The sequence below is a fragment of the Camelus dromedarius genome, chromosome 15 (assembly GCF_036321535.1).
Source record: "Camelus dromedarius isolate mCamDro1 chromosome 15, mCamDro1.pat, whole genome shotgun sequence".
NCBI lineage: Eukaryota > Metazoa > Chordata > Mammalia > Artiodactyla > Camelidae > Camelus > Camelus dromedarius.
In genome coordinates, this window is record NC_087450.1 from 42,167,770 (window position 1) to 42,447,656 (window position 279,887).

General features: G+C 47.2%; 1 protein-coding gene across 2 annotated transcripts; it reads left to right on the forward strand.

Moving 5' to 3' along the window:
* The first annotated feature begins 24,964 nt into the window (after positions 1-24,964).
* Positions 24,965-216,844, forward strand: GALNT14 (polypeptide N-acetylgalactosaminyltransferase 14). Of its 2 annotated transcripts, XM_010987766.3 has the most exons (15): positions 24,973-25,251; positions 148,585-148,754; positions 172,065-172,163; positions 178,053-178,120; positions 180,217-180,282; positions 180,423-180,544; positions 187,245-187,332; positions 188,080-188,164; positions 190,042-190,145; positions 198,365-198,491; positions 200,081-200,173; positions 204,131-204,214; positions 204,702-204,846; positions 214,971-215,090; positions 216,297-216,844. In XM_010987766.3, the coding sequence occupies exons 1-15, from the start codon at positions 25,123-25,125 to the stop codon at positions 216,453-216,455; spliced, it is 1,659 nt and encodes a 552-aa protein (XP_010986068.1). In that variant the 5' UTR covers positions 24,973-25,122; the 3' UTR covers positions 216,456-216,844. The 2 variants fall into 2 exon arrangements, with proteins under 2 accessions (XP_010986069.1, XP_010986068.1); XM_010987767.3 differs by lacking the exons at positions 204,131-204,214; positions 204,702-204,846 and having other exon boundaries at positions 24,965-25,251.
* Positions 216,845-279,887: the final 63,043 nt, after the last annotated feature.

Consider the following 279,887-nt stretch of genomic DNA (forward strand, 5'->3'; position numbering starts at 1 on the left):
GACTGTAAGGCACCAGCTGTTTCCCGACCACTGCTTCTGCACCATGGGAGTAAATGTCAACACAACAAAAAAGGACAAGAACAGGTTAGTGTTATTATGCAAATAGTTTGGGCCCAGCAGGGCCCCTGAAAGGATCCTGAAATCCTAGGGGTCCACAGACCACCCTTGGAGAACTGCTGAGTCACCTGGCTTGGCCAAATTCCTAGACTAGTGAGTAGAGTCAGAATTTAAATATCAGGCTTCAAAACCTGGGTCGTTTCCATCAAAACTGTTTGGGTTCCCAATAAATAACATACCTCTTCCTTGTCCAGAATCTTAAGTTGAGAAATAAAACTAGAGTCCAAATGTCGTTTTATTACTGATAGAGACCAGGTTGGAGGACAGAACTAGCCTTAGGTCTGTCAAACAAGCTGTCTTGATAATTCCAAACCCTATCAGCCATGCAGCACTGGCCTGGAAACAGACTGCGTGTGTGTGCGCGTGCATGCATGTGTGCGTGTGTGCGTGTGTGTGTGTGTGTGTGTGTGTGTGTGTGTGTGTAGGACTGGGAAGGGCGTAGGGAGCACTGCCCCAGAGAGACAGCAGAACCAGAACATGGGAACATGGGTCGTCTGCAGCTGCTCGCCCCCAGGAGGTAGAAGGCAGGGCTGAGCTGAGCGTGTGGTTATTCCCATGTCAGAGGAGCCTCTTGCCCTTCATAAAGCAAGAGAGAAACCCGGCCTTAGAACAGGAGCCTCAGATGCTTCCAGCCCTCACATTCCATGTTTGAGACATTTTCCCTCCACCCCATGTCTGTGTCCTACCCAGACAAAGACCACCTCTGAGAAGCCACTTCCCAAGATTTCTCATCATTTCTCAGATACGCTCAGCACCCCTCCTCAGTGCCTTTGCAACTGTCTATGTCATAGATCAGAAGTAACCAGGTCCTGTTTTAGACCAACAAGGCATGCCAGAAGTCCCCTCATTAGGAGGCAGTGGGAGGTGGAGGCAGAGATGCAGGCTAGTTTCTGGCAGGGCTTCTGAGTGCTGTGCTGTAGCTTCACAGTTCAAGACTCAACTGGTCAGGGCACCTGGAAGTGGCCAGTCCCTGGGAACCTGGGTCCCCACTGCCGTGTTCATGTACTGGCAATGCTCCTCCATCTGGAGGAGGCCCCCTTCGAGTGAATGGATGCTCGTGTCCGCCCTCCTAGAAGCACCGCCTCTGGGGACCTCGAAAAGCAAACTAGTTATTAGATGCTAAACAGACTTAAAGCCCAGGAAGTGAGACGAGACTGGGCCGTTACACACAGGCCTTTCTAGCGATTAAATATTTGTGCCGCCAGCTGCGCGCCCCCGCCCCCGTCTTCCCCCACGGCCGGCGTTCCCCGACAGCGGAGAGCTCTGCTTTCTGACCGCGCCGGAATCAGCTGTCAGTCACTTTCACTCATCAGCTTGCGCTTGTATGACATCATCTTCCTCCTCTGAACACAGGGAGCGCTCGTGGCGGGCTGCGCCGTCCAAGTTTACAGATCATTTTCTGTTGATCGCGTTTTTGAGAGGCTGCTTCCCTGAGTGTATGGGGAGGACCCATAATTCCCCAACACGCGCTCTCCCGGTCACCACCAGTTAATCCCCATCAGGAGGGTGGGTTCCCATTAGGTCTGATCAAAGAGAGTCTCTGTGATCTGCCCTGCCCTTAAAGCACCACATGCGTTGGTTTATTTGACTAATAGCTGTTGCCTTTAATGTTGCTGGGAGCCCAGGGGAGCTTGTATAAATATCCTTTAAGCCAAAAGCAGTAGGAAGTGTGTAGGGGCCTTAGGCAGAGCCAACCTTTGAGTTAAGTAGGAGTTTGGGATTCTGAAACTGGAAGCTTTTCCACTCCTCACAAATAATTTTTTTAAAGGCAGGCAAACAATTAAATGTTATTCGTAGGCATTTAGAAGTTAATTTTTAGAAGAAACAAAGACCTTAAAGATGAACCCCAGGTCTTTATCTTCAAGTGTGAATTCCCCCCTGAGAACCCCACATCTATGAAGTTTCATTTGGCTATTGTCTGTTTATTCTCTGCAGCGTGGTCTCTTAACTGTAAGAGCTCTCATTATTAAAGCCCATTCATAAAGAAAGTGGTCTTTAAAGGAGCTCAGTTTTGCTTCAAAGCCGAAGTTCTTAACTTGATTGTTTACTTGGTTTAAAAGAGTTGACCATGGGGTTTGGGTAATTTACATGCTGTAGGGGACCTAGATAACCTCCTCAGTGTGTCTGACCTGTGGGATCTTAGATCAGAGTCACCTAGGGTTGTTTATTATTATTATTATTATTATTATTATTATTATTATTATTATTATTATTATATTATTTTATTTACTTAGGGGCGGTAATTAGGTTTATTTGCTTATATTTAGTGGAGGTACTGGGGAATTGAACGCAGGACCTCGTGCATGCTAAGCAGTCACTCTACCACTGAGCTGTACTTTCCCCTCAAGGGTTTTAATCACACGGCTTCCAAGAGCCCCTAGATCCCCCTCTTCATTTTAACATACAGCAGTTTCACTTCATGTCACGTTCCTCCAGCTTACAGATGATTTTCTGTTGGTTGCACTTTAGAGCGGCTGTTTCTCTGGGCATGCAGGGAGGCACTTTAATTCACCACTTAAATTAGAGATTCTGGGGCCAAGACTTGACAATCCAGGTATTTACAAAACTCATATTGTCACACACACAAAAAAAAAAACCACTAAAATGATCCTGATGTATGCAAAGATCTGATGTGCTTCAGAACCTACTAAGTTGGCTTTGCCAGATTTCTTTGTTCCCTCCCTGCCTCTCCAAGATGGGCTCCAGAGGTAGGTTGCAGGACATACCAGACTCATGCAAGGTACCCACTGGCTGGGCACTGGGAGCACTGACCTCTTGGCAGAGTAGGAAGCGCTGGGTGGTTTGTGCACTGCTGCATCCTTCCTCCTGTGCCGCTCTCTCAGATCTGTGCTTTCTCTGGAGCTCCCCAGCCGCCAGGGATCTGAGGGTGCTGAATCTGACCCGTGGGCAGTGTGTGTACCTTGCTGAGAAGAGGGCAAAGCTGGCATTTTGCTTCCTGGTGCTGACATGCACCCGTAATTTTAGGGTCTTCATCTGCTTTGGTAGATAAATCACAAACATTTCCATGAATAACCACGTCTGTTACGCAAATTGGTTTCCGTCTGCTGGTCTGTTGAGAATAATGTTCCATTATTACAAGTTACTTACTTATGGGCAAATCAGCTTTCTTACCACCGTCTCTGTTTGAGAGAGGCCTCCAACTGCTGCAGGAGCCGGCGTGGCTGGAAGGGCTGGAGGTCTCTGCCTCATTGGGCCCCTGGTCTGAGTTTGCAGGTCCTGGGGCAGAGAAGCATCCAAATACCACCCACCAATGAGGGGGGAAGGCCCCCTCTTGGCTTCTCTGCTCTAAGATGTCTAGAACACAGTTAGTTGAGAATACAAGTCACATGGAACAAATGGAAGAGAATTAAGCCCTAAAATGTATGATTCTGCTGAGGATCAGTGCAGTGAGTATTAAGCAAGAAAGAGACTGGTGTGGCCCGAACAATTCTGAGATGGCTTCCGGGAGAGGAACTTGCCCGGGGCTTGGGAAAATGGAAAGGATTCCAGGAGGGGCCCCAGGTGGGAAGGCATTCCCAGGTCCAGAGCAGAGGCTACAGAAAAGATAATGTCCCGTGACCTGTCTGGGTATAGGGTGGTGGGCCTCCCAGCCAGGAAGAAACTGGGGTGTACTGAGCTGCTACTCTCTGGCCTGTGCCATGTCAGGTTCGATTAATTGGCTGCAAACAATAGTGAGGGAGGTAGGAGTATCTCCAGACTAGGGTGCTGTGGCAGAGAGAAATTAGATTGTCTAACATTACAGAATCAGAAAGACAAGGTTGGAAAAGGAGGCAGGATACTAACTACTATATACAGAATAGATAAGCAATAAGGCTCTGCTGTGTAGCACAGGGAACTATATTCAGTAGCTTGAAATAACCTATCATGAAAAAGAATATGAAAAGGAATGTATATGTGTCACTGAATCACTATGCTGGACACCCAGAAACTAACACAACATTGTAAATCAACTATACTTCGGTTAAAAAAGAAAAAAAAAAAAAAACCAAGATAATGGGAGTTCTAGAACTCCAGAGAGAGTAATTGGGACATGACTAGACAGGATCTTGACCTCTGGTGAAGCTACAGCGTTAGGAGAATGAATCAGACTAGAGGTGTAGTGGGGGAGGGAGGAGGGTGGTCATGCTTTCTTTTCTGAATCTTTTGTCTTCCATCCCCCAAATATCTTTTTCACCTTGATTTTGTAAATTGAATCCAGTAAGAATCTTATCCATATTTTTATTTTTCATCCTTCACAGATCAGGAAAATGAGACCAAGGAAAAGTGTGTCACCTGACGTTTGATCTTTTGTACTAGCTGGTCACAGAGTGCTGACTCTCTTGGGATATGGTCTGTCACCTTTAGTTATAGTCAGTAATACTACTGATATCATAGGAAGTTCATTCCCTGCTTTCAGTACTGCCCAGAGTCCCTGATAGAACACAGTCCTTGTCTTCAAACAGCTTCCATTCCAACAGGGAAGAATTCAGAGTTTTTATTGGGCAGGGGCATAGGAGAGCTACTGGATCACATGCTGAAAAGCCCTTTTGATCTACATGGCTGCCATCTCGCTGGGAAAGGGTCAGAACTCTGAAGGCCTGGGTAACCCAAAGAGTTTAAGCTACACAAAAAGGCTACTAAGAGATAAAACTAAAATTTGAACTGGATGAACTAAATAGAGTATTTTCCCTTCACTCTTTAGTGGATGGAGGGCAGGGTTGTGAAGGGAGTAGGGGCTTGAGAGAAAGATTATTTCAGCTATGGAAAAATAAAGGAGTAATACTTTCTCCATACAGTAGTTACAATGTCAGTAACTTTGTGGCCTGATCAATGAGCACAGGGAGTTTTCTAGAAGGAACAATTTGTATATTACTCATTTGTACATTTATTCCAAGTGTTTATTGAGCACCTTGGTCATGCCAAGAACTGTGCAAGGCTGGCTATTCAGAGAGGAATCGATCCAGTCTTGTTCTCCATAATTCACAGTCTAGTTAAAGAGACCCCAATACACAGGAAATTAAAGACAACATGGGTTTTGATGGGGGGTGAGTGGAAGGGGTATTGTAAGTCCAAGGAGGGTCCATAGTCCAGGGTCAGGAAAAGCTCCCAGGCAGAGGCAACATCTTCTCACCATGCTCCAGCCAACTGCAGATTCCTCCCTACTCCAGGGCATTTTCATTCTCTGTTCCCTCAGGATTGAATGCTGTTCCCCCTCCTTTTGACCATCTCCTCCCATTCATCTTGAAGTCTTGGCATAAACACCACTTTCTCAGAGGGGCTTCCCTGACCTCACTCTCCTCAAATCTAAGTGTTGCTTTTCTTTCCTACCACCCCATTCCTTTATAAGACAAATATGTCTATATCTATGTTAATATTTAAATAACTGTTTCTTGTTCCTACTAGCATAGAAACTCCTCAAGGTGGACTTTCCTCTATTGTGTATACAATAGTGTCCCCCATACAGAGGACACTCAGTAAATATTGGTGGGACACATGAATAAAATTACCCAACAAAGTCAAGTCAGGAAACCTTCTGAATCTCAGTTTCTTCATCTGCAAAATGGATTTATATAACTGCTTCATAGGTTTTTCTGGAGTGGGGTTGCCTGAGCAGTGTCCCCACAGATTTTCATATCCTAATCCCTGGAACCTGTGAATATGTGACCTTTATGGCAAAAGGGACTTTGTAGATATGATTAAATTAAGGATTTTGAGATGGGCAGATTATCTTGGATTATCCAGTTGGATCCGATGTAATCACAGGGGTCCTTATAAAAGAGAGGCAGGAGATCAGAGGGACAAAAGGTGATGTGGTCACAGAAGCAGAGAGAGACCTGAAGATGTTATGTGGCTAGGCTCGAAGGTGCAGGAAGGGGCCACAGACCAAGGACTACAAGTTGGAAAAGACAAGAAACAGATTCTCCCCTGATGCCTTCACAACTCCCGCTGATACCTTGATTTAGTCCTGCAAGACTCATTTTGGACTTCTGACTTCTAGAACTGTAAGAGAAAAAAAAAAAAGTTATTTTAAGCATCTTAAATATGTAGCAATTTGTTACAGCAGCAATAGGGAACTAATACATGTAGGGATCAAATAAGATCATCTGTGGGAAGACTCTTGGAAAAACACAAAGCCAGGCATCATTATTAGCTTTTGATAACTCACCCCTTGTTTATTCCATTTCTCTGCGGTGCTATGTAAGTTCCAGCCACTATAATGAGGAGAGATGCTTGAATAATAGCCCAACACCCCAAGGAAGGGTACTTTTTCATAGTTTATAATTGCCATAGAGCTTGAAAATCTTCCAGGTCTTATCGTTCTTAATTATGCTCTCATGCATATGTATCAATTACCCACATGCTCCTACCTAGCTTGTTACTGCAAAGATATTTTAAAATATATATATTTGGAACCATTTCCTCTGCATGCATCTCCCTCCGAAAATATCCTATGAAATATTTCACCTCCACTGCAGTAATCTGCTCCAGTTGGGACATGCTTGCCAATCTTCCTCTGCATGACGAAATTAAACCTCCACTGTCATCTGCTGCAGTCTCCTGCCTGCTTATTCTACCTGGCAGTTCTCTCCTCGTAACTCCCGGTGGCTGAATTGCAAATTTGTTTCTCTGGGTTTGTGTCCGCTTTGCTGGGCATGGTCTGCAATCTGGGAAGGACCAGGGAGTGCCTAACCCAGCAGGTTATATTGAAACCTGGAGCGGGAAGAAAGGGTGTTGATATTTTTTGCTTGCTGTTTCCTTCTGTTAGAAGTGGCTCTGCAGGGTCTATACTTCTGTGCCACTGAATTCCAGCTGAGTCTCAGTGCTGGGGAAGCAGTTCTGACTGCAAATCAGTGACTTGGCCAAATGATAGCGTGTGAATTCCTCAAGTGGCCCTTCTGGTGATTTTTGTCCCACCTGACTCAGTTTTCCAATTTGCAAGTCAGTTCTCTTCTTCCCTGATCCTACCTTCCCTTCTGTTCTTTCTCTCCCTGACTGTTCCCTGTCCTGGAAATGCCCATAGGAACTATATCTGCTTCTCTCTGTTGGGAAAATCAAAGTAGATCTTCATTTTCATCAAATAGACCAATGTCATTCTGTTGGTAAGCTAAAAGGTGATAGTCTGCCTCAATTTTTGACTGTTACACTGAACTTAAAAAATTATTTTGTGAAAGAGGATATATCACCTTTGAAACCTCTATTTTATAACATGTGAGTTGTTATCATTAGGTTAAACCTTTAGCCTCTCTGCATCTTGGTTTCTTTATCTGTAAAATGAAGATAATAATATAAATATGGTAGTGTCATTGGGAGGATTAATGACTTACCATGTAAAATGCTTGGCGCGTTATGGAGCACAGTCGCTTGGAAAATACTTACTCCCTCCTCTGCCCCCTCCCCCCATGCTCGTGCTTGAGCTGCATACACACTCCCTGGGGGTTTTGCTTTAGAGGACGATCCTGGGTTTCTTAGTCCAGAGAATCAGATTCACCTGGTCTCAGGAGAAGCCTAGGAATCTGCACTTGGATCAAGCTGCCCAGGTGACATTGACGCAGATGGTCTTCAGAGTCTACTTCTAGAGACTGTTCCGTGGGATGTAAAGTTGCTGAGTTTGGACCACGAACATCTTCAAGGCTGCTCCTGTGTGGTGTCACTTTGTGTATAATCACAGTGCCTGTCACAGAGGAGGCCCCAGTACACATTGGCCAGTGTTAAATGAGTACGTCTGTGTGCTTTTCATATGACTTGATGTATTTTTTCAGGTTTTACTCCACACTGGGCAATTAGAAGGCTATGTATAAAGTACACCAGTGCGACAACCCATCCTCAGAATGCTGAAACATAGTCCTGAGGACATCTGGAATCCCCATTCTCCTCCATTCCTGCATATCCAAATCTAACCATCTTTCAATAAGCCCCAGTTCAGAGCCATGTTGTCTATGACACTTTCCCTAGTGACAGCTAACATTTTCGATTCAGCCAGTTTCTCTGTGTCATGTAAAAATAGGTTAACTCACACAGGTCACTTATGTGCATTGCCTCTCTCAGTAGGCTGTGTGCTCTTGACAGGTTTCCTCATCAGTGTCTGTCAAATCCATCCCTTTCTCCCATCTGGGCTATAATTGGCCCGGTCCCAGCTCCATCATCTGGCTTGGATTTACAGCATTGGCTTCTTTTTCGGTCTGTCCACACCATTCTGGCCCCTTCCAGATTGCTTTCATCTCTGCAGCCAAAGGGAGTCTTGGAACACAGGAGTCTGATAACTTCATCCCTCTACAACCTTCCCTGTGCTATTGAGATAAAGCCCAAAGTTTTGAACATGACCTCAAAAGCTCTGTGAGGTCCAGCTGTCCCCTTGCCCCTTTAGTCTCACTGTATTTTGTCATCCCCTCACTCAGGTCTTCTTGAAGTTCCTTAAATGCAACATGCTGCCTCTTACCACTGGGCCTTTGCACATGCAGGTCCCTGTGCCTGGAATTCTCCTTCTTTCCCATTGGCCTAAGTAACTTTGTTTTCAGCACAGAGTGCAAATCTGTAATTCTCAGGAAAGCTTCCAGGTGAGCACCCTTCTCCAGTCTAAATAAAATTCTCTTGCTACATGATCTCCTCAAACTGCATTCTTTTCCCTCTTCACCCTTGACTTACTTTATAATCACATATCAGTAATACAGATACTTGATTGTTTATCTCCAAGGGAGCAGGGACTTGTCTGCTTTTGCTCCTTCACTATAGCAGGTAAGGCTTAACACATACCAGGTGCTCAGTATCTATTTGGTGAATGAATGAAGGAAGGAATTAGTGCATGGATGAGGAATGTGAGATTTTTGCTTTGAATGGGGGCTGTTGTTTGGAACTCACCCCAAAGCACCTGTTTTCATAAGTCCTAGGAATCAGAATTAAGCATTTGGTCTCTAGAAAAATAAGTCAGAATTGAAAAAAATGTGTGAAAACTGGTTTATGACTTAACTTAGACTCAGGGACTATGCTGATTGATTGTGTTAATGATGATCTTCATTAGGGTGAAGCCCTCCAATTCTCTAGGAAAGTAGATTTTATTGACTAAATGACTAGACAGATGGCTGCAGAGCAGTGTGTCAAGATGAGTTTTGGAGACAGATGTTTTTCAATGAGGAAGAAGGTGACTGCTGTGATTAGGAAAGTGGCGGGTGGGTGGGTGGGAGTGGAGGTGGAAGATGTGGAATCTCTGGGTTGAGATCAGATACCATCATATACCATGTTGTATAGAGTACGCCATGGGATGGTGTACCATCATATACCCTCCGTCCAAAACCAAATCCAGGAAGATCACACAAGAGTAAATGTGGCTGAGAGTAGGTGATGGGCAAGTAAAGGTCATGGTCAAGAAAAGGATCCTGGAAAGGTACAAAGAAAATGTGGAAGAACAAAAAGATGTGTTGAATGAAGGGCAGCAGTGCACAGAAGCTCTGGGAAGTAAAAAAGCTCAGGAGATTCTGATCGCAGAAGCTGTGGTTGACATAGCTCGGGGTTCCTGTCCTCACCCAAAGCTTCCTTCTTGGGCAGTTGCCCCCAGACCAGATTGAAGAGGTTGGCCAAGGCAGTCATGACTGTAGAATGCAAACTGCATTCTCAGCCAATTGTTTGGTCTAGAGTAGTTTCCAGAGCAAAGCTGAGCCCATCAGAGCCTTCCCTTGAAATCTGGAAGTAGAACGGGGAAGGACTGAGAGAGTTATCTGTCAGACCCTGAGCCCCAGTTGTATGTGGAGCTGGGGTCAGAGTCAGCTCCAAGGCAAGCGAAAGCCGAAATGGTGGGAGCAGAAACCTGAGTGAGGAAGCAGGTGTGCAGGGAGGAGGAACTAGCACAAGGCTGAGAGAGGCAGAAATGCAAGCGTCTCCGTGTCAGAGCCAGTCAGACAGAAGAGCTGCTCAGGCCCCGTGCTTTCTACTTACTTAGGTCTTCTTGCCAAGAGGCCTGGCTGGGTCAAGTGACTGTGAGTTCTGTCTCCTTTAAGGAGGCTAGCTCCAGGGGATCTCACTCCATTCTCTGTCTTCAAAAAGAAATGTGGGAATCAGTCAGTGATTGAGCATGTGATTAAGCAGACAGCTTCAACTTGAATCTGAGAGGTACCTGGGAGGACTCACCTTTCCTCAAGACTGGAGCCATGGATGTTGTCTCAGAAGGAACAAGCTGGAAATATCACGCTTGTCTTTCTGAAGCTGAAGGCTGCTCATTGTGTTTATGAACACAGTTAGCATTCTCTGTTACTCACACTTGAGTGAGGGAGACCTTCCTGACTGGACATGTGACCTAGCAGGAGTTGGGCTAATGACCGGCTATGGTGGAACTGTCAGGACTGAAGTTCAATGTGGAGAGTCATCCCTGCTGCCTTGGGAGGTGGTAATGAAAGTGACAGGCACAGAAAGAACTGGTCTAGCTTCTGCTCCTTCCCGTCCAGTGGCGGCCTGGCCTAGCAAAAGCCGTATAGTCTTTCCCCTGTCCTAGATTATTTCTAAGGTGTCAGCGCCATGCTGATGCTCTTGTAAAATCACACTGACTGCTAGTCCCCTTGGACAGTGTCTCAGCCACCAACTCTAAATGTCTTCAGATGTTCAAGTCAGCAAACCCAGCACCCTCCTTGTAGGCTGAGGTGTTGTCAGCTAGTCAGCAAGTGTTTACATCATGTCCCTTGGGTGCCCATCTCTGCACCAGGTGCTCTGGCCCCTTGGTTTATATGTGTGAAGAAAACAGTTAATTGACTGCTGGATGTGCTGCTCTGGAAAGGTTCTGATGCTTTGGTGAGCATTGCCAGGGCAACCAGACCAAGAGTCCCTTAATTAATTAATACTGCAGTGATCGCATCCAACTTTAGCTAAAGAGAAGAGGAAACTGGTTGGAATGCTTTTCTTCTCTGTGAGGGGCGGGTGAGAGAGAAACAGAGTTTCACAGTGGAGGAGCAGAGGTTTTAATCTCATTTTAAAGCTAACTGGGACAAGACACTGAAAGAACTGGCATGGGGGTAGTTATGGATGAAAATAGTTCAGCCCATAACCAAGCAGATGACGTGCAGAAAAATGGTTGAAAGCTTTCCTAGGGGAGAAGGAAACCACTGCATGAAGGATCTATCAAGGGAGAAGTTTGGGTTCCATGTACTGGTTATCCTTCTGATCAGGGCTCCTGAGAAGACCACATAGAAAGGCTTTGGTAGAAACAGTTGGGAATTGATGAAGAAAGACACATCCATTGGGGAACTTGGACAATCACTAATTGGATTTTGTTATTATATACACACACGCAAAACGAAACAAAACAGACTGTGACCATAATGGTTTTTGACGTAGGGATGCAAATCCTTTCTTCCCCAAATCCTAACTGCCTTTTGGCATTTTGAGCCCCATTCTGTAACCAAAGTTTCTTTGGAGTTAGGGTGGACTCCAAAGGAACTCACTTGTAGATTGGACAGAGCCAGTCAGATTCTTTCTATCTTCAAGAATTTCACTAAGAAACTAAATTAGTTGATAATTAGGGGCTTGAATGGCAGTCACAGAGACCTGTGCTAGGCATCCCATGTCTTCCATGAGCACGAACCACACTGGGGGGACAAGGAGGATTCATTCATTCATTCGTTTGTTCATTCTTTACTCATTCAAAGCTATTCACTGAGCACCTTCTATGCACCATGTCTTCTTCTGGACACAGATGATGCAACAGTGACTAAAACACAGCCCTTCTTATGGAGTCTACACCTGAGTGAGGCAAGGGAGAGACATAAAATAAAAAATAAAAGCTATACGCTCAGGCAGTGATAAGTGCTATGAAGGAAAAGAAAGCCACTAATGCCACAGAGATTGATGGCATTGAGAAGCTGCTATTTTAGATAAGGGGGACAGGAAAGGTGAAACAGGGGACAATCCATGCAGCTATCTAGGGGGAAAGGAAGAAGCAGGTGGCTGAGAGGACTGGGGACAAGGCTTCATGTGGTTAGAGGAATAGTGAGAGGGATTCTTCTGAGATCTGGCTGTCCTTACTGTCCTTGGGTCCTGTGAGATACCCTGCTATCCACCTAATGAATTGCCCCCTTTGGCTTAAGCCAGTTTGAGCGGTTTTCCTTTTCTTGCAGTAAACAGATTTCAAAGTCATCTACAAATCCACAAGGTGAGTCTAAAGCAGTTAGAAGCTATCTAGAATTTCTGTCAAGACTCCCTGGTCAGAGCACACGGCTCTTTATCACCACCTGGTGACAGTATCCTTCAGGTGCAGGGGCCTTAACAAAAGGGCAGAAATCAGCCTGTGAGCAAAATAGGTGACGAGAGAGAATAAATGCAACTGTTCCTTATTCCAGTTTTAGCAAATGTTGAAAATGTCAGAAATTATATTCTTGAAAGTGTTAAAAGGGTATTTATTCCTGCCAAGATCACTCCGTTTCATCTGGAGGATTCTAGGAAACTTGGAGATATTAGCTGTGATTTCTTCAAACTGAGGGTCAGAGCTGGTCCCCATCTTGGGTTCAGGTCACACAGATCACTCTGAGTGGCTCTACATGGAACCCTGGGGTAGGGTTTATTCCTGGCCTTCTGACCTCATTCTTGCTAAAGAACCAACCAATAAGATGGGATCTCTCTAGAACTGTGTGAATCCCCAAGACACACAAATACTCAAATATCGAAAAGGAATATAAGTAACACGGCAGCTTGAGACTATGACTGCTGTGGGACTTGTGTTTAAGGAAATAGTATTTATTGAGGGTTCTGCACAGTGAACACATTTTATCTCCTTCTATCCCTAAGGAGTGAACCTTATTCTAAAGATGGGGAAACTGAACTGCAGAGATTAAGTACCTTGTTGGATCAGTCAAATTCTGGGTTGCAAGCTCCAGAAGGTTACTCTGGCTGAGAAAGCAGAATAGTAGAAGGATCTGGGGAAGCTCACAGAGAACCAGGGCTAAGCTTCCAGAGGTATGCCTGTAGTTGCACTGCAAACTGGTCTGATGAGCAAAACTCCACCACTCGTCCAGAGAACTAGATGCCAGTGCTGGTCGGTGCCAATTCTGTGCAGGTACTCAGCTTGACTATGTCTGCTGGTGCTGCAAGCACTGTGCCTTTTTTGTGCCAGAAATGCACCTTTTCAGCTGCCACTCCTCCCACTGCCCTCTGTCCCTTCTTTCTTGTCTCTTCAGCTCTTACGTAAAAATTTGTCCCAGCGGTCTAGGTGAGCATAAATCTGGGCTGTAGCTGCAAGGGAGCCTGGGAAAGGAGGTGCTGGTGTTTTCAACTCTTCTGAGAGAGGCTGTTCCTGTTCCTTATCAGGAAAGGAATTCCCCCCAGATAGAAAGTGATTCAGATGTAGGCAGCTGAACAAAAGTCACATGCCCTCCAGAGCTGCCAAAGCGACATATCCAGTGAGGGGTGGAGCTGGCGCTCTTTCCAGAGCCCACTAATTCAGTCAATTGAGTGGAAGGAGATGCTTGCTTTTAAAAATTCATTGAGCAAACACAGTATTGAGTATTTTCATCAGGTCACTCAGTGGTAGAGTCAGGGTGCCAAGGTCAAAAGACCCAGTCCTTGCCCCCAAGGTGACAGCTTATCGAGCCATCATCACGTGGCCATGAGCAGCAGTGATGGATGACTAGTGTATTGTTGACCTTCTCTGTCAGGTGCTTTGTATCTCTTGTCTCTAAATCCTGACAACCACCCTGCAAGGAGATACTCTTAACCCATTTTTTTCCTCAGATGATGACACTTTCAGATGACAACACTGACACTCAGAAGGGCTATATAACATGCCCACATTACACAATTAAGCAGCAGCAAATCCCAGACTGTAGCCAGAGGTCTGTCTGACCAACTCCAACCTGAGGACACTGGGGGACAGGAGGATTCAGTAGCTGGACAAAAGTCTGCTGCTGATGGCAGAGGTAGGATTAGAACCCAGGCCTCCGACTCTGGTGCCTATGAGCTTAGCCACTAAGCTAAACTGACTTGACACCAGTGGGGCTCACTGCACTCCAGGTTTAGGCTGGCCTGGCCCTCTCTGTCTCCATTGTTCTGAATGCTTTTTATTCAGTCTTGAGGTTTTAACACTTGGCCTTTCCAGTTCCATCTTTTTGAGGGACAGTGACCCCCTTAGCTGGTTCCAGGAGGTAGGCATGTGTCTCTAAAACCAGATCACCCAGAGACACTCTGAGGGCAGGCTAGAGAGAACCAGGGTATTGGCCAACTGATGAAGTCTGTTCCCCGTTTGACTGTCCATGAGGAGGGCTCATTCCTAGAGTGTGTGACTCCTTCGAGAGAGAAGCTCTGGATGTTAATTTCCCTCTGTGAGACCACTGGGCTTTATGATCTCAGGGTGGCCACCCTGATCACTGGTGAATTCCTTCCCTAAAGGACAAAGACAGAATGCTTTAAAAAAAAAAAAAAAACAAAACCAAGAATACATACTCACAAACTATAAATCTTAAATACCTAAGTCACAGCAAACAGATGGCAATTCAACATCCAGGGTCAGTCGAGGGAGTGCTTGAGGGTAACGGCACCAGATTAGATTCCCACGGTGGAGAGGGCATCTTCAGAGGTGAGGGGCACACCCAGGAGAGGCTGCTGGTGGTGATGAGCTTCCTAATGAGGAAAAGGGACTCCTGAAGAAAGCGTGTGCTCACAGCATCTGGTGGGGGATGTGGTGACATGATGGGGCATGCTTCTGAATTGGACAGGTCTGGTAGCCCTGAGGGTGAAGAAGAGAGAATATTCTGAAAGAGTTCATGAGAGGCCGAGAGGAAGACAGAGACAGAGAGAATTAGAGGACTTGGTTCTTTCCTCCGCATCTTTCTCCCCCACCTTCTACCACTGGTCCAGGTTCCACCATGGTTATCTAGCCTCAGTTTTCATCTTGTCCCTTAATGTGCACATGGTCTGCACATACGTGCCTAAGCATTATTGTTGTTGTGTGAGAATTACTGGGCCATTTCTGCTCAGTTCCTGTAAATGGGAGCCCATAGCACTTGCTTTCACTCCCTCTCTCTCCTTCCCTCTCTCTCTCTCTCTCTCTCTCTCTCTCTCTCACACACACACACACACACACACACACACACCCCACACCAGTGAAAACCTCAGAGCCTTTTGCTGTACCCTGGGGATTGCTTTGTCTTTAAGAGACCAAAAAGAAAAAACCATCAGCCATCCAAGGTTTTAATTATTTATTTTTAATTACACAAGCAATGCATGAATATCTTCTGGTTGTAAAAAATTCACACAATACATATAAAATTAAAGTCTCCTCCAAGTGAAGAATTTTAAATAGCTCTGGTCCTCACCTGTCAGACTGCAGCTCTGCTGTGGGCCAGTTCTGGGGGCTATTGGTGAACCTGGCAGGGGTTGAAGGTCATTATACTGGGAAGAGTGGGGAAGCTGGAGTCACTTGTCCAGGAGACACGGGGTCTCCAGCTGAACCCATCTTTTCTGCTTAGAAGCTGTGGACTTTGCCAGGAATGTGCTCTTAGATTTTGGCAGTTTGTTTTACAAGGAGAGGGGAAGAGGAGGCGTGGGCTCTGCATCTCGGTAGAGATTCACCCTTTTCTCTAACACATACTGCTTTGAGGCAGCCAGCATCAGAGGCCAATGAGGCATCCTAGCCTGCTGGCTTCTCTCCAGAGGGCCGCCTTCCATCACAGGCAGAAGAAAGACTCTTCTTCATATGTCCTCTGTCACATCTGACCTCCTGAAGGAGGTTATTGGTTCACGCCCTCTGTGAGTTTAAGGGACCTGGCACTATTTGGCCATAGCAAACAGGAAGATTTTTGTGGATTTATTTCCTCTCAACATTTTATTAGTGGATATTTCCCTATGACTCAATAAACCCCTGTCTACATTTGCTGCAGAACCAAATGGAGATCAGCAAAGGGTTTTGGAGCAGGAGTCAGAAATGCATTGATTCAAAGAAAGATGGAAGTGGACAGGATCTTAGAGACCATCAGTTTAGTGCCCCACTTTACAGGTGAAGACATCAAAGACCAGAGGACTTTGGTCTAATGCTCCAAGTCCTATAGGCAGGGTGAGAAGCAGAGGGAGCACCAGAATTCCTGATTCCAGACTCCCAGGTCAATATTCTGTCCATTACCCCAGAGTTGGAATCGAAGCTGCCACTGAGACCCACCTACAGGACCTGGACAGGTTACAACAGTTCTTGTCCCAGTTGCCTCATGGCTCTTATCCATCTTGGAGTAGCACTGCTAAGGGCCTCAGATGAAATAATGACTGTTAGGTGCCATGCAAATCATCAAGCAATTTTCAAGTACCGAAAGTGAACTACATTTCAGTTACTGGCAAGACAAGCATTTGTAATTAGTCAATCAACAATCATCACCTACCTGAATAAACATTTTGGGAATCTGGCCAGGAAGCTTTGCTTTTTAGTTCTGTTTTGGGTTTTTAAGTTCCCTAGAAACTAGGTTAAGTACTGAGGGTTGTATGAGCTTAGGAAATTATTTTTAATTTGATTCGGTGTGATAATGGTGTTGTGGTTATGCCCAGGGTGTCATTAATTTGGGGGACTGTGGGGCGAAGTATTTCTGGATTATTGTTTAGGTGTCATCTATCATGATGTCTGTAATTTACTGTTTAATAGTTCGGCAGTTATAGATGCATGTTTGTGGGTGTACACACGCGTATGGCAAAAATGTTAATTTGTGGCTCTTGGTGATAGGTATGTTATATGTGTGGCTGTTGAGTAGACCATCCTTGTATCTTTTTGTATATTTGGAAATGTTTATAATGAAATGACTAGTAAAACACATTTTCCAGGTGATCTTGATTCTCCCTAATGTTTTGAGCACTGCTGACGTGGAGCTGCAAGCCACTGAACAATGACAATGTGTAAGTGGGAAAATCTTTTAAATTCCCTGCTTGGTATCTTGTCAGAATTGGAACCACTTTTGCTCGGCAATACTGCTGCTTTGTTCTGCCTGTCTGAGTCACCTGGAAACCAAAGTATGAAAAAACCATCTTTTTCATTTCTAGGCAGACCTAGAGGTGACACTGACTTGACTTGAAGATATTGATTAGATCAGTGGTTCCCAAACTTAGGTGCCTAGAAACATCACACACAGACTTTCACCAGGCTTAGAGTGAGAAGCAGACAACTGATTGAACAGCCATCAGATGTCATGCTGATGTACATCTAGGTTTGAGATGCATATTTTAGACCTTGATGACCACAAAGCCAAAGTCATGGGTTCAATTCCCAACTTGAGAGCTGTTTAACTTTGCATGAAGGAAAGTTCTGTTCCTTGATGACATCCTGCACACCTTACCCTGTTCCACCATTTTTAAATAGAGGTCCTGGTGGGAAAACTGGAAAAAGGGAACCAAGGGAAAGAAGATGAATGGATCAGAGCGATTTCCGATTGCAAACACATATGACTTGTTCCCCTTCTTCTGAGAATGCTATGTTCTATTGTAGAGGTGGCTGCATTTTATTGATGGGTGAAAGGGGACCTTTGTTGTTCTCCAATTGCCAAGTGTATCAAGTATTCCAGGAATTTTGGATGGAAAGGTAAAAATATCTTGTTAGTATCCATGAATTTTGATCCGAATGAACCATGCTTTTAATGATAAACACCTGATGAGCACATACCCAGCAAGCCCAAAAGGAGAAACTGAACCTCAGGAAACAGAAAAATGAGCACCCTACCCCTCACCCTGATTAAGAACACTTTCTGGGACTTCCTCCACCGCCCTTTGGTGCAGTCCTGGTTTCTGCAGCAGGAACCAGCAGGGTCCTTCACTGACACGCCATAAAGCAGCATCCCTTATTCTTATGTAATACGTCTTTGCAGCTCAAACCTTTAATTAACCAGAGTTGTCATCGAGAAAAGTTTGCCAAGGAAGAGGGTGCCTGGTTTAATTAAAAAGATCTTTAATAGTTATTAAGGAAATCAATTTGGAATTCAGGCTCAAGAGCAGTGATGGGGGAAGAAATCACTGAGAAGAACTTTGCCATCTCTCTGGGTAATGGATTTTTTAACCCTTTGATCTGCGTTGCTTCAAAATCCCTGGGGCTGTGGTGCAGGGGATGGACAGCCAAGCTTATTTATCACTTACCACTCTTGAATCTATCTTCCAGATCCTTAAGGCATACAGAAAGCCTAACCTTCCTGGAATGCAGTTATCCTGACAATTGAAGGAAATAGGAAACCATTATAAATTGAAAATCTCCTGCCTCATAAGTATAAGCTATTTTTTTCCAAGAGATGCATTATTTCTCCCTGAGGATTTGTGCTTGGACTGTACATCAGGCATCTTTCTATTACCGCTCAAACCTGCATTCTTTGGATCAAGCCAGCAAAAGGGATTTGGCTCTTTGGAGCACAAGAGAAATATTATTTTCACTTGTCTCATGAAAATGATGACACAAAAGGTGAAATAGCCAGAGGATGGGCAAAATAAATTGTCTGTGTAGGGGAAAACTGCAAAAAAGGAAGGAGTTTTTACTTTATAAAACAGCATTCTGCCAACAGGGGGATGGTGTTAATATCATCCTCTGATGCAGCCCAGTTGAGTTCAAATGCTAAAAGCACTTTTCAGATAATCTATGTTTAATTAATATTTGTACAGCACTTAGAGAGGGAAACCAAAGACAGGTGCAGAGTGTGGCTACAAAAATGACTTTCCTGTTGTGTTGTAGTGAGTTCTCAGGTGGACTGAAGCACCTCTACCTAGAACTCCTATCATCACTCAAGGGAAACTCACCAGAGAGGAGGGACCAGATCTTTTAAGGCTCAAGCCTGCACCCTAATCACCAGCTTACACATTCTTGAAGACTTGGGAACAGATGTATTTATTTGTATTCCTCACAGCAAATTGCCCTAAATCCGTGCTCACAATGTATTTATTGATTGCTTTGCTGATTACCTATAGACTTCTGGGTGTGATTGCCTCCAAAACGTCTCAGCTCCCTGTTTCACTTGGTCTGTTGAACCTAGTGGCAGATGACACTTGGGAGAACTGGGGGTTCGGGGTAGATGTATTATAATGCAAGCCCTACTGATGAACTCGTCTTGCTGGAAGTAGATCATGTAGGTTCTGAGCTCCATTTTCCTCAATTACAAAATAAGGAGCATCAAACTAGATGGTCTTCAAGGTGCCTTCTGACTCTAATATAGTCTGATCCACTATTTCCCGTTTGTCTTGGCTGGGTATATCTGTTCTAACTTGGTTGAATGATGGTACACAGGAAACCACAGTGCTTATTAAGACATTTGAGGCTGAAGAACAGGTTGTAAACCAGCAAGCAGGAGGCTAGATCCAGTCTGCAGACCTGTTTAGTTTAGCCCACCTGATATTTTTTGGGGGGGGGGGGTTAGGAATTAAATTAGTTAACAATTAAAATCCAGGGGATATCACAGAGTTGAACTTTTGCTTCTGTTGAGAAGCTGGAAAACCCTGGCTCCACTTCATCTTCATTGGCGATGATCATTTAGGGCTGCTTCCTTGTGAGTCCTACCTGGACCCCAGTGCTTCCCACTGTGTCTTCAACAAGAAGGGTGAATATCGGTTCCGTTGTTTTCATTGCGTTCATTGTGTTTATGCTATTGTTTCCCTGACCCCATCCCATTTTGCTCATTCAAGGCCAATGAAGGGAAATGGGTAGAGAAAGAGATGATTGGAAGGACAATTAGAGTCTGATGACAGGAACTCTCTGCCCTTTGAAGAGACACCTGTGCCAGCAACCTGGCTGCTTCCTGAGATGTGTGAGCTCCTAGGTGGATAAAATGCCTTCAGTAGAGTGGATAGGATCAGACAGCCATTGACTGATATGGGCAACACAATTATTTCCTGTTTAAAGCTAGCTCAATTTGTCTACATTATCTCTACTTGGAATAAATGTCTTGAGTATCATCCACTCAGAATAGTGCCCCACAGGAACATCCAGACTACCCCAAACTCAGTGCACACACAAAAGAACTTGAATGGCAAAGACCCTTTAGTCACTTCAGAAACTCAATCTTCCTTTTAGCAACATCATTGGAAGGCCTCCTGTCCATTAGAGTGGCCATCTAATTTACTGTCTAAAAATAAGAATTTCTTGAAAGTGAAAGGGGGCACTATTAATACTTATGCCAGGAATTGGAAGCCAGGACTGACCTAAGCAAACTGGGGGGTGTGGTTGCCCTGCTCAGTGTGCTACATCCACCAATGACTTGATTACTTCTAAATTGACCATTGGCTGCAGCAGGTTGTCCTGGGAACCAGGTTTGTCTCATTTCCCCCCTTGGCGTGTGTTTGGCTCCTCTCACTGTTGAAATTCCTGCCAGATTGGAGAGGACCCTCCATGGTTCTGTTCCTTCCAGAATTTGAGCTCTCTTTCTCCCTTCAACCTTTCACTGATGCCTCTAAACTTAAGCCGACCAAGAAGGACTCTTTTTGACTGTCGGAGATGATGCAGGTGGCTATCAGACATGGCTGTCTGAAATCTGGGTTCTGGGGAATAAATGATCTCTGTCTTTGGATCCCTTCAATCCTTCTTCTGTTTGTGCTCTTCTCTTTCAGAGGCCCTGCTAGGTAATTCAGCTTAAAGAATTTTCCTCTACATTTCTTTAAGCTAATTGGGTCACCCCTTCATGCTGCTGGAGCTTGACATTTTCCATGGGGGGCAGGGTGGTCCATGGCTCAGGTCGCTGCAGGACACCACCACTGAAGATCAAACCACTTTCACAATCAGCACAGGCGAATCATTGCAGCAATAGTGAGTTTTACATTTGGCATTTGGGTGAGGAACAAAGAAAGTTTGGGGGCATTTCAAATAATGACAGAAAGAAGCAGGCTTTTGAAATGCAAAGATATAAATCCCTTTCCAGGAAGCAAATTATTCAGTGATACATAAGAAAAAAAAAAAAAAAAAGGCAGGGGGAGGGGTGGAGGGTAGTAGAATGGTGAAAGGAGGTGTTTAATGGATAGAGGAAGATCCGGAAAGGTGATTCTCAGATCGCTTAGATAAAGCCACCCATCTACTCGGTAAAGATAAGAGGAAAAGCCGGCTGGCTTTATTCTTTTGACACAGATGTACCAATGTGGCAGAGAGGGGAGGTAAGAAGGTTGGTAATGGCTCATTCTCATTTACCACACAGCCTAAACTGTTCTATCACTCACCTTATAAAAAGGCCTCGCAGGAGACTCGGGACAGGCAGTTTGACAGAATCTACAGTGGCAAGGAAAAAGGAGAGGTGCACAGAGGAAAAGGGAGCTGATGTATTATTTACAGGTGGAGTGCTTGAACAAAGCAGGCCACGGGAATGGGCCCAAAGACTTGTGTCTGTACGACTGTGGAATAAAGACAGACATCTTTGAATTCTTGTTGCTACTCCTTTGGCTGCCAGGGGCCCCTGCCAGTGCTGGGCCAGCGTGTGTGTGTCTCATCTCTGCCCCGCTACCGGTTACCCTTCCTTACGTTCGGGAGGGGCAAAGACCTCCCCAGAAAGCTGTCAGACCTCTGTGGGTGAAATCTCATTAGGCTGGGCACAGAGGGCATCTCGCTGGCGGCGGCAGGTCTGATCAGCACGCGGATGGAAGACACACACACGCACACACATCCTGACTGAAGTCATGCAGTGGGCAGAGAGGAGGGATGCGGGACTTGGATCCAAAAGGAACAAAAGGCGGCAGCCTCTGCAGAGAGCTGAGCGAGAGTGACAGGAGGACTGCTGAAGGCAACCAGAAGCAAAGTGTGAAAGCCCACAGCACAAGCCGCCGGGGAGCATATGCACTGGACTTCACAGCTTCCTCCCGTTTCCAGCTTACATTTGCTCCATATGCTGCTTTACACAGCTTTCTGGGGCCATAATGGGTTTTATTCCATAGTTTTTATACTAACACGAATGACTCACATCTGCTCCAATACCCAATTCGCTCTCTAATGTCTTCGGCTGCTAGGGAAGAACAGCTTACACGGAACTTGCCAATAACAAGAGTGTCACACACACAAAAAATCCTAATTCAGGGACCAGAGGGAGGACGGTTTCAATGCTATACGTGTGAGCTGGGAGGGTCTTTGAGAGGGCATGATGGGGAAACAGACCCAAAGAAATGAAGGACTTGCTTAAGGCTATCAAGACCATAGGTAGATCCATTTTCGGGCACCAGGATGATCCTAACTCAGAATGTACTTCTTTTCCTCATTTTTCTGCCATGTTAAATCTTTTGCTAGGAGCTTTTCCTCCCCATACAGGCTGTGATGAGAAAAGGAGTACCTTGGATTAATCACCAATGATAGCTAATCCCCCACTGGGATCAACTGTGCTCTGCATTACTTAAGCTGGTTATTAAAGTTTTAAATATCTGCCGGAGCACAGGGGACCCCTGGATAGGCTGGAAGAGACTTACAGGGTCAGGCCCTGTGTGGAGACTCCCCTGGCTTCCAGATGTTTGAAGTCATGTCTGAAATCATTTTCAGTCCTTATGACACTGGCTCAACAACCCAGATTAATACGCCTATTGGCTGGATGAGGTAATGACCTTCGGTGAAACCAGACTCCTTTGACAGTTTCCATTGGCCCAGGGAATCTTCTCCACTTGAGAAAATAATTCAAGAAGCAAGCTCCTTGAAAGGCAAGCCCTGCTCTCCTAGGCATTGCAGGCCCTGCAAAGGGCTGCCATGGGAGACCCAGGACCTCGGTTTCCCCAGATGCCAAACAGCACAAAGCACCTTACACCCTCAGCAGCAGGCAGTGTGGGGTTGCACCATCTCTAAAGCTTGGCGGTGGTGTTGTGTAACCGTCTGCCATCTGTTACTCAGAAGCAGCATCACAAAGCACTGAGCAGTGGACTACGGTGCTGCAGCTCCTGCCTGGAGCTGACGGCATCTCAGCGGCTTGCCTGGGGGTCCCCTGCAGTCTGCTGCAGAATACTTTGCAGGCCTCAGCCTGCAGGTCTGGGGTGAGGCTCCTGGAAGGGATCCAGGAAGCTCAAGATGCCGCAGGGAGGGGTTCTCTTGCTGCTGTTCCACCCCCATCCCTCCCGTGACTGTGATCTACCTGGACCTTTGCCCAGGCAAAGTGGTGGCTGGGGAGTCTACCCCGACCTTTCAGCATAAAGAATTCTAATAAAGGCAAATCCTGGACCATCCTCAGGGTTCTGCATGAGGTCTGAGAGCTCAGCGGAATCTTGAGATGGGCTGGCAAGAGTGCCCAGCTTTTCTGGGCTGTTTGATTTCCACCATTGTTTCCAACCAAAAACTTCTTATCTACAGCCTGGCCAGGAACTCTGTGAGGCTGTGAGAAAGGACTGCCCTCGGGCTGAAAGACAGGGTACCGAACCTTTCAGCAGATTCCTCCATTTCTGCTCCACTTTTTGTCTGCTCCATCTTACTGGAAAGTGAATTCTGGAGCCCTGCTTTACACCTGCCTTACCTCCCTCTGGGATGGGGGCTTCCCCTATGCTGAGCTCTTTGGGGGAGGCAGGGGAGTGATGTCTTCAGTAGTAGAAGCATCACTTTCACCTCTGCAAACAACTTGATGAGATAAGCGTCCCTCCAGCTCAGGCTACACACATAAGATAGCACTGTTCCCCAGGGAGAGCGAGGTTTTATCTTCCCCTTTTTGAGGGATCAGATGATCAGGTAACACCAGCACCTTGCGTTTAGTTTTCACAACTCTTCATTCACTTAGAGGAGGTAGTATCATCCCCATTTTACAGATGAGGAATCTAAGGCTCAAGGAAAGTACTTGCCCAAGATTCCCACTGCTGTTGTGGCTGACCCAGGCCAAGAACCCCTAATCCAGTGATAGCACATTTATTCCAGCCTAGCTGAGGCCTACATGGGAATCCCATTCAGACTTTGCTCTGCCTCTAGACCTGAGTGGTTTCAATTTGCAAGAGGAAGGAGGACCCACTTCCAAAAGGCATTTGGGGAAGGCAGCTTTTGAAAGATAGCCCTCTGTACCCAGTTCCTTCCTGCCCCAAATCACTTTCCAAGAACACCATGTGGTCGACCCAACTTTGGACCCCCCCTTTCCTAGCACAGAGTTCTGATCCTTATAGGGAGACATACTCTTAAGGGAGATAATTGCACCTTAATTTTTTCAAAGGATTACGTTAAAGTTAAATTTAGACCAACTCAGCATTCCATTAAGCAGAAAAGTTGCCAGGCACCTGCAGGCAGGCAGAGAAACACTCTGGGGAGTTGGCCGAACTCAGCCTTGGCCCTGAAGGGCCACGAAGGTGACTCGAGGGTTGGGTAGCTGCCCCGCCAGCGTCCCGAGGTCCCAGCGCCGGCTCCGGTACGGAAGGTGCTCTGAGGGCGGGAGCACGCTGTGAACGCCACGTGCAGCCCCCGGCGGAGAGCGGGAAACTCCTCCCAGGCACAGCTCCGCCTGGCGCCGGCTGGCCCTCAGGCCCTAGTTTGCAGCTGGGGGTGGCGGGCTTCGCGGACGCACCGTTCCCGCCCCGCTCCATCCCAGGATAGTCCCGGAGCTGCTCCCAGGGTTCGGCGCCTGCGGCCCCCAAACAGCGCCCGGCGCCTCAGTGGGCTGACGGCGGTAGCTCCCCCTCTCAGAGCCCCGCTCGCTCCCGCCGGGGCGCCCTGGGAGTCCGCCTGTGGGTCGATCCTCCCTCCCCCTTCGCTGCTTCCCTTCCCTCCTCCCTCGTGCTCCTCCCGGGGTGCCGGGCACAGCCTCACATTCCTCCCTCCCCGCAGCTCGAGTCAGTTTCCCTCGCGCGGCGGCAGCGGTGGCGGCGGCGGCGCAGAGAACACCTCAGCGGCCACCGAGCTTCTCCGGCTGGAGCGGGCGTCCAGCTTGGCTTCCCCTCGGCCCTTCCCTGCCGCTCCTCTGGGCACCTTGCGCCTCCCCCCCACCCCCCGCGCTCGCTTCCCTCACAAGCGGGCGGGGCGCCTGGCAAAATCCTGTCAGCATTCCACCCGGATCCCGGGGCGAGCGTTCCCAGCAGCCAGACACTCTCCGGGACTCCTGCCCCTCCGACCCTGACCGCCAGGGGGTGCCCTAGGGGGCGTAGCGTCGGCGAGAGGAGAAGGCGAGGGGGACCATGCGGCGCCTGAGTCGCCGCCTGGTGCTGCCTATCTTCGGGGTGCTCTGGATCACCGTGCTGCTGTTCTTCTGGGTAACCAAGAAGAAGTTGGAGGTGTCGACGGGACTTGAAGTGCAGACCCCCAAGGTACTGGGTTTGGCGGCGCGCCGGGCGCGGGGCAGTGGTTGGCGGGAGGGCGCGCAGCTCTCGAGCCGGGTTTGCGGGCTCTCGGGAAGCCAGGGCCGGGGTCTGGGTGCTGTGAGCAGGTAACCGGGCGCCGGATGCGGCTACAGTGTGACATTTCTGGATTTAAAAAAGCTCAGGGGCATCCCCGGCCCCGCGCTGTGTGTAAGTGAGAGTGGGTGTAGGCGGTGGGCGCGCGCTGGTGGGCAGAGCGGGGCTCTCAACTTGGGCAGCGCGCCGGGGCCCTGGGGCGGCGGGGGACCCTGATGTCGAGCCGCCCAGGGGGTGGCGGTCCGTGGACGCCGCGAGAGAGTCGCCGGTGGTGGGGCCGGGTGGCAGGGCCGGTCGGTGCTGGCGTCCGCCAGAAGTCTGGCGGCTGCACTGACCTCCTTGCTTCCCTCAGCTGCCAGGCCCGATCAGGGGAGGCCGGCGCCGGCGAGCGCCCTGCAGCCTCCCGGGCGGCTGCTGCTCGGGCCCACCCGGCCTGCCGCCACCCCTGCTTTATAATAGTCCTCTATCCCTTCAGCTGCATTGGAAGTTGAATTGACTGTGCCCTGAACATCACTAAAGAGCCTGTAAAACAGACGCCTTGGTATTGGTGGGGAGTTGGGGAAATGAGAATCCAAGTGGCTTTTCCAACTCCAGCCCAGTGGGTTCTTCGGAGCGGAGCCACAAGGCTCTCCCTGCAGGCTCTGTCTCACCTTTAATGCAGACCCCCCATTCCTCAGCCTACTCTTCCACAGACCTGGCGGTGGGACACTGAAGGAGGCCTCCGGCCATTTCCTGACTCACCAGACATTTATGAACTGGATCCAGAGCGGTCCTCCAGCGACTGAGAAAAAGTCCTTGGAGAAGCTTAGGGCCCCAAGCGGGAGACTGAAAAAAAATGGGGGATAGGGGGAGAGAGGGGAAGCTCCCAGTAAGTACAGTGCGGAGGACCTACTAGATGCCAGGTACATAGTGGGTGCTTCTTTGTAAGTAGTTGTGTGAGTTGGGTGGTATTCTTCTTATTACACAAATTAGGAAACAGGTTCAGTCTTTAAGTACCTTGCCTGATTTGAACTCAGACCTCTGATATGCAGTATCTGTCCACTGTATCACTTTGCCTCTGAGATCTCCTTTTAACTAAAACCTTTGGGCGCTTATGTTTTGGAATCTTGCCAATGCTCGATTGATTTCCACAAACATTTATTGATGATCTGCGGTGTGCCAGGCAGTATGCTAGGTGCTGTGTGTACAGAGATGCAGAACTTTTTCTCTGGGGGTGGGGGATTTGCTTAGGAATGGACCAGGATGGTACAGTGTGCTGAGGACTAAGATGATTCCATGCACTGGACATCATGGGAACCTGGGGTCTTCCTGGAGGAGAAGGCGGACATAACAGAACTGAGTTGAGAAGGGTGAACAGTAGGTTTGGCCAGTAGGTAGGGAGGGCATTCCAGGTAGAGGTTAACTGCACCAAACAGGCTGAGAGGAATGACACAGCACGCTGTGTGAGTTTGGCATAATTTGAGCGTCAAAGCACGTGGCCAAAGGCACGGATGAGGCTGGGGAGATGTATAAGGGTAGGGCCATGTGCGTACCAGGGGGGCCTTTGAGGTGAACTGAGCAGGGGAGTGATGAGGTCAGACTGATGACTTCAAACAGCCTTTATCACACTGGATCAATTTTCTCACTCACCTCAGACCTGTCCATAGATCTGGAGAGCTTTTCTTCTTTTTCCCTGGGTGCTTCTGCTCCTTGTGATGCAGTTAATGATGCCTACAGGGACATGAACTCTGTTTTGCACTGAACCTCATTACCTTAAGCTTACTTATTCCTAGTTTACACTAGGGAGCTGGGACAAGAGATCTGTCTCCTTCTTTGTGCACTTTGTCCTTCTGCCTTACTTGTCTCTTCTCATCCCAGTGGGCACTGAACACACATTTATCGAATGCAGCCATAGGCCAGGCTCTGTTAGGTTTGGGGCTTGCAGTGATAATAAGTACACTGTGTCCCTGAATTTGGGGGGCTCTCCCAAGTTCCTGGTTGAGGGAGAATTACAAATGAACGAGTAGTAGGTTGGGATGGGGCAGTGGTGTAATGTCAGGAGTCCGGCACTACTAGTGCTGTAGTTTTGACGAGGTGTTCTTTGTCTTAACATCTTCCTTTCCCCCCATTTTCTGTGTTCTTTATAACCGTGAATTCTTTAGATTTAAAAAATCTTGATACTTATTATTAGACACACGCCTTCTTTGTTATATATTTCTTCTTCCTATTCAGTGACTTTGTGTCTACATATATGTGTTGTGTGTCTGACTGTTTTATGTTTTATGACCTTGTGTGTCTACATAAATGTGTTATGTGTATTCATGGATGTGTTTTGTGTCTGGTGGATGGGAACCCCTCTGTATCTTACTGTATATGTGTTTGAGGAGAGGGGTGGAGAGACAAAATGAGATCCTTCTTAGCATGGAACAGTTTTATTCCAGGTACCAGGTGCAGGAAAGGCAAAATTCTACAAACGATGGAAATTTGCAGGTCACGTCTCAAGGAGTGCAGTTGGTTCCCAAACCTGACTGCAGGTGAGAATCACCTGGAGAGCTTGTTTAATATACACATTTTTGTGTTTAGTTGCAGAGATTATGATCCTTTGGGTTTGGTAAAGTTCCTAGAATCAATATTTTTACAAGGGCTTCATGTGAGTCTGAAGCAGCTTGTTGATGGATGGTATTTGGGAGCTGGATGAAGAATATCAAGTCTTTTGATTTTTTTTGGTAGTTCGGTTGGCCCCATGTATGTATGGCCGAATGATTTCATTCTTCCTGAGCTTTTGGTAGATCACGCTTGTGTGACTGTGTGCATTCATGTGAAATAACAATAGCTAGCATTTGTCTAGTGCTTTACAAATTCTCCATCTCCATTTCACATGTATTAGCTCATTTAGTCTCCACAACAACCACAGACAATAGGCTGATCATACTTTTATGCTGTTGAGCTTGAGTAATGAGGTTAAACAATTGGCCCAAGATAACAAGGCTATTATTAAGTGGCAGCGTCAGGACAAGAATGGAATGGGCTCATTCTGGGAACTGCCCATGTAAGTGCTCCTTCCATGCCACCGAACCTGGGTCTGCACTAGTGGCTGATGGGCTGAGTTTGGGGTACTGACAGCTGCACGATACCCATCTACTTTCCAAGCACTTCCATGGCTCATCCCTAGGTGCTGGCCTTTGGAGAGCTCCAGGGAGGTGGGTGTCATTTGAAGGGGGAACCTATCTCAGAGGGTAATCCTGCTCTGCCCTTGGAGGAGGCCAGCTGGGGCAGAGGAGGCTCCTCTGGCTGGACAGGGTGCACCCCAGTGGGGAGGGTCTGCTGGGAGGAGACAGCATCATTGAGTGGTTGCACCAAATGGCAGGTGGTTGTAGCACCTTTGGTTTAGGACTCCTTTGCCAGGACAGAGATTGTTGCCTCAACAGTAGGAATTCAGATGGGATGTTGTCTATTGTAGGGAAAAAAAAAATTTGGTTTTTGAGTGAGTTCAGTATCTTAGGTTTCCCTAGGCAATGCTCATGCCTAGTTATGGGAAGAGCTCTTGCCTTGGGCATGTCGGAGCCCTGGGGAAGTTTTCATCCTGCCTGGGGCTCTTCCCAGTGTGGTGGAGGGGGTCAGCTTATTTCTCAAAGCCAGAGCAGTGGGCTCCTGTCCCTTAAAAATATTTAGAGAAATTGAAAGGGGTTGGACAGGAGAAGGCTGGGACCTCCCAACTTGTAGATTCCATGCTGCCAGTTGTCTTTTAGTGGAGATGCTGCCAGTTCTAGTCTGGGGCTCCCAGGCTTTTATTCTCCTTTCCTCAGTGTTAGGAAACATCCTTATTCACCTGGCAATGGGATCTCCAAAGTGGGTCTGATAATAAAATAAAACCCATTGCCAGTCACAATCCAGGTGATATAGAGAAGCCAGTCTGCACTTCTGGTTTCGGAAAATTGATTGGATTTCCCCCCTTACTTTCAGGAAAGGCTGGTTCTATTAATAGCTCAAATAAAGATTTCTTGAAGTTTGACTTTTCAATGTTGAGTTGATTTTTTTTTTTATGGGAGTTTCCCACCCCCAAATTCAGTAAATCTCTTAATTCCTTATTGAAAATCATGTAACATGCTTGATGCGTTAATTTAAATTGTATTTTAGCGATAAATACTGTCCCACTAGAAAGGACCTGAAAAATGTTTCCATTGCTTCTCTCCTCTATCATTTGTTTGCCATTTGGAGAATTATACAATAACTGACAGAATTTAAAAAAAAAAACCCCAAAACAAACAACCTAGCAAATTTGTCTCTTATTTCCAAGAAACTAAATTTAGTCCAGGGGCTTAGAGCTTAGTAAAAACAGAAGAATTTGAGGCCTGAGGGTACTTTTGGAGGAAAGTTTTGGAAATGTAAAGGCTTTGAATAAAGTGCCTCGGGCTCATGTAAATGTATTTGTGCTGTACTAGAAATACAGCAAACACTCTTAGAAAAGAGCTTGTTTTCTGTAATATTTGCATACTTACTGCAGATGCGTTAAGTATATGACACTGGTATTTTGTTCCCCATTTACTAGATAATTTCTCCCACTAAAAAAAAATCCATCAATTTTAGAGAGAGACCCTAATAATCTGCTGATGCTCAGTGGGTGCATTTTAGAGTCTGTCCAGGGACCTTTGACTCTGGAATGACCAGAAAGAGCCCATTATCAGATGAATGGTCATCCTTCCACTCGTTCCTGTGTGTGCTGGTGCCTGCACTGGGCGCTGGGCTGTTTTCCCATCTAAGGCAGTTCCTGGAGCAGATGGGGAGGAAGGTGTTGCCTAGTGGCCCAGATGTGTCTGCTGTGAGACCTGGGAAATATGAGAGCAGAAAGTTAGAACCTCAGGGATTCAAGAAAGGCATGCTTTTTCTTTCTAGATAGCGACAAGCTTTTTTTTTAAAAAACCCTGCGCTCCCCCTGAACTTCCCCTCTCCTCCTGTTCAGTCCCAGCTAGCTGGTGGGAATTTCTCTGCCCGGGGACATTGTGGGCCTGCCCTGTGTTGTACCTCTGTTCTAGGTCCCTTTTCCAGCTGGCATTCTCCCCCAGGCCCTGTCTCAGGGACCCCTGGGTCTGTTCTAAGGGAATCTCTTTGAGTCAGTCTGGGGAGCTCTCTCCCTCTCTCTCTCCCCCCCTAAACCCTCGTTCCACTAAGTGACCTGGTGCTTTTGGAAACAAAGACCAGGAATCCCTGTCTCAGAATTTCCAAGAGGCACAGAATGATACCTAATCAAAACAGGAAAGACCTAAGGGTAAGGCTAGAAAGGAAAGAGAAATTAATGTCCTTGTCACAAGCTTCCCCAGCCTGTCTAGAGACTACCCTTTTCCAAGGTTGCTCATCTGTTTGAATCATTTAAAAGTGTTAATTTCCATTCATCAGAATTAACTGAACAGGGGCTAAATGAGGCTGCCATTCGCTGATGCCTAAGGCCTGGGATTTCCACACAGCCAAGTTCATGTGCCATTTCATCTACCTCCTTTGCCTACATCCTTTCCCACACCTTTCCCATCCCAAATTTCCAGAACAGTCTTGTGCATTATCAGGCACCCAGGAACACATTTTGAAGTTGAAGAAACATGTTTCTGTGCCCTTGTTTTGTTTTTAACATTCATGGTTCTGTCACTCTTCCAGAGCATCTCAAAGTCCCCAACGCATTTTTTGGAAAAGAATCTGAATTAGAAAGTAAGGACAAATCCTGGGCTCCTCTCTCTGGGGGAGTCTGTGAGCCCTGCCATGACATTTGCACATTCCACCAGAGACTAGCACTATAGACCTGCCATCTGTTTGGGGAAGTGAGTCTGGATGTGCCCTGTGCCCTTTATAGCTGGCTGCTGACTATTCTTACTTGCGCGCTGTGACCCTGAGCTGGAGGGGGGATGGTCAGCCATCCTCCTTATATGGAACTCGAGATGCACATTTTTCACCAGAGTCCAGAGATGGAGAGCCCAGCTCCCACCATGTCATCATCAAGTGTGGCTTCACTTTCCAGCTTTTCTTACACACTTGGCAGCCCGCGGGTCTCTTTCTGCCATTGGCAGTGCTGGGTGTAACTCTGACGGTCTCTTCCGGGCTCAATCTCCTAGACTGTGAAATGGGAGCAGCATATGGCAGCCCTGCCTATCTCCTCCTGGCCTTGCCAGCAGTCTGAGCCATTTGGGGTTACTTGTGAATTACTCTGAAGTGAGACCTCATGGCTTTAAATAATTATACTACAGATACTCTGTGTCTATTACTTATCTTTTAATTATTTTACCAGAAACGCTAGATTAACCAAAAAATAAATCAGTTTCCAAGTCCTTAGATATTGAGCTGATTAAGAAAGAACCCCTTTGGGATACTAAAGAACACACACACACATGCACACATGTACACTGGTACCTTGGGGAATTCTGCAGAAGCTCCTGAAATTTGCTGGCTCTGATATTTTGGTATTTCAGAATAAATGGCCTGAGATGACCTTTTGGGGCAGCAGTCTTTGCATTTGGCAGGAGCTGCCGCCATCACAGGACCTAATGAACACTAGGAAACTAATGGGGAGAGAGGAAGAGCTCTCTATGGTGTGTGAGAAACTTGTGCGCCACCCAGGGGGTCCGCTTTCCTCCTGCTTTTCTTTCCGTTGCTTCCCTCCTCCCTTCATCACATCGTTCCCCCTTCTCTTATTCACATCTCCCGGAAAGGAAAGCGAGAGGGGTCCAGAGCAGAGAGGCACAGGACCCTTGGGCAGTAGCCCCAAGGAAGAAGTCTGGAGGCACAGGAGCCCAGTACTTCCCTGCAGGCTCTGACCAAAGTCAGGAGCTGCCTGCCTCGCTGCCTGCCTTGCTCTTTCCGAAGGAGGGAAGTAGCCCCTCTGGGTCAGCCTGAGCCATTCTGCTTGTACGCCCTTATATCAGCATGAGTCCTCATCGCAGGAATTAAGGAGCCTCCCAGACAATGCTGATTGCAAGTACAAAGTCTCTTATGTGTAACATTTCCCGGAGACGAGATTAAGCACTTAAAAAAAATAATTAAATTCTCCTCATGTCACTTGTCTTCTTAACTGTGAGCACTCCAGAGACCTTTCAAGGAAATGCAGGGAAAGCAGCACACTCTCGTGTTCCTGCCACTCGATCTGAGTGCCCAGAGGAAGAGAACCACAACCCAGCTGCCTCTTTGCTAATGATCCTGTTGTTTAAACCCAATTTGCATCTCATTCCTGGCCAGGAACGTGGGGTAACATCTACAGAACGGGTAGGACCACCCCATCTTGATGAACTCTCTCCAAAGAAGCTATCAGTCCCTTTCCTCTGTCCTCACTAGGGTTCAGAAATTAGAATTTTTTTTTCCCCTAATGGTCCAGGCTGAGGATTTATGTAGCTTCTGCTGTTCCTCTGAGAACACTCTAATCATTAATTCCCCCCAGCCACAGAGAGACTGAGCCAATCAATATTTATGCTCCCATCTCTCGCAGCTGCAACACGCAGGCATAATGGACGCCAAACTCCGTGATGGTCATTGAGAAATTAGCTGGCACCTGTATTTCAGGCCCATTGTTTTCTAGAATCTCAGGGAGCTCAGACCACGTGGCCCGTGGATTAATTAAGCCACCCAGATAATTGGCTGTTAATAGATGGCCAGTTGATAGCTGCCAGCTGAGGGCTGAACTGACTGTGGTCCTTATTGTGGTGGGTTGATGGTCTGTATCAGGAGAGGCACTGGCTCAAAGACCTGCCGAATTCCAGGGGAATGAAGAGCAGGAACATCAGAGGTAGCTTCCTCTCTCCACCTCTTCCGGGGATGCTTTACAGTTTATCAAGTGTTTTTCTTCATAGGTGACTCGTTTGATCCTTCCTGCAAAGGCGTGTGGTGGGTGTGGTTATGATCCTTGTTTTCTGGAGTTCGAGGAGACTGAGGTTATAAGCGGGAGGAGACTCTGGCAAGCTCCCCCAACCAATAAGTGGCCTGGAGCTCACGCGTCCCTCTGTAAAGCACGTGCTGTTTGCATCATGGCTGTGCTCGTCTTCTGGCTAGCTTCCTTTTCCAGGGGAAATGAACTCTATTTTATATATGTACGTGTTACATGTATGTTTTCACATGGACAAAAAGCTTATGCTTTTGCTGAGAAATGACTCTGTACCTCTGATAAAACACTAGTGTTGCTTTTCTGTACGCAGATTAAGGCAACTAGAGAGCCCATCTCTGGAGGGCCACCAGGACTTGGGGTTTTCTCCCAGGACAAGCCAGGTTTAACTCACCTGCAGGTCCTCCAGGAAAGTCCCATAGGTTACTGTTTTCTCCTGTGGGAAGGTGCTGGGCTGGGCGGACTCGTGGTCCTGGGAGAAGTGGAGAGAGGCTTTCCCACCCCTTCAGTCCTGTAGTCAGCGCTGGCTCTGTCCTTGTACCCATGGGCCTCCCGGGCTGGTAGGGGTTTGATGGCAGGAAATGAGGCTCTGCTGTCACTCAAGAGGCTGCTCAACTCAGAAGTCAACAGGATTGTGCAATTAAGACAGAAACCATTGATTTGAATTCCTTTCGTGATGAGTGCGGTCCTTAAACAATCAGAAGCAACTCCCTTGTAAGAGGAAAAATGTCAGAAAGAACCTAGGATGTACATCTTATTTGAAATGTGAGGTAGGTGTATGGGGGAATGACTCCAGCCAAGTGTCTTCGGAAGGTACCCAGCCTCACCTGAGATCCTCCCAGCTCAAAGACAGAAGGCGCCCTGCCTGTGTCATGCTCTTTAGCCTTAAAGGCCCATTGATGGCTGCGGCGGCGGCTCACTTCTGCTCTGTAGACGGACTGCTGGTTCTACCCAGTACAGGGTACAGCCTCTTGGTGGCTGCTTTGGAGGTTAGATGTGAGTAATATACTTACTGCCTGTGTATAAGCTTAAACTTATGACAGCATAAAATCAGGACGTTGCTAATATCTTCTGGGTATTTCGTCTGCAATTCGGGTAAGCTACTGGAGGGATCATGGTGGTGCTTTGGTGATGTGGCCTGAATGACAAAGTCAGTCTCTATTGCAGGATTCTAAGCAGAAACATGACTTTTCTTGTCCGTTTCTGCAGAGCATGGCAACGTTAAAGGGGACTGTATTTTTAGAGTGTGCATGGAGTAAGAATGAAAAGAAATGGTAAATCTCGGTAACTCTGACATTTTTCCTCTCCACTCAAAGGTCCTGATGATTTTCTAATCATTTGTTCAATTCTGGATCAGATAAACTCCCTGTAATTCTTCCTGCCTCTCTTAACACTGAGATTATAGCTTCTGCTCCAGTTTTTAGCTTTTCTCTTAAAACTGCGTGTATATTTTGGAAAACATCTTAGAAGTGTCTACTAAAGCCAAACATGTTTACATTTACGACCCCGCAATTTCACTCCTAGCGATAAACCCCAAAGAAAAGCCTTCCTGTTTCAGTGAATCTGTGCACTGGAATCAGAGCAGGCCAACTTTTCCTGTAAAGGGTCAGATACTAGTTATTTTTGTTTTGTTTAGGTCATACGATTTCTGTTGTAACTACTCAACTCTGCCGTTGTGGAGTGAAAGACAATATGTAAATAAATGAACATGGCTGTGTTCCAATAAAACTTTATTTGTGGACCCTGAAATTTGAATTTCGTATAGTTTTCACATCTTGTGAAATAATTATTCTTTGGCATAATTTTCAAAGATTTATAAATGCAAACCCCATTCTTAGTTTGCAGGGTGTCCTAAGACAGGTGGCAGGTCAGATTTGGCGGGCTTGTGGAGTTCCATTTTCATAAAGTACAAGAACTGGCCAAACTAATTTACGGTGTTTGAAATCGGTTTCATGGTGACCGTTGGTTGGTGTTAGTGACTGGAAGGAAGCAGGAGGGCATTTGGGGAACTTGTACCGTGTCAGTTTCTTGATTGGGGTGCTTGTAACTTGGGTGTGTTCACTTTGTGAAAATTCCTTTTGAATACCTGCTCTTTTCTGTTTCCACCTGAATACGACGTTTAAAAAGAAAAAGTCGGCACTGAGTGGGTGGCTTCTAACTCCAGGTTTTAGCACCGCCTTTGAGGTCAGAGTGTAGAAGTTTTCATTCTTTTTTTAGCCACTGGTTTCTGAGTGAGAGAGCCTTTGGTGAAAGGTCTTGAGAGGTCTTCCCAATTTCCCAACTCTTACTCCCTTTTTACACACAGGGAGACGTTTAACAACCAGTGTAGTAGGGGTACCAGTCACAAAAAGTACACATGCCTGCTGAGAGTTAACCATTTAGTTGCTGAATCATAGGAAGATGAGAGGTGAATGCTAGGGGAGAGAAGGGCAGTGGGAGGACCTTCAAGACAGTGGGAACCACTAGGAGGAATTCAGCTGGTATAGCTGCTCCACAGTGAACCCAGGCTGAAGTTGACCTATGTTTATAATTAAGAGATGGAGGCTTAGTGACAGTCAATGGAATTTTATGACTCATGCTACTGGCTTGTAGAAATCCAGCTTCTATTGATTGATTGATTGACTGATTGCCTCCAGGAGGAAAAAAAGCAGAGAACTAACAATCTGAGCCCCTACGGGTGCTGCCAGGTGTATCCTGTGTCAACCATCTATTCTTCGTAACAACCCTGGACAGTTGGTATTATTAGCTTTGTTTGTCAGGTGAGAAGCATCCAGGCTAAGGATCATGAAGTGACTTTCCCAAAATCATGCTGCTCATCCGTGGAGGAACTGGATTCCAAACCAGATCTGTCTGGCTCCAGAACCCACCCTCTTACCACCTTACCACGCTCACCCTGGCTTCCTTCCTCCCCTCCCAGCCACACATGGTCTCCTGAAAGTGATGATTGAATATATTTTCCCCCTATAAAGGTGCCTTTATAGCCTGCCTTTGCTCCTCTTCCTAGAACTACACGTGTCTTGTTGAGACCAGAAGCTGTTGAATGAAACAGTTTTATATCAGAAGCTACCTCTTCCAGGACAAGTCATTTTAGAACAACAGTTGAAGGGAAAACTTTATAACACTTTCAAAGAGAAATACATTGTGCTTTCAGCACTGTTTGATAGCCATTAGGAACACATCCCCCCTACAGACCATGGGGAAGGTTTCTGGTCCCTGGGTTAAGCTTTAAAAAAGGAGTCTCCAAGCTATCACATTCTTAAGGGTGTTAAGCTACTTTCGATCTGCCTCAAGGCTGATTAAAGAGGGGATGGTGAGGAATCAATCAACAGATGCTGAAAATGCAAAGACCACGGTAAATGGTAACCACCCCACCCTGCCCCACATCATTCTTCGGAGAGGAATAGTCCTGTATCCAGCATAATAGCACCGATTATTTGGTTGTTTGTGCTGAGGAGTTGAAAGCTATCATGTGCCGGGGAAATACTCAGCATGGAGCAGTAATTATGGATCAGCTGATAATAAAGGATGCATTGGATTGACTGCTAATTAGATTATTAGCAGGAAAAACAAATACCTGCTATTAACCATAAATAAGCCACATTTGTGATATCTTCTCCTTTTTAATGCATATTCCTTTTTATAATGTGCAATTTCTTCTCTGTGCCAGGACTTCCTATCTTCCCCAGTCATATAGAAACATAGCTGTTGAGCTGTAATCGAGTCGTTTTCTGGTTTCTTTCCGATCTCAAAAGGGGTTGAGAGGGGTTGAGAGCACTGACATGTGTTGAGTGTCATGTGTCAGGCCCTACATGAGATGTGTTGGGTCTTTTCAGGGAAGAAGTTGGGGGCTATATCAGAGCAGGAGCCAGGTGTTTCTCACAGGCACGGAGTCTCTCTGAGGGGTGAGGGATGAAAGGGTTTTCCCTATGAAATCCAGCCTGGAGTTAATTGCCAACAAAATGACCTAGTTGCTTCTTTGTTGCCACTTTGAGGTTTGGTCCTCATTATCCTGCTTTGAGGAGGATGGATGGGCATTTGGGTGCTTTGTGTGTCTGCCCCCACCCTCTCCCCACCAAGCAGGCCATCTTCCTACCCAGTGTGTCCCCAGTGGTGTGAGAATCCGGCTGTCTTCCTGCCCAGGGTGATTATGCGTTCTCTGGGTGGGGACCATCTGAAAGAGCCCTTGGGAGCTCCCTGGGTTGTCTGCAGGGGTCAGGGGGCAGCTCTGACCACGCCCTCAGTAAGTGGTGCAAGTGGCCGTCAACTGTCCTGCAGGAAGCGCCAGGGATGGAATTTGTCCCTGACCACACTGTATGCTAGGAGTCTATGTAGGAGGGAAAGGTTTCCGTGGGGAGAGGGCTATATGGCTGCCTCTTGGGAGAAATGCTAGGTGCTTTATCTGTGTTGAGTTATTTGTTCTTTACAAGGCCCACCACGAGGTTAGGCAGGCTGAGACCTAGCTGGTGCTTGCCAGTACAGCCCTACCATGTGTTCAAGGCTGGCACCTTTCTGATTAACTAGTGCCTGAGCCATACATGTTGTTAAAATATTCTCTGAAAGAAATGCAAATCAAAACTATAATGAGGTACCACCTCACACTGGTCAGAATGGCCATCATTAAAAAGTCCACAAACGATAAATGCTGGATAGGATGTGGAGAAAAGGAACCCTCCTACACTGTTGGTGGGAATGTAGTTTGGTGCAGCCACTACGGAAAATAATTCCTTAAAAACTGAAAATAGAGTTACCATATGATCCAGCAATCCCACCCCTGGGCATATATCTGGAGAAAACTCTAATTTGAAAAGATACATGCGACCCAGTGTTGATAGCAGCACTATTTGCAGTAGGTAAGACATGGAAGCAACTTAAATGTCCATCAAGAGATGACTGGATAAAGAAGTTATGGTATATTTATACAAAAGAATACCACTCAGCCATAAAAAGAATGAAATAATGCCATTTGTAGCAACATGGATGGACCTAGACATGATCATATTAAGTGAAATAAGTCAGGCAGAGAAAGGCAAATATCATATGACATATCACTTATAGGTGGAATCTAAAAAAAATGACACAAATGAACTTATTTACAGAACAGACTCACAGACATAGAAAACAAACTTATGGTTACCAAAGGGGAAAGTGGGGAGAGGGATAAATTTGAAGTTTGGAACTAATACATACACACTACTATATATCAAACAGATAATCAACAAGGTCCTACTGTATAGCACAGGGGACTATATCCAATAGCTTGGAATAACCTATTATGAAAAAGAATATATGTGTGTAACTGAATCACTATGGTGTACACCAGAAACTAACACAACATTGTAAATCAACTATAGTTCAATTTTTTAAAGTTCTCTTATGAATATTATCTCTGGATGACATGTGGATTTCCCTTATTTTACGAAGAAGAACTTGAGGTTCATAAACACGCAGTGAGACTTGCCCAGTTCAACAGAGCTAATAGGTGGTGGAGCTAAGACAGGTCTATGTGATGCCAGGGTACCGTTGGGGTAGTTGGCAAGTGAGAAAGACGGTGATCTCCTTGAAGGAGTTTCTCCTTTTGAGTCCTTATCCAGCGTGGGGAGACAGGCTTACCAAACAGGAGAGACAGTGGGCCGGTTCTCCTGTACCAGGCCACTGGTGCAGACCCGTATAGGCAATCCTGGGTGGAAAGCACTGTGCAGGGTGTGGGAGATGGCCGAGCCCGGTTCTGCCTTCCTGGCCCAGGGTGAATCCTGAAGCAGTAGTGGCGTGTGGAGCAGCAGTGCCTGGCAGAACTCTGTCTCCCTCTTGGACTGGAAGGTGTGTTGCTTTATTCCTGGAGAGACAGAACTGGGTCACTTGGATGGCTGTTTAATGGTGAGAGGGCTGCAAGATGAAGCGACATCTTTTTTCTCTTTTGAGTCAGAGTGGAATGTGAGGCAAGGGGTTGGAGAGGATCTTTACATGGGTTCCAGGGATAAAAGTTTGAGACGATGGCTTCCAAATTTACTAGGAGTTGTTCTGCAAGGTTGAATTCTTCCCCTGCTCATGTCACTCTTCAGTTAGCTCAGAAAAGCGTGGTTGAAGTTTAATCTCATCCTTAAAGCTCTTTCACTAAAACAGGAATCCATTATTCCACAGGGCCTCTTATTAGGAGAAGAAGGATTTAGGGCGGTCTTTTCAAGTCATTTCAGTGAGTTTTGAAGAAGTACATTTGCCGGGATCCACTTGTCCCCAAAGTGTCTGCTGTTTGAAAAGTACAGCATTAGCAAAAGGAAAACAGGAACAGAAAACCAAGTTCAGGAAAGAGAAATAGGCTAACTGAGCACCCCTCTTTAATTTAATCAGACAGTCATGCCTATTATGGGTTCTGTACTATTTTAGACAGTCTTTACTGGGCTCTGCCCATGGGCCAAAATCAGACCCCACCTCCTCCTGTGAGCTAAGAATGCCTTTATGTGTGTGCGTGTATAAATTTTTAATAGTTGGAGAAAAACTAGAAAGAAAAATATTTTGTGTCACATGAAAATCATATGAAATTCAAATTTCAGTGTCCATAAATAAAGTTTTATGATAACAGTCAGACTCATCCCTGTACAGATTGTTTGTGGCAGTGCTCTCTATCGTGGCCGAGCTGAATAGCTGTGATGGAGAGTAGGAGGCCCGCCAAACTGAAAGTTTTGTTATCTGGCTGGCCCTTTGCAGAAAAAGTTTGCTAACTCTGCCCTAGATCTATGCTTCTCAAAGTGTGGTTGGCAGGTCAGGGTTGGACATTTGTTAGAAATGCAGATTCTCAGGCCATTCCACAGCCATTAATTCAAAATCTGCATCTTTTTTTTTTTTTTAATCTGCATCTTAGCAAGACTCCCAGGGGTACCCAGGCAGCTGACGTTTGGGAAGCATTGCCGCAGATGACAACTATCTTTTGCTCACAAAAATCAAGTGTTAATTGTAGTTCACAAACTGGGGTCTAGGGTTGGTGCTCCATTTCCCTATTTATTGAATTCAGTATGATTCTGAGATCCCATTCTCCTGGATTGGAGTGGGGATTCCTCTTCTACTCACAGATTCATGAGGATCCAGAAGGCTTCCTCGTTGCTAGAGGATGTGGGAAGAGCCTCGAACCTTCCCGGCATTGTGGTCATGTCTGTGACATCATTGAGCCCTCATCATTCTCCTGCTCCCCGGCCACTGGGTTCCTTGTGACACTGGGACCCCCAAGCCCAGGGTCCAGCCTCCGTAGGGGCACTGCACAGCCATTCCTCTCGGACGCTGCTGTCCAATGGGGCACCCACCACTTTCAGGACTGGTTGCCTTCATTGTCTTTCCAAGCTGGAGGAATTCCCTTTTCCATCACCCTCTGGGCTACTTACTCTTTCAACACACCAGCTTTTTTGTACCGCCTGGGAGCAAGGGAGCATCCTGTTTGGATTCTATGCTGAGGTTAGGAATTGGAGCTGGGCTGGGGTCAGGGTGAAGGGGTAGAATGCAGTGAGAACAAATTCAAATGAATATCCCAATACATTATCCTGCCATGCCTGTGGCAAGTTAGGAGGCAGTTGGGGGACGTGACCAGCACAGCACAGTAGCAAATCTAGGATATCTTCCTGTAGAACATGGAGTAAATTCTGTAGGAATTCAGAGAAAGGGCGATTGTGTGGCTGGCGGGGTGAGGAGGGTCTTCCTGAGGTAGTGGGACTCAGCAAATGGCCAGAGTGGAAGAGTTTTAAAATAAAGCAATTTGCTTATTTTTATTCTCAGATGTGAATGTGTCTGAAAATGAATGGATCTCTTCAGTTGGGAATATTACAGTTTACTCACTGGGGACCTGTTCAGGGTATGTTTTTGGTTTAAGGATTTTAACTGCTCAGAGTATGCTGTTTACTCTTAAAGGGGCGGTTCAGTGAAACTCTATGAGGCATCCCCTTTCTCTTAACCTCTGGTCTAAATGAGAGTTGCTAAATATGTTCTGTATTTCTCACCAAGGTTGGTTCTGGCTTTTCTTGACCACCTATTTTCATCTTTAATTAGTGGAGCTCCTGTTAGAGAAACACCCCATGGAGAAGTCATCTTGTCGATCTACATTCTGTTGAATGAGGTCTTGGGAAAAGTCACGTAGAGCAGTCCTCTGACAGGTGTGTGGGAGTCCTGGAGACCCGAGTCTGTGTGCATTGGTTGGAGGAATCAAGAAGGGAAGATATCCTGGCTGGTGTTACCAGGAGGCTGGATGGGGTTCCCAGGCTGGGAGATTTTCTTCTTCTTGTATCTACCAAGCAGCTCGGAGGCTGATGGCCCACTTGTGTTCACAGACATGTGTGGTGATCCACTATGCCTCTTGCTAAGTTATCCTTCTAGGAAGCTGGACGAGGAAAGGACCTAACACAGTGGACATGGACATACATCATGATATACCAAGTTTAAAAAAAAAAAAGTATTCAGAATTGTGTCCCTAGTAGGATCCTATTTTGTTTAAAACAAGATATATATTGAAAAAATTTTTAGATTATCAAAGTGAGTAATTTACATAAATGGGTATGGTCTATGTTGTGTTTCTCATTCTTGCCTAGTAAGTGATTGATTTAGGCTTATCTTCTTCCTGATTTCCTCCACGCACCCCTCCCCTTACTTTATTTTTTTTGCAGGAGGAAGATAATTAGGTTTATTTATTTGTTTGTTTGTTTGTGTGTTTTTGGAGGAGATACTGGGGATTGAACCCAGGATCTTTTGTATGCTAAGCATGTACTCTACCACTTGAGCTATACCCTCCCCACCTCCCCCCACTTTTAAATAAGCATCGTAACAACCTGAATGTGTAAACTTCTGTACCTTTCTCTGTCCACTCTCTAGTCGGTATGTAAACAAATATAAACATTTACCAATCTGTTTGGGTCATTATTAAGGAGGAGAGAGAAAGAGATTGACCATAGTATATATCCTTCTTTGTATCTTACACTTTCATTAACTGTACATACTAGAAATCCTGAGGGCAGTGAGTTCATTATTTTTAATGACTGCATAATATTCTATGACATGGCTGTGGCTTATTTTATTCAACCACTTTCATATAATGAGTATATCCCTTGTCTCTTATCTCTTGTCATTGCACACAATCTGCAGTAAATATCTATGTATACATACTCTTACCTATTGGTGCTTTTATTTCTATGGGATAGATTTTGAGGAGAGGGAGTTCTGAGTCAAAGGGAGTCTAATTTCTATATTAATGGATATATTGAGATTGCTTTTTAAAAGAGCGTAATATTCCACATTTCCACTGTCAAGGTGAGTATTCTTTCCACAGCAGCCCCTTTAGCATAAATGTTGTCATTTTCATTTTGCCAGTCTAATGGGTGTGTAATAGAATCCTACTGTAATTTTATATTCCTCTGACTACCAGAGAGGTTAAGTATGTTCTCACATAATATTGCCCTGAAGGATCTGTTCTATGAAATGTCTTTTTAGATCCTCTGCCCACTTTTCCACTGGGCTCTTTATCTTTTGTTGTCAGGAGTAAGAACTCTTTGTAAGTTACAGGTGGCTCTTTGTTGGTCATATGTATTGTAGACTTTTTTCTAGTCAGCTCTTACACTGTTGACTTTGTTTATGGTATATATTACCATAAAATCGTTTGCTTATTTTTATATAGTTAAAAATAGCTAATGAGTGTTCTGTCTTATTAAAAAGATCTTCCTAACTCCTAGGTTGTATGTAGAACATCCTAAATTTCCTCTTCTATATGAATTTCAAAAAAACTTTAAAATCTTAAGTCCATCTGGATTTTATTTTTATTTCTAGTTTGAGGTAAGAATTTAACTCCATTTTCTTCTAAATGAATAGTTATTTGTGTCAATATCATTAGTTAAACAAACCATCATTTTCTTCCACTGACTGAAATACTGCCTTTATCATAAATTTATTTCCCCTAAACATTGGGTTTTAGTTCTGGGAACTCCATTCTGCTCTATTGATCTATGTATCTCTTCCTATCCCAATATCATACTTTTTACTAGAATTTTCTTGTTAAACCCAGGGGCTACTTCTCAATTAGTCCATCATATTTTCCAGGTATAAAATCATATCATTATCAGAATGAGTTAAATTTCTCTCTTTTTGAATATTGAGCTTGATCACTTTATTATCTTGTTTTGTCTCATACATGAGAACATTCAAAATGAAATACCATGGAATATAGAACTCTTTCTTGACTTTGATGCAAATAGCTCTGATATTTCACTATTTACTATTTCACACTTATGAAATATTCTTTATCATATTGTAGTAGTTTCATTTCCTGTTTTACTTCAAGTTTTTCTTAGAAATGACTTTGGATTTTTATCATATTTTGTTTGACTCATACAGTTTTTCTCTTTTGTTGATACAGTGAATCAGTTTGACTTCCTTATTTTGAACCATCCTTGCTCTCCTGGAATAAACCCTGTATAGTTAGAGTTTATTTATGCTGCTGGATTTTATTTGTTGGCATTTATTTGGAAGTTTAACAGCTGTATTCACGAATTATATTGACTTATAGTTGTTTTTTTGTACTCTGTCAGGGTTTAGATTTAAGAATATACTGCTTTTATAAGATAAACTGGGAGATTTGGGTTTTTTAAGCATACAATAGTTAAAATAATAGTTGAAATAACTTTGACATCTGTCTTTTAATGAGCACATAAAAACTCAGCTCTGAAACTGTTGACTCCTTCAATAGTAGCCCGTGACTCCCTTGAATACCAATTTTTATTTTGCAGTCCAATCTGAAAAATGTTAGTATTTTAACAGGAATATTCAGCCTATCATAATTAGTGAAATAATTGGTATATTGAATATTTACTGTTTATTTTTCTTTCTTCTTTTTATGATTTTCGCTATTTTGGCCAATCACTATCTCAACTTCTGTTTCCTTTTTAAATTCAGACATCTTATTTTACCATCATCACTGACTGTTACCTTCCTTTTCAGGACATTCAGATAGACATTTCTGTAAAAATAAGATATCAGTGAGTTATCCCCACAAAGATGTTTTACTCACTTATTATCAGTCTAATACATTGAGGCTTTTAGGAGTATTTTTACTTCCTAACTCTTCCTTCCACTGAAATCAGGCGGACCGTTAGAAGACTTTTACTCATTAATTTCTTGGTTTTGCTAAGATAATTTAACACTTGTAGAACTAAATGTCAAGTTTTTCTTCGCAGAGTGCCTCTTCTTTTTCAAGTATTCTTATTTATCACTTTTGTTACACGTTTCCAGTACTTTAATACTCTCTATTTAGATTCAACTGTGCAAATTGCACGGTTCATCACTCACCACTGTTTTCTCTTTATCTCACTCATCTCAAGATTTGTTTGAATTCATTTTTTGATGTGAGTATTTTCCTGAGATGGGATTTGTGGGTTATATTTTCTATGAACCCTTGCACATCCACAGATATCCTAAAATCAGACAGGTGGATAACCTCTATCCTGGATGTTTGGCAGTATGTGGATGGTTTCCCACTGTCTCCTAGATTCCCGTTTTGCAGATGGCAGGTAAACTTGGTGCCTAATTACTTTTCCTTTGTTAAGTTACTTGTTCTTTCTGTCTGGAGACTTGTGAGATTTCCTCCTTATCTTTGGAACTTAGAAACCCACCTTGGGGTACGTCCTTTGCTGTAACTCCTGTGAGGAGCTCAGTTCCATTTGCAGACTCGGGTCTTTCTTCAAGGGAAACCTACTTTTGTTTGTTTAATTCTTGTGTATTCTTTATTTGTGCCTTTTCTCCCTCTGGGATTATTCTTATTCACAAGTTAGGTCTTCAGAATGGGTCTCTTCTCCACATCTCTTTTTGTGCGTGATTTCTATTTCTTTGTATTTCTTTGTATTTTTGCTCTTCTGCAACACACACACACACACACACACACACACATACATTTATTTCTTTTTCCATTTGATCTCCTGAGCCAACAATTCAGGTCAGTATAGAAACCATCCCTTTCATCAACTCATCTAATGAGCTTTTTAGTTTGAAAACCATGGTTTTTAGTACCAGAGAGTCTTTTTTTCTTCTTCTTCTTCTTTTTCTTTCTTTCTTTCTTCTTCTTCTATTTTTTTTTTTTCTGGTGCTGTAGTTGAACATCATTAAGTGCTGTTGTTGGTTTTCTTGCTTGTGTTGCCCTTGCCTCTGCCAGCAGCTCTGTTTCATCAGCAGCCTTGCCTTCTGGGTGTTTTGCTCATTCACCTCTCTGGCTTCTGGTCCCCTCTGGTGGGGGGGCTCTTTTCCTCTGTCTACTGGATGAGTCTTAGGGCCAGCTGTCCATTGCCTTCAGGTGTGATCAGCAGAGAGTGGTGATGGCATTGCAGTCTTGGCTCTTGTACTTTGGAGTGGTTCCCCCTGGCAGATTGTCAGTTCCCCGAGACACCAGAAGGAGCCCCTGAGGTACCCTAGCTCCAGGCTAGAGAGGACTTGGCAGGCTGCTCAGTTTCCAGACTTTTCTCTGGGCCATGGAGACAGGAAGTCCTCTCAGAACACTCAGCTAGCTGAGTTGCCTCCTCCCGGGGTCCGTCCCTCTCTGGGCTGAGCTGCCCACAGGGTTTGGGAGTTCTGAGCTTGCTCTGGCCCCTCTGCTGCTGCCCTCTTTCAATCCTGCAACAGCTTTCTCCATCCAACTCTGCAGGACCTGAGGTATCTCTCTTCACAGACTCCAGACCATACCTGCTTGCTGGTCTTGTGGCTGCCAGGCTCAAAACAGCATCCTGCAGTTAGCTGGATTGGCATTGAGAGAGATTGGTCCAGTTGTCAGCAGGGGCACGTTCAAGACCATGGTCCAAAATTGCCTCATCACCTCCTGAATTTTCAACAGTGAATTTTCAGACACTTCCCAGCAAATTTGTTTTTAAATGTAGGTCTTTTTGTAGAGCAATTAAGTTCTAGGAGGAAGATGAGAAGATAGAGTCTTTGCATTGACTTTTGTATCCTGTTAACCTTCTAGGAGATGGGTTTTGCTCTGGTTTTGAAAGAATTTCTATGCATTGGGAAGTGTTACTATGATTTTACAGTAGCTGCATAGAATGATACCACTGAATAGGCCTAATTTATCTAGACTGAAAGTATTCTCTTATGGGGTCTGTTAGGGGCTTTTAGGTTTAATCCGTCATAAAGTAAGAGTTCCAGAAGCATATGGTGATGGCATTTTCTAACCACAGAAAGGAGGACTTGGTGTAGCTTGAAGATCAAAGGGAAGAATTTGGGGATGGCAGGAAGGGGAGGGTTGGAAGGAAAATCAGGGACAGACTCAGAGGTGTTGTGGACACTGAGAATGGTACAGGATTTGGTTCCTTAGAGTGGGCAGAAGGCCAAGTGGACCCTGACTTGTTAGGAAATGCATTGGCCAAGATGTTATCATGTGTCCTTCCAAGTGCAAAGAATTGGAATATGACCTGGTGGTGAAGGTTGGCTGTTTTTCCTTGAGGACTGTAACATGTCACAAAGACTGGCTCATGAATAAGTCAAGAGATCATCTTTTTCAGAATGTATTAAACATCAGTTCCATACAAAAATTTGTGCCTGGAGCTGTCCTGTATATCTTGTTTACTCTCCACCCAACACCCTATGTTAGGCAGCATTTTCCCCAGTTTACATGAAGAGCAAGACTGAGAAACTAAGGGACTTATTCGAGGTCACAGGTCCGTAAATGTCCACTGTGATTTATTTGCTGATTGGGAGGCCTGACTCCGATGTGATAATGGGATCGAGAAGCACAGGTTTTTGCCCAGAATTTGCTCAAACAGTGGTCAGAGTAAGGAAGCCACAGCGGTAGGTTGGTCTCCTGCGCCCTGGGGCCGGTGCTCCAAGAGGAGCGTTTCAAGGACCTTCTGCCAAATGGGCAGGAGTGTGACCACTGGCCATCTTCAAGGACAGTCTTTTACAAAATTGGACTGACGGGGAGCCCACATCCTTTGTGGAACAAGGAGGGATACACAGAAGAAAAGAGAAGCCATAGGGAGAGGAGGCGCCCAGCCCCGTGGGTGGAGGCAGCAGCTGTGTGCAGGTCTGTCTTGTTGGTCACGGTGCTGCTGGTGGCCTATATAAAAAATTAAAAAGTAAATAAGATATGAGAAAGAAGCAAAATAGGTGCAGTCAGAAGAGGAGAGGATCACATTGAAACCCATCTTGCATAGAAAAAGTGATGAAAGCCAAATAAGGACCTTTGTTGGAAGAAAAGCCTTAAGCAAACATCTATTTACCTGCATCATCTCACCTCATTTTAAAAGGCAACCAAAGCTCTTAAGGTGCACCGCAGGCTTCTCCAGAGGGGCAGGTTCAGGGATGAGCTTGGTGCAGTCTGTGATAGTTTTTTATAGTTTATTTTCAGTTTGCTGGGTTTTAGTTTGAAGTCCTGGATGAAAGCCACACGGGGCAGGGGAAAGGAAAGCTGTCCCAATCCAACCAGCTTGGGAACCAGCAGAGAGGGGCCCCCCACCGGCGATTTAGTGAACAGATTAAACTCTGTAAGTGTTTAGGATGAGTATCTGCAGTGTGTCCAGTGATGAACTTGGCCTTGTGAGAGTAAGTGTGTAGGCCCTGGCCTTTTGCCTTGGGGACTTGTGAAGTCTTGCAGGGTGGCCGCCCTGGGAGGCCTCCGTCCTTGGCTCTCGGGGCTGCAGAATCCCGGGGTCTTTGTGCTGGTGATGGCAGTTTCCCATCTGCGGCCTGGATGGTTCCCTGGGGCTTCGGGGTGGAAATAGGGGGCAGCATTTTGTTTTCTGCTTCACCCCAGCGTGAACCCTTGAGGGTTCGGTGTGCCCCCTGTTTTAAATTCTCTGGCCCTGCTGGCAGACCAGAGGGCGAGGGACAGTTTGTCCAGCTCTGTCTTACAAATGGGCTACATACACGAGGGAGGACTAAAGTCCAAGTTCCCACCTTTTTCCTTAACCCACATGAGTCAGGGTAAGTCATGGCTTTGAAAATCTGACTTACAGATTTTTTTTTCTCTGAATCTAGAGCCTGTGTAAGTTGATGTAAGTCTCGCAGAGTCAGTTTTTCCTGTATCCTTGAGGGTCTGGTATTCAGAGAAAAAGACTAATCAGCTTGACATTAATTCCCCCAAATTTGAGAACAGATGGTTTTCTGAGCACGTAGGGAAAAATCGTGGTGGTTACCAGGCCTCACATGGCTCCCCTAAGAACAAAGCCTGTCTTCTTTTCCGTGCTCATTCTACTGGAAGGTGAGGGGAAGGACATAGCAAGGGATGGCTAACATCGAATCCCCGTGCTGTCGTTCCTTCCCCTCGCTCTCAGTCCAAGGGAGATGGTGCTAACTGTCTCTGTGCCAGCACACGGCCACAGCTTTTATGTTGCTTATCATTAAAGATTGCCTTCTGGGTAAGAAATAGGGTTCTCTCTTTTGGTGACTTTTTAAATCCTTGGCCTGTTCAATTTCCGAGATGCCTAGTGTTTGGAAGATGTATCCTTTGGAGTTACTACAGGTAGGCAACCTTCGACTTGATGAGCCAGTGAAAGGAGTGTCTAGAAACGGAGATCGGGAGTAATCTGTGTGCTTCTTGCATTTATAGGGGATAAAGAGACTGAGGAGGTAAGAAAGGGAGAAAAAAGGATTGAATCTGGCTATTCAGACATCTGGAATATTGTTTCAAAGAAAGGCAATGCAGAAATTAAGCCTTTTTTTTTTTTTTTGAGAGATAGGACTCAAAGACAAGGAAAGAATGGATTTTGTTTTTAACGATTTCAAGTAGAATTGAGGCTGTTCCTGCGATTGTTGGAAATAAAATTGGTTAGAAAATGATGTCAGCAGAGAGTGGGGACTGTGAACCAGGAAAATAAATGAGCTCTGAAATCACCTTCTATTTTATAAATATTGTTTCTGGAGCTGAGAAAATTGAGACAGATGATTCCTTCTTTCTGTCTCCCAAGCTATGGGTGGAAGAAGCCCTGAGTATCCCATTTGGACCTTGTGAGAAGCATCCTATCTTGTCCTGGCGCGCTAAGTAGCTTTGTCTGCATTTAGACACACTCCATTTCCCTCTCAAGGACCACTATCAGCAGTAGCCAATTACAAACACACCTCATAACACATTATTGAGACACACTGCACACAAATAAGCTGGAGAGATGTTTAATGATTGTACCGCATCGTGTCCATTTCAATCTGTCCGCACTGTCGTAAGACGGAGGAGCTGTGCCTGGGTGTGAGCGTCTCTGTGTACGTGTGCTCATGTGTATTTCATTTTCACTGTGTCCTAATTGGGTATAATTTGAGCCAAACCAGTTTACACTTTCAAGAAGGGAGAGAGGGCATCATTTCACATTCTGACAGTTTCCTTTTAAGCCCAAGATTTCTTGTCTTTGCTTTCCTAAAAGTGTCAGCGCTATTAGCAGACTGAATTCATCAAAGAACAAGGGATGATGCATTTTCCGACTCCCTGGGTGGCTTTCTTCTGTTATCTGTTTCTTGTAGAGAAGCAAAAGGTGGGCAATTTAGAGAAATGCTACTTAGGCAGTCACTTCCTCCACTCTTTCATCTGTGGGTTTGATTTTGCAGTAAGAGTTCGCTGAATTTTATTTTCTCTGCCATTCACCACTGCTGTTGGTTTTGAAGTAATGACTGTGTTTTGCCACCATAACAGCCACATTCCAGTCCTGGGTGAAGTGACGGCTGATTCACAAAGCATCAGGCCTTCCCTTATGGTGTGGTGGAAGGGGTATCAGATCTGGGTGATGAGATAACAGCCAGGCTCCGGGGCGTAAGCCAGAATCCTCACTTGTTGAAGCAGGGATCCCTTGGGTTTATCAGGTCCATTTGCTCTCCCTGTATCTGAGGATGCTAAGATGAAGGAGGAGTTTACTCCTGCAAGAGTACTCAGCTGGTTGGTGGTAGAACTTACCTGGAACTTGGCCTCTTGGCACTGAATCCAAGCTCTTTGCATTCTGCCTGTTCCAAGTTGGCTGTGTTTGCCTCTGTATAATGCAGAGCTCAGGAGGGAGATAAGAACTGCTGACAGGGATGCTGGGAGCCTGCTGGACCCTCCAGCCATGAAAACCATCACAGAGCACACAGACGATGAACACTCGTACAGTTCTCATTTCCCAGGGGAACTCCTTCTATTCCGCGGAGTCTTTTGAAAGAGAGCATACGATCTCACGATTTTTTAATCAAAGGATTGTTTTTAGCCTTCTTTTGGAAAAAAACAGAATGCTCAATGCTCCTTACTCATGTTGCCTTGCTTGAGTTTCACTCTTGTAGTTCGGGGCCTTGAAGGGGTAGCAGAGGGGAGAGAGAACAGACCGTTGTGTTTGCCTTTAAATCAGCCGGGGAGGTTTTCAGCTGGATGGAAAACTAGGTCGGCTCTTCTAGAGCCTGTGTGTATAGCTGAGTGGGTGACGTGTCCAGCCTCCCGAACTTGGAAAAATTTACTGTTCACACTTCATTCATATGTTCCTTAGTCCTTGGCAAGCGAATTGCTTTTGAAGAATTTATGTTCCCATCTGCCACTTCTCTTAGTAAAGGCGATATTTGTGACTGATACGGTGACAGCTGAGACCTGGGGCCTCAGTAACTTGACATTGCCCATCTGTAGCCTGAAACTTTGGGGTTCACGTGGGGTCAGAGACAGGAACCTTGGTTTGGTATTTCCCAAATCACACCACCTGGCTGAGGGAGCCTGTGTTTGCTCACAGCCAGGCGGATGGTGCCAAGTAGTGGCACACTCCTACTGCTACTTTTGCAGCCAGTAAGAGAAATGAGACAGGACAGCCAGCACATTGGTATTTTGAAGAATCTGCTATGTCTGTGGGTGTGAATGTGGGTGGTGTTGGGGGAGGTGGTGAGAGTCTACAGTCTAGTCCTAAAGAACCAGCTGTTTTCTGGCTGGTAGTCTCCAGAAGAGCAGTTCTAAAGAAGTAGCATGAGAGGTAAAATGATCAGCACCATGGAAAGCACCATATTTCTCACCATTTAGGAAACTCTTCCTAAGGGCACTGAGACTTGCCTCATGTCTGCACCCCCCGTACTCTGCTTTGATCATCTTCAGAAGGAGCTCAGAGAAGGACAGACATTCCTTCTCCCATTCTGTGAACGGGGAGACAGAGGCTCATGGGGTGACTGGTTTGAGATGTTGTGATGACCCAGTAGACCAGGCAAACAGGGCTTTTGGCATGATATGGTTGTTTGTACAAGACGAACTCCTTTTGCTTTCTGCTGTTGGATATTATACAAAAGCAACCTGGAGAATAGTAATCATTCAGAAATGCAAAATGTCATTTTCATTGGAATTATAGAAGAGATATCATCTATGGAATCTGAAGTGTGTGCAAGGGCTACCCAAGCAGCTGGATTCGGGAGAGGCCGCTGGCAGATGTGAAGAGGTTTAGAAGATCAGCGGGAGGGCTATGGGGCTGCAGATGGCAGAGAGTGTCAGCAAAATGCATGTCCTGGAGGTGCAGGGGCATCCTGAAGGGTCCCAGCTGTATCCCTTATTTGCAGACACTGGGCAGGGACTGGCATGAGCAGAACTGAAGGAGGGTGCCTCCTGGGCCTGTTTTACTTCTGAGAAGCAGAGGAGGTGAGTTGATACAAGATTCTCCAGAGAGACCTGTCTGTAGGAAGTAATAACTGTTGCAGAAGGAAAAAAGTCATCCCTCCCTCTTCCTTCTTTTCTTCCTTCCTTAACATTTTTCTTGAGGGCTAACATGCATGCAGTAAAGTATATAACTAATTTTTAGCTCGACAAACCTGTATGTATGTGTACAGTTATGTAACTTGACCCAGGCCAAGTTCTAGAGCATTTTTGGCACCCAGAAAATCTTCTTGTGCCTCCTCCCAGTTGTTAGTCTTTCCTACAAAGAGCTTTTTTTTTTTTTTTTTTTTAATGTAATGAAAGTCTACCCTGGTCTTTCCTTCTATCCCACAGGAACTTCCTGCCAAGAGCTGGACCAAGAAAGTCCACTCCTACAATGATAACTAGTGAAAGAGACATGAGAAATTGAGAGTATTGGTAGAATCAATGCAAAGATATTACAGTGCAAAATATCAATAATAGCCACAAAACTACTCCAAATAAGGAAGATTCCTAGGAAAATGTAGGGAGGAGATGACAACTGAAACTTGATATTTTACAGTGAATTTAAAGAACTCACTGAAGCAATCATTTCTATGAAGAAGAGCTATGAAGCAGAAACAAGGATTCTGGAAAGGATGACATGATGGCAAGAGGTAGGGAAATATGAGCTGTCAGGACTTGAGGGGGAAATGGAAAAAAGGCAAATCTGTCTCAGAAGTGAAGATAAAGTTGGAAGGATCTCAAGGGAAAATAAACATTGGAAAATTTGGCATGGAACTTGGACAACAGAAATGAGAACGGTGAATAAATGCAATTGAAAGAAGGGAAATGTTACTAAAGATTAGAGAGAAAATGATAGACCTAGAAGACAGGCAGTGGAAATCCGACAGAAGCCTAATTTTGGTCCCTGAAGGAAAACACAAGATAATTGAATAGAACAAATATTTAAAATATAAATTAGGAAAGCTTTCATAATATAAGAGAAGAGTTAAATCTCAGTGTTGAAAGAACACAAATTTGCGCTTTGGGGAAAATTGCCCAGAACAGTTAACATCAAGATGCAGTCTTGGAAAGTTTTAGGCATTAAAGAAAGGGAGTAATTCCCTCCCTTCTTTCTTTCCTCCCCGCCTCCCTCCCTCCTTCCCTTTCCCCTCCTCCTCTTCCCAGCAGGGTAGAGAGTAGGTGTGGAGGTGGCAGGCACAGAAGGTGACTAGAATGATTGGGAGATTAGTTATGGGGCAAATAGTTATTTATTGAGCAGGTAAATATATAGAGGATAATAGGACCCATGTTTTTTACTGTTTGAGAAGAGATTTGTAAACATGCAAAGAGGGAAGGCTAGACAGAGCCTGGGGTGCTGGACTGGAATTAGAAGTACCAGTACGTGTATATACATACATGTCCTTCCTAACTCATTCTGCTCAGATGGTCCAGAGGCAATAGCATTGCAGTAGCACTGAGTGCACACTGAATACTCAGACCCTGGTTTCCAACAACTGTCTTCCACTAAAAGTGACTGAGGCTCCTCAGAGAAGTGGCTGATTGAAGGGATGGGGCAGAGAAAATATAAAATGGACCTAAAGTATTTTATTTTGCAGAAAGTAAAGAAAATACTAGAACATGTCAAAAGGACACAAAAGCCAGCTTGGAGTTTCCAACGGCAAAATTGAGGACAATTTGAGCATCAAAGTAAATAATGAGTATCAGATTACAACCTATTGCATAAAATAGGAATCCATGTTATATATGAATGAATGAATGGGTCAGTGGATATATAGATAAATAGATAAGTGAGTGGGGGAGAAGGGGAACCTTTTCCTTACAGTAGAATGCCAACTGAGAAATGTAAAAGGAATGATGGATGTAGTAGATATTCATCACTTGGCAACCATCGTAGTGGTAGTTGATACAGACAGGGGTTGTCAATGGATGCTAAGTTTTGTGGGTGGAGGTTTCATAAAGATCAGTGTATTGACACAGTATTGGAACAGCTTCCCACTAAATTGTAGTCAAATACAGTGGAAACATGGTGAATTGTCAGTCGGGAAACCTGGTAGACACTACCTTGGCCAGGTGAGCAAAATGGTGGAATGGGTTGACCTAGGGGACCCTGGATGTGATGCATTGAGAACACAGCATCATTTGTATTGTATTCCTGCCAAGAATGCATGGCTTTTGTCTGGTCATGTGGAAGCATCAGATATACCCAGACCCCACCGAATGAAAGGCCTGTAACTCTGAGACTTTTAAGGGCTTGAGAAAGAGAGAAAGATTGAGGAACTGTTCCAGATTGGAGGAGATTATTAAGACATGACCAGTAAACGGAACACATGTTGATGGATATGAACCTACACCATGAAGGGAAAGGAGACATTATTAGGACAGTCGGAGAAATTTGAGTGGTCCTGTGGGCCAGGCTGTATCAGTGTTGATTTCTTGACTGGGAGGGTTTGTATAGTGCTTATGCTCAGGAGAGGGGTCTTTGTCTTTGGGAGGCATACACTGGAGTAATTCAAGAGGAAAGACATCATGCCAAAAGAAAATCTCTTTCTCTCACTCCTCAAATGGGAAAAATACAGTCAAATGTTCTCATCTAGGGAATTTGTGTGGAGGGGATGTAAGAGTTTGTATCGCTCTTGCAACTTTTGTTTAAAGGTTTGAAATTATTTTGAAATTAACAAAAGGATCATGGAAAAGACAGTTGAAAGGAAGGTAAGAAAAGGAAGAAAGAATCAGGAAAGAAAGGAAAGACAGATGGAAAGATAGACGGACTAGAAAGACAGACAGACTGGAAAGAAAGGAAAGAAAGCTGGGAAAAACAATTTATTGGGGATCTGGGCAAAGAAATCAAGTCACTTACGAGGAGAAAAGTATAGGTTGGCTCCAGTTTCCTCTACAGCAACATTCAATGCCCAGAAGACAGTGAGCATCTACAGTGTAAGCAAGGAAAATGTGAGCCAAAATCTGTATCCATCCCAGCCATCTTTTAAGTAGAAAGACAGTTTTGAGCATGCGGTAACTCAGAATATTATTCTCATGAGCTCTTCCTGAGCAAACTAGTGGAGGATGAACTTCAGCTAACAAAGAGAAGACTGAGGGTGAACGCTGAGTAGTTCCAGCTGTCAATCTACGCTAAAACTAAAACAAATAGAAGGATTAGAGCAACAGAGGAGAATGTAAATGTTATGTGCCCTGATGATGCAGAAATAACCTAGCCAACCAAGATGGGAAGGGGAAGGGGGGAAAAGAGAAAATTGTCTGAATGCCTCATTCGATAATAGCAGGGAGTCAAAGGATATCATTTAGAGCTGACAGATGAAGTAATATAAGCTTAATTATATTTACCAATAAATGGTAAACATTAAGGAAGATAAAACTATTGACTAAAATCAGGTGATGGAAGAGAGACGCAGCCTAGCCAGAGTAAATGATGCCCGGGGGCTCTGTAATGTGTGTGTCACCTCCCTCCCTGCGTGCAGCTGCCACTGTGTTAAATCTCTGTGCATTTTTATAGCTGGCATCCAGGGATGTGCGTCTGTTTCTCTCCCCACCCCGACCATGCCATTGCTGTGGAAAGGGAAGTGAAGGGGAAGAAGAGGAAGTAGACTGATTCTATCTTTGCTTATAGTATAGGATTCATAAATCTTGTCTAAGGACATAGATTAAGATTATTATATAATGTTGTAGTTGTGAAATGTAACCACTTGAATAAAAACATGAGCTTTCCCAGAGGAATCCCACAGAAGAAACAATCACAGAAAGGCCCAGAAACCAGGAAACATGATATAAAATGAGAATGAGAAGCAAACCCATTTGTCATGTTGCTAAATATAAATGAGTTTAACTCACCTTTTAAAAAGATTTTCAGACTGGATAACAAATCACAACCCAATTCTTTGTTGTTTAGAGAGACACCTCTAAAGGAAAGTGATATGGAAAGGTTGAAACTACAGGAGGAATGAGTACAGGAACACCAGGAAAATGCTTAAAAAGGTTAATGAAAAAGTAAATGTAGAAATAAATAGTAATCACCGGCTTGCATCAGAAGAAGTGGAATTTGGGTTAAAATGCTTTAAATGAGATAAAGGAACCTCATTATGCTGAAGTGTACATTTCACAATGAAAAAAACCAGCAGCAATATTGAAAAAAAAAACCGAAGTTCCAGGAGATGCAAGGATAAGTGGACCAAAGCACACTAGTAACAGATTACTTTAATTTACATGTTTCAGTCTCCTGATAATTGGACAAGAATAAAAATCAATATTGAAGACCTAATTAACATAAGTAATAAGTCAGATCTGATTGATGAATAGTAAACCCTGTTGACTAAATCAAGAGAATTCAACTTTCAAGAGCCCATGAAACATTCACACATATTGACCATTTATTAGGGGCAAACCTCAGTAAACCCCCAAAATTAGAAAAAAAAAAAAGCAGTATTCTCTGATTACAGTACAATTAAGCTAAAATGTAATACTAATTCAGAAAGTCAGAAGGACCATTCCACTGAAAGTCAAGTCAAAACAAAACAAAATGAAAAGACCCCCTCAGTGCATGGCTCCAAGAGGAAAATAGAAACTGAAAGTTCAGATTTTATGAAAAACAGGAATTGATAAAAACACTAAATATCAGAACTGATGCGATAACACTAAAGTAGTCCTCAGAGGGAAAATGATGCCTTAAATATTTACACAAAAGAATGAGAACACATGAATTAATCATCTAAGTCAAGGAGTTATAATGGAATAAAAAGATTATAGCAGAGGGAAAGCAGAAGGAAGAAATAGATAAAAGTAAAAATGAATGAGTTAGAAAGGAATGCAGTTGAGATAAATTTCAGAGCTGGTTTGGGGGGAAAAAAACAACAATGAAATAGATAAACTACCAGTTAATATAATCAAGAGAGTGTAGGAGCAAGTGCAGACACATAAAACAAAAGATGATATGTGGGAGGTGACATAAACAGGAAATTAAAGGACTCCCAAGAGATTACTTCACTCAGATTTATGCAGATACATTTGAAAGTCTAAATTGTTTAGATTATTTTTCAGGAAAATCAAATTTACTAAACTGACCGCAGAAAAGAATCCAAAGTTTCCAAGGAGGAAAACAAAAAGCAAAAAATACTCTTCCCCTAAGAAGAAAACACCAGTCCATGTGGTTTTACAAAGAACATTTTATCAAACTTCCAAGGAACAGACAATTCTAATATGTTCCAGAGCAGAGACAAACAAGAGAGGTAGTTACCAAAATCTGACAAAGAATGCACAGATAGAAAACCAAAAACTAATCCCACTTATGATACCAATTCAAAAATCCTAAAAATTATTTAGCAAAACAATTTTAGCAATGCATTTGAAGACTAATCTTAATCAAGAGGCCTTTATTCCTGGACTGTAGAGACAGTTTTGCACTAGTGAACATTAGCATAAAAGATATGGTTATTTTCATAGATGTTGAAAAGGCCTTCGAGAAAGTTCAGTGATCACATTTTATTAAAAAAAATACACACACGAAAACAGGAACAGATATGTACTTTCTTACCATGCTAAAAATACATCTATCTCAGACTAAAAGCCAGCATCATGTTTAATGGGGAAGCATTAAAGGAATTCTCACTAAAGAACAGGGATCTACACTATTCAGTACTATTATTCATCACTGTGCTGGTGATACTTAGCAATGCAACTAGATAAGAGAAAATAATTAGAAGAGAGAAATGGGAAGGAGGCAATAGTAACTTTGTGAGATATCGTGGCTGCATGGCTGGAGAAAATAAGAGAAATCACTGGAAAACTATTTCAGACAACACAAGAGCCCCATAAAGTAACAATGTACAAAAATTAGTAAACACAAACCAGTATCTTTCATATATACAGACATTAAACAGAATATACACCAGAAAAGCCCTAAGTTACAACAACAACAAAAAATCTAAAACAATAATAAACTTAACAAGAAGATATATAGGATATATAACAGGATTTAAAAGCACTGAAGCCTTAAGGAGACCCTTGAGCAAATGGAAGAGATATTTTGTGTTCATTGGTAGAAAAAGAATACATGTCATTCTCTTTATAGATTTAATACAACCTAAATAAAAGTACCAGTAGATCCTTTTTTAAAAATTAGGCAAGCTTATTAAAAAGTTCACATAAAAGTTAAATAAGAATAGTCAGGAAAATTCTGAAAAAGAAAAACAATGTGGAAGGACTGGCTCTGCCAAATATTAGAACTTATTATAATGCCTCACTTATTGAAACAGTGTTATAGGCATTTGCACAAATAGTTAAAAGGAACAGAATGGATAGTTTAGAAATAGACCCAAGTGGGGAGGGTCTAGCTCAGTGGTGGAGTGGGTGCTTAGCATGCACAAGGTCCTGGGTTCAATCCCCAGTACCTCCATTATAAATAAATTAATAAATAAATAAGCCCAATTATTACCCCCCCAAAAAAGAAGTGGACTCAAATACATATGATCATTTACTATTTGATAAACATGGCAACTCAAGTCACTGGAGGAAAAGTTTAAATAAAGCCCTATGGGAGAAAAATAAAATTGGATCTATACCTCACCCGATATAGATACTGGGATAAAATTCTAAAAAAAATAAGATTTAAATGTAAAAACAAAACTATCAAAGTGCCAGAAGAAAACACAGAGAAGGCTTTTCTAACCAAGATTTAAGTCCAGAAACCATAGAAGGAAAATCTGATATATTTAACGAGACAAAAATTGAAAGGAAAAAAAAAAAAAAACCAACAGTGTCACCTGAGTAGGTAAAAATAACCTGCATAAAGTAAACTGAAAAAACAAATGGCAAAGAACTAATCATCTTTGAGATAAAGAGCTCCAAAGAGTCAATAAGATAAAGAATTTCAACCCCATAGGAAAAATAGGCAAAGACTATAACCAGGCAAGTCATAGAAAAAAATATGAACAGCCTTTAATGTGTTCAAAGCTAAGCTCAACCTTACCTCAGAAAAAGTCAAATTAAAACTACATATAAATACCATATTTCACCTATCAGATTACCAAATGAAAAAAAATTCTGAACAGTGTGTATACAGTACTACCTTTTGTATAAAAGGTGGTGGAGTGGGTTGGGGCAGAATAAGAATGTGTATTTATATCTGCTTCCATATACATAGGAAATTTTGGAAAGATGCATAACAGAGTAATAATGGTTAGCCTTTGGGGTGCTCATGTGAACTAGGGATGGACAGGGGTAGAAGGGAAGCTTCATTGTATACCTTCTTTTTTCAACCATGTAAATGTATGTATTATTGAAGTACCATCAGTTACAATGTGTCAATTTTTGGTGTACAGCACAAGCCCCAGTCATGCATATACATAGATATATTTGTTTTCATATTTTTAAATTAAAGGTTATTACAAGATATTGAACAACATTCCCTGTGCTGTACAGTAGAAACTTTTTTTAAAAATCTATTTTTTTATATAGTAGCTAACAATTGTAAATCTCAAACTCCCAAATTTATCCCTTCCCACCTCCTTACTCCGGTAATCATAAGATTGTTTACTATGTCTGCGAGTCTGTTTCTGTTTTGTAGATGAGTTCATAGTGTCCTTTTTTTCTTTTTCTTTTTAAAGGGATTATTATACTGACAGGATTCTAACATATGTACAGATACATTTATGTCACAAGATAGTGCACATCCCCTTACCCCCAACCTACAGAACAGGGTACAGATGCTTCTACTCCAACCAAATGTAATTTGCCCAAACTTTTCTGCCCTTAATAAGCTGTGAAGGATGGAGGCAGAGCTCCTCAGAGTCCACTGTGAGTTTTACAGGTAAAATCAGCATCATCTCGAATCACTGACTTTTATTAGGCACTGGAGTTTTTGTTTACAGATTGCAGTGCATTTGCTGAGTATGCAGTTTGCATCTCCCCTGACGATTCGGTATAGATCTGGATCAAGTATTAGATGCTTGTTTTGCAGCTTTTTAATAGAGATGTAAGATGATGACTGATACCAGTTTGAGATTACTCAGTTCCCAGCTATAATGCAAGTCTGAGCAGTTCTGACCATATAGGACATAGGACATAAGATGGTGCACTTGGAATGAATCATTGAGATTGACTCGTGAAATTCACCCATTTCATTGGTGAAAAAACACTCCAGTCCAGGTGGAAGGTCCTCGGCTAGTCAATGCTGAGCTAGAACCAGAGCCTTGAGGTTCTGAGCTGAACCTGCCAGTTCTAGTTCTTTCTCATCTGCCCATTTCCCATGGGCACTAAGGTGTTGGTCTGGTTAGTACAGTGTGACTCTGTGGACAGTGTTAAGTGGGCTCAGTATTAGGGGGTGAATGCCACCTGTGTTAGGATGCTTGCATGTGGACAGCAGGAAACAAAAGAAGAATTAAGCTAACATGACTAAAAAGTCCTTGGTCTCTCTCTGTAACAAAAACCGTATTTTATTTTCTCATAGCCTGTAACACTCTCAAAAAGATCCTGTTGGGTTTTTTGCTCATTTGTTTATTTTTTAGCTCTGTGACAGAAGAGGCTCATCTGGCTTTTCTCCTGTTGTATCTCTGACGCCTAGAGCACGTATTAGGTGCTTAGTGAATATTGATGGGAGAAGTTAATTCTCTGCCCTTAGAGTAGAGGATGGAGGATGCAGCAAGTGCATGGTCTAAGAGTGCAGAGAGGGACCGTCCCCAAAAGACACTGAGAAGTGACAATGGATGCTCAGGGCCAAAAGATAACGAATGTCTACCAGACCTCAGAGACTTTCAGATAATCTTCTTTTGCTCTCTTCTCCTTCCTGTATCCTAGAAGATGTCTTCATGTCTGTATTTTCCCTTCTGCTAGATTTTACTCAAGAGAATGAGGGAGAAGCTTCTATAACTGTGATTAGTTATCCTGTCTCACAAGCAGGCAGTACCTCTCATACCCCCTGACACTGCATGGAGTCCATGAGACTCTCCCTGAGTCTTCCCCCAGTTAGAGGCTCCTGACTGCTTCTCCTTGATTGAGAACCAGGACTAAGCTGATGGTGTGTAGTCATACAGAAAGAAAGGAGGAATGTTTTCAGGAGGATACATTCAATAGGATACAACCAGACAGAGGACAGAAATCCAAAGTGAGAGACCCAGGGTCCTGAGTTATCTTCAGAGACCAGCATCTACTATTGCCAGACCTCTCCACTTAGGTCAAGTTGTGCTTTGGCCAAATGTGGTGTTGATGGCGGCGGTGGTGATGGTGGTGGTGATATTTACCATCTTCCCTGTGTGTACATTTCCATGGTATTCAGAACAGGTTTTCACTTAGGGCATGTGTTATTAGAAGACCCTAGTGTGAAATCGTGACTGTCATTTTTTAGTTGTGTGATCCTGGGTGAATCATTTAACTTTTTACTCTCAGATTACACTTACACAAAGTGGGAATAATGGCAGTATTTTCCCTGTATATTTCCCAGGATTGATGCGAGGATTAAATGAGACAAAATATAGACAAGTGCTTTGAAAACTAATGCACAGAAGAGAGCCTTATCTTTTAACGACTTTATTTTTACCTGCATAAAGTTATATATTTTAAGAATCTTAGACTAAACTCTTGATTTTAGAGGAGGAAACCAAAGTGACAGGAGGTTTGGTCAGGATCATAGGCTTAGTGAGTCAGACTCGCTTCCAGTCCATTCTGAGACAGTACCGTGGTAGGTAAAATAAGAGCCCCCGCTTCCCCAGGATGTCCTCGTCCTAATCCTAGAAACTATGTTAAGTTACATGACAAAGGAGAGTGAAGTTGTTAATCAGTTGACCTGAAATTAAGGAGATTATCCTGGATTACCCAGGGGAATCCAACGTAAATACAAGAGTCCTTAGAAGGGGTGGGGGTCGGAATGATTAATGTGAGGACTTCACTCACTGTTGCTGGCTTTGGAGATAGAGATGGAGGAGAGAGAACATGGGCCAAGGAATACAGGTGGACTCTAGGAGCTGGAAAAGGGAGGGAAACCTGTTCTGCCCTAGAGCCTCCAAAGGACCACACCCTTGCTGACACCTTGATTCTAGTCCAGAGACACGTGTTGGGCTTCTAACCTACAGAACTCTGGGAGAATACATTCACATTGTTTTAAGCCACCAATTTATGGTCAGTTGTGATAGCAGCCATGTGAAAGGAATTCAGGCACCGCTCCTCACATTTAATTAGGCACAGATAGGTGGAGAGACTCTTAAGTCCTAAGTGTCAGCTACTTTGGGAACTTTTTCTTGAGAAAGGAGTTGCTGGGTTGAAAATATTCAATAACTACTATGGGAGATAGCCTGGAACAGATTAGGATGTTAAATCGCTGGTTTGGGAAATAAATTTTCTTCTCTTTTTAGCTAGCCTGCATTCCCTCCTTGGAGGGTCAGGAGCTTTAAATTTTTTTAGTGGCCTGGTGTAATCATTGCTTGTCCTGATGAGTAGGCAGGTTGACTTTTCCAGGACCGAAGAACACTCTAGTGGAAAGTAAAAAGTAGGAAGTTGAGGCAAAGACCATTTTCGTATAAATGGAAGTGGTGACTCTGGCATATGCACTTTTTGGGGATGATTTCCCCCATGTCCAATTAGTACTAGGTAGGAAAGGAGTAGCTTGAGGCAGGACCCAGGCTGGGTCAGATACGAATAGCTTGCAGTTGTTCTGTTGTTGGGGCTGATGTGCATTTGTTAGCACATCTGGAACAAGGTGGAAATTCACAGACACTGAAGGCTGGGTGGGATCCTAGTGGTTACCCTACCTTGTTTTGTGTTGGTGACATTGAGCTATTAAGGTGACAAATGTCTACCAAGATTAAGCCATCTCTGGTTGTCTTCTCTTTGTTTGCCACCTTTTCTTTCTTTGCCTACTCCCACTGTTGTTTCCATAACTCTTGTCTGCTGTCAGTTCCTCTTTAACTCAGCACATTATTTGTACTTGCAGTGATTCAGCCAGAATATGCTCATTGATTCCACCCCAGATTTGACATTTGTCTGGCGGTTCTTTTGTATCAGCTTCTGGCCTCTTTCTCATTTTCATCTTGATACTCTTACCTGGCTTCTGGTCCAGTCTGCTTATTGGACAGATGAGCTACTAAGGCCAGAGAGGAGAAATGACCCTGATGGGGCCCAGTATCATGGGACAGCAATGGGACCAGAGCCCAATTTCTTCTCCAGAGATTCCTGCCCCTCACCCAACACATTCCCCACAGTGAGTCTCTGTGGGGGCATCACTGCTGGAGCAGATGCAGCCTGTGCCTTCCAGTCTCAAGGCCAGCCTCATGCTCTTTGGGAAAACCACTTAATCATGAACTTTCATTTTCCACATGCAAAATGGAGAAAGCAGAGAAGCTGAGAGGCACCTGGGGAATGGTAGAGTCTGGCATGTGCAATAAAAATGGATCAAAGAAGGCCAAAGGCTGTTATATTGCTGGGGCAAAGAGGGCATCTGGCCATGTGTTGCCCATGTCCTGTCTCTGTCATAGAATTCCCTTTAATCACTCTCTGATCACACAAATAGCTTTGACTTTCAAGTCGTGTAATGCCCAAGCCTGCAGCTGGGGTAGATCTTATTGCACCAAAACGAATATGAATGACCTGGATAAAATGGGTTTCCACCCAATCACCGTGCTTGGGAGGGGCTTCTCAGGTCCTGCTCAGACTAGTTCAGCCCAGGTCTGGGAATAACCTGGCAGCCTTACTGTTCTGCTCATGGATGTTTTTCTTTCTAGGAGGCTGCAAGTCTGCGAAAGTGTTTTTCAGTCCATTGGCATTCGACACCCACTGGATGCTACAGAAACAAAGTGATGTAGACATGATAGATAATAATAAGAAATGTAGCACTTGTCATTTGTTAACAGTGCTATTCATTATTCTTTGCAGCAGCGTGGTATGATAGATTCATGTTATCTTCTGCCTAAAGAGGAGGGACGGAAGCCTGGTGTGCGGGAATCCACATACTGTGTCTGTGGTCTCTGCTCAGGATGTGTGGCCCCAGACTCCGCAGACATCGCCTCTAGAAGTGGTGTGTCCTCTCCTGTGGGTTGGCTAACTTAGATCCCCAGTATTGGTAAAGACTGGGCAGGCTGTCAAGGTTTCAGTCTCCCTTACCTCAGAACTATCCCTTAAGATTCTTTGAGCTGTACTTCAGCGAATTCATCTCAAGCTAGCTTCTGCCATGTGAGACTCTTCTAGTGGTCCAGAAGTGTGGTCATGGAACCCAGGCCTCAGGCAGAGTTTGGAGCCCAGGACTGCAAGGCTATTGGGAACCTAGGGGAACTCTTTCTCTGTCTCAGCCCTCTCCTCCTCTCTGTGCATCTGCTTTATTCTTCTTTCCTGGCAGACCAGCCTTCCCTGCTCCTCAGCCCACATGCTGAGCAGAAAGGTTATGCTCAGTCACACAGAGCACCCCTGTTTTTTCCATCCCTGTCCTGACCAGCTCTCAGGTTCTAAGGTAAGCAACACTAGTGTGCCAAGCTCCGGACAGGAGCCATGTGGTTGAATCACGTTGTATAAACATGGCATCCAGGAACCTCCTACCCTGCGGATGCTTGTGATGTAGTTAAGGAGGCCTTTGCAAAATGAGTCATCTTCTAAAAGTTGAACAGATGCTGGTCACTGATCACTGCATTTTATACTCACAATATTGTATATTCGCTACTTTGAGTATATGTGGGGATGGGGAGATCATCGCTGGAGGCAGCACAGACGGCTTGGGTGCCTCCTTATGCTGAGCTGAAAGGGGTCTTCAGTCCCAGGTTTATTTCTTGCAGCCACATAGAAGGATCGTGATCTTCCTTCTGCATGACAGTTCTTTGCATCATTGAAGGCACCCTCTTAATGATTTCTCTAACCGTTCTTCCTGTGACACATGTCTGAGTACCAGAACATTCCTGGTTGCCTACCTGAAAGTGATCCATTTAGTCTGTACCTCTAGTAAAGCAGAATTCCCAGAATCAAATCCCAGCTCATTCTAGATCTTTTTCCAGGAGTAGTCTTTTTTTTTTTTTTTCTTCCCAACATCTTCTTTAATCATTTCTTTTTCAGGAGTAGTCTTGGGGTGAGTAGAAAGATGGTCTATAGCAGGAGTTGGCAGACTTTTCCATTGAAGAACCAATTAGTAAATAATTTGCCTTTACAGGCCATATGGTCCCTGGTGCAGCTGCTCAGCTCTGCTGGTGTAGCCTGAAAGCAGCCATGGACAATCTGTAAACACGTGGGCATGGCTGTGTTTCGATAAATCTTTATTTATGGACACTGTAATTTGAATTTCATCTACTTTTCATGTGTCACAAAATGCTCTTCTTTTGAGTTTTTTTCAAACTTATTTGAAAATGTTAAAATCAGTGCTTAGTACACCTGTTATACCAAAGCAGGTGGTGGGTCAGATTTGGCCAGTGGGCTGTAGCTTGCCAACCTCTGGTCTATATTCTATATTTAAGGGGTCTGAGTACCTCTCTCAGTCAAAGCAAATACAACTCTTTTCACCCAGGTCTGAAATACTACCATTGCTGGAGGAGGGAAAACTTGCCCTCTACGCAAGGAAAGGGAGGTCAGAGGGTCTGTTTAAAAGTGAAATACTTGGGGGTGAGGAATCCAGACGCTACAACTTTAGTATGAATTAGTACTAATGATGTACCTTTGTAAGACACTTGCCAGTTTATAAATAAACATGCATTATTTAGTTCTGTCCTCATGGAACCTGTGAGGTATATATTAAAATACGTGCCTTCACAAAAGAGGAGAAAGTCCCTTAAATATAAAGGGACAGCCTCCGGCTCCATGGTTCAGGCAGAACTGAGACTCCTCTCAGGCAGGTTGAGTGCTCCACCACCTCTGTTGTCAGAATAGAACAAAACGTATCAGGCACCCACTTGTGTCGGTCACCCTCCTGGAGGAGGAAATATAGGTAGATCAGACATAGCCCCGGACCCAGAGAGCTCAGACCGTCTTGGGGAAGATACCTTATGTCATTGTTTGGCTATAAGGTGAGAGTAGGGGGCCTTTGGAAGCTCAGAAGAGAGGACCCTCACCCAGCCCAGCCATGGACTGGAGGGCTTCTTGAGGGACACTTTTCTCCAACAGAGGAGGAGGGGTGGGCTGGCTTGACGATTCTGGCGTGTGGACATGATGGGAACTTGGGAGGGTGGCTTGGAGCCCTGGAGGGGAGGGAAGGTGAGCGCCCCCACCTGCTTCATGAGTTTGCCTGTGGCAGCCCTGTTGCCAAGCGAGGAGTGTTCTTTGGACTCGTCCTGTTTTCTCCCCACATAACTGGTGGATGTGAAGATGGCGCTGCAGGAAAGCTTCTGAAACCATCAGATTCCTTGAACCATGACTTCAAGGTCCACTCCGTCACCCTGGCTCAGGCTGGGAAGAGCCTCAAGAGTGAGCTCCCTTTCCTGTGTTTCAGATATAAAGAAGATCTGCATAGCTGGGATGGAGGGAGCATGCCGGCTGCTTGTTATTTCTGGGACCCCTTGCATGAAATACAGGCTCCCTAGCATCACCTGTCAGATCTGCTGTCTTTTGTTTCATTAAAAATAAAACAGAAAGCCCTCTAAGCAGTGGCATTAAAGAACACCTGGAAAATAACCCTTCTGATTTCTCAGGGAAGATGTCAGTACGTCCGAGGCAGGATTGATTTTTGAGGCAGTCATGAAGAAAAAAAAACCCAAAACCCAAATGGATCAGGCTCCAGGGAAGTTGGCCTAAGAAGTGAGAAAAAAAATAACCCCAAACCAGAAAATGTGCCTGTCTCCAAAAACAATAGTTCTGGTGGCTAACTCTTTAACAGCTGGTCTTGCCTGATTTGTTTTGGTCCAAGTCAGCTATTCTAGCAGATGAAACAGTGACAGACAAATACTTTTTCTTCTTAAGCCAGTTAACAAGTAATTATTAAGCCTCCTCAGCATGACCGTCACAATGTCATTGGTATTGTGGGGGACTCAAAAGGAGCAGATGGCATGGCCCACATGTCTTACCAAGCCCAAGTCCAGCCAAGGGGAGGGGAGGTGTTAGCCTTGCATCTAACAGTCAGAAGGCTAATCAGCATTGGGCACTGTAGGAAAAGGGAGGGGTCATGGGGGCTAGGGTAGTTAGCAAAGGCTTTCAGAGAGTGGGGCTTATTAGAGTTTAAATCAGTGGAGAAAATGAGACATTTAAGGAGAGGCAAACAGCAGGCAACAAATCACCTCTTACCACCATCTTTGAGTTGCTGTCATTATCCTCTGAGAAGTTCAAGTCCCTCCAGTCTGAGCACCTCATCTTTCCTTGACCAGACTTTTAAACCTTCTGTCATCTGCACCCACATTTTCCCCTCTTATTACAGTGGAGGATGCCACACCCTCCTTTTATCTAAGGCCAACCTCATCACTTGTCCTTGGGAATCTTCCCTTCTCGCTCTCTCATAGATGTTGCCCTTCTGAAGCTATCTCACCTCTCCCAGACATCAAAATCCTCTGTCATGATAGTAGGTCATTTTCCCGTTAGTATACAAACATAACTCCAGTATCACCTATATTAAAACTAATCCTATCTGACCACACACTCCCCCTTGTATCAATCAGTCATATCCATAATAATGCTGCATAACAAATAACCACAGCATCTCAAGGGCATGCATACAACAAGCATTTGTTTTCTTGCTTATAGAATTGTGGGTTGGCTACAAGTCCACAGATCTAAGCTGGGCTCCAAGTTGTGGGTTGTGTTCTAGTCTGTTCCATGTCTTTCATCATCCTTTATCCACAGGTTACCCAATGTGTATTTTTCTCATTGAGAAGGGCAGGAGCCAAAGACAGCAAGCCCAATTTGGCAGGTACATTTTAAGCCTTTGTTCAGGGCATATCTGCACATCTCATGGCCTGACCATATCAGATGTCCAGGCCAGTGGGGTGGGAAGCACACTTCTCTCTTGTAGATGGAGGGAGAGGGAGTGAATGTTTGCTGAGCAATAATCTACCATATTCTTTTATCTTCAGTGCTTTTGTTCTATTTCTCATGATCGTCAGTGCTCTGGAAGAGGTTGCCTGCTCACGGTAAGCCATCCCCCAGTTCCTCACCTCCTGTTCTGTCTTCATCTCCTCTAGTGGTTTCTGCCACAACCACTCCACTTTGGCCCCTCTGGTCAAGGTCACCAGCATTGTCACACTGTCAAAGCCAATGGATGTGTTTCCATCCTCATCTTACTTTGTCTGTCTCCCAGTAACATTCCCTCCTTCTGGAACTCCATTCTCTTTGGGATTTTCCAGCTTCCTGCCCCTCCATGACTGCCCCTCCTCATCTCTTTCTTCTCTCCTCCAGCTCAGTGGTGGTATTTCTCAGGACTGGGTCTGGAGGCCCTCTTCTCTTCTTTCTCTAAGCTCCATCACTGTTCACAGAGTTTGAGGAATCTTCTCTGTGTTGATGACCCCTGAATGTATGGGTTTCACTCAGGGATCTGAGTGTTACATGCTCTCTATTCAGCTGTCTTGACCTTGCCGTTTGGTTGTTGTGCATAATCCTTGAAGTCAATCTGTTCAAGTGGAATAGCTTTTCCCTATATAATTTGCCCCTTCAACGTCCCCACCTTCAGCCATAAAGGTCTTAAACAGACCACAATGGCGCCTGCCTCAGAGCCTTTGGAAAGGCTGTTTCTTCTTCCTGGAATGCCTTCTGCCCTCCTTCTTCCCACCCCACCCCACCCCTTCCCATCGCTGGTGTCTTGCCATAGTCGGGGTCCTAGGGTCAAATGTTACCATCCCAAAGAAGCCTTCCTTAACTGGTCCCTCTAAAGGAGACTGCACTCCCCATGCTGCCTCATTTTTAATGTCAGTCCTTATGTTTCCTACCAGTTGCCATGATTAGTCATTCTTTTTATTTGTTCTCTTGGATTTTCTGTCTCCCCAACTATAATGTACAATTCCTGGCAGGCACTCGGTAAATATTTGTTGAGTTAATGACCTTGAAAGGCCCACAGAGATGGTTTAGTCAACTATTTGCTAACCTGCAGGCTGTGGACCCCTGGGGGACTGAGGAATTATTACCCTGGGTCCAGGAGTCCATAGTGTACCAGTCCTCGCTTTGCTGTTGGAGAACCAGTAATAAATCAGACTCATCTATGGACTACTATTTTCCAGATGATGGTGTTGTAATGAATAAAATACAAATTCATTTGAAAGTATTGCTAAATTCATAGGGTCTTTTTTATCTCACCTTCTAACATAATTCCTGTAACTCTGTCCTGATAGCTGTAAGCACATCTCCAGAGGGATGAAGTTACTTGCTCAAGGTCACATTCTTCCGTGGCAGAAAGGCCTGGAGAGGAATGGAAAGTAAAGGTCAGGGGCCTGGGGATTAAGAGCACGGCTATGAGCAGACATTCTGAAGGCACCTGCTTCAGCACGATGGTCCCAGGTGCCTGGGTCTGAGCTGACTTCTGGGGCTAAAAGGCAGTGGTGTGGGGGGAGTAGCAGGTGAGGGTGGAAGAGCTGGCAATTCTGTGTGCCTGAAAATCAAGGTTCGACTGGAATAGTGTGGCCCTGGTCCAGAGAGTCTGGGACGCAGTGAAGGCCTGATGGCCAGGGAGGGAGGTGATGGTGGCAGAGAAAGTGTGGCACGTGGGCTGGAGCCGAGCATTTCCATTAGATAAGCAACAGAAAGGCACGAGCGAGCTGAGGGGTTACAGCAATGCCGAGAACGGAAATGGATGACTTCTGATGAGCCCCTAAGAAGGTGGTGGGGCAGTGGTGACAGGGAGATGGCACAAGTGTGACAGAGGTGGCGGAAGTCAGCATGGGACTTGGGTGTTCCTGGTGTGTACATTGGTGCCCAGGCCAGGGGCTGCAGAAGCTACCTTCTCTGCCTCACCCAGTGTGCCTCTTGCCTCATCTCCCCGGCTGCCTTCCTGTGGTTAAGGCTCCCTTGTTGTCCCTGGGCTCGGGGTAGAACTCCTCTGTGGCTGATCATGGGAGCATCTTTTTGAGGCTCTGAAGATCATGCCTCAGAACAGGCTCCTCCCTCTTTCTGGAAGCTCTTCTCATCATCTTGATCCTGGTTCACCTTTCTGGATCCCTGGAAGACCAGGAGTGTGGAGTGAAGACTTTGAATCAGGCTCTGAGTTGGACAGGTCAGCCTGGCATGGTTAAATGCCATTAATTGGAGGATACCATTGCTTCTGTTTGGCCTGTGGGCCTGGCATCCTGGCAGGTTAGCAAACATTTGCTTGAAATAATGTTCTCCATGTATGGAAGGATGCTCAGCATGTCACATGTGCTATTTTTAATACTTAACACCAGCTACAGGAGAGCCAGGTTATAGATGAAGAGACTGGGGTTCAGAGAGGTTAAGTGACTTGCTTAAGACTGCTTAGTTACCAGGGAGCAGAGCCATTATTCCAGTCCTGACGTGTGGGGTGCACAAACCCATGCTTCTTCTCCTTCACTGGCCCCCATCTCAGCAGTGTTTCCAAAGAGGATACCCCCACCCCCGCCACGCCCACTCCTAGGACCCAGGCAAGCTGAGCATCAGGTCAGGCAGCAAAGCCCTTAATAAATGTGGAGGAGCCAGAACACATCAACCACAGGGCTTCAAAAGCTATACCTACAGCTGGCCCAAAGAAGACTCTTCCTCCAGCTTCAGGTTCCTGGTTCCTCGCATCAGCCCCCATCTGTTCAGTGCATGTTCCCAAAACCTGTCCCAACGCACATCTTTAAGGTTCCAGAATCAGCTGCTTCTGCTTCAGCCAACAATAAATGTGGAGGAGCCAGAACACATCAACCACAGGGCTTCAAAAGCTATACCTACAGCTGGCCCAAAGAAGACTCTTCCTCCAGCTTCAGGTTCCTGGTTCCTCGCATCAGCCCCCATCTGTTCAGTGCATGTTCCCAAAACCTGTCCCAACGCACATCTTTAAGGTTCCAGAATCAGCTGCTTCTGCTTCAGCCAACACACCCAACTCCTAAGTAGCTTGGTCACGTGAACAGCTCACTTCTCTTAGCCTCTGATTCCACCTCTCTGAGATCGTTTCCTCATCAAAAGCAAAGGGAAAAAATGGGGCACAATAATGCTTATTTTGGACTTTTGTGCTGAGGATTAAAGGAGGACAAAATTGGAGAACGAGCCTTGGGCGGCAGCTGCTCCCAGTGCCTGTTCAGCTTGTGTTGGCTGAGGCTGCACGTGGACAGGGATAAACAGGCAGGTTCACACTAAGTGAAGTAGTGCAGACAGACAAGTACCATATGATGTCCCTTATACGTGGGATCGAAAAAAATGTCACAAGTGAACTTATTTACAAACCAGAAATACACTCATAGACACAAAAAACAAGCTATGGTTACCAAAGGGGAAAGGGCTGGAGGGATAAATTAGGAGTTTGGGATTAACAGATACACACTACTATATATGAAAGAGATAAACAACCAGGACCTACTGCATAGCACAGGGAACTATGTTCAATATCTTGTAATAACCTATAATGGAAAAGAATCTGAAAAAGAATATATATGTATAATTGAATCACTGCTGTACACTTGAAACTAACACAACATTATGAATCAACTATATACTTCAATAAAAAAGAAAGAAAAAGAAAATTCCGGTTCTGACTGTCAACCTGGTGCACTTTCTCCCCTACCTGCTGGATATCAGCAGCCTGTAAAAATCATGTTCCTAAGTCCATCCCTAAAACCCTCAAGGAACTGAGGGGTCCCTTCAACAACCTCTCACAGAGCATTCTCTGGGCCCTCCTTGCTGGCACTGTTTCTAAGTTTCACCAGCCCCAGGAGACGAAGTAGGAACCCAGGGTTGTGTAATGTCCTTTCTGTGGGTCACACATAAGGTCTGGTGACAGGGTATGGGGAAGGCCTTCGGCCTCAGCCCCTACCCAGGAGACCAGGACCTGCCCACTGAACCAGGGCTCCCTGAGAGTAATTCCCAGACACATCCCAGGACACAGCAGATCAGAACCCTAGTCCCACTACTCAGCTTATTCAAATGCTGTGCACCACCTGTCGGGCTTCTGCAGTGAGTGACACTCTGGGTAGAGGTTAAAACTCAATGAAGGGCAGAGAGACCAGCTGAAACTCAGTGAGCCCAGGCATGGCCAGACCTCACTTCCGACCATTCCCTCCCACACCCTTGTTTGTTTCCTTTAACTGGAACCGACAGGAGGAAATGATTAGCCTGGGCAGCTTGTTAATGATCATCGATTCCCTGGGTTCTCTTCATCAGGTGCTGTGATGGGAAAAGCTAGACCATGATCCTCCAACAAGAAAACTCAGCTTTACCCCCAAGCAGATGTGGTACCTGGCTCCCTAACTCTCCTGGCCTATGATGTCCAGAGCTAAAGGCACTTAAGCCTACCTGCAGCTTCTGTCCCACCCCAGGCTCTGTCATCAGTCTGGGCACAAGGCAGGGAGAGAAGGACCAGCCATCTGGGTTTGCCCAGTCTTTGGAGCTTTCGCATGGGATGTCCCTTATCTTGGGAAACCATCAATCCTGAGCCGACTGGACAGTTGTTTACCTAGCAGGGAACATTTCATCCTCCCTCTCCTCCTCCTCATCGGTAATAACTAATATTGAGTGCTTCCTGGGTACCAAGTTGAACTGTGCCACACATTCTAAATCTTTAGGAAGTTGATAATCCCTGTCAGGAAGTTGAGACAGAGGTCAGTTAATTCACTGGGTCAGCTCCTGCACGACTATTTCCCTGAACCCCTAACTCATGTTCTCAGTGCAGGTCAGCCTCCTGTGGGGGCTTCTCTAATCCGGTTTCCCCCAAGCTCCTTCCTTGTCCTGGTCTCTGATTCTCATCCTCTCCTCTGGCTGAGACCCGCTGAGTATTACAGTACCCCGGGACTGAGGTCAGCCTTGTTCCTGACCTCTGTCCTGGAATTCTGTAAGACCCTGGCGCATCACACTTGAACTTCGAACGCTGAGGCTTGGTCTTTACACCAGCACTTGGATCCTGTGTGACTGCCTGCTCCGTTGCTTAGTAATTATAGTTGGTGCTTGGTTGGCCTTCCTGGAATTATTTGCAGCTGGCCTAGGTTTGCAGAAGGCTCTCCTTTCCCTGTTGGCAAGGCAGGGAGAGCTCAGCCTTTTTCATATCAGTCTGAACATCCTATAACTAGGGAGACAAATAGACCACTGGAAATATCATGCACTCCAAAGGCACATACAAATGACTTTTGGAAAGGGTGGGCTCAATTAAAATCAAATTGATTCAAATCATGATTTGAATCACTAGTCGGGAAGAGTCGATTAAATCAATATTTTCCCTGCAAAAGTGCATTCATTTTTGATATAATTTTAATGCACAGTCTTCACAGCTCTGACAGAGATAGATGTGGTTTTCATTTTTAGAAGTTACATACCATGCATTTTTAAGCTGTGATTTATTTTGACATTTCGTTGAATCAATTTTGCAGCCACGTCTGAGTCTTGAGTGATGACTTGTTTATTTTATTTACCAAAGCTAATCAAACAAATGTGTATAATTTTCCCAACAAAATAAGCATGTGCACTTTTGAATGTTTAACTGTTTTTTCTTTTCTGTAAATGTAAAAATATAAAAAAATTGCTGAGATGAAATTAGACTGTTTTGGGCAGATCCAACCCAAAATACTTACTATATTTTGGACTTAACTTGGTCTTTTCCTTTCCTTTCTGCTTACTTATATTAGGAAAGAATGGGTAAGCTCTTCTACTTTTGTAGTTCCCAAATGATTTTAAAACTTAGGCTGTATTAGTCTTCTTTGGGAGATGCTTTTGTATGTGTAGAGAGAAATGGCTCTGATCACACCCACTTGATATTCCTCCTAATCGTTGCTGAGAATCCAGTGGTTGACTTCTGCCAGCCTTTGGTGTGACCTTCACGAAGCTTTGTCAGCATCTTTCATGATTGATTGAGCTTTACCCTATCTAAAACAAATTCTTTTCATACAGATCAGTGGATTTTATTTTAAGAACATCTTTTCATAGTAACAAAAACTACCCACCCCCTGCCGTTTTCCCCCTTTTTTATTGAAGTATAGGCAGTTTACAATGTTCTATCACTTTCTGGTGTACAGCATTATGTTTCAGTCATACATATACATATATATTTATTTTCATAATCTTTTTCATTATAGGTTACTATAAGATATTGAATATAGTTCCCTGTGCTATACAGAAGAAGCTTGCTGTTCATCTATTTTACATATAGTAGTTAGTATCTGCAAATCTCAAACTCTCAATTTGTACCTTCCCACCCACTTTCCCCCCTGGCAACCATAAGTTTGTTTTCTATGTCTGTGAGTCAGTTTCTGTTTTGTAAATAAGTTCATTCATGCACCCCAATGTTCACAGCAGCACTATTTATAATAGCCAAGACATGGAAACAACCTAAATGTCCATCGACAGATGACTGGATAAAGAAGATGTGGTATATATACACAGTGGAACACTACTCAGCCATAAAAAAGAGCAAAATCTTTTAAGGTGCACATTTGGGATCAGATGCAGTCTTAATAGGGCTGTCTGTGGAAGGCTGTTCTCTACCCTTCTGTCAGCCTCAGAAGGCTTTGGATGGACCCCATACAGCATTAGTGGCCCAGATAACCTACTTGGGTTTATCTTTTCTGATCTTGTTTCTGGCTTCAGCCAGATGACATCATCTCTTAGAACACAGCCACCTGCATTCTCTGCCTGCTGAGAAATCAAGTGTCTGTTGACAGATGAATGGATAAAGAAAATGTGGCTTATATATACAATGAAATGTTATTCGGCTATAAAAAAGATGGAAATCCTGTCATTTGTGACAACATGGATGAACTTGGAGGATATGATGCTAGTGAACCAGACCTAGAAAGAGAAATACTGCATGATCTCATTTATATGTGGAATATAAAGTAGTCACACTCATAGATGCAAAGAGTAGAATGGTGGTTGATTATCAGGGGCTGTGGGGAGGGGAAAGGGGGATAGATGTTGGTCAAAAGGTACCCAGTTTTAGTTATGAAGGATGAAGAAATTCTAGAGATCTGATGTGCAGCGTGGTGACTCTAGTTAATAATGCTGTATTATATACTTGAAATTTGCTAAGAGAGTAAATCTTAATTGTTCTCACCAAAAAAGGGTAACTTGGTAAGGTGATGGGTATGTTAGAAAAGATCTGCAAAGAAAGAAAGGACCTGCGTCTTTCAAGCTGAAACAGGTGCTCTCTAGTTTTGTTTTCTAGGACTTGGAACATAAATACATTTGTTTTCATGCTGTTCATATAGTTCTAATAGAATAGAATCATAACATTTTAGGATTGGAAAGAAAATAGCGATTTCCTAGTCTCATCCTCACACTAACTCTTTAATGTAAAAGTTAACTGACTTGCTCAGGTCACAAGCCTGGGACAAGAAACCATGTCCTCTGAATCTTCCAGAATAGGATGTTTCCTGTAATAAATCATGCCTGGATTTGAGTAATTTCTCCTCTTAGTCTTCCTCTTTTGGAAAGTAATGATTTTTTTAAAACTTTTTTCCATATAAAAACATCTAACTTTTGTTCACATACTTATACTAAAAACTTAACTGGGCTCCTGTATTTTACCTAGCAATCTTGTTTCCCCCCGGTCTTCAGGGTAATGTGTTTTATGTGGTTTCCCATGGTATTTCTAAGGTGTTGAGTAATCCATTTTATTCTTGAGTAACATTTTCACAGCACATTCTACTCTTCTGTTTTGTTTCATTAAAAAAATCATTTTGTATATAGAAAAGCAATAGATTTCTATATGTGAATCTTGTATTCTGCAACTTAACTGAACTCATTTATTCTCATTTTTTTGGTAGAGACTTTAGAGTTTTCTATATATACTGTCATGTCATCTATAAATAGTGACAGTTTTATTTCTTCCAATTTGGATGCCCTCTGTTTCTTTTTCTTGTCTGATTGTTGTGGCAAGGACTTCAAATACTACGTTAAATATGGTAAGAGTGGGTATCCTTGTCTTGTTTCTGATTTTAGAGGAAAAGCTTTCAGCTTTTCATCATTGAGTATGATGTTAGCTGTGGGTTTGTCATAAATGGCCTTTATTATAATGAGATATGTTCCCTCTGGACCAGTGTTGTTGAGAGTTTTTATCATGAATGGGTGTTGAATTTCACCAAATGCTCTAATAATGAAGTGTCAGAAAGAAAAAGCAAAACAACCCCATTTATAAGCACTACAAAAAGAATAAAATACATCAGAATAAATTTCACCAAGGAGGTGAAAGACCTATACTCTGAAAACTGTAAGACTCTGATGAAGGAAATTGAAGACAAAAAAAAAAAAATCATTTTGAGCAGCTCTGATTTTTGCCCCATGCACCATTTTCATTAACATGCACCACCACATCCCTTTGAGGAGGGATCCTGATGCCTGCAAAGCTCATGCCTGCCTAAGCCAACCTGTGTGGCACCAGGTTGCAGGGAATCCAGGTGCTGGAGGCTGGAGTGGATCACTGAGTGCCCAGCCTGGTCTTCCAGGGAAGCAGCAAGAGGGCCCAACATCAGGGTGACCACCAGAGGGAGTTGCTATTATGGAGACCGAGTGACATGAATCTCACTGTGCCCCGAATGGGAGATCTAGACCCTGCCTGATTACGGAAGTCAGTGGACAGCTCATGCTGAAACAGCCAATTTGCCGCTTGATGGGAGTCTCGCCTGGAAGCCAATTAACCCTAGATGTGTGGCTGTCTAATTGAAGAAGCAGCTCTTCCTGGCCATCTTCTTCCCTCCAGATGTGGAGCCTGGGCTGTAGCTCTTGGTTTAGAAAAGCTGATTTCCCAAAGGTGTGGCCACCTGAGCCAAATATCATGGCATGCATTTCTATTTCTTATTTCTTTATGTTTTTGCAGATTGAAAATGGTCTACAGCTGAGGTCTAGGCTGACCCACCTCTGAATGCAGCCCTAGCACCCCAGCAAAGCTCCCCTGCTCTCCCTCTGAGGCCCTGAGATGGGCCTGCACAGCAGCAGACCTGCCTGTGCAGCTTCCTGCTGCTGCAGACCTGAAGTGCCTGAGTTTGCAGCTCTATGTTCCTCTGATCTATGAACCAGCCCTGCCTTGCCCTGCTCTCCAGCATCCAAGTTCTCCACGCCCGTATCTTATCCCGTGTCCGATCTCACGTGCCCGTGACCTTCCCTGTTGCTCATCCTGGTGGCCTCACCATGCTGTCCAGCTTCTGAACCTTTGCCACAAGTGACCACTGTCCTGAGTGGGCCGCATGGTCCCCAGGAGCCAGGACCTGAGAGCTCCTTGGTCCTGGCTCTGCTGCAGGGCTGGCCCCAAGAGAGCTCACTGCAGGGTGAGTGGGCTGATTTGATTGCGGTCCCAGGAGTGGGAAGAGAAACCTTTAGCAGGCCAGATCTGCCCAGGATTGCTTTGATGAGAAATTCTGATTCAGACCCATTATTCTGAAGTCATTTAGTTGGCTTTAACTCTGGATGCAACTCTCTGGTAACCTTTAAAACAATAGGGTTTTCTTATCAATCTGTGTGCCTTTAATAAGGGAAGGGCTGATTAAGGCAGGAGTGGGGGGCAAACCAGGTGCACTTATGATTGTCTAATGTTATCAAGCCTAATTACCATTTTCAAAGCCCTGCTGAAATTTGAAAGTTGTCGAGTCGGATGATTACCATTCAAGTTTTCTCCTTCTAACGAGCCTGAACTTTCTCTGCCATAGCTTAGCCTGATGCTTTTTGACGGTGGTCCCTATTGACTAATGAGTGTAATTGGCCCTGGCCTTTTTTTCCGGGCTCCTCATTTCCAGTCTCCGCTGGAGCCAGTCTTTTCCCAAGATTACCCCCGTCCCTTCACTTTTGCTCCTGCATTGTCACCTCCGGCATGATGTAGCAATGTCCTCAGCTCCTGACTTGAGCCTCTTGTTCTGCCCTGGTCTCTCCTGTACCCAGGGTGGTGTTGGACAACTCCATTTGTGACCTGGTACACATTTCCGCATGGGCACAACGTGACAAATCTTGGTCCAGTTCCTCGGCCCATCCGCCCTAGCCTTTTGACATAGACTGGAATGGAGATGCGATGCTCCTGTGGTGGAAAATAGGCAGTGCTGGGCTACCCTGCTTGTTATGGGATGAGACCCAGGGTGATGAGCTCAAGAGAGAAATGTGGGTATTTTGCTGGTGCTCAGGGAAAAGTCTGTTTAATTAAAGACAGATAAGGAGGTAAATTAAGATTTCTGGGGATTGTGCAAGGGGACTTCTGGGCACTTGCAGTGTCATTATTGGATGATAGAACTGTTTATTATTTTAAATTTTATCTTACAACTTAGGCTCTCATTTCCCTTCATAAAGGAACTTAGGCTTATCAAATAAGATTAGTGAGCATCTTTGGAGATTTGTAACAGGAATGGAAATGGGGAAAGAGATATTTAGAGAGAAGGGAAATGTTTTTCCTGAGATAATTGAAGGGAAAAGAAGGACAGATGTTAAGTAGGGAAACAGATGTGAAAATGGAGAGAGGGAAACTGCCTGAGATGGCAGGGGCTGAGCTGTGGGGGTGAAAGATGGGCATGTGTACTAGATTTCATAGCCTCCTTGAGGGATAGAGGTGAGAACTTGCAGCTTGTAGTTCAGATGAGGTCCTTTATATTCGGACAGTGCTGGAGTACTCACTTTTGTGGCTGTTGGGCATGTCATGTAACATAAATTCTTTGTACTCTGTTTTACTACCTGTAAAATGGGTCTAACAATGCCCACCTCTTAGCATTGTGAGAATCAGAGGAGCCGATGTCTGTGATAGCTTAGCACAGTATCCAGCATCTCTAATCAACAGAAGCTGCAATTATTATAAGAATTGTTACTATAATACAAATTACAGCAGTAATCATTAGTGCTGACATCACAAGGGATAGGGTGGCATTGTGCAGAATTCAGCACTTGTATAGGACACTTGAAAGTAGAGTCTGTAAGTTTGGCTGGGGCTACGACCATTGAACTACCTTAGGTGACCTTAGGTTCACCTTGGCCATTCCCATTTATATCTTGTGTCCCAGTGCAGTTATTAGCTGTGCTTCAATTCTTTCATTCTTAAGAGTGTTCCAGTGTGGATGACAAATCCTACAGCTACCCTGCATGCGGTTCTTACTGTCTAAACCAGTGAGACAGTATTATTGCGTTATTCATTGTTTCCCATTTTCTCAAAAAGATCATGTGTTTCTTGAGGCCACTCTATACACTTGTATGTGTAAATCTGTGTATATGTACGTACACACACCCTTAGTACTTCTTTTGTGTTTGTATCTGCTCATCACATAGAGATACAGTACCCTTGTTTTGCTTCAGAGCGGAGATCATTCATCTAAGATTTGCCTGTCTCCTCCACGAGACTGCAGCCTCCAAGGGGGCAAGGGCTTTGTTAGTTTTCTTGACCACTATATCCCCCGTGCCTAGATCCACATCTGCACACAGCTGGCATGCAACAAATGTATTTATTTAAACCCTGTCTTTATAATGAAGTGCATGTCACAGGCCAGGCACAGGGCTTATTTATGTCTCTAGATCTTGTCAAAACCCCACGGAGTGAGTCCTATTAATATTCCTGTTTGGCAGATGAGGACCCTGAAGCATCGAGTGGTTAAATATTTTGTCCAAGATCCTACAGCAGCTTCGTGTTGGAGCCGGGGCTTTTTAACTCCAGATCAGAGCCCTCAATCCCTGTTCTTGGGTGACCCTTGCTGCCATCACTAAGCAACTGGGGGAAGGGTTTTCCCAGCAGAGAATGCCTGGCCCCTGCAGTTCCTGGGTTTTCCTCTGAGCTCGGGTGTTTTTCTTACTCACATTTTCTTCCATGTACCCAACACTCAGATGTTTAAGTGCAAAAGGCAGTTTATCGTCATATGTGGAGAATGTAGGGCTCAAATAAGACACGTAGACAATTAGCAAGGCCAGAGCAGGGCAGAGGCCCGGAGTGGTCGTGGCAGGAGCTGGGAGCTCATCCTAAGTGGCCATTTCTACAGGACCCAGCCCCTCCCGCTGTTGCTCCTCCAGGGGCCCCTCCCTTACTGCTCAAAGGGGATCATCAGAGGATGGTGGGCTGAGAGAAGTGGAGATAGAGTGTTTATGGAGTGTTTAGAGCAGAGTTGGTTCTAAAGTGGAGCTGTGGGCCGACCATGGATCTGCACCCTCAACATCTCCTGGGCCAGTCATTGAACTTTCCTGAGTTTGCGTATATAGAAAAGTGAGTAACACAATAGACTTAGAAGGCTTGTTGGAAGGATTGCATTGCGGACAGCCCTCTAAATACACGTGGGCAGCATCGTGCCCCTCCTCGCTCTTTCCTCCAGTTCTCCAAGCTGTTCTTTATACACCGTGCTTTTCTGGTCTGCTGTTGACCCAAATATGCTTGAGTGAAGACAGCTTCTGGCCAGAGGGATGGATGGGTCATTTCATGTGGCTGTCGGGGTTGTTTGCGGGATCCTTTAGAAGGAGTTTCCTCCCTGACTCTCAAATGTGTTTGTAGAACCTGCCAGAGTTGGAGAGCCCAGTGATGGGAAGAGGTCTTTTTACCATGGGCTTTGTACTTCCTGCCTGCCTTGACCTTAAATCATGTTATTCAAATGGGATATTTGTGATTCAATAATCAATTCAACAGTGAAAGGCAAAGGAGCAGTCTGCCAGTCCTGGCGGAGTAAATCATCCCATAAGCATACGAGGAGCAGCAGCCCCTAATAGCTCTTGTAAACATGCTGTCACTCTCAGGGTTGGGCACCGTCCAGCCAAACCTCTCTCTATGTTCATCTCTAGTTCTCGGAATCGCTGCGTGAACCAGCTGTGACACACATTCTGTATCAGTTGAGAAATGCTTCCAACACGTGTCTCTATGCCCCAGAGACTGTTTCTGATTGTTTGCAGATTAATCAACAAGCCTTTTTAGAGCAGCTTCTGGGTGGGGGGAGAGGGGAGGCTCAAAGATGCTTGAGCCAGATTGCGGGTAAAAGGTGTGTGGGGACAGCAGGACCCCGTTCTGAGCTGAGCTCAGCAGATGTGCTTCCACTCATGTTCACAGCAACTGACCCTTGTTACCTTCATTTGACACATGAGGAAGCTAAAACCTGGGAGGTCAAGTGGCTTCCCCAAGGTCACGAGCTGAGAGCTGGATCCAGGGCTGACACTGCAGGCTGTTCTCTGCTCAGTTTACGGTCAGCTGAAGATCTCCATTTGACCTCTCCCGCAGTGACCTCGGGCCCTCCCTTCTCTACTTCCCCTGCACCTCGGTGTCGTCCTCACCGACATTTCTCTCTTCCACATCCCCAACTCACAGGCAGCTGTCTGCAGTGGAAATCCTAATTGATTATTATGATGTGCAGAGAGCTCAGAGCTCAAAAATATACAGGTAGGTAAGTGGGCAGCCTGGGGTAAAGCAGAGGGCTCCATGTGGCCATGATTCCACCCCAGATGTTGTGCCTCCCTTTCTCTCTAGTCCCCACATTGGCTTCATTTTGCTTCAGAGCAGAGATCATTCATCTAAGATTTGCCTGTCTCCTCCACGAGAATGCAGCCTCCAAGGGGGCAAGGGCTTTGTTAGTTTTCTTGACCACTATATCCCCCGTGCCTAGATCCACACCTGCACACAGCTGGCATGCAACAAATGTATTTATTTAAGCCCCATCTTTATAATGAAGTGCATGTCACAGGCCAGACACAGGGCTTATTTATGTCTCTAAATCTTGTCAAAACCCCATGGAGTGAGTCCTATTAATATTCCTGTTTGGCAGATGAGGACCCTGAAGCATTGAGTGGTTAAATATTTTGTCCAAGATCCTACAACTGCTTCATGTTGGAGCCGGGGTTTTTGACTCCAGATCAGAGCTGTTAGATTCTATTCTTGGGTGACCCTTGCTGCCATCACTAAGCAACTAGGGGAAGGGTTTTCCCGGCAGAGATTGCCTGGCCCCTGCAGTTCCTGGGTTTTCCTCTGAACTCGGGTGTTTTTCTTACTCACATTTTCTTCCATGTACCCAACACTCAGATGTTTAAGTGCAAAAGGCAGTTTATCGTCATATGTGGAGAATGTAGGGCTCAAATAAGACACATAGACAATTAGCAAGGCCAGAGCAGGGTAGAGGCCCGGAGTGGTCATGGCAGGAGCCCGGCATGGTGGCCTTCCGGCACATCTCTGTCTGGGGTCCTCCTGTGCATAGCTTCCCTCACCGTCTGGCCCCATCTTCAGGGCTGAGGGGAAGTCCCCTTATCCCCATGCACTGAGTGCAGGGTCCTATTAGAGGGATGTTGTCTGCAGCAGGGCTGGATGTCCTCCAGGTCTCCTTTTGCTACAGGAATCCAAGTCTGTGGGTCTGTGAGTCCACTAAGGGAGAAGCCGAGGAAGGCAGAATTTTCCAAGCAAACTGGAGCAGTGGGCTGTGAAACAGGATGGAAAAGTGAAGAAGAGAAGCAGGGCAGAGAGAGGACAAGAGAGGACAGGCCAGGGGACCAGAAGAGTGAGAATGAGAGAGAAGAAATCAATGAAGGAACAATGAAATAAAAGAACGGGAGCAGGAAGGGGAAATATGTATTTGGCATATTTGTGTGTGTGTGTGTGTGTGTGAGACCAAGAGAGAAAAATAAAGTGGGTGAAGGAAGGAGACTGGAAGTGGGGGAGGGGAGTGAGCACCTTGGAGCCTGAGCCACCCCTGCTCCTCCTCCCCTCCCTTCCCTGGCCCCCTGCCCAGTGCAGGCTGATGGTCACACCTCCCGTCCACCCTTCCAACTGAAGTGCTCCTCTCTGCCCCAGGTTGGTGTGTTCTTCCACGTGTCTCTGTCCCACCTCCCTTTTCACCGCCCTCCATTCCCTCTTCTCCCACACATGGTGGCCCCTGTGTGTGGTCCTCGCCATCCCTGGGTGACATCTCCACTGGGGTGGCTCAGCACCTCCAGTTGGAACGCTGTGTCAGGGCAGCCCCCAGGCACGGCTGGCTTCCTGGTCCTGCGGTTCCGGCAGCTGCACATGGGACTGTGCTGGGTTTCAAGTCTGCCGTTACTGTCTTGAAACTGGTAATGATTTTTGATCGAGAAGGCTGCACTTTTTCTTTGCACTGGGCCCTACTAGTGACATAGCCAGTCCTGCCTCAGAACCTAGAAGCCCACCAAGGGGTCTGAAGTACAGAAGAGACACCAGCATTCAGAGGAGGGTAGAGGTGAGAGGAAGAAAGTCCCAAACACACCACTTGAGGTGAGGAGGAGGAGGGCTGGGGAGCAGCTCGGAAGCCATGGGGCAGGTTCCTGGGACCGGGTGAGCCAGGTTGTCCTGTGCAGCAGGAGAGGCAGCCAGGGATGCAGAGAGTCAGAAGCTCCAGGGCCTTAGCCCTGCGTGGGGGGGGGGGGGGGAAGGAGCTGGAACGGCTGCAGTGAGGAAGGAGATGTCATTTGACACCAGTTTCTGAACGAAGCTTCTCTGTCCACCCTCCGTTTTAGATCCAAGTGGCTGACCTTGAAGCCATCGGCTCTCCGTTACGCTCCGGTGTCCTCTGGACTTGGTTCAGGAGACAGCTGCAGAAGCATAAGTCCAGGGAGAACTCAGGGTCATGGTGGGCATCCTTGGTTGATCCTGGTTCTACTTTTCTCCAAGTCCAAGGGAGGCCCTGGCATCTCTCTGCCAGTAAAGACGGCCCTGACTGCTCCTGCAAGCATGTGCCCAGCCCCAAATAGGCCCCCCATCCCTCCCTCAAACATCAAGCCCACACTTCCAGATCTGCATTTTTGCATTTGGGCAGGGGATCTTGGATGGCTCTACTAACTCAGTATGATCTGGGCATTTGCCACACACTGGAGTTTGGATGTGCCTGAAAAAAAAAAATTCAGACTCCTTGATGTAGGATTTCAAATTAAAATTAGAAGCGTGGTTCACAGCATTACTTGTTTCGGCTGCAATGGCTCGTGGCTGTCAACTGCTTCCCCTTGAGCGCTCTGATAAATTGCTGCTGCGGGGTTTTTGGGCTGGTCGAAAATGGATGAATCACGGGGCTTTGGGGGCCTACCTGCAAGCCTGTGAAGTGCAGGGTGAAACAGGAGGTGGAAGGAGATGGCCTTGAGTCAGGGCCCCACCAAGGGTACAGAAGCACCTCTGTGTCTGAGAACAGGACCTCCTGGCCAAGAGCTGCGTGGTGTTGCCATATCTAGGTTCCTTCTGTCTCCAGAGGGATGTTAGGACCTAAATGGTCCCCTTTCTAGCCCTCAAACTGATGTCCTAGGTTTGTTTCTGGGCTCCTTTCAGGATTGTGGACAAGCACTAGGTGCATTCTGAATTTCCACCTGGCACTTGGCGAGTGAGTGGCTGTGTGGGGCAGTCCCTGGTTAATGTGGGATGGAGGCTGGAATCTGGGATTGCGCTGAATGTCCTGGGACTTCACTCTGGTGGTTTGTCTCTTTCCTCCCAGAGGTTCTTGGAGGATGCTCTGTGTAACTCGAAGGAGAGGTGTAGGTGGGTGGAGGAAGGATTGTGGCTTGGCTGCTGGTTGCTGATTAAGCCATTCTCCTTTCCTTCCACTGGCTTTGGGCTGGTGATGCTGGAGCTCTCTCCTCCCCATCACAGCGCCTGCTTCTCACTGAGTGGGGCCGTTCATCACCCATCGGGATGGGGGAGACAAATGACAGCAGTTACGTGAACTGAGGAGGATTAGATAAAACCAAAGAGCTATCACACACAACAGTGGACAGTCATTTAAGAGGAAATCCATCTCGTTGTTGGCCCGAGGCCTCTTGGGAAGAAAAAGACATCTTCCTATCTCGAGTTTGGTTTTTATTGCCAGGGGTCAGCTTCCAGGAAGCTCGCCCGGGCCCTGCTCCTGCAGCAAACTCTCCCAGGCTCTGGAGACACACCGCCTGGGGTCACACTCAGGGTCTGCCCGTCCTCGGGTGAGACATCACATTTAACCTGGGAGAGTCTATGTCCTCCTTTGTAGAGAGCAGATAATAAAAGTGTTTCCTTTGTAGGGCCGTCGTGAAGGATAAAAGAGGGGATACAAGCCAAGTGCTTAGGACATAAGTCGGCTGCAATCAGTGATACGTATGACAGATGGGGCAGATGCTGGCTGTCTAACCTGACCATAGACAGATACCCTCTAATAAATACAGGCCCTCTCACCTCCCTGCTGGGGCCTTGTGGTAAATAACCCTGAGAATGTTTAATGCTACTTCTGAGATACCTTCTCCCTGTCTTTCTCCAGAAAGGAAGACAAAGGGGATGACCCAGCATTTTTATTATTTTAAAATAGCTTTTTTTTAAAACATAGAGTTTTATTTGCAATATATTTCAATTGAGGATTTCTTTCTTTTTTTTTAAATTAAAATACAGTCAGTTACAATGTGTCAATTTCTGGTGTATAGCATAATATTTCAATCATTCTTAGACATGTATATATTCATTTTTTAAAAATGTTTATGAACCATAAAACCTACCTGTAGAAAGTACACAATTCAGTGTTTCAGTGTATTCACAAGGTGTACGAGCATCACCTAAGATAATTTTAGAGCATCGTCATCCCCCCAGAGGAAACTGTACCCAGGAGCATTCATGCCCCATGCCCCTCACCCAGCCCCTGGCAACCACTGATCTAGTCTGTCTCTATGGATTTGCCTCTAATGGAGAGTTCATATGGATGGACCTGTACAATCTGTGGTCCTTTGTGACTGGCTTCTTTCACTTAGCATAATGTCTTCAGGGTTTATCCACGTTGTAGCATAAATGGACTTCATTCCTTTTAATTGGGGAATAAGGAATAATATTCCTGCGTATGGCTGTACCTCATTTTGTTCACCCATTCATCGGTTGGTGGATGTTTGGGTGGTTTCCACTTTATTGTGAAGATAATCCAGCCTCATCTGAAACACCTAGGGGTCCCACTGCCGTCCTGGGCTGCCAGGGCTGGGGGGTGAGTGGCCGTGCGCTGGAAGGTGGCCAAGCCTCTAGTTTGCATCCTCTGCAGTTGGGAGGGGAACAGGGGTAGCCCTACACCTTTTGTAACTCTTTAAAGTCAGTGTGCCATTAGGTAGGGGCCAGCCCTTTGTCTTCCTTCAGAATCAGCCAGAACCCAGGTGCCTGCAGGGGTGGGCCCCCACAGTCATGCACAGAGGCTCCAGTCTAGCGGTTGACTTAGAGCCTCTTTCTGGGCAGAGCTGGCAGCAAGATGGTAGTGGAGGCTCCTGAACTTTGTTGCCGGTGCAGGTGGGGAGACTCCACACCCACAGGAAGACAGAGTGGACATGAGGTCGAGGCACTGTGTCCCCAGCCTTTCTGCCTGCATCTCCCTCAGATCTCAGCTCATGGGAACAGTCCTGCTGTGCATGTCCAGACTACCTGGATGTGGCTCAGACAAAGGGTGACTTTGAGCGGGTCACTGAGCCCCAGTCCTTGTCTGAAAAATGGGGTGAGTCATGCCCACTTCCTAAAATGTTAATGAAAATGCAGCGAGCTGATGGTAGCGGGAGCAGAGAGAGCCCTGTGTCAATATGGAGGGTGATTTTTATTGCAGGAGTAGGTCTGGGCTCCCCTGCCCTCCCTTTCCAATAGGATAGACCACCCTGTCTTTGAAGCTGGGTAAACTGAGGCCTGGAAGGCAACAGGGATTGCCTCAGAGCTGGGGACCCTGACCAGTTTCACAACAGATCCATGCACCTATGGACGCCCCTCTTTCCTGAGCAAATGTATCTGCCTGTCATAAAACTGGCTGGAGGAGGACCTTAGGGGAGGAGCTCGGTATTCTGTAAGTCCTGGGGATGCGGTGAAGAAAGCCCACGCGTCCATGGTTCTGCGCCTCTGTGCTCACCAAGACGGGGGCCTCTACGCCTTCTGTTGACCCCAGTGGGGACACTGCTCCTGCCTCTGGACTCCCCGTGTGGCTACAAGTCTGGGGTCCTCAACCTTCTTCCTCTCGGTTAAAGAGCGAATCTGCTCACCGTGGACCGGAGGGAGGAAGAGTCCGAGCAGATAAAGTAGTCCCCGAGGGAAGGATGCTGCCACAACCTCTGGGGCCAGAAAGAGGAGATCCTTGGCCGGATGGGAGGACGGTACCAGCCAGCTGCATCACTGGTGTTGCTGAGTTTGGGCTTCCTTTGCTAAAGGGGGTTCGGGCTGGTGTTGGAGCAAACTCGCACGTGGGCGAGGTGGGCATGTGGTCAGTGTGCCTCCCAGCCTTCCCCCTTTCTCGGCCTGATCAGGCCTCAGAATTAGGTTTTCCCCAGCAGGGGCAGCTTCCCACCGACTTAATTTCTCTTTTATGTGTCTGGAGCATGGCCCAGCTTGAGGGGCCAGCTTGGAGAGGAACCGTCTGTGCAGCGGCGGGGCAACTCCCTGTCCACCTGCTGCCCAGCCCCGCAGGTCACCCACGCTCCGGATCTTCGCAGAAACTGATATTTGCAGCCGATTTTATCTTTCCGCCGGGATCTTTCGGATGACGATGTTTTGGCCGAGATGTTGTTCCTGTCCAATGCATGTCAGCATTTCTGAGGGGAAGTGCTCTAATTAAAGGCTTCCCTGCACGGCCCACTCCCTGTTCGCTCAGCTCGAGTGACATAAATAAGCCCCTTGTTTCTCTTACCCCAGCAAATCGAGACCCTTAAAGGTGGCTGAATGCCACCTCCCCCAGCCCCACCCCCTCGCGGCCACAAGGAGTCCCGGACAGAGCCGGTGAATAATGGCTGCTGTCCAAGCCTCAGCCTCGCTCCTCTAGCTTCTGACAGGCTCCTGGGTGCTTTACAGCAGGGGAGGGTGTTAATGAATTTTCCCTCCGTCTCCCTCTGACTGTGTGTCTCTGGCCCCTGGGGTGGTCTAAAAGAGGCTCAGCTGAGGAGTCAGTTGATGAGAAGCATCTTACAGTGGGCACACACAGAATGGAACCTCCAGATGGATGGGAAGGGGCAACAGGGTCCTGGGAAGGGGGCATCTGCTGTGTGGTGTCCTGCTCTGGGCCAGGCACCTTGCAGCTCTGATCTCATCTCTCTCACATAGCAACCCTGTGAGCAAGCTAAGGAAAGGGAGGCTCAGAGAAGTTGAGCCACTTGCCCTAGGTCACACAGCTAGGGAGAGGCTAGAGCAGGGATTTAAATCCTGTGCTGAAGGCCCATGCTCTGGTCATCGTGCTCTACTGCCTTTCTGGGCAGTTTATGGGGCTATTTGGCACAAATGTGTCAGAGCTGGAACTCGTGACCTCTGCCCTGGTATTCCACTTCTCCTGGGCAGCCAGGGCAGATTTGCTGGACACCCAGGATTTGTTGGGCACCTGGGGAAGACATGTAGAAGGGTTGGTTGTGGTCTTCTCAAAGCAGGAGGTCCCCAGTGCAATTTGAATGTGATTCCTTTCACGATGCTTCAGTCACACATCATTTTAAAAATTCAACATGGTGAGCAGGACTTGTAAATCTGAGACTCAGGAGGGACTGTTGCCAAATTGATGGGGCTGGAGTGTTTGTAGCAGTATTCACCCATCCCAGACCTTTCTCCTGGCCTTTTATGGGTTCTGGCTAACCCCCTCCAGCACCCTCTTGATTGCTGCTGCATCTTGTCCACTGAGATTTGCTAGGCACTGAGCTGTGTGTTTTACCCAGAGCATTGCCTTTGCCTTAATTCTTACCGCTTTTCTGAAAATTATTCTCCCCATTTTTCCTATGCACGAAATGGAGCCAGAGAGTCGATGGACTTGCCTAAGTTCACACAGCTTTGAAATAGAAGGGAGGGATCTGGGTTGACTCGGTGCGATGCTTTTCCCACGATTATCTAGGCCTTCCGTGGATGGAGGAGAGAGGAAATGGGAGGCTTGAAGACAGAGTATAAAACATCAGGCATCCGGGGAGGGTACAGCCCAGTGGTAGAGTGCATGCTTAACATGCACGAGGTCCAGGGTTCAATCCCCAGAACCTCCATTAAAAAAAATAAAATAGATAAAGTAATAAATATAAAAACGAATTACTCTCCTGCCCACCTCCCAATAAAAACCATCAGGCATCATCTTTGCCCTCAAGGCCCTGGGACTTTAAGCATCCATATAATGGGTAAAATGATAAAACAAAAAGGGTGGTTGATAAAGGACCAAGATGGAGGCAAGGACTGCTAATTCACTGGGAGCCCAGAGTTGGGAAGTCTTCAGGGCTGATCCAGAAAGGAGAGGTCGGTTTGGGGCTTGCTTCTAGCTGCCCCTCCATTGCCCCACTTTTTCATACCCGCGGAAAAGCGCAGCCAACCTGAGAGTGTGAGCACTTAATCTGCTGGCCGTGAAGGAGGAGATGAATTTCTTTAACCGTGTAGCGTTTTCCACCACTCTGTCCATTCCCATCTCTGTTTATTCTGAAGATCAATACAGACAAAGGAGAAGTTATTCCCTGGAGAGGACCTGGCTATGTAGTTTGTAAAAATATCCTTAGTCCTTCTTCCTGGTCCTGCTCACCTTCCCCCATCGTGTTTATTTAGAGCAGAACTGTTTCTGAGAAGCAACATTGGGTAGTGGTGTTGAACTGGAGAGCTCCAACTGCTGCAGCCCAGTCCTTCGCAGGCCAGCGGAGGACCCGGACACCCAGGCTGCATGGACACCCAGCACAGGGAGCACATCTCTTTCCTTCATCAGGAATGTTTGCTTCCTGAGCCAGAGTCTTCACTTGATCTTAGCCAAAAGGCCAAGAAGCGATTCTGAGCCAGAGTCTTTGCAGGAGAGGGATTAAGAGGCAGAGAGGAGCTATGGTGGGTGGGGAAGGAGACATCAGTGTCCTACTGCCTTCGGATCTCATGGGGCAGAGATGTCTAGCAAGATCCAGTAAGATGATCTGAAGTCTGCCAGTCCAACAGAAATCAGTATCGGCTGTGCCATGTATTCTGACATGGAAACATAACAGTCTTGGCTATTCCACAAGCTAGTGGAGTGATCTAGGGAATCAGAATAGATGTTAACTTTCAAACGCTTCCCCCAGTGGAATCCTTTTAGTTAGATTGAAATCTGTGCCAGGTCCCAGATGAAGGTGTAGCTCTGGCTGTAGGGGACCAGGGTTTGGGACAGACTCCACCTCCTCTCTGCACTGCTGTAGGATCCGGGGTTCTGAGGAAGGTGAGGAAGGCATTGGAGGAGTTGGCCCCAGAGGTTGTCTCTAGCTCTGATAATCTAGAAATTTACCATCTTCCATCATTTTCCTTTGTGCTGTGCCTGTCTCTAGACTCTGCAGGGAGCCAGTGAAAGCTGTCGGGGCAGAGACACTGTCTTACGTTTGATTTATGCCCTTGCACACAGTAGGAACACGAAAGCAGATTTGCACCCAGCTGAGCTTCAATCTCTGTTCCCACTAAAGTCAGGTGTTTGCAGCAGGTTATCTGGAGGAGAGAGTCACTCTCCACCAGCCTGGATGTGACATCGTTCTGTGTTCTGGTGGAGCTGGCTGTGAACCTGGCACCATTTTTCCTCTTTTATGATCTGTAAAAATGGACTCTTGGCCTTGTAGGGATGAAATGAGAATGAAATCCTCATCTTGGAAGTCCCTTCCTGTAGCATTGTCTTTTCAAATCTTTTCTGGCCAGGTGAGACTATTCTTTGAGTACTACCAGGGAGGAATCAGTTCATTTTCAAGATTTTATGGAAACCATTTGGTTCAGGCACTGCATTAAATGCGAGGGGTAAGAATAAACTTAAACTATGATCTTGTCTTCAAGAGGCAGGTATAGAGTAAGTTGCACGTTATTCTTAAAGGGCTGGGGAACTGTGCTGAAAGGATGAGGGACAGAGGAATAGAACAGTCCAGTCCCGGGAATAGCAAGAGCAAAGCCTTGCGTGTATTGTGATGCTGGTGCTCTTAAGTAGTCTGGGGTTGGGTAAAGTAGTTGGAGATGAGCCTGGCTAGAGAGTTTCAGTCCCAAGTGGTTGAAGAATTTGTTTCCGGGAGGGGAAATTTACACTCATAACTCAGTTTTTGGAAAATTACCCTGATGATATTTTAGAGGATGTGTGTTGGGTGAGGAGAAAGGGGGCCTTGTTTCTCCTTGGGAGGAAGGATGGGAGCCCAGACTGAGATGGGATGGCTTCATTTAAAATAGGAGAAAGGAGGGAGGTAGATGCTGGACGGATTTGGAAGTGGAATTAATAAACCCCTCCATGGATGCGAGGCTTGAGAAAGAGAAATTGAGGACGAGGCCAAATGTTTGGTTTGTGAAATTGGATAGAGAAAGGAACTTACTGTTGAGTTTGGAGTTGACGGAGGAAAAGCATGTGGGGTTCGGGAGGTGGAGATAAGGCTGGAGCCGCGTTGGGTTTGCAGGGTCTATGGGACGGGACATCCAAGCAGGATGTCCTGTAGCAGCTCAAGAGAGAGGAGGAGGAGCAAGAGGAAGGCCTGCCTTCTCTTAAAAGCCTACTGGAAGAAAGGCTGTGGTTCCTGCAGCCGCCGCCTGTTTCTGGGAGATCCGTCCTGGGGCAGCAGAAACCAGTCTTACGGCTGTGTCCTGGAGCTTCCCTACAGAAGTCCTGGCTGGGTGGTGTGCAGTCGAGAAGCGGGACAGAGCCGAGCCAGGTGGTTCTGCAGAATTGGCTGTCTTCTGGGCCGCATCAGCTTTCCTTAGAGAGAGGTGACCCGCTGGGCCCAAACACCGAAACTAATTGGAAGAGCTCTTTAACTTAAACGTATCACCCAGCTGTGGGCTGTGCAGTGACGGGGGCCCCAGGTGTCACGTTGACAGCCGCTGGTCCATTAAAGGTGCAGCTCGACTGGTGAGACACAGTTTTGAGGAGCTGCTATTAACAGCATTTAATAGCAGGACTGTAGTTAATGGTTAGCAAATGTTTTATGAACAGATTCCTCGTGCTCTGTGAAGGCAGATTCAATTTATTCGGAGTGGATTTGCTTTCCCCTATTAAGCTCAGGAGTGTGTAATCAGCTTCTTCCCTCCACTGAAGGGCTTTCTGTCTGGCAGGAGAGGGGCCTGTTTAATGCTGGGCCTATTCAAGTTAAATAGGAGGCCCTGGGTGGTGGGCGTGTGTGTCCTGGGGGGTCTCGTGTGGATTGTTGGCAAAGCAGAGCCTCAAGGGACTAGTTTGTGGTGGGCAGAGAAAGATCCTCTGGGACAGCTGTGTGGCCATCATGGCTTCTTCCCAGGCTGAGCTGGGCCTTCCCTGGATCTGGTCCCGGCTGGAGCCCTGGTTTCCTTGTCACTCTTAAGCAAGCCATTTAGCCTTTCTGCCTCTGGTCTCTTCAACTGTGAAATACAGCTAATCACACCTCTCATCCTCTTGGGTGTGTGGTCGGTATTAATGACCTTGAAGCATCTCAAGGGTTGGGGAGGGGAGGGGATGGGGCAGGGGGTGTCCACGCTAAGTCTTCAAGGAGAGTCAGGAATTCCCATCGGGAGGGAGGGGAAATATAATTTGGCATCGCCAATACATCATATATTAAATTGAATTTCCCATAGTATTTTTTCAGGCCAAGTCACATTTTAAGAGGTAGAGGAAGCACTGGACTCTCTGTTTAGAAGAGAAGTGGGCTGTGATGTCTGTTTCTAATTCAGAGAATTCTACCACTGTTTTTCCTTTTGTGCTGAAAGGTGAGGAGAGGGGCAGGCCTGCCAGGTAGGTTCACTTGCCCTTTATACAAAGGCAAAGAAAGTATTGTCCCTTAGGAAATAAAAAAAGGTTAAGATTTTCAACTCCAGCTTTTACTTAAATGTAAGTTGCTGCTTTTATCTCTCTGCTTTTTCCTGAAATTATTTTCACTGAATTATACAATCGAACCACAAATTCTCCATGCCTAGTAGATGGATGATTATATCTCTTTGGTGCCATTTCTGTTTCTCAGTGGAAGGACCTGTCTTTCCAGAGAAAGAAGGTGGCCAGTGATGACTGTACTAGCAGGTTCTCACCCTGTGCCAATCGGGAAGGCAGGAGATATAACAGATCCACTGGACAGTCCTTCAAGTGGTCAACATAGCCAGGGGCTGGCTGGTGGGGAGGCTGTGCCCTCTGCAGTGAGCCTGTTCAAAGCTGCTCATTACAACAGGGGGCCGCTCCCAGGACCCAGTGCGCTGTGGCAGTGGCAGGGGGGGATGCACAGACACCCGAGTGGCAGGGGCACACCTGAGCACAGAGAGCAGGTAATGGCATGATGGCCCCTTGGCCTCCAGCAGCTGGAGTCTCAGCTGACCTGGGCTGCTCTGTTTTGACCGTGAGTTTTCACGTTGCAATTGCCAGTCATTTGATAAAGGGAAAGGACAAGGCTGTAGTTTATCCAGCACCTTTAATCCCAGCATTTAAAGAGCTATTCCTTTCTTGAATATGTGTAAGCACATTTGACTATCTTTTATGATTGGATTACTGCATTCTGTTGATTCTTATTTTGTCATTGGCTTTATTCCTTTGATAACTATGTAAGTTTAAAAAGCTAAAGATCTAATCTGTCCTTAGAAACAATAATTAGTACATATATGTAAGCTAAAAAAGTGCAGTGTACTGTATATATGTATTTACATGCAATATAGTGTGTATGTGCATTTGAACTGTAATAATTGTACCTAATAAAACTGAAAAAGAAAAAAAAGCTATTTCAAGGTCAGCTTCCAAGAAGTAAATGCCTGTGTCGTTTACGTTTTTTAAAATGTTAGAATAAACAAAGAGCAGTATGCTAGCGCCTTGCTAATGGGTGCCCTCTCTCCAAATTTTCATTAGCCCTTCCAAGAAGTGCAGTCTTATATGGTGACCCATTTGACAGCAGTGAGCCTGAAGACACATGGTATCTGCTGCCAATAATCATGTCGTCTTTCATTTAAATTACTTTTTTTCCCAGAACATGATTTCTTTTATGAGCAATATTAAGTCTCATCCTCCTTTGCTCTGATAGTATAGTGGGCAGGGCTCAGATCTGGGTTCCTTGTGGTGGCTCTTGCTATGGCCTTGGTCCTCAGTCCTGCCATCCAGAAAATGGGCAGCTCTTCCCAGTCTCTCCTCCGCTGTGAGTACCCTTTCTTGCATTTTGTTTTGCTTCCTGATTTTCTGTCTTAAAAGATGTTATCCACCAAATAAACAACTTTGATGCTATGATGCTTTTGTTTTCCCACTTTTAAAAATCAAAATATATTTACGAATTAAAATTTCTGATTAGCCAGGGAGCCAGGAGTACTAGTTGAGTTGATATCCTTCTAGTCAAAGGCCCAAAATGTGATATTTTCTTTATCCTGGGGGGCTTTGTCCAGGGTAAGCAAACAGATGAAGTCTGTTAGGCTTTGAAATATATGAAAATAGCTCACAGGTCCTGTTCCTTCATTTGTTCCTTCATTTGTGCAGTGAACTCTGGTGGGGGGAGCACTGTGCTGGGTGCTGGGGGTGTAGCACCCACCGACACAGGCAAGAGTCTGCTCTGGGGGGGGGGGCAGGTGAACAAGGAAGGGGCGGTCAGACTGTGAGAAATGCCAGAATAATAACGAGACAGGAGGGTGGGACGGAGAGTGCCAGGGTGGGGGCTGCTTTAGTCAGGCTGTTGGGAGAGGTCTCAGGGGAGCGGGCATCTAAGGTGAGACCAAGAGGATAAGGAGCCAGCACGCCAAGGTTGTCTTTGGTCCCATTGACAGAATGGCCCGAGGAAGTCCACACATATGTAAATGGGACTTCTGTCTTGCTGCCAACCATTTTTCAAAAAAAACCCCATTAAAAAAAAATGTCATGAAGTAGACAGCTCACTCCAGGGGCTCGAAGCATTTGTCACACTTCTGTGAAATGGCCTCCTGTTTCCTTCTCTCCCTCCCTAAATAATGTGCCACCTCCTTGGAGGCAGGGGCCCTGACTTGCTCATCCCTGTATCCACAGAGCCTGATGCAGCGCCTGGCTCGGGGGAGGCCTGCAGGGAATTCTACAGGTGGAGGAAGGAAGGAAGGAAGCAGGGAGGGAGGGAGACAGGCAGGCACAGTGTTGATTTTCATTGTCCTCGGGCTTTGCAGGACCACAGTGTAGTGGGGGGTTCTTGCCAAGCAGTGGCAGAGGCTTGAAGGTGGCCAAGGGCTGGCTGGTAAGTGAAGACTGGAAGGGTCTTCCCTGCCTTGATCTGATTCGCTGGCCCCTTGAACAGTATGCTCTGGAAACTGCATGTGAAGAAAAGATTTAATCCTTAGTGCCCTGCTATGTTCTTATTAAGAGAGCGTGGGTGCCGGCAGAGCTGAGAAGCGGCCTCATCAGGAGCATGATTGTTTGTGGACTGGGAACTGTCTGGAAGCAGCAGTGTCTGTCGGGAAAGCCGGAAATGGGAGCAGGAGACTGTCTGTTAGCGGCGGGGGACGGGCCTGGGCCTCAGGGGAAGCAATGGGATGTCTTGGGTGGCATAGTCTTCCTGTCAGAGGTGGTCCTGCCCAGGTACTGTACCTGGTTAAGGCCTGATCCGTGGCCAGCAGAGCTGGAGGCGGGCAGGACGGGAAGGTATGACAGGGCAGGTGGGGGAAACAGGCTGAGAAGAGTCCCAGTTCCCGCTGTGGGGCGCTCACACCGCTGCTGGTGCTGGTTGGCGAGTGCACACCTACATCCGTGCTGTTGTCCCTAGTTGTCTTCAGTCTCAGAGCCACCAGGGAGGCTGGCTACTGAAGAGGAAGTGGCCGACCATCCCAGCAGTCAGGGCCCTCCCCCTGTTACGCTGGGGTTTAGGCACTGGACCCAAGGTCTGGCACAGGGCCCCTATTAACAGGCAGATGCTCCAGCCTCAAAGAGGTGACAGACAGAACCTCAGCACAGGCACCGGAAGTGAAATGGGAGACTGGGGCCAGGGACTGAGTGAGGGTCTGTTGGGGGCACTGGAGCTCTGCTTTGCTGTGTCTGCAGCTGCTTAAATCCCTCCTGCTTCAGCTTAGGGTTGGGCACCGGCTGAGTGAGGGGCTGAGCTGTGAAGAAATGGCATAGGAGGCCTGGAGGCCGGGGCCCAGCAGGGCCTGAAGCGGCAGCTGCCCTGCCTTCCTCCACTGGAAGTAGACATGCCAGATAAGATGCAGGACACCCAGCTATGTTTGAATTTCAGAGAAACAACAAATAATTTTTTTTACTATAAGTCTATCCCAAATATCATGTGAGATGTATCTATAGTTGATGTGAAATTTGGATTTAATTGGGCATCCCGTATTTTTATTTGCTAAATCTGGCAACCCTGATTTGAAGGCAGAAGATGGAAGCCCCCAAAGAAAGCAATGATTTCTGTCCTCTGGAATCAAGGCTGCTGGAGATGGTGTTTCTCTTCCACCTCCCTGAGCATGTGTCCCTCTGGGTCAGCAGCTGGGCTGAGGGGAGGAGCTGGTGTGGTGATGGGGCTGTTGCCGGGGGCAGGCCTCCTGGCCAAGTAGGGGAGGATGTCCCGATGTCCTCAGGCATCTGCTCTTTGCTCCACCTTCTTGGAAAATCTTCAAAGTGAAAATGCCTAACTTCTCACTCTGCTGTTTGACACTGAATGTGTCCTGTGTTGACACCTAGGACGTGACCTCAGGGATGTCGTCTACCCATCGGTTCTGTGGGGTGAAGTTGCTCCGCTTCACAGAGCGGGGGCCTGAGGCTCTCAAGAGGCTGGGAGATGAGTGACTCAATGCAGCGGGGGTGATGAGGACGTCACCCCAATCTGCAGACTCCCCACATCCCTGGGATGCTGCTGGTTCCCTTGATGCTGAGAGAACTACGGGCAGGACAGCGTGGCAGGGCCAGCAGCCTGCTGCAGTGGGCTGGTTCTGTCGTGTGCTGTGGGTACCTCGGCGCCCTGGTTAGTCTGTCTCCTTCGCAGGTGGCACGTTTGTTCTCCTCACTGAGGAAGTTTTGTCAGCCTGGGATGCATGTGACTGGGGGAGTGGGAAGTCGAGTGATGTTCTGTTACTTCTGAGTTGAAAGTGAGAGGCAGTGGGGGGAGTGTCCACTAAGCTGTTTCTGAAATGTTTGTTACTTCCTGTCACTGTTGAGCCCAGGGAAAGACATCCTCTTAAAATGATCAATATGAGCTCTTTATCTCAGTGAGTGAACGATGGAGCTGTGGAAGTGCCAGTGATGGGATGTCACCATCTCTCAACACAGAAGGGCGCCAACAGGACAGGTATGGGAGCAGGTACTTCGGACCCAGCCCAGGTCTTCTGGACCCTCTGCTCCCCTTGAGTCAGTGAGGGTTCTCCGGGGAAGCAGAGCCAGTCTGTGTCTCTGTCTCTGCATATGTCTGTTTATCTCTGTATCTCCATCTATTCATCCATCCATCCATTTATCTATATATCTAGGGAGGTTCATTTCAAGGCATTGGCTTACATGATGTGGGGCTGGCAAATCCAAACTCTGTAGGTCTGGATATTCAGGTCAGAGCTTACAGGGCAGTCTTGAGCTGGAAATCCATTGGCAGGCCAGGCAGGATGGAAACTCTGCATGGGTTTCTCTGTTGTAGTCATGAGGAGAATTCCTTCTTCTCCACACTTTGCTCTTAAGGCCTTCAACTGATTGGATGAGGCCCACCCATGTTACAGAGGGTCATCTCCTTGACTTCGAGTCTATTGAGTTAAATGGTAATCTACCCTCAGAGTCTGCTGGTTGACATGTAAATCATATCTAAAAAATATCTTCACAGCAGCATCTAGAGTGGTGTTGACCACACAGCTGGGCCCCATAGCCTCTCTGGCTGACACATGGCATTAACCATTGCAATGGGCTTGTCCTTGGATTTGCCAAGTGTGTGGAACTGGCTGGCCACCCAGGAGGAGTGTCAGGCACTTTCATGAGGCCATGTCTCTCCAGTAAGGGGCTGGGCCACTGGATTTTCTGCAGGAGGTTCACAAAGGTCAGAGTGTCTGTCTTGATTTCCCTCCTCCTCTTCTCACTACAGCAGATCTCTTATTGCCTTGGGAGATCACTTTATTCTCTTCAACTGATTGGATGAGGCCCACCACTTATTCAGGGCCATCTGCTTGTTTCAGAGTCTCTTGACTATAAATATTAATCACATCTGAAAAAATGCCTTCACAACAACATCTATACTGGTGTTCAACCAACTGGGCACCATAGCCTAACCCAGCTGACACAAAAAATTAAGTATTACACTTCTCTTCTGCTGTATCCTGAGAATTGGGAATCTCTGCCCTTGCCTTGGTGAGAAGAGAGGCAAGAAGGGTATGGGCATCTGTGTGCAGAGTAGAAATTTGACACAGTGAGAGTGGGCCAGGAGCTCCAGAGAGCAGGAGGAGGGAGGGTACACATTGCACTGGTAACATCCACCTGCTTCACCACCCCTGTTCTGGAGGAGGTTTGGTGGGCCTCCAGGCAGTGGCCAGCAGAGACTGGCACGAGACAGGAGAGATCAGAAAAGCCCAAAGCCCCTTCCAGCAGGTGGGAGATCACTGACAGGGGTCCCCTCCCTGGTCAAGGATGTTATACTCCCTCATGGACCAGTAGGGAGAATTCCAAATATGCCCAGCTGGGTAGAGGGTCTCACACAGCCCACTGGAGGCAGGTTCAACAGGATTCCAGCAACGGGCTGCCTGATGCAAGCCCAGAGTGTTCTGCGTGGCACAAGCCTGTCTTCCCACGTCATTTTGCTGCCTCCGTCAAGTGGGCTTTTCTGGCAATGAAGGTGGTTTCTCGGAAGCATCTTCTTGCCTGATTCCTTTTCTTCCATCTCCACGGGGAGACTTCCCTCTCTGCTCTCCCCCTCTGCTCTCCCCCTCTGCCCTTCTCCTCTTTAGTTACAACCTGCCTGTGACTTGCAGGCTGTCTCTGGGGTGAGGTCGCATACAGGGACGTTCCTCATTGGTGAGGGCTACCCGCAAGCCCCACCACCCATGATGGAGAACCCTCACCTCCAAGAAGGCAGCACATTCCCTTTTTTAAAAAAATTCAACTTTTGGTTTAGAATAACTTTCAGTTCATAGAGAAGTTGCAGAGATAGTACAGAGTTTCTCACCTAACTCTCCCCCGTTATCCTTTTACATCACATGCAACGTTTGTCACTGTGAAGAAGCCAGCGTGGGTGCACCACCGTGAACCTCAGGATTGTTTTGGGTTTCACTGGTTTTCCTGTTCCAGGAGTCAGTCTAGGATGCCGCGTTGTGTTAGTGCTCCTCCACTTCCCAGGCAGGCTGGATCCCTTGGCCACTTGCTCCTTCTCACCACACCCCTGTCCAGCTCTCTCGTCCTGTCCTCCCCAGTCTCCAAGTCTCGGGCTTGACCAGTCACTGCTGAAGCTCATGGCCATGTCTATGGATCTTTGTCCAGAGACCTCACCTGGAGCTTTTTTCCTTCTTTCATGCTGAGAGGAAGGAAGCCTCCCTGGCCACTTGGTAAATATTTTACAATGTCTAATGGAATCAAGTTGTTTACTCTGCAGGAAATAGAAAGGCATTTGTTAAAGTAAGTAACAAGCTGGCTGGTTGCTGATGCTTCAGGTTTAGTGAGAGACCTGGGAGCTTGAATGATTTCTGCTTAAGAAGCTTTAGTGCTGGGGCTGCAACTGGAACATCCCAGAAGTGATCAGCTTTGGCACTTTCTTGAGGCTCAAAACCACAGGAGGCAACAGGATGTGGGAGCCAGGATCCCCGCAGCCTCAGACTCACTAGGGACTTTGCTGGGCTCCTGCTCAACTCTGTCCCCTGAATGTCTTCCTGCCCCCAAACCTCATTCTCCAAAAGTTCTCCCCTTGGCCTCTTCTTCCTTAGCTTGACTCTCCCAGCCCATACCCTTTGGGGGTGCCTTGCGAGGCTGTGGGCCACATCTTGAACCTGTCATGTTGGTGACTTACCAGAACCCCAATGAGCTGTGCCCATCCACACTGCCTCTTGCCCGTGGGACCTGGCTTTCTGGTCTAGAATGAGAAGGATGGTGCTCAGCTCAGCCCAGAGATCGAGGGAAGGGGACTGTTCTTCCCAGTTGGGTCTGGGAACTCCCACGTGGCCGGAGGATGCTGTGTCATTTCCTGGTCCTGCCCAACCTTCCCCACCTCTTCGTCCCACCCCTGCTTTCCCATACTCCCCACCCACCACTGCAAGAAGAAGAGTGAAATAAAAATGTTTATTATTTAAGCCAAGGCGTATAAAGGCTGTAGTAAATTGTTTTGATGCCATTTACAAGCTGTGCCTCATAGTAAAGTTTAATGTGAAGTCACAAGGGAATCAGTGAAGGAGGTCTGAGCGGCATCTTGAATGTGGGGAAACGGGTCTCACAGACCCACAAGTTTGCAGTTTCGTCCCCTCTTTGCTTGTCACTCTAAGACGAGCACTGTCCTCCTGGTCTTCCATGTTTTGCCCTGTGAACTCCTTTCCCTCTTCTTAGCCTGCACCCCGACCTCACCCCTCGCCCCCTCACCCCCTTATTGGTCCCCCTGACCCCCTTCACATGCACACCCCATTCCATGTTCTCCACGACCCAAGGGAATGGGCTGCTGGTGTGGTTCCTTGGTGCTTCCCTAGGTGATCTGGAAGCCATTCAGGGAGTCAGCTCGGAGCCCTCAGAAGCCTCTGATTGGATTTTAGAGATTTACGAGGAGCATTGGGTCATCTTTCTCTGTTGTCTTCAGTGATCATCGTTCCCGTTTTGAGCATTTAACAAGTGCAAGTTGGCATGTGATACCTGAGAACAAGCTGAAGACACAGACCCTAACCCTGAAAGGGGGGATCCAAGACAGAGGTTACTGAAGCGGACAGATGAACAACTACACCTGGAGAACAGCCAACAGGATCTGTTCGGAAGTGAGCCAGTGGAGGACCATGTTACCCTGCAGAGAACCAACACATAAGATACATACCAGGCGAACCTGCGTGATCTGCAAGGATGGCTGGGGAAATTTGCCATGGCCTGGGGTCCTCCGTCCTCATCATGAGGGAAGGCTGGCCAGGCAGGGTGACAGGAGGGAAAGGAGAGGATGGAAGAGGGGCCTGTGGGCTGGAGGGGGCCTTTGTCCAGTGAAGGGGTCTGGGTGGGAATGAGCGGGTCAGGGGAAGGGCTCTGAATCCTGGCAAGTGGGTAGGGGAGTGAGTGGGGTGCGAATTCAGTCCTCTTCACAAGGACAGAGGGGTGTCTCTGGGGTCTAGGGGAGAGACCTGACCTGGTCCAAGGTCAAGAGAATGATATCAGTGACATTGAGTGAAGGGGTCAGCACAGAGCTCTCGGTATATTGAGGGAGAGAGGATGAGACCTTGGCTCATGGTGGGCAGCTCAGTGGTAGAGCCATGGCAGAACTCCATCGAAGGATGCAGCTTTTGGTGTGGGAGGGCAGACGAGGCAGGGTTTGGGGTGGGAGGCTGTCCCATGGCCTGGTCATCTCTACCATTCTCCCTCTTTCATTTTTGTTCCTAAGAAACTGCCCACCTAATACTTTAGCTTCTAGAGGCCGGTAGGCGGTGAGTTTTGGAAGTGGATGAAGGCAGGTGAGGTCCTTACCTAACCTGGGGCTTCCAGGCCCAGCCCTGCAGTCCAGCTACCATGAGGGGTCTCAGCCAGAAGAGAAGCAGAACCTGCTCTTCCTTCTGCCATTCTCCCTTATCAGGGTCCTCGCGTGGAAGAAGTGGCTGGTTGAAAGCACATTTGGGCATTCCTATGTCCCTTGCCAAAAGCCATAGAGCCAGCAGGGCCCCAAGCCTATGGTTCTAATAGAAAGCAGGAAAAAAAGACCAGTTCAGGTTTCCTACTCCGCCCTCTTGCCTGGCTGGGCAGCACGTACAGCTAGGAGTCCTCTTTCATGGTGACAGTTATCCCTGACTCTGAACATGTCCCTCTGGGCCCTGGGCAGGTGTCTTCTTGGCCTTTGCGTCTGGGCCATTTCTCACAGAGAGCTAGGAGCTGGCTCTCTGGCATCTGGAGGCATCCCATGTGCTCAGCAGCTTTGGATTAAAATGTTCTAAATCCACCTATTATGGACCATAAGCTGCAGCCCCAAGGGGCTGGTGCTTGGCTGCGAGCCAGCACTCCCTGGTGTGGGCTGGACACTGCACTGAAAACGAGCCTGGAGACAAGGGCGGTGGGTCCTCGGCAGCTGGGGGGCCCCGGCTCCTGCAGCACGACTCCGGCTGTGTGGTCCTCTTTCTGGTCGAGGCTGCTGAGACTCCATCACTGCTTTGTCCCCTGAGGGCACAAGTCTCATCTGCACAGATGGTTGATATGCAGATTCCAGGGCCTTCTTGCCTAGTTTATGATTTAGTATGTCTGGCGTGTGGCCCTGGGATCTTCTGGGGGGTCCTGACATACAGCTGGATTTGAGAACCCTTGCTCCAGTCCACCTTCTTCTAGAAACGATCCCTTCCAGATCCTAGCCCAGGCTCTCCTGGATTTGGTTGTGGAAGGGATACTGGGGACACACCCTGGGGCTTCCCTCCCCTTGATTTTGGCTCTACAAAGGGAAGAAGTGTTACCTGTAGTGCCCTCAGACCTCAGAGTACAGAGTCCTTGGGGAGACCTAATTCTGAAGCTATTCAGAGCCCAGTGAGTGGCTACAAACAGGAACCGGGGCCCCTGGGACCCCCTGTCTTCTAGAAGAGGGCTGGGTAAGGAGCAGCATAGTAAGCAGGATAAGGGTCTCTTGCCGGCATCGGGGGAGGCAGGGCTACGTGGTGGGCCTCCTCCCTGCGCCTCTCAGTGGCCCCACACTCAGCCTCCTGCTGGGCTGGCCCTGCTCTGTGTTGTCCTGATGGAGGGCTCTCTCCCAGCTCAGAGGCTGGCCTCTGTTCTTTGGGGTTCTGCTGGGGAGGGTGACTTATGCTATGAGATTCAGCCCCGCACAAGGAAACAGGAGTCTCTCCAGCCACGTCACTTCCTAGCATGTGCCCAGGCGAGAGGGTCCCAACCCTGCTGAGCCTGTTTCTCCATTTGCAAAAGGGGATTTTGGTTTCTGTCTGGCCTCCCCTATAAAAACATTTCAGAGACCAAATGAGCTGAGAGATGGGAGACTTGAAATTTCGGAAGCAAGGTCTTAATACGCGGGACAGAAATGAGCGAGCTGGGCAGTGGGGAATGGGAGGAGCTGGGGGAACCAGACAGCAGAATATGATTCAGTTAGAAAAGTAAATGCCCCCAGGCTCTGAATATGAGTATCAGGCCCAAATTTGGCTTGTAGGCCAATAGTTAACCCCTATTATGAAGTGTCATTCAAAAGCCAGGTAGCTGGCATAAAATTCCATATCACATTAATCAACTGTGATATAGCAGCATTGCAACCCCCCCACCACACACACAATGTGTTATGCATATGCTATGCCTCGAGGTGTGTACATGCAGAGGCTCTAAGACATGGGCTGCAGAGTCAGTCTGCTTCGATTCAAATTTGGTCCCTGGTGCTCGGACACATTATTTCAATTTCCTCAACTGTCATTTTTTTTCTTTCTGTGTAACATGTGGATAATAATAACACCTACCTCACTCAAATCCTGTGAGGATTCATCCATGAAAAGCATAGCCCAACGGCTGCTGATAACTTGCTCAGTAAAAAAAAATTGATATGATTATTATTGTTGTGTTATTATTATTCTCTGCCTGGTTGCACAAAGGATGGGAGGGGCGTGTGCAGCAATAACACGATGATGATGCAGAATGAGAGATGGCAGGGAAGAAAAGTCGGAACTTAGGAGCAGACGAAGATGAGCGCAAGGGTCTCATGAGGTTCCTCTGCAAAGTTTTACATTTTACTTTGTATTTCCGTTAACTACAGGGAACAAGGAGAAGTGGCTCGTTATAAGTTTATTATCCAAAAGAAAGAGGGATCATGGAATCTCCTCCTGGATCTGTCTTTGTTGTTTCTTCAAGGAAAGAAGTGGAAAAAACTTTTGTCCTTGGTTAACAGACTGTGAGTGCACCTAGGTTGCTCAGGTGTGTGGATTTTGGAGACTAGCGTTTTCTCACTTGCGTGTCTGAGCCCAGTGTGGCACCTTGCTTGTTATTAAGCCTCAGCTGGTCCCCGGATGCTGGGATGTAGAAATGGCTCCCCAACAACTAGGGCTTCAAAGCTCAAGATTTGGACCAGTTTTCTCATCTTCTCTTCCCAAATGTGCCAGATTGTGGGTGTGGCTCAGATACTTCAGTAGATCCATCCTTCCTGCCCCTTGCACCTAACCCTCTTCTTCAGCAAACTGGTCTTTTCTTGCCAACGTTCAAATGGCTCTGACATCTGCCTTCCCACCTCCTATCCTGAAAGGTTTAAGGTTTTCTGGGTGATGATTTCCTGTGAGCATATTGGCTTGAATTTCCAATGCCTTTGGTGGATCTGGCACCCCATACTTCTGACTACCCAGATGCTGCTGGGATAGAGTGTAGCCAGTGTGTAATTTCTAGAAGAATCCTTTCTGGTTTGTGCACTGTTAATATTGAAGCATTGAAGTACACATTTCTAGAGTGCATAGATCACACATCTGTTTATTGCTCTGATTTACCTCCTACACACAGAATAGTTAAATCCACGTCCTGATGGAGATGGTGGTAGTGTCAGTAATGTTAATAATTGGGAATGCCAAAGAGGAAAACGGGACGATTTGAATGTGAACCTGGAGTCTGGGGAGGAAAGCAGTGCAGTGTCTGCATTTCAAAAGGGCGGTGTGTTCACTTTGCAAGCCATTGCTAGGTGAAGTGATCAGGGCAGTATTTTCTTGCTGAGTCCCTCCAGATACTTCTGGGAACTCTGATGTGTCAGGACAAAAGGCTTTCTTTTTACAATGATGTGTGGCTGTCAAAGGCTTACTAAAGGGAACATGGGGAAACAATTATATGAAAAAAATTGATCTTTGAATGATTAAAGGGTCTTGTAATACGTTGTCAGTCCTTTGCTGTGCTGTTATAGAGTACAGTACATGAAGTGGGCAGTCAGGAAACTTGACAGCATTCCCAGAGGGTGGGTCTTCCTGGTACTGCTTTCCGAGGTGCAGGGAGGCACCCTGTAGCCTGGCCCGCTCTTTCCCCTGTCATCTTTTACCCTTGCCTGACTTGTTACTGAACACTGTTGTGTCTGTGATCATGGCACCTTGTATAGACGTCTGCCGTCGTAATGTATTATAATTCTTGGTTTACATGTTGATTTCTCTGGACTGTGGGGAGGAATTGGTGCGGTGTGGTGTGGTGTCTTATTAGTCTTTACATACATAAAGACTAGCATGTAGTAAGCCCTCAATATATGTTTGTTGAATAAATTAATTTTGGAAAAACACTAGGAAAAGAAAAAAAGAATCACCTGGTCCATCCCTTCCTGGTAGAGTGGAGGATCCCAGAGAGTTTTAATACCTTGTCCAGAGCCCCAGCGCCAGATTGTGTCCCCTACAGGGACTGGATCTTTTGCTTTCTGTCTCCAAGTGCAGCGTTTTTGGCTGGAGTTCTCAAGTTGTGGTTTTTTCCCCTCTTGTTTATCTACAGCATTTTTCTTCTTCACATATTCATTCATTGACTCATGCTTAGGTTGTTTGTTGAACAGCTACAGTGGGCTAGGTACAAAACAAAGCAGATAAAGAACGCTAATGGAGCTTTTGTTTTAGTAGGGGAAGACAGCCAATGAATAATCAGCATAATTAATAAGGAAAGTATATCGTACATCAGAAGGAAATCAGTGCTATGTAAAAAGGAAACAGGAGAGTGGGGGGATTGGAAATATTGAGCAGGCGCTGGCAGTAGGTTGCAGCATTTCATGGGATGTGAGTGAGAAAGTGAGGTTTGAGCAAAGACTTGAAGGAGGGGTAGGATTTCGTCTTGTGTATGCCTGGGGAAGTGTGTTTCTGGCTGACAGAAGCACTCAAGCCAAGGCTCCAAGGTTAGCTTTGCTTGGAGTGTCTGAAGCCAGGGGCCGGCAGAGTGGAGTGGGCAGGGGTGAGAGGAGGGGAAGAAGTCGGGGATGAGCTGAGGCAGGCACCAGAGCCATGGCAGGTAGGGCCTTTCAAGCCCTACACAGAATTTTGGCTTGGATTCGGAATGAAATGGAGAGCCATTGGAGGGTTTTGAGGAAAGGAATGACATGATTTGACTTGTTTTGAAAAAGAGCCCGTTGTTGTCTTGAAAACAGACATTAGGAGAGCAAGGGTACAAGCAAGGAGATCTAGTGGGAGGCTGTTGAAATCATCCAGACCCAAGATGAAGGGGACTTGGATCAAGGTGGTAGCAGCAGTAGAGGTGGGGAGAGGAGGCAGGTGCTGGATACATTTCAAAGGGCGAGCCAAGAAGAGTTCCTGATGGACTAGCTACAGGGTGTAAGAAAGAGGAAGAGAGTGAAAGATAGCCCAAGGTTTTCACCTCAGCAGATGGATGTATGGAATCACCCATCCACAGAGATGGAAAGGCGGTGTGTGAAGTTGGATTCCCCATCTCCCAGCTCGCCCCACTGGTTCCATCCCTGAGATGAAAGAGAAGTAGGGGGATATGGAAGGCCACCCATCCCAGTGAGACAACAGTTTCCACTTCTGTTTGGAACACTCCTTTTTCTTCTCCAATTCTAGTGCTACCCTTTTATTATTCCTTTTGAGATTCACCACCTCCTTCATGCCATCTACCTTGATTAATTTTACCTGGCTGAAGTCTCCCAGTTCCTTCCGTATTCATACATAGATATGCTTTACTTAACACAGTAGATGAGCTTTTGAAAAGAGAGGTGTAAGTCATCCTTTAAAAAATATTGAAGCCTATTTTATATTTGCCAGGGGAGTGAACTATTTAAAGTACCCTATTATTAATGCTTTTGTAAGGTGAAGAATTCTTTTGTTAGATGACTGTGGATCTCCACTAATTTATCCTTTTGGAAAGATCAGGTTACAAATGTATAAAACTGAGTGTGCACTTACATAACCCGTCTCTATACATGAGGTACCTGCTAAGCATCTCACTGGGGGGCCACTGGGACCCCAGGCTCAGTGTGTTCTCACCTGAGCTCATCATTTTCCTCCTAGACCCTCTTTTCACCCAGGCCTGAAACCTCAGAGTTATCTCTTGATGTCTATCCTCCTCCTCCTCTCGGTCCCTCTCTCCGCAGCTCCTCCCTTCACACCTGTGAATTCCCTCGCATCTCCTGCGTTCTCTCCCTGAACCTCTGCCTCTGTCATAGTTCAGGTGCCCAGGACATTGTAATGGACTTCTAACTCTTCTCCCTGTAACTACTCTATCCTGTCCTCTGATGCCTCATTCCTCATTCAGCTATGCCCCCAAACTGCCAAAAGCGTCATTCTCATCACGACTCTTCTCTGCTCAGACATCTGTAATCTCCCCCATCACCTTGCCTGGAGCGTCCAACTAAACACCTGAGCGTCGTGTCTGAATCCTGTCTGTATCAGTCTGCATGCACCTTTCTGGCCTTCCCGGCTCCTCTTCTGCATTCATCTTCGTGCACCAGGAGGGGTGTACGGGGTGAGACATTTACTGCCTGCCTGCGGCCCTGAGCGTGAGCAGGTGTGGGCCCAACTTCATCAGCCCAGGCCGGCAGTGCCCCTCGGGCCACCTTATTTTGCTCAAATCCTCTCCATTTTCAAAGACCTCCCAAGCACCCCTTCCTATTGGAAGCTGTCCGTTCTTCAGACAGCCCTGAGCGCTCCCTCCATAGCACTGTATGCAAGCTATTTTGATTGCACGCATCCTTCTGGTCCTTATTCTCCCTTTCATATCTTCCTCCCCAGAACTGCGTGCTTCCTGCATGGCCATCTTCATCCTCACCTTTCTCTTTCACGTCTTATGTGAAGCGAGAACTTAATAAAAGTGTGCTGTCCTGTCTGGTTGTCCTTCGTCTTATTAATGTTTTATTGTTGACATGTGCTGCATACATTAAATTGAAAGTTGTGGGAAGTCTGGAGCTGTCTTTGGTTTTTTTTTTTTTCACCTCCATCCTTGCCATACAGTCCCCACAGAAGGTGTTTCTTGTGCGAGGAGCTGAGTTCTCCAATAGCCCTTGTGTTTCAAGGTTGTCCGACCCTAGTGGCAGAAGCACAGCAAATTGGGAATTCATCCCAGGCACTCTGGCCTGGGGGTTTGTTTATTCCTTCCTTCATTTATTTATATCCCATATGGCGGGTATGAATTTCAGGCCACAACAGTCAAGTACAAGAAATGTCACATTTCTTTATTTCTCTAAATCAAATTTAATCTGTGCCAAGCTTCCACCTGCTGAACTGGCAGGAAATTCAATCTGTCTTTTGAGAGTCCCTCGCGCCCAGCTGCTCCCTGAAGTTTGTACAGAAGCCTCAGGGGTCTCGCTCATCCTGAGTTGCTGAGGAAGGACCCTTTGGTTTGGGGCCATATTGGTCACATCCTAGTTCATGTGATCTGCAGGCGGGTGGCTCTTCTGCTTTTGGATTAAGGGAGTTTGAGGGCCCAGGCCGGAAGCATCCAGTCCTTTCTGAGACCCTCCCACAGCCCCCTGCACTGTAAGTAGAAGAGCCCCAGCCTCCAGCACTCAAGGTGGCTCCAGAAACCAGGCTCCATCTCAGCTTCAGGGGACATTCTTAAAACTTCCTCCAGATAGGAGGGGAGAGATGCCTCTTGTCCTTGTAGCCTATTTCAGTATTGCCAGAAAAAAAGTTAATATCAGAGTGATTTACCTCTCATACCTCTCAATAAAGTGATTTATGCTCAGTACACATGTTATAAATTCGTGACAGTGTAGAAATAGAAATAAAAAATGTGGACCTGGGAAAGAACCCAGAGTCCCAGTAACTGTAATTGCTATAGTTAAGCTTCACATTGGACTCTGTGCTTTCTGGTTGTCAAAGTGAAAAGGGAGATGGGATTTCATAACCCTATTATCAGAAAGGGAGAAACAATCCGTTTCCCAAGAGAAGCAAAGATTTTTCTATTACTTGATTTGAACATAAATTTCTCTTATGAAGCTTTGTAAAGGGGATACCCAGCTCAACCCTCTAAGATATTGCATGCAGGTCTCTGTTCCTTGTAGCTTGTACCTCTTGGTAACCATGTGTGGCGGTAAGTGTGTCTGAGCCCTGCACAGAGGAGCTGTGGGCACAGATGTTGATTCCTTCCTTTGCTACCTTTATCTCTTGTTCAGATTTCTAAATATGGCCAGATGGTATTGATCTCCCCACTGCACCATAGCCTAAGTGGAACACAGACTGAAAGCAACACCAACTAAAGACCATAACCGAAGCGACAGAAAAGTCTGGCCAGTCTGGGCAGGTAGTTCAGCTCCTAATGTTGCCTTTGTCTGTTAATGGCCTTGGCTGTTTTTTTTTTTTTTTTTTTTACTGCTGAAATCTCTTTGAACCTCAGGGCTGGGACTCTGTCTTCATCATGGAATCACCAATGCCTTGTATGGTGCCTTTCATTTAAGAAGTACTGAGTAAAGCATTGTTGAGTTCATGCGCTTGCTTTTCTCTCTACTTCCTACCTGTAACATACTCTTTTAAGTTACCCTCCTGTGTTTCAGGAATAATGTGGAGCTAGGGAGAAAAGAGTTCCTCCAAGGTGGACGTTTCTCCACCTCATACAAGTCAGGACTAAGGAAATAAGTCTGAGGATCCATCAGTGATTTAAGGGACATATGAGAATTAAAGGAAAGTGTAAGAACATCGTTTCATTAAATAGGGAGTATCAATAAAGAGATAAGAAATATATATATATAAAATATTATACACACACACACACACACACCCCAAATAGACATTCTGGACTTGAAAAGTATAATAACTGAAATGAAAAATTCACTGGAGAGACTCAACAGTATATTCGAGTTGGCAGAAGAAAGAATCAGTGAACTTAAAAATAGGTCAATCGAGATTATCTGGTCTGAGGAACAGGATGAAAAAAGAAGAATAGACAAAATATGAGACCTGTGGGACACTATAAAGTAAACCATCATATGGGTAATAGAGTTCCAGAAGGAGAGAAGAGAAAGTGGCAGAAAGAATATTTGAAGAAATATTGTCCAAAAACTTTCTAAATTTATGGAAAGCACTAATCTACACATCCAAGAATCTCAACGAATTCTAAGTAGAGTAACTCCAAGAAATCAACACCCAAATACATAAACCATCGAAAGTCAAAGACAGAGAGAATCTTTAAAGCAGCAGGAGAGATGTGTCAGGGACTAGGAATCTCAAAAGCTTAACAGCTGACTTCTCATCAGAAAGCTTGGAAGCCAGAAGTCAGAGGTCTGGAATATTCCACATGTTGAAAGAAAAAGACTGTCAGCTAAACACTTTTATATTCGGTAAAAACTATCCTTCAAAAGGAGAAATTGAGACATTCTCAGGTAAAGGAAAACAAAATTTGTTGTTAGAAGACCTGCTCTACAAGAAATATGAAAGAGAGTCTACCAGGCTGAAATGCAGAAAACACTGGAGGTAACTCAAATCCACACCAAGAAATAGAGAACAGTAGTAAAAATTACTACAGTGTAAGTGTATTTTTCTTTTGTTACTCTTTTCTTTTCCTACCTGATTTAAAAGACTGCTATACAAAGCAGTAATTACAAGAGTGTATTGTCATGCTTAGCATGCATGACGACATGATTTGTATGGCAATAATAGCATGAAGTAGAGGGCAAAGAATGGAGCTATACTGGAGCAAAGTTTTTATATCCTACTGAAAATAAGTTGGTATTCATCTGAACTAGACTGTTATAAATTGAGATGTTAATTGTAATTTCCAGGGAACTCACTAAAAAAAGAATACAAAGATGAAGAAGAAGAAAAAACAGTGGGAAATAAAAATGGTACACTAGAAAACATCCATATAACATAAAAAAGGCAATAATGGAGAAATAAAGGGAAAAAAGACGTAAGACACACAGAAGACAAACAGCAAAATAGCAGGCATATAAATCCCACCTTATCGCTAATTATATTATATTTAAATAGACTCAACACTTTAATCAAAAGGCAGAGATTGGCAAAATGGATTTTGAAAAAACATGATCCAACCTACATGTAGTCTACAGTAGACGTATTTTCAATTCAAAAACATGGATTGGTTGGAAATCAAAGGATAGTTAGAGATAGAACGTGCAAATAGTAACCAAAAGGATATATACTAATATCCAGACATAATAAACTTTAAGACCAAATTTGTACTGGAGACGCAGAATATTTTATAATGATAAAAGGGTCAATTTATCAGGAGGATGTAACAAAGATAAGCATAATCACCTAACAGCAGAACCCCAAAATACATGAGATGGAAGTTAACAGAACTGAAGGAAGCAATAGACAATTTGACGATAATAGCAGATTTCAATACCCCACTTTCAATAATGGATAGAAAGCTCAGCAGATGACCAACAAGGGAATAGATGGCATGGTCACCATAAACCTACTAGACTAAACTGATATTCTTGGAACATTCCATCCAACAGCAACAGAATAGACATTCTTCTCCAGTGCACATGGGACATTCTCCAGGATATACTATATATCAGGACTTGCAAGAACTCAGTAAATTAAAAAGGATTGAATTCATACAAAATAGTCTCTCCAACTACAGCGGAGTAACATTGGAAAGCAATTACAGAAGGAAGTTTGGGAAATGAACAAATATGTGGAAACTAAACAACTTCTAACTACTTCTAACTAACTAATGGATTAAAGAAGAAATCACAGGGAAACTAGAGCATGAAAGCATGAAAAAGAAAACATAACATACCCAAACCTATGGGGTGCTGCTTAATCAGCGCTGAGAGGGAAATTGATGGCTGTAAGTGCCTATATTTAAAACGAAGAAAGATCTTAAATCAATAACCTAAACTTCCACCTTGAGAAATCAGAAAAAGCAGATCAAAGAGACAGAAGGAAATTCATAAAGATTAGAGCAGGAATAAATCAAATAGAGAATAGAAAAACAATCAAAAGACCAGAAAAAGATGAAAAGTCAGTGACTGCTGTAGCCACACGGGGCTCAAGGGAACCTGCCAGGCAAGGCTGCCAAGTAAGCCACTTCCCACTGGGCAGGGTCCTGGTGTGGACTCAGCACAAAGCAGGGGCTGGGAGGAGTCCCTGAAAATTTTTCCTTGAAGAGTGACAAAACGAAATAAGTATTATAAAGGATTATTTGGTGTCAGTGTTCTGTTCATTATTTGGGACCTGTTTTAGGTGCCTTATAAAGGCTAAAGAATGAAATTTAAGGTGAAGCTAGAGGCCACTGCAGTAATCCAGGCAGCGAGGGACAGAAGTCTAGAGTTGAGTTGTGCCAGTGGAAGGACAGATTTGTATTAAAGAGATTAGGAGGAGGGAAGACTTACAGGATTTGATGGCTGTCTGGATCTTTGATCTGAGAAGGAAGAAAGGAGAAAAACTGAGGTTAATCTTGGCTCCATAATTTACTTGCTCTTTGATTTTAGACAAGTCTTCTGAACCCCCAGTTCCCTCATCTATGAAATGAGACTAGTCATGCTTGCCTGGCCTATATTTTAGGATTTTTTTTTTTTTTTTGGTATGATTGAAATGGGATAGTGGGTGTAAAAGGTATAAAAGCCACTTGTGAACGTTCAAAGTCTTGACAAGTATGAGGGTTTGTTTGCTGTTATCATGAGTTCCATCTCTGACGTGCATTTTCAGTAGTGAGAGCTCCAAGAGGAAGCGTTGAGCGGACAGTTGGAAACATGGGGGGGAATTCTGGAGAGAAGTGAGTGCCAGAACTCACATTTGGGTCTCACCTGCCTATCTCTGGGGGAGGGGTGGAGAGAGGAGAGGGATGGGGTGGGTGGGCAAGGACTCGCCAGCAGAGAAATGGAACTGATTAGAGGCAGAGGTGTGGGGGTTGGAGATGAACCAGGAACTCAATGAGGACAGGGTTTCCCAGAGCTGCAGCTCACCATCGCCCCCAAGATGTGAGAGAGAAGATAACGGATCTAGGGATGAGAGGGTGTCTGGACTATGCACAGGAGTTTCTGTAGAAAGTGAAGAAGCAAAAGCAGCAGCAGCTGAATTTAGCTGGAGAATCAAGAGTAAGGGGAGGTAGGTCACAGGCTAGACAGAGCGATCATCTAAACGGCTGGCTTTGGAAGAGACAATTGGGACAACCTCAGAGTCTTGCACTGAGATGGCATCATTCTGTATTTTGAAATGGAGACTCTTGTGGTTCTGCTGTGTGAAGTGTCAGGGTCATGAGGGAGGCCACCAGGGAAGACAGGTGCATTGGGTTTTGCAAGTAGTAGCCATGCCACACGTCACCCCGTCCGTGGGCACAGGAAGGAAATGCTCTCGAATCAGATATCTCAAAGCTTCCAGGGTTCAGTTGCCGGAGCACCTGGGGAAGTAGCCCACCCCAGCCAGCAGGGCTCATTTTGGAGAACTGATTCCTCGACTGCCATCTGTCCCCACCCCTGTGGCCAATTCGTTCCCCAACCTGAGGACGTTCACTGATCACAGTATGGCACTCAACTTGGGCTCAGTGTGACTCCAGGCTCTCCCAGCTCAGAGCTGCTTTAGGAGCTGACTGCTCCCGTGATGCCCTTAGGGTGTGGAATGCAGCCTTTCCCAGCTCCTCTCACAAAGCCTGAGCAGAACCCAGCTGTTTTTCCAGTGTGGAGCAAAGTGCAGCCCGAGGAGGGCTTCCTAGCTCCCAGTGCAGGATGCACCTTCTGTCTTCAGGGCAGATCAGTGGAAGGTTGATATGACCTTAATGGCTCAGCTGTGCTGCTGGGCTGTGCTGAGCAGGGGCTTCCTGGGCCAGAAAGAGAGAGAACAGCTCCCCTGGCAGGAAGGTTACAGAAGCAAGTTGTGCACTTGTTTGCAGGGACCTCTGGGCTTCTTCTGTCCTTTCATAGCCCTAAAATGCTTCCTAATCCAGAGCTCGGTGGAAGGCACCAGAAAAGTGAAATAGCAAAAGTTGAACCCCGCTACCCTAAAGAGCTGACTTCATGAGTTTCTTGCAGCCTGGAGATGAAAATTGCCCTGCCTTTGGTTGCTGTTCAGGACATTCTGGAGCCCCACACCCCGACTTTCTCTTTCCCAGCCTGAGCTCAGGTAGGGATTAGAGATCTGGGATGTCAGTGGCTGGAGTTACCTTAAGTGGGTGAGTCCTCAGCCAGCCAGCCCCACCAGTTCCCCAGGGACCGTGGGCACAGAAGGCTTTCTGAGAAAAATCGCTCTTTCACAGGACAGGGCTTTGGGCCTGAGCCTCTGATTGGCTGCGCACCTTGAAGACCTGAATGACTCCTTTGTATTAGGGAGTCTGACCCCTGGGTATTCCTCCCCACATCCCACCGTGGCTTCAGCATGGCCTTCCTGAAGGACAGAGGCACCTCGTTAGTTAGTGTGGCAGCTCCAAGGAGTTCCTCTGAGGAGGCAGAGGGAGCAGGGCAGGAAGACACTGGAGAGGGGACACATTGCTGAGGGAAGGGTCCGACCCCTGCACTGCTCTTGCACGGGGGCATGGAGGGGAAGGGTAGCCTCTGTCCCTCCTTACAAGTTGGGCTGAATGTCTAGCCAAGGTCCTGCCCCCACAGCCACATTTCCTTATGGGATTCTAAGGGTAGCAGTTATTTTCAAGGCTCAGGCAGGGCATCTGCTGACTTCCTTTTAATCCGCATGATCTTGTTTGCATGCATCCTGATGTTGAGAGGTGAGCCAGCAAGCTGGAACTGTTTGGGGGTGAAGGAGGCACAAACTGTGCTCTCCAGCTGCTTGCTGTCTGGAAGACACACATGTAATAGCCAAGTACATTTGTAGGACATGCTCTCATAGAGTGCTGTCGGAGAGCCGGCGCGCTGTGGCTATCCAGAGCAGAGCAGGACCCATTCTTCCTGGAAAGACGGTGCGCGGTATATCTGTTAGGATATGGCTAAGCTGCTGTACCAAAAATTACAGTGTTTCTACCAAGATAGACACATCTTGTTTCCTTTGGAACAGTCTGGAGGTGGTCCAGGGTGGGCCGTGCTCTACGGCACGAAGTCATGTGGAGATCCCAGCTGTCTTGTTGCTTTCCAAGCCTTGGTGTGTTGTTCTTGTCCCCATGGCTGAGACTGGCCGTCACCATCACATCCATGTCCCAGCGCAGGGGCCGGGGGATGGAGAGGAGTGGAGACGGTCCATGTCCTTTATAAAGGTTGTGACTTGTATGTTGTACACATGATTTCCATTCACCTTCCATTCGTTATGTGGTTCCATCTGGCTGCAAGGCAGGCTGGGAAATATGGTCGCTAGTTGGGTGGCCGTGCCCTCCTAAGATGCAGGGATTCTCTTAACAAATGGATGAAGTGGAGAAAGATTTAAGGAGACAGTGATCAGTCTTTGCCCAGGTGGCTTCACAAGAGCCACTGCTGCCCTGTGTGACTGATTGGGTGGGTGGTTGGGTGTGGGTGGCAATGATAAGGTATTTGGGGATGATGCTGGTGGAGACACTAAGGTGATGGTGGTGGCAGAGGCATCTGTGACCATGAATGTGGAGGTGTGAGGGGCAGAGTGTGTGTGAAGAGGCAGGCTGACTCTTCCTGACTTCGGTTCTTTGTAGAAGAGTCACAGAGCTTGTCTGACCCTTCCTTTTGCAAATAAGAAAACAGATCCAGAGAGCTGAAGCGACGTGCTCAAGGTCGCACCGTTCCTGAGTTGCTAAATATAGAAACTCAGAGCTGAGCGTCTGCTCTTCTGGGCCAATACTCTTCCGGGCCAATACTCTTCCCTCTGCGCACAGTAGAATTTTCTTGGGTGGAGCAGTTTGATAAATGGGAGCATGGAAGGGCCCGGGAGAGCTGAGGGTAGTAAGAACATGAGAACCGCTACAGATGCCCTCCAGAAATGGCCCTCCACCTTCATTCTGGAAAGCAACGCTTTTATTTTGCTTTTGTTTTTGTTTTTGTTTTTGGATACAGCCAATCCCTCAACTGTAAGTTCCTCTCAGCTGCTGCTACTTAGCACGGGAGCTGTCCTTTCCCTCTACTCACCTTCCCATCCCTGCTAGATATCGTGGCAATGACATACCACCTTCGCAGAGTTGGAGAATTTGTCATTTTTACATCTCCACATCCTAGTGTCTTCTGCTCCGAGTGACAAATAAATCCCTGGGCTGATGGCTGGCCCCGGCCATTCATTAAGCAAATAAAGCCCCAGCGTTCGAGCCGGAGACTCGTAAATAATCCCTGGTATTTTATCCCCGTTGCCTGCTGCCTCCCAAGCTTTGCATATTTATAATACAGGAGCAGTATTTCTGACATAGCCTATTACGTGTGGGAGACGCAGGGGAGAAGGACAGACAGCAGAGGCTCTAAGCTGGATGGAGGTGGCCCGTTAACCAGGTCAGGTGCCCTGCAGCCCTGAGTGTTGACATTATCACCCAGCAGGGCTGAATTAGGGGTTGTGTCCTGCTGGGCCCAGAGCCCGCCCCAAGCTGGCTCCAATCAAGATGGGGGGGAGGAGGGAGACCTGGGCCAAGCGGCAGCTTCAGCCGTTCTGTCCTGGGGGTGGAGGACCATCATCTTGGAGAAGGGAAGTGGCTGTGGTATGGTGGAACCCTTGGCAAGGTCGTTAAGGGCATGGTTAATAATACTCCCCCCTCAGAGAGGCCACACACCCTCACTCCTGTCTCCCTGGGGAGCCTCACGGGTGAGGGGTCAGACTTCCCCAGTAGGGAGCAGGAGGAAGATGAGAAAAAGTTCATGCCGGTAACAATGAGAACGAGGAGAGTAATCAACACTAAAGAAGGGGCTCGAGCTCACATCGTCATATGCGTTACGTGCCTCACTACGTACGCCCGTGAGCAGTGAACTCAGCAGACCTCTGTTACCCCAGGAGGATGCCGCTGATGCAGCATCCTGCCCCTGGCATGCATGTGTGCACACACGCACTCATGTGCACACACCCACACCACGGCCCTCTCAGTGTGTCATATCCCTCAGGCAGCATCTGCTGCCTAAAGCCTTCCAGAGGCGAAAGCTATTATTTGTAGAGGTGCACAGTGTACACAGGAATAGGATGGTGGGTGTGCATTTCATTTCAATTCCTATTTTAACCACAAAGGGTGTGCACATGGATTGTGGTGGGAAACAGTAACACAGATAGTGGGGCAACCCAGACTCTATATGATTTCTGAGAGAAATGGTTGGGACACACTACTATTAACTCACTGGTATCCATGTACCAGGTTTCTTCCAAAAGTGGCAAATGTTGGCTGATCTCACCCAGGACCCCTTTTGTCTGGGATCTGTGTACACTGTGCTAGGACCCCCGAGATTGAAGGTTTGCTCTCTGACCGGGCCCTGTGACATCACACAGTAGGGAAATGATGAGAGCAGAGCCTGTCTTTAGCCCCTGGTGAAAGCATGTGGTTGTCTCATTTAGTGGGAAGTGGACCAGGGTGTTTTTTAAATATGGATTATGATGCATTAGTGAATTGTAATTTTTTTTTTAAAGGCACAGGATGGAATGAGAAAGCATTACGAGCAGAAAGGGAGAGTTCATTCATAAAATGTAAGTTTCCATTGTGCTTGCAGGTGTAAGTGCTGGGTGGGTATACTGGTCACAGCACGGAATGTGCTGCTTACCTGGGGTTGGACCCTGAGAAGTGGGCAGCGTTGGGAAGGCTGGAGCAGACAGGGCTCTGGATTTGGAGTTGAAGGTCTTGGGTTCAATTTCCAGCTGTGCCCTTGAGTTCTTCCACACATACTCACACACCCAGACGCAGGCCAGTCCTATTTCTTGGTACATGAGCATAACAGAAATGAGCAGCCACGATAGCATGGTGGAACATTCCAGCTGGGAGACATCCTGGAGATTAGCCAGGTCTGCGTGGACATTTAAGGCCAGAGATGGGGAAAGGCTGGTCCACGGCCACCCGGCACATTAGTGGCTGAGGCAGGACTGGAACTCACTGTGATTCTTGCCACAGCCCCCCTTCTGAGAAGCCATAGGCACGAAGGCCTCAGGAATCTCCTTAGAAGCAAAAGTCTCCATGAAGCGGCCAGGGTGTCCCAGCGTCACCCCCTTCTAGGCCTCATTTGTCTCTGAGCTTGGGCAGGTGGCCACTTACACTATCACAGTCTACTCTCCAGCGTCTGTCTAGGGAGAGAAGACAAGATACTCTGCATCCAATTAAAAGCAGCAGGAGAGTGTAAGGGAGACAGAAAGTAATTCTCCTTCTTGGAAGCCAGCCAGGGCGTCCTCGTGCCAAGATTAAGAAGAATCATACTATAGTGGGAAGGAGAAGCTTCCACAAGGCCTCAGGGACCTGGTGGAGTAAGAAGAGGAGAAAGGGAATCAAGGTGGGCACGTTGTAGAGAATCCAGTGGCCCAGGCCCTCACTGGAGAGAAGCCCCCTCCTGGAAGTGCCCTTGGGTCTCCAGCTGGCTCTGCACACTCGGAATGTCTAAGCACAAGCTCACTGAAGTGGTCAGTGCCACATGTCAGCTGGGTGAGGCTATGCATCCCAGCTGCTTGGCCAACACCTGTCTAGATGTTGCTGAGAAGGTATTTTAAACACGCAATGAACATTTAAATCAGTAGCCCTGGAGTCAAGCAGATGACCCTCCATTGGGTGGATGGGCCTCATCTAATCAGCTGAAAACCTTAAGCACAAAGAGTGAGGTTTCCTGGAGAAGCAGGAATTCTCCTCAAAACAGTAACATAGAAACCCTGCTGGAGTCAAGACTGAACATCAACTCTTGCAGGAGCCAATTCCTTAAAAACTCTCCCTCCATCTCCCTCTCTCTCCTGTTGGTTCTGTGTCTCTGGACAGCTCTGACGAATGCACTCGCCATTTCATCTCCGCGCCTCCTCCTGTCACAGGTACCCACATCCTCATCCCCACCCTGGGTAGAGCTCACAGCCGACCTCATCTCTGCTCCCCTCTTCCCTCCACCGACATCCAGTTGGCCAACAAGCCTGTGAGTGTTTTCTCACTGCTGTAGGACTGTCATTTTCTACTGCCCGGCTCACATCTGGCCCTGTCTTGTCATTCTCTAGTCCGTCCCGTTTAGCCTTTTCCTATCTGGACAGTTGCAGTAGCCTCTTTAGCTCGCTCATACTCTCCCTCTCTCTCTCTCCATCCATGTCTCCTTGTGTCTATCGTCTGTCTCCACTCCTCTCTCTCTCTCTCAAGTTCTCTCTCTCTCTCTCCATGTTATAATGGAGTGTGAGGGCAGATGCCTTGCAGATCGTGAGATCCAACCCCCGCTCATTGGTTCTGGAATCAGACCTCCTGCATTGGGATCTAGGCTTGCCAACTTCCCAGCATTACTGTACATCTTTCTGCCTCAGTTTTCTCATCTCTGAAATAGGTATAATAGTAATAGCTACACCTTAGAGTTACAAGAAGGATTCAGTGAGGTGATCCACATAAAGTGTTTAACCCAATATAAATACTCAAATCAACGGTAGCTAGTTTCATTATTATCACAGAAAAAAAAAGTTGGCCCAAATTGACGAAGTGACTGGCTTGATGAAGAATGTTCCATGGTGTGCTGAGCCACTGGTCAGGTATTCTGACTTCCAGTTTAGGGCTCTTTCTCTACTGTTCCAGCAGCCACCATCACTGCCGGAAAGACTGTCCTGGAGCTGGCTGTGTGGGATCGCCCTCCTCAGAAGTTTTCAGTGGCTCCCCATTGCTTCTCCAAATAAAATCCACACTTTGGGACCTGGCATCCATTCAGCTACTATTTATTGAGTAGGACCACATGCCAGACCCTGGGCTGGGCATTAGGGATACCCAGTGGAGTTCCTACCCTCATGGGGCTTACATTCTAGTGAGAGAAAATAGAAGGCAAATAGATATATGGTCTATATGGTGCCGATGAATGCTATGAAGAAAAATAAAACAAAGTAAGGGGAAGGGTAGTCTGGAAAAGTCCTCTGAAAAGGTGAGGTGAGATTTGAGTGGGAGGGAGCAAGCCATGCAGATATTTCAGGGCTAGGCATTCCAGGTGGCAGAAACAGCAAGTACAAAGGCCCTGAGGTGGGAGCTTGGCAGGCATGGTGGAGGAACAGGCAGGAGCCCAGTATGGCTGGAATGGGGTGAGTGGGGTCGGGGGGAGAGCAGCAGGAGATGAGAGCAGGTGGGGTTTGGGGCTATTGTCAGGACTTTGTTCCTGAGGGAGTCGCAGCCAGGAGACAGTTTTGTGAAGAGGTGTGTCATGACTTGACTTACATGTTTAAAGGATAATTATCATTGGTTTCTATGTGGAGAATAACCTCTAGGGGGAAACGAAAGCAGCAGGGAGGCCAGTTAAGAGTTCCGATGAGAGATGACATTGGCTTGGGCTCTGGTGGTTGTGGTGGAAGTGCTGAGAGGTCCCCTGGGATATAGTTCAAGTTTATTGACAGAAAGGCTATGGGGAGTGAAATGAATGCAGAGTGATACATCCATTGGAGGCTGGAGAAGTGGGAAGGATGGATTTGTCTTGTACTGCAACGGGGAAGGCTTAGAGGAGCAGGTTCAGAGAGGAAACCACGGGTTGGGGACGTATGTTCGGGATATATTTTAGATCTTAAAGTGGAGACACTGGGGAAGCAGTTGGAAATGAAGAGGGGGAGGGGTTGGAGTCATCTCTGTGTTGAAATCCTTGGGACTAGATGAGATCACACAGGATGCGTGTGTGGTATAGAAGAGAGGATGACTGGGTGCAGAACCGGGGGCACTTCCATGCTTAGCTGAGAGGAAGAGGCTGGAAGGGGCAGCCGGAGAGGTGGGAGAAAACCAAGAGAGAGTAGGGTCCCAGAGGCAAAGGAGGAAAGCACTCCCCTGGGAGGGCTGGAGCCACTGTGCAGTGATGCTGCTGAATCAAGCATACTGAGCACTGAGACTTATCAGCTGGCTTTGATCATATGGATGACCTCGATAACTGCCACTGCAGTGGAGACATCAGGGTGAAAGCCTGATGCGGTGGGACTCAGGAGAGAAGGGGAGGAGACAGTGAAGACGGGAGTCTTTTTCCATAAAAGGAGTGACTGATGCGAGGGACCTGGGGTCAAGGGAGGGTTTTAAAGATGGAAAATATAGTACTAGGTCTGTGTGCTAATGGGAATGGTCCAGCAGAGAAGGGAACTGTGATGATGCAAGACTGAGAGGGCGCAATTATAGGAAGCAATCCCTTGAGGAGGCAAGAGGGGAGGCAAGTAGCGTTCCCACAAGACTCATCCTGGAAGTGGTCCCTGTTGGCCATCTGGGCTCTCTGTTCGGGCTCTCCAAGCAATTTCACTATCAGTGCTGATTTCTTCACTAAGCAGATGGAGTGCATGCTGAGGACAACAGCATAGCAGGGCCATCTGTGGGCGGGGAGTGAGGGAAGGGATTCAGCTCCCATCCGCTTACGCAGAATTTTGGCTGCGAAGAACCTCTGTCCATTTCAGTCTACTTGTAAGTCCTGAGCTTTACTGTGGCATACTGTTTTTATTTAGAATTACAGGTGGGAGGCATCATGATTTCTTCTGGTCTTAGGACCCCCAAAGATCCTCATCAGGCTGCTCTCCTTTGCCCGCCTTTCTTCCCCTAAGAGGCTGTAAGTGCCAGAAACAGGCATTGCACTCCGCCTCCCACCCATCTCGGGGCCCCTGCAGTACCTCCTTAGCTCCTAAATATATATTTGCTACAGTGTGAAGGCACTGTTTTGCAGAAGTGTTACATGGCAACTGGAGGCCCCGTGTGGGATGATATTCTGCCTTTGCAGGAGGTAGAGCGATGGTGAAGAGTGGTCTATTCCAGAACTGGGGGAGAGCAGGACCGTGGGGCTGAGGCTGGGGTCAGGATCCATAGACTCAGCCCACGGGGAGGCTGAGCAGGGTATTAGGATGGGCCTGGCATCCCCCCATTCCCCACAGAGGGCGGCCCCCGTGGCCTTCGTGTCAATATTAAAAGAGAAGACAGGCTTTGATTTGCCTGCTGATCCATATTTCTCCTAAGAAAATCAAGTGAGTCAAAGAACGGCTCTCCCTTCTTCCCTCCCTCCCCACCGTCCTGACCCCACCTCCCATCAATCCATACACATATTTGCAAAACATGCGCAGGTCTCTGCAAATATCTAGCTGTGAAAAATAGGCTGCAAAGATATATTTCAAAGCCACAGGGGAAGGAAGAATCTCGCTTCTATCTAATTCCTTATTGATGCATCTGCCTTCGCCCTTCACCACACACATAGCATATCTCATTACTCATAAGGACCACACCCTGGAAAGTAGATGTTATATCCCCATTTTAAAGATGAGAAAAACTGATCCGTAGAGAAGTGGAGGAACCTCCCCAGGGCACACAGCTAGGACAGGACAGAGCACACGTTCATCTCCAGCCTCCGGGATCCCAGGATCCAGCCCAGTGCTCTTTCTACTACCCCAAGGGTCTATCAACTTTTTCTTGAAAGGGCCAGATGGTGAATATTTTAGGCTCTGCAGGCCGTAGGGGCTCAGCTCTGCTGTTGGGGTGAGAAAGCAGCGCAGTGTGTCTGTCAGCCGGTGGGCGTGGCTTGTGCTTCCAGAGAGCTGTCTTCATCAGAGCAGGCGGCAGGCTGAATGTGGCGCCCAGGTCCAAGATGAGTACCCCAGGCCTCCTCCAGCGCTGCTCTTCCCTTCATGCCCTCTCGTGCCCACAGCTTCACAAGGCCCTTGAAGGGTCCCTTCCTCGCCTAAACACTCCCCATCTGTGGGGCGCCTGCTGGCCTTCCCAGCTCTTGCGTGCATCTCTCTTGGCTCCTGGATGGGCATTTCCACTCCTGCTCCCCCCGCCCCAGGACCAGTGCAGGTGATGAAGAGCCCGGCTCCACATTTCTGACAGCAGTGGCTGGCAGAAGGGACCGCGTGGCTGAGATAAGTGAGTGTGTGCTGGGGAAGGGGGCTGGCCACGTGGGACGAGGGTTTCATTCCTGGAGAGGAATAATAAGCATGTAATTGGCTCTTCAGAAGTGTTCAGGCTGCTGGAAAGCCTGCTTCTCCCGCACACCGTGCTCTCTTCAGAGCCGCCGAGGCTGGCTCCCCCAGAGCGGGGCTGAGCTAGATGAATTCTGGACCAGCACAGGGGCCACCTTGTTCTCAGTGATCACTCTAAGCTGTATGATGTTTGGGAACTGAGAGGCCGGTTAGGACAAGACACAGGTAAGTTATTCCCACCAGCAACACAGGAGAAGTGGGTCTGGGAGGACCATTCCTAGACTCAGCATGACTACTGAGGAGAAGAGAATTAAATAGCTTCCCCAGGATGCCAGGTCTCTTGGGGTCTGTAGACCATCTTTAAGTGACCCCGAGGCCACCTTGAACTCCAGGCACAGGTGGGAACTGCCCACCCCCCCAGCTCTGTGCTGCCTGGAGAGGGTGCTCTGACAGTCTTTGGTGATGGGGAGAGCAGGGGCTGCTGGAGTGTTCTGTACTCCAGGGTGTCACTGACCCCGACGAAGTTATTAAAAACTGCAGCTGTGTGTTTGATGGATGCATTTTTACAAAACTCAGCTTTCACTTCTGGTTCAATCCCCTTTTAATGAACACAATTAAAATGTACTCTTCTATAGAGTGACTCCGTTTTCATGTCCCAGATAATGATTCAGCCCTGCTTTGCTGTGTTCTAACTCATCTATCTAGCGTGTTTGTTCCCCAGCCCCTGGTCAGTTAGCACTTGTCTGTCCAGTGCTGTTCGTGGGGGAGACCGTTCACGCACCTCGAGCGACCCTAGCACAGTTCCGCCCTTGGATTCTGGCACCGCAGTCCTCTCTCATATTTGTGGAGAACTGTGAGGTTGGCAAACACTCTAACGTGCATCCTTTCACTTCATTCCCACACTGACCCTGTGACCCAGGCAGCTCGGCTACCATGGTTCCCACTTCACAGAACGGCTAATGGAGGCTCCAAGCTTGGTCTTTTCAGGTCACACGGGGACTAAGCGCCGGCCTCTGGAAAGGTAGCAAAAGCTGCTTACCATCAATGTTTCCCCTGGGCTGCCCCATCATAACCCTCATGAGCTTTCACTGCAGCCTGCAGGCTCTTGATGCAGGTGGTGTGGTTACGTGGTTGTGTGGTGCACCCCCGGTGGCCTGCTGCCTGACCCGAACCCCACAGGGCACAGACAGATTCTCAGTGAGTGGTCATTAGATGGGTGAATGAGTGAGTGACCCTGGGACCCTTGTAAGTGACAACTTAAGTGTCAGACACTAGGCCCTGCAATTCCAGAAGGAAGAGTTCTTTACAAATGAAAATTAAAGCCAAACCCACTCAAAATAGCTCTGATGTCAACAAATTCTCAGCTCAAGTCTGATTCTAAATTGACTGCACTGTTTTGTGTTGACCTAGCGTTTAAGCTGGAGGACCAAGTGGAGGTGCGGCAGCCTCCACCCTTTCCGAGAAGGTTCCGGGCCTTGGGCTTCCATCCTCGCATTCTGGAGGCCCAGAGTGGTGATGTAGGACGCCTGCATTTGCAGCCTGACTGCCCTTTACTACCTGTGGCCTTGGGGACATGACTTAATCTTTCCTACCTCCCGGTATTGTTCTGATGATTATTGAGATGATATCCAATAAAACATTAAGCACAATGCCAGCCAACACCTAACTCATCTGTTACCAGCCCCTGTCACATAGTCATTTGTGAGGGGCCCAGAGTCACTGTTCATTCACCCACTGAATAACCACTCATTGAGAATCTGTCTACCCTGCAGGGCCTGGGCCAGGCAGGTGGCCGTGGGGCCCCACCACACGACCGCTGAGCCTGCAGGCCGCAGGGAAAGGCCCTGAGGTCCTGAGGGCCACGTGCTGAGCAAAGCGGTGTGTTGTATTGTTACCACCCTGACCTCATGCTCTCATATCTCTAAGAACCTACGCAAATTTCCTTGCTCCTCACTCAGTCTACCCCCAGAATCTCTCCCTGTTCCAGATGTCCTGTGCCTCAAATACCTTTTTTAAAAAAGGAAAAAGAGCCCATCCTTCTAGACTCTTTAGTAAGACGGAACAATATGTGGCGATTATTCCTTAAAGTCCTTCAGAGCTGCCGCTGCCGGGTGCCCGAGACGGGTGCCCTCCTCTTCGCTGGCGGAAGCCGGCCTGGAGGGCCCAGCCGCCCTGCTGGAGCTCCGGCCCGAGTGCCCCCTCACCCCCTCGCCGCTCGCTCTCCAAGGCCTTCTCCCTTCACATGTCTCCAGGCCCCTTGCTTCTCAGGAAAACTGCCTCTCCAGTGGGCCGGGAGGCCGTTGACTGGTTGGCCCTGACCTGAGTCAGGACGTGAGCCGAGAGCCGCCCCCAAGGCCGAGGCCTGCGGGAGGGTCACCTCCCCCTTGTCACTGTAACTGGAGACGCTCTTATTACTCACACAGACGGCTCACCCTTGTTTAACAACATATTAAACCATTAGTCTCCATGCCAGTGGGTTCAGTTAGTTCACAGTGGCAAAAGCTGATCATTAAATCCCCTTTTCCCTGCTTAATCTCTTTTAAATTGGTTGCCTTTTAATTTCATGAAGTGCCCTCTTTCTCGACAGTTCTATCATCTGGTGTGGCAGCGCGGTGAATTCCAGGGTGGGGGGCTGCTGGGCTTTCTGGTCTTCCCTGGGTGGCCTCTATGGGCAGCAAGGGCACAGGGCAGAGGCGACACGGGACCCTCCCCCTGCTGAACGGGCCCCGCACTGGGGTGGCGAAAGTGTTCTCGGTTTTGCTCTCCTGTCACCTCGGATTCTGTCCCTGGGGCAGAAGATTCCAGGCTTTAAATCCTTTGCCTCATCAGTCTGTCCAAGAACCTGGGTCCTCTGTAGGTACAAATAAAAATCTTGTGTTTTCTTAGAAGGAGATTTAACTATTCATAAAAATGGACAGCGTGTTATGTGTATACATTACTGAGTAAATTCAGGCGTCATTAAGGTTGTAGTAGAGCGAGGAGAATTCATGTTGCCAGGGCCCATCAGCAATCCTGGCCGTGGGCGCGGAAAGGGGATGGGAGGTGGGTGCTGAGATCCACTGCCACTCCTAACAAGCCTTATGGGCCACGGGGGGTTAACTCCAAGCTTGCAAGGTACCAGGGGTCATCCCTGCTAAGGGCCATGGGGATGGAGAGAGATTGAGTCGTAGGAACTTTTATGGAAAGGGGGAGACAGAATTGATACATGAAGCAAATGATATTAACAGAATAACCCTGGGGCCAGACAGACTGGGGTTCAGATGAGAAGTCTGCTCATCTGAACAGCTTGCTTGGAGGCCTTTGCTCATCATGTGGTGGTCATGACCTTAATCACATTGCAGGGTTGAATCATGAGTGCAGAGCCTGGCACGTTGTAATAATCATAGCTAACGTCACTGAGCAATCACTGTCATCCAGGTACTGTTTTAAACTTTACAGGCATTTGGTACCTTGTGTCTTGGATCAGGATCCACAGAAGTAGAGCCTTGTGAAAGTGGTGTCATGAGAGTACTCCTAGGAGAAGGGGAGTCAGGGAGCACAGGAAGGCACAGGGAGGCCATACACGGCTGGCGTCTCAAAGCCTGGCTTTGGCCTAGACCCATGGGAGCTCTGGAGAGAAGACTGCTCAGCCCATGGAATTGGCTGCTCGGCAGGGTTGGTGGGTCCCACTCAGTGGAGGGCGGGTCTCTGGAGCTGAGGGCGGCTGTGAGAGGTGGGCTGTGAGCACTCTCTGCAGCTGGGGGAGGGCTGTGCAGGTGCAGTGAAGGGGATCTGGGTGGGGCCACAGTGGCATCCACCATAGTCCACCACTCCATTCAGTACAGTCCAGACTCCACCCACATACAGCTTCTCTGGGATTTGGCTTGGTCCCAGGTTCTGCGGAAAGTGGTAAGGGAGGGTTAGTAGAATAAAGCATGGCTCCTGCTGCTGCAGTGGTTCCCAGGGCTGTACCTGATTCTCGTTGTCCCCCTCTCCGCCACCCACTCTGGATCCCCCTCTGCCTCCATCTACACAGAGGTCTGGTCTAGGCGGCTCACTTGGCCAGATGATCCAGACCTTCATCCCCGAGGCCCTGGTTACCGTGCCCGTCAGTCAGCAGACGTAGTGCCTGCCTAGTTACAGTTACGGCTGAGCACGAGGGCACCCAGAGATGCTCCAAGAAGTCACCCGAGCACCAAACATATTCCTCCTCCCCTTATCACGCAGCAGCCCCTTCTCACCTCACCTCACCTCCATCCCCCTCCCCGCTAGGTTAAGTAACTCTTTTCTGTGCCTGCTGGTTTGCTGGAAGAGGAATCAGGATGGAGGAGGTAGCACTCATAGCTTGGAGTTTAAAGGGACTCTGTCCCCTTAGGTGGGACTGAGAGTGGGAAGTGAGCAGTGACTCTCTGTTTCACATGGCACAGAGAGCCTTAACTGTGGACAGAAGCACAGACTCCGTAAGTGTGGCAGTGGTGAATAGGCCCACTCCTACTTCTGCTCCTTGGCCCCAGATCCATCCATGAATGCTGTGTGTTGCCTGTAGAGCACCATACCCTGGCCGTGGGTGTGTGGCGGCGCCCTGAGCGATGGTGTCCTGTCCTCTCAGGGCATCATCTCTTTGCAGGTGCCTCAGCTGCGCTCTAATAGGTCATGCGCTCTAATAGGATGTCATGAATGTTTTAGGACAAGTGCATCTGTAGTCTGGTACCCACAGCTTTTCCTCTTTGACGTAAAACAAATCCCTGGGTACAAGATGATGTTATTCTGGGTGGATCCTCTGCTGATAGGTCAGACTTTCTGCGAGCCCTTAACAGTGGTACTGGCTGGGTCTCCACAGACTAGAAATGCAAACACATACCTGGAATAGTGTTCATCCGGGAAGGATGAATCTCTTGCTGCCTTTTCCATTGTGGAAGGGTCCACTGTACAGTTCACCCTTGAACAACTCAGGGGATGTTCCCAGTATAACTTATAGTCCGCCTGTCATATCCAGAGTTCCTCTGCATCCTTGGATTCAACCAACAGCAGACCATGGAGTACTGTTTTATTTCCTATTGAAAAATATCTGTAAGTAGACCCATTCCAATTTCATTTTATGGGGGCTTCTCCCAGGCCTACTCAACCTTATGACTTTGTAGGTCCCATACCACCCAGTTCATTAGGAGTAGTTTTGACTACGTGGTTGCTTCATGTCCCATGGTTAAGGTTTTTTATGTTCTTCTTGTACTTGGTATCCCAGGATTAGTGGGGGGGGTTGTTTTAATATTCTCCTTCTATGGGGGCCCAGTAGCATGTCCTGGCATATAGCACCAGCCTCAGATGGCACATATAACCTTGCTGCATGGCCCTATGGTTCTCCATTGCAACTCCCCTATTGGGCATTTTTCTCCACCACAGATACCTCTGGTCCACGGAATCTGCCAAGCTGTATGCCCTGGGTGTCAGGGCTACTTGACCTGTAGTCTCAGTCTGCCATGGAGCATGTTTTTGTTCTGTGTCTTCTAAAACCAGCAGCCTTTGATGTTACCTGATAAGTGGGTAGGACCAGGGTTCCCAAGCGTGGAAGATGCTGATTCCAAAACCTGAAGAGAGCTGGCAAATGCTCTCCTTTTCTCTCAGTGGAGAAGGTACGAAGTGCAATCAGATAGATGTCTTTCACTTTGGAGGGGTGCTCCAACATTCCCCAGATCACTGGGCCCTAAAACTTCAGCCACAGGTCAAGCCCCTGTCTCTTGTCCCTCCCACCTGCTGCAGCACATGTATCTTACCAAGACTTCCGAGTTGTTGCCGGTTCTGCTTATCTGGCATGTTTTACATGATGCCGTCAGTGTATTGGACCCAGGTGATGTTCTGAGGTATGTCCAGATAGTCTGGGTCCCTGTGGATGATGCTGTGATAGAGAAGAGGAGAATGAACATATAGCACTGGAGCAAGTCTGTGAAAGTGTACTGTTGTCCATTCCCAGTGAAGGTGAACTTCTGATCTGCATTCTTGATGGATATTGAAATAAAACGTTCACCAGGTCAGTAGCTGCATATCGCCTGCCCAAGGCTGCATCAGTCTGTTCTAGCACGGATACACATGCTTGCCACCTGCTTAGCTTTGTGGTGGTTCATTATGATCTGCCATAATCCATCTAGTCCTTGGCTGGGCCAGGATGGCGATTTAAATGAGCATTGATAGACATCACTACCTTGGCATTTTTTAAAGCTTTGTGGGTGGTGCTAATTCCCCAGGGGGAATGGGATTTCAGGGGCTTCCACTTGTCCCTTCCTACCATGGTGCTCTTACGCTACAGGCCAAAGAAGCAATGTGGCATTTCTGCTAACTACGTATGTCCTTTCCAGTTTTATAATGAAGAACCAGGGAAATGACCACCAGGTGGGTCTGTGGATCCAGTCATCCCACTGCAAGACTAGTTTGGGCCATGTCTCCATCTCTTAGCTGACCCCTCTTTGCCCCCAGTCTGTGATGGCACCTTGGGTCATACGGTGTCAGTAACAAATTAGACCTTGTAATTGATAGTCCTCGAAAGACCTGGGTATAGTTACCCTTTTGAAAAAGGACTGACTTTTTTCTCCATTTAATTCCACAGCTCTTAGGTACTATATCCCTTGAAACTTCTTAAACACCAGTTGCCTCGCACCAGCCAGCCCACCCTTTCACCTGCATCCAGGACATTTTCCACTAATGTCCTTTGTCTCTTCTGGGATCCAATTCCGGATCCCACACCACCTTCAATTGCTTCTTAGTCTCTTCCCATCTGTGACAATTCTCTCTTCTGTGTCTTCAGTGCCCTTGACGCTTTGAAGAGTACCACTCAGTTATTTTGTAGACTGTCTTCTCAGTCGGGTTTTTCTGATGTCTTCTCCTGGTGAGACTGAGGAGGTTCTGTGCTTTGGGCAAGAATGCTGCAGAAGCCGTGTGGAGCCCTGGGTGCACCATTTCGGGGGATATGTGCTATCGACATGTCTGATTACTGTGATGTTAACCTTGATCCCTTGGCTAAGGTGGTGCCACCTGGTTTCTCCATTGTAAAATTGCCATTTTTCCCCTTTGTACTTAATATAAATCTTGGAGGGATATAGTTTGAGACTATGCGAATATCCTGTTTGACTTGGGTGTTAGGATAGGTGGATGCTGTTTTTATGCCACTTTCTGGACCCTTTTCATATGGTGGAGTTGACTTCTTTCAGCGGGTCTCTTATCAGGAGTGGAATTTGGGATGCTCTGTGCAGGCTGAAGGCAGCTACTTCTCAGCTCCCTCTGCGGGCAGCCAGCTGACACTCCTTAATGGCTATTGGTTGTGGTTGGCTCTGTCATAGGCAACAGGACTTTGTTAGCCTGTCCTGCTTCCTTTTCTCATCCCCTCTCCTGTTAATTTACACTCTAGTCTCATGTTTCCTGGCCTTTCTCCCTCCTTCCTTTGGTTTGCTGGTTGAATCTGTTGTGGCCACAAAGACTTCATGTGGGGCATGCAGTCTGCTCAGAGCTCAGCACCTAGACCCATGGGAAACCAGGGGGCTCAGAGATCATTGGCTCCCACCTTCTCACTTCCTGGAGGAGGAAAGAGACACAGGGAGGCTGAGAGGAATGAGTGGGCGCCAGTGCTGGGTCTAGAACTTGGCTTCCTGACCGCCACATGCCCCGTTCCCCGCGGTGCCCTGTCCCCCAGGGCCGGTCCCACAGAGACCACCTCCCGGTGCTCAGGAGGAGGTGCCCACCCCGTCCCTCACCCTGCTTCTCTCCTGCAGTGAAGTCTTGTTCCCGTTCAGTCTTGGGCTTCTCTTCCTCGGTCCTGAGGAAAGGGGGCTGCTCCCTGCCTGGATGGGAACTGGGGGCCCCCGCCTCCCTGTGGAGAAGGCTTCTCTCTGCTCTGACCTGGAGCGCTGGGACAGGGACCTTTGTGAAAGCCCAGAATCTCCCATGAGCCACCCAGACCCAGAGTAGTGGTTCCTCCTCTTGCTTTTTTGAGGGGAAAGTGGAGGGTGGGGGTCCTCACCTTCATGCTCATTTCATCCTCATCTTGATCTCTTTCACCTCTGAGTGAACAGATGTTATTTACAAGTCACTGGTTTTTACACGTGATATTTTCATTTAATCCTTAAACTCTATAAGATGACTCCGTTTTACAGATGAGGGAACTGAGGCTCAAATAGGTTACATGGCTTCCTCCAAATCACACAAATAGTAAGTGGTAGAGCTGGCGTCAAAACCCAGGTCTTGAGAAAACTTAGGTCTATTTTTGCATCTTATTAACAGCTTTCATGACAGCTTACAGGGATATAAGCTTAAAGCCATTATCCACATTATTATTATTTTTAGATCGCCAGAGTCTATAACATTTTCACAGTTTTATATGAGCATTCCCAGAGCTGTTTTGTTTTAATTTCATAATTAAATAGATTCAGTGTGCCACTGGTTCTTACACTGCATTCCTGGGCTTTTCATTTTAACCGTCTCTTCATCGGCTGGATGTTATCATTTAGCGGATTCTCCAAAATGGGCTCATGTGATCCCGGAGTTCTCTGATGGTGGGAATGTCAGTCCCTTGCCTTCTACGCTTGAACCGGTTAAGATGCTCTCGGGTCACACCTGGAGCTAGCCTTTGCAGGGATTCCTTCATTGTCCTCTGACGATGAGTGTTGCTCCGGGAAAGTCTGAGGTCAGCAAACATCGTCCCTTCTGTAGGTGTTTGTTAGTCCTGCCTGGATGCTTGATGGTTTCTGTCTTCATCTTCCAAGTTCAGTACCTAAACCAGAAAACGTCTCTGGGGCAATTTCTCTGTATCAGTTTTTTTGTGTGGAACGTGGTGTGCTCATTTGTTGTGTAGATTCAATTTTTTTATTCATTTCAGGGACTTTAATAAAAAAGATGAATACCTTTTTGTGCATTCCACCTGTGTCTCGGCTTCAGGGTCACCAGTTTTCTGATGTTGGGTCACCTTTGCTGTTTCTGCATGGTTTTTTGGTTTTTTTTTGTTTTTTTTTTTTTATCTCCTTTAGTTGCTTCAGTAACTTGAGGGTTTCCCCTCTGCAAGTCATGGTGACTTGCCTAAAGGACCTGCTGCTAGTGGGTGGCAGATGGGGACAGAACCCTTTAGTTGGTGTCAGCAATTAGATTTTCTGCTGTGTCTGCTCTGCTTCTTGGAACTTATACATTTATTTATAGGTCCTGCAAAAGCGTTTAGTGGTTCTCGATTTTATAACCCTTCATTTCATTTCTTTGTTTTATCATCTAATCTTCTAGCTCATGTTTTATTAAATTCATGTTCTTAAGTCGTTCTGTAACACGAAGTATGTTTGGGTAATTTCTTTCTGTTCCTTAGGTTATGTTTTGTTTCAGACTGGGATTTTTGGTTTATGTGTATGTATGGTGGGGTTTTTTTTTTTTCACGCTATACTGCATTTCTTTGCTTTGTCCCCACCCGCCAAACCCCCCAGCTCATTGATGTTTGCGTCGTTGCCCTGCAGTATTTTTTCAATTTGCCTTTCCTACTGACCCTGATTTAGGGTGAGTCAACTCTTAACCACTTTCCTAGCATGTTCTTTTTCTCCACCAGGCGTAGTTTGAGGGCTGGGGGGAGGTTCTGTGTCCTGTACACTTTCCTACAGCCTGGGAGCTTTGGCCAGGGCGAGGGTGGAGAGGCAGAGATGGCCTGAGGCTGGGAGTGGTCCTCATTAGAGTACCCAGAGTCTCTCCTGGATGCTCAGAGTCAGAGGGAAAACCGGGCTCCTACCTCTAAGGCATATGCAGTTTGGGAGAAGGCCCAATAAATAGGTAATTATAATAAGTGCCGTGACATAAGAGGAGAGGACACTTGCGGATTGCAGGGACTGGATTTCTCACCTTACTTTCAGTACTAGTGGTGGCAGTTTATTGTAAGAATGCCAGTTGTGTGTGGATTGGGATTAAGCCAGGTGAGGTCTGAAGTCCACCAAAAGCCATGGTAAGGAACTTGGCCTTGATTCTGTCTAGAGAATCTAACTATATTTTAGAAAAGTCACTCCAGCAGCAGTGTGAAAATTAAGTACTGATCTAAAGACTTACATCCCCAAAGCCTATCAGTTGGTCAGCTCTATAAAGAGGCCAAAGAAACACCTTTTGTCCTTGGAGCTGGGGCACCATGGACTGGAGAGGTTCCTGAAACAGGCTGACAGCCCCTACTCTTCTTTCTCCCTGAGGTGATTTCCTGAGGGTGATTTCAAATATCTTCAGCTTCTGGGCAACAGGTGAGGAACACCCAGCTTCCCCTCCCAGAGCTATTCCCTTGTGGGCCTCTGGAGATGCTTTCTAGAGCGGCCCAGATGGCAGCCAGGGCCAGAGTCTGCACATCTGGATAATATATCTCAAGGTTTTTGTCTTTCCAGCACAGCACAGAGCAGGGACCAATTCTGGGGTCCCTTTGCACAGCACGCCTCATTACTGGGCTCAGCATGGGATGGGCAGACGCTGGCAGAGCTGGGGAACCGGCTTCGGCCCCTTAAAGGGTAGCTGAGAGGGAAGGAGGGAGGACATTATTGATTTCTTCCCTGCCAGGCAGGTCTGCCTTTGTGAGCTCATCATTTCAGGGAGGTACCCACTCCTCTAGACTGGACTTGAAAGCCAAGTGCTTCATAGGGCCCTGGGATGGCACTGGGTCCTTGATACTGTAAGCAGAAATTGGCATCTGTGTCTGCAAAGACAGTACTCTGGGGAGAAGGGCTTCTATCACATTGGAAAGGGGGACATCCATCCTCAAAATAGTTAAGAATGCCTCTCTATCTAACCCTACACTTGACAGGTAGGGAAACTACCCAGAGACCCAGTGAACAGAGTGATTTACCACAGGATACAAGGTAATGACAGAGGGAGGTCTAAAAGCCAGATCTCATGGCTGCTTCCAGGAATCCTCACTGCCCCTCTGCTGAGATCACTCCCTGCCCCATGGGCACACCATGTCGTCTTCACTTTACTAACAGATGAAGTGGTAGCTACTATTTATCGAGTGCTTAGTGTGTGCACGGCCCAGTGCTCAGTGCTTTATTTAGTCTATTCGTTCACAAAACAGCATCATGATTTTACAGCATAGCCAGCCAAGGTGCAGTCAGCTGAGAAGGAGAGGTTCATCACTTGCCCAAGGTCACAGAGGCAGTCACTGGAGGAGAGAGATGGCACCCTCAGCTCTTTGAGGGCCTCCACTCTACCCAGCCCTCCTGTTTCAGTCCGATCCATCCCTCCAGGCTCAAGCCAGGACTCGCCCCCTCCCCGAAGTGACAGCCTGGCCTTGGCTGGTCTTCCCTCCTCTGCAAGTTCTTTGTAGGCAGATGGTCCTGGTTCAACTGCCAGTCCTGCGGCTTCCTTGACGGCTGCCCTCAGGCACATTTGCATCTCCTCCCCTAGCTCTGCTTGTGTATAATGTGGGAATCTTGGGGATGTTAAGAGGATTAAATGAGATAATTAACATCCATTGAGTCATTTATTTGACGAATATTGAAGAATCTACTGTGTGCCATGCAATATGCCAGCGATGATGGGCAAAACAGACAGGTTCTGCTCTCAGGAAGGTTATGGCCAAGTCGGAGAAGCAGGCATGAAATACATCATTAGACAACGGTACCTGGTACAGGCTGTGACTTCCACATTCTGTCAAAGATATGTCCAGGGTTCTAGGAGAGTACAGGAGGGGCTTTTTTTAGCGTCAAGGTTCATGGAAGGCCTCTTCAAAGACAGACCCTTAGTCTGAGAGCTAATGGGTGAATAGGAATGATGGGATGAAGAATGGTCCAGGCAGCGTGCATAGCAGGTGTGGAGACTTGCGACGGTGTGTTTGTTGGCTAGGATGGTCATTACAAAATACCACAGACTGGGTGGCTTAAATTGTAGAAGTTTATTTTCTTAAAGTTCTGGAGGCCTGCAGCTTAAGATCAAGGTGTTGACGGGGCTGGTTTTTCCTGAGGCCTCTCTGCTTGGTTTGGAGACAACTGTCTTCTCATTGTGTCCTCGCGTGGCCTTTTCTCTGAAAGTGTCTCCCCCTGTTTTTATAAGGACACCGGTCATACAGGATTAGGACTCCCCTCTGATGGCTTCAGTTTAACTTGATCACCTCTTTGAAGGCCCACATGCAGTCACATGAGTCAGGGCCTACCCATATAACCTCGCTGAACCTTAATTACCTCTCTAAAGGCCCTGTCTCCAAACACAGTTACATTATGAGGTATTGGAGACTTCAACAGATGAATTTGGGGGTGGGGCGGCAAAACTCAGATGGCAAACAGCTCACCTTGTTTTACAAGCTGAAGACAGGCCAGTGTGACTGGAGCCAAATAAACAAAGAGGGGAACGGAGGGTGGGGTGAGGCTGGAGGATTTGCAGGGCCAGATGAGGCAGGGCCCAGACAGAGTGGGGGTGGTGTTCTGAGTGCAGAGGGGAGCCACTGAGGGGTTTTTGAGCCAAAGTGGGAGAGGATCAGATGTCATCTTAAGAAGGTGATTCCTGGAAATGGGTTGTTGGGGCCAAAAGTAGAAATACGGAGTCGGGGCCTATTGCAGTCAGTATTCCAGAGAGGAGTCAGTGGTGGTGGGGTGTGGTTGTAGGAATGGGGATGGTGGGGGATGGATGGAGACATATTTTGGAGGTAGAGTCAGTGGGATGTGGTGAGGAGTAAGCTGTGCTGGGGGCTGGGGGAGTGGTACAGGTGATCCAAGTGAAGACGAGGGTGAGAGAGAAGGAGTGTGAAGGGTGACTCGCAGATCCCCGGTTGAGCAGCTGCACAGAGGGTGGTGCTCTTTCCTCCCGGAGGACAGACTGGAGGAGGTGCTGGTTGTGATGGGACGATCAGGAATTCCATTTGGGAGCTACTCAGGGTGGGAGGCTTGTGAGACACCCAAGTAGGCATCGCAGAATTGACATTTGTTGAATCTAGATTTTTTGAGCTGAGAAAAGAGATCTGGGCTGGAAAGATACATGGGGAGTTACCCACCTGTAGAAGGTTTTAAAGACGTGGGAACAGAAGTCACCTGTGATGAGCATCTAGTGACAACAAAAGAGGGACCAGGATTAAATCCACAGGTAGTTCCAATGTTTAGAAACCAGAGAGGAGGACAAGCCAGCAAAGGAGATGGGGAAGAGGCCAGAGGAGGAAGAGGATGAGAAAAAGCCCTAGAGAAAGGGCTTCTGGAGGCCAGGAGACAAGAGCATGCGATGGGAGCTTCCCCGGGGGTCAGAAGTTGCTGAGAGACCGAGGAAGAGAAATGTGCCAGATCCTGGCTCAGTGCTGGGCACCCAATCAACATGGGATCCTTTTCCTTGCCACTCTCTCCTTCTTAATTTGTTCTCATATTTCTGAATACTTGTTGCCTTTTCCCTCCGATTACACTAAGAACCCAAGAAATAATGAAATGAATGAAGAAGTGAATGACAAGGGCACCTGTGATGGGTAGTCTCCAGGGCAAGGTGTCACTCCTTGCATCTCCCTCCTGCAGCCCTGAGCATTGATTTTGTCCGAGGGCCAGGGCCAGGCTGGGTGCAAGCTTCTGGGAAGCCGATGGCTCCTGTTTAGCAGGGGGCCCTCTGGGAGCCACTTCGCATGCTCGTCAGGCATCCTGGCCTGAGCAGGACCTAGACAGTTCCCTTGGCTGCTGGTGCAGGGAGCCGCCTCCCCCAGCAGGTCGACAGAGTCCCTGTCGCCTTTCCTCCCCGAGCGGTGTCGGCTGCACTGTAATCACACAATTACGATGCCATTAAAATGTCACATTTGGAGAAATCCATATAAACAACGCATTAACAACCGCGTGAAAATTGTAGTCTTTACCTCTAATGACCCACTTTCTCTACACACCGCGCCCCCTCCCCCACCACAGCCTGGCTCGGCTGCCACGTTCCCCAGCCTTGCCTTCAGAGGCAGATAAGAAGGTGCAGTCTTCGCTGCCTGGAAAGCCTTAACGTTTCATGTGCTGGGAGAGGCTCTTTGATGGAGCTGAAGACAGTCAGGCCAGGGGGACCCCTGCGCTGAGCCACTTAGTGAATGAGACAAGAGGATGCCACGCCCGGTCCTCATGATGGAAGAGCCCTTGGAGAGAATCTGGTCCTTGGGAAACTGTGGAAAGAGGCGGGTGTTGAAAAACTTGAGGGTTGGATCCATGCTATTGGCTTTGACTCTCTCCTTTTGGGAAGAGATCAGAGACTTAACCAGGTTACTCTCACGGCATAAGGCATTTCTGGAAGGAATGTCCTGTCCAGGGGCTGTGGGCCAGTGGGCTTGGATCCCTGCTACTGTGAGACCAGCCTGAGAACCTAAGTGGGTTGAGAGGCATGGGGTAATAGGCCTGACACTTTTAACCTCATTCCTGGAATAGTGCTCTGGAAAAGTGGTGATACTGAATTTTCTTTGTCATCAGACTCTAACTTTAATACACTAAGGAAATGGATTTCTTAAAGGAATCTTGTAGTGAGTGCTCTTATGAAGTAAAACATAAACCAGAGCAGATCTGGCCAAGTGATTATTCTCTTCCCAGTGTATTCAAATTGCAAATCGGATTCCCAAGGAATCTCATTTGTGGTTAAAGTGAGAGTACGCTTTATTCCGAGGAAGCAAAAAAGACCACTGTGGATGAAAAGATGTGGAATTAGTGTAGGGGAGGTATTTTTACATTTTTTTAAATTGAAGTATAGTCGGTTTACAGTGTGTTAATTTCTGGCGTACAGCATAGTGATTCAGTTCTGCATACATATATATGTTCCTTTTCATATTCTTTGTCATTATAGGCTATTACAAGGTATTCAATACAGTTCCCTGTGCTACATACAGTAGGACCTTGCTGTGTATCTATTTTATATGTAGTAGTTTGTATCCACAAATCCCAAACTCCCGATTTATCCCCCCTCACCCTGTTCCCACTCTGGTGCCACAAGTTTGTTTTCTAGGTCTGTGAGTCTGTTTCTGTTCTGTAAATATGTTCATTTGTGTCATTTTTTAAATTGCACATATAAGTGATATATGGTATATGTCTTTCTCTTTCTGGCTTGCTTCACTTAGTATGACAGTCTCCAGGTCCATCCATGTTGCTGCAAATGGCATTATTTTATCCTTTTTTATGGCTGAGTAGTATTGAGTGTAGGAGAGGTTTTAAGCATCACTCTGGCACTTCCCATAGCTCTCACAGTTCAGAATTAACCTGCAGTGCAGAAAGGATCAGGCCACATGTAGGTGCTTTAAGGGGTGGCCAAGAATGGTTGGTGATGAGCATGTCATTTGGGAAGCAATGAAGGTGCTTCATGAGGTGAGAGGGATGCCCCAGTGGGTCTTGTTTGCATGAGCTAGGGCATTAGAATCCCTTCTTTATAGTTCATGCAAGGTCCACAGACAAGCCTCCCGAGAGGCTGTAAAGATGGTGTGTGTTTAGGACAGGCTCATAAGGATTTCTCCCAGTTTTTCGGCCCTCTGCCATTATCACTTGCCGTGTCGCGTGCAGCACTGAGTTTGCCCTTAATTCAGCAAGGCAGGCGTCCCACCCCCACCCAGATTCAGCAGCCATGACGCCTGCTTTTGACATAAAAAGAGCCTTTTTCACTAAAAGCCAGCCAGCGGCCCCCATGGAGTCCTGGGAGATAAAGACCTTTCACAGTTGTTCACGCTAGTCCCACACCTCCATATTCAGCAGCTGACCTAGTTTTGAGGGAGCTAGAGGGTATCTGGATGTCACCTTATTTACAGAGCGGATAGGAAATGAGTGAGCTCTGGGCCCGCACTGCACACCTATCTGGGGAGATCTAGCCCCCACCTCAGAGGCGCAGAAGAGAGGAACAAATTCTCCCTAGCCAAGAGCTTGATGCGTCTCGCTAATGTCACCTTTAGGGAATGAATGACAGGGCTTAGTGAGGGACATGACTCTGAAACTCTCCTTCTAGCCAGAAAATCCAGTTTAGTGCCTTTTGACCTGTGGATTAGGGGAGGTGTTTCCAGGATCACCTCAGCAGAAAGTATATGATGGGGCTCTGGGTGGGAGCTGCCTCCCCCGCCATCTCTAGGCAGGCACTGGCTCACTCCACTAATGACCCTCTGTCACTGCAGGTCCTGGTAAAGGATGTGATGGAGCCTACCTGCCTAGGCTTAATCCCCACACCTACGCTTACTAGTTATGTGACCTTGGCCAGGTCCCTTTAGTCCTCGAACCTCAGTTTCGCCTTCAGTAAAATGGGGTTTGTAATAGCACTTGCTGCAGGTTTGTTCTGAGTATTCAATGAGTCATTTTTTTAGGATGGAGCCTGGCACACAAGAAGTGCTACAAAACTACTGGTTGTGGTTGCTGCTGGACTGCTGTATCCAGTGTGCAAATTGGTGACCTATTCAAGTTGGTCCTTTTCCCTGACTTCCCACAGCCATGTCCATCTTGAGTTCTCCAAGGTCACCTTTGCCTGAGAAGAACCTAGAGGGAGATTTGGGGTGCTGCAGACCTTGCTGAATACATCCCTGTGAGGATTGCTGTAGGACCGGCCATCTAGCCCTGGGAAGCCAAGTCTCAGCGGACACAGAAAAGACCCTCTGGGGCTGAAGAGTCTGGAGGAGGAGAAGGGCCAGTGGGGAAACCCGACGCCCAGGCTCCTTGGCCAGATGGGAGTCTTGGGGGCTCAAGCAGGTTCAGGCTTCTGACCTCATCCTTGAGATCACTAGATCTCCCCCCGAGAATCACCTAGCACAGCTTCTGTGCCTGCCTCAGGCCTGCCCTCCACCCATGTGAAAAGGGAGTTAGCACAGAGGCCACACAGAGCTCAGTTCTAGCCTTCCAAGCTGGCAATAGATAATCTTACGTATTACATTTTTTACAAGTGGTGTTCTGGTTGTGTCATTTGCATGGCCCTGTGCTCAAACACAAATCTGAGATGGAGCCTTTGGAGGGAAGAGCCCTCCCTCTGGATGTTCGACTCCCAGGAAACACCAGCACTGATAATGACCTATTGCTTTCGTCACAGCGGGTCAGCAAGGAGGTGCATCCACTCACCGACTCACCTGAGGATGTAGTCAGAGTCCACATTTCTGCCACAGGGAAGGAAGAAGCTGACCGTAAACTCGCTGACTGTAAATTGTAAAATTGTACATTTTCTATTAGCATTCAGTCCCCAGAAGGAATAATAGTAACCACAGCAATGTTGACAATAATGTGTTACATATGCATTATGTTTGACCAAGCAATTTTTCCTGTCTTATCTCAGTCCTGAGACTTAATCTGGGCCTGTAAAGTTGTGTGGGGTAAAGATTAGTATGATGCTCTGGATGGCAGAAGAAACTGACCACCGGAGATTGAAAGGATATGTAGAGCAGAGCCGGGCTCGGGGCCGGCTTTCCCGACCCCCATTCTCTTAAGGCATTGACAGGACGGTCGAGAGGAATTACAGAATCATCTGTGGTGTGTGAATCCCCTTCTCTGCCCATCTCCACCTTCCCACACACCAGCACTCTTTGTGGCTGCATTTCTGTTCAGGTGAAATTGGCTTGAAATGTGCAAGGGCCCCCTTGAAGGAGAAGAGACATCACAAAAGTCGATGAACACTTTTCCCTTCGTTTCTTTCTTCCCGCCTTTATCTTTCTTTACCCTCTTCCTTTTATTCCGCCACTGTCCCCAGGTCGCCATTGGGTTGGCCTGCATGCTAAATTCACCCCATGGGCATATTTTGTTTCACCCAAAGGGGAAGTTTAAGGCAGTGTCACTAGGTAGATGTTGTGCAGTGCCTGCCAGGTCTTTACTCACATTTCTGTTCTCGGTGACTCTGAAAGCATGGTCATTTTTGACCCCTGCTTCACACCTTGGTTCAGTTCAGCCCCTTGAAAATTGCTTGTCACCACAGCTGTTCCATGAGGCTAATGAGATTTCTGATGATGTCTTCAGATATTTCTCAGCCTTGTACAGGTGAAGAGGGAGACCTCTTCGATCACTGGGAAGTCCATATCTTGTTTTTCGTGGGGTTTTCTTTACCTTCTAGAAGTGGCCTCTAGTAAGTGAGGCTCTGACCATGAGGTCCCATCTCTGTCCTGCTGGAGGCTGCTTGGACCAAGCTGTCGGGCCACCCCAGGAGGAGCTGGCCTCCTTGTCTCCTGCACCCCTGCCCTCGGAGAGGGCTGCAGCCTTACCCTGGCAGACCTGCCCTCAGTTTGATGAGGTGACTCTGCCCAAGACAATTCAGCCATCTATACCAGAGACAATGTGTTTCAGGGTCTGGTTCTGTCCAGCCCGCTTCCAGTCCCCTCTCCCTGGGTCCAGGCCCTGTCCTTGGTCTCTCCTGAGCACTGGCTCAGGCTCTTAGTGTGTGCTGTCCTCCAGCACTGGCCTCCTGGTGACAGGCACAACCACCCCCCTTGTGCCACCGTGCACTCCACCAAGTCCTCTTGCTCCTGAGCCCTGTGTGCTTACTCCCCCTGCCCTCCACCGCCCACATCTTGCTCTGTGGTTCCAGAGCTAGAAGGAACACAGGCTCCTCATGTTCCCATGATTGGTTTCCTGCTCAAGTCTTTCAACACAAAGAGGATGCAGAAATCAATTGTGGAGGTGGGGGCTGGCTCTCTCTCTATCCTCATGCCCACCAGCAACTGGGAGGTGTTCTTCAAGCAAACAACAAGCCATGAAGGAGCTCTGGGTTTGGTCTTTGGTGGTGGACTGTAGAGGGGGTTGGGTAGGAAGGGAGCAGACACGTAGCATGAGAGCTCTCTCACCCCGGCACGTGCAGGGGGACCAGACCTTCTTCCCCAGTCACGCCAATTTATACTTCCCTGGCACCTCCCTCTCAGGCTAATTAGTAAGCAAATTAATTTCCATATAAGGCTCAAATTGCCTGGGATTCTTTTCTATTTTCTATTCCAGAAACAAAAGCTGGGCTTCTGTCCATTCAGTTAATCACATTATATTTCACAGTTGGAGTTTTCAGGCAATTATAATAATTATCAGAAATTCTCTTCTTCCAGAAAGCTCGAAGCATCCCCCAAAGCTGTATTTTGCATGTGGTAGGCAACTGGGAAATAGGTGATGAGTATGTTTATTGGGGCAGTGGCAGGGAGGAGAGAGCTGGGGCAGGGGTGGCTCTTGTCACAGACTAAACGAGACTAAAGCTAGTAATAGAGAGGGTCTAGGTGTGGCGTCCAGGCTGTTAGACCCATCTTCTAGGCACCTGGCTCTTGAGGGAGTGGGGGTGAGAAGGAAAGTGGGGGAAAGAGACGGAAGGAGGTAGAAGAGAAGAATAAACTCATCCCCACTGAATTACCTACTACCTCATTTGGTCTGAGAAATGGCCCTTTCCTCCTCTATTATATGTCCATTCCATCTATCAAATTCTTTAAAGAGTGACTTTCATATAATTAATACTAACCATTAAACTACAACATTGAAGGAGCAATTGCCTAATTCTGAGGAAAATTTAAATTTATTACCAGCACCCGAGATAAAATGAATACTAAAGAGAAGGAGAGAAAACTGTGCGGAAGATAAATAGAAAGCCAAGTGGGATATTGACTTGATCCTTCTCCAGTGCAGGGTAATTTGGCTTCTAAAGTGAGTTAGATCATAATAAATTAAATTTAGATTTCTGCACATCAGTTAAATAACTCCCAAGACAGAATTCCAGTGAGAGGAAGAGGTGATAATACATGGTGGAAATATTAAAATGGAGATCTTATCTAATAACCCATAATTGATGTGCTTGTCCCTGGATGAGGGAAGAGGATTTTGCAGCTCTTTCCTTTGTCGTGAGCCCAGTTGGGTGAGTGAAGTGCTGGCGTGCCCCTCCCTCGCTGTTTGAGTTGGTCCTACTCTCTGCGGGGAGTCTATTACCAAGAGTCACTCCACTCCCAGACCATTCACACTAGGCGGGACTTGCATAGCAGTGTTAGTGTGATGAGGGGCTATGCTGTCCTCTCCCCACTCTTGACTGGCCCTTGGATAAAAAAGTCATTTCCTGTCTGAGTGGACCGTAGTGCAACTACAGATACAAGTACGAGGCACAGGGATGAGCAAATCCTTGTGCATTCTTGTAACTGCCCAGCAGGGGGAGCTAAGCGGTCCTGTTGATGAGTGAAACACCTGGTGATGGGGAAGGAACACAAGCTTTGAGGTCTGAAGTCCTGGGTTAGAGTCTCAGTCGTGAACTCACTACCTATGTGGTCTCGAGCAAGCTCCTTTCCTTTCTCGAGCCTCAGTTTCCCATCTGAAGAATGGGAGCAACCTACCTGGGCTGCCAGCTGCCTAGGGGTAATATAAATGAGATGTTCCACTGAAAATGCTTTGAAGATTGAAAACATTTCAGTTTGGCCTATTTGGTATTGACTTTTAATCGTGATTCTGCTTTTTTGTTTCTAAAAATTATGCTCAGTTCTTCTTTTGTTCTTTGCTCATTTTTTATTCCACATTTTAATCTACATATGCTTAATTTTGTATCTGTCATTCCTGCGTCTGAATTTCTCGGCAGATCAGCATATGTCGTTCATAGTTTCCACTGACTCTCCCTTATAGTGACTCGTTCCCTTGTGTGCCCGATCACTTTTTATTGCGATTTCATCTTTTGGCAAGCTATGTGGGAATCCTGAGGGTCTACCTGGAGATGCTTTCTGCCAGATGGGATTGATTGCCTCTGCTGGGAGCCAGGTTACAGCTGATCTGAGACCACTTAGTCTCCCTTCTTGGCCTTAATTCTGGAAGACTCAGATCAATTTCTCTACCTTTTAGGAATCCGGCTTTCCTTTCTCAGTGACCTTTGCCCTCAGGGCAGCCTCACATGTTGTCTTTACTCATCTTTCAACTACCCCAGCTCTGGCTTCAGCACCCTGCATTCTTCCCTGGCCTTACCGCTCCTCTCATGGTGAAGATTTTCCTAATAGAAAGCCCAGCAATGCATTAAAAACCATTGAGATTTATGCAGGATCTGGCTGTAGTTTTAGCATGAAAGTCCTCACAAGTATCTGGTCTGCCATGGTCCTGGAAACAGAAGCCCCCAGCAGAGGGGAGGCAGGGGCACTCGGGGTGGTGCTGGGAACCTAGTGGCTGCAGTCCTGGAGGATGAAATGCATGGAGATTAGACACCCAGGCTGTACAGCTGGTGTAGAAACTGAGCCTATGGGCTTCGAGACACACTTCTCAGTTGGGTGAACTTGGGCAAATTATTTATCCTCCCAGTGCTGCAGTTGGAGATTGGGGATTCCTCATTTGGAGATTGGGAATGCCATTTTCTGTTGTATATTTGGTTTGTAACGGTGAGAGAGCATTTGGGGTACCCCTCCATCACTCCTTCCCTCTTAGGCTCTGGCACGGGGAGCCGGGATGGGTAGTTTCGTGTGCCCATTAAATGGCAGGCATGATCAGAGGCACAGCACTTTCACAGAACAGCTTCCATTCGGGAAACCTGGATATACAAGTTAGACTCTATTGTGGGCAATGACTTCCTTCTCGTTCAGCACATATGGAAGGGTTTTCCATCCAGTGTTTGAGTTCTGTGATGAGCCCCACCTGACTTCATTTAATCTTGTTCTCCTGGACCTGGTGGATGCTTTGCTCTCCTCTGTGTCATTTTTTCTGAGTTGCAAGTTTGATATGATGAAACTGGGGGTTGGGGGCTGGAAGACTTGGGGGACACAATAATTGCCACTGGATATCTGAAGGGTATGAGAAAGAAAGCTCAGATTTGTATCAAATATGCCCAAGCATAAAGCCAGCCCCCAAAGGGAAATATTCCCAGGAGGCATATTCTGGTTCAATATTAGAAGAAAACTTCTAGGATTTATGGTCCTCTGAAGCTTGGAGTGGGCTTATTGGGACCTCTGTGGCCCTGGCTGGACCCAGAAGGGATGTCCGCTGCACAGTGGACTGTTAGCGCTGGAATTTCAAACATTGGCTGGATAGATGAATTATAAATTATATCATCTTTAAATAGTAAGTTTGATCATTTTTTTTCCATTATGACCTTATCCTGTGTGTTAACCTGTCACATCGCCACCTCCCTGTGGGAATCTGCCTACAGAGTTTCCCTTTCCTTGCCCTGGCTATCAGGATCAAGCCCGCTGCTGGGGGGAGAATGACTGTCCAGAAAGTGGAGTGAAGAGCAGGTGGGGGGAAGGTGGAAGGAGAGGAAAGGTGAAAGTCATCCATTCATAGAGAAAGACCCTAGTAATGAACTGGCCTGACAAAAATGGTGGGAAACACAGAGATAGTATTCAAAGATGATCCAAGAAAATGGCATTGAGGCTGTGACAAGGCAGAGTCACCGAATGGTTGAAAGCATGGGAGTTGGAGCTAGGCTACCTAGACTCAAGCCTGGCTCTAGGACTCACTCCCTGTGTGACATTGGGAAAGTTACTCAACCTCTCTGTGCTTCAGTTTCCCCAGCTGTAATGGAAATGGTGATATTGGTATCTCTTATCGTGGGGATTACATGTAAATATTGAGGACGTTGGGATAGGTGCCCCCTCAAGCTGTTAGCTGTTTGTAGTGGGTGAGTCTGAGACGTTCACTTCAGGATGAGGCGCGGTTCAGAGGAGGACGGACGCTTTATCAAGGGCTAGAGATCTTCTCATTTTAAAGTGAAAAGGAAGAGGATTGAGTCAGAGAGATCCAGTAGTAGCAAACTGGGGAAGGAAGGGAGGGAGACAGAAACATGAGTGGAAAATAGAGGCAGCTTCAAACCCTAACAGAAGGCAGGGCTACACCCGTGATTCCTGAGCCGAATAATCAGCTTGACATTAAAGTGAGATAAAACAGGCCAGGGGAGGATGGAGGACTAGGGATTCAGGATTTCTCACATTAGGAAGTGCAGTGGGAGGAAAGAAATGAAGCAACTTAACAGATGTGCTTTTGAGCTTTGGTTTTCAGTGCCAAATTATTTAAGCGTGGGTCTTAGCCAGGGGCTTGGCCAACTTAATCAGATATTTTCTATTTAAAAGATCGTCTTTGTTTTTGTCTGTGGCATCATACTCATCTTTTGAAACACACCCAATCTAGACTGAATAAATTCTGGTCAGAAAGCCAAGCAGGGGCAGCTTGGCGGCCCCGTGGGAGTGGGCCCTTGGCGGGTCTCCTGGCTCTGTGTTCTCGTTTTGGAGAAGAGCCTCACTTCCCGTGCTCGGAAGGTTTGTGAAGGTGAGAATGCACGTTCAGGTTTCCTGGATGCTCACACGAGCCAAGAAGCAACAAATCCAAAGCAGGGGTACAGTGTACTGTGCTCTGGGCCCTTAGAAGCTGCATGTGATGAATTGAAGAGCTTGGAAGCTAACTCCAAATTAAGACTGGAAGTATCTGGTGAAGTCAGTGTCCCTTCAGAAATCCCGGGAGGACCGTGGTCACTCTATTCTGGGGTCAGTCAGGGCTGCAGTGGCTGGCCCTTCCTGCAGGGACAACCCCCACTCCACTCCTCAGGGGGGTCTTTCTCTGGCCTCTCGCCTTCGGCAGAGAGGACATCCCTTGTTCTGTCTGTGATAAATGGAACAATCTGATAACAGATGGTGGGAGGCTCTGGGGAGATTCAATGGGTGGTCCCTTCTCTTACTAGCTGTCCAGCATGGGCACTCCCTCTTCCCTCTTTAAGCATATCCCGCCCTGTCCAAATGGGGGTTGTGTGCAGATTCTGTGACAATACCTGCAAGCTGCTTTGTAAAACAGAAATTACTATTCAAATGGTAGTGTTATTTTAAACACAGCTTTACCATTGTCTAATACATCCAGATATCATTATTGGAACAGCAAGCTCCCAGTGCAGGGAGATCCGCCCAGTGGCACCAGCTCTGCACACGAGACCCTCTGAGGGAGCAGTCTCCTCCAAGGATGCCCTCCACTGGCCATTCAGACAGTTTGTCTTGCCAGCCTGGCTGCTGCTCTGGCTCGAGGCTCTCTGGAAGCTAGCTGAGTTCTTGTGGCACCATCTCCATGGATGACAGGGGTGCTTAGCTTCCCTTAGGGTGGCGATTGCCAGGCCAAGCATACCGCCCTGCCTGGTGCCCCTTTGGCCCTGAGCCCCATCTGTGTGAAGAGTAGGAGTTGGGATGAGGCCAAGAGGTTGGTTGTGTGCCCTCTCTCTTAGCTCTGATGCCTCTCTGTGGTGCCGGCCCCCCCAGCTGCTTCTCCAGCTGATGGATGGAACCATCCCCCCGGGCCCCAGCGGGCTTCCCCTCCCACCTGGTTAAAGGACCGAGGTCACCTCCCTACTGGTCTCTTCACAAAGTTCTCTTCCCTCCACTTCCATCCTACACATGCAGCTGCAGACAGTCTCCCCTGACCTGCTTCCTATGGGACCAGCTGCATTCCAGGGTTTTCTTTCATTCATGCTCTCTTCGCAGTCCACACCCTGGCCTCCCCATCCCTGAGCCATTCTGCCTTTGATCTGGACCTTCACTGCACATGTGCTTTCCTTCTGCATCTCTTCTTAAGCAGAGCAAAATCCCGGCTCATCTTTCAAGCCCTAACTCATTTGATGCTTCTTCTGGGAAGCTGTTCCCATTTTCCTCTCTCCTCTTTTGGAGGTGTCTTCATTCCCGTCTCTCTGCCTTCCATCTCCACATCTCCCCTCCTTGACCCACGGCACCATGAGGGCTCACAACTTATTTTGAGAATTGCAGTGAATTCAACTGGGTGCCAGCCAGCAGAAGACAGTTCACGACCCTCTAACCTTTCCCAAAAGAATGGGATGTCAGAGTGGCCCTGAGGTCATGTTCCAGGCACAGGTGACAGCTGTCGGGCTGGGACATGGCACAGCCCAGGCTGCGGGTTTCCTACCCCCTCACATTCCCCCATGTAGCAACAGTATCACAGGACATTAATAAAATCAATTATTGGATAAAAATCACTGGTTTCCAATGCTTCATTTTGTGCTATTAGCAGGAGAATGCTGTTTCAAAAGGAGATAACAGAGAGAGAGAGAGAGAAAGGGAGAGATCAATTACCAGATAAGATCGCGTGGTGCCTGAGATGAATGTGCTCGCGGGCAAGCCGCCCCCCTTACCTGCCATCCGTGGGCTGAGCGCCTGCACTGCTGTCTGCAGCGCCTGCCTGGGGCCTTCCAAGTGCAGAGGGGCATCCTGGTTAACAATGGGTGGGTGGTACCCAGGCAGCTTCAGATACTTGCACGGCCACAAGTGTCAGTTACACATGAATGAACATCTCATTCTTGGTGATGATGCCAGCCCCAGGGCTGCAGCCTGCATGGTCCAGGTCAGAGCCTGGTCAATAGGTCCTTCCAGACACAATGTTCTTTTGGCTTTGATGAACCAGAAAGGTCTGAGCTTTGTTGATACAGACTGGCTCTCTCTTAGTGGGAGAGAAGGGAAGCACCCAGCATGCCATGGCCCTAAAGCCCACACACCTCCTGTTGTCCATACAAAGGGTCTCGTTGGCTGCGGAGCTGGGGTGGGCGGAGTGGAGGAGGCAACTCGAGCTCTGGGCAGGAGCTATCCCCTCCCTGTATCAGTCCCCCTGCGTTGTATGTATGCACTGGAGGGCCCAGGAGACTGAGCTCTGCTTTGAGCTCTGCCTCAGTCCACCTGGACGACCTCAGATAAGCCAGTAACCTTTCTGAAACCTCACCTTCCCTCCTCCCCATAGGGTCTTAGGGAGGACAAAACAAGATCGTGAATGCAGAAACCGCCTTCCACATTCTAAAGTGCTGTCTCCTCGTGTGGTGAGGGTGATTGCTTGCTCCCCTATGGATGCTTTTTAAAAATAATCAGATTCCTGGGATGGAGGAATAATGGAACACACAGGGCATCCATCTGGTGGGTAGCACACCATTCTAGATGGATCGCCGACTTCCCATCGCTGCCTTCCTTAAGCAGAGGAGGGAGTGACCATCATTGTGTACCTACTATGTCTCAGCCTCCAAGCCAGCACTTTTCACCAGGTGTTCTCGAATTACCCTGGAGAAGTGGCCTCTGGGGTTCATATTCTAGAATCTAAGTCCCAGCCCTGACGCTTCCTAATGGTGGGATCTTGAGCAAGGTACTTGGGCTACTGTGGCTGCTTCCTTATCTGTGTGGTGGGAGTATGACCAACATCCATCTCCTAAAACTGCTATGAGGATCACACGAGATGATGTGAGTCCGGGTACCTAGCAGAGTGCCTGGTATATGAGCGCAGAACTCAAACGGTACCTGCCATTGTCGCCGTCATTCTGTCTGTTGTTGTTGCTGATGGTTTAATGAACATCCGACACCTCTGCCCCCATCTTTGAGCTAAACCTCGCCCGCACAAGCCTGGTCCCTGTGGCTGGGCACTGACGGACAGGGGGGGGCTGAGAGCCAGAAGCCATTCTCACAGACTTCCCATTCATGTCATACAGATTTCGGATGCTGACTGGGATGACCTGTGGGACCAGTTTGATGAGCGGCAGTATCTGAATGCCAAGAAGTGGCGCGTCGGTGATGATCCCTATAAGCTGTATGCTTTCAACCAGCGGGAGAGCGAGCGCGTTGCCAGCAACCGGGTGGTCCCGGACACTCGCCTTTTAAGGTACTTCTTCCCGACCCCTCCCCACAGTCAAGACTGACCCATAGCAGGCTTGATTTGTGCAGTGCCCAGTGCCATGAATTGGGGCAGGCCAACTCTTCATTGCCAGTTGGACACCAAGGGGTCTGTGATGTGGTAAATCACCCTGTCTGTCCTGCTTATTGTCACGAGCCATTCCAAAGCGTCCCGTGGAGTGGGCGGGCAGCCTCCTGCGCCTGCACCTTGCCCCTCTTACCTGGTGGTCACCCTGAGCCCACCTGCCATGAAATCACGGAGCACTAAACACCCTCCAGCCAGGGCCTGTTTTCCCCTGGCAGATTCCCAGGGCTGGGCCTGGCTTTCAAACTGGGAGGGGCAGGATGGGCAGGCCCCTGGGAAGTCAGGCCAGCGGTCTCTTCTGTTGCTGGGAGAGGTCCTTCCTCTGACAGACTGACACTTTGCCACGTGAGAGGAGAAGCTGGCGGGGCCTCTTCACTTGCCATTGGGTCCACTGTCTGCTTCTAAGCAGGCCTTTGACATGGTCCATTCTGCCATCCCCTTGGTCAGGCCATATCTTCAGATGGTTGCAGAGATCAGGCCTGGGGCAATATGGAAGGCTTTGTTTCCCAGCAAAAAGAGGCTTTGTAAGGGCACTTTGCCTCATTTCCAATCTTTCCTAGGGTCATGCCAGCCCTTTGCTTCCCGGGGAGGCCTGAGGAAACAGATCAGTCTCAGGCCAGCACCTCCCACATTAGCCTCCAAGCTGGGAGGTGCAGCCATGTCCAAGACCCATGACGGTGTGTTTCCTGTCTGCTGCCGGAAATTGATGTTGTAACCAGAATAGCAAATGGGCAAGCTTGGGGTTCGAGGGGCTTGAAGGCAGTGTTGAATTGAGAGGCTGTAGGACTGCTGTTAGCTTCTTAAGATTTCTGTATTTGTTTGGACTTCTGGGTACCAAATTGTGGACACTGGGGTTTAGACACAAGACAGTAATAATTGTCAGTCAGGTGGTGCTTAAGTTGGGAATATGTGAAAGCTGGTGGACCTAGTCTCCCCAACGAGGCTGCACAAATCAGAAACCATGACTTAGGCAGTTCGTGTCCCAGGGAGGGGCTCAGCTGGTCCTGGTTAATCACCATCATTTCTAAGAGGAGCTGGAGTCCTGGTTTCCCCATGAATAAAGCCAGGGGGCTGAACTGGATGGGATCTGTGGCTTCTTCTAACTCTGGGAGTCTGCGAACTTAACGCTCCTGTTAAGGTACCCGTGAGACACTTCCTTACCGCGGGGCCTGGGAGTGCCCTATAACCAGATACCTGGGGTATGGGCTCTACCCAGAACACTCTCGCTGTTTGCCTGAGAGCTTCTTAAAGTCAGAGTCTTATATTGTTCCTATTAAAATTCCCCAGCACTAACCCTAGTCCTTAGCACCTGATAGGCTTGTTAGAAGTGCAAATTCTTAAGCTTCCCTCCAGAACTACTGAGTGAGGAACTCTGGGGGTGGAGCCTGGCAATCTCCACCAGCACCACCAGTGATTCTGACACCCGCTCAAGTTTACCAACCGCAGAGCATCAGCTAGCACTGTGGCTTCCCTTTGTGGAGACTTTGTGTCCATGGGTGGGTTGGTCCAGCCAAAAGTTCCTGAGTAGAAAGGAGAGGTCTCCCTGCCTCCGGGCTGCAACCCTCTCCCTCTGTCCAAGTGACAGGATTGCTTCACCCACTGGGGAGACCTCTGGCTTCCCTGGGTCCTTCCTGCCCCTCCTCTTCCCCCAGTTTCTTCAACCACAGGTTCTATATGCTGCCATCGTCTTGACAGTTGGCATCACCTTTACCAAAAAGCTCCTACTGCGGCCATTGGCCCACCCTGGACTCCTGGTCCCTTTGTGGTACCCCACCCCACCCCCACCCCCACCCCATGGACAAAGCTCCCCTCTCCCTGTCGGTGTTCCCATCATGCCTTGCAGCTGAGGTTCTACTAGGTATGACACCAGTTGCCCTCTAGGGGGAGTAATCTTAGATGTATGATAGGAATTCAATAACTGTTGAACAAATGAAAGGGAGAAGAAGCCTGAGAAGACAATTGACTGCTCTTCTTCCCAACTGCCTTATGAGTACACAGGACAAGAGAAGCTAGAGGAAGCCCCCTCCTCCATGTCCTTCCATCCTCAGGAGCTTCAGATAAGGGATCAGGAGAACAGCCTCTGTTAAAGGAAAAAGGCCTTTCCCCTTAAAGAGTTCTCATTAACGAAAAGAGAAGTGTGAAGAAACAGCCTGTGGGAGGGGTCTGAGCTTATTAAATTTGCTTCCAATTTTCCTACCACAGTAATTGGACTGTGATTTATAGGATGCGTTTGGACAGTGCCTGAAACAGAGAACTATTAGCTGAGCATGAGAGCAGGCATTGCGGAGAGAGCGGGCACTAGGGGGATGGCTTACGAGTCCAAAGATGCAGCAGGTGGAGTGAGGAGGGGAGAAGGAGGGGAAGGAGGGAGGCTGCTGTGGAGGTTTCCTCCCAACAGCCCGTTGTGCTGATTGAAAAGCCACATGCGTTGGCAGTGTGGAACCCCCGACAAACAGGTGGTGGCGGGGCGTCATGTGATAGAAGCCCCAGAGCGGCCGGGAGCTGGATCCCCTATGTGGAATGGAACGGAGTCACCATCTTTCTCCTGGGCCTCTGCCGCATGGAGCCCATGGTACTTTGTGGAGGACAATGGGGTCTACCTGGAGCCTGGGATGACCTAGGTGAGGAGTAGGAGACGAGGTGGGGCAGGCTTTGAACTCCCCATTCCAGGGTTTTTGGGGGCCATGGGGTGATGCTCACCCCCAGGATAGTTTAAAAAGTGAGTGTCTACACTTTCCAGTGGGTCTACTCCTTTGCCCTTTGGGGTCACCAACCTTCCTGTGCCCACCCCACCCCTTATGTAACATTTGACATTTTCACCATCTTGAGATGGAAACCTGCTGTCTTACGTCTTCAGACGTGTCTTTGCTGCGGCTCAGGCTCCCCATCCCCAAGTCGATCCCTGTGAGAAGGGTGGGGACGAGGTGACCAGCAATGGTCCTCTGCCCGTCCCTGCCCCTCTCTTAGCTTTGTTTTCTCATCTGTAGTTGGACTAGATAACCTCAAAGCTTTGTCATTGCGTGAGTGCCACCTGATTGTAGATGGATTTGTTCTTCGCGGTTGGTCTCTCTCTGGATATAAACACGTACATACACACTGCTTTCCCACCTGCCTCATGTAAACACAACACGGGGCGCCTCTTTGGGGCATCCTAGTTCCAAATTTCCCCCCTAAGGCCCATAATTCTGTTAACACAGACGAGAGCCTTAATTTCCAGGGCATGACCCAGGTCCCCTGAGGTCACGAGGATGAAGAGACGTGGCTGCCTGTATGGAGTGGGGTGGGGTGGGAGGGGTGTGCCATAAATAACTATTTCAAGTAAGGAAGAGACAGAGTCTAGCTGGGGGGAGTCTGAGAAGATTTCCTGGGGGAGTTCTGTTGTTTATAAAGCATTGACCAGTCCAACATAGTTCTCATTTTCCAGTCCTGTCGCCCCCACCCCCGTCACCACATTCTGGTGACAACAGCTGGATTTGCTGTCATCCAAGTGGCACATAAAACGTCTGGAAGACATGAAGCCATTAAATGGAGGCACACCCCTGAGAAGGGGGGAAATATTTTGATAAAGCACATGTGTATTTTCGCTGTTCCCTAGCAATGCATATTATGGGCTTGCTTTCATTGCAGGAGAGCAGGTGGTGGGGCAGATGCGCCCGTGAGCTGGGGGCTGGGGCACTGAGAGCTGGGAAGCCTCATTAGGTCCCCTCCCCCTGGCCAGGCTGGGCTTGATTGTTCCCCTTGGCATATCCTCCCGGGCTCTGTCCAGCGCGGTGCTAAATGGTTCAAACAGTGGGATGCCCATCACTTGCCTGGAGGGAAAATTCCACACTTCGATACATCTCACCAGGAAGACATTTTTCCTTTGCTCCTTTTCATCCTGGGAAATGAAGGGGCCATGGCCCGGTCTGGGATTGCATTTCTCCCTCCTTGTATTTACTCGGTCAGAACGGCTGCCAAAGATCATCATCACCTCTCTCCGCGTACTCGTCACTTAACAGTAATAGGATAAAAATCTTTATAGCTGGAATGGCTAAGCATAAAAAATGTTCATATTCCCTCAGAGTCAAGGCTATTCCACTAGCTCAGCACAGAGTTGGTGATTCCACATCAAGATGGAGGGGAGGGGAGGGGAAACCTATCACAGACACTTAGCTTTGCAAACTAGCTCGCCCATCTGCTGCGTCCTGGTCCCCCTGTGCGCCATTTTTCAGTGCAGGAGTTTATGCGCCTGCTGGCCCTGGCTCTGAGAGGACTTCACTCCAGGGCATCTCAGTTTCAAGGAGCCTTGGAAGGGGGATAGTGGGAGAAGTTTCCCAATACGCTGGAATGTCTCAGCAGGAGAACTGCATCTGCTGGCTTGGGTACCGCTGTTTGCAGAACGACCTGCAGGTCCTGGGAGTGGGTTCTCACCAGGGTGAGGGGAGAGAAAGACCACAGAGACTGGAGGACCAGGGGCCTCTGGGCCAGGATTCCTTTCACTTTCTCGGGTCCCCTGTCCCTGGTGTGCTGCCCTTGCAGGCCCCTCCCCCGCCTGCTCTGTGAGTTTCACACAGATTTCGTGAAGGGGCAGCTCTTCAGTTTTTGAAAGGGGACACGTCCAGAAAAGCTACTGATGAGAATTCATCTGGACAAACGGCCTTAGCTAATGTTTTCTCCCACCTTGTTTCCTGGTTAATTCCCACCAACCTGACGTTGCACTGTGCGTCTCACTCACTCACTAATTTTCCGGTTCATCTGCTCATCCATCCACTCAGCACATTTACTGAACACTAACCACGTGCCGAGCTCTGTGCTAGGAACTGGTCCCCATTCTCCAGGTGCTCACGGTCTAGTGGGGGAAATCCACCTGGGACTGATTCCTGATGCTCAAATGTGAATTGCCCTGAGGCCATAGCCTTAATTTTGGAGTTAATGCACAGCATCCCTGTCCTTGATTTTTAAGCACCCATCTCCTGCCCTTTCCCTGGTTTGGGTGTAGCTATTTCTGTCTTGGCCATGGCACAAAACACAGCAGTTAGGAACTTTTCAGTAGAAAAAAGAGTAAAGGAGCAAGGCTGGTATGTGTTCTCAGGAACCGAGATTCCCCAAGTGAGCAAACCCCCAGCTGGATGATCAGAAACTACCTTCGTGCCCCGCACAAGCCACCAGCCCCTCCTCACCTGACAGTCACTCCCCAGGGGAAGAGTGTTCACTTACGCTGGCCTTGAAACTAAGTCCTGGAGCTGAGGGCCAGTAAACCAAGGGGGAGGTGGGATCGTTTCTCTCTCCTCTCAATTATCTTTTTTTTTTGAAAATTAGGTTTTGGGTGTGCACTTTTAAAGGTCGAAGGCTGAGGAGGAAGCCCTGGATTTGCGTTCTGGGTTCTGAGGGGTTCTCTCTAGCGTGCTGAGGGGCACCAGGGTGGCTGGAGTTCTAAGAGGGGGAGGGAGAAGGCATTGATGAGTTTGCTGCCTGTTTCTTTTTTCTTTCTTTCTTTCTTTTTTTTTAGTGGGGGAGGTAATTAGGTTCACTTGTTTCTTTTTGGTGGAGGTTTTGGGGATTCAACCCAGGACCACCTGCATGCAAAGCAGGCGCTCTACCACTGAGCTGCACCCTCCCCCTTGCTGCCTGTTTCAATACAGCCCTTGCCTGTTACTTGGGCTGTATTGAATCCTTCCAGTTTCATGGCTATTGAAAGATTCCTGCAAGACCAAAATATGTCCCAGGATGAGGATCTCTCTTCATCTTCTCTTAAAGTAAATTTTCTGTCAAAGTATCACATCCATCCTGGAAAGCTCATACTTGGTACATGTACAGCTTGAAGAATTTTTCCCAAGAGAAGTCACCCGTGTTCCTACATCAAGCACCTCGATCAAGGACAAGGCCTTCAGTTTGCCAAATGCTGCCTTTGTCCCCTGCCCCTACTCCCCACCGTAACACTGCCTGGCCTTCAAATGCCATAGACAAGCTTTGCCTGTTCTCGAACCATTTATAAATGGAATTACACAGTCTGTCCTTGGTGTGTCTGGCTTCCCTCAAAATATGTGTGTGAAATCCAGCCACATGTTGCAAGACAGTTTGTTCATTCTTGTTGCTGAATAGTATTCCTTTGTAGGAATATATTACCATTTATATATCTATTCTACTGTTAATGTTTGTTTGAGGTTTTTCCAATGTGGAATTCTTCTGATTAGAGCTCCTGTGAGTAACCTTGTGTTGGTCTTTTGGTGAACAGGCGTATGTGTTTCTGTAGGGTGTATCCATGGCAACTTTTCTAGAGATACTGTCAAACATCTAGGGCAGTGGCTGTGCCCTTTCCACCCCCACCAGCAGTGTGAGAGTTTCAGTGGCTCCACGTCTTTGTTGCCCATCACTTCCTATGGCCTGTCTTTCATTTTAGCCTTTCCAGAGGCTGAGCAGCAGTATCTTACTGTGGTTTAAATCTGCCTTTCCCCACTGATCTGGGAAGTGGAGCACCTCTTCCTTAAGTGTATTGGCCACTTGAATATTTGGTCAAGGGTCTCGCCCCTTCCCTATTCATCTTTCCCTGCACTTCGCTCAAGAACCAAGCACGAAGCCTGGGTCTTAGTCCATCCTTAGTTGCCTGCTCCTCTTCTGATTAGCTTTTGGCATTTTGGCCCACACCTTGGCAGCGTGATAAAATGAGGGGGGAAATAGCTGGGCTGAACCTGAGAAGGTCTGGGTCCTGTCTGAGATACTTCCCAACTCTTCAGCTCTCTGGGTGTCTGTTTCCTCACCCAGAAGATAGTTATTAAGGTCACTTCCAGCTCTGTTGCTGGTGGAATATATGCAGCCAGTAAGAACGTGTGGGAAGTGACTTAGGAACCGAATCGAGAGTGGACGCTATTTCCAGATGCAGGACTCCCTCCGGCTCAGCAGCATGTCCCCGCCCCCAAGGCCAGGGATTACTCTTTCTCCTCACACACTTCCCTTCCTACAGGACTCGAGAGCCCCGCAGAACGAGTAGAGCTGTCCTCTTTCATTGTGGCCACGGCCGTTTCCATGCTCAGCCTTCCCCACCCGCTTTGCGCCTTCCCCTCAGTAGAGGTTACCCGACTCCCTCCCTGCTGCAGATCCAAATGTAAGCTGGTTTGACACTGTCTTTGTACTTACCTGAAGGTCTCAGAATCTATTAAAACACAATGACAAGAAAGCTGTTTGCTTCTGGAGTTGACATATCACATGGGTGGCAGCTTGGCTGCAAACTGGTGACCTGCCCACGTTTATCGGTCTAGAATAGGGAGTTGGAACATACAGACTTTTCCCTTTTAAGACCCAGAACGCTGTCATGTTTAGTCACCACTTCCCTCCAGCACTTTGAAGAACCCTTGGCGTGGTTTGATGCCTCTAAGGCTGGAAAGAAACAGGGATGATAGGACTGGCTTGAGGCTGAGGGCACCTGGAGCAATTCCTAAGGAAAAGGCAGAACCTCGCAGCAAGTCCGTAGAATAAGAATAATCACACTTTCTGTTTACAGGAGACTTCCCAGAGCCCTCTCACATCTCTTAGATGTGCTGTCCTCAGTAGCCCATTGGATGGAGGGATCGTTGTCACTTCACAGGGGGGGAAACTGAGGCCCAGGCAAGGCAACTTGTTCACTGAGTGGCAAAGTAGTTCTCCTTGCCATGTGAGCTTTGGGAGGAGGCAACTCTGTCATTTTCTAGCTGGTCCTTGGGTGAGTTACTCAACCCCCCGAGCCTCACTTTCCTCACCTTTAAAATGGGAATAATAATGGTACCCAGGGTTGCTGTGAGGGTGAGCAAATCCATAATCGATGTCAGATGCAGAGCCCAGCCTTTAATCCCTAGTAAGCACTCGGTGACAGTTTGTTGGCTGTGGTGTTGAGTACGAGGACAGCATCAGCACTCAGGCACACATCAGCACACAGAGGGCGCAGGCAGGGAATTTCTGCAGAGAGCTAGCTGCCTGCCTCAGCCTGGGCTCCCGGCACCCAATACTTGACTTGCCTGAATGTCAGACTCACTTTTTTTCCCACAGGAACACAAAATAAGCTCTGAGGCAATTGCGATGCTATGTCTGGTGAAATTTGCACTTTTCAGATACCGGGGATGGAAGCCAAGGCCAGCAGAGGGAGTGATTTAAGGGCGGGGGGTGGGGGGCAGGAAGTATAATGTGTGTTTGACAAGAGATGAAAAGAGCAGAGAGGAGATGACAGCTGCTGGTGGGAGAAGCTGTGGGAAGGAGGCCAGCCGAGCGGCCGCGGTGACAGACAGTGGGATGGAGTGATGTGAGTCCCGGGGGCCGAGGACGGCGGGAAAACTCACAGAGTGTGATGTGACAGAAGAGAGGCTCTGCTGGGGGACCCGTGGAGCCAGGGCTCCATCTGGGCTGGTGGGGGCGAGATCGGCAAATGCGCCCTGTGGTGTCCTTGGTGCCCTGGACGGGAGCAAGAGGAGCCACTTGGAGCAGATTGAAGCTTATTGTATCTGACAGTGCTCACCTCCTGCCCTCCCCTGGCCCTCACAGTGACCCCCCTGATGCCAGCCAGACCAGGCATCGTTACCTCTGTTCTCCTGCTTGCCCGCTCCTCCCTGTCTCTCTTTGATTCATCAGACGGACACATCATTTTTTCCTTACCACAAGCCTCACTGAGCCTGCCCGGGCCACCTCTCAAGATATCAAGGACCCATTTTGCTCTCAGGTCACCTGCTCCATCTCAGGGCAGGTTTATCGTTCACCCTGTGACCTCAGCCCAAATCCTTGGCATCCTCCTCCTCCCTCACCCTCACCCTCACCCTCACTTTGTTGTGTCTGCCTCTTAGATAGCTGTTGGTCCCTGACCTGGCTCCCTGCTCAGCTGCTGCCCTCTCCACCAGGGTGACTGCGGCAGCCCCCAGCTGCCCTCCCACTGGGCTCCGGCCCCACGCTGGTCCATCCTCCACACCTCCTCTGTAGAGAGCATCCCAAATGCGGATGCATCGTTCCTCATCCAAAACCCTGTAATGCCGCCTGCGCACCCCTCCCTGAGGGCACGTCCACCCCAGCCAAGCCTGGGCTTGCAGCTGCCTGACTGTGCTCGAAGGTTCACACCTTATCTTCGGTGCTCTCTCTGCTCAGCATGCTCTTTCGCCTTTCAGGAATCCCGGTTGGTGGCGTCCCTGCTCTAGGAAGACATTTTGCCCCTTCAGGCTGAGTAGGGCGGCTCATCCTACGCACATGCTCACCCCTGACCAGCACCTGTTACCCCGAGTTGCCCGCTTTCCCTCTCCCCTCCTTGAGCAACGCGGGCAGGGACGTGCTGACCTATCTTTGCACCTCCCTCCAGAGCCCGGCACAGTGCCTGGCACTCAGACTCTTCCTCCGTATCAGCTGATGACTGATGGATTCAAAGAGCACCTCACTGGCAAACTATCTACGGAAAGCATCAAGGTTTGCAAGTGCAGGCATGGGAATGAATCCTCAGAACAGAGGGAGAAAATTAAATCACGGGAAATTTAAAACCACCTTCACTCAACAGAAAATTCTCTGTGTTAGCACATAAATCCAGGAACATAATCAGCCAACATTTATTGATCAAACTATTCCCCTGACAGGTGGTAGGCACCTTATATATGTTCTCTCAGTGAAGCCTCACTGCTTTTCTGTGATACTGGGTTTAGAGATGAGGAGAGTGACTGCAGTTAGTGGAGTCACTGGCCCTTGGGAACATCAAGGAGTAGAAACGTGGCCGCTGCCCACAGAGAAGATGGCACAGTCGTGCAGAAAAGGGAGGGAGGCCAGGGAGCCCATGGGAAGCGAGATGGAGGAGCTGACCTGGGCTAAGCGTCACATACCGGTTACACTGAGGCAGCCCTGGAAAGGATGGTGGCTGGACAAGGAGAAGGCGTGTGGAGGTTGTGGTGGAGATGTGACCAAGGAGACATGGACTGGGTTAGGAGGACAGGAAGGCTCGGGCAAGGGAACTGTGGGGCAGGACTGGAGGGTTGACACCATGGCAGAAACCTTGGGATGCGGCCAAGGTTTAGCTTAGGTAACTACCAAAGGTAGGGAGAGTTATGTATGTGAAGAGAGTGTCGGGAAGGTAAATGTGGGAGAGGGGAGAGGAGTGAAATGAGGAGCCGTCAGGAGGCCATTGCAGTCCCTCAGACCAAGAGTGTGGGCCAGGCTCGGACAGATGGAAGTGAGAATAAAAGGAGGGGACAGAGGCAGAATTTGGTGCAGGACTGCCTCTGGGATGGACTGACTATCTAGAAGGAAAGCCTGGGGAGTCTTGGCTTCTTGCCTCCCCAGCTCGGACCTTCCAGAGGGCCCAACGTTGTGAGTCCCCTGGAGAAGAGGAGATGTTAGATGCCTGGCCCTCAGCCAGACCATTCCTGAGCTCAGTGTGTGGGTCTGGCTACAACCATGGAGTTACTAGGCTACAGGCCTTATCTCAGTTGCTTCAGTCTGAGGAACATTTACCTCTTTAGGTAAGAGGAGGGAATGACTCTTCTCTGATCCTGTAGCTGGGAAGTCTGAGAAATATCAGAAAGTAGCTCAGGGAAGATCCAGGGGAGACATCCTTCCTTAGCAGGCGAGGGACAGCCCAGACTTGTGACTTTCCATCTCTCCAGAACTTTCCATCATGCAGACTTCTAGGGCAAAGAGGGAGAGAAAGGTCAATGTGAAATAAAGGTTTGCAAGCTGGTGAGTCGGCTGACCATCCAGGGATGTTCTAATGGAGACTGAACTGGTGTGACGTCGAGGCTCTGCTTCTTGCTGACTGTGACCTCACAGTCTTCTCCACGAGAGAGGGGAACTCAGTACCTACCTCAGAAAACGCACAGATTTAAAGCTCTCGGAAGAATCCCTGAGACATAGCAAGAGCTCGACAAATGTTATCTGTTATTACTATTGTGTAATGTGATTCAGGCAGGGCTAAAATAAGACTTGAAGGAGCCCTAGTCCCAGACACTGAGGAATCTTTTTCAAGGAACACTTCAAAAATAAGCCTTGGCCCACCTCCACACTTCCTGGTCCCAGCTTTTGCCTTTTGAGCACACTCTCCCCTGTGCACACACATGCACACACCACAGGCACACAGCTGCCATCTGGGTGGTGCCTGATACCAACTAACAGGTCCTGGCAGTGTCCTGAGAGAAGCCTCTTGGCAGCTTCCGAGAGCAGCTGATCTCCATGGAGGAAAGGCGCACTTCTCCCTGGTTTCCACCTAACCTCAGTGTTCCACTCACTTCAAAGGGGCTGGTCAACAAAAGACTGAAATTAGTTGTCTGGAAAAACATGGTGGTGCAGAGTGGAGCAATGGTCATTCCTAGGAGGTCAAAATGCAGCCAGAGGCACCTGCATTCTCCAAGTCAGCTGTGTGTTCTGAGCCCAGATTGCATGTGACAGCTTGGGCAGCAGAAATGCATGAGGAGATATATCGAGGCCAGAGATTGGAGATGGAAAACTTATACCAGCTCATTAGCATCAGTAGCACCAGGAACAGAGCACCAGGGGCTGCTGGTTCCAAAGCAAAGCATGAGGATATCCTATCTTCTGGGTTTAGTACCCATGCTATCTGCCGAGGGTGGTCGGCCACAGGCTCGTCATAATTTAGTGAGACAAACCCTTGAACTGAACTTTCAGATGCCAGTTGGTGAATTAGTGCAGATCTGATTCATGGAGTTTGGGGAGAGGGAGATTTTCTTAAAACTTAATTTTACAATTTATAGTGCTTTTAATTCTTTGGAGATTGTGCCTTTTCTAGTGTTTAAACACCCTTTCTTTTATGAAATAAGAATGATGCTAGGTGATGAGATTTTTAAAATATAACCTTTGCTGCAAAAGACAATGCTGCAAGCCTAGTAATGGTCTCTATAACTTTTTAAACTTTTGTTTTACTCTTATGAAAGAATCCAACACCTAGAAACTATTGTCTGACACTAATATTGAAATTGTAAATTGGATTATCTACAGGCTAGGTTCAGTAATGACCTAGAACATCAATGTCCAATAGAAATAGACGTGAGCCACATATGTAATCTAAAATTTTCTGGTAGTTGCATTTTAAAAAGTAAAATTTTTAAAGTGAAGTTAATTTTAATAATATTTAACCCAGTATACCCAAATATTATCATTTTGACATATTGTCAATGTAAGAAAATTACTGATGAGATATCTTACGTTCTTTATCATATGAAGATTTTGAAATCCCGTGTGTATTTTATACTTACAGCATCTCTCCATTCTGATGCATCTCAAATGTTTCAATAGCCACATGTGGTTGGTGGCTATCATATTAGGCAGTGCAGTTCTCAAAGAAAAGTATGTCTGAGCCATAGTCTGGCAGCCCTATCAGGTAGGATTCAGTCTCTCCCATCTCGCATGAGGAAGCATTGTTCAACCCTGGGACTTTGGTAAACAGGAGGAACATCCCAGCCTTTTAAACACAACCGAGTCTTTTTAATGTGACTGAGAATGCATCAGAGCTGTCCCTAGACGCCAGGTAACTGTTCCAGACGTCTCCCAGGTCAGCCTTAGCCCAAGGCTCCCTGCCTTCCCCACAGGGCGCCATATTTAGTTTTGGTGACTTGTTTGGTCTCCTCTGCATGACTGATCTTGGCACCTCACACAGCTTACCAGTCTGCAGCCTCCTTGAGCTGGTGTCACCTGTAACTTGGCAAAGGACATTTTCTCCTCTGGCTTTACCCCATGGAGGCTTCATCTGCTTTCTCCCCAACTCATCCATCCACTCATTATTCCAACAATTATTGTTTGTCTCCTGTGTTGGGCCATTGTGCCAGGTACTGAGGTTATAACTATGAATATCCTTGCCTTCATTGCAGCTCACAATAGAAGAGTCAGAAAAGTAGTTCACAATGCTTGTAATAAACTGCAGTGGTGGAGTGAATGCAGGGTCCTAGGGGGAGCAGATTAGAAATGCCTTGGGGGATCAAGAAATGCTTCCCAGGGGAAGTACCTTCCAAGCCAGAATGAGAAGAGGAGAAAATATTCAGGTCTTAGAAGAGAGGAGAGTGCACTTCAGCTGCATGGGAGGGAGACAGTGCCTGCAGAGGTCCAGAGGGAGAAAGCAGGTGAGACAGCATGTGGCCAGAACTTGGAGGATGTGAAGGGAGAAGTCAGAAATGGTGCCAGGTCACTAAGGATAGTAAGCTGTGATTAGGAGTTTCAACTTTATTTTGTGAGCAACTGGGCAGTGTTGAAACATGTTAAAGATTGGCAATTTGGAAAGATCATTCTAGCTGTGTGCAGAATAGATTGGAAGGGATAAAGTTAGCTAGAAAGTTGCTGCAGTAATCCAGCAAAGACATGATGGGAATACAGAGAAACAGCCAGTTGGAGAGATAAGTAAGAAGGATTGACAGGACTCAGTTTAGTGAGATTGTGTGTCAAGGAGGGAGAGGCAGGATTTGAGAATATCTCTTGGGTTTGGGCACCTGGTAGATGGTGAGCTGGGGAACACAGAAGGGTCAGCAGTCTTGGGCGAGGTGTGGGAGGCAGAGAGTGGATGAAGAGGTCATTCAAGAGAAGATGCTCATCAGATGAAGGTTAGGGGTTGGGTCATCGCAAACAGATGGGAAATTGAAGGACTTCTAAACAAGTAAGATAATCTAAAGAGAAGGAAGACTGAGAAGAGGATGGCTTAGGAGAGAATCGAGGGAAACACCAAAGTTTCAGAGGAAAGAAAGAAAAGGAAAACCAAGAAGAAACAGCTTAAGAAGAGGGTGATTTTACCAAAGCCAGGAGCAAAGAATCAAACATTTAATGAAATGTATGACCCTCAGCATTAGCTACTACAGAGATGTCAAGCAAGATAAAGACTGATCTAGCATCATAGAGAAGTAATAGGGACCTTGGTGGTAGTATTTTGAGGGGAGAGGATGGCACAAGGGGACAGAAAAGCAGAGGTGGCTAGTAGCCCAATGTGGACTGGGGTCTGGGGCCTCTCTAAACAATCTGACATGCCTCCCCCAACCCCGCAAGCCTGAGTGTTTTAAGAAAACAGCAAGTTCAGTAGCCAAGAGCTAGGAGATCTTAGCTTGGCCACTATAATTAGCAGGGTGACCTTGGCAGGTCAGTTCACTCACTCTTCTGGGATCTAGTTTGCACATCTTTAAAAAAGGAAGCAGCTGGCATCAATGTTTTTTAAACCTGTGTCCTACAAAATTCTGTTTGGTAGGATGTTAAGTGGTAGGCTTGAGTCAATGTATATCCTGTAAATATTTGAGTGTCCATTGTATGCAAGGGATTGTCGGGCAGGGTTTGCAGTCAGAGCTTGGTAAGCAAGGGGCTAGTGGAAGTCTCAGAAGTGGAAGAGTCTCATTAACGTGTCAGTGTGTATTGGTGGATCACCAAGATGGTAATCTGGTATTTTTCCAGTATTTCTCATGTGCCAAACCTGTTTAACTCTTGTAGACTTTATTCACAAAGCGTGCACAGATTTCTGGAGATACTTCCAGCAGCTCACAATACGGGGACAGGCTAACCAGATGATCTCTGTGGTCGCTTTCAGTCCAGTATTGCAGCAACCCAGGAGTTTGTATGGAGCCAAAATAGAGGCAAAGCCTGAGGCTTTAGGGGACTCCAGACGACATGGCGCCTTACATCATAGTATCTGCCTTCCCCAGTTAGCTTCCCAGTTTATCAGCAAAGACTTGTTGGGGCATCCTTAAATTGCCAGTAAAATGAGCTTGCAGAGCTGAGTTCTGGGGTCATTATTTTAATATACAGCCTGCAATGAATAATCATAGTGGAAGTACTCTAAAATTGTCAAGATGGAGGTTTTCTTAGAAATCTGATGCTACTGGAAGTAGGTGGCTAAGAAGTCCAAAAGGTCCTCTGAGGAGCAGGAAGTGAATTGCAGATAGACTGAACCAAGAACATGGTGATGGTACAAGTGAATGTATTTTTGGCCTAAATAGACCCACCCCGAGACCAGGTCCTTTGCCAAATGGCCTTGTGTTCAAGGAATGGAGGAACGTCTGTGATGCTATCTAGGTCAACCTTTCTTAACTGCACTTGTGCAAGAGAATCAAGCCTTAAAGCCCTGCGACATGCATTGCATGAAATGAATGAACTTTTCTTGTATGCATGTGGAAGGTCCTAGGTACGCACCACCCATGGGAGAAATAAGAACAACCCCTAAAGATACTCCTAAAGAACTTTCATCTGTATGTAGGGACCAAAGGCTTCCCATACCCAGCAACATCTTGAGGGATGGAGACCACTAGAGCAGGAATGAAGGGTCCGGTGGGAGCTCTGGAGCTCCATGTGGGGGAGTCGTGATGCCTTTGCATAGCTGTTCCACCAAGGACCAGAGAGAATTTACCTGGGACCCTAGGGGAGTGAGAAACCCTGGGGGACTTGTTTTTTCAGGAGCTAAGTGTTCCTGTATTCATTGTCTGTGCTGCTTAACAAATTACCACAAAACTTAGTGGCTTAAAATAATGTTTATCATCTCACAGTTTCTGTGGGTCAGGAATTCAATGGTCCTTTCCTTCAGGGTCTCTCACAGGCAGCGTTCGAGGTGTCCGCTGGGGCTGCAGGCATCTTGGGGTAAGTGTTGGGGAGAAGGCTCTTCCAAGCTCACGGACATGGTTGTTGGCAGGATTCAGTCCCTCCGGGGCTGTTGACCAGAGGCCACACCTAGTTCCTTGCCATGTGGGGCTCCCCGTTGTGGCAGCTTGCTTCAGCAGAGTGTACAAGCCAAAAAGACAGAAGTTGCTATCTTGTGACCTGATCACAGGAGTGACATCTTCTCTCTCTAGCTGCAGTCTGTTCCTTAGAAGCAAGTCACCAGATTCAATCCACACTCAAAGGGATGCGATTCCACAAGGAGGTGGGGACTGGGGGCCATCAGCTACCCACCACCGAGCCCAGCCAAGCTCCTAAGCAGTTCATTCCCTGCCCTGGCCCACTTATCCCCTTCCCAGGATACTAGAATTTAATAACATGCTCAGCAATTCAAAATGTGGCAGTGTAATGAAATAGCAGGTCTCACTGTTAATTTAAGTGTCTATGAGATGCAGGATTTCTATAATATTAAGTAAGGGTGGCTGTTGAGGCAAAATACAGGAGCCGTATATGTTTATGTGGATGAACAAATTAATCTGCATGTGAAATCCCAGTGAAATTGACATGAAATAAAAATTTCATGCCTTACAGTGTATCAGTGTTGCCCATGAAATGAGATTAAAAGGAATTTCTGGTTTTACAGCTGTCATACTTTTTCTACTGCTTGTGTTTTTCTCTCCTGAAGAGTCGAGTTTGAATGGAAAGGCCAGTCACAGATTTGGCATTTTGTAGTTTTCAGTCATCTTCCTTTTCTCCTAAGCTGAGAGTAGGCTTCCTTACGTAGAACTAAACTGGGAATGTATTAGGTGTTCTCAGCTCCAAAAAAGAAATCTGGGCTTCTAAAAACTGGCAGCAAGTTCACGGTCCCTGTCCTGAGGGAAATGACATTCTGGAAAGGTCACTGGTCCAAGAGATTTTCCCCTCACACCTTTCTTCCTCACACACGTTGGCTTTGGGGTGGGTGTTGGTGGCAGTGTAGTCTCAGTGGAACCTCTTCTGTGCTAGCGCGAGGGCACAGTGAGACAGAGATGATGGGAGTGGGGAGGGAGGGAAGCCTGTGCCTCACCCACCTGCACAGAAATCCAGATTGTCACTCCCTTGGGGAAAGTGTTCTCCCAGGAAACCAGCCCCATCCCCCCACCCCCCTTACATCTTACACCTGTTTCCCTCGGCCTTTGTGATTGTAGAGCTCAGACAGATGGTATATGCAGAGAAGATAACCCATGCGTTTTCTCTGCCTGGGTCTGGCCTCTGGAGTGGGTGCTGGACCTGCAGGAATAGGAAGAATGGGCTGCAGCATTCCATCTAGAAACAGAGGTTCACAAACCATGCTTCCTAGCACCTTGTTGAAATCACCCCTGCACCCACCCTTGCAGGCTCCATCTGGGCAGTAAGTGGGAGCCCCTCGTAGGATGTTCCCTTGGCAGCTCAGCCAGCGGTTTCCCTGTCTTCCTGTCGCTACCCAGGAACCGCAGGCAGCCTGTCCCTCCCTTCTGGGCTGGTCGCTGCAACTGCTGGGTTCTAGAGCTCGGTGGAGGCTGCTTCTTGGGGTGTTGTGAGTCACATAGGGATCTACACGGTGTGCAGGGCACAGAGTAGACCTGGCGACAGCTGGCAGCTTACGGATACACTGGTGCTAGGAAAAGTGCTGGCATGGAGAGGTGGTGGCTTGGTGACAAGGATGTGCAGCAGGCCTGGGCTCACTAGCTGCAGTGAGTTACTTATCTCCCTGTGCCTTAGTCTCCTCTTGAGTGAATCCATTAAACAGTGCCCTACCCCCACAGGGTTACTGTGAGTATTAAATATGCGACATGCTCAGTACAGCACCTGGCAGCAGGGATCACTAAGTAGTCATTTAAAAACCTTCCCTGAAGTGGATAGTTTCATCACTGAAGTCACTGCCCAACTCTTGAGTGAGAAAGGGCCTGCCCAGGGTACCACCCCAGGCCTGTTTGATTTCTACTATGTCCTGCTGTGTATTAGCCTGACCTCTCCTTTTACTCTAATTGCCCTCAGTCTCTGCTCGAAGGACACCAGAGCCCCTCCTTCAGGAGTTTGCTTTCCAGATACAGAGCCATTATCATTTCTGGACATACTAGTAATAATAATTACACTCTCCTCTCTGCTTCCAAGTTATCGAGTGTGCCTCTCCATCACTCCCACCGATGTTTATACTCCAGAATGAAATCCTGAATGTTTATCATTTAGGACCACGTCTTTTCTTCTGTAAGGGTGACATGCTGTAGGAGGAGGACCAGGTGTATAGGACGTAGAGGACCTGGGTCGCAGCCCCAGCAGGCACGCCACTGGCCCAGCGGGAGCCCTGTTGCCCAGTGATAAAATGGGGATGATGGTGGTCATCATAGCCCTCTGTTTACGTCCACTGCCAGTTTAATGGACTTGTGCAATAAAATAAAAGGCATGTGCACAGCATTACATTTCTCTGATAACTAACAGCCATCTTCGCTTGGTATGTTTCCAATATGCCCGCGTTGGCACCTGTTCAGGTACAGGGACAGGGCGTGGTGGGCGGCAGAGCAGTGATTGGCTGGTGGAGAGACAGAAATAGATGGAAACGGAAGCTTCCACCTTGTGCCAGGGGTTAGCATCTCAGAAAACCTCTCTGGAAGCATCCTTGGCCAATAAATGACACTGAACACTTGAAAAATTGATGATTAGGAAGCACTGTGGGACCCACCTGAACTTGGGGGAATTAAACCTTAGTTGAAACTTTCTTTTAAAAAAAATATGAAACTACACGTGGAAAATCAACTCAGAGGAGCGTGCATTATTCAGGAGCTGCTGTGGCAGTCAGGACAGCAGCCTGGGGCTGGCATCTGTCTCCACACACAGCGGTGGTCCCCTGCTTCCTCCTGGCTCCACCCCCACCCCCTTCTTTCCTGCTTACCAGCTCTTCTTTCCAGTAAAACCCCTGAATCTTTAATAAATTATCAACCTGCTTTCTCGACTGTCTGCCGGCGCCAGATCTCAGTGTTGGCAGCCTTTTTCATTCCCCGGGTGCCCCTAATAGATCCTACTGTTTGATGACTCTTTTAGATCCTCTCACAGAAAGCCCATAAACAGGCCAAGCCAACTCTCCTCACTGCAGCCAGTGTTAAGATTTTTTCCTGGCCCCATGGCCTTGTTACTGTCAGTGAGCAGGGCTCATCCCTAAGCAGGGCTGTGGTCCCCTGGGCCTTGAAGGGCAGATCTGCCCAGTATCAACCCCTCGGACTCCTGTGCCGTAACCAGGGTGAGTTCACAGCCTGACAGTAGAGACCAATCCCATGTTAGAAGTCGTGGAAACACTCATCTCAGCCACTCACCAGGTATGTGACCTTGAGTGAGATTCTGAGCCTCAGTTCTTCTTATCTGTGGAGTACAGGTTCTCAGAGGCTGTTGTGAGGGTCAGAGGAGACAAGGATGCGTCCGGGCACCGTGAACTGTGAGCTGGGGTCGGAGGAGATACTGCCAAATGCCAGGAGTGGGGATGCCCATGCTTCGGAGCTATGAGGCACTTTCCTGCTGCCGGCCTGCCCTCCCTGGGCCTCTGCACATGGGAGGTGCTTATTGGACTCTGCTCAGCCTCGAGGAAGAGCCCCCTGTCCTTTATCCCCCAGGAGCATGAGGCTGGAGGGGGCAATGCCCAGGAGCATAGCAACCCGGGCTCTAGCTCATGCCTGTTATGCCACCAAGTTCTGCCCAGTTTAGGACATTGGACTGGGTCATCTCCAAGCCCCTTCCTTTTCTGAACTCTGACTTTGTAGTTCTAGTCCAGAAGCACTGAACATTGCCTGGAGGCTGGTCCAGCCACTATATGGTTGTGATAATAATCATTCTCGCCACCATTTACTCATCAGCTATGAAACTCCGGGAGTTTTGCCAGCATTCTCTGCAGTCTTCACAAACAAGCCTGAAAAGGAGGTATTTGTGCTTATTTTACAGGTGACAACATTGAGGCTCAGAAAATGTAAAGGACATGCCCACAGCCAGTTTTCAGCAGATTCGACATCACAGCCCCACTGCCTTTAAAACACTGGTGCTTCACTCTTTGCTCTATTCTCCTCTTGCCTCTCTGGGCCCCTCACCCACCATTGGACAGGGCAGAACCACTCACCAAAGATGCCTTTCCAGCCCATGCAAGATATGGCTCCACCCACTGGGAGGAGGAGTCTGCAGATTTGAACTTGATGTTAAAAACATTGGTAGTTACTATTTGTCAAGCATCTATTATTACCTAGCATGGTAATAATCTAGGGGAGGAATCGACAAGTTCAAAATTATTGTCTCCACTTCCCAGATGAAAAAACTAACTGAGGCTTAGAAAAGTAAATTCGGGTGTCCAGCCACACAGTGGAGCCTCAGCTGCAGAATGGGCTTTGCGATATTTCGTTCAAATCAACCACGCTTATTGGATGTCAGCTACAATCAAGGCTTCTGATAACTGATGCTCTGAGAACTTTAGCAGGAGAGCCTTGGGCCCAGCCGCTGTTTTACAGATGAGCAGACAGCAGCCTGGAGAGGTGGGTGGTTTGCCCACTGTCTCGCAGATGGTCAATGGTATCCAGACACCCAGGCCAGTATTCTGTGAACAGAATATTCACTCGGCACCCAGCCTGAGGGCCCAGAACTGTGCTGTGATGGGGATGCCATACCCCATTTCCATCCATCCGTTCCTACCTCACCCTGTGAGATTCAGCACCTCCTTCTCCATAAAGCCTTCTTCATCAGCACCCCAGGTGGAGGCCCCCCTCCCTCTGCTCTCCCAGCACCACGTGTGTGCACACTGCCGGTCCCTGTGCGGCCATACACCTGCTGTCCAGCTGGATGCTTCTAAGGCAGGAAGAGTGTCCCTGTCCCCAAAAGCTCTCTAAACAGATAACTCCCAGTACCTCCTGCACCAACTTGCCCCCGAATAACTTACCTCACAAAAGCTGGGACTTGGGATGTCGTTCCTTCCCAGGGTGTGGAACAGAAAGCCGTCTCCAGCATGGGGTCCTGCTTGACCCTTGGCACAACCCGGGCAGTGCGACCTTCTCGGTCATTCTGCTCATCCATGTTTTCGCCCCTTCTCTGGTGGAGACAAGGAGGTTCTGCTAAGCTCTCTGCTTTCTCACCTTCCTGTGAAGAGACACATGATTGTCCTTTTGCTCCCTGACATCCACCGCATTCCTTCTGGCGGTGACCGTGCTCACTACTGCCTGCCTCTCTGCCTGGGCCCCTCCAAGCCCCTCCTGCCCCCACGGACCCTGCAGCACACCAATTGATGGATCCCCCTGACCCCAAGTCCACCTTCCCCAGCCACTTGCCTTCCTCCCTCCCCACTGCTCCCAACTTAGACTCAGGTCTGTGTCTGAAGATAAGCAAGTCCAAGGCCTCTTCTCACTGGGGGGCTATTTCAAGACATTTTCTTTACCCTTTTATAATGCTTATTTAATGCACAACATATCACCCCCAAACCTTAGTGGCTTAAAACAGCAGGAACCATGATCATCTTTGTAGTCTGTGTGGGTCAGAATTCGGAGCATCTTGGCTGGGCAGTTTTGTCTTGGAGCCGCTGGAACTGCTGTCATCTGATGGCTTGACTGGAATTGGTGGACTCACTGCCGAAGTGGCTCATTCAGACTGGCTGTGGGCAGGAGGCCGCTGTTCCTCCACACGCCAGAGTCTCCCCACAGCGCTGCTTGAGTGTCCTCATGGCACGGCAGCTGGCTCCCCCCGAGGGGCCGAGGCAGGGCCTACAGTGCTTTTGTGACTTAGCCTTGGAAGTCCCACACTCATTTCCATCGTATTCTATTACTCATACAAGTTTGCCCTGATCCCACGAGGGACAGAAGGATACAAAGCATGAGGACCAGTAGGTGAGAATCTTTGGAAGCCATCTGGTTACAGCACCTTTTAAAACCATAAACAGCTAAGTCGTCAGCTGACCTAGGAATACATTTCCTGAATTTCTTTCTCTCTGTCTCCATGAATGGGGATCTGGTATACTTAATTCTTGTTCTAGGGACATGGAGCTAGACAAAGGTCCTTTCCTCAAGGAACTCATAGTCAACTGGGGGAGATAGTCCATCTTGAGAAGTGCCAGAACAGAGATATGTACAGAATTATGGGAGCACAAAGGACATTACTTACCTGGGGGAGTATGGAACATGTTCCCAGAAGATGGGATATTTGCTCTAGGTCTTGAAGGATGAGTAGGAGTTCAAGTAGAGAAAAGAGAGAGGACACTGCTCCATGCAGAAGTAATAGTGGGAGCAGTGGCAGAGAGTTATGGCAGCAAATGAAGCTGCCATTGTGATAGGGAGTTTGGACTTTCTACCTGAGGGGCCACCAAAGGCTTCCAGCCAGGGGAAGGCCCTGGCAGAGCTGTGTGGTGGACTGGACATGACTGGCGGGGGCACAGAACAGAGGGCAGAGGCAGGAAGGCTGGTGAGGAGGCTGCTTCAGGGACCCCCCAGAGGAGTAAAGACTCTCTGAGCTGGGCCCCCAGGGAGGGTTTACTAGTAGGTGGAGCTGATGTAATGGGGTGAGAAATTATCTGTGTGGGGGCTACACAGGAAGGCCTGAAGGTCATAATGTACCTTCCACTGTCTCTTCCCCTGGGGCCTTTATTCAGTGTTGCTCTTGTAGGAAAGAGTGTTCAGAATTATCAGGGAGGCCAAAGGGACGTCAGGCTCGTTGGCCTAGGACTGAGGTCCTTAAGTGTTTTAGGCCACAGACTTCTTTGAGAATCTACTGAAACTATGAACCATCTTCCCAGAAAAAAAAAAAAAAACCATTTGCATATACAACTTTGCAAATGATTTCAGAGAGCTCACATCCCGCTTATAGTCCATCCTTGGGTGTCCGGGCCCCAGATAAAAAGCCCCAAGCCTGGGAAGAAATTAGAAAATGGAGAGAGGAAATGTCTGACTCTCCAAACATCTGTTATTTACTTCCTCGTTTAATATCCCTGAAAGAGCGAGAAACAGGAGGAAACATTTACCCGGCGATCGCCCCTGGTGTCACCAGCCTCACTTGGTGGGTTTATTTCCATTATTATCGTAATTTCCGAGCTGCGGGCTACAATTTTCACTTGCAGTGAGGTATTAAATTGAAATTACCCCAGATGTAATTGTCATACAAATGATCCTGGACACAGGGAAATGAATGCTTTTTCAAGATGGGGTGTTATTGCGTATGTTGGGTTTTAGGGCTCTGCCTCTTTAAACAGGCTGGATTTCGGTGTGTGTGGCAGGAGGTCAGGGGTCAGCGTGGCGTGGGGTGGGGTGTGGGAGCTGCTGGCCCAGAACAGGAACACGGTGAGGCCTCAGCAGACTGGGCAGCAGAGCCCAAGACTTGGAGGTGGGCTTATGTGGCTACTAGGAAGCACTGTGCAGTAACTCAGGTGGGTGGAAAGTCCCACATTTATGTTCCATACATCAGCTTAATTTGGCTCCGTGCCCAGGTTCCCTCGAGGTGGGGGGAGATTCAGCTCTAATCATTCTCAGAGCATCCTTACCCCTCTTAGGGCCAGGTGAAGCCCTGGGGTCTCACCCAGTGCTATGCAGCTGGGGCGCTCCTCATCACCTGGACACCAGGCATCTGTCCACACAGGGGGTGCTCTTGGTTCCAGCCCTTTAGATCTGCTTTGCCTCTAAAGGCCTTCTTGTTCCATTGCCTTTCCTCCCCAAGATGCACGCTGCTTGTATACTGCAAGGACCTCCCCCCGACCAGCATCATCATCACCTTCCACAACGAGGCCCGCTCCACCCTGCTCAGAACCATCCGCAGGTAAGAGCCTTCCCGTCTGTCAGCCCTCAGCACTTAGCCAGGGTGTGCCTGCTCACCCGGGGACCCGTTCAGGCATCTCTAAGTATCTGCTAGGCCCCGTTTGGCACACTCCACGTACATCCACTGGTAGTCACTCCTCACACTTCTATGAGGGTGGCTATTATCCCATTTCTTAGAAGGGAAGACAGAGGCCTGGAGCATTAGATGACTTGTAGAAGGTCACTGAGAGTCACAGAATGCTTGGTCCCAGAGTGCTTGCCCTTAACCACTGCTCTAGGACATTATTTCTCATTTTCACAGCTGACGAGGAAGCTGGGTCCCCTTGTGGCTGAGTACATACTCCGCCGCAGCATCAGGCTGGGAGTAGTACTGGGGTCTGCCTCTCCACCGCCTCCCACACACCCAGGGGCCATGGTGCAAATCAGAGCAGCCTAAAGGTGATGGCTAACGTTTGCTTTTTCTGCCATCACCTTGTGTTCCAGCCCTGTGCCCCCTCGGGCCTCTCTGCCCACCCTCTGCTCCTAGTCTGGGCCATGCCTTTGCTCTGATAGACATATCCTTGCTGTGTGTGGCCTTGGACCTGCAGGGAGTTTTCCATATGCAGAAGTCCCAGTCCAGCCCTCAGCAGACCTCCCTTACAACACAGATGGGGCCCTGGAGACTTGGCCCGGAAAGCCTCACCCTCGTTCTCAGAAGACCCTGGTTGTTTCAGCTCCCCATCCCCATGCTGTGCCCCTTCCTCTCCTCTGGAGCCCTCTCCCCCCAACATCACCTGGCCTGCCCCTCCTCACTCAGTCGCCAGCAGCACTGGCATCTTAGGTGGTGGTCACAGCAGCCTCTGGTCACTAAGTCCCCTGGTGTGTAGACACGCCTTGGCTCATGCTCTCAGCTGGGGAGGTGAGTGGCCACTGCTGTGCCCCCTTTGCAGCTGAGGAAACTGAGACCTGAAGATGCAAAATTAAGGCCCCGAGTCACTCAGTTAACACTGGTGAAGCGGGGTTCTGACCCTTGCTCTTTGATCTCAGAGTTCTTCTCAGCAACCTGAATAGGCAAGGCCAGTCCAGTGGTGGCCTTCAGCACCCCTGGGGAAGGGGTTGGAACCAGGATGCACCCAGCCACGCCTCCAGCAGAGCGAGGGGCTGGCCCTGGGGTGAGGGGCTGGCCCTGGGGTAAAGTGCCCGAGGTACCTCCACCCACCTGGGACACATAGCCCATTGGAGACCATCTGGATCTGCTAGCACATCCTGATCAGATGGTCCCCTGATCCCACAGAGAAGGAGGTAAGATTAAACATGGACCAAAGAGAGTACAACCTAGCATAGCAAAATCTCTTGTCGTTTCCATCAATAAGCCACACCTTCCCCTCTCCCTCTCGCATGGGCATGGCTGTGGGCAGGCGGGACTGTCCAGGGATGGGAGGACATCAGCAATAGGCCCGCCCTGACAGTGGGCACCACGTCTTCGGTGCCATCTGTCACTCATGAAGAATGTCCTTCACAGTGTCTTCACTGTGTCTCTTAGAAATGCCTTCACAGTGTCTCTTAGAAATGCAGAGAAGGCCCAGCCAAGACACATGATCTTCAGCCTGGCGTTTCCTGCATCCACGGGGGCAAATGGTGAATGGAGGCCAAAGCCACGGAGCTGGGAAGGGCAGGAGCCAGGACTCGGGTCTCTGACTTCCTCGGTGGGAATGGGAGACAGCTCAGCGTGCAGCCCCAGCCTCTGTCCACTGAGGCCCTGGTGCCCTGCCCTCTGGAAGGGGCCTGAGGGCCCATCAACACCACCCTTTTCAGAAGGCCCCACGAAGTACCAGACTATACTCCAGACTCTGCTGGGCCCTTTGCTGAGAGATCCCTGATCTCTTTCCTGCCTCTCTGAACCACGCCCCGCAGCCTAGACCCGAGTGTGACACACAAAAACAACAGAATGGGGGCCCAGGAGCCAGGTGTGACCAGACCAGTGTTAGCATCATTAGCAGGTAGGATGGAAGTGAATTTCAAGGGGGAGACAAGGAAGCTTACTTCCAGGAACTTCCATGGCCAGGTGTCACTTGCCTTGGGAATTCGTACCTTCCGTCCACGCCCTATGCTGTCACACAAATAAACCACTAGCCACTGAGAAAGAATTGAATGAGAGCACTTCCTGTCTGCCTTTTGTCATCGATGAAAGACTCTTTCTAAGGTGTCTTTCATCTTTAACTTTCTAGAAATCTGATGGCTTTGCTTCCAGGCTCTGGCAGAGGAAAGATGCCCTAGGAACTGGGGAGGACTGAGTTGCCCTCTCCTCCCTCCCACCCAGCGCCCGGCCAGGCCTTTGTCCCTCTGCCTGTCCCTGCCCAAGCCCTCTGCCCCCTGAGCTCCTGTGTTAGCCAGGAGGCTGGGGGCTGGGAAGATACACATGGGGGCACTCAGAACCAGACAGAGGCACAGTGGGTGGGTGTTGGGGAAAGGGAGAGAGAGTCACAACCTTGATGAACTAGGGGACTTTCCTCACTTAAGGACGGAGCAGAGCCCTGAAGAATGGTTTGTGTGTATGAAATGAGGAAATGTGTTTGAAATTGACTGGTGTTGCCGTGGATCCCAGTGCATCTGTGAGACCCAGGGCCGTCCCCTTCCTTCTGGGGCACCCTCCGGCCGCATGCTTCCCTCGGGGCTCGAGTGTGCACAACTGACCGGTTGCCACCCCAAGTCTCCGTGCTGTTGCTTTTTGTAACAACTGAGATTGAGAGAAGCAGTCTCCCAGGCTCAGCTGTTAAGAAACTGGGTTCTGGGGCCAGATTTGCCTGCTCTGCCCTTACCAGCTGTGTGACCCTGGGCATCTCCTTCCCCTCTCTGCCTCAGTTTCCTTTTCTGCCAAACAAAGACCACTGATAATAACTACCTCACACGATTGTAGAGAAGGGTGAATGAGTTCAGGCAGGTAAAGGCCTTGGAAGAGTGCTTGGTGCAGAGTGAGCCTGGACAGGTGACAGCGGGTTCTGTGAGGCACCTCCAGCCCAGGTAGGCAGCTGGGTTCTAAGGCCCTGGCTCTCAAGCTTGAGTGGACATCAGAATCCCCTAGAGGGCTTGTTAAAACATGGTTTCTTGAGTCCCCTCCGCAGATATTCTGACTCAGTGGGTCTAGAGGGAGGGTCTAGAATTCACATCCCTAACAAGTCCCTGGGTGACGTGATGGCTGCTGACTCTGGGATCACACTCTGAGAACCAGGATCATCGTGATTATCAATACCCAGACTGCAGAGCAGCCGCTGTGTGCCGGGCACGGTGCTCAGCCCTTTTCCTGGGGCTGAGGAAGTTGTGGTGCTGACGGCTCAGTTCTTACAGGAGTTCTCCAGCTAGTGATTGGCGGACAGACAGACACAGCACTTGAACCCAAGTCAGTCTGATTCCAGAACGACTAAACTCAACTGTCAACCAGCCTCAGGTCTTCATTTTACTGGTATTTCTGGAGCCTTTGATAAACGCTGCCTGCATAGAGCCCCATGCAGTTCACAAAGCGATCGCAAATGCATTTCCTCATTTCATACACACAAAAGCCTGTGAAGTAGGTCAAGTATTAATATCACCTGCCTTTACAAGGAAAATGTAATTACAGATGGAAATGAAGGCTGGGAGCAGTCTGGCGTCATGCACAGGATCGCACAGGAGTAGATGGAGGAGGCTGCCTGGCCTCCCACGCTGCCGTACCTGCCACCTCTCAGGGTGCTCGGAGGTGGGGGGTAGCCAGTGGTTAGGGCTCAGCAGGCAGAAGGTGTAGACACTGATGGCAGCCGCCCTCTGGCAGAGAGCGGAGCTGTGGCTAGAAGACCCAGTTCTGGGATAATTCCCAGAGCGAATGTGACCTGGACGCACCCGTGAGGTGGGCTCTCACTCCCACGCGCGTCTACGAAAGGAAAGGGTGTGGAGCAGCCATGGGGAAGTGAGGCAAGGAAAAAGTGTGTGCTAAGCCGGGCCCTGGAGGAAAGGGAGGCTTGACTTTACTATAGAGGGACTGGTGAGATGTCCTGGCAGAAGAACTGGTGAGACCAAAGGAGAGAGACTCAAACAACCAGGGTCTGGGTGGTGAGGATGACAGTGGGATGTGCAGACGGTAGGGCCTGGGGGGACCATCTGGACTGAGCCAGGTCCCCTGGGCTGGACTTGACCTTTCTCCTTCTCCAGCCAACCCAGGCACCCAGAGCACCTGCCATCCCAGGCCCTCCCAGCTCTGAGCCACTTTTTGGAAGCACCCCCGCCATCACGCCAATTGCTCTGTTTAGAGGAGCAAAAACCAGCCAGGTGTTACCAGGAAATGGTCTAATGAGCACTTACTGCTGACAATTTCGCTCCTTTTTTTTTCTTTTTTAAAACTTGGACATTTTTTATTTGCTAATCATCTCTCCGTTCAACCAGCACAGAGCTGCACACGATTTACCTTTTGATGTTCACAGAAAAGAACTCTTGAATTTCAAAGAGCCAGCCGGGATTTGGGGGAATGGCATGCAGAAGCTCCAGCCGTAATCAAACCTCATTAGAGGGTATTCTTCGAGCAAGTTTTCCCCTCTCTTTCCGCCTCCCTCTCCCCCTCCCTCTCTGATGAGAGGGCTGGTTGTTGGGTTTGGCGTGTTTTCTTTTGGATGATTGTGGTGAGGGTTCCCTCCTACCACCTCCTGCCCTCCGTGTCCCCACCTCCCAGCAGTGGGCTCAGAGCTGGGATCTGGGTTCCTCTCTCCACCTCGCACTAGTTGCCATGGTGAGAATTAAGGCTTCATAAATAAAGGCAGCTCCAGGCAAAGAACTCCTCCCGGAAAGTCTCTGCATCCTACTTAGAAAGGGCAGCTCACCTGAAACGGGGCTCAGAATGGTCCTCCCAAGAGGAGGATGCACACCCACCTCCACCAGCACCCATCCGAACCCCCTCCCCAGCACACACAGGGCTCTGGGTGTCCCACTAGGGGTGGTGTCGTCCAGGAATGTTTCTGAGGAACCATGTGGATTGGGGTGTTCAGGATAAGCAGGATCCAGCTATCTTACTCAGGCCTGAGACCCTGAGTGAACATAGAAGCTTCACCTTGTTCCTTGGGTACAGATCCACAGCACAGGAGGGTAAATGAAGTCAATTCAAAAACCACTATGGGTGCACACAAAACAGTAATCGTTGCTACCACTTTTTACCGCTTTTATCAGCAGAAATTGTGCTAACTGCTTTAGAAGCAGTCTCCTTTAGTTCTCCCAATGGCCCTGTGAAGCAGGTACTACTATTACTATCCCCATTTTACAGATGGGAGTACTTCATTGCACAGAGCAGTGAAGTAACCTGCCCAAGGTTACACAGCTTGTAGTAAGTAGCCCCTAGACCACAAGCTTCTGGAGTCAGAGCTCACATCCCCCCCCTACTCTCATCATATACCCAGAACCTAGCACATAGGAGGTGTGCACTGAACATCCCTGGAGGGAATGGTTATGGGCCAAGGCACAGCTGGACTCTGGCAATACAGACAGTAACTTGACAAGGCCTCTGCCCCCAGGGAGATGACCATTAAAGGGGGCCAGAAAAACCAGCCCTCATAGTCAGAAAGCTTCAGATACAAACGGCAGAGGGAACCCCAGAGGAGGAAGCAATTAATTCTCACTCATTTTCCAGGAGGACCAGCACATCTTGGTCACTGATGTGATACAGGATTTCCAGGAGAGGGAGGGTCTTTGAGGATGATTTCCCAATCTCTGTCTGGGTGCTGGGGGTGGTGGTGGCATTCATTAAGACAAAGCAGGGTTATGTTCTGGTGGCTCTCAGGTGAGTTGTGTGGCTGAGTTTTATTCTTCAAATACAGTGGTGTCTATTTAAAGCTTAGGCTAATACATAGATTTGCCATTAGAAGTCATAATGCTCTTTCCTCTTTCCAACTCACAGCATATTAAACCGCACCCCTATGAATCTGATCCAGGAAATCATATTAGTGGATGACTTCAGCAATGACCGTAAGTACCATCACTCCCTGGTACTGTGGACACAAATGTGTTTCCAGCCCCTGTATAAGTGGCAGAGGTGAGCCTGCTGGTTCTCTGGGGATGGAGGAAAGCCTAGGTTTGTAGTGGGTATAGAAGACTTTGAGTGTCCGCGCGGGGCTCAAGAAGTACATAGACCTTCCATCCGAAAAACAGTGTCTTGTGTTCTCTGCGATGAGTCTTTGAGGATCTACCCAGTTCAGTTTAGTTGATTGCTGATGTGGTTGGTGTGTTTACGAATGTATGCATGCACGTGCTTATGTGGCACTGTCCCCAACCTGCATTCCTGGAAATGAAAAGAGGCCCCACACTTTCAAAGGATGGACACTGGGACCTCGAGCCCTGAAGCAGTGTCATATCTGGAGATTCCTGGCTCATATGTTCTGATAATCCGCCAGCCTGAGCTAAGGGCACCCATCTTCCCCCTTTGATTCCCACAGCAGGGCTGGGCTGGGAGGACTCTGTTTTGGGGACATCCCATCATCTGGCCGTGACAGTGAGCAGCTGCCTTCCAACCTTCCAACCACTGGTCGTTACTATCTCCTAGTCATCCTGTCCAAGAACCTGGGTCCCACCCAAATTCATACTCCAAGTCCACTTGCCCTGAGAAAAGCACACGGGTGTTTTTAGACACCTGTGTGTTCAGTTTGACAGTATGATTGTTGTAGAAGTCTTACACTTCAAGCACTGGTAGTGCTGACTCCTCTTCTGAGAGCCATCGTCCCAGCCCGGGTGCTGTTCCAGGCAGTCAACACATCCAGGCAGGACTGCCTCTTCCCTGTGATGAAATGGGGGAAGCGGGTGGTGGCCACTAGGGACAGCTCCAAGTCGCAGAAGTGTGGAGTCTATCCCCACCAGCCCTGGTGCTGGAAGCTGGGCGTAGAAGCCACTGCCATGTTGGGGTCTGTTGTAGGAAGGCTGGAAACCCACATTCCTGACACAGCATCTGAACTTTGGAAATAATGCCGAAGTGGGTTGTGCACCAGATCCAGGGTAATAAGATTGGGCTTGAGTTCTGAAACTCTGTGATCTGATCTCCCTTCCCTAGTGATGAAGGGTTGGAGGTGGGGAGACAGTTTTCCTGCCAGGAGGTAGCCTGCCATTGAAGCTGGAGAAGGGAATGCTGCTGGATTCACTTAGAAGCGGAGTAGCTGAGTGGTCAGAGCGTGGCCCCTGGTGCCAATTGCCTGGCTTCAAATCCCAGGCCTGTCCCTTACCCTCTTCCTGGCTGTGTGCCTTGGCAACCTGAAAGTGACTCAGTTGCCTTGCCTGTAAAATGGAGAGAACAGTAATATGTACAGTTTACATAAGGCTGCAACTGGGTTAATGCATTTGAAATGCTTTGAACAGTCCTTGGCTCAGAAGCCCCTGTGCATCTTTGTGGTCACTCTGTAGAGTCCAGAGCCAAGCAGAGAGGCAAAGGTTGGTAAACCACTGAAGCAAAACCAAAACTGAAGGTCCAGAGTTCAGCGCCAAGAATTGGTGAACTAGAGGAGTGATGGGGCAGGCAGGCAAGCCAGGGTGGGTCCCCAAGACCGGCCTCTTGCCCATCCTGGCATAGCTCCCCGCATGGTGGAGAGGTGAGCCAGCTCTTTGTGATGGAGTACATGGCCTGGATTCCTTAACAAATAGAGTCTCCTATACTAAGTGTCCATGATCTGAAAGGAAACTCCAAAAGTTATCTCACCTACTCTCTGGCCTCCCAGCAGTTTTTTACCAGACCCCACTAAAGTGAATAGGGCTCCTGTCTCATGCTTTGAATGATCTATAGAAAAGGAGCAACGTCCCCAGGTGACCATGCAATCCGGAAGTGTTCCAGCAATTATGCAGGTGCCACTGTGTGACTGACCTGCTCCCAAGAGGCCCCCCCAAGGCCGCTTTGCACAGACTGAGCCACGTTGTATACTGATAGCCGTGGCCAGTCAGCCCCTTCCAAAGCCCCCAACACCCTGAGTCAGGATGGGGCCCGGTAGTTGGGGGTGGGGACGGGAGCCCGGGCTGCCTCACCTACTGTGCACGTTCACCTCCATCCCTGGGCTCTCAATCCACGTCACCTTTTGTCTTTGCAGCCGAGGACTGCAAACAGCTCATCAAGCTACCCAAGGTGAAATGCTTACGGAATAATGAGCGGCAAGGTAGGTGTGTGCTGCTGGGCGGGCCTGGGGGTGGGGGTGTGGGGATCAGTGGTACATGTGTGCCTTTGAGTGTGTGTGTTCAATGTGGTTGGACAATTGAGCAACAGTGGCACCCAGTTAACCATTTGTCCCTCTTGCAGGTCTGGTCCGGTCCCGGATCCGGGGTGCTGATATAGCCCAGGGCACCACCCTGACTTTCCTCGACAGCCACTGTGAGGTGAACAGGGACTGGCTCCAGCCCCTGCTGCACAGGGTCAAAGAGGTGTGTGAGGTGGAGTCCATGCCCCTGACTTCCCCCAGCTCAGTCCTTCACATAGGCCTTCCATCCCTTGGGAGGTGGGTGGGACAGATTGCTGTCCCCTTTTTATAGGTGAAGCAACTGAAGGATAGCAGCCAGCCCAGGTCACCCAGCAGACAGTGGTGGAACAAAGTCCAGGACCTGTTCTCTGCATCACTCTATCACCCACAGCGGGTCCATGACACATGCAGCTTCCTGGGCAAGAGAACTGCCCAGAATGATTTCTCCCAGGCATCAGAAGTTTCCAGAAAGGGAGCACTGATGAGTGCCATTTGTGAAAATGAAGCAGCAGAATTAACCAGGCCTCGTCACTCATTTCCTGAACTTCCACCCACATGTCACCCTCAACCAAAGGCCAAGGCAGAGGGACTGGATGCTAAGAGACCTGAATTCCTTGCCTCTGTCTGCCGTTAAATTACTTGAGAATTCTGTCTGCTTTCTCTCTCCATGTCTCAGTTCTTCCTCTTGAGAGTGAAAAAAAAAATTTTAATTTCCCATCATCATTTTATAGTCCCCAAAAGGACTATAGGCACTGTGTGTTTAGATGCTAGTGTCTGTGATTAGCATTTATGCTGTTTATTTCCCCCCTCGAGTTACTGCCTCCTGCAGCTGCTCTGTGAAGTGGGAGGCCAGATATTTTTAACATACCCATTTCACAGATGAGGACATCACCTCAAGGAGAGTTTTATGTCTTGGGCTGATATTCCCTAGTTGGTACCGCCAGCACCAGAACCTTCCATGTTGCCTTAACAGCATCTTCCCTGTACTGTGGTTATTTCCTTCTCGCTCTTCAAGGGGGCTCCTTGACTCCTACCTGCAAAATGATGGTGTTCAGAGGATGAAAAAATTGAGATGTGTAAACAGCTCAGAGTGCTAAGAAATCCTTACCGACTTTGTTCATGCCAATGAGAGAACCTTGGTGGGTGTACAAAGTTCTCACACGTGAGCCTAGATATCCAAACTCATCTCTTGACCATTTTTCCTGAGATGGGGAGGGCTCGCATAAGGGTACAACATAACCAGGTGAAGAGGTCTGGATTGGGGAATGGAGATTATGAGCAGACCATTCCATTGAGCGGCTTCTCCTGGCACTGGAGGCCCTTCTAAGTCCTCCCCTCCCTCTGTTCTCCACCTACAAACAGCAGGCCCCCCCAGTCAACAACCCAACAAAGCTGGGCTGCTCCTTCCCCCAATTGTGCCCCAACATTCCTACTGCTTCATCTCCCACCAAGCCCTTCCTGTCCCTGGATGTCTTTTCCCTCCTCTCCACAACCCCCTTGATTTTCAGGGCCTCACTCACATTTCCCCTCCTCCAGGAAGCCTTTCCTGGCTGCATGGCCAGCTGGGATCACTCCCGGCAAGAATTGCCCACTTGGCCCCACAATTTCCTCTTCTGGGTTTAGTTCTCTGACTCCCCTGAAAGATTACAAACCCAAGGAGGGCACCAGTCACCTCCTTGTGGTCATAGAGTAAGGTGCTTAGTGTTTGGAAATGATATTAATAAGAAGCCAGACACAATGGGGTGGAGAGAGGGGTTGGAATAGGAGGTAAAAAAGCTCGCTTCCAGACTCTAAGTAGCAGACCTTTATCAAGCATCTATTTTGGGCAGAGTTTCTAGGGGAGATTTGGGATGGACCACATGAAGGGCATTCACACCCTCCTGGGCTCCCCAACCTGGAAGCTCTTCAAACCTTGCTGTTTAGGGGTTTTATGGAGCCTTCTTTATGTAGGCAAGATTGATTAAATCATTGGCTGTTGGTGGTTGAACTCAGTCTTCAGTACCTCCCCTCTCCCTGGGGGTGGCAGGCGAGTAGGGAAGGAAATGGGCAGGGTTGGGGCAGGGCTGAAATTTCCAACCCTTTAATCACATGTTTTGTTCCTCCGGTAACCAGCTCCCATCCTCTAAGAGTCAGCTCATTAGTATAAACTCAGACATCGTGAAAGAGGCTCATCATGATTAAGAACAGATGCTCCTGTCACCCCATCACTCAGGGAATTCCAAGGGTTTTAGAAGGAACAAAAGCCAAGTATGTATTTCTTATTATATCACAACATCACTGTGTATACCACCTTTTGTTCTTCCACTCATCCTCAGATGGACATTTGGGTCTGCCTTTTTACAGTTTTTGTGAATATTTTTGCTGCAAACATTTGTGTACAAGTTTTCCTCTGAGTACCTGCTTTCAGTTCTTCAGGGTTTATACTGAGGAGCGGAACTGCTGGGTCATATGGAAATTCAGTGTTTGACCTATGTGGACCTCCAGGCTGACTTGTCCCTTCAAGATGCTTTCCTGCAGCAGCCTTAATGAACCTGGAGTTCCCTTCCATCCTCATGGCTCTGAGTCCATCTCAGAAGCCCTCCTTGAAAAATGCCTTCTTGTGCATCCTTGGTCAGCTTCAGTGCACAGTGATCCTCCTGTAGGAGCCTTGTGGCCCCAAGATTGAGCTCAGCACCCCCAAGCCAAGCTCCTGGTCCCCACCACTGTCTGACCTAAAGCTTTCATAGCAGAGGATTGATCAGACAAACCCAGGACTATGTTCCTGCTCTGCCCCTGCAGAGGGATTCATCAGACCCCGACTCTGGATAACGAAAAGGTCCTGCTGAGACATCGCCTTCAGGACAGGGAGCATGGGCACGTGTCAGCCTGTTTCCACGTGTTTTTGTATGTGTCTCGTTTCAGAGTAAAATGTGATTTGATCTTGTGAGTGGAAGTGGAAATTTTCAGCTGTGATTGGAGTTTAGGATTTTCAAAAATAGAAAGAGATAAGAAGGAAACTGGGCTGGAGCTGCCAGAAGCTGTCCTTAGCTGGTGTTCTCCATGTGGAAAATCTCCTCGATTTCCCTCCCTTCCCTTCGATTTCATGATGCGACTTGAAACAAGCACCGAGTTGTTGGGGGCTTTTTAAACAGAGGCTCCTTTCTCCCCTCTCCTTATCTACATATTCCTTTAGTAGGAAAAAAGATTTTAAGAAATTTCAATCCCTGTAGAATTTGGTAAATTGATAAAAATAATGGCTTACATATACTTCAAAGCCCTTTCACATGTTTTCCTCTCTTGGTCCTAACAAAAGCCCTGTTAGGAAGGTGGGATTGTTTTGCAAATAATAATTTGTCTTTGCTTCATATATGAAGAAACAGAGTTTTCTTGAGGTTGCATGCATTCTAGATGGCAGAACCAGAATGGAAACCTGGTCTCTGGCCCCTCTCTTGTGCCCCACCCCTCCCTCCAGGCAATCAGAGATGCCACACTGTCATCCTCTATTCTCCTAGAGAGCAAGGTCTTCCTCATCTTTGTATCAACCACAATCCCTAAACCATAGTAGGTCCTCAGGAATGCTGGTTGATGAAGTGAGTGAATGATTGTCTCTAGAAGCTTTTTATTGTCCATTCACTACGTGGTTTCTGCGGAGAGAGGAGGGAGGTATGACTGGACGGGTGACTGATGTCCTGCCATTGGCTCTCACTAGCGGTGCTGAGGCATGGGCTTGGATTTGTGTAGGGGAAGGGGACGAAGTGTTCTGGATCTACCAGGGATTCCACCAGTTGCCCACTGGAGCCTACCTGTGGATCTAGCCTTGAAGACACAGCCACTGGGGCACAGAGGCGGGGACCTGCAGTGGGTCTGGGTATCTCTCTGGAGAGTCCATTCATCCCTGAGCCTATAGGAGGAGAGGCCTTCTTGCTCAGCTGTAATCGATCTACCTCTTTACTGCAGCCATTGATAGTGTCCTCAGAAGAGTCGGTAGCTGCCCTCTTGTAGCCAAATGACCACCTGCTGCCCAGCAGGCTCTGGCCTGGGGTTGAGGGCTGTGAAAGTGGAGCAGATCTGACCTCCAGGGTCACTTAGAGAGGTTCGTATCCTGGCTTTGATGGGTCATATCGAAAGTCTCCTGCAGCCCCTTCTTTACTCCACTTAGTCCCAAACATCCTACACTGCCTCTCTGGCCTCCATGTCTCTGAGCCAAGCAGATGCCACAACCGAGTTGTGATGTAAATAACAGAAGGGCAGACACCCTGAGAACTTACAGGAAGGTACCCCCAGAGCCTGCCGCAGCTCAGGAGGCAGAGCCCATGGGTGCCTTCTTAGGAAACCTGTTGCCCAAGTAACCAACCAGCATTTTATCTTGTATTTTGGTTTCCAAATATTGAGGAAAGACTAAAAAAAAGAAAAGGATTGCAGGTTAGGGGTCCCCAAGACCACCCTCAGTTTCAATAATTCACTAGAAGGACCAGAACTTAGCAAAGATGCTCACACGTGGCTACTGTTTATTACAATGAAAACATCTGGATTAAAATCAGCAGTGGGAAAGGATGCCGGGGGGAAAGTTCCAGGCATGATTGTCCAGTTGTCCCCTTCCAGTGCTGGCAGGCGTGTGTGCAGGCAGCACGCGCTTCTTCCAGCCAGGACGTGTGGCGACACTCACAGAGTGTTGCCAAACAGGGAAGCCCAGCCCAGCCTTGGTGTCCAGGGTTTTTATTGGAGATCAGTCACATAGACATGGCAGATAACCGCCATGGTCTCCATGCTTTTTGATCAAGTTGATGGCCAGAGGTCAAGTTGCATTGGTACCACATGGCCCAGGGCCCTTACCATAAATCTCATTGTTGGCATATACTGTCTGGTATAGCCTCAGGGTCCCAGGTAAGCAAAGACACTTTTATAGGCAGAACATGCCAAGGACTTAGAAGTTACCTCCCAGGAGTTGGGCAAGGGTCAGACATATCTGTGGGCAAGGTTAATCCTTGACTGTACAGGACTCAGTGAAGCTACAGAGGCCCCAAAACTCAGCAGACAAATGCAAAAAGGGGATTTTGTCAGGCCCACAGAGGAAGGTCAGCCTCTGAACTTTTAGAACATTTCAGAATTCAAGTTAGGAGGATGTCTTTGGGTGCATCTCTGTGTTGGTATTGGTGTGGATGGCGGGTGGCTATGTGTGCACTCAGTGTGTAATACACTCACAGACCCACGATGACAGTGGCCCCAGAGCATGTGGTGGCTGGGCAGGTGCCGCGCTGACTGTGCAGGAAGCATCTGTGCCCACCCTGGAGGGAGAGCAATGCATTGAAAATGAGCATTTCCTTCCACCGGAGCCAGTTAGCTTCAGAAGCACCTTGTCACTGTCAGGATGAGTCGCATGTAGAGGCTGAGGGCCACATTAAGTCTGTGAACGTAAAGGCAGGCACTTGGTGAATCTGAGCTTAAAAGAAGAAGACAGCCTCATTGGGGGAAGAGATTGAACCAGGAAATTAAATGGTTTCAAGGAGAAACAGAAGTTCCCGCCCGTGCTGAGCGAGGGTGCTGGGTGCAGAGGAGTGGAAAAGTGGTCCTGCCTGCTTGGCCCAGACCTGCTGACTCTCCCCAGCTGCTGGACTCCCATTCAGCTACCAGGTCTTCATGGTCGGTCACAGCTCATTTATACTGCCCGCGGGGGCCCAGTCTCCCCTCCTGCAGCTGGGACAGGACAGGAGTGTTCACTCAGAATTAAGGAACTTTTTAAAAATAGATGCCATGCCTTGATGGTGCCTAAGAATTTGTCTTGCAGATTTTGCAACCATCTCCTGGATGACTTTGATGGTTACAGATAGGGTAGCCTGGAGGAAACAGCAAGTTGTGAGGCTGGAAAGTTAGATCCAGGCCTGTTTTTGATGGTCTCAGATGCCAGGCTTGAGGAGTTTGAACCTTCTCTTTAAGGCAATTCAAGTTTTTAGCTGTAGAGCTACAGAATAAGATTTGATGTCAGCCACCTGTAGAATGAGAGGGGAAAGGGTGAGATGAGGTGGGGAGGGGCTAGGAGTCCATGGTGGTATACTCCAGGGGAGGGGCATGAGGGAGGGGCAGAATCTGTACAGAAGGGCAGTTTTAGAGTTATAGTTGGCAGGATTGATCAAGTTGATGGGCAGAGGTGAAGCTTCTTAAGTTAGTGCTGGGAAAGAAGAGAGATGTGTGATGGTTCTGTTGATAGAAATAGGGAACCAAGGGAAAGGAGCATGTGCAGGGAGACAGTGGTGAAGGCACCACTGAAAGGCTGTGTGAAATCCACATGGAGGTAGCTGGCGGCATCCTGGACCCATCTGAGTCTAGAAGTGAGGCACGAAGTCAAGGCTGGAGGGACAGATCTTAGTACTGCAGGAGAAAATGGAAGTTGGGGGTCTCTGGAGATGCTATTCATCAACTTGCCCATGAACTGTAAGCCGAGAAGGAAAGTCTTGGGAAATTCCAAGAGTTCCCACTGCGGGGCTGTGACTTTGCTTCTTGGAGCTGCAGGCTGGAGGCCACCTTCCCACTAACCATGTCTTCTGCCTCCTGAGAGCCCCATGCTAGGGAAGGACTCCTAGAGCTTCCTTCTTCCTGATGTCCCTCTGTTTGGTGTGAACCATGCTCCAACCAGCCTCCCTGCGTCTCTGCCATGCTTAGATGGCTGTGAGAAGGCTCCCGAGAGTTAGGGAAAGGCTCTTGCATTGGGGGCATCATAACTAGAAAGGTAACAGTGTCCACTGCCCCATTTTACAGATGAGAACATTGAGGTCCAGAGAGGAAAATGCTTGGTCAGGGTCCTGAAACTGATCTCCGGCCCTCCCAGGGTGAGGCCCTACCAAGTCCCCTGGTTCCCTGTCTGGTTCCTTGGCACCACCAACTGAGTGTGTGAGCCTTTTGTTTTCCAGGACTACACGCGGGTGGTGTGCCCTGTGATCGATATCATCCACCTGGACACTTTCAACTACATCGAGTCGGCCACAGAGCTCAGAGGGGGTGAGTGGGGCTAAGGCGCCTGCCCAGGAAGGACTTTCTTTTTCTGCTACTTGTTGCTGCCAAGGGGGAAAGTGAGCAAAGCCTCTTAGTGGTTTGTCTGGGACATCCAGCCCTGCAACCTGTGATGTCAGTAGCTCCAGTGTGGCCCTTACCACGGACACTGTGATTGGAAGGGCCAGACGAGCACACAGAGCTCTGGCTCCATCACAGGGCTCCCTTCAGGGTGGGAGGGTGTGAGGGAGGCAAGGACCCCCTGGCCGTGTGGGGCCTGAATTGTTCCGGCGCCCCATCAGAGGGCACCACCCTCTTCTATGTGGCCCCCACAGCTCTTCCCAGGACCGAGTGCTGCTTCCCCAAGATTGATTAGAAGTGATGCCACTCACACACCTCCTGCTTACACCCCTCCTGAGACTGCTGTCCTAGGGCCACACTCCATAACTGTCCATCGTGTCCCCCTTGGGCCCCACCCGTGGGTTCTATCAACCCCGACTCTTCATCCTCTGCCCTCATTCCCTAACTGCCCCGCCCCAGCAGAGAGGGCTCAGGGAGGCAGTAGGAGGTAGAGAAAGAGAAGGAAGCTGTGAAAGGGAAATTAGGCAGCTTTGTTACTGATCAGCCCGGGTGAGACCTGTTATCTCTGGGACCACCTGGGAAACTAGGTATATTCATGAACTTCTGGTGAAGGGCCAGAATGAGCAAGTTCTATAGATATATCAATGAATCAGCAGAGTGGATGCTGTGTTTTAGGGTTTGACTGGAGCCTCCACTTCCAATGGGAGCAGCTCACACCAGAGCAGAAGGCGCGGCGCCTGGACCCCACTGAGCCCATTAGGTAAGTCAAGGCAAGGGTAGGGTGGGCAGATTCATTACCACCTGGCCCTTCCCACTGTCACATGGTATAGGGAAGCAGTCCACATTAGATGCTCAGAATATTGGGCAGAAACCAAGAGGACCCTTTTTCAGGCCAGCACCACTTTTGCCCTTATTTTGGGAGGTTTCTGTCCTTGTGGAGACTTCTGCTGAAGGGAGTGAGGCCTGGCGGAGACGTGTGCTGAGGAGATGCCCAGCCTTGTCCACCCACGCACGTGCCGTGACGTACTTATGCTTCCTGCTAGGTGTTGGAGGGTCCCAGGTGGTCCTGTTTGAGCCTCTGACAAGGGAAAAGGTGGTCCCTTAACCCCCAGGTCTTGAATGTCAGGATTCAGCCCAGGAAGGTCGAGTCGAGCACTGCTGTAAGTGGAGGCCAGTGTCAAGGCATAGCCACTGCTACATCCTAACAAACATGACTGCTGGGTCCTGTGTGAGAACGTGGCAGGGGCATCAAGCACTGGGCTGCTCCGGCGGTGCTGTAGGTGGCTTTGTCCTGATCTACATTCTCGCACTCAGTCCCCACTGTGACCTGCAGCACATGTGGCAAGTTGGCCACCCGGAGTTCGGGACTATCTGAGGGCTTCTCTGTCCCCAGAGTGGGGTCCTCAGGGCAGGTTCTCTTCTGGGAATATCTCTGCTCATCAGAGGGCAAGTGTTTCCCAGAATTGGGCCAATTCTCAGGGGACAGTAGGGTGTCGTGGCATCAGGAGGCTGAGCTTCTGACCTGCTCCCCTTCAACTAACAGTTTGACATTGCAGAAAACTCTTTTAACCCCCTGGACCCACTGAACAACAGGCCAGGTCCCCGAAGGCTCACGCCCCAACCCCAGCCACTGATTCTTCCAGATACATGTCCCTGTGCTTATCGGGTCATTTGGCTGGACTCCCCCAACCTTTCCTTTCCAAGTGGCTTCTCTGACTCTTTCTCGGCGTCAAGGGGAGGGCAAGTTGAGATGAGACCCTAGGAAAAGAAAGTGAAGATGAGGCTGTGTTCCTTTACTAGGGCTGCTGCCACAAAGTAGGACAGACTGCGTGGCTTATACCACAGAGACATCCGGTCTCATGTTCTGGAGGCTGAAGGCCCAAGATCGAGGTGTCGGCAGGGTTGTCCCTTCCGAGGGCTGTGCCAGGCTGCTCGCCTTGGCTGTCAGATGGCCGTCTTCTCTGTGTCGCTTTCTGTCATCTTCTCTCTGTGCATGTCTATCTCTGTGCCTGTGTCCCCTGTGACACCAGTCCTATTGGTTTAGGACCCACCCTAATGACCTCATTTTAACTTGATCACCTCTGTAAAGACCTCTCCAAATAAGGTCACGTTCTGAGTTCCTGGGGTTAGGACCTCAACATATTTTTCTGGGGGCATAACTCAATATCTAGCAGAGGGGGAAAGAGGGGCAAAAAAGAGAAAAGCATGTCTCAAGAAATGGATGTGCTGTTCACAGGTGCTGCCTCAGCCCCTCTTCTCTGCCTGGTCAGTGGCCCACTGTCCCCGCTGCCAATAGTGAGGCTCCCAGGAGAGCCCCACTGGGCATGGCCTATGAGAGAGGCCGGGGGGGCTCCCAAGGCCCTCAGAACAGCCGGGGTTCTGAGCAAATCCCAGCCCCCCAGGGGAGATGTGCTGATGAGCGAATCAGCCCGTCTTCAAGGTGAGGAGATTTATAATCAAAGGGGAAAGCCCTGGAGTGAGTTCCTATTTGAGGTAAGTGGACAATGTATTGATCTTTATGAAGAAGAGCAGAAATAGGAAGAATATGGCCTTGAGGTCTGGACCACCAGGGCAGAAGAACGTGACCACGGTCCCCCTCCCATGACTGATACCCCTCTTTGCCTTCCAAATGCATAGGACTCCAATCATAGCTGGAGGGCTCTTTGTGATGGACAAATTCTGGTTTGACTACCTGGGGAAATATGACACGGACATGGACATCTGGGGCGGAGAGAACTTTGGTGAGTTGCTGTCTCTGCAAGCTGGGGCTGGGGTAGGGGTCTCTGTGTCCTTGGACCACATGTGCCTGGGATGAGGGTCAGGGAGATGAGGAGCAAGTCAGTCCTTTGGGGGAAGGCCACATGGGGCCAGAGGAGTGGTTGCCAGGAGGGCAGAGGTAAAGAGGGGATTTCTTCACGGGACAATGTGGATGCTGAGGACCGGGAAGCACGCCCAGGGGGACCATCAGGGGAAAGTTGAGATGCAAAAGTCAGGAAGACCAATGAGGGGCGCCAAGTCCAAGGGCCAGAGGCAGGCTTCAGTTAGGAGTACTAAACTTGGGAATTTGGAGTTGGGAGGAGACTGGGGATAAAGAAGATGAGGAGGAGGATGGACAGCAACACCATTAACATCTGGATCACATGTTGGTGACTCTAGCCACATCGCCCCGCACTGGGTTGATGAGGAAGGTCTGGGTGAATGCTGCAGAAACCCTAGGGGCGTCTCACCCTAATCTTTTAGTGCAGAGAAAGCGGTGGGGGTGGGAGGCTGGATTACAGGTTCCAGAACAGTGCCAGCAGGTGGCCCAGTGTGGTCGCAGTGGTGTTGGGCTGCCATTTGCAGCTATGGGAGAAAGTACAGTCAGAGACCTGCTCGATCTAACCAGTGACACTGACCTACCCTCCAGCTTCCTCGTGTGTTAAAAGTATCACTCGGGGATGCTGCTTGGAGTTGCTGTGGAAATCCATTCAGATGTCTGTAAAACTCCAGCACCATATGGACACAATGTTAGTTACCTCTCCCTCCCTCCAGCAGGGGAGACCTAAGAGATGACTCACATATAAGCTGCACAAGGGCAGGGATTTGGTCTGTTTTGTTCCCGGCTGTCTCCAGTGCTCAGTATGGTGCCTGCTGCAAGGGAGACTTCAGTATCTGTTGAATAAACCACAGAAGAGGAAGAGTCCGGAGTGTCAGCACCCCTTCCCATCTCTGGGCACCAGGGAACGCATTTGGCCTGGCCCCCCGAGCAGCCGGCAGGCCAGGAGAATGATCCATGAGGCTTGCCCGGCATTTAGTGGTAATCCCATACGTTGTCCTCTGCCATTGTTTTTGTCTGTCCCTGCCTCCAGGATGCTTTATGGCTTTCTTCCTTGGTCGCTAAGAGTTATTTCCTGGAAATTTATGACTGTTGGCCTGATCCACAGCATCTGTTCTCCCAAACTGGGCAGTGTAGGGAAATCCATCAGAAAAGTCCATCTCCTGCCATTCAGGGGCCAGCTTGGAAGCTCGGGAATCAGAGCAGAAAACCCCAACACCCACGAACAAAACCCTGAGACTCAGTCTGGGGATGTGATGGGGGTCTTTGGTGTGTCTGAGGTGGAATCTGCCTGTACCGGCCCAGGAGAACTTGGAGCTAGGTATGCCCTTGGCTTCCTCAATGGGGACGAGATTTCTCTGTTTCTGGGCATCTTCCTTCGTGATCTACTCTCACCTTTCCTCCCATCTGTTGAAGCCTTTTCTGCAGCCCTTTGGAGAGACAGGCGCCGTCCACTCTGCTTGAACTAACACTGCTTACGATGATGGGTTTGCTGCTCCACAGTTCGGCACATTCTGCCGTTGAGAATTTTCATGTCGAGTGGTTAGAAAATTCTTCTAAGTCCCAGCCCAGCTTCCATCCTTCAGGCCTCGTTCTCCCCTCTTGAGCCACGCAGAGTGCACGTGCTTCTTCCCCGCAGCAGCCCAGGGGGATTCAGGCACCACACTGTTATTCATGATGTCACATTCTGGTCCAGTCCACCGGTACCTTCTCTCTATAGCCATGTTGACACACATCTCACATCCAGGGGCCATCTCCTCTAGTTGGCTTCCCGGTCGTTTGGCATTAACAAGTGCTGATTGGAACAGGGAAGTTGGGAGGGGCTCCTGGGGGTGTGTGACAATCCACAAATTTTTTTTAATCACAAAAAAAAGCACTGCAGACAGCTCTCACAGGGAACACTGTTTCCTCCAGTTCCAACGTTCCATTATGCTACAGCCAGCTTCCAGCACTTTGAAAGCCAATTCTGGATTTTTGTTGTTGTTGTTTAGCGTTTTCAGTGGTGGGTATATCATGTGGACAGTGTCAGTTCTGCAGGTGAGGATCAGGGCTTTGGAGAGTGATGCTTCAGCTGCACAGGACAGAGGGTGCTGAGGGGTGGAGGGACTTCACTTTAGAATAAAGAGATCCCAACTCCAGTGTGCAGCAAGAGGACCCCTGGCCCCCAAGTCACCAAGTCTTGAAGATCCTCTCCCCTCAGCATGCACTCACTTCCATCCCTCTCTACATCCCCGAAATGGTTCTCCATCTCGAGTCTGCTCCCCTCAAAGCCATCCCCCACACTCCTGCCAAAGTGCTCTCTTGGAAATACAGGTCTCTCCCACCCTCCTGGGCCTGGCAGCTTCCGGTGGCTCCTTCCTGTCCTAGGGATGAGTCCCCATTCCTCAGCTGGGTGCCTCGTTGGCCTTGCCCACTTCCCCAGCCTTCAGTCCAGAGGCACTGCCAGCCCCTCCTACACTGCCCAGATGCATCCAGCCATCTGCGGAGACCTAGCCTCTGACCTCCACCAAGCGCTGGATGGCCATAGGGCACAGCTCTGGATCGCCCTCACCTCCCCCAGGACTAGGACCTGCCTGCGCTCTGCCAGCCCCCTCAGCTCCCCGCTCTCCTCTCCACTCCAACGATGGGCCTTCCCATGTATTTGTCTGCTTTTCTTTCTGTGCCTACCACCCTCCACCCACTAAACCTGGTTTGAGGATGGAGGGGGCAGCGTGGAAGTGGCAGAGGCTCCTGGCCTACAGACAGCGAGGAAGAGGGACAGGAGGGCAAGGAACTGGGTTCTACAAACAACCTGAATGAACCGGAAAGCTTCTGAGCCCCCAGAAAGGAACCCTCTCTTGTTGACATCTTGATTTTTGGCCTTGGGAGACCCTCTGGTGAGGGCCCAACACTAGGCTGGTGTGGTGATTTATTCCAGCAGCAGTAGAAACAGTTACACTCGTAGGCCTCTGTGAAGATTAATGAGGCCCTGTGCAGAGGCCCTACTTCCCCTTCAGGCTGCGTGCCAGCAGGTTTGTTAGAGGAGCGCAGTGTTGGGCCCTCGGGAGCAGTGGGTCCCTCCTACTTTCTCTTTCAGCCTCAGCCTTTCCAGGTTCAGTGGCTCAAGATGAGAGAAATGGCCTCCCCTGAGAAGAGCTCCGAGTCTGATGAAAAGTCATCTTCTCCCCCTGAATGGGGCTGCTTGCTAAGCCCAGGCCCAGGTGCGATCTCCTGAGGCCATGCTTCCCACAGGGCCTATGGAGTGGTCCAGAGCACTGCCACGACACTCAGTCAGACGGCCCGTGGCCACCACGGTAGGCTGGTGGTCACTGCATGTTCAACTTAGGGGCCTGGGTGCCACCTTGATTGTCTCAGATGGTGTGAAACATAGTTTTGCTCACAGGTTCAAGGCTGTCCTTTGTGGGTCAGTAAGATTGTCTCTTCTTGAGTCCACATACTCATTAAAAAATAATAGAGCTTTCTGGCCCAGGAGGCCCTGAGAATGTAAAAGTTATTGAAGGAAAAACCGTGTCACCACATTTGTATGTGTGGACTTAGGAGTAACAATAGCTGGATGTCTGTCTCTTTCTGCCCATCACTGTCCCCTCCAGTCCCTTTGTTCTCAATATTTTGCATTGTGGCCAGAGGTAGAGTGGATAATGCTGTGTAGACAATGGATGTCTGTACCCGGGACATGAGGCTCCACTGAGAACGGGGCCCACTGCCTTCAGTGGAGTCTGTGCCTAGTGCTCCACTTGCCTTTGTCTAGAAACCAGGCTCTAAAGGAAGCCCGAACCTTGACCAGACGGCTGACGAGTGGCATGTGAATAGCTGTGATTTGGTGCCTGGGAAGGAAGTTGTCCCCTCTCCCCTGAATTCTTGTCTATGGTTTGTCAAGTAGATGTTGGTTGTGGCGAAGGACCAGGGGCTTATGAGTGCTGGTAAAACTGCTGATGGGTTGCTAAGAAGACAGAAGGAAGGAGCTGAGAACAGAGGGTGGGGAGGGCAGTTTGCTCTCAATTATTAATCTGAAGTTGAAAGAAAATCAGGATGTAACAGTGCCCCCAATGAGGATGGAATAATTACACATCTCTCTGCCTGGAATTCAAAGTGGATTTGGGTCTGCGTGACATTCATCACCAGGGGCATTACGCGGGTGCTGAGTCAGTGGGAACCCCCTACAAACTCCCTGCATCGTCTTTTTGCTCCTTCACATAAGAAAGTGATGACTGCAGGAGCTGTGGACTTGGAGGGTGGAGGGTCTGGGCTGTACCTGGAAGTGCAGTGCAGGAGGGGCTGGCAGTGCCCACTGCCGTCCCCCTTGGTCTACAGCCATTCTGACGTACAAGGCTCCAGGTTCTGGGGCCTCTGGATCACAAAACCTTCCCAGAGGCCTCAGCATGTATCTACAAATCACTGGGCAGTCCTGGGAAGGTACATGTCTTTATCCTGAAGTCAGTGGTGTAGATGTGAGTAGGGCAACTCTCTGTCCTAGGTTTTAAGTATTCCACACTGCAGTCATGCCCCTGATCTGAACTCCCCAACTTCATCACCCAGACTGCCTTGACCCTGGCCACAGCACAGTGAGGCACACGTCTCAGATCACCTTGGTTAGGACAATCTAAACTCCAGAGCTGAGAAGCTCTCACTGCATCTCAGGCTGCAGGCTCCTGTGGGCAACATCAGCTGGCCTGAAGGCGAGCTGGGACAGACAGTTGTCAGGACTGGCTGAAGGAGTGGAGGAGATAGAAATGTGACAGCTGGTTATAGATCTTTCTCTCTTGTTATCCTGTGGTGCCTTGAAGTCAGCATCTTTGTATCCACAGCCATATTGGCTGATGGTGGGTGTTCAGCACTGAGGGAGGTGGAATCAGGGCAAGGGCTTGAGTTCTAGAGTTGGGGGGGATGTGCTTCAGTTTCCAGCTACCTGCTGTCAGTTGTCCTGTCAGAACTCCTTCTGCATCATAAAATAACACCAACAACCACGGGTAGGGTTGTGAGGATGGCTAAGTTACCGCCCCAGGGAGGACCAGACAAAGCCCAGCCCAGGAGTATATGAAGGGGTCATTCCTCCCACAGCTCATGTTTGCAGAACTAAGATACTCTAAAGTTGCAAAGCACAGACACAGGAAATCGAGGGGGAAGGACAGTTTTCAAGGCGGAAGAGAGTAGGCAGGCTGTAACACGGTATGAGAGGTTGCTGATGGGGGTAGAAGATGTATTGCATCTCAGGGCATCCAGTGCACCTTGACAGAACACAAGGCAGCCACAGAAGTCGGTGCTGGAGACCAGAGGAGAGCTGGGGCTGGCGGGATGGGGGTGAGCCCCTAGCATCAAGTGAATGTCAGGGTGAGATGAGGAAGCAGTGTCAGTAAGACACTCAGAGACGGAGTCTTGGGGTGAAGAATGCCAGGAGCCCATGAGAAGATGGAGAAGGACCAGAGTCAGGGGACCGTACTTTTCCACAGTAGGGCCTGTGCATGACTGTGGCAGAGGGGAGAGGGGGCCAACAGATTCAGAGAGAAGCAAAATTCTGGGCCAAGGAAGCACAGGGAGAGAAACAGGTTTCAGGGGTGTTGTTGAGGGGTGAATTGAGGCACAAGTTGGAGGGATTTGCTCTGCAAATGAGGAGGGACATATGTCTCATTTGAATACGTGAAAGGAAGAGACCGTGGCTGCAGCATATGCATATTTTTGGAGGAAAGCTGGCACAGAATTCATAGGTTATATCCAGTAAGCAAGGCCTCCATCTCTAGTTTTGAGGAATGAGAGGGTTTTCCTTTTTGGGAATGGGAGCAGACGCTGTTTTGAGATCCCAGAAAGGAGTTGACTGGAGCACAGTAGGCATTAGACCTGGAGACTCAGTTGACACGCATCCAATCATAATTCCCTGCAGCAACCCCATCAGCCCCTCAGTGCACCCCTGCGAGAGGGAGAGGTGGGACACTGGCAGCCAGCTGAACTCACTCACTGTCTCCCGCAAACACCAGGCTGGGACCCACGATTCCAGTGATGCCCCAGCCAAACGCCAGGTCGCCACGTGTCACAGACCTTTATGGAGGGTCAAAATCTCCAGTGTTGTGTCCACAAATTTCAAGCGCCCCCTGTGGCAGAAGCAGGAAGCTGTAAATGGTCTAGGAAGTTGGAAGTGGGCACAGGTGGGCGATGCCATCGGCATCCACATCTTAAACAGACTGGCTTCAGATGAGTGTTTCACAGTTGTCACTGCTCTTTCAATCACACTTAAGAGTTTTCACAATTGTTCTTGAAAATTGTTTCATTTGATGTCAACAGCCATCCTGCGGAGTAATTTTATGCTCTTCATTTGACAGGTGACAAAACCCAGCCTCAGTGATGTCAAGCAGGTTTCCACAGGGATGCGGCTAGTGGGTTACTGCAGACTTGGGGCCACTGACCCCAAAGCCAAAGGTCTTCCCGTGTCTCCCCGCCAACTCCATGTTCTTGCCAGCATTTGGTAGCAATCTTGAGATGTCCTTTATTCATCCTAGTGGACATGTTGCCCCCACTCTGAGGGAAATCCACGCTCACTGGGAATGAGCTGTAGCCGGTTTGGGAGAGCACCGGGCAGGCAGGCGGAGTATAGGTGTCAAGGAAGCCCTGCCTGCAGCTCAGGGGCTTTTGCAGGGACACGGGGCAGGCGGCAGAAGGGGACAAAAAAGGGGCTGAGGACAGGTGAGTGGGAGAGCAGGTGAGGATCAGGATGAAGAATTTGTGTCCAAGCACTTGCTGGGGGAGTTGGGATGAAGGAAGACAGAGAGCAGGAAGTGGGAGGGACAGAGGATGAGAGAGAGGACCCTGGGGCAGAAACCCAGGGAGGTGGGGCCCAAGGTGCTGGGGGTGCAGGGCACGTATGGGGTGGGATGGCGCTGGAATCCCCGCTTCCTCATTCCCTGCTTGTGGACTCCCCAGCTCACTTCTAGGGCCCCCGGCCCACTTCCAGGGCAGTCACCTACAGGCATTGGTTTTTCCTGAGCCAGCCTGTCCTCATACTTGAGCTTCACTGCAGAAGCTTTTCCCACCAGTGGCATATCCAGTGGGTGTGGGAATCAGCCTGCCCTGGGTGCAGTCAGTAAGGATGCAGGTGCAGAGAAGTTACAAGCAATAAATCCAGGGAACAGTCGTTCAGCAGTTCTAAACAATGGCAATGATAAGATCGTCCCCCATCACCTTGGTACTCCACTGCTTCCTCCGGGAGCAGAACCGCTGCTCCTAGCCTGCAGTAAGCATCCCCAAGGGAGAAATGCACAGGCCAGCCTCCCCAGCCACCTCGGCTACCACCACCCCGCGGCAGCAGCCAACCAGGAAAAAATGAGTTTGTGTGGAGAATCCCCACCCAGGGAAGCACCCCCAGCAACAGCTTTGAGGCTTCCAGCACTTTCTACGTTGCTCGCAGCTCTGGGCTACGGCCTAGACTTCCTTCTCCAGGCTGGCATTCAGGTGCCGTTGCGGGAGGCAGAATTGCAGTCGCAGCATTGGGAGGAACTGTCCTGGACACCTTGTGCAGGTGCCTCCTGGGAACTGGTCCTCTGTGTCGCATCCTGACCAGGTGACTCTCTAGCCTGTCTGGGTGGGAAACAGACTCTATGACAGCCTCTTCTATCTGGACCTTGACCGTCAGAAAATTCTCCCTAGTCTAATGGAAATTCTTCGTCCCTGGTCCTGGTTCTAATCCTCTGAGGTCATACGAGCGAGTCCAATCCATGTTCCACACTGAAGCCTTCCACGTGTTCATAAGCAGGTCTGTCACTGCCCCCAGGCTTCTCTGTTCTAGGCTAAAGCATCGCACTTGACCATGCTGGCCCCTGAGTGTTGCCGAGGCGTAAGCACGGCCCTTCACGAGGGCGGGGACGTAAGGCGTTTAGATACGTGGTCCTCCGCGGCGACCACTGCCGTGTGAACGCAAACCGCCCTCCCAGGAGTGAGTTATTACCAGCCGCGTTGCAGGCTGGGAAACCGAGTGTGCCCCGCCTGCGGAGCACGCCCTTTGGCCGCGGAGGCGGCGCGGAAGCCTGGCGCCCGAGGCCGGGTGCAGCAGGCCCTCCCCGCTCCCCTCGACCTGGCGCCGGGTGTCGGGAAGCTGCCATCCTGTGTTTCCTGTGTCCGGGAGGCAGAGCAGTGATGGCGGGGTGTGTGGCTGTCTTGCAGAAATCTCCTTCAGAGTGTGGATGTGCGGGGGCAGCCTAGAGATCGTGCCCTGCAGCCGAGTGGGCCACGTCTTCCGGAAGAAGCACCCGTATGTTTTCCCGGATGGAAACGCCAACACGTACATAAAGTAAGGGGGCGTCGCAGGGGCTCCGTGGGGGCGGCCGTGGCCGAGGGCTTTTGTGGTGACGGGTTGTGGTTGTCCCGGGGCCTCTGGTAGGCTGCCTGAGTGTTCTGGGGCGACGGGGGTGGTGTGTCACGCCCGCTGGGCCTCTGCCTCAGCTGCGGAGGCCTGGCCTGTCTCTCCGGCTTTAGGCTGGAGGCTCCGCGGCTGTTCTCCCTGGGTGGCTTCCTCCAGGCGTGACAAGACCCCATGTGTGGCCTTTGGGGCTTCAAGTCACGCTGTCTTGCAGGGCTCAGTGCTCCGAGGGTTTTGGGTTATTCAGGGTGGGGGAAGGGCGGCTGGTTTTTGCCGCTGAATTCCAGAAGGTCTGCTGCTCCCACCTTCAGGCCGGGTTGGCAGGGGAAAGGCCCTTGGGAAGATTCGGGAATAGGGACTGGGGACAAGTGGATCCAGCCCACGTGCCGGTGCACAGGAGGGGCCAGGCTTGGGGAGGGCCTGCGGCCCTGGGCTCCTTGCCGGGGAACAGGACTCAGTGACTCAGCGGTGCCCGTGCCCCCTCCCTCCCTTTTCTTTGGCGTGATTTCTCCCGTTGATTTCCCCCTTGGCCTTTTTTTCTCTTATTTGGCCCGTTTGAGGGAGGAGCCAAACACCTCTCTGGGGCTTTTCTCCTGGGCTGTCGCTTTCCTCCCTGGATGGACAGGTGTTGGGGTGGGGGGGAGCTGTGGGAGGGATAACACCGTGGTGGGCAGGGCAGGGCCACGAGAACCCAGCCGGCAGAACGGGGAACAAAGGGAGGGCCACCTAGGCTCTGGGCTTTTTAAAGGGAAAGGTGAGCTGAGGACACCTGGTGTAGGCAAGTGGTGGGGCTATGATGTGAAATGGGGCCAGTCTAGATGTGAGGGGGCAGAGCCTTGGGCTCCAGAACATTCCTTGTATTTGAGACTGGGCCCTGGCCAGGGGGCATCCTACACACCACCAGTGGGTCATTGGGAGGTGAGGGAGATGTGGGGCATGTCAGATTGGGGATGGTTAGGCCAGTGGGAGGAGCTGGCAAAACATCTGACCAAGATGGCGTGGTTACCTAATTCTCTACACCTGCACCAAGCTAATTGCACGGCCTGTGGGAAGACCCAGTGTGACCTTCCCCTTGGAGAGCTGGGCCCTCAGCTCAAGGGGAGACACCTGGAGCTGGAGCCACAGCCTATGGGAGGCCAGAGACTGTCAACATTCTCTGCTTGTACTCCCACCAAAGGGATGCCCCAGGTTCTCCTGGCTTTTTCCTCCCTGTGGGTTTTTTTTTTTTTTTAATTTCTTTGTTGAGTGCCATAGAAGTCCAATTTCTGGTGTAATTTCTCTAGTCTGTACCTTTTGGGAAAGAATACATCATGACTACTGAAATCCTGTGTCTTGGGGTACAGGCCCCTTTGGACTTGGTGGACGTGGCTAGGCTCAGCACTCTGGGGAGACTAGAACTACTGGACTGTGGTAGCCCCCACCTGGGTGACACTGCTAGCTTGCCAAGTGTGTGTATTTTACCTGGATGTGTCCCAGCTCCCTCTCAGATGGCCCCTCCCCGACACCTCCCGTCTCCCCAGGAACACCAAGCGGACAGCCGAAGTGTGGATGGATGAATACAAGCAGTACTATTATGCATCCCGGCCATTCGCCCTGGAGAGACCCTTTGGAAAGTAAGTCTCCCTTCTAGTTGGTTTGTGCAGAGAGTCAAGAGGAGCCATGGCTCACAGGCCCGAGGCGAGTGGTCCCTACAGGCCTATATGCTCAGCTGGTCTCCAAGCCTGTGGTCCCTCCAGGGCCCGGGCTGAGGCTGTTCTCCCTTCATGTCCCTTCTTGCTCCTGTCTGGGAGGAGCAGTAGCAGGCAGGTCTCCCCTAGAGCAGTGCTCCAGCTTTGTAGGGATAGAATAGGACAGGGAAGGGAATTAAATGCCAGATACCATTACATAAGATGTCTCATTAGTCCTTCTCAAACTGAGAAATGGGTATAATCACTCCTGTTTTACAGATGAGGAGACTGAGGCTTTTTACAGTTTAAGGTAGTTACCCTGGCTCACACCCCTGTAGGAGGAGTCTCGGACCACACCTGTCTGGTTCCAAAACAATACGATGTTGTGTTCCCCAACCCAGAGCTGATTTGAGTCGAGAAAAATGGCAGCTTCACTGATATTATCCTTCCCCTTTTGGGGAGAGGCAACCAGTGGCTTTTTGTCATCTAATATCCCTCAGTCATTCTGAGGCTGTTGAGCAGATGGGATTTTTGCAGACTCCACATCATAGGTGGAGCCCATCACTGCTAGAGAAGATGAAACTAGACCCCACCAAAATGATCTATATTCCTAAAACCGTAAACCCATGCTGTCCCTCTGGTTCTCCTGATCAGAGCCTCCTCAGGCATTTATTCTGAGTCCTCATTTAACTTCCGGTCCATTGGCCGTGTCCGTCCACCCCTCCTTTCTTCACTTCCTTCCTTCTCCAGCTTGGGTTCCACTCTTGTTTAAAAAGAGTGTTTAAAAGATGTCCTCAGGTCTTTTGCCCTGTTGAGCATCTGTCAGCACTCCCAAGTGAAATTCTCTCAACCCTGGATGAGCCCGACTTTGAACTTTTCTCCCCTCGGCACATGCTGCTGAACAGTTCTGGGAATTAGCCAGTGCTGCTAACACTCTGTGGCCATCATCAGTCTCAGAGAGGCCCTCAGTGGATGTCTTGGTCCCACCACCTGGCCTGGCCAGCGTTTCTTCTCAGTCTCCATTTGTATCGTCTCTGCTCTCCCCAGCTGCTGCGTCTGCCCCCGTCCTTTCACTCACAGCAGATGACACCTCTGCTTTATAGATGAAATAGCATCAACTTCCCAGGACACACCAACCTATAAACTTCACTGTATCTGCACCATCGTTCTGTCTCTTTCATCACACAAGGTGTGCCCCCTGAGGTATCAGGGCAGCCCTCTACCTGTTCTCCAGATGCACCCTTCACTCCTACATTCACTCATAAATCAACATTTATCGAGTTCCTACTGCCTAGATTCATCTCCTCCTGCCTGCTGGCTTCTCAAACTTTAATGTACACACAGATCTCCTGGGGATCTTGTTAAAATGTGGATGCTGGCTTGGTAGGTCTGCATTTCTAATAAGCTCCCAGGTGATGCTGTGCTACTGGTCTGAGGACCTCAGGAGCAAGGTTCCAGGGCGATGGTTCTCAAACTGCCCGCACATCGCAATCACCAGGGGAACTTCAAAGAATACTGATGCCTCTACTCCACCCCCAGAGAGTGGATTTAGTTTGGGCTGTGGCCTGGGCTATGGAATGTGTAAAAGACCACCCCCCACCAGGTGATTCTTATGTGCAGATGGTGTGGGGTCCACTATTCTAGGGGACTTTGTCCTCCGTGCGCCTTCTCTCTCCCTGATCGCCAGTCTCTCTTCTCTTTTGCATGATTCCCATTAGCATTTAAATTTATTCTGTATCTTACACAGCTTTTAAAAAGAAAAGAAGAGAAGGAAAGAAAACAAACTACAAGAACTCTTTCTCAATCCAACAATGCTTGTCACCTACACCCTGTCTTCTGCTCCTTCAGAGCCAAGCTTCATGAAAGCTGCCTGCATCGCTCCCCCAGCTCCTCTCCTGACTGTGATCTGAGGCTGTGCCCTCCACCCCTGCTATCACTCCCACCTGGCCCACCCATGACTCCCTGGGGCCCCTCACCTTCCTCTGTGTTATCCCACTGGTACGAATCTTCTCGCACCTAACCCCCTTCAGGCGCACCTCTGACCTCTGGGTTTCCAGAACTGCAGGCTTGGCTCTTGTCCCGCGGTGCAGGTTGCCCTCTCCCAGGCCCCTTTGCGGGGGACTCTCCCCATCCTTATATGTTGGTCTTCCCTGAGACCTGTCATAAGCCCTCCTCTCACTCCACATTCTCCCTGGCATCAACCACCGCTTGTGTGCTGCTCACATTTGCATCTCCATCCCTAACCTGCACCTTGTCTCTGAGCGCCATCCCTTGGATCCAAGTAGCAGATGGACATCTCTGCCTGGGTGTCTCCCAGGGTGCTCCAACTCAGCAAGTCCTAACTGAATGCATCCTCTTCGTTCCTGAACTGGCTTCTCACCCCAGGTTCCCCATCTCCGTGCACACTCTTCCTTGCATCTTGTTGTCCGAGCCAGAAATCTGCATGTCCACCTTGACCGCACTCTCACATCTAAACAATCACCAAATCCTGGAGATCCTGCCTCATTCATGCACTGAGCATCCGGGTTCTTGCAAATACTGAACATTTACTGTTCAGAAATACTAAACTTAGCATTAAAAAAATGTTATTCCTGCCCTCTTGTTGATTAGAGTCTGATGAGGAAATGTGGTTAGTGCTGAATAAGAAGTCCTCGTCCCTTGAGAGCACCTGGTCCCATCTCTGGGGTGGAAGGAGGTGAGGCTGGACAGAGCAGGGCCAGTTCTGTGTGGTTGCCCAGGAAGGACAAGGTGTAAAGGGAACTCAGGCAGGACTGGTGGTGCAGACAGAAATGGAGGGACTTGCACCTGTCCCTATTCTCCATTCCTGCCCCCACTTCTCTGCCAGAAAGCATGGTCAGTACCTTGGTTTCTACAGCCGCCTCCTATCCACCCTCCTAGCTTTGCCCGTCAGATCCGTTCACCATAAGTAAGATGCTCTTAAAGGACGGGCATCACCATGTCATGCTCTGCTGAGAACCCGTCTTTGGCATCCCATTGCCCTTAAAGCCCAAGCTCCTCCCCCAGACCCATTATGGTCTGTGTCTGTCCTCTCTACGCCCCCGCTTCCCTTCTCCTCCCATACATATTCTAGCTTCCTGTAGCGCTGCTCCTGCCAGCGGAACCCTTCCCACTTCACACACACTCATCTCTCTTGGCTCTTCCCTGCCCTTACCAGGGCCTACCACCTCACCCACTTTGTGGCTTGTCTAGACAACGTCCCCTTTCCTTCCAGATTCCAGCTTCCACATTACCACCTGACCACCACCAACCCCAACAAGCAAAGCGCCACTTCTGAGGGGCTGCCACATGCCCCGCAGGCCCAGCCCACGTCCACATCAGGTTGTGAGCACTTGGTTCATTCATTACCCATCTCTTGCTTGAAAGCTTACCATCACATCCCACATTGGGCACAATGGCACAAAATAGGTCCTCAGTAAATGCGTGATGAACAAATACATGACCACGCCCCAAACCAGCTAAAGAACAGGGTTTTCTGAGGCTGGAGTGGTCTAGAGGAGGGGGATGGTATTTCAACATCTGAAGCCAAAGAGAGATTTGTGAGTAAGTAGACCCAGAGCCCCGGTGATGAATTATTAACAACCCACTGAATGTGCTTGTAGCCTTGTTTTTAATGAAAAGGAAGAAACACCCTTAAATTCTATGTTCAAATAAAAGCACAAATCTTCGGTGCCATTACTGCACCATTGTGAGATATCACTAAGTGTTTCCATAGTTCTGTCTGGAGCTCTCAGTTGATTTCCCCAGCACCCTCTGGAGAGACGTGGGCGCAGAGCATGAGCACAGCCTGTGTTTTGCACTTCCCACCCTGGGTGAGTGTGACTGGTACCTGTCTCTGACACAGCTATATTTTGTCTTTGTGTCTACCCACCCCCGTCACCCCAGCATTGAGAGCAGAGTGGACCTGAGGAGGAATTTGCAGTGCCAGAGCTTCAAGTGGTACCTGGAGAATGTCTATCCAGAACTCAGGTACCTCCCCTATGGCCTGAGCCTTGGTTGGCTGCAGGGAGACTCAGCTGACTCAGTCTGGAGAGGGGACCGCCTGTGGCCATCTGGATGAGGGTTTTTAAGTACATGGAGGTCTGAGAAGACCAGTTAACTCCTCTTATCCCTGACACCCGAAGAGGAATTACATTAATCAGTAGCATGAGGGACTGAGGTCGGCTTAGCAGTTATTTCTTAGCTGTGGGGGTTTGAGCTCTGGGGTGTGACCTCAGGGCATGGACTCACTAACCCTGATTCCGGTCCAGGCTCCAGACTACTGGGTCTTTCCTTGCTGCCTTGTTCCTAGTGGTACCTCCCCTACCCCCAGGCCCTGAGCAGTACAAGTCATGGTAGCACAGCCCAAAGCAAAATGCCCCTGCTGTTCTCCCAACAGCGCCTGACCTCTCTAGTGGCTGCTGGTGTTACATCCAAAGAGCCGTGGGTTCTCATCCGTCCTGTGGCTTTCCTCTAGAGTGCCTAAGGATGCCTCCATCCAGAAGGGCAATATCCGACAGAGGCAGAAGTGCCTAGAGTCTCAAAAGCAGAAAGACCAGGAGATCTCCAACCTCAGGTTAAGCCCCTGTGTCAAGATCGAAGGCAAGGATGCAAAGTCCCAGGTAAAGTCACTGGCTGGGGATACTTGAACGTGTGCGTGGACTTAAGCCTCTGTGACTTGCTTTTACATGACATCAGGTGTCAGTTATAACCAGAGCTCAGCAGCAGAGCAGGAGAAGCATGAGCCCCCTTACTCTGGGGCTGGGTTCACTCCATTAGGCCTGAAAATGCACGGACTCTCTGAAAGATGCCTCACCAGGCAGTTTAGCACCGATAGGAAATTGCCATGAAATTAGCAAGAGTTTAATGAGTGTGTCATTGGTGTCCAAGCTGCTGGCAGTAAGTGTGGGCTGGGTGAGGCAGGGTGGGTGGCACAAGTAGCTCTAAAGTAAGAGATGCAGAGAGAAAAGCATGCTGCTGGGTGTCACTGCCTCCAGGATGCAATGCTCGTTCTGTGAGTCTGCCCGCCGACTTAACCCTGACTTCCAGGTAGTCACATCAGATGTGGTAAAACCATCCCCACTGTTCGCCGCCCCCATCTCTGGACAGGGCCCTTGATCATCCCTGTCTGGCTCCCCCTGTGCTATCTCCTGCTTCCCCCCAGTCTGGAGGGACCTCCCTCACCCCTCCTCAGAAAGGTTTACTTGTGCCTTAGCTGATTCATCAGCACCGTGGGTCAGTATCCTCCCCTCTGAGGATGGAACTCTTTTAAAAGTTGCTGACAAATTCACAGCCTGTCTCAACCTCTGTAACACTTGGCCTTCTGGATGCATTAAAGCACATGCATCTCATAACTTCCTTCTTGGCTCTGGGACACTGTGTGATCCTGATTCTCCTGCGTTCCTGTTCTTTCCACCTCTGGTTTTTTGGGTTGTTTTTTTTTTTTTTCCCAGCTCCTCTCCCCAACTCTCATACCCCTACAGTGCATATTCACCAAGGTTCTCAATTCACTGTTCTTTTCTCTATAAATGGTTTCTTGGAGGTTTTATCCATGCCTCCAGCCTTGGCAACCTTCTTTGTTTTGACAAATTCTTATCTTCGTCCATCTGTGAATTCATTCATTCATTCAGCAGACATCTACGTTCTCTGCTGACTGTGGAGATGCACAGGGAAAGCTGGGCGCCTCCAGGGATCTAATGCAGAAAGAAGGAAGTCAGCAGCCATTGCCATATAATCTCTGTCCTGGATACAGCTTGGCCCACAGTGCTATAGACGTGCAGAGAGAGGGTATCCAGCTTATGCACAAGGGTTGGAGACATCTTCCCAGAGGACCTGAAAATGAGCTGCATCCTGAGAGATGAGTAGAAATAGGACAGATCAGGAAGGGGAGAAAGGGCAGGCCGGGAAGTCCAGCGTGGACCAAGGCCTGGGGCTGGGAGGCAGGCTGCCTTTGAAAGGCTGCAGGGGACTGTGATCAGAAGGGTGGGATGGTGAGGGAGCAGCAGCAGGTGAGGCTGGAGAGGAGGGAAGAGGCACATCATGGTGCATCCCAAGCTGAGGAGGCTGGGTTTTATCCTCAGAGGGAGGAGGCTGTGAGACTCCAGGACAGGGCTCAGGGGTGGCGGGTTTACACTTAAACCTCCCTCCTGAACCCTTCATCTCCCACGCTGCATGATCAGGTGAGTCCACAACCATGACAAACGCCTCTGAAATTCAAGCCAGCAGGTGGCTCCAAGCCCGTGTCAGGCACCCCGGCCATCTCACCATCCCACACATTCTCTCCAGGTGGCCGCCTTCTCCTAAGCGCTGTGCTTCCAGTCCTGTCCATCTCCCGTGGCTCCTCTTTTTCCTACATCCCCCGTTCTGGCAAGTCCCATCACTTCTTCCCTCAGAATAGCTGCTCTTGGACCCAGCGTTCATTTCTTCCTGCCAGATCAGTGGTCCTCGGCCTTGGCACTATTGACATTGAGGCCAGATCACTCTTTGTGGTGGTGATGGTCCTGTGCACTGTAAGCTGTCTAGCTGCATCCCTAGTCTCTGCCCACCAGATGCCAGTAGCACCCCCCACACACCAGTCGTGCCAATCAAAACTGTCTCCAGGCGTGATCAGATGTCCCTGGAGGACAAAACCACCCTGCTTGGGAACCACCGTTAGATTATGACCACAGCCTCCAGCAACATGCAGTCACCAAACCACCGTTCCCCATCACTACACAGCTTTCAGTGTCTCCCCGTTGTCTACTGCAAAAATTCGCACCTTTGGCCTGGCATTCAAGGCCTCTCACCACCAAACTCCAGCTTGCCAGGACTTCTCCAAAAATTGTCCAGCGGGACACGGGAGGGGCTGTCTGAGTCAGACAGGAAGAGAGAAGAGAAACACCACGGGTGTCAGTTTTACTTTGGGTCGGCTGAGAATGCGGATGACACCATTTGCTCAAGTGGCGTTTTGTAAAATAAGTAGATAACGGACTTCCCTCTCTTCTCAGTCTGTTTGTGTGGGCTCTGCTCGTGGGGGGTCACAAATAGCAAGAATGTTGTTGCCCCCTTTCCCTGGGATAGGAGTTTGCCTCATCTGTTTCTAGCAAAGCAGGGTTTTTTTCTGGTACCTAATGTGATTGGCTGCATAAGAAAGTGGGAGGGGGAGTGATGGGATCTCTGGGTCTCAGGGAGGGACCTCCAGTATCCCAGCCCCAGGCAAAGGTTGCCGGGCCTCTATTTGACTGGAGGGTGGTGGTACCTACTGTAGCCAATGTTCTGGTGGAGTGAGAAAGGGGAGGGGAAAAGGCTGTCATCTGTGGGAAATTAAAGTGGATCACAGTAACAGTCTTCAAGTGAGCAAAGAGTTCTTTTCTGGAAGAGAGTGCCAAACTGTCACTCCTCTCTGCTTTGGAGAGAACAGTTGGGTTTGTGTGGCAGTAGTGTGAATTCGGGATCTCAGAAGAACACACTGAGATGGAAAGATGTTCCATTCATTTCAACAGATGTCACCATGTGTCAGCGGTGCACTGGGCACTGGGCTGCACACTGGGGAGTAAGATGGGCTGAGGCAGACTTAAAAAGCACCCCACCTAGCAGGGCCCGCGGCCAACAGCAGGCCTGGGATGCCTGGCCTAGCATTCTGAAGGCGTGACACCCATTGATAGGAATCCACATAACTATTTCAGCTAGAATATTCCCCCAAGTGTGTGCACTGGGCGTGTGTGCATGCTCATGTGTGCTCATGCCCTTGTGTGTGCGCGTATGTGGTGTATACACCCTCTCAGGACTGATGGATGTTCCCTTTCTCTTCCCTTCCGTGTTCCCGCCTCCTCCCTACATGCACTAGTGGCCCTGTCTTCCTGCCTCCCCTTATGCAAGTGCACTGTGGCATCCGGGGTTCCCTCCTGCTCTCCCTGCTTGTCCTGCCCCTCAGCCTGGCCGCAGGGAGTTGCATCTGCCCTTCGTGTGACCCATTCAGCCTTCCCTCCTGCCCCCACCTCTCTGTCTCTGAGAGGACATATCAAGGATGTGACATAAAAACCCGATTAATTAGGTATTACTATTCTCCTCATTTTACAGATGATGAAACAAAGGCCTGGAGAGATTGTCCAAGGTCGTAGACTAGCAAGTGAGGAAGACAGGGTTTGGGAAATCTAGCCACCACCCCATAGCTCCGCTGTTGCTGCTGCTGGAGTCATGGCTGGTTCTGGGCCTTTTTATTCAAGTTCAATTGCTGGAGATGTCTGTCACTGCGATCCCTCTTCCAGGTTGTAAATATTAAAAGTGTAGATCAGCTCTCTCCTGTCAAGGCAAGAGATCCTTCCTCTTGACCAGTTCCCAGCGCCAGCCCCTATGAGAAGGGAAACCAAGGTCATGCCCCATGTCAGGACAGGGAGGGGACAGATCAGAGATTAGGCTCCTCCCCTCACATTAATGGAAAGGGGGGCAAGAGTGTGAATGGAGGCCCATACTCGAGGACTCCACACCAGACCAGGGGACGCAGAGGCACTGGTTTCCAGCCTGGGATGCCTCCCTTTTCTTCCTACCCCTGCCTCTGTTTCCCACCGTGAACTCCCAGCCCACCTGTCTCTCACTTGCTCACTCCCCTCTAGACAGTCCCGCTAGGGTCAAGGTGTATGTACTAGGGATACAGTCCACCCTCTGGAACAGACCTGGGGGCAGAGGTCCACACGGGTCCTGAAACCAGGCTCCCGTGTTTGGGTGGGGGATTTTAGGGTCCTCGATGTGTGGGGTGAAAGAGCAGCCGAGGGTAGGGGTCAGGAGGTCTGAGTTCTGCTTCCAGCTGTGCACTCACTCTCCGGGTGGTGTGTCCCTGGGGACACGGGTGTTCTTATTGTTGAGAAGAGACCACCTGACCACGACTGTCTTCTGACTCCGGTGCTGGCTCATGACCCCACTCCATCCATCCCACAGCCCCATCCATCCCTCATCCCCCCTTACGTCCCTTTCTTGGTTGGCTTGCCAACCTCAGAGCCAAATGTCTAATCTGGGCGTGCATTCAAGATGGCGGCACCCAATGCCTTGGGTGAGAAACAGGAGAAACACACCATCCGTTTGTAAATGCGTTAAGCCCCAGAAACCTCCAGGGTAACGAGTTCCCTCTCAATTGTATTGGATTCCCTAGAAAAATATTTGTGAAAGATAGAAAGAATACAGGTGCATCAGTCTAACTGCTATCCTAATTTAGAGAAAGGGAAGAAGTGTAAATTTGAAACCTTGCAGTGAACCCTTCCAGCTGCACCCCCAGCAAGTCAGGCTACTGGCTTAGGAAGGATGCATACAGGCAGCTGGATAGCCTGAGTCAGGGTGATGAAGGTCAGAGCCCTTCCCCCAAACCTGGACTCACATCAGCACCTCTCAGTGAGTCTGCAACCACCTTACTTCCCTGCCTGATACGAGCCTCTGCTGCCCGGCTTTCTCAGCACGCTCTTGGGAATAGCTCTGTTGCAGCCACCTCTCCAGCATCTCTCCTGGGAGGCAGAGCAGAGGCAGTGTTTGGAGGAAGCTCTCCAGGGCCGCCTTGCCTCCTGCTGGCTTCCTCCATCATCACAGTCAGGTCGCAGGCAGGAGCTGAGCACTTGCTCTGTGGCTAGCACCTTTCCGGACTTGTGTAGGGGTTAGCGTCTGTAGTAGGATCTGCTGTTGTCTTCATTTCACACACGAGGGGACAGAGGCATAGAGTAAGTAACTCAGCCACGTTTATGGGGTTAATAAACAGGTGAGCCAGGATTCCAGCCCCGGCAGTCACTCCAGAGCCCAACAACATAACCCAACACCATACGTGCTAGGTATGGGTTTGCAATCATATGTGTAAGTGTGTTCTTACAACTTAGGAGGAAAGGACGGGATGGCCTGGAAACACAGACCCCGAAAAGGAGTCTAGCGCAGGTCCCAGTGGAAGGAGAGGAGTGTGTCTCAGAGCCGCCCCTGGTCAGAGGGCCTCCAGCGGGGAGCAGCGAGGTCTGTGCCTGCAGCTGATGAGGGTCCCCCGCACGGCCAGTCAGTGCATCTGGGAGACCCCACAGTAGTACAGATGTACCAAGGGGTCAGCTGAGCTAAAGGTTCATTCGAACCTTCTCGCTCACTGTCTACATCTTGTCTGAAGAGGGATTCCAGGCATTTTGGGTGGACTGGTGCATCACCCAGTGTGGCCTGAGAGGCTGGAGGCCAGCCTGTGGCCCTGGACGCACTCAGCTCAGATCCCGTCCCACCAAGGACGTTCCACATTCCCAGGTGACCCCGGGGTCTGCCTCTGGCATTGCCCAGAGTAACCACTGCCCTCAGTCCCCTGTCCATCAACACACGCTGACCTTCCAGGGTGGCTGTGATGGTTATGTAACAGTGAGCATAAAGGATCTAGAACAGAAGCGTCTCTTGTCACAGAGCTATTTCGGCTGTCTCACCCCAGCACAGCATCCCAGCCACTGCATCATCTCCGTGTTTACTCTTCCTGCCCAGAAGAATTTTTGAATGAGGAACTTGCCACCATCAGAAAATGACCTGGGCTCCTGCCTTAATGAAAACCCAGCCTCCTCACTTCTCTCCACATCTAAATGTTTCTCCATCCTCACCGAGCCACCCCTCTTGCCCACGTGTCAGAAAAATACTGCTGACAGGGACCCTGCTCCACCAGGCACGGGGCCGAGGGTTCTACTTGCATCTTCTTGTTGAATCTTCACAACGACCCCGTGAACCACGTCCTGGTGGTGCCCCCATTTCATAGATGGAGTAAACGAGGCTGAGAGAAGTTGACCAAGGCCACCTAGGCCACACTCGAGTCACACCAGAGCAGGCTTTATACTGCTGCCTCCAGAGACCAAGCGTTTAAGGCTAGGCTGTTTCTTGCCTTCAGCACCATTGACACCGGTCCCGGATGCCTGCTGTGGGGACCGTCCTGTGCACTGTAGGATGGTCAGCGGCACCCCTGGCTTCTACCCGTTAGTCATGAATAATACCCCCTCCCACCTAGTCCTAACAGTCAGAAAACGTCTTCCCTGGGGCTGAGGGGTGGATAGGGGCAGAATCACCCCAGCTGAGAAGCACTGCCCCGGGCTAATTGCTTCTCATCCACCAGAGGTGGCTCTAGGTCATTCTAAGATCAGCCCCTGTGCGTGGGCCCCTGACTTAGCTTCTCCAGAGACTTCTGGCCTGGACCATCCCCTCCCCATCCTCAGTTCTCATCCAGGGCAGGAGCAAAAGGGCTGGAAGGCCAGGAGAGGACCCCCTCCTTCTCAGCCCCTTACCAATCCATCTCAGTGAGGGGAAGGTGAGGCTGCTCACACCACCTTCAGGATGGCCTCTGGATTACCTTCCATGGGTCCAGCTATGTCTGTGTGCTTTAGGGGTGAGGGGTTTGACTTCACCGGGTCCCTAGATGGAACTGTCCGTGCTCACCGATTGCAGCCAGGCCAGCCTGAGCAACCAGTGCTGCCTTCTTGAATTCATTTCTGACTCGGAGATTCGGGTAATAAAGCCATGCATCACCGGCCACTCTGGGAAGTCTGGCAGGCCACAGAATGGGAATAGGAAAACCTCTTTTCACTTCCTGCCCCACCACTCCTGCCTCCTGCTTCCTCTCCCCTCTGTCCTTGCAGATGTGGCCACAGAGCTGCATTCCTCTGGGGGATTGTGAGGTGGAATTATTTCGGTGCTGGTAAAGCACAGGCTAATGGAAGGTCCAGTGAGTGTCAGGGCTTCCATCCCTGTGTCTGCCTGTGCACACACTTCCCTGGAGGGTCTCCAGGTGGTTTCCTCAGGCCCCAGCCTTGGTGTCCCATATACATTCCTTCCCGAAAGGCGTTTTTGGGTGGGGTGTCTCAGTGTCAAAAGAACCACACTCCACACCCACCCCCATGCTACCCCTAGCATTTCTGGTTTTTGAAGCCCCTAAGATATTAAAAGAAATACCAAAGCGAGCTTGCAGAAATTGTGGTATATTTTAAGTTTTTACATTTAATTCATTAATGTTTTTGACATAAGAACACAAAGCTGGGGTATTGTGATTGTAAGATAATTTCAGGGTTTATTTTTAAAAGGCTAATTCATGGTTCACTGCAAGCTATGTGGTCAGGTAATGGGGCAGAGGGACGAGCCTCATCTTCCTTCCATGTGGATGACTGTGTGTTCAGCCTCGTTTCCAGACAGATCAGAAGTCTCCCATTGAGGCCTATTGTCCAGTGGGCCTGGGCAAATGGCCCCCAGGTAGCCCTGCCCTCAAACCTGGGTCCTTCTCTCCCCTCCCCACAGGCTAAGGAATTCTCTGGGCCCAGGACCAGCGTCTGCTTTCTACATCACATGCCAAATTTGTGGGACCCCAAAACCCACCACCCAAATGACCTAAGCCTGGTTTCAGGACCTGTGTGGATCTCTGTCCCCGGGTCTGTTCCAGAGGTTGGACTGTGTCCCTAGTACACACACCTAGACCCTAAGGGGACCATTTATCAAGCTGGGAGATGCAGGCTGGGAGTTCAGAGGTGGGAGACAGAGGCAGGGGTGAGAAGAAAAGGGAGGCATCCCAGGCTGGAAATCAGCACCCGTGCATCCCCTGGTCTGGTGTGGAGTCTGCGGAGTGTGGGCCTCCGTTCACACTCTTGCCCCTGTTCCCATCAATGTGAGGGGAGGGGCCTGCTCTTTGGTCTGCCCCCTCCCAGGTGTGTGACCTTGGTTTCCCTTCTCACGGGCTGGTGCTGGGAACTGGCCCAGAGGAAGGATCTCTTGCTAGCTATCTCCTGCTGAGGAGGAGCTCGTCTATACTTTTAGTATTTACAACCTGGAAGAGGGTCTCAGAGACAGACATCTCCCATGATTGAACTTAAGTAAAACGTCTCAGAACCAGCTATGACTCCAGCAGCAGCAGCAACAGAGCTATTGGAGAGGAGGCTGTAGCTGCCACTTTCTAGTCCATGACTTAGGATAAGCTCTCTGAACCTTGACCTTCATCATCAGTAAAATGGGGATAGTAAGAATACCTACCTAATCAGATTCTTATGAAGGTGAAATTAACATGGGTAAAGCTCCCAGAAGAGAGCCTGGCACATAGTAAGTGCTCAAGAAACATTAGTCATCATTGGCCATATTGTCATGGCTCTCACATGGCCTCTGTGCATACAGGCCCTGTCAGCTTACCTTGGAAGAAGGCAAATGATATGTGTAGGATGGTGATGTTCACAAAGCCAGAGGAATACATTTCACCATGTTTTCTTATATAAAATTTGGAGTAAATATAGGTCTAGAACTAGATGGAAGAGAGTAAAGAACCTCTGTGTACCCATTCTCAGGCTTCAAGAATTCTCACTCCACTCCCCAGGGAGTACTTTCTGGTCTAGGTCTTCTCCTGACACCAGCAATTTGAAAAAGGACGGAAGAATCCACAGGCAGGACCCAGCACTAGGGGACCATGGCTTCCACTGGGCTAGTGGCCCTGTCCAGGTGTGAGGGACAGGAAAAGACCCCAGATCAGGAGAGGCTGTGGTCAGCATCCAGGGGGTCTGGTGGGGGCAGCAGAAGGGCCCAGTCTGTGGGAGAGGAGGAGCAATCCAAGTCACAGGAGGACTTGGAAGGTGTCGGCAGAAATGGAGGTCAGGAGAAGACGTGGGGCCAGGAGGTGGCTTCCAGGAGCTGGGGAAGGTGCAGAACTAGGGCCAGATGAACACCATGTCAGCTTACAGGACACGAGGTCCCAGAGCAGGGGTTGGCCAGCTGAGGAACCTTTATTTCATTCTTGAGCCAAGGAAAAGTGGCCAATGAGTGGACTGGTAGAGAGGTCAGCTGGACAGTAGGGGTGTTATGGAAGAGGAGGGGTATAGCACCTAACAGGGTCCTCTCTGTGGCTGCCTTCAGGGCATCTGACTCCCAAATCTTCCTTGCCCCACGATGAAGGCAAAGGACAGGTGTCCTTCCCGTTTCACAGCCTGGGAGACACCTCTTGGAAGTGCTCTTTTGACAACTATCATGCCAGTACTCTCGCACCCTGATTTAAGAGCTGGGAAGTGGTGCTGGCTTCTTGAGCAGTTGATGGCTCTCTGATCTGCGGCACTTGGAGGAAACGTTCCTTGTTCCCTGTGATGAACCTCACAGAATGCCCTTTCTTTTTGCTGTCAGAAAGCTGCTTGTCCATCTGGTTTATCACCTTCTCTCCCTGCAGGAGCTCCAGGGCCAAATGATCTGTCCTCCAGGAGTGCTGGCGCCCATGCACCCTCTTGGAATGACTTGACTTCTCGTGACCTTCTTCCTCTCCTCCCGCTCCTCTTCCACGCCCTCCCTTGGAACCCTTCCTCATTCCCTTTGTCCCTTCATCTGCCTCTTGCTGTATCTCCTGTGTTCTCAGGATTCCTTTTCAAAGAAGGGACATTCTAAAGACAGCTAGGGGGTGACTTAGCTGGTAGCCACTTGAGATATCAAGTATAAGGAACAGACACCAATCCAAATGGAGAAACCAAAGACCATGCAGGTTGGCCTGGGTGTTGTTCAGTCTCCCCTCTAAAGCCTGGAATTGTTCCTTGCCTTCCTGAGGTGGCCTGCATGTCCTTAGCCCATCCCCTTCATAGGGTGTGGGGACAAAAACTTCAGAGGCGGGTGACCCTGACTCTTGAGCATTTTCCAAGGTGACCTGTTGACAGTCGATTCCTGCTAGGACCCCCAGTGCTTCGTACCAAGCTGTGCTAGTTGTCAGTGGGGGCAGAAGGGTATCCCACATGGTGGCTTCCAGGCATCCTGAGGTGACCCTTCCTGGCCTCTTCCCCTCCAGATCTGGGCCTTCACGTACACCCAGCAGATTGTCCAAGAGGAACTGTGCCTGTCGGTCATCACCGGGTTCCCGGGCGCCCCTGTGGTTCTTGCCCTTTGCAAGAATGGAGATGAGAAACAGGTAAGTGCTCAGTGCATCCACCCTGGGACATGGCCACCTTCAATACCATGGCTGCCTGAGTAGGTCTAAGTCTCATGGGCAGAAAAAGAGAAAAGCTGTAGAAGAGATGATGATGGTAAGAAAGAGGTCCTTCTGGTTAGCAGAGGGAGGGAAGGGCTCCTCTGATACATCCATGGTGCCCACAGCAGTGTTCAGCTGCCACGTGAAAGCCTGCTGACCTCGTCGGACTTCACCTTGCATGTGTATCTATGCTCCGACGCCCACCCAGGATCCCAGAGTAGGAGAGTCCTGGGACCAGCCTTCAGGGCCACAGGGATGAGCAAGAGTCAACCTTTGCCTTTGAGGGGAGCCGTGGGCTCTGGTGGGACGTCCACCAAAATTCATAGCACTCTAGACACACTACATGCCAAGTTCCTCTAGCAGCAAGGTGTTGGCTCCACTCAATTTCCTACCAACTGGATTCTGGTGTTAGACTGAGATTCAAATGCCCATGGTATGGCTCACTGGCTGTGTGACCTTTGGCAGGTTACTGGACCTCTCTGGGCTTCAGTTTTCTCCTCTGTGTTAGGTTGATGATGCCCATCATACAGGGTAACTGTTAGAGCAATTAGCTGAGATGGCCCATGGTACCTGGTCAGTGGTGATTCCACAGTGTGTGTCCACCCCCTCCCTCCTTGTCATGCGAAGTGAAGTCCACTGTCAGCAGCATGAGACCCCCTCTCTGCTTAGGCCCTCGTGTGCTGGAACACTTGGGATGAGCAACGGTTCAGGCATCGGGTGCCGCCCAGGAGCCCCCTGCCCTTGGCATCGCCGTCCCCCAGCTTTCTCCCACTTCTTCCTGACAGTGCAGACACCACGTGTGGATCATTTCTTTAGCTGCTTCTGTGACTAACTCACTTCACATTTTCTGGCCTATTGCTTGGAAAGTTATTGCTGTCTAATGGGTTTTCCTAGCAAACATATTGATTTCGCTTTTACTTTTTTATCCAATGGAAAAAAAAAAAACAAAAAAACAAGAACAATACCTGGCAAAGCAATTAGTTGCGATTTTCTTCCTCCATGAGACCATGAAGTCAAGTCTCTAGATGCCCCTAGCCATATGGTGTAAATGTTTTTAATTATGCTGGAGTGCCCAATATTATTGATAGGACCTGGGGCCTTGGCCAGAGAATTCTGGCTCATCCTCTCTCCTCTCCGTCTTCCCAGCAATGGACCAAGACTGGTTCCCGCATTGAGCACATGGCATTCCACCTCTGCCTCGACACAGACATGTTTGGTGATGGCACTGAAAATGGCAGGGAAATCGTTGTCAACCCGTGTGAGTCCTCACTTATGAGCCAGCACTGGGACATGATGAGCTCTTGAAGACCCAGGAACCAGTGGGGGCTGTGGGGTGGCACATCCCCGGAGGAGCAGCAGGCTGGAAATCAGGCTGCATGCAGCCCGTTGTCACCACAGACACCCTGAACTGGGAGGCAGAGGCTGTCTCAGGGAGGATGCAGGAAGAACTTGCAAGCCAAGTGGAACTCAGAGACAGATCCCGCGTGTTCTCAATGCTGTTAAGTTCCAGTCCTGGCCCAGTCTGTCCCCGACTGGTACCTGGAGACAGAAATCTGAGGGGAAGTATCAATGTTGTTCCCTTCCTTACAAAAGAAGCTAGAGAGGAAAGTCTACCTTGTCACTAGGCCAGGACTCAGTTGAGAGGTGAAGAATGGAGGTCATTTCCAAAGCAAATAAAGGAACCTTAGAAGCTTTCTCTGTGTATCTCTTACTTTGTTTCTACTTATGTCAGCTCAGAGCTCGGCTCAGTTCTCTTTCAATAGGGGTATAGGGGTGGTGGGGTCCTTTGGCAGGTGGACAAGGAAGAGGACAGGGAGATGGGAAACCTATGTCCTGACCCTGAGCTGCCATCGACAGGCTGTGTGACCTTAAAAGAACATGTAACTTTTGTGGTCTTTCATTTTCTGTGATGTCAAGTAGGGGAGTCAGAGCACAGCAGTGGTTTTACCCAGGGATACGCAGCTCATCTCATCCAGGAGCCCCTAGCTCCCCCTGTGGAGACCCCCCGTGCAGTAGGTCCACAGTAGGACCCAGGCTCCTCCCTGGTTACAGTTGCCATCCTTTTTGTCTCTGTGGGCCTGTATAGCTTTATAGTCTGCAGTCATTGGTGTGCAAGTTTCTTCTCTAACAGATCCCCAGTGTGTTCTGAGAAAGGGGTACTGTGGTTGTCCATTCATAATCACTAGAGTTTAAGAAAAGAACTAACCCAATTGTTTAAAAGTTCCCAAAATATTCTCAGCCAAGGTAAGTTCACCACATGCTGATTAGTAATGGTCTTGGTCTTAGCTGTCTGCCGCTGAGTAACAAATAACCCCAAAATTTGGCAGCTTAAAGCAGCACGCCTTTGCTATCTCCTGGTTTCTATGAGGCACGGCCTCACTGGGTGCCCGGCTTCAGGGTGACTTTAAAGTCTGCAATCAAGATTGCAGTGGTTGTTGGTAGGACTTGGTTCTTCGCAGGCTGTTGGCCAGAAGCTTCCCTCCGTTCCTTGCCATATAGGCCTCTCCAACCCTGCAACCCATTTCATCAAAGCAAGTCAGCCGGGAAGGCACACGTGCCAGCAAAACGGAAGTCAGAGTTCTTTCCAACCTCTATCTGTCCCTGAATACGGGAAAGGCAGTGGAATTCAAAAACATAGCAAGAGCATCCGCGGCAGCCTGACTAGCACTCCAGAAAGGGGTAGTGATGAGGACCTTGAGCCACTGCTGCAGGACAGTGGTATCTGGGAGCTCTCTTCCTTCAAGAAGCCTGGGAATCAGTGCACTGAGTTACCTCCCATCACTTTGGGCACATTCTGTTTGAGAGAAGCAAGTCCCTGGGCACAGCCACACTCAAGGGGAGAGGACGACATGAGAGAGCTGAAGCCAGAAGTGGGGGTCACTGGGAGCCATTTTAGAATCCATCTCCGATCTTCTACCTGAAACAGGTGTCTGTCTCCCCTGCAATCAGAAAGACTTCAGGAATGGGGCACGTTCAAGCTCATTGTTAAACAGTCCATGGCCATGGACTCCTGCAGACGCGGAAAGAGAAGGCTGCATGCGCGGGCCCAGCATTTCCCCAGCAGTCGTCTCTGTGCAGTCCTCCTCTTGCCTTATTTACTTACAACCTGCCTCTTTTGTGGGGCTGTTTCCCTCCCCACTGTGAAAAGGAAAGGAAGTGTGTAATATATAAAGACATCTATGGAAGATGTTCTGTTGGCTCCTGAAGGCTGTGTGTCCACAGGATTTAAACCAGTCTTGCAGAGAAGAACAGATGGTTTCACCAGCGCCCTCTCCCCTAACTAGGGGAATCAGACACTGCACTGACATAACTAAAGGAGCAGGGATTGTCCTCCTCTGTCTCTTTGTCTCCCTCTGTTTCTGTGCCTGTCGGGCAGTTCCCTGGGGGCAAGATAAAGTGATGTTACTTATTTACTGCCCCTTTAGGTCACAGGGTGCAGGTGGCCATAGATCTCTCTTGAACACCCAAGGAAGTGGGGTAGCAGAAATGGAGGCCTCAGCCCCAGAGGGACAAACGTTATTTTTAATCTCAGCTGCTTTAATGTGGCAGAAAAGCTAACACTCAGTGATCTCACTGACCTGCCTCTTCCTAGTGGAAGCCCTTGGGACTATAACGAAGACTCTCTGTGAAGGATGTGGGGGTAATCTGCTCATGGAGATATCGAAGATTCACATGCAAGCTGCAGGGTGTGCATCTTAAGGCCTCCTTAGTGGAAAACAGAAGTTAATGCAAATAGGGATCACATAGCTGCGTAGGATTCTCCAGGCACCCTCTCACCATTAAACTGATGGTGATGAAGCCAAGGCAAGAGCAATTTGTGATTTAAAAGCAAGAATAGCAGCAGTTCCACAGCTCCACCAATTCAAGACAAAGCTGATGATCCCTGGGCGAACAGCAACCTGCTCCAGCCTGAGATGCCTGCATCCTGCAGTCGTGTCTCTGAGCAGCGGTGGCCAAGCTTTGCCTGGAGGTCATGTCTTTTGGCGGATGCTGCATTAGAGTCCTTGGTCAACTGTGATCATTGAGTTTGAATACCAGATTTCAGGAACCTGACACATCCACTTTGGAGGCCACTGGTAGTTGTGGGTGAGAGTGAAAGGTTGTCAATAATGTCAGTGTATGAAAATAAAAAAGGACCTACGCTTTTCATATTTTATGGGCTTGTGAGATTGAGACCCCAAACCGAGCTTGGAGAGTCCCCACTCCAGGGTAGCCTCATCACACTGCCAGGGGATAGGTGGCCAGGTGTGGTAGCAGCCCATCAGCAGGGATCACATCTGGCTAGGTGTGAACAGTACACGTTTCTCAGTGTCTAACTGATGTGGTGTGCAAATTAACTGAAGGGAATTTATACATGCATTATATACACTCATGAACTGGAAAAAAAGAGTCAGGGCTTCAGGCACTCTCTAGCGGCTGGATAGAGTCGGAGGGATAACGGTGTTGAGTGGATGGGCCAAGCTGGGTGCCATATTGGATCTGAGACTCACTCTCTTGGCTGTTTCTTATGTGCTGTGTGATTTCTCTGTGTGAGCTCATCTTCAGCGGGAGTTGTTTCCTCCAGGTTGTGGAGGCATGCCTTGGGGAAGGTTTAAGTTTGCCTCCATTGGGTTCCATTGTGTTCAAACCAGTTTGTACACTGACTTTTCCAATTGTAGTCTGCACACTGTGAAAATGCTATGAATCCAGACCCTACAGCCATGTTGGCACAAGCTTGGATTTTGATCCTTCACAGATTATCCTTTCTCTACCCAAATTGTTATCCCGCTTCCCATGCGGTCACCACTTACCCAGCTGGTAGGTGGGGTTTGTTGAGCCTTTCTAAGCACCCAACTAAATGTAGGGTCTCCTTTCTGGCCCTAGCCACTCACGATGTGGTGGTCTCCATATCTGCTGCCACTTGGGTGTTGAAACCCCAGCCCTGATTGTACACATCTGGCTTCAGTTCCCCTCCAACGCTCATTCACCATGCTGGCTTTGAATTCCTACTCATTTCTGGAATCTGGAATTTTTCTTTCCTTCCTTTCAAATGCAGCTGTGACTTCAAATCATTTTATTATATTTTACCCCATACTGATGATGTGTGTTTGTGGGAGGGGGCTTCCCGGGTCAGCTCAGACCAGAATCCTTAGTGCTATAATTAGCTGTCACCACTGTCTTTCCCACTGGCTCTGGGACCATATCAGTGAGTCAGAGAACAAGCCTGTGCTTCTTTAGTACCGCTTCCTGATTATCTCCCAGCTCTAGCTATCAGACATTAGAGTCTGATAAAGACAGCAAAGGCAGAAATGGAGGACGGGGAAGACAAATTGATAACAATGACATCCTGTTATAATACACACAGATTTAGGGATCATGCATATTTTACTTCATAATGACAGAGTTTAATACTGAAAGTGCTCGCTGGAATGAACTATCAGTCATGGACATCTTTAATACTGCAATTGAGCCTGGCAAGAGAGACTGTTCTCAGAAACGCCGAGGGATGGTGATGGGAGGTTAGAGGGGAGCACTTGCATCTCCTCTGCAAGTATCTCAGACAGATTCCCTGGCACCTGGCAACCAGAGTCCTGGCCAGCCTTCAGGGAGAAGCTCACCTTTTACCTGTGTTTACCTGCGGCAGAGTTAAGCCTCCTCCCTTGCCCCATTCTGCACATTTGCTCCTGGGGAGACAGCACCCTGACCTATCTGTTCCTTTGGCACCTGACAAGACCTGGAGCAGCATCTGGCACGCAGAGGGATTGCGTGAGAGCTCTAGCAGCTGTGCTCTCATGGTGGCCTTGTCGCACACGATGGGTGGGAACCTCTTCTCCCCAGCAGGCAGAGCCAACCTCTCAAGCTCCCCGGTGGTCTAAGGTCTCAGTCAGCCCAACTTGGATTAGCAAAATCCAAAGCTCCAAGCGCTTTTCCATTTGCCATGGAACCGACTAATTTAATGAAGCCGTCACAGTGCAAACCTCAGGGCTTATTGGAAAAGGACTAGAGCACGACATTATTTCACAGCAGTAGATTGCATCATTTTCATTTCACAGCTTTCCAATGGGAAATAATAAAACAAAATTACAAACATAATGAAGAAAGAGAGGAGGGGAAAAAAAAAAGCCTTGGGTGAGAGATGCATCCTCTGTGCTGTGACAGGGCTGGTTACCTTCTTCAGTGGAGCCAGTAAATATTCCCTGGCTTCGCTCACAGGACGGAGAGCAGCCCAGGATGCTTCCACCTGCTGCTGAAGATAACAGGCTGCAATAACTCACAGCCCAGCGCAACAGGGAGCCCTGAACACCCGGCAGGAGGCTCGCCAGAAGTCTGTCTGAGAAGTTCCAGCCTCCAAAGCACAGCCCTCCCTGGGCCGGCCACAGAGCTGGGGCCAAGGGCTGCCCTTGGTGATGGCCCGGCAAGCTGTTGGGGGCGTCAGGGTGCTCTGCGTCTCCCTTCCCTCCAGAAGGCAAAGTGGCTTTACCAGTGGGGCTTCATTCATCCCTAGGATAGAGGAGAGAAGAGGTCCCTTCCCCCAAAGGAGCTGACAGCCAGGGACTAAATAGGAGTGACAGAGACACAGCTCTTTCCAAAGCTGCTCTCATTTATAGATAGCGCTGAGGTGTAGGATTGGGGAGGTAACCAGCTCAGCAGGACGTTTTTTTCCATTCTGCCGTCTGTCCTGAGCTTGAGGAGATGCCCCAGGTCTGTCTGCACAGCCAGGAGACTGAATACCTTCATTCCACCCAGGCCCAAATTCCTCCTACCGCCCCTGCCTGGTACTAAAAGTAACTTTCTCCTCATTTAGTGGAGGGGTTTGAGGTCTCCTGGAACGAACTCCCTCCTCTTTCCCCCAGCAGCTGGGCTGCTGCCTCCCCCCCCCCCCCCCCGCACTGCTCGCCTGTGCCTTGATTCTCCTCCTCCCTTCTTGCTCCTTCAGTGATGCCTCCCTGCCCTGCCCCTGCTGCCTCCTCCCCGTTAACTGAATGGTGTCCCAGTTCCTCCTACCTGACAAAGAAAAAAGCCTGGTCTCCCCTTTTTCTTTGGCCAACATGTTCCTGTAAAGTGCAGTAGCTGGCCTCATGGACTTAGGTTCAGATCCTGGCTCTTCCAGTTCCTAGCTGTGTGACAAGGAGCAAATTACTCAACTTCTCTGAACTCAACTTTCTCCTCTCTGAATGGGGCTCATAGTTGTACCTATCTCATATGTTTTTTGTGAGGTTAAATGAAATGACTCCTGTGATATTCTCAGCACAGAGCCATGCATGTATTATGTCCAAAAGTGTAGGTTGTCCTTATCATTTTATTGTGAGGATTAAAAATCAGTCTCCAGAGCAGAGGGCAGGGCGTGGGAGTGGTGAGGGCTGCCCCTCAGCCCTCAGAGGTCACTTAGAGGTCAGGGTAGGACTGGGGACCCCCTGGGAGTTGCCAGGCTGGTAGAGGACCCAAAGCCTCTGAGCCCTGCTCTTTGGTTCCGAGGGAAATGGCGAACCCCTCGCTGGTCTTGACCCTTCCTTGCCTGCATTTTCAGCCATTTGCCTTGCCTGGAGCTTCCTCAGCCTGTATGTTCATTCCTCCCGTGTGCACACTGATGGGGTCTGCCACTGTGTGTGCCACAGTCTGTGCGGAGCCCCGTGGGGAAGCCATGTCATGCAGTGTCAGCGTGTCACAGACAAGAACAGAGGACCGGCGTGTGAGTAACAGAGGCCTGGCTGCGCGTCCTCGGAAGCTCTCTCCTCCCTCGTGGGTCCGTCACACCGCACCCCATCACCAGAAACGTCTCTAGCTCTGCTTCCTACACTGTTTGAATCTTCTGTCTAACCTAAGAATTCAGCTCTCACACCTGAATTCTGCTTCTCTTCGCTTGTCAACCTGCTTCTGTGTGATTCTCAGTTTTGGTGTTGCCTCAGACACTGTCAAAACACTGTGTCCAGCTCGGCCCCAGCACCCAGGACCCTGGGCTTCTGCCTGCCTTTCAGTGGAGTCCCCTGCTCAGGGAGTGGGGTCTGATCTATCTCCCCAAACTGGCTTTATAGGACACTTGGTCCTGAGCAAGGGGATATGATGTTAAGGACCCAAAGCAGTTTATCAGAAAAGAGGGTCAAATAAAGAACTATGAGGTTCAAAGGAAGAAAAGACCCCATATGAGATGAGTTTGAAACATACAAATGTATGTGACACTTGAAAAGGATAGACGGGGACACATTCAGTTGATAAGAACAGCCTGAACAAAGGGACAGAAGCAGGAAATAATGGGCCTTTCTCAGATAACATGGAGCAGGTCAAGCAGCCTGAGGTGTAGAAGACATGGAAGAAAGTGGGGGGTCAAATGGGGCGAGAGACGGGGCCTTGAGTGCCAGGCAGAAGAAACTGAACTTAATTGGATAAGTAGTTGGGAGCTACTGAAGGTGTTAGAGCAAAGGAGTAACATCAACCAGAGTGTAAGTGGAGGAAGACGGATAGGATAACAGAGAGTTAATATGGTTTGGAGGTGAGATTCTGTGACAAGGGGCCTGCCGGAGACTCCAGAAGTAGCCCAAGAAGATTATGAGGCCTGAACTATGTCAGCATCAGTCAGAGTGGACAGTAGACAATGATTATGGGAGATGCTGGTGGCAGATGTGGGAGGAGAAGGAGGGTGAGGGGAGGGGATGGAGCAAGGCGGGGGAAGGGCCTTAATGCCAGATGGGTCCTATTCCGCCTGCTGAGCGACTGCCTTCATGGGCGCACATTTAATTGTTCTATTTGAGGATTGGATAACCAGGCTTAAGCATTTAATCATAAAACATTTCAGACACACAAAAGAAGACTAGTAGCATAGCAACTACTTACACAGAGCTTACGCTGCGCTTGGCATTGTTCTAAGAGTTTTAAAGAATTTAACTTAGTCAGTCTTCCTGATAATTGTAGCTGTATAATATCATACTAGCTATTACTAGCTCCATCTTACAAGTGAGTAACTCGAAAGCCAAGAAAGTTAATAAGTCTCTTGCCTAAAGTCAAGCAACTGGTAGTAGACGTGAGATTCGGGCCCCAGAAGTCCACTCCAGAAGTCTGGGTTCCTAACCACCAGGCTCTGTGGCCTCTCACGTTGAGGACAGAGCGGCAGGCACTCGTGTCCACACCAGAAAGAAAGTGCTGCAGGTACGGGGGAGTCCCTCACGCACAGGCCCTTAGTAATGGCTCGCTGATACATTAAGTCGTTTTACATCTTTGACAACTGTCAGCCACGGTGACCCTCAGATCCATCCATCCATCAGCCGTCCTCCTTGAGGTGGGCAGGGGGAAGGGAACTAGCATTGGGGGAGCTATAGTTATGTGCCAACTGTATGCTTTGGGGCTCTACAGTCACTACTTTGAGGAATGCTGACAGTATCCTATCAGGTAGGTGGTTGCACAGATTTTACAGATGAGGAATTTGAGTCTCAGAAGTGAAATAACCAGTCAAGGTTGTCCGACTGATACATGGCAGAGCGGTCCGCCTCTTCTCAGGGGCCGCGCTGCCTCGAGTGCACGGCAGTTCAGCCCCAAATGCATCTGTAAATCACTAAGCAATAAATATTTACTAAGCACCTGTCATGTGACAAGCATGATGAAAGGAGCTGGCCACCAACCTTGGCCTCAAAGACAATGAGTGAAGAAAAATGGGTTTTATTTTAGAGAGAGTTGTGGGCGGTGGGGGAGGCAGAGAGAGTGGGAGGGAGGGCGTGCTCAGGGTCACTTTGGCTATAAGAGGTCACTTGAGTACAAAGTTCACAGAGGAGGGACTGGGAAGGCTTCTCAAAGGATGGATAGACAGACGGGACGGCTGAGTGGTAAGGCTGATAGGACAAGAGGAAGAGAGGGTGGAATTCCAGACACAGGAACCCAAATCTGCTTCTTCTCACTGTCTTGGAACCCCTGGCTCATTCCTGGTGATAATATGATGGCTATATAACGACATACAACAAGTTCATTATCTTTATGAACTTGTGATGGTTCATTTAGAGATTGGAGAAGAACATGGGACCACAGGAAGGCTGAGCCATCTCCTAGGAACCCACTTCTGGGCCTCCCAGCAGATGGGATGCAGGGAGGCTAGGTGTTCCCTCTGTGTCCCTGTGGTACCCTGTGTCCTCATGGAAGGCTCTGTGTCCATGTCTTTCACTGAGCACAGCACCCCCACAAACAGGTGATGTAGCACTTACTCCATAACCAGCACCTCCTCTGTTCGTGTATCTATCCCCCGATCCCCATTTGCTTGTATGCACCTCCAAGGAAGAGACCCACCTGCATCTGGCAGCATCAGCCCCCAAAGGGCACATGTTGAACTGACCCTCTCCGCCTGCCCCCAGGTGGACCAAACTAGATTTTCCAGGTTAAGCTACACCCTCGTTACTCCTTTGTCCAATCAGCCATGCCAAGGTCATAGACATTTTTCTGTCCAGAACAGACCCTTGCAACTTAGGCAGCACAAGCAGGTAGTAGTTCATCCTAACTGCTAAGAACATCCTCTTGGATCGTGAAGCTGATGAAAACCTCTCAGACCTAGCCTCTGTTGATGGATAGTCAGGTGCTTCTCCCTGCTGCCCTGGGGAATTGATAATACACACTTAGCAGGACCTCAGAACATTCAGAACTGTCTTGAGGGAGCTCCCGCTGTCCTCAAGGTTACTCAGGTGCTCTGCACAGGACTGGCCCTCCTAAGAGTGGCAGGGCAGTAGGCAGAGAGCCCAGAGGGGTGACCACTGACTGCTCTCCCCTGCCACAGTTGGCTTTGGGACATCAGACTGAAGCAGCTTCAGGGTAATGGCCAACCTGTGAAGTGGTGCCTGGTGTGGGGAACCTATAGCAAGACAGGGTGGCACCAGCAGCTGTGTTCCAACCACTGGGTGTAGTTCAGATTCCACAACCCGAAACTCTAATGTGGAAGAGTTCTCTAATGGGAACCCAGTATGGCCCAGCGCTAATTCTCCAGCATGAAACAAACTAATTCCTGGGAAAACAGGTCTGACCGCCTGTGCCTCGTGTCTACCCATTCTCTCTAACTGCAGCAGCCCAAACGCATTGCCTTGGCTTCTTTATTTCTCTGGTAGAGTTATAAGAAAAATCTAGAATACTGAGCACAAGCAGAAGTTTGAAGGAGCATTTCTAGTCCAACTCCAGCTTCTTGGCAGGCCTGTCCCCACTTACCAGCCATTTGCTTCTATTTTTAAATGCCTTTAGAAATCACTCTTAATTTGCTCCAATCAAATCAATACCTAGCGATGCCTACTCCACGCAAGCAGCCAGGGTCTACTGAGGCTACAGTGAAATGAAATGCCCTGGCCTTGCCTGTAACTGCCCCATAAGGAAGGTGGTATTTCCTGTCTGCCGAGCAGAAAACTGTTTCAGAGCAGTGCAGTAGCTTCTCCAAGGACACACCGCAGGTGGGGGCGGGGGGATAGCGGGGCAGGTAGGACTGGAATCCACTTCTTTCAGCTCCAGATCCCAGGCCCCTTGTTCTCTTTCCTTCCCCCCCCTCCCCAGAAGGTGCAACTTTAAAAATCTAGTCAAGAAAAACATGAAACTGGTATTATATATAGCATAACTAAGGAGTTCAAAATGTACCACATTTTAAAAATTGTCTTTTGTTTGTGGAAAACTGAAATTTGATGACTAGGCCAATTTGGTTGAAAAAAAGATCCATCTCACTCTTTTTGTCTTCTTTTTTTTTTTTTTTTTGCTGGACAACATCCTAGAGTGCATACCCGAAAATGAACACATTGTATTTTTTTGAATTTGACTTTGTAAAAATGTCTTTATTCTACCTCACATGTATTTTCTCTTTGGTTGTGCATGAAATTCTAAGGTGATAAACCATTTGCCCTCAGAATTCTGAAGGCATTACTGCCCAGAACTGTAGAACTGTGAAGGGTCGGGTGGAACCCTCCTTGCAAGCTGGCCAGCTGGCTGCCGTTTCACAGAGGCTAATGAAGCCATAAGGCTCCTGGGTCAGAGACAGGATAGCTTGTTGTTCACAGCAGTGGAGAAGCCGGAATATCAGCATTTTTTGCACCTGTTCCCCTAACCCCCATTCTCCTAGGGAACATAAAGAGGGCCAGGTGACACCTGCACACACACAATGGGTTGTGTTACAAGAGGGGTGCCTGGAGCTTAGGGAACCTGAATCTTTTATAGTGGTCATGCCTGCCTTATGCTCTGGAGGGAAACACTCTCTGTCTTCCAAAGTTGTTCACTCTGCAAACATGCCTGAAAAGGTAGTTCATCTGAAACAAAGGGCAGTCAGGGCCTCTGTCCCGAGATATTCAGAAATGCAAGAGACACATGGTATAGTGTCTACCAGAAGCTGTCTCTGTGCCTCCCAGCTTCCACCACTGCTCCTGAGCTTCCACTGATGTCGGTGCAGGCGTTGTCTGTGGTTTGTTGCCTTTCATTTTCCTCCCTGGAAGCCTTTGGACCATCTCTTTATACCTGGTCTTCTGAAATTTCCAAATGTCAATTTGGAGACTCTTATATCCTGCCTTTCTCGAGATTTTTCTTCTACTGTCTCTTTGATTATTAGGTGGCCTTTTTCTCCCTTGTACACCCTTTTATGGAATTCTCTACTTTTCTTTGGGTTTGTTTGCGTTGTCATTCAGGTTGGAGGATTTTCCTCAAGTTTCCAATTACCTATGGATATAAGAGTGTATTGAAGAATGAGAGACTAAAACAGCCGGTGAGCCAAACCATAGGGTGATCAAAGGTGATTTGGCTTTTTCACTGTGGGGGTGAGGGGTTCCAGTTGTCAAAATCAGTAGGTGTTTGCTGTTGATTCCTCTGGTTTCTCTAGACAACCCACTTTTGGTTTCCTACCTGGGAGATTTATGCCAGGTTTGGTTTTCTGGAGATAAGGGAAGAGAACTGAGGCTACCACATTTCAGCAAGCATGCTTTATGAAGGAGAAGAAATAAATACACTTGGTTAACCAATGCACCTTGACCCTCACGTTCTCACAGTGGTCCTACGCTCATCCCTAGCCTCTGATAGGGTGGACCTTAGCTTAGAGCCTGAGACTCCTCTTCTACTGCAGAGGAAATTACCTGGAAATTGATCCAGCCAACAGGATATGTGATTCCAACTTCCTGATTCTCACCAGGCTCTCTCATGCAGACACTGTCATCCTTTATGGGTCTGTTTGAGGGGGGCCATCTGATGGAGGCATCCTGAAGAGGGCAGTGATATTTCCTCATGGAGCATTCTTCAGAAAATGCCTGCTTTGCTTATTCTCTGTCCTTGATTTGACCTTGATTTCTTGGGACCCTTCTTCTTGAAAAGTCTTCTTCACCCAGTGTTTGTGAGCTCGTCACACTCACTTTCTGAGCATCTGGTTCACGTGCCTTGAGGACCTCCTGCCTCTTAGTAAACCTTCATTAAGTCTTTAAATTCGGAGGTGAGCGCTATTAGGAGACCATCTGTAGCCATCCCCTGGTAAGCGCCTGCACTCACAGAGCAGGAGAGCCCATCCTCTCTTCCGACAGTGTGCCAGTTTACTGTCAGAATCTCAGTGGCTGGGGCCTGGGAATCTGTGTTTTGAGAACATCCCCTAAGTGATTCTGGTGACTGACTAGTTGACAGGGGTCTGTACACCCTTGCCTCTCATGATTGATGCCTGCATTTAGAGCTCATATGTCCTGAGCCACATGTCCCTGAGTCAGACTACCTGCCCGCTTCAACTTCTGCCAACCCACTGCCCTGGCCAGGCCTTGTATCCCCACTCAGCTATGATCCTCCCATCTGGCTCTTCTCTGTCCTCACACTGGCCTCCTGGACTCAGGAGGGCTTACTTGCCCTAGCTGACTCATGTCCTTCCCTTCCCTCCACCTCACCACCTGCCACCACCCACACACCCAAACCTGATATCCTTCCTCACTCTACCCTGAACCACTCAAATCTGCCTGGGCTGCAGGTCCTGTAAATAGAAAGAATGCTGTTGGGTGCTGCAGTGTTTGGCCTCATCAGTGATGCAGACAAAGAACTTTGAGGAGGAAGAGATGACCTCAGGCTGGCATCTTGGGGAGATGTCACAGTGAGATGGGATTTCAGCCGGAGTTTTAGTGGAGGAGTATTTTTGCATATTCATAGAGGAGGGTGAAGTCAAATCTGGGAAATACTTGCCAAATGCTATTACAATACAAGTGCTACTACTATTACTATTCCTACTAATAATCATATGTATTACCATCAAATCTGTACTCTAGGATAAGCACTGCATATGTGTGTGTGTATATATAATTTTAGACTTTCAATAGCCCTGCAAGGGAGGAATTGTTATTCCCATTTTACAGATGTGGAAAATGAGGCATAGAGAAGAGTTGCTCTTTCAAGACCTCAAAAATACTAAGTGCTTAGAGGAAGACTGGCAGCCCAGTCTATTGACTGGTTTCTTTTCTCCTTGCAGTTTGTTCCTGCTGCTTCCCTGTAATTAAAGAATGCAGCTCTCCCCTCTGGGAGCAGCAGCCTCCTCTCCGTCTTCCCAGGGAGACATCTGCAAATAAAACTCAAATCAAATCACACTGTGCCTCCCTTCAGCATGGAGACCGGCAGGCTCCTCCCTCGCGGGTATCCATTACTCTGGTATGTGAAGTGTGGCTAATCGTGGTAATCCGGCACAGCCGTTAGAGTTGTCTGCAGGGTGAAGTGGTGTGGTCAGGCTGCAAGCCTGTTTCACTCTACACCCTTCTTTTTCCTTCCCCATTGCTCTCTGAGTCATTTACTCAGAGATTAAAAACATTCATGGTTCCATGCAGCCCCAGATCTGAATTACTTTGTAAAACTTTTAAAGTGCCTTTAGGGTTAGGTAAGCAAGAACGTAACTGACTTGTGTTTTCATGAAAGCAATTTTTAACATTTAAAATATAGAAAACAAACATGTTGGCACTTGAGACACCAATATATGCCAGCCTGTTCAGTACATACACAATACATGAAAATCTAGGTTTACAGAAAGGTTAAACTAGTTTACAGGGATGCCGTGGACAGGAATTCCAATAAAAAACCTGATGTCCAGCCCTACCACTTACTGGCACCTCTCTGTACCTCAGTGTTCATCTCTGTAAAATGGAGAGATGTCAGATTAAGTTGTTTCACCTGTCCCACAAGGCTGTCATGAGAATCTAATGAGTTCTAGATTGTAAACTGAGATGTGCTATAGGAAGGTAAGGCCCCTTTGATGAGAGAAGTGTAGGGCCAGGGCATGGAGAGAAGGACGGTACCATCCTGTCCAGGGGTGATACCCCAGGTTGCTATAGAACCAGCCTCTCACCTAGATCAGCTTGTGAGCAGTTTACCCTCCGTTGCCTCCACAGAATATGAGCTGTTTCAAGTCCCATTATCCTGCACATCATCACCCCGCAGCCCTGCGATTCAGTTAAACACCGCAGCTCCTGAGTACATTTTAATTTCTGATCATTAGTTACAAGATTTTCTTGTTAATTCTGATTCAGCAGATTTTGCTGAGACAGCTCTCTTTTTTTCCCTTTGATTTTGGTCATGCTGCACACAGCCTTTTCAGACAGACAATAAATCTGGTGACTAACCTCCCTCCTGAGGAGGATGAATCATCTGCGTTTCTGGAAAGGACACAGCCAGGGGGGTGGTGACAGGGAGGGGGCCTCCCCTCAGGCTTCTTTGTAGGTGACTCTGGGGGACCTTCTTGATTCTGGTCCCAGGACACAAACCTGCCAAGGGTGATTACATCAGATATAATGAGATTATCCCAGAGCCCAATAGCAGGCAAGTCAGGGGGGACAAAACTAGAAAAACAGGACAACTCAGCAAAATGAGTTCCTGCTTTCTGCAGCTTTTATTAGATCACAGTTATTGGGGACTGAATTTGCTGTCCATGTATCTAACCTGGAGGTACCAACAGAATTTTGCAACCAGAGAGATTGGTTTTGGGCACTGCACCTCCTCCTCCCTTCTTCCCTCCTTGTGTCTACTTGCTCGCCCTGTCTGCTGGCATGAGTAGGTTTATTGTCCTCCTTGGTCTGATAGGTGACCCCTCCCAACCTTGGACCCAGGAAAACGATGAGCTCCTTCAAACTAAAATGTTGTTCTTGTCAGTTGTAACACCCTTCCCGGGGACAGGTGGTCTTTTCACACATTCTCAAGAGCCAACACTCACGGAGGATTTACCATCTGCTGGGCACTCTTCTTAACCCTTTTATGTATTTAGTCACTTAACTGCCCTATCTACCCTGTGAGATAGGTATAATAACTATCCCCATTTTACAGAGGAGGAAACTGAGGCATAAAAAAAAGTTAAATAGCTGTCTTGTAGCCACCCATGTAGGATGTGGCAAGGTTGGGATTTGGTCCCCAGTTCCAGCGTCCATGCCCTTAGCAATTGCACTTTATTGATGAAACTTGATTTTGTCACAAGATACTGCTGGAGTGACTGGATGCAATAGCAGGATAGCTCAGTATCTGGGGAGAGAGAGGGCCTGGGTTGAAGCTATGACAGGGATGGGCTGGAGCTGGAGGAACAGACCTAGCTGGTTGGCTCACAGGAAGTCCTCTCTAATGGGATCCAATCCAAGGCAAGCCATAGCAGCCCAGACAAGCAATGGACATCGTGGAAGCTGACATAAGATGAAGAAGTGTCCCAGACCAACAGATGATTCAGAGCAAGACACATTTAGCAGGGCAAGCATCAGGGCAACTGCCAGCAGGCTACAGGACCCAGGCTGGACCCTAAGCCAAGGTGAACTTGGGAGCAGGAGTTAAGAGCAAGTTAGGAATCCCTACCTCATATCATATACAAAAATTAACTCAACATGAATCATTGACCTAAATATAAGAGCTGAAGTCATAAAACTCTTAGAAGAACACATAGAGGTAAATCTTCATGATCTTAGATTTGGCAGTGATTTCTCAAATATGACACCAAAAGCACAAGCAATGTAAGAAAAAAGTAGACAAATAGTACTTCAGCAGAATTTGAAATGTTTGTACATCAAAGGGCATTATCAAGCAAATGAAAAGATAACTTAGAGAATGGGAAAAAATATTTGAAAATCATATATCTAATATGAGTCTAGTATCCAGAATATATAAAGAACTCCTACAACTCAGCAATAAAAGGACAAACAATCTAACTTAAAAAATAGATGAAGGAACAAAATAGACATTTCTCCAAAGGAGACATACAAGTGGCCGACAAGCACATGAAAAGATGCTCGGCATCAGTACTCATTAGAAAAATACAAGTCAAAACCACAGTGAGATACCACTTAATCCCTACTAGGATAACTGTAATTAAAAAACAAAAACAAAACAGAAGACAAGTGTAGACAAGGATGTGGAGAAATGAGAACGCTTGTACATTGCTAGGGAGAATAGAAATGGTTCAGCCACTGTGGAGAAAAGTTTGGTGGTTCCTGAAAAAGTTAAGCATAGAGTTTATCACATAACCCAGCCTTCCCACTCCTAAATATAAACCCGAAAGAAAGGAAAACAGCTAATCAAACAAATACAAGCACATGCATCTTCCAAAAGTGAGACAATACAAATGTTCCCCAAGGAAGGAATGGGTAAACAAATTGTGGTGTCTGCATACAATGGGATATTGTTCCGACATAAAAAGAAAGAAAGTACTGATACCTGCTACAGTGGGGATGAACTTTGGAAACATTACGCTAAGTGAAAGAAGCCAGACACAAAGGGCCTTCTATTGTGTGATTCTCTCTATAGGAAATATTGAAAATAGGCAAATCCATAGAGACAGCAGAATGGTGGTTTCCAGGGACTTGGGGGAGACAGAAATGAAGAGTAATGGCTTAATGGGTATGGAGTTTTTTTGGAGTGATGAAAATGTTTTGGAACAAGGTAGTCATGGTTGCACAACATTATGAATGTATGAATGTACGATGCCCCTGAATTGCTTACTTTAAGATGGTGAACTTTATGTTATGTGAATTTAACCTCGACTAAAAATAAAATAAGTTAGGACCTTAGAACAACCGTGGCACCAGGCAGGGACCAAGACAGGTTCCCAGGTACAGAGGTATCAGTGATCTGGGACCAAGTCTTTGCTACAAGGCAATAGCCCAGTTATTAGCCAGGGGGGTCTGAGGCTAAGCCTCAGCATATGGGGCCAGGGCTCCCCAAGCAGGTGTAGCCCTGGGAGAGGGTCAGGGGCAGAGCCCACAGGGGAGATGGACTGTGTTTGACTGGGCACAGGAACCTGGGGTCCTCTTTCCAGGTGGGAAGTTATTAGCCAGGAGAGGCAAAAGCAGTCACCGTGGTCAGCTCCTGTGATTGACCATTTCTGACCTCCCTCCCTCCCTCCCTCCACTTGGGTAAACCTGGAGCTTTAGATGAATGCATTTGGCTGATAATGGATCCCAAACACAAAGGAACAGGCGGGAGGGGGAGAGAAGGAGGGAATGTTCTGTTGTTCAGAAAATGAACAAAACAGCTGGAGGTAAAGCCTTTGTTACAGGCTGCCATCTCTGATTCATGCGTCTTTCTGATTCTGACTACGGTTTGAGTGAGCCGGGAAGAGCAATTATTACCTCTCGCGCTGCGCCCACCAGCATGGGGTTTATTAGAAGCCAGCCCTTAGGTGTTTTAGAGCAAGCCCATCATTACACAGAAGAGGCCACTGCCCCAGGTGGAGAGCCACTGCCCCCACTCAGATGCCCAGCACAGTGTGTTCAGAAAGCCCGAGGCCCAGAGGAGGAATTCCAGGGCTCTCCGGGAACCCCCAATTGCCAGTATGAAACATGGAGTATGGAAGCCTCAGCCAAGACCCCGCAGAGCCAAGCACTGGGGGCTGAGAGTTGAGGGTTGAGTGTTGAGGTCTTTTAAGCTCCCTCTTTGCCATCAGCCAGGAGTGGCTGGAAAGGATAGGAATTTATGAAAAGGAGCAAGAGGCCCTTGACACGTCCACCCCCTTGTGCCCACCCTCCATCCCCCTCTTCCTTCCTGTTTCCTGGGCTGCTCCTTCTCATTTCCCCTGAGGCTGCCTCTTGCCCACAAAGCTCTCCAAACTTGTCAGCGTCTTCTCTACTCAAACTCTCAGGCCCAGCTGAACGGCTGCTGTTCCAAGGGGAGACTCCTGCCGCCTCTTCCTGTGACTGCTTCTGCTCCATCCTGGTTGGGCCCTACCCTCCAGCCCCACCTGTTGTCACTGTACCCTGCCAGGAAGGCCAGTTGGCATGGTCTCCATTTTGAGGTCTTTCTTGATTGCCCGCCCAGATATGCTCTGCCTACCTCTAAACCAACCAGGGCCTGTTTGTGCCTCTCCTGAAGGCTTATCCTGTTCCATCTCAGATCATAGTTCTTTCTGGACTTGTCTTAACTCCCCTTACTAGGCTGCGTGGGTTACCTCTGAACCAGCTCACATCAGCGCTGGACACAGCCCATGTGAGATGATACATGTTTATTGAATGAATGAATGAATGAATGAATGAATGAATTTTTCAAACCTGAGTCATGCAAAAGAGTCTCCAGGACACTGCTTAGCCATACAAAGACCTCTGTGACTTACTGTGCAGAAAGCCCACCTTGCTGAGAAAGTGAATGCAAGGAAGTAGTGCAGAGGTTCCGGGCCAGCCCTCTACCTCTCTGAGAAGTTCCCTGGCCTTCTGCTCTCTCATCTAAGGGACCAGGCCTGGAAAGCAGAAATAAAGGAGGCAGATGAGTCCCTTTTTATCAAAACTGACACTGACTCAGTCCTAGGCATGCTGAACTTCAGGAACATAAACCACTGGGGAAGGGGACAGAGCCAGGACCAGGTGGGGAAGAAGGCGGGGAGCAGGGATGCCAGGCATAGCAGTGTCACCATTCTGTCACCTGCCCGGTTGGCAGAAGAACGCCAGGTAGGACTGGCAGTCCAGGGGGCAGGGAAAGGGCTTACAGGATGTCAGGGCTCCAGCAGGTGAGTGGGGCCTCTCTGCCCAAGGACATAAAGCAGCTGCCCATCCCCCCTGTGAACTGAACAACCCCAGTAGGCCGCGGAGGGGCAGGCCCCAAACAGATGGGTCCCAGGTATGAGATCTGCCCTGAGCCCAGGCAGACACCTGATAAGGGTGAGCCAGTTAACTCCTGACCCATGGGTAACTAGAGGGGGTGGGGGCCAGTGTAGGGGGGTTGAAATGTTCCGTAGAAGTGCAGGTGCTCCCTCCTCCCACCCTCCCCGCTTCTCTCCCTCACCCTTCACTCCTCTCTACAAAACTGGCTGGGCTGCCCCAGCTGCCTCCTCCCATCCTCCCCTCCTTCTCCCAATTAAAAAATCTATTCTGTATTTCCTCCATGCAGCACCCTTAATATTAGGTCTGAAAACAATTTGCAATCAGTTGCACTCATTAATCTAATTGAATTTAATTTCCTTTTCTTGGTGTTAGGGGTGAGTGAACTCCATATGCTGACTTATGTAAAGCAATATGCAAATTTGTATCTTGAGCCCAGAGCCCTGCAAATGTTTTTGATTACCAAAAAAAAAAAAAAAAAAAAAAGCCATGCCGAGGCCCCAGGGAAAAGCACCACTGCAGTTTCTGGCCTCACACCCCTTTCTTCCAGCGGCCTAGACACAGTATCCCCTTGCTGTGCCCCCTGGTAGCTTGGTCACCCTCGTTCCTGCACTCTCAGGACCCTCGAAGGGGTCCCTAGGAAACTGAACATCATCTTTTCTACTTTAACTCCCCAGAATCTGAGTTCTTTCCTTTGTTATGCTGCTGCTTGTTCTCCCTCAGCCCCTCATTAAGCTTAGGAATGGATTCTAACTTTTGCTGGAAAGTCTGATGAGCATCTTGTTGGTGAGACATTCGGCTTAGGGAGGTGGAGGGCAGTGCCTTGCCGGCTGTCCCAGATCCCTCCAGCAGAGGGCAGTGCTTGTAGGGCTTGAGTGGGGAGCCCAGCCACAGTGCAAGGATACCAGGCAAGCACCCCAAGGACTCCTCTCAGCTCCCACGGAGACAGGATGGTGTTACCCATGGATGACAACGGAACAGAGGTCTCATGAGCCTTGTCTAGCCGTGAATGAGTCCCAAGTCCTTGATATAGCCCTGCCCTGAAGGGCTGCCACGTGGAAATCAAGGCTGGGTGTCATGGAGAGGCTTGTGCCCCTGGTTCTTCTGCTCTGTTAGAGTGCGATTTTTGGATTTGCTTCAGAATAACTCGGGGTAGGGAGGAGGGGGAATTATTACACGGAGTAGAGAAGGAGCAAGATTGGCCATGAGCTAAAAATGGTTAAAGGTGGTTCATTGGGATTTATTATACTTTTCTGTTTCCATATTTGTTTGAAATTTTCCATCTTAATTCTGAAGCTGGATCCAGGATCTGGCTTTTCTGCTTCCCAGTGGGTGGGAGCTTATAGAGCAAAGGAGAAAAGCCAAAGGGGGCCTTATTATCAGCTCCCGTCATGCCTAGACCAGTGTGGATGAAGGCTACGCACACTGTCTTCCCGCCTCCCCAGGCAGGGTAAGGGAAGGGCAGTCTGTGGTGCACAGAGGGCGGGGGTAGCGCTGTCCCAGCCAGCTGACCAACCTGTGGTTCCCCAAGTCCGCTGGTTTGGCCCAGAGAAGGACAACGATCCTAGCAGTAGGTTCCAGACAGTAAAACAGCAATGAAATGGACCAGGGTGTGGAGGACAGATTGGAAAGGGAGGATAAGGGGAGGAAGTCCCATCTAGGGAGTTTGTGATGATTTTGTAAGAGAAAAAAAAAGTGAGGGTTTGAATAGCACAGGACTGATGGCTATGGGCAGGAAGGCACAGATGAGAAACTTTCCCAGGGACAACGCATAACATTTACCTTCATCTGTCTGTGAGATGCTCGGGCAGGAAGATTTGAAGATTGTCCCAGCATGCCCAAATGGAGGGTGAAATCCCTCTTGAAGACAAAGAGAGCAGGTCGGGGAGGAGGTTAGGGGGGTTGAGAGGAAAGACAAATGGTTTTTTTCTTAGACAAATTTAATTTCAGGCACAATAAGAACTCAAGTGGAGTTCTTCAGGGAGGTTGGGAATTTGAATCAGGAATCCCAAGAGGAGGTAAGAGCCGGAGGGAAAGATGTGGAAGTCATAGGCATGTAAGTGTGGAAATCCTGGGAGAGAAGCCCAGGGAAGTCCAATGTTTAAGGGGCAGTAGGAGGGAATGGAGACAGCAAAGGCTGAGAGAGAAAATGAAACCAGGAGAGGAGAGAGTTCTTAGAAGGGCATTTAATGATGCCACATTCTGCAGAGAGGACTCATGAAATCAGTAGCACAAAAAGATTTCACACAAAATTGCATGTGCTGCATTTCCAAACAAAGAGGTCACCACTGACCATGACAAGAGTTTGAGGAATTTGTGTGAATGTGCATCCCTTGCACTCAAAAGTCACATAATACTTAAGAAATCTTTTTTTTTAAATAGAAGCAATTTCCAAGTCTAGGTCTGTTATGCATGAAATCCATATTCTTCCCTGAATCCATCCTTCCCTCCAGTATGTTAAATATACTTGAGACATTATTCAGAGTTCTTCAGAACAGTGAGGAATTTTCCAATTTAGCCTCTGATGGGAGGAAGAGTTTATTAGTAAGAATAAATCCAGTTGAGAAGGCAGGGAGTAGAAGGCAAATATTGATGAGTTAAGGACAAGTTAAAGGAGCCCCAGGGTGCTTTCAGCCCCTCCCTCCTTAGTGGAGGACTTCACTTCACCATTGCCAGTTTTTTAAATCTTATGCATCATTCAATATTTCATTCAACCAAAATTTATTAAGGGTGGACTATGTGCCAAGTACGTACCACATGCTGTAGATAAGATTTTAAAAATTGATTAAGACCAATTTCAGCCATTGAGGAGTCAGTGTCCAGTAGGGAATTTGGAAGTCTCCAAAATGGGGGATTTTATCACAGGCTCAGAGGACTGAAACAGGCGTGGCCAAGGAGCTTAGACAGAGCTGAACCCCAGTCCCCTCACTGAGCCAAGCTCCTCGCACAAGGCCTCGGCCACCTCTCAGATACAGGCTCTGATTTTGCAGGACGTCATACTTGACCCTGCATCAGTGCAGGAGGGCTTCAGAGGAAGCCAGATAAAGGCATCAAATTCTGTGCCTGGCTCATGTGCCAGTGGCTACCTCGCCTAGAGTTAAGAGCCTACGAAAGGCCCTTTATTAAAAATTTTCATTGCCCATTCCCAGACTCTTGTCAGTTCTGTTATCTCTACCAGGGAGAAAGCAAGCCTCCCTTTAAGACTCCTGGTGGTCCCCACGTGGGACAAGGGGCATTTCAGCCAGATTCTTTGGGTCTACAGAGTGGGGCTCTGCTGCCAAGGGTCTGAGAGTCTGTCTACTTTGAAGCCCTCTTCGGTTACCAGTTTCTGGAGATGGCTGATGGTGTTCTGGCTCCCCTGCATTCGAGAAAGATTGGATGGTGGAGGAGAATGATGTCTCTGTCCTCATATGATAAACACAACAGAGAAAGGTGCAGGCATAGAGGTGGTAGTGGGGAGGGTGTTAAAATTCTTGGCCAGAAAATAAAAGCTTAGCCAACTTCCTTCCCTTTGAGCTGCATCTGAAGGAGGAATGTAAGGGCCTAGGAAACAGTGCTGGAATAGGATGAGGAGGGTGAGTCACTCACCTCAGAAACAAAATTTAAGGGGGTGCCGAGAATTCAATGATCATGATAAATCACGTTTTAATACAAGATTATTTTTAAAAAATCAAAGCTAATTCAAAAATTTACAATGAAGCAAAGTGCAAAACTCGAAGTAAAGATAGTATCAAGAGGATGGTTCAGATAGTGGAGTTGCCCCAACCTAGATAGGAAATGTTGAGGTTGTTCCCAGGGAATGTCTCTCTTTCTGCACCATAAAATCCAATTGAGTTTCCTCCTCCTGCTTGAAAACCTCCCCTGTTCCTCAAAGCAGCAAGACAACTCTTTATAATGTAGGTACAGCCTCTCCCACTGCCCAGCCCACTCTAGCCACAGCAACCTCCTTCTGTTCCCAAGATACATGATCTCTTTCCTACCCCAGGACCTTTGCACTTGCTGATTCCTCCATTGTTCCTTCCGCCAGCTCTTCTTGTAAGAGACTTAGGGTCATTCTTCAAGTCTCAGCTCAAATGCCCCCTTCTAGAATACTCCCCTCACCACTGGATTTAAAATAGGGCTCCCCAACATACGATGATCACACCACCCTCTTCTCCTCTTCCATAGCATGTTTCACAAGCTATAATCATCTCATTTACCTCTTCATTGTCTCCGCAACTAGAATGTAAACTCCATGAAGGCAGGAACCTTGACTGTCATCCCTGTGGTACTGCAGACCCTAACACAATGCCTGACACACAGTAGGGACTCCCTAAATATTTGTGACCCAAATGGTTGAATGCAGCTTCTGTTCAGGTGTTGCCTCCTCTGTTAAGTCTCCCAGGATACATGTCCTCGCCATCACCACCACAGAAGTCACTGCTTCAATCTCTGGGTCCTCAGAGCACTTTGTGTATATTTGTATTACTGCATCCCACCTAGCTGTGCACATAGCCAGCTCCTCATTAAACACTGATCTCCTGGAAGTCAGGGACTGAGTCTTACTCACCTTGATATCTTTGAGCCAAGCACAGTGCCCAGCACAGTGCCTGACAATAAATGCTCAAGTAAATGTGAGCAAATGAAATCTACTCAAACCAAGGTAGCCAGGTGCACAGTAAATGTATTCTGGAAAAGTTCAGTCTAATTACAATGTTGTAAATCAAATAATATTTTAATGGCAGTAGAGGAGCTCACTGCTTAAAGGAACTCTCTGGGGAATCCTACTGTAGAGAGAGAATCACCCCCTTACTTGTCCTTTAGTTTTTAGTTTTAGAGTTTCATAGGTTAGATCAGGTTTATCCTAAGCCTTTGCACATTCTTTGGAGCTCTCAGATGTAAGGTGTCCTCAGTCCTGCACAGGTTATTGTTAGACCCTGAGAAATTTAGTCATTGTATATTTCTTGTATTATTTCTGGGGATCCTCAAGGTGATCTCCAGCTTCCTTTATGGTTTTTTTTTTTTTTTTTTTTTTTGCCTGAGAAAACATGGGCTTATGGGCTCCCTGGTCCAGGGAGAGTCTTTATTTGATCTCCACTCCCAACAGGGAGAGCTGGCATCTTGGAAAAACCAAATACCTATGGTGTCTGAATTGACTGGCCCAGTGCCAGGATACTATGTGACACATATAGTCAAAAAATGTAGGGGAGGGAGTACTAAACAGAACCACTATTGCAAAATCTTTCCATTTAATGTGAAATGGTATAATATTTACTCTAATTTCTGTGAGAAGTTAAAGATTCCATTGTAATCCCTAGAAAATGAATGCAAAAAAGGCGCAAGTGAAAAATCAGTAGAGAAATTGAAATATTCAATTAACTCAGAAGTAGCTGGGAAAGAAGAAACAGAAAAACAAAAACTGAATCAACAGAAAATAAATGTCAAAATGATAGACTATATTCAACAATATCAATTTTTATGTTAAAATTATATGGTTTAACATAAAAGGAAGAGATCATAAGAATGGATAAAAATCAACATCCATTTATATGCTGTCCACCAAGGGACACATTTAAAATATAATGAGATAGGTTGAAAGTAAAAGTCCAGAAAAAGGTATTACGGGCAAGTATGAATCAAAGAACATTGAAGTGGTTGTATTAATATTATACAAAGTGAGTTCAGGATAAAACAATATTATATTTAATAATGATAAAAGGATTGATTATTGATTCATCAAGAAGACATAACAACAATAAATTTGTATGCACCAATACTGACCTTTTTATAATTACAGACCTTCTAAGTATATGGAACAAAAATATAACATATCTAAATTAAACGGAGAACTAAACAAATTCAGTATTATCTTCTCAATAATCGATAAAAACAGAGACAAAAATCAGCAAGGACACAGATCTAAACACTATAAGCCATTTAGATCGAATTGACATTTATAGGTTACTATACTCACAAATGTACACATTCTTTTCAAATGCACACAGAACAGTTACCAAGATAAAACATATCCTGAGATACAAAATAAATCTCAATACATTTCAAAAGATTGAGCTCTTTCAGAGTATGTTCTCTAATGACAACAGAATTAAATTAGAAATTGAATATAAGATAGTATAAAAGCCTTAAATATTTAGAAATTAAACAGTGCATTTCCAAATAAGTCATGAGTCAATGAAAAAACTCCAAGGAAAATTAGAAAATATTTCATCCTAAATAGTAATAAGAATATAATATAATAAAACTGTGATGCAGCGAAAGCAGCACTTAGAGGGAAATTCATTGCTATAAAGTCGGTATTAAAAAAGAAGGAAGGTTTAAAATTCATTACCTACATTTCTACCATAAGAAAAATGAGCAAATTAAACCCTAAGTAAATAGAAGGAAGGAAATCATAAAGATTTGAGCAGAATTTAATGAAATATAAAACAAACAATAAAGAAAACTAACAAGAGCCAACAGTTGGTCCTTGGAAAAGATTAATATAATCAATAAAACCTCTACGAGTACTGATCAGGGAAAAAAGAGATAACACAAGTTACTATATCAGGAAAACACAAGCTATGTTAGGATCTGTTATCACTACAGATCCCACAAACATTAAAATGGTAATAAGGATATGTTATAAACAAGTTTATGCCAATAAATTTGATAACTTAGAGGAAATGGACAAAATCCTTGAAAGACAAAATGCCAAAATTGACACAAGTTGGAAAATTTGAATAGCCCTATGTTAAAGACATTAGATTTATCTAAAACTTTTCCAGCAACAAACTCTAAATCCAGATGGTTTCATTGTTGAATTTTATCACCAGTCTTGTGTAAACATTCTCAGAAAATAGAGGAGGAAGAAACATGCCCTACTGTATTTTACAAGGTTACCGTAAGTCTCAGAAAAATCTGGCAAAGTCTTTACAGAAAAGAAAATTCCAGATGATAGCCCTCAGGAACCAAAATCATAAACAAAATATAGCAAGTCACATCCAGCAAGAAAGATAATTCATCTTGACTAAGCAGAGTTTGTCCCAGGAATGCAAGGTTGTTTCAACATTTGGAAATCAATGTATTTCATCACATTAACAGAATAGAGGAGAAAAATAATATGATCATCTCAACAGATGCAGAAAAAGAATTTGAGAAAATTCAACAATACTCAGAAATACTAAGTAAATTAGGGAAAGTTAGCTTTCCCTATTAGGGAAACACTTAAAACAGCCTGAGGTGGCCAGTGACAACCATGATAGTACAGATGGGAAAAACTGAGGCCTTCTTTAACTGGACAAAAAAACACGGGTAAAAATGTCATGGTTTGCATTACACTTAATGGTGAACATTGGATGCTTATTAAGCAACAGAGTCTGCTGTTCATGGAGGGAGCTTTTCCAGTAGAAGCCTGATGGGCCTTGGGGGCAGTTATTGGTTAATTATTTGAGACTGTGGGGAAAATGTTCTAGACACGTGTTCTCAGACTGCAATGTTTACCTCTTCTTCAAACTGAAGAGAGAAATATGGTATGGAAACATCTCTCATGAGTAATGAGTTTGGACAGAAACCTTGTTCACTGGTCCAGATACTTTCTGGGAACCACTATAGACAATGAGACCCTTAACCAAAATGTAAAATATGTGTATCCTTCAATCCAGAACATCCACTTCTAGGTTTCTAGCCCACAGAAACAGCAATATGTACGAGGATGATCACTGCAGCATTATCTGTAATGGGGAAAACCTGGAGACAAACTAAAATTCTATCAATAGAAGACGGGTTAAGATTATGGAATACTACATAGCCAGTAAAAAGAATGAAGTTGATCTCAATGCAAAGACATGAAAAAATATCCATAATATAGTTCTTTTAAAAAAGAGTAACTTGATATATAACATTTATAGTACATACTTTTATTAAATAAAGCTGTTCATTTATAATTTATATCTAAAACAAATGCTCAAAAGGATGTACTCTAAAATGCTGACATACCTAGCTTTGGATGGTGGTACTTGGGTGATTTTAATTTTCTTTCCACTCTTATTTTCAAATGTTTCTGTAAGAAGCATTTTTTGAAGTGTGAGCCAGCATTTGTGCAAAATGGGTGACGTTATTTCCCTCCCAAGGAGGTGGGGGGAGTGGTTCCATTGGAAGCCCTGCTGTGTGCCTTTGACAGGATGAGGCTTTTACCTCTTCTCCAATGAGAATTATGATAATAATGCATTCCACAAAGAGTAATTGTGAGCATTTGTAAGTCCCTCTGTGTTGATACACGCATTCCCATACAGTTCCCAGGAAGTCTTGTGTGTTGATCAGGGGAGCAGGCAGAGTGTGAAGCATCACACCCACTACACATCACAGCACATCACATCCCCACCACCACACCCCTTGCATGCATGTCTAGTACTAATGATGACTGAGCACCTCCTGGAGACTGAGTCCTGTGCTGGGTGCTTTATATGTGTTATTTCTAATCCTCCACAAAGCCCTGAAAAGCATGCATAATTCAACACTCATTGTATTTAATACATATTTACTGATCATCTACATTCAGTGTTGGGGATACAGCACTGAATAAAAATGACAAAAATTCCTGCTCCTTCTGTAGTCAGTCTTGTGGGAAGAGACAGGCAATGAACATAATGAATATGTATAATAGAAAGAGTGAACAGTGGTTATCTAGCATGGTTGGAGGTGATATGTGTTAAGAAGAATATAGTGAGATAAGGTGAATTGGGAAAGTCAGAGGAGGTTGAGCTTGCAGTTTTCAAAAGGATGATTAGGGTAGGTTCCCTTAAGAAGCAAACTTTTGAGCAGACACTTGAAGAGGATGAGGGAGTGAGACAGACAAATACCTGGGCAGAGAGTTTTCCAGGTAGAGGGAACAGCCTGTGCAAAGGTGCTGAGTTGCAGGGAGGGGGCAAGGGGGCTGCATGGAATGAGTAGAGTAGGAGGAGGTGGGGTTGGGGAGGGAACAGGGGACCTGTCCTGGGGGGCCTTTTAGGTCATTGTAAAGACAGTTTTGCCCTCTACAAAGCAGAAGCCATAACCACAGGGGGAGTGAATTACAGGAATGTCATGATCTGACCTGTGTTTTAAAAGACTCAAACTGGGGGTGGCAGAGTGCATGCTTAGCATGCACCAGGTCCTGGGTTCAATCCCCAGTACCTCCATTAAAAAAAACAACAACAAAAGACTCCCTCTGAAGAAAGGTACAAGAGAAAGCAGGAGGCCAGTTAGGAGGCTATTGCAATAATCGGGCTTGGGTAGAGTCATTTTCCCACTTTAAAATCAGGAAATGGAAACCCAACACGACCATCTGGCTCACAATCACACGGCTGATGGGTGGCTGAGCTGGAATTCGAATCTAGAACCATCTGACTCCAAATTCAGTGTTCTTTTGCCCAGAAAGGAAAACTAGGCTTTGCATTGTAGTAAGTCACTTTATTGCCAGTGTCCTCACACTTGCAGGGATGGGGGGTATCACCTCTTGGCTGGGTTCATGCCTCCCTCTTACTCCATACTGTCTCCTTCCAACCCTCCTATCCCTACTGCCAGCCTAGCCATGAAAACATAACTGATGTAGGTACTTCCCAGTGCTGGAACTGCCACGTGACATCCTAATGCTGGTTTCAAGTGTTTCCCGAACACTTAAAACAGCCTGGGGTGGCCAGTGACAACCATAATAGTACAGGTGGGAAAAACTGAGGCATTGTCAGATCAAGAAAGCACCCCAGAGGCACAGCAGTTTGGGTATGGAGCCTCCTCCTTCCCTCCCTGTTGCTGATTTAGGATCTCCTGCCTCCTGGTCTGGGCACTGGGTATGAAGCTGAGGCTGCTCTTGGTCCCCTGTGGCTCAGTCCCAATAGGGTGCCTGTGCCCCTTGGCAAGGGTGAGAGCCACAGCCATCCAACAAAGCTAGGATGAGTAATTGTTATTTTCTCACACAGCATCCATCAGGAGACAAGCCCTGGCATTTATCTAGTAGCAAGTGATCGTTATCTGGTGGTGATGTTCTTCCCACTGGCAGTATCTTCTAAATAAGGGTCAGCCGTCCCGGGCTCTGTCTGCTGCTGATTTCTTCCTGGGGGATGAACCACACTCAAACCCAGGCAGGCAGGCCACCAGGGTAGGGGCAGGGAGAGAGGAGGTGATGAAGGGACAGGGTTGTTCCACAGTTGAGCCAGATAAACTGGCCTGAGTTTTGATTCTGTCAAATGTTTGGGAGAAGATGGAAGACAGTACCAGGGAGAACCCTCATTTCCACCTCAGCAAGCCTTCATCCATAAATGTAACAGACCATCCAGTAAATTCCCTGGATGCTGACGTTCTGGGTGTGACGAAGGTAAAAGAAAAGCCTCTTAGAGCTCTTGTTCTCTCTTGCTTGTCTTCCTGTCATCAGACCAGAGTCTGGAATGGGCTTAGACTGAAGAGCTCAGAATGAACTGTCATCAGCGAGTCCTGGCCCTGGCATCAAAGGACCTAGGTTCAGGTCCAGACCCCACTGATCCCAGAATCCTGGACCTCAGGTAAGTCCCTAAACTTCTAGGAGCCTTGATTTGCTCATATGCTTAATGAGAATGGGAATGACCCCCTTCTCAGGGGCCACTGTGAGGATTTGAGGAGATAATCATATTGTCTCTAAGAAATGCTGTGTTGGCCGTAGGGTGCTCTGCATGTGGAAGGAACCATTGTTCTGGTTCAGGTCGAGGGTTTTGTTGATGTTCTCGAGGTGGTTTGCCCTGCGTTGTACCCCGCGCCCATCTTGACTTAGAAGCCAGCCTTCTCTCTATGACTTTACCTCTTCTGGTCTTCAGTAGAAATGTATAGTCCAAGTAATGAGTCTTGTCAACCAACAGAGTCCCGTGTGGCCAAGGCTGTACTAGCCAATGGCAATTTGGGAGGAATACATGATTTAGTCTGCGTGCCCCCATGGGACTTATTAAGGTTCACTTTTGGACAAAATGAGCCCCGTAGAAGCCAAGGCACAATCATGGACGAGTCTGTAGTTGGATCCTACTTACTGAGGGCCTGACATGTGCTTAACTGTGCCAGTTGCTTCCACGCTGTTGTCATGTTTAACACTCTGTGACCATTCTGTGAGGAAGGTGTCTTCATTTTCCAGATGAAAAACTGATATTTAGAGGCACTGAATGACCAGCCCAAGACCAACCTAATGACAAGATAGTGAGGGGGGCTGTATCTGTTTATTCTCAAGTTCAAGGTTCTGTCCCCTCTTCCAACTAGAGTATAATCTGGTGCTTTATCCTGTCTCTTACAAACAAGTGGAAATCCCAGGCAGCTGAGGCTCTGGGAGGCATCAATTCTGAGGCCTTGCTACCATTGGGTACTAAGACAGGAAATTGCCTCTTGTGGGATTTGGATATTTAAAACTCCAAGGAGAAATGCAAATCAAAACCACATGAGATGCCATTTCATACCTGTTAGGAAGGTCATTATTTTTAAAACTGGAAAATAAAAAGTGTAGATGAGAATGTGGACAAATTAGAACTTTTGGGCATTGTTGATGAGAATGTAAGATGGCATAGCCACTGTGGAAAACACTGGAAGTTTCTTAGAAAGTGAAACATAGAATCACCATGCGATCCAGCAATCCCACTTCGGGGTATATACCCAAAAGAATTAAAAGCAGGGACTGAAACAGATATTTGCATACCATGTTCATGTAGTATTATTCACAATAGCCAAAATGTGGAAGCAACCCAAGTGTCCACTGATGGATGAATGGGTAAACAAAAGCTGTTATATACCTACCATGGAGTATTATGTAGCCTTGAAAAGGAAGGAAATTTGAACACATGCTACAATATGGATGAACTTCATGGACATTATGCTCAGTGAAACAAGTGAAACACAAAAGGGCAAGTACTGTATGATTCCACTTATATGAAGTACCTAGAGCAGCCAAATTCATAAAGACAGAAAGTGGAATGCAGGTTACCAGGAACTGAGGGGAGTTTGGGAAAAGGGAGTTATTGTTTCATTTTGGGATGGGTTTCTGTTTGGGATGATAAAAAATTTCTGGAATTGATCATGGTCTTAGTTGCACAACATTGTGAATATACTTACTGCCATTGAATTGTACACTTAGAATGTTTGCAATGGTAAATTCGATGTTATGTATATTTTACCACAATAAAAAAAAGCCCTCAGGGAGAAATTCTTCACTTGAAGAAAAGGAATGGTATGCTACCAGAGTTCCTTTCAGTAGTGAGTCCAGGGCAATTATAATATTTGTTTAGAAATCATTAACTGCTCATCAAGGAAGGGGCAACCAAAGACACTCAAGAGATGACAGAAGAGAAACAGCTTTACAGTGTTAATGTAACTCAATAGGAAATGAGGATTTGATTTACTAAACCTCAGTTTTTTATGCAGCTTTCTTCAGAGCCCACCTATCTAACCTGAATCCATATTCAAAGGAGCGACAAGAAAACCCGGTGGAATTTGACCACAGGTCCCTTTAAGTCATTCGGCTATGAACATTTATGCCACATGTTTCTTGGGCTTTTAAAAGGCAATGTTCTGTGCCAATGGTCCCCCCGGCTGTATAGATAATTGTAAAACAAACTCCATATTCCACTGACACCCTTTCTAATTACATCTCACCTTCATTAGGCTATTAAAGTGATAGATGGTAGCAATTACATTGAACCCCACTGAAAACTCTCTATCTGTGACGCGCAGTGACGAGAACATGAGTTATTTACCCAGAAGCCTGGAAGAACTTGGCTGCCTCAGCCAAGCTGAGAAAAGAAAAACCCCATGCGACGACTAGCAGCACGTGGATTCCTGGGGCAAGGTCAGGAGGCAGAGTGTACAGCTGGTGCTCACTTTTCTACTGGCCTCACAGATGCCTCAATGTGGAAAACAGAAACTATTATCAGGCGTTGCAGAGTTACTTAAAAATACGAGAGTACTCAGGAGAGAGCCTCCCAAATGAATTACTCCCAGCCATTCTACACGAGGAATGTTTGAAGGAACCAAAGAAGTTGAACCTGGGAGAAAAGAAGATAAGGGAGCAGAGCGGGGACCATCTCCCGACATTCATTCCAGGGTGAATTTGACGTGTTCCATCTACGTGGCCCAAGGGGGAGGAATTCGATGCAGACATCAGGACACCCTACTCTCACAGATCTCAATAACTAGGGCATTTGCTAGTTTGTGTAACTGGAGGTGCAGAGGAAGAGGGGCTTCAGGGCTGGTGGATTTTCAGATTCAGGGGCTGAATGATCTCATCCAGGTCCCAGGTTCTTTCCATTCCTCCACTCTGCTCTCCACTTTGTCAGCCTTACCCTAACTTGGTGACTCCAGTGTGCTTAGGACAGGCCATGTGCTCGCTTGTTCTCTTCCAGTAGGAAAGCAAGAGCTGACTTAGAGGAAAGCTCTTAGAAGCCTTCAGCACACATCTCAGAGCTCACTGGCTAGAACTGGATCACATGCTCATTTCTAAATTAATCATCGTGGGATGATTAATTTTGCGGGAAGATGGGTGTATCCTAGTTGGTTAAGACAGATCATGTCCCACCCAGAGCTGCTGCAGATCAGCTACCCCTGAGATTGCATGGGAGAAATCATGGCTGATTTCAGGGGCAACCTGAGAGGTACTGGGCTCTGTGGGGAAGGAAGAAAGGGGGATTGATATTTGGCAAGGCCACCAACACTGTTCGCTATAGGGGAAAACAAGGGCACATGGGTAGAAGCAGAGTTGACTCATGAAGAAGAGCTTCCAGCTTTTGATCACAGGAGAAAGTGGGGATCCGATTGTCCCAGTGATTGCATGGTTAGAGAGGGCTTGGGAAGAAAGCTGGGGCACCAGAGCAGGCTTCAGATGAGCAATAGAGGAAGAGCTTGAGAGCCCTGTCCTAGCTCTTTGCTTTATCTCCATTGTCCTGAAGCTTCAGATCCCTTACATGGGATATGACCCCAGGCATTGCCAGTCCTTCTCCAGAGCACATCACAAAATAGCAGCACCTTTGCCTGGGGCTTTAATTTGTGCAGTCTTTCCTTTTAGCTTTCAAATTCTGGTTCCCATTAAAGCATAAGGACACACACACAGGAGAGGCATCATGGTCATTTTATTGATGCACGCACCTGAGAGGTTGGTTGCCTTGCCCAAGATCACACAGATAGGTTAATGGGAGGGCTGAGATGGATCTCCTTGGGTCTCCTCTCCTCTAGCCCAGAACACTCCTCTGGAAGCACAAGGCTGCGGGACAGACACACGATGGAGACAGCATGGATGTGGGCAGGGAGGGCCAGACACCTGGGGTGTGGTCCTCACACTGGGTACCATAGGAGGCCTGAGTAACAGCAATTCTGAGGACTCTGAGTATAAGTGGATCTTCTCTCCTGTCTGGGCTTCACTTCTTTCATCCACCTCCGCACCTCTGGCCCATAAACAGGAGATGGCTAAGATGGCATCTTAAGGATAGATGCTTTATGGCTAAGATGCTGTCGGGCCAGGATGAAATGTGTAGACAGTTCCTCCAGCTTCTCCCTCTGGAGCAGATACTCCAGGCTCATCTGAGCCAGGTGGGGGCCCACGTGGCTGCTTCTTTCCATTGGTTCCTGAAGCCTGTAAACTCGCTGGGCAGGAATGGGAAGGTAGGGAGATGATCTGAGGTTAAGGCCACATCTTGGCCACATACACAGCTTCTGTATGCCTGCTGTGTGTCTTCCCTAAGCCAATTTCAGCTTGCAAGAATGTGAAAAGACCAGCAAAATGTGAAGGGAGAGCCTGAAAGGAATTCTCTGAAAAGACCACTTTATCTCAGTGGTTTCTAAGAGCACAGTTAGCACACTGTGTCCCTTCTCTGTGCTGGGCCTGGTGGAAGCCACGCAGGGCACTTTATCTGGGTGGTCCTCACCGGCAGGGTTGTGACACATCAGTATGTTTCGATCAGCCCTGGGGGGTGCTGCTAGAAATCCAGTAGAACCTCTCTTTGTGTCACAATCAGTAGCACAGTGCCTAATCTTCGTAGATATTCATAAAGTAAGTAGCCCACAGATTAAATGAGTGATTAACCCCATTTTACAGATGAGTAAATCAAGGCATGTGATCCCTAGTTGATAGATCAAGGCTATATGTGGGTTATGGCAGAGCTGGGGCGGGAACTAGGTCTTCTGCCTCCTAGGCTGGTCTGGGGTGGGACTAGACAATCTCTGCTACCCCCTGTGCTCTTTTATAGCTGGACACTCGGATTCTGGATTAGCAAATTAGAATGTGGGGCAGTGCAATATTCTATAGCTGCATTGTCTTATATAGTAGCCACTAGCCACATGTGGCTGTGGAATATGTGGAATGTGGCTAGGATGACTGAGGAGCTGAGTTTTTCATCCTGGTGGCTAGCGGCCACCATGTTGGATAGCACATCTCTAGCATTTCCCCTTCCCCAAGGCCCAGCACCACAACCACGCCCAATCTTGATGCAGTGGAAGTTTGTGGTTAGTGATGACACTTAGAGAAACTTTCCTAGATCCTTGGCAAAACACCTCAGGTCCCCCAGATACACCAGTTATTCTTTAGTAGCTGGGCTTCTTTCTTCAGAAGGGAGATGAAAACAAAATTGGAAGAGTTGAAGCAGAAAGACTATTGATTTTTAATCCTTCTTTCTCATCCAAGAATTTCAAGGTGTATTCCTCATGTCATTCCATTCCTCTCCTGGGAGCTGGGAGAACTGGCCTGTGAGGCCTGGACAGCAGCAAGTGATGTGAATTAAACACACTTTTAAAAAAAAAAACCTCTCTAGTCAACGTTATTTTTTCTCTGTGAAATGTTAGGATCTTTACTAATAACTATTATTTTCCTTTGGGTTGTTGCCTGGAGAGGATTTTTTTTTTAAATAAATTAAACCATGAATCCATTAACCAGTGATTTAATTTCCAAGTCCTTATTCTTCTAAATTATTTTCTCATCATGGAATAAAACCATGGCACATTTGAGCTGGAAAACAGTTTAGGCAGCCTCTAGTCTGTAAAATTGATGGGATGAATCAGTTACTACTTATCCAAGCTTGTGCAACCATTGGACTCTGTTCTCTACACCATAATGGTATAAGATGTGTAAAATTCCCCCCCATTTTGCATTTGGGTAAGTAGCTGTGCTAGCATTTTTATCAAGATATATCTGGCTCTGAGGCTGGGACCCTTCCTATGTACCTTAAGCTTTCTAATCATTTCATGGACAAGGGAATGGAGACCCAGAGAACTATAAGAACTTCAGCAGTCAGGGCCTGACCTCTTGTCTTTATGCTCCATTCAATTCTATTCCTTGACCTCAGATTTATAGTCCCACACGCAGCTTGCACATTTCACCCTATTTTCCTCTTTAGCAGTACCCTTTTCCCATTTAAAAAAAGTCAAAATACCTTCATTTGCCATTCAATCCCCTTCCACAATTTGGTACCAACCTGTGCACCATCACCCCATCCCCACTCAGTCAAGGGAGGTGTTCGAGCAAAGCCCAACGTTTGCATTCCTCTACACTCTCAGCATTGAGCTGTTTTCCTTTCTATGATTAAAAAAATGTGTGTATATGTGTGTATATATATATATACACACACATATATAAACAAATTATATTCCTGTATACTTACAGATATCTTTTGGCATTAAACACAAAGATGCTCATTACAGTGTTATAATAGAAAGTAAAAACAATGTACATGGTCAACCATAACAGAAATGTTAAGAAGAAAGTATTTCAATTCTTTTGATTAGTCTAAAGCCACTAAAATGGAAGTAGGAGCATTTGGCCCCCACAACGGAAATAGCTAAACGAGGGGTAGGTGCCATCTCCCTGGGGCATCCTGGGCTTAGACAGCATTGAGCAAAACCAGACATGGCAGAATTGGACCCCTTGGTGGTAATAACAACCAAAAACAGTGATAATGCAGCTTAATCCAGCTTTGCATTCATTTCTAAGTTAAGGTTTCCAGCACTTGCCAACTCCAAGTTGAAGCAGTCCCTGAGGGCACCTGAGAGAATAAAAGCCATGATGGACTCAGAGTCAGAAACATTAGTTCAAGGCCCAGCTGGGTCACTGACACTTCAGGGTGCGCATCTGTAAAATGGGTAGGATTCTGTCTACTGTAGGAGCTATGCTGAGCACAAGTGGTACCTACTGTAGGAGCTATGCTGAGCACAAGTGGTACCTGGTAGCCCTCCCAGTAGAGTATCACCCTGCTGCTCCATCGGCGAGGAAGCAACACCATTCAAGGCTTTCCCCAAGCAGAGGGAGAGTAAAGGTGGCTTCTCCGTGGCACCGGCCGAAGAGGGAGCCAGTCACTGCTGTTTGACTTGCTGGCCCACCAGGCTCTTCCTTAACCTGAGTCAAGCTGACTTGCAGGAGTCTGTCCACACTGTGACAGCTGTGGAGAGGCAGGGACCTGCCATGGCTCCCCCTGTAGTCCTGCTGTATTTGTGGATTCTGCTGAACCAGAATATTAGAACTGCCTCACAGCAGTGATGGTAACAGCCACACATGCCTTCGGGGCTTCTCATGCTTTTGCAACCATTTAAAGCACCATTTCCAGACTGTGGTCAATGAACAAGGCAATTACTACTATGTATTTCCATAGAAGATTATTGTCACCAAATGTTCATACAAATTGTTTGGTTCAGCTGGGTATGCTAGTGGAAACCACTGTGGAATGATGCCAGCTCCGTACTGTGATGCTCAAGCAGTCAACCTGAAATCTGTCCTCCCCAGCCACACAGGTTGGGAACTGCCTCCTTATCTGATTTGCTTTTTTAAATTAAACACCTAACTCAGAATCATGTGAGATGGCCAAGAACAGTGGCTTTCAAAATTTCTAAGCAGCAGAACATTTTTTCCCCAAATGAAATCTCATCTGGAACGTATGTGTTTATTTTATAATTTCTGGTTACTAATACTCATTTTTATAAAGTCAGTCAGTGGGGGTTTGCTTTGATTAACCAATAAGATTAAATCAGGAACCTTGATGACAGTTGCATTTTTATATCAGCTTTAGCATCTGATTTAGATCTGTATTTTATTTTGGTCGTATTTTATTAATAATGCATAATAGCTAACACTTCAGCACTGCTCTGAGTGGTTCAAACCTTTTAACTCATTTAAGCTTCAGAACTGTAACAGATTATATCATTATTCCCAGATGAGGAAATGGAGACCTGGAGACCCAGGGACCTGGTTAAATGGCCCAAGATCACACAGCTTGTGAGTGGCCAGAGCTGGGGTTCAAATCTGGGCAGCCTAAGCCACTATGGAGGAGAGTATGAAGGTTCCTTAGAAAACTAATAATACACTTACCATGTGATCCAGCAATCCCACTCCCGGACATTTATCTGGAGGGAACTCTAATTCAAAAAGACACATGCACCCTAGTGTTCACAGCAGCACTATTTACAATAGCCAAGACATGAAAACAACCCAAATGTCTAGCAACAGATGACTGGATAAAGTTGTGGTGCATTTATACAATGCAATACTACTCAGCCATAAAAAAAGAATAAAATAATGCCATTTGCAGCAACATGGATGGACCCGGAGATCATCATTCTAAGTGAAGGAAGCCAGAAAGAGAAAGAAAAATACTATATCATATTGTTTATATATGGAATCTTACAAAAAGGACACAGATGAACTTATCTACAAAATAGAAACAGACTCACAGACGTAGAGAACAAATGTATGGTTACCAGGGGGTAAAGGGGGTGGAAAGGGATAAATTGGAAATAGAAATTTGTACCTCTTGGGGAGTTATGGAAATGTTAGCTATCTTGATTGTGGTGATGGTTTCATTGGTATATACATTTATCAAAATTCATCAAATTGTACATCTATAATGTGTATAGTTTACTGTGCAGGAATCATACTACAATAAAAGTGTTTAAAAAAAAAAACCCAGGCATCCTAGCTCCATCGTCCAGGATTAGAATACGTGTTTTATTTTGCTGCTCCCAATGAAATGCCTCAGATATATAAATACATATTTGTAAAGAATAACTTTTTAATTGCCTGCCCTGCAAACTTAGGCTATTTTTAAATCAAACTCAGAGAGCAGAGAAGTCCTGTTCCATATTCTAAGAAAAATAAATAAATAACATAACATAACCCCTGAAGCACCCCCATTAGGATTCAGGGAACAGTTTGAAATTCCTGACCTAGAGCACTGGGGACATGCTGAAGGATCAATCGGTCTGTCAAAACACACGTGCTGAGGACCCCCAGGGTATAGTAGAGACAAAGACATTGGCTGGTATTTCGCCAAATGAAATCTCTAGTCTCTGGCACGACCAATATTCCCCATTACAAATCTTCCAGCTGGTAAACAGAATGATGCCACCGACATTTAATTGAAATGTCAGCACATTTAGAAAGAGCCCTGATGAAACTGCCAAGTTAAAGTTATCGCTGATGACTTAAGCTAAATGGAAACAGAAAATCACCACTAACACCAACTAACCCCCACCACCCACACACATGCATATACACACACTATAATATCAGACGGAAAGAAAGCAGAGAGCTTCAGCTGTCCAAGAGAAATTTACAGATAGTTTTTAAATCGAGTTTTATTTTAGCTATGAAAAACTATGGGGCAAATGGAAAAACTTGTGGAAGTAATCAGGACTGAGACAGGCCAATGGCCGTGTAAATCAATTCAGCAAGCACACACTGATTAAATTGCATTTGGATAGTAATATTACCTTACATTTATTTGCATAGCTTACAGTTTATAGAGGCCATGGTGGATGGCAAAAAAAAAAAAATAATAAAAAAGTCCTCAATTTTTCACCACTCCCAGCGTCCTCATCTTATGCCTTTGTAACTTAGCACACTGGGCTTAACCGTGTGATTTGCTTGGGCTGATGGGTTGTTAGAAGGTGTGACATAAGCAGAGGCTTGCATGTTTCCATTCATCCTTGCCCTATGCCTTCACCTTTAGAAGAACATGCCCTTGGAACAGAGTCAAGGCATCCCAGTTGTCCCAAGGCCATCCTAGATCAGCAACAGCTAGCCAACTCCCAGGATTAGGAATGAGCCCAGCCCATTCATAGAAGAGCCATTCAGCTGTGACCTGCAGCTGACCACAGTCACAGAAGCAAGCACAGTCAGGAGCAGCCATGCCCAGATCCACTGGACCCCACAGACTCATAAGCTAATGCAGTGTTTGCTGTTGTATGTCGCTGTGGTTTTGAGGGTTTTGTTAAGCATCACTCATGTGGCAACTGATACCTGACAGACAGACTTGCCTTGTGTGACCTCCTGTGTCCCCTCCTTGTGGACAGGGGTTACATCCCCCATGTTATAGATGAGAACACTGTGATTCATGGAAGTGAAATGGATTGTCTGTTCCACAGCTGCTTCTCCCAATGCCTCGTTCTCTGTACATGCTTAAGTCATGCAGCCTCTCTGAAATACTTAGCATTAACCTAGAGGCTGAATCCATTTTTTCTTTTAGATCAAAGAGGCAGTTTTTATAGGTTGAAAGCACAGAGGGAGAGCAGATATATCAGAAATTCCTGGACCTGAAAGACAGAAACTGCACAAGCATTTGGCTTGGTGCCCCTTACCCTCACCCTGGGGTACCCCTCCTTTCCTGATTTCCACTCTGCTGTAAGGGGATATGTGATTCAGTCCATGTCAGATGTATGTTTCTCTTGCCATCTCTCTGTGGCTGATTTCACTCACAGGCATTCTTCAAATGCTTCACAGAAATCCCTGCCAGGTAGGAAAACCCCTGGGGAGTCATGAAGAAATGATCAAAAATAATTTTTTTGACCTTGCAATGCTCAACTGGAAAATCTACTCTAGCTCCCAATTTCCCCCATCTAAAGGCCAAACTCATGGAGAATTCTATATAGTCCAGACCAACCTACAATTTGAGAATCACCACAGCCTCCCACCCACCCCACCTCACCCCTAACTGTTTCTCTACTTCAGAATCAGAAATGTCTTGCTCTTTCTGGACAAGTGGCCCAAGACCACACCGCTAGGGAATGGCAGAACTGGGGTTCAAAGCCAGGCAGACTAGCTCCATAGTCCATTATCTATGACTCCAAAAGCATTTTGAACTTTTGCCTCTGCTCATACTCCTCCATCTGTTCAGAAGTCTCATCTCTCTTTTACTTTCACCTGATGAACCACTGTTCTTTTCTATATGATCACACTCCTTTCTTAAAAAACACTTTAAAGACCCACTCTCTTTATTGTTTGTTCATGCATTTGCTTTGTCTTCCTGAGGCTGGGAAGCATCTGAAGACCTTTTTGGCAAAACTTCACGGCAGCCTGATGCATGAAGAACCCTTAGAAATCACGGGGAAATGATTTACTTTGTTCAGTAAGCAGACTTTGTTCTACTTTGGGATGTTCCAAGTTAGGGGTGAAACATGATGTGTCCCAAGGAGGTAGCCTTTACATGAGGGAGGGACAAGATTACTCCCTTTTAGAAACAGGTAAGTCTAAATAGATCTATTTACATGAAGTGAGTCATAAACACCAGCTCACTGAGAGCCTTCTCCGGTACTCACAGTGAGATGAATCCCAGATTCCTCTAACCTGTGAAGGTACTGGTCATGTCAGTTTTTTTAAGTGCCTCTCTTTACTGATCTTGATCTACTCCCCAACTTGTTGTGAGCTCATCAAAGGCAGATCCCCTGTTTTGTTCATCTTTGTATCTCCATATTTCTCCTCCAACTTCCTTGTCTCCATCTCCAGGCACCTTCTATAATGCCCTACATGTATCAGAAGCTCAACAATTTTTTGCTGAATAGTGAGAACCCAAACAAGCCATTGGGCATCAGACTCCCAAGGCCTCCTCTGAGAAGTAAAGGCACCTCCTCAGAGCCTTTGGTGAACTCTTCTAAAAAGCTGAGAGTGCAATAGAAATAGTGCATGCTCTAGAGTCAGATACTAGAAATATCACTTAATCTTATCAGTCCTTCGTTTCCTAATCTGCAAAATGGAGATCGTGTATGGTACCATCTTAATACTATCATTCAAAAAAAAAAAAAAAAGGAGCTCAATTTTGCAGAACCTATGACAAACGGGAGAGGGGCTAGGAGGAGAGTGGTGGGCATGTATATTTTGAAAATATTTCCCCACAGGATTCTAATATACTGATCCACCCCCAACATGAGAATCTTTAGTCTAGGTCTGAAGAAAAGCGAACTGGGTTGGAATGAAGGAGTACCTGGCATTCTGGGAGAACTCAGAAGCTCTAGACAGTGAATAAAGGAGTGCCGTTGACTCCAAGAAGAAGAATGAAGACAGAACACATGCAGAGGGCAGAATAGGGACAAAGGACAGTCACAGCTGGATGTCTTCTTTATTATCAGTATAGAGCAAGGATAAATATGGGAAAAGGCCATTAGGTTATCATCTTGGACATCTTAGTGTTGACCCTATGTTTTGAGGGGATTCCATGGTCCAAATTCGTGGAGAGTATCAGGAGGCTATGAGGGCATGCTCAGGGCCATGACCAGGGCAGAAGTGGGGGTAGGAAGAAGCTCTGAAGATGCTTTTACTCACACAAGCCTTGTAGGAAAAAGAAAATCTAAGATGGAGAAATGGGTGGTGGCCGTGGAGCAGGACACCAGAAAACCTGCCACCCAGTCTGCAGGAGAAAAGGCAAGCAGGGTCTCTAACAGCCGAAAGAAAGCCCCAGAGAGGATGTCCCAGCAGAACTTTTGGGACATACTCAATCCCCTGGGCTCTGTTGTTGATTTAGTCAAGGTCTTCATCGTGTCTTTCCTGGACTGTTGCAGGAGCCTCCCAACTAGTCTCTGTACCTTTCATTCCTGCTTCCTTTTAGGTATCTTCCCCACTACCACCACCAAAGTGATCTTTTCCCTTCTGTGTTTATATGTACAGTAAAAGTATAACCATATATCGATTTATATATTTAGTATATGTATATGTACACCTATATTGTTTTTTATAATTATTTTATTAAAAGGGGACTGACTGCACTACACATACACTTCTGTATCTTTTTTTCTCATCCAGTAAAACCCATGGAATTTCTTCTGAGTCTTCTGGTAGTTCTCCAATTCCTAGTTTTTTTGTGTGTGGTTACATAATATTCCACAGTGTAGATGCACCAGTGTATTCAATTTGGGGCCACTATAAATATCAGTAACAATTCAGCAAATACACACACACACACACACACACACACACACACGCGTGCGCGCGCGCACACACACACATATATGTGTATGTTTCCATGTGTGTCTGTGTCCTTAGAAACTACTCATTTTATTTATATAGGCTGGATTCATAGAAGTAAGATTGCTAGGTCAAAGGACATATGTACTTTGCATACTAATGATTGTTGCTTGCTGGCTTCCAAAATAGCTGTAACTATATCACTATCCCAATCAGCAATATAAGAGGACCCTCTTTATTCCCCACATCCCTGCTGGCAATAGATATAATAGTTCTTTTTAATTTTTGCCAGTCCATGGGTTCAGAAAGATAGCTCATTGTTATTTTAATTTAGACTTCTATGACTATCAGTGAATTGAGTGTATTTTGTGCCATTTGCATATGCCCTTCTATGAATTGTATTTTGATATAATTTGTTCTATTTATTGTGATTAGTCTTTTTGTCAATTTATAATTTCTCCTTGTATAGTAGGGGAATTGACACTTCACCATCTGAATTACAAACATTTTTATGGCTCTATTCTATATTATCTTCTGTCTTTTTTGACAAAATACATAAACTAAATTTTTTATTGAGATAAAATGTGTGCATCATAAAATATACCTTTTAAAGTGTACAATTCATTGGATTTTAGTGTATTCACAAGGTTGTGCAAACCATCACTACTATAATTCTGGAGCATCTTCATCACCCTGAAGAAACTGCATATCCATTAGCAGTCACTCCTCAGCTCCCTCATTCCCCAGTCCCTGACAATCACAGATCTGATTTCTGTCTCTAGAATTTGCCTATTCTTGACATTTTGTATAGATGGAATCATACAATATGTGGCCTTTTGTGTCTACTTCATTTGCTTAGCATAATGTTCTCAAAGTCCATTCATGTTGCAGCATTCATTGAAACTTCATTCCTTTCTATGGCTAAAAATTCCATTGCATGGATATTTTGTTTAACCATTCATCAATTGATGGACATTTGGGTTGCTTCCATCTATGGCCTGTTGCAAACAGTGCTACTATGAACATTCATGTACAAGATTTTGTACAAACATATTTTTATTTCTCATCAGTCAGTACTTAGGAGTGTAACTGCTGAAGTCACATGGCAACTCTATGTTTAAGTTTTGAGAAACTGTCAAAGTTGTTTTCCAAAAAAGAATGCATTAGTTTACATTTCCACCAGTAATGTATGGGGGTTTCAATTTCCTCCTCCTATTTTTTGAAAGAGTTTATAAAAGGATGCATGCTAATTCTTCTCTAAAACTTCGGCAGAATTCACCAGTGTAGCCACTTGGTCCTGGGTTTTTCTTTGACGGAAATTTTTTTATTACTAATTTAGTCTGTTTATTATTATAGGTCATTCTGATTTTCTAGTTCTTCTCAAATCAGTGTGCATCTTTCTAGAAGCATGTCCATTTTATCTAGGTCATTTAGTTTGTTGGCCTACAGTTGTTCACGGTATTCTGTCATAATTCTGTTTATTATAAGGTCAATAGTAATGTCCCCCTTTTCACTCTTTTTGTTTTGAAATCTTTCTTCTTTTTTCTTATAGTATTTTATACTTAAATTTTCCATTAAGCACTGCTTTTACTGTATCCCATAAGTTTTAGAAAATGGTGTCTTTGTTTTCATTCTTCTGAAACTATTTTCCAATTTTCTTTATGATTTCTCCTTTGAATCATTGGTTATTTAGGAGTTTGTTGTTTAATTTCCACTTACTTGTGAATTTATCGAATGTCCTGTTACTGATTTGTAATTCCATTTCATTGTAGATGAAGAAATTTATTTGTCTGATTTTAATCCTTTTGAATTTATTGGGGCTTGTATTATGGCCTAACATGTGGCCTATCTCTGACAATATCCAATGTGCACTTGAGAATGTCTATTCTGCTCTTGTTGGGTGGAGTGTTCTATAGATGTCTGTCAGGTTTAGTTGGTTTATAGTGCTATTCTATATATAGAATTATTCTATTTTTTATTTATCTTCTTTCTGGTTGTTCTATCCATTATTAAAAGTGAAATATTGAGGACTCCAACTATTATTGTTAAAATGTCTATTTTTTTCCCTTCAATTTGTCATATATTTTGCTTCATGCATTTGAGAACTCTGTTGTTGGGTGCATATGTACTTATATTTGTTGGATCTTCTTTATGTCCTTCTTTGTCTCTGGTAACAATTTTTGTCTCAAAGTCTATTTTCTGATATTAGTACAGGCAGGCATACCTTGAAGATATTTCAGGCTTGGTTCCAGACCACAACAATAGAGCAAATATTTCAATAAAGCAAGTCACACAAATTTTTTTGGTTTCCCACTGCATATAAAAGTTGTATTTACACTATACAGTAGTTTATTAAGTGTGTAAGAGATTTAGATCTTAAAAAATCTATATACCTTAATTAAAAATACGTTGTTGCTAAAAAATATACTATCATCTAAGCCTTCAGTAAGTCATAATCTTTTTGTTAGTGCAGGGTCTTGCTTCAGTGTTGATGGCTGCTGGCTGCTGAGGGTGGTGGTTGCTGAAGGTTGGGTGACTGTGCCGATTTTCTTAAAATAAGACAATGAAGTTTGCCATGTTGACTGCCTTTGTTCCGTGAATGATTTCTCTGTAGCATGCAGTAGCATTTCACCCGTCGTAGAACTTCTTTCAAAATTGAAATCAGTCCAATTTTGGACTTAAACCCGCCACTGCTTTATCAACTACGTTTCTATATCCTTTGCTGACATTTCAGTAATTAAGTTTGCCATCTCATTTGGGCACAGTTCATGGCACCCCAAAACAATTACAATAGTAACATCAAAAATCACTGATCATAGGTCACCATAACAAATACAATAATATAATAATAATAACAAAGTTTGAAATATTGCAATAATTGCCAAAATGTAACACAGACACAAAGTGAGCAAATGCTGTTGGAAAAAAATAATGCCAATAGACTTGCTTGATGCAGGGTTTCCACACACCTCCAATTTATAAAAAAACTTAGCATCTGCAAAGTGCAGCAAAGTGAAGCACAGTAAAACAGGTCTGTCTCTATAGCCACCCCAGCTCTCTTTTGGTTTGTGTCATATATCTTTTCCCTCCTTATACCTTCAACCTATGTATGTCTTTGAATCTCAAGTGTCCTCTTGTAGGCAGGTTGTGGTGGGATTATTTTTTATGCATTCTGCCAATCTCTGCCTTTTGATACAAATTTAATAATTACATTTAATGATTAATCTGTTTGCATTTAATTTACTCACTAATAAGGTATTATTACTTATGCCATTATGCTATTTGCTTGTACATATCTCGTCTTTTTTTACTCCAATCCGCCATTACTGTGTCACTTGTGTTAAGTACGTATTTTCTCGTATACCTTAATCAAGTCCTTTCTCACTTCTTTTGCTACATACTTTTTAGTTATTTTCAAAGTAGTTGCCCTGGTGGCAGCCAGGCTGCTGGTTACCACTGTGATTGTGAGTTGTTAGTCTTCATGGTTACTGCAGAGCTGGTGAGAGGGAGATGAAAATAGGGCAAGCTAAAATGCCATATACCCATGGTTCTTATCAAAATCCAGGCATTTTTCTTGTATAAATGCCCCTTGGATTTCTATAAGCCTTTGGTTAATTTTCAGAGTTATGAAAAAGTTGATTCTGAACATTTCTACTAGTGTTATTATTGCCTTTATGGAGGAGAGAACTTTTTGAGGTTCTTACTTTGCTATTTTCATTGATGTCTCTTTTATGTCTTCTTTTTTTCATGTAAAAGTTAATTTTCATTCATATTTCCACATAAAGTTTTACTTTAATTTGTATACAGTTAAATAGGTCTGTGCTTTATTTTATTCATTCTGGGTGTCCATGGTGCATTAGTAAAGTCTACTCAACCTAAGACTGTCGTCTCCTAGATTAATGTACATAGATATAGATAAATACCATATATATATTATATATTATACACATGTATAATACGTACAGTGTACATCATATTTGTATATAAACACATGCAGATGTACATACATATTCAATTTATTGATACAGTGGTATAAATTGATATAATGGATTATTTTAATAGATACTCTCATATTAAACCACCCTTAGTATAAAATCTGCTTAATCATAATACATTTTTATTTAGATCATTGCCAGATTTTATTTGCTCATATTTCAATTCGAATTCTGTACCTTTACTTATAAATAATATTGGGATATAGTTTTTCTTCCTTTTTGTCTTTGTCAAGTTTCTTTTTATCATCTGGAACATTTAAATGGAAATTACCTATTTTTAACTTATATAAAATCTCAGCGTATAGGCCTGGAGACTTTTTCATTGATAACTCGCTCATCATCTCTCTGTTTCTTCTCTAGTAGTTGATCAAGTCAAGATTTTCATTTCCTCTTAAATTAATACATTTACTCTAAGTTTTAAATGTTGCTAGTATGCAATTCAAGCATGTAAACAGTGGCGTGAGATTTTTTAATTTCTGATCTTGTCTATATTTATGCTCTCTTTCCCCCCCTTAATTTGGCTTGTAAGAGGTATATCTGCTTTATTAGTTTTATCAAAAAATCAGATTTTTGGTTTATTTATTCTTTCTATTTTAAAATTTTCATTTTATTAATTTCAAAGAGGAAGTTAAAAAAGAGGTTGCTTACTACCTACATACCAATAAAAAATATAACACTACACACAAAAAATAATACAAGACTATAAAAGCTGTTTAATAAAAGTCCTTCTTATCAGAGAAGGATGCTGAAAAATAAAGGAACCAAGGACTCACCTTAAACTATAACAGAAAAAAAAAGAATCAGTAAAGAGAAAAGTTGAAATCAAAGAGATCTTTCAACCCCAAGTCTTCCTTGCTTATCTTTTTTATCTCCACCTACAAGGTGAAGACCAACTTCTTAGCCTAAAGCATGGCACCTGAAACCATTTCTGATCTAGTACCCATTTGCCTTTTAGCCCCATCAGTTGGCACTCCCCGGCACACTTTATGCTTCAACAGTATCAAATTGCTTGAATTCCCCTGATACATTACATTCTCTTCCTTACCTTCATTTTTTTGCACGTACTATTCCCATTCTCTGGAATGAATTTCTCATCTTCTTCCGCCTGGCAAACTCCTTTTAATCTTTCAAAATCCGGCTTTATAGCATCTCTGTAGGAAGTATCCCAGAATTCTCCACCAAATAGAACAAATTTTTCTTCCTCTGATCTACACCTGCTCCTTTATATACCTCCACTGTTGATTTTAGTGCAATGTTTGCATCTGCCTCTCTTACAAGACCATGAGCACCTTGAAGGCAGTAATTATATCTTACTGGTTTCTAAAATGACTCCCAGCTCAGTACCTAGATACATTCTGTATTATCAGCTTGCAAAATATTTATTGAATGAGTGAGTGAATGTCATGACTGTAATATCCAATCATTCCAAGTCCTTTACTGGAATACTCTTTCAGAGTGTTTTTTTATGCTTGCTTTCTCTACTTTCTAGGCTTTTGGTTCCTCATAATCTTTTACATAATACATTCTGCTCCCATCATTTCAATAAAATGGCTTAGCCCAAATTCTCCCAACAGCCTTCTCACTGCCAAATTATTAAATGGCCCTTTCTTCCCCTGGGTTTGGTTGGCCTTCAGGGGGCATTTTCCTTGTAAATCCCCTTCATCTTTTCACGTTCCTCCCTTGATTCTCAGACAGCATTCTTCTTCAGCGTTCATTCTAAATTTCTTCACTTACCTCCTTCTGCAGGAGTTTCATCAGTGTGGCTTAGTCTTCTCTGTTCTTCTCTGAGTGGCCTCATGCATTTCCTCTGGGGAAAGACAGGGAATTGATTCTTTATTTCTAAATTCATACTTTTAGATTGAAGATTCTCCCGTCACTAACTCCAGCCTGGATTAATAAGCTCCAAGATGACACTTCTGTCAACTTATGAGCCGTTCCATAGGTACCTTAACTTTAACTTCATGGTTTTCCTTTAACTTCCCCTTTCTTCTGTATTCCTTATCTTTGAGAATCAGGTAAATACTTACGAAGTCACTCAATCTGTGAATTGTGTATTTGCCTCTTTCTCAGTCATTGCTCATGTCACCAAATTTCATTTGTGCCTCCGAAATGCCTTTCAACTCTCTCTCCTTGTCTTCATTCCTACAGATATGGCCCTGCATCCATTCTCATCATCTTTTTTTTTAGATCATAGTAGTAACACTCTGATTGCTTTCTCAGCATCTAGTGTCTTTCCCACTGATATATTCTTTACTTGGTTTTAGTTGTAAAGCATGTATCTGGTAATGTTTCTCCACTGCCAAAATCTTTGTCAGTTCCCCACTACCTAAAGGACAAAGGCCGAATTCCTTAGTACTGCATTCAAGACCTTCCACTTCTTTGAAGTTTGTATCTTTTCAAGCTCATGCCCAGTTTTTTCCCCAACACACAACCCACACTTCAGGCACACAGGCTTGTCCATTAAGGCCACTTTATTCATTGATATGTTTGACTCTTTAATACCTGTCCCTACTCTCTTGCCTGTAAAACTCCATGAAATTTGAGATTCTGTCTTATTTACTATTGTATTGTGCCCCCAGACTGCTCGTGGGACATCACAGGTGAATGGATGTATTTCCGTGCTTCTTCACCATTGCTGCTCCGTTTACCTGGGGTGCTCTTTCCTCATTTTCTCAGGGGTGAGTTTCTGTTCATTTATCCTTTAAGGTCTAGCTTGAATATCAGTTTCTCCATGAAGTCCAACCTAAACACAACCTTCCCAACTCAAAATGAGTGACTTTTCTTGTCCTTCTAAAACATTTTCTACGAAGTGCCAGTTTTGCATTTACCTCCTTGTACCACAATTATTTGGACATGTGCCTCCAACTTCAGTAGATTTGAACTCTTTGGAGGGAGGGGAATGAGCCTCACTCATGTACAGTTTCAAACACTGAACTTCATACTGAATAGGCAGGTGCTTAATAAATCTATGGGCAGGAGGAAGGTACCTGCCTTTTGATGATATAAAGTCGTTTCTAACTTTTAAGTCTGTATTTTTAAAATGTATTTTCTTTTTTTTTTTGCATTTTTTCCAGTTTTATTGAGACATAATTAACACATGTCACTGTATAAATTTAAGGTATATAGCATAATGGCTTGACTTACATATACTGAGAAATGATTATCACGATAAATGTAGTTAGCATCCATCATCTCATATAGATACTACTAAAAAAAGGAAAAAAGAAAAAAAATTTGTGATAACTCTTATGATTTGCTTTCTTAACAATGTTCATATGTGTTACACAGCTGTGGTAATTATAGTCATCATGTTGTACATGACATCCTTAGTACTCGTTTTTCTTGTAACTGGAAGCTTGTACCTTTTAACCACCTTCTTCGTATTTTCTGTCTCCCTACTCCCTGCCTCTGGTAGCCACAAATCTGATCTCTTTTTCTATGAGTTTGGCTTTTGGGTTTTTTGTTGTTGTTCTTCTTCGTATAAATGAGATCATACAGTATTTATCTTTGTCTGACTCATTTCAGTTAGTATAATGCCCTCAAGGTCCACCTATGTGTCCTAAATGACAAGATTTACTCATTTTTAATGATTGAATAGTGTTCCATTGTGTATACATCCACTCATCTGTCAGTGGATACTTGGGTTGTTTCCATGTCTTGGCTATTACAAGTAATGCTACAATGAACATAGGGGTACAGATTTTTTTAAGTTAGTGTTTGTTTCCTTTGGATAAATACTCAGAAGTGGAATTGTTGGATCATATGCTAGTTCAGTTTTTAGAGGATCCTCCATTCCTGTTTTCCATAGTGGCTGGACCAGTTTACAATCCCACAAATGGTGCAGAAGTGTTCCCTTTTTTCCATACCCTTGCCAGGATTTATCCCCTGTCTTTTTGATGATGGCCATTCTAACAGGAATGGGGGGATAGATGATGTAAAATCTGGTCTCCAGTTTGGACAGGGCTCCTCCTCTGAGGAGCACTTCTGCCTGTATTTCTAGTTCACCTACCATTCTCTCTCACTGAAGCATAGAACCACAGAGGGTCAGACCTGGAAGGGGAAAGTCAGGCCCTGCAGTTGAAGTGACTTGTCCAAATCAATATAGTAAGGATAAGAACCAAGGCCAGGACCAGATCTGCTGTCTTTAGGCCAGGATCTTTCCCACTTGACTCTCTCTGTCTGCTCCCTCCCTAATGGGAGAGAATGGAAGGCAAAGTGTCAGGGAGTGAAAGGAAATCCATGGGCCAGGGGATCCATCTAGTGTCTGTGTATGAGTGTGACAGTGTGTGTGTGTGAGAGAGTATGTGTGAGTGTGTCTGCCTCCCTTTTTCTCTACATATAGCCCTCTTTGTGGCTGCCTTGGGCTCCTGGAGGTCAGCAGAGAAGTCTCTGATCTGGCTCTTCCCAAATCACTCACCTTCTAGAAGATGTTCAAATCTCACCCAACCTGGGCTACGGCATATTCTACCACACCAGGGTCAGAGGTAAGCCCTGAACAGGGAACCAAACAGCCTTGAAATATCACTGTCACCCAGAACCTGTATCACTAAACATCATGGAAATGGATAAGCCTATGTCCCATCTCACTCCATCGCCTTGGCAGACAGCAGCCCAGAGACAGCCTCTGACCTCTGTCTGGCTCTGGCCCTCTGTGGCCCAGACATTAAGCAGAGAATAGTTCAAAGGGATGTCAAGTTTCAGCATCTTCCAATATCAAATTTAAAAAACTGCATTACCCTCAATAGATGTGGTTTTATAGTAATTGCTTGGAATTTGAATAGCATGCTATAACCATCCCCATAAATTGGACTTCTTTAGATTTATTAAGCTATTTATTGAATGGAGGATAATAAACATTCAGGATTAACAGCTCTGCAACTGCTCTGAGCCAGTTACATATAGATTTGCTAAAATCCCATAAAATAATTATGAATCAGTTACCATGCTGACAAACCGTAATTGTCAAAAGTTCAATGCAGACTCAGGGTCTTATTTAAAAGTTTGTTCTTGCTTGCAGCTTTTAAGCTCCTCTTCCTTTCCCCTGGCACTCCCTTTCTTTCCTCTCTCTTTCTACTTTCTCCCCATTCCCTCTGTCTTCTTCTCCTCTCCCACCATTCTCCCTCCTTTCATTCATTTATAATACACGGGAGAAGAAGCTTGGTATGAAGAAAACAGCAGAGATGTGGGATCTGAGCTCGAGACAGGGATCTGCCATCTGCTACCTCTGGGACCCTGGGCAAGTCTCTCTTAGTCTTTATCTCCTTAGCTGTAAATATGGATGCATATGTAGAACATCCAGGGTATCAGAGGCTTTTGAAGACTTTTGGCTTCCTTCTCCTCTCCTGCTCCCCCTGCTTGGTTCACTCTGAGCATGACCGTCAGACTGGTCCTCCTGCAGTACCAGTCTCTCCATGTCTCTTTCTCATGGCTCCTCGTACCTCACAGCTCAGCTGGGCTGTTGAGACCCTCCACAGTTTGGCCCCCTGCCTTCCAACTCTATCGCTAACTTTATTGCTTTATCTGGGACCTAGCATTATCTGGATTTTAATTCAAATCAGATGAAAATAACTTTTTTAAATTGTGGTTTCATATATAATTTACCATCTTAACCATTTTTAAGTGTACAATTCAGTGACATTAAGTACATTCACATGGCTATGCAACCATCACTACCATCCAACTCCAGAACTCTTTTCATCTTGCAAAACTGAAACTCTCTGCCCATTAAACATTGACTCCCCATTGCCCTCTCCCCTGATCACTGGTAACCACCATTCTCCTTTCTGTCTTTGTGAATTTGACTATTCTAGTTTCCTCACAGAAGTGGAAACCTATGCGTGCTTTTGTCACTGGCTTATTTCACTTAGCATAACATCCTCGAGGTTCATTCATGTTGTAACATGTGTCAGATTTCCTTCCTTAAAGTGTAAAGTGATATCTCTTTGTGATTTTGATTTGCATTTTCCTAATGATTATTGATGTCAAGATTCTTTTCATGTCCCTGTTGGCCATTTGGATGTCTTCTTTGGGAAAATGTCTGTTCAATCTCTCTGCTCATTTTTTAACTGGGTTGTTTGAGGGATTTGCTACTGATTTGTATGAATTCTTTCTATATTTTGAATATTAACCCTTTATCAGATACATGATTTGTAAATATTTTTCCTATTTCATAGGTTGCTGTTTCATTTTGTTGACTGTTTCTTTTGCTATGCGGAAGCTCTTAATTGCTTGTGCTTTTGGTGTTATATTCAGATTGCATCTATGTTCCTCAGGGATGTTGGCCTGTAGTTTTCATTTTTTGTAGTATCCTTGTCCAGCTCTCATATCAGGGTAATGCCAGCCTTGTGAAAGGAGTTTGGAAGCGTTCCTTTCTCTTCCAGTTTTTGGAAGATTGTGAGGATTGGTGTTCTTTAAATGTTTGGTAGAATTCACCAGTGAAGCCATCTGGTCCTGCACTTTTGCTTGTTGAGAGGTTTTGATTACTGATTCAATCTCCTTGCTAGCAATTGGTCTGTTCACATTTTCTATTTATTCATGATTAAATCTTAGAAGCTTGTATGTTTCTGGAAGTTTATCCAGTTCTCCTAGGGTTTTCCAATTTGTTGGCATATACTTATTCATAGCAGTCTCTTATAATCGTTTGTATCTCTGTGGTATCAATTCTAATGTCTCCTCTTTTGTTTAAAATTTTAGTCATTTGAGTCCTCTTTTTTCTTGTTAAATCTACCGGAAGTTTTGTCAATTTTGTTTATCTTTTCAAAACAATAGATTTTTAGTTTCACTGAGTTTTCCCTATCGTCTTTTTATTATTTTATTTATTTCCACTCTAATCTTTGTTATTTCCTTCCTTCTCTTAACTTTGGGCTTAGTTTGTTCTTCCTTTTCTAGTTCCTTGTGGTGTAAACTTTGTTTATTTGAGATCTTTCTTCTTTCGTAATGTAGTCATTTATTACTTTATACTTCCACCTTAGAACTGGGTTTGCTGAATCTCACTACTTTTGGTATGCTGTGTTTCCATTTTAATTTGTCTTATGATATATTTTCTTTTTTCAAGTTTATTAAGAAATCATTAACATACATCACCTTATAAGTTTAAGGCATACAGCATGTTTATATATATAGTGAAATGATTCTCACAATAGTTTCAGCTAATATCAAGATTTTTCAATTTCTCTTTTGTTTTCATCTTTGAGGCATTGCTTGTTCAGAAGCATATTGTTTAATCTCCACATATTTGTGTATTTTCCAGTTTTGTTCTTGTAATTGATGTCTAATTTTATACCATTATGGTAAGAAAAGATGCTTGATTTGGTCTCAGTGTTCTAAAATTTATATTAAGCCTTGTTTTGTAGCCTAACATATGATCTATCCTGGAGAATGTTCCATGTGTGCCTGAGAAGAATGTATATTCTGTTGCTTTTGGATGGAATGACCTGTAAATGTTTGTTAGGCTCATCTGATCTAACATGTTTAATATTTCCATATTAATTTTCTGTCTAGATGATCTATTCATTGATGAAAGTGAGGTATTTAAGTCCCTTACTATTATTGTTTCTATTTCTCTCTTTAGGTCTTTTAATATTTGCTTTATATATGTAGGTGTTCCTCTGGATGCATAAGTATTTACTAATATTATATCTTCTTGATGAATTAGGCCCTTTATCATTATATAGTGGACTTCTTTGTTTCTTATTACTGTATTTGGCTTAAAGTCTGTTTTGTTTAATGTAAGTATAGCTACTTCTGCTTTCTTTTGGCTTTCATTTGCATAGACTATCTTTTTCATTTTCAGTCTACTGTATCCAGTAAGCTAAACTGAGTCTCTTGTAAGCAGCATATATTTAGCATATAGGTAATGGGCATATGGGCAATTTCCTTTTCTCCCTCTGTACTAACCCTATGGGAGTAGTCCTGGAGAGTGTGGAGAGTGCCGGCATGCCTGTTAACGACTGCTCCTTTGTTACAGTCCTATGAGTCTTCTGGATACAAGCCTCCTTGGCTTTCAGAGCCAGATATTTGGGACCTTATTGCTCAAGTAGAAGTTTTAGAAGTTGGAGCAGTAAATGTGGGGTCCCAATGTCTCACAGAAAATCTGGGAATTGGGAGTTCCTTCCCAATTGTATGATGCTATGTCAGGTGTGAGGTTTATAACAAGAATGTGTCTCAACCTTTCCTATCTCATTCACCTGATGTATAGGAGTTGCTCAGCTAGTTTCTGGATTTCTTTCAGAGGTAATTGCTCTGTGTGTAGATTGTTTATTCAATGTGTCTATAGGAGGAGGGAGTCCAAGAACTCCTATGTTACCATTTTGGTTGACCTCCCAGTGTTCATGCCTTTAGACAAGGCCCTTCGTTCCCATTGCATTGGATTCTGTTTAATTCAGACAAACCAACTTACTACTCATCATCCTTGGACTTTCTCTCTTTTCTAGAAAATCCTCCCCTTCTTGTCCCTGGTGAACCATGTCTCTTCTCCTGAAATCACTGCCTACATGTTTTGCCTCCTCCCGGAAGCTCTCCTTGACTGACTACATTTGACATGACTCACCTGAACACTTTCTGATGAAGTTAGCATTTAAATATACGTACAAACACTGAAAGACAATGATAAACAGACAGAAATAAATTTCTGGTTATATTTCACAAATAACACTGAGCCAACTTTCCTGAATTACAAACCCCCTTCAGATTAGTTTTCTACAAAACAAAGTCCTCTTTGCTTTTTCATTTAAGGGATTATACATGTAGATAACCCCAAACACATGCAATCATCACAAAAGCAGATAGTTTGACACTTAGAAGGGGATTGCCTGCATGTTAACTAGTGTTATATCTTACTGTCTGCATAGTATTCTCCTGAGGAAACATATAGATTAAAAACACATTTTAAAACAAGTTTTAGAGATGAAACATTGCCCATGGGGAAATCTGCCTACTATATCTCTATCATAATAGGCAGGTTTCCAAGCTACATCCAAATTCAGTCTAGCAAACTTATCTTTTCAAATAAAATAACAGAATAAAATAAAATAAGGTAAAATAAAAGTTTCCTTCAAAAGGATTTCCATTGAGCACAACCCTGTGAGTCATCATTCTTAAACTCACTCTCCTGCTCCTTTATTAAAAAAAAAAAAAATCATTGAAATGAAGCCTTCTAGAAGCTACAGCCTCTCATAAAAATTTGAAATTAAGAGAAATTCCCTTGATCCCGTGTCATAGCCAGTTTTACCTCAGGTTCAACCAGGAAAAAGCAAATTATGCAAGTCCCTGAAGGGTCGAGATCAAACTGTTGGCAGGCCCTGTGGTGATCAACCTGGTTATATGAGGAGGGAACATTTATCTAAATGATGAACCAGACTCAAATAGATATAGATATAGAGATAGACATAGAGATATCTACTAACCACATAAGCATTTTTCAGGAATAGATGTGGCTGCTTTAAGATCTTAAGCTCTTTGCATAGTAAGGGTAGTCTTACGGTAGACTTTAGATCACTTTAGACAGCGAATTTCTTAAGAATGGTTGTTTTATTTCTTTATAATTTTTTTTTTCATTTTAGCAATTCTTTTTTAAATGGGGCATAATTTTTATTATACTTAAAGGTACAGTTTTGAAATGCCATGTTCATTGTGTTTTTTTAACACCTTTATTGTGGTGTGGTTCCTGTACAGTAAACTACATATATTTCAGATATACAATTTGATGAATTTTGATAAATGTATACACCAATGAAACCACTACCACAATCAAGATAGCAAATATTTCCATCACTCCTCAAAATTTTTGAATTCCCAATTTATCCCTTCCCACCCCCTTTATCCCCTGGTAACCATAAGTTTGTTCTCCGTGTCTGTGAGTCTGTTTCTGTTTTGTAGATAAGTTCATTTGTGTCCTTTTTTTTCAGATTCCACATATAAGCAATATCCTATGGCATTTTTCTTTCTCTTTCTGGCTTAGTTACTTAGAATGATGATCTCCAGGGCCATCCATGTTGCTGCATATGGCATTATTTTATTCTTTGTTATGGCTGAATAGTATTCCACTGTATATATATATATGTGACATCTTCTTTATCCAGTCATCTGTTGATGAACATTTGGGTTGTTTCCACGTCTTGGCTATTGTAAATAGTGCTGCTGTGAACATTCTTTATACTGTTTTGTAACTTGAAATCTAAAACTTTGCTTTTGTTAGCTGGAGAAGGTGGAAGAGGAGGACAGGGTGGAGAAGGGAAGGTCCTGGTTGCAGTTTTGATGCCCCATCCCAGAGGGAAAAATGCCCCAGGGGGCAGAAATTCTCCTGAGTATCCTGAACTCCTGTGAGGACAGTGCTGGGATGAACGTCTGGGTTCTGGAGTCCAGGGTTACTAAGCTGTGCTCCTGATTCCTTTTGGATTCCTCTGAGGTGCTTCAGGGACCTTGCATCTGGGGTGGGAAAAAGAGGGGGGAATATTATTTGAAAGCCCAAATACATAAATCAGATTTCATAATTCAGAGCAGCTCTTTTGTTATAAATTTAAATTTTGTTTCATGGTAACATGCATATACCATAAAATTGACCACTCAGTGTACCTCACGGAAGTGGAATCATACACCATTTGCCCTATTGAGACTGGCTTATGTCACTTACCATAATGTCTTCAAGTTGGAGCATATGTCAAAATGTCCTTTCCTTTTAAGACTGATGAATATCCCATCATGTGTATATACCTCTTAAAAAATCCATTTATTCTTCAATGGACTTTTGGGTTACTTGCTTCTGTGGCCATTAAATGGCCTTCTATGGCCATTTGGTGATAACATTGCTATGAAGATGGGTTCTGTTTGAGTCCCTGGCTTTTAATTCTTTTGAATATATACCCAGAAGTGGAATTGCTGGATCATATGGTATTTCCATATTTAATTTTTTAAGGAACCTCCCAGCGGTTTTCTCTAGTGACTACACTATTTTACACGACCACCATCAGTGCACAAGGGTTCCAATTTTTCCAAATCCTTGCCCGTAGTTAGTACTTCCTGGCTTTTTGATAATAGCCATTCTGATGAATGTAAAGTAGTATCTCACTGCCATTTTGATTTGCCCTTCCCTAATGACTAATAATGTTGAACACCTATTCTTGTGCATTTTAGCCATTTATACCTCTTTTTTGGATAAATGTCTAATCAAGTCTTTTAGCCATTTTTTTAAACAGAGCAACTCAGTTTTTTTAATTATTAATTTTTATTTATTTTGACTTCCAATTAAAATTTGAAGAAACAGTGCCACTGATTTTTTTTTAAGAAAACATCTTTTAAAATGGCTTAATCTCTTCCATCTCCCATCTTCCAGGCCAGGGCTCTTTCAGGGTTGCACATTGCCTTACATACAGGTGCATCCTCATGGAGACACACCTTCAAGTTCCAAGTTGCTTTTCAGTCGTCAGAACTAATTCTTTCTCCATAGTGATGGTATGGCATTTTTCTGGCTAAATCAGTATATTTAATAAAGGTATCAACAGATTAGAATTTCAGACCACATTCCTGGAAACAAAAGTATCTGGGGAAAAGGCAGTTTCTCACCCAGGGGCTCCTCACTGCTTTGTGAGATCCAATGCAACAAGCAAGCTAAAGAAGGAAAGGGGAGAAAGCACAGTTGGTCTGAATTCCTTATCTCCAAGACTGGTCCTGGCCAGACAGCATCTCTCAGAGCCAGGCATCCCTACACCTCGCTTCTTACTAATAGAAAGAACTCAGGTACTGAACTGAAGGGATTCGAGAAAAGCTTCAACTAAAAATGGGAAAGGAACTATACTTCTTGCATTTTATTCATCATCTGCCTTTCTCTTGTCTCTCATGCTAACACACCTGGTCATTGGGTCAAGCCAGTTCAGATTGATTCCTTAGTTGATGGCATTTGGGAGCTTACTGGGGGTCTGTGAATGAAACTTGTCTTTGAAATTCAATAAGAAACAGAAGCAAGTCCAATCCTTGTATTTCATAACTCAGACTTGAGCTCTTCTCTCCTGGTCCAGAGTCAGCCACATTCTGTGGAGCCAGGGCAATCTCTTGAAGGACATGCTCTGCTGTAGCTGTTCCAAACCATAGACAATATTTAATTTCTCAGATGCTTGGATTATCAGCTGAGTTTCCAGATTTGCAGCAAATAATCTAGTTTGTCTATGAGTGAATGTTCCAACCTCAGTTAATGGTCATGAGGTACAGGGTTGACCTAGATTATTGAAATTCGTAGATTCTCCTCTTCTAGCCAGTAGGGCCAACATTGTAAGTCCTTCTTCTGACAACTTTCTGTATTAATCTGCCAGAATTTGCTATAATAAAAATACCACAAACTGAGTGGCTTAAACAGCAGAAATTTATTTCCTTACAGTTCTGAGATTAGAAGTCAGAGATCAGGATGTCTCTGAAGGCACTCAGCAAGATCTGTTCCAGGCTTCTTTTATAGCTTCTGGTATTTCCTTGTTTTGGGCAGAGGTAACTCCAGTCTCCACACGGCGTTCTCCCTATATGTGTATCTGTTTCTGCATCCAAAGTTTCCTCTTTTCTAAAGACACCAATTACGTTAGATTTGGGCCCACCTGAATGACCTCAATTTAACTTGATCACCATCTATCCGGATTAGGTTACATTCTGAGGTACTAGGGGTTAGGAGCCCAACATTTCTATTAGAGCAGATAGTTCAACCCACAACACATTCCAACAGCCTACAGTTGAAGAATGTTGGTCTCAATTCAGACAGGAGTCAGACCCAGGCTTCTTATGAACCTTTCCAGGGCTCCCCTATAAAACGAAGGGGTAGAACAGGTTATCTTAAGACTGCCTTCTAGCTCTAAAATCCTCTAGGCTTCGAATATCTCTTCCCCTTCATCAAAACTTTTCCATTTAATGTTCAGTCCCTGTGTGCCTGGCTCTCTACTAAGGACTCTCTCAGTAACAGGTTAAATCATTTGAAAACAACTTGAAACCAGTGAAATGACACTTGTCTGCAGAACTACAAATGTCCTTGGTGACAAAATTATCCTGTGTGGGCTGGGAAACCCACCCCACACAGCAGGCATTCTGAAGCTGACAATGAGGGCTCCCCCAAAACACTCAGCACCCAGACTCCAAGCACTTACTAGCACAGGTTTCTGCTTTGCTAGCATCTCTTCACATAGACATTTGAGTCTGGGTGAGATGGACATCCAGCTTTGCATGCCCCCTGCAGGCCCATCACCCGTGGGAGAAGCCAGTGGGAAACACTGGCATGTGTATTCCCCGTGGGAGGAGTGCATTTTCCACTTTTTTTCCTTTTCTTTCCCCAACCCTTGCTCACTGTGGAAAAACTTAAAACTGTAGAAACATGTAACGAAGGCATGAAAACAATCAACCACAGTCTTACCATTCAGAGGCAGTTACTGTGCCAGCTTGTGATTTTTACTTCCAGAACTTTCCTGAACCATTGTCTAGCATGGTTGAAATCATATTGAGTATATTATTTTGAGCCCCACTTTTTTTTTTTCATTTGATAGTCTCACAGAATTTTGCTAAGGCTGGTTTAATCAGCCTCATAACAAATATCATTTGGGCGAGTGGTAACCCCATTGATGAAGCAGAAATCCAGTTTGAGTCAATTCTTTGGCTCCATGGGTGGTTGTTCTCCACATTGACTTTGGGGTTTCTTCAGGCCCAAGAGGATCGAGGAGGTGTCTTATTTAGCATTATCACACTCTCCCCAAATTATAATCCCCCTCTTGCCAGGTCACCAGTGAAAGGAAAATTGGTCAAGGCACTTCTTGGTACTCCAGTGAGAAAAGGAGGAATCTGAGAATCAACAAAGTCCAGGGCCAAATACGGGGCAGCACCCAGAGACATTACCACTGAGGGTCAGAGTGCCCTGAGTGTCCTGAGGGGTCAGAGAAGGTAGAGAGAGAGCCCAGGTGGGCAAGGCTCAGCTCATGCATACTCCATCGCTGCAGATACTTGCTTGCCCACTGCATTTAATCCTCAGAGACTCCACAAGGTACTCATTCATCAGCCCCACTTTAAAGTTGGTGTAATGGATGATGAGATGCTCATTCAGGACTGAGACCTAAATGTCATTCCCTTCCTGCTGGGCAAGTTGACAACTGAAGACTCTCAATTGAGTCCCTCTCCAGGCATTTCCCTGAGTCACCCTTAACTGAAGAGAATCAACCTCATCTGAGGTCATGCCCTCTCCCCAAAGGCAGCTTGCCCCTTGCTTCAAAGTGGGATAATTCTGAAGGGCCAGAGTCTAGGCCTGCCCATGGGGTTAGCTGAGACCTTTGTTGCAATGGCCTGCACCCATTTACTTCTGTCCATAACCCCTCTCTATCCTGGACTTCTTCCTTCATTCCCCTACAAGCACTGATCCCAGCAACACTCCCCAGTAAACCCTATACACATAAATCTCCTTCTCAGTCTGTTTCTCTGGAACTTGCTCTAAGACCATTAGACCGTGAATCATTGACACACTATGAAGGAAGGGGGTACAGAAATGCACACCTTCCCTCTAGGACTCCTGAAGACTGGGTGCTTCCCTAGCACCGCCCTGAGGGAAAAGAGGAGTGTGTATAGGGGAGGCACAGTGCTCTCTGAGAAAGAGCAGGCCTGGATAGGGTGGCAGAACAGGGGCCTTTAGATAGTGAGAGGTGTGGTCCAAGCACTGAACTATTGGAAGTATCCCCACTCATAAGAGAGACAGTAGAAAAGGACCCAGGAAGTGAGAAAGAGACTAAACCCATGCCTCTCAATCGTGGCTGAACACTAGAATCACACAAGGATCTTTTCAAATACATTATTACCAGGGGCACCCTCACTCAACCCTGAGATTCTGACTTGACTGGTCAGGGGTAGGGCCCAAGAGTGGTTTTTAAATCTTCCCAGGTGATTCTAATGCACAGGCAGGATGGCAAATCATTTGGCTGTCAGACACGTTTACTCTGCCCTCTGCTGGACGGGCACTGACTTACCACTGAACATCATTCGCTGGGCCCAGGGCTGAGCTGGCAGAGGGGTCTCTGTGAAGGCTGGGAGACCCCTCTGACAGCACCAGTGTGCCAGCAGGGCCCATGTGTGCATATGATGAGGAGGATGCCTTTTCTAAGTAGCGGACCAACCTCAACCAGGGCTACTGCAGGGATTCACTCTCAATGTATGCTCCCCTGAGATGCCTGTCAAACCTGTAGATTCTCTGGCCCCACCCCAGAGACCTACTAAACAGAAATCTATGGGGTGAGGCCTGGAAATCCACATTTTTTAACACACCCCCAGCGTCCCCTCTCAATGAATCTTGTGTATTTAAGTTTGACAACTGCTACTGAGAGCTCGTTTCCAGGGAACTTGTTCTTTATACCAGTTAGCTGATAGGAAAGCTTTGCTTTCTTTGCAGCAAAGGCATGCTCACCTGCTCCTGGCACACTGGAGTAGGAGTTCAGTTCCCCGATGACCAGATCAGCTCACCAAGGAGGATCTGAGCAGAGCCTGAGAATCCTCTTCAGCAAATTCTTTCTAGTTAGTTTTTTTGTTTTGTTTTCTTTTTTTCCCTTTTAGCAGCTCTGGTAAACATGGCTGGTGAATTGCCCCAAATATTTTTTCTTTTTTTGTATTGTGCCATTCAATCAACAGTTTTGCATAATAAAAGGTTACCATGATGAGTGAACAAGAAATGAATCAGGCTTGATTGTTCAGATGCAGAATTTGCCCCCGAGCACACGATACTTATCTTCCTGCTTGGCCCGTTGTCTAATGATGTAAGTATGGCTCGAAGGTGGATAAAAATAGATATTAATAGGCTTATACACACCTCCCCAGTAGCATCTCTATCAAGGAGGATGCTTTTTGGGGTCATAACTGGCATCTCTGAGCCTGACTGAAGTCTGATCTTCACGCGGCCTCTGTGTATTCCTCAGACACAGTACTCGGCAGTTTTAACTTCCTCATTCAGTTACTTTATGAGGATGCCAGCATTCATATTAATGAAATTACTTTGATTATCTTCCTAGACAGTGTGTCAGTGGGCAGTTAGCAGCCCCATAAAGAGCACCATGCAAATTTTCTGCTGATTCAGACCCAGGGTTTCCCCTTTCTTTTTTCTCTAAGGCCCCCACCTGCTGTCCTTTTTTTTTTTTTTCTGGGGATTCATTTATCTGCTCTGTTGTAGCTCCTTTGGTCACCCCAAGACTGGCTTAGATGGAGACAGTCTCTTCAGGACATCTCTTTCTTTCCATCCCATCAGATGAGCATAGACGTCCTTTTTAGTGAATTTTCTTGTTCATTACGTTGGGGGACAGATGGGGAAGCCCAGAAACCCATGGGCAGAAGCTGCGCTGGCTTGACTGGGCTCGGGCTCTTTTCAGACAAATGACTCAAACCAAGCAGTCCTGCTGCAGCCCCATGTGAATTTGGGTTGGTCCTACCACCAGGTTCAGTGTCTTCCTAGTCCCTGTAGGAACCTGCTTGTCGATCTTTGGCCTGGGCACCCTGCCTCTTCCTCCCCAAGGTCTGCTCACTGACAAGGTCAGTCACTGATTTTTCTGGGCAAGAGCATCATTTCCCCACCCGGTTACCAAATGCCTTTCCTCTCTCTCTTCAAGCCATTCTGCACCAACTTGGAACCCCTCTTATCTGTACCTGTCCCTACTCCACCCCGTTTTTCACCTTTCAGGAAGAAGGAAGGGTTTTCTACAGGCCCCTGGGATAGCTCAAAAATGAAAGTAGGGGTAAGCTTACCCTGATCCTCCCTAGCCCACTCACACGCATTGACTGACCTACTCCTCCTTGCCTCCAATTTCTGAGTGTGTCTGTACTGGGGAAGCAAGCAGTAACAGTCTTCTATCCTTTCGCCTCACCCGTTTGTAGTGTCAAGACAGTTCTGGTTCATGCAACTTCCTCAGGCTGCAATGACAGTGACCACCCTCGGACTGTGCTTTCATGGACATGGGTGCCCACTGATGGAGCTTACCCTGATGGATGCCAGAACATTGGAAGGGACAGAGCAGCCCCCAGTGACCCTGCCCTGGCACGGACACACATCTGTCAGGGTGCTGGCTCCCTGCTCCCTCAGCACAAGCAGGACTTGGGCTTCCCCAGTGCTGCTCCACCACGGCCATCACACCAGAAGGCCGCGAAGGGGTCCATCTCCCTTCAGCCCGCCCATTACAGAGGTTTCCACATAGGTAGCAAAGCTCATTTCTCCTTGGACAAATGCCTCTGTCTTTCTTGGGTTGGCAGCATATGACAACACCAGAAACATACATCATGTTAGTCTCTGTTGCTTTCTTCAAGCAATACTGCAGTATGTAGACTTACTTGTTATTGAAACAGAACTTTAAGAAATGAAGGAAGATGAGTTTCATTTCCCTTTCCGGATGTTCTCTTCATCATTGTCAAGCTCTGCTTCCCTGGCCTGGGGCATCACCTTTATCCTTCCCATAAGAGTCCATAGTTTCCACCTGAGAAGTCCCTGTCTCTCTCCTAACCTGGTTCTCCTGAACTCCCACCAGCCAGGTACCACGTCTGGCTTTACTAAATAACAGCCACTCTTTGTTGCAGAGTTACTGTGAATCAGACTTAGTAGTAAGCAATTCACCTGCCTTTGCTTTTTTTTTTTAAT

Excerpts from the sequence above, each read along its gene's own strand:
- GALNT14 (XM_010987766.3), top strand. The coding sequence starts at position 25,123 with ATGCGGCGCCTGAGTCGCCGCCTGGTGCTGCCTATCTTCGGGGTGCTC. Across the intron at positions 172,164-178,052 it reads CTGCTCAGAACCATCCGCAG|CATATTAAACCGCACCCCTA; the intron begins GTAAGAGCCTTC and ends TCCAACTCACAG. Across the intron at positions 190,146-198,364 it reads CTGGGGCGGAGAGAACTTTG|AAATCTCCTTCAGAGTGTGG; the intron begins GTGAGTTGCTGT and ends GCTGTCTTGCAG.